The 285,337-nt window shown below is 46.0% G+C and overlaps 8 protein-coding genes, 1 long non-coding RNA gene, 1 other non-coding gene and 6 pseudogenes across 29 annotated transcripts; 10 read left to right on the top strand and 6 right to left on the bottom strand.

Annotated features, from left to right (window-relative positions):
* Nucleotides 1-81,301: 81,301 nt before the first annotated feature.
* On the top strand, nt 81,302-96,228 carry CSF3R (colony stimulating factor 3 receptor). Of its 5 annotated transcripts, XM_016147200.2 has the most exons (17): nt 81,302-81,411; nt 82,642-82,696; nt 84,644-84,727; nt 86,910-87,206; nt 88,061-88,184; nt 88,339-88,526; nt 89,311-89,480; nt 89,595-89,748; nt 89,847-89,926; nt 90,346-90,559; nt 91,320-91,643; nt 92,039-92,140; nt 92,739-92,885; nt 93,002-93,142; nt 93,301-93,394; nt 93,638-93,719; nt 94,136-96,228. In XM_016147200.2, the coding sequence occupies exons 3-17, from the start codon at nt 84,664-84,666 to the stop codon at nt 94,613-94,615; spliced, it is 2,661 nt and encodes an 886-aa protein (XP_016002686.2). In that variant the 5' UTR covers nt 81,302-81,411; nt 82,642-82,696; nt 84,644-84,663; the 3' UTR covers nt 94,616-96,228. The 5 variants fall into 5 exon arrangements, with proteins under 5 accessions (XP_016002686.2, XP_016002687.2, XP_016002685.2 ...); XM_016147201.2 differs by having other exon boundaries at nt 81,321-82,696; nt 93,641-93,719; XM_016147199.2 differs by having other exon boundaries at nt 81,321-82,696.
* A 264-nt stretch (nt 96,229-96,492) lies between these two features.
* On the top strand, nt 96,493-102,413 carry MRPS15 (mitochondrial ribosomal protein S15). Its single transcript, XM_016147208.2, has 8 exons — nt 96,493-96,722; nt 97,010-97,054; nt 98,143-98,218; nt 99,075-99,123; nt 99,484-99,568; nt 100,516-100,574; nt 101,804-101,995; nt 102,264-102,413. The coding sequence occupies exons 1-8, from the start codon at nt 96,587-96,589 to the stop codon at nt 102,396-102,398; spliced, it is 777 nt and encodes a 258-aa protein (XP_016002694.2). The 5' UTR covers nt 96,493-96,586; the 3' UTR covers nt 102,399-102,413.
* A 1,004-nt stretch (nt 102,414-103,417) lies between these two features.
* LOC107512070 lies at nt 103,418-131,326 on the bottom strand. Of its 3 annotated transcripts, XR_004954314.1 has the most exons (5): nt 130,789-131,326; nt 109,801-109,905; nt 107,012-107,589; nt 104,395-104,524; nt 103,418-103,548 (listed from the first exon to the last, which is right to left on the bottom strand). It is a non-coding gene; the product is annotated as an uncharacterized LOC107512070 (long non-coding RNA). The 3 variants fall into 3 exon arrangements; XR_004954310.1 differs by lacking the exon at nt 109,801-109,905; XR_004954315.1 differs by lacking the exon at nt 109,801-109,905 and having other exon boundaries at nt 107,332-107,589.
* OSCP1 (organic solute carrier partner 1) lies at nt 103,543-130,032 on the top strand. 4 transcript variants are annotated; one of them, XM_016147204.2, is made up of 11 exons: nt 103,543-103,966; nt 109,165-109,194; nt 112,902-113,056; nt 116,368-116,535; nt 117,072-117,152; nt 124,125-124,228; nt 124,675-124,803; nt 125,295-125,364; nt 126,946-127,082; nt 128,023-128,086; nt 128,293-130,032. In XM_016147204.2, the coding sequence occupies exons 1-11, from the start codon at nt 103,855-103,857 to the stop codon at nt 128,407-128,409; spliced, it is 1,167 nt and encodes a 388-aa protein (XP_016002690.2). In that variant the 5' UTR covers nt 103,543-103,854; the 3' UTR covers nt 128,410-130,032. The 4 variants fall into 4 exon arrangements, with proteins under 4 accessions (XP_016002690.2, XP_016002689.2, XP_016002691.2 ...); XM_016147203.2 differs by having other exon boundaries at nt 126,943-127,082; XM_016147205.2 differs by lacking the exon at nt 109,165-109,194 and having other exon boundaries at nt 126,943-127,082.
* A 5,203-nt stretch (nt 131,327-136,529) lies between the features above and the next one.
* Nucleotides 136,530-139,856, top strand: LSM10 (LSM10, U7 small nuclear RNA associated). 3 transcript variants are annotated; one of them, XM_016147231.2, is made up of 2 exons: nt 136,530-136,639; nt 138,186-139,856. In XM_016147231.2, the coding sequence occupies exon 2, from the start codon at nt 138,205-138,207 to the stop codon at nt 138,574-138,576; it is 372 nt and encodes a 123-aa protein (XP_016002717.1). In that variant the 5' UTR covers nt 136,530-136,639; nt 138,186-138,204; the 3' UTR covers nt 138,577-139,856. The 3 variants fall into 3 exon arrangements, with proteins under 3 accessions (XP_016002717.1, XP_016002714.1, XP_036087697.1); XM_016147228.2 differs by having other exon boundaries at nt 136,639-136,772; XM_036231804.1 differs by lacking the exon at nt 136,530-136,639 and adding an exon at nt 137,567-137,709.
* A 4,298-nt stretch (nt 139,857-144,154) lies between these two features.
* On the top strand, nt 144,155-183,385 carry STK40 (serine/threonine kinase 40). 5 transcript variants are annotated; one of them, XM_036231783.1, is made up of 12 exons: nt 144,166-144,256; nt 144,617-144,748; nt 164,973-165,092; nt 166,776-166,861; nt 167,242-167,385; nt 169,504-169,731; nt 170,797-170,849; nt 176,033-176,148; nt 178,785-178,929; nt 179,051-179,170; nt 179,594-179,678; nt 181,061-183,385. In XM_036231783.1, exons 2-12 carry the CDS (start codon nt 144,661-144,663, stop codon nt 181,277-181,279), a joined length of 1,404 nt encoding a protein of 467 aa, XP_036087676.1. In that variant the 5' UTR covers nt 144,166-144,256; nt 144,617-144,660; the 3' UTR covers nt 181,280-183,385. The 5 variants fall into 5 exon arrangements, with proteins under 5 accessions (XP_036087687.1, XP_036087676.1, XP_016002707.1 ...); XM_036231794.1 differs by lacking the exon at nt 179,051-179,170 and having other exon boundaries at nt 144,155-144,256; XM_016147221.2 differs by lacking the exon at nt 144,166-144,256 and having other exon boundaries at nt 144,568-144,748.
* Nucleotides 157,774-157,892, top strand: LOC118606902 (annotated as a pseudogene).
* A 6,438-nt stretch (nt 183,386-189,823) lies between the features above and the next one.
* Nucleotides 189,824-191,534, top strand: EVA1B (eva-1 homolog B). Its single transcript, XM_016147225.2, has 3 exons — nt 189,824-189,955; nt 190,354-190,454; nt 190,735-191,534. The coding sequence occupies exons 2-3, from the start codon at nt 190,388-190,390 to the stop codon at nt 191,163-191,165; spliced, it is 498 nt and encodes a 165-aa protein (XP_016002711.1). The 5' UTR covers nt 189,824-189,955; nt 190,354-190,387; the 3' UTR covers nt 191,166-191,534.
* Nucleotides 191,535-192,052: 518 nt separating this feature from the next.
* On the bottom strand, nt 192,053-202,565 carry SH3D21 (SH3 domain containing 21). Of its 2 annotated transcripts, XM_016147219.2 has the most exons (17): nt 201,549-202,565; nt 201,263-201,420; nt 201,108-201,171; nt 200,728-200,846; nt 200,407-200,497; nt 200,176-200,231; nt 200,038-200,083; nt 199,793-199,893; nt 199,586-199,672; nt 199,327-199,369; nt 193,938-194,031; nt 193,789-193,841; nt 193,590-193,684; nt 193,244-193,460; nt 192,643-193,093; nt 192,488-192,551; nt 192,053-192,414 (listed from the first exon to the last, which is right to left on the bottom strand). In XM_016147219.2, exons 1-17 carry the CDS (start codon nt 201,550-201,552, stop codon nt 192,343-192,345), a joined length of 1,815 nt encoding a protein of 604 aa, XP_016002705.1. In that variant the 5' UTR covers nt 201,553-202,565; the 3' UTR covers nt 192,053-192,342. The 2 variants fall into 2 exon arrangements, with proteins under 2 accessions (XP_016002705.1, XP_016002706.1); XM_016147220.2 differs by lacking the exons at nt 200,407-200,497; nt 201,108-201,171; nt 201,263-201,420; nt 201,549-202,565 and having other exon boundaries at nt 192,054-192,414; nt 192,643-193,460; nt 200,728-200,819.
* Nucleotides 202,566-202,682: 117 nt separating this feature from the next.
* THRAP3 (thyroid hormone receptor associated protein 3) lies at nt 202,683-268,100 on the bottom strand. 4 transcript variants are annotated; one of them, XM_036231763.1, is made up of 13 exons: nt 267,948-268,100; nt 243,864-243,968; nt 238,166-238,218; nt 221,041-221,212; nt 216,254-217,159; nt 214,020-214,733; nt 212,908-213,080; nt 212,089-212,200; nt 211,019-211,103; nt 208,910-209,097; nt 206,597-206,789; nt 206,030-206,173; nt 202,683-204,219 (listed from the first exon to the last, which is right to left on the bottom strand). In XM_036231763.1, the coding sequence occupies exons 4-13, from the start codon at nt 221,175-221,177 to the stop codon at nt 203,998-204,000; spliced, it is 2,874 nt and encodes a 957-aa protein (XP_036087656.1). In that variant the 5' UTR covers nt 221,178-221,212; nt 238,166-238,218; nt 243,864-243,968; nt 267,948-268,100; the 3' UTR covers nt 202,683-203,997. The 4 variants fall into 4 exon arrangements, with proteins under 4 accessions (XP_036087656.1, XP_016002695.1, XP_036087660.1 ...); XM_016147209.2 differs by lacking the exon at nt 238,166-238,218; XM_036231767.1 differs by lacking the exons at nt 238,166-238,218; nt 267,948-268,100 and adding an exon at nt 267,864-267,886.
* LOC118606676 lies at nt 226,325-226,443 on the top strand (annotated as a pseudogene).
* LOC118605137 lies at nt 251,839-251,957 on the bottom strand (annotated as a pseudogene).
* On the top strand, nt 259,313-259,430 carry LOC118605004 (annotated as a pseudogene).
* A 3,547-nt stretch (nt 268,101-271,647) lies between the features above and the next one.
* On the bottom strand, nt 271,648-271,766 carry LOC118606728. Its single transcript, XR_004952587.1, has one exon. It is a non-coding gene; the product is annotated as a 5S ribosomal RNA (ribosomal RNA).
* Nucleotides 271,767-277,704: 5,938 nt separating this feature from the next.
* LOC118605034 lies at nt 277,705-277,824 on the bottom strand (annotated as a pseudogene).
* A 2,951-nt stretch (nt 277,825-280,775) lies between these two features.
* LOC118605362 lies at nt 280,776-280,884 on the top strand (annotated as a pseudogene).
* Nucleotides 280,885-285,337: the final 4,453 nt, after the last annotated feature.

Raw genomic sequence — 285,337 nt, 5'->3', positions numbered from 1 at the left:
GCCGGGGAGGACGCAGTGTTCCCTTTCCGCTCCTGTGCGTCTTAATTAAGTGCTTTCATTTTCCTCCTTCTTCTCCACACAGGCCTGGCTGAGATAAGGCATTGATCCCCTCCCAGAGGAGGAGGAAGCCGGCAGGAGGCCTGCAGTTCTCTCTTTGTGGGACAAGACAGATGGCTTATTAGCGAGTCCTTAATTGTGTGGTTTGTAACTTGGGGAAGTTCAAAGAGAAAAGAAAAGAAGTGTGAACTTGGGGCTGCCTAGGAGTCCATTCCTCCCCTCAAGGGGGCTTCTGCTCAATGCCCTGGCAGGAGAGCCCAACCCAGCCCAGCCCCACCAAAAGGAGAACTAGGACTCAGGAATGTGCTCGAAGATCATTTCAAGTAGCCAGAATGATGCTCCGTGTTCTCAGATGCAGCCAAGGACAAGTCCCTGAGCTGGGAGTCCACAAATCCAGGCTTAGGTACCAGCTCTGACACTGGCCAGCTGAACGACTTTGATCTAGTCTACACTTCTCTGGGCCTCAGTTTCCCTTTTCATCAAATGGGAAGGCTGACCTGCATCCATGTGTTTGAACTATGTGCAAAGACTGTAGCAAGGAGACAGAAAAAGAGAAGCCAGAGCCCCCCATCTTCTTTCACAAGGCCCATTAGGTCTTCTTTGTGCACTGGAATTTCACGTAAGCTCGGTGACTTTAGGCGCATTATTTAACCTCCTAGTCTCCATTGCTTCAGCTGCAAAATGGGCATGAGAATAGAACCACAGGATTGTCTGGCACTAATACAGGTCCCAGTACGTAGTAAGAACTCCATCATTATTACTTCTTTTTTAAAGTATCTTGCTTAAAAAAAAAAAAAAAAAAGATGTGACTCAATCTCATTAAAAAAGAAAAAAAACCTAGGTCAGGTTATCGTTTCTATGTTAAAGGTGAGGAGCCTTAGCTTAGAGCAGTTCATTGTCTTGACAAGAGACACACAGGTGCCCCCAACGGCCCTGGGCTGAGACCCCTTGGGTCCTTCCCCTTCCAGAGTCCAGAGGGAGGGGTAGCAATCTCTATAGATGGGCTTCCACTACTCACGAAGGGGGAGCAATGACCGTACCCAGCTAGAGAGAAGGCACTTCCCAGAAGTCCATTGTCAACCCACTCAGAACTTCGCTTCTTTTTGCCTATCTCTTATGAAACCAGAGGACAGGTGTCCAGTCCATTCTTGGCTAATGCCCACACTCTGGGAGCAGAGGCAACAAAGCAACATCCCAAATTCCTAGTCAGTTTCAAAAGCCCCAAGTTTTCTTCCCCAAATGCAGATGTTGTGAGTCAGGACGACAGAGTTTACCACAGAGTTTACTGCAGGGGTTTTCCGCTGTGTGTCATAGGAACTTAGGGCTTCTTAAAAGAGTTTGAACTAGGTCAGCTAGGGTATATGGTGTCACTGAACTGGGTTCCTGCCCCCTGCTTCTTCCCACAAACCATGCTTCATCAGATGTGCCCACTTCAACTGTTTTATGTTGGGGTTTTCATGAGATTTTACCTTCTAAAAGACGCTAGCTTTTGCAAAGTTTGAAAATCTCCATTTAGTGAAAAAGCATGGAGCAGGGAGCCAGAAAGGCTGGTTCCAGCCCCAGCTCTCTCCTGTGAACCTGGAGAGAGCATCCCTTCCTCTATGCGTATGGAGGACTGGACGAGGGGCTTTGTGTCCAAGGGGCATTACCTCTTGTGGGTCTGGCCCACCTTGACTCCCTCAGCAGCTCCGTGTTGGCCAGGGCAGGGGTGGGGTGGGGGGTTGAGAACAGATGGGAGTGGGGCCACAGCCCCAGCAATCCTCGAGCTGCCAGAGGACGAATAAAACCCAGGGTTGTTTTCTTCCTCATATCACTCTGGAAATATTGATACTGGCTTGCCAAATAGAAAAGCAATTCTTTCCTCCTTATGGTGGAAGGAGGACAAGGAAAATGAGCCTGCTTATTAGCAAGGCCACCTGAGATGTCTTCCCTTCACGTCTGTGTTCTCCAGAATGCTTGGAGACTCCGAGTAAAACAGAGATGAGAGATATTCATCTGTTTGCATTTAATTTGAGGCTGAAGTTCCCCGTCCTTGACAATGGAGAGCTGCCTTCCAAGATGCTGGACCAGGATGGGGGTGGTGGAGGAGTGATTACTGCCTGTGAGGTGCAGTAATTATAAATCAAGGGCTTCTTGGTAATATCTGGGCCCCTGCACTGTTTCCTTGGTGATTAAAGCAGCAGAAATAAGTCAGGGCAAAGTGGCTGATTTAAAGGGGCAACGGTGAAGACTGGCACTTCCTAGATCTCCTGAGAAATCCATCTCCATTACTAATAGAACACAATGACCACCCTTTATCAATTGCCTACTATATGCTAAACCTTGAGCTCAGAGCAGTGGAGACTTTATCTCAATAAATCTCCCCACCAACCTTGAGGCAAAATGGGGAGAGTGAAAGCTCCATTTTACAGGTGTGTAAACTGAGGCTCAGAGGTTAGTAACTCGAGTCAGATTCTAACCAGATCTGTCTCTAAATTCCACAGCCTACACTCTTAACCATTCCCCTGTTCCCTCCCAAATTCAAGAGTCCATAGATGAAAATAATGATGATGATGATGATGCCGACGACGACGATGATGATAAATTGTTATTTTACTGAGTGCTTACTGTGTGCCAGGCACAAGGCTCTAAGTGTTTTTGGTTATGTCATTTATTCAACAATATACGGGGTAAGTACCACTATCCCAGTTTACAAAAAACAAAACTAAAGCACAAAGAAGTTAACTCAGCTATACAAGGTCACACACCTAGTTAAGAATGGAGCTGGGACTCAATGTTTTAGTTTACCCAGACTGACTATTTCCTGTCAGTTTGATGGTCACTGGGTGGGAAAGGGCTGAGCTGGGATCTGAGAGCAGCTGGACATGGCTGGCATTCTACACCCTGTTGCTGACTCTCTTAGTGACAGGCCAGAGGCAAAACTGCCCTCTTACACATATTACAGGGAGCTAAAAAAAGTTTCGACAGGAGCACCAAGATACAACACATGCTCCCTGCCCACAGGATGGGCCTGACCGAGACTCGATCCTGGGGGCTAACTCCCTCCTGGGAAATGTAATGGACCAAACAAAGTCTATAAGGGAGAGGAAGCAGCTTCCCTGGGGATGTCCAGAGTGTGCAGGGCCAAAGTCTGTACAAGTGTTTACTGCAGTGCCAATGTTAAGTCCTGACAGGAAAAGCAGACACTCAACAACAAAAGTCTGTGCAGAGAGGCCTCATAGAGACTGGGGAGCTGGGGAGAATCAGAAGGAAATGTACAGCAGCCTGAGAGGGCCAAACCTTATTAGATGAGAGCAAGGAAGGCATCTTACTGCCTCCCCCTCCTTTCCTCCATCTGCTTCCCCATCCCTGGAGGGGTCAGTTACAGCAGCCACATCTCCTGTCCCTCCAACCTCTAAGCTGTTCTGTACTGGGGAGCAAGAAGATTTGACACTGAATCAAATTTGAAATAAGAATTATTATCTGGAAGTATACATACTAATTTTGGAATTGAAACCTGTTTTATGCCTAAAAGTGACAAGAACTTTAAAATGGACTTGTTACCTAAAAGTGAGCCAAAAAGCCATGGGGAGAATATTCAAAAGGACAATGGGAGAAACAGATAAGGTTGTATTTTGTTTACATCCTCGAAAATGCAATTTGCAATTTTTTTAATGTATCAGTTATACTTGCCAAATACAGGATTCTGAGGGATGAGAAAGCCAAAAGTACGGAGAATGAGATTCTGAAGATCAGCCCAGAGCAAAAGTAAGGATATGATTCATCCCTTCATGGAGCGGTGCAGATTAGCCAGACTCTGGTCCAGGGCCTGAGCTGGTGTGTGTCAGAAGTAACAGTGTAACCTTGGAACCAAGTCAATAGCAACACTGTTAGGGGGTAGAGGGGAGCCTGCATTTTCCCAGCCCCGGACTGGCTGTTTCCTGGAGACCTGAACTTCAGGGAGCCTGGACTTCAGGTACCTAAGACCCGGAGGTTCAAGAGGGCTAGAGAGGTGGCCTTGGTCTCTCAAGGGATGGCTTCTGGCTGCTTCTGGGTCACACCCACCCACTCATCCTCTGGATCCAGGTTAGGAGCCCTTGTAACTTCCAAATTTACAATGGATCTGGTCCTCCCGGGGCCCAGGAAAAGAAGATAGGGCTGCTCGGGACCCCAAGTGTGCTCTTCCTGACACAGCTGCCCTTGCTGCTGCCAGACCATGAGACCTACCAGGCCAGAGCAGGAGAACCACAGCCCTGGCCTGAGCGTCTCCCCAAACGCCTGAGGCACAGTCTCTGGGCCTTAAGGCAGGCAGGATGGCCAGCCATCCAGGCAGAGGTGAGCCAGTACGGATGAAGGTGGCGCATCTCCCAGAGGCAGTACCCCTTGAGACTCCAAGGGTGAGCCTGGTGTCTGTGCTGGCCTGTTGTTCACGAAGAGGAGTAGCGTGTTCTCTGCAGCCATGAGCTCCAGCCGGCTCCCGGCCACCCAGCTTCAGCCCAGCTCTGGACGTCAGCACCAGCTCCAAGTTAGATCCATCACCCATTGCAGCTCCCGCTCCTGTCCTAGAACCACGCACTGGAGCCAGGCTGCCTGGGTTCAAATCCCTGATCTAACCTCTCTACTATCGCTTTCCTCATCTGTCAAATAGGGATGATAATAGAACCGATCTGAGGCTGGGTGAGTTCACAGAAAAATGGCTCGCTGGCACATGTTTGCTCTGAAACCATTTGTCCCCAGCCCCAGTGCTACTCCAGCCCTCGTCCACTTGACTGGCTTCTTGAGCTCAAAGGGCTGAGTTAGTGCCTCCCTCTCCCTCTCCCTTTCCTTCTCTCTCTCTCTCTCCAGGGTAGATTGGTTTGAATGAGATCTGTAATCTCCTGAAAAGCCCCAAAGGGACACATTGGCTCCTTCTAAGGAGCATTAACTCAAACCATAACCAGCTCTCCGCGCCTGCAGGAGGCCAGGTCCTCAGGGAGCCCTCCCGACTGCTGTGGAGGAAGCCGGCGGCCTGCTTTCCAGCTCGGGAGTGAGAATCGCATGGCAGGGACCCCGAACCCAGCGCCAGGCATACCGAGACCCCTGCCTTTCTGCCAACTGCATCCACATGGCAGGGCTGGTTTCCCATGAGGAGGACTAGCTGCAGGGCCGCTTGGGGAGGTGGCACAATACGGCCCAAAGCCTCCTCGCTTCCTGTGGTTGATATCAGCCCTGAAGCTCCCAGCAAACGGATTCCATGAATTTTACCACAAATCCTTGACCTCTGCCCAGGAGCCCGTGCTCCCCCTGTCCTCCTCCTAGGGTGGCAGTGAAGAGAGCCTTGCATCCTTGGTTGCCTCCCCATGTCCATTTCCCCGGGCCAGTCACAGGGCTCGGGCTTCGGAGCAGCGGGAACCGCCCTCAGGCGCTCCTCCCTTACCAAGACCAGCAGTCACGAGAATAAAACAGCCACAAATACTGGGGTACTACGAAGCCCTGACTGAGCCTCGAAGGGCTTTTACAGCCTTACCATCACTGATTCCTCAAACCTCCCTGTGTGGTGAGCACGACTGTGTGCCCAGAAAACAATGAGGAGGCTGAAGCTGAGGTTAAGGAACAAAATGCTACGTAAACGCTGTGAAGGCAAATCTCTCCATGTAACTGACTCCTGCATCCCCAGGCCCCAAAACCATCCCCAGTACCGAGGAAACACTCAGACTTTCTCCTATGAATGAATAAATGAATAAAGAAACAAATGAATAATTATTTCTGGGGTCAGCAGTTGGCCTCGTTGCAATCACTCGAGTTGATAGATTACCCCCCATCAGCCCCCAACTCCAGCAGCACCCACGGCCGGAACACAAAGTACCAGCCTATACAGCCTTGGAAGGTCTAGAAAATGAGGAGCCCTATGCCGAGCTGGGGCCTCCATGGATTTGATGAGTGTGGCTGAGATGGAAGAAAGTGCAGTCAAATCAATACCTTGAAAATCAGTGCAGCGGAGAAACACTGACTCCGGCACACACACACCGACCCCAGCCTCTCTAATTTAGGATGGAAGAGGAAAAGGGGGCTCTGCCCACCAGCAGGTAGGCCCATGACACTGTCTGCCAGCCTGCCCACCTCGCCCAGCTCACAGCAGTAGGAGGTCACAGGCTGAACATGGAGAACCCCTCCAGTCAACCCCCCACTGAGTCCAGAGCCCCCTGCTTCTCACTCCAGGCCTGAGCCGGGGTCCTGCTGAGCCAAGAAGTGACTGAGCCCCAGGGAGGAGAGGGAATACAGAGAAGTAAATGATTCTCTGCCCCGCCCCCTCCCAATGCGCACAGATGCAGGTTGCCACTCAAAAAGCAATCTCTCCAAACGTTTAAAAACTGCCTGCAATTTATATCTTGTGCTTGACAGAGCATCTCCAAGTCATTTCCTGGCCCATAGAAGTACAGACTCCTGAGCCCAAGGGCCGCTGTGCCCCCCAGTTTATATCACGAGGTTGGGAGAGGGGCAAATACAAGGTGGGGAAATCCCCTTTGAGCCCCTATCAACAGCTCCAGTCCCTGGAAGTTACAGAGCCACGGACAAAAATGGATGTGTTTTCTGACTCATCGACAGACATTTCTGAATAAGACCTCCACTGTTCTAATGTGGCGTGTCCTGTGCTCTAAGACAGGGAGCCAGGGGACTGAGGAACTCAGAGGAGGGGCTGTCAGCCTTCTCTTGCCAAGGTGGAACAGAGAAAGGAATTCCAAAGGGAGGGCACAGCATGGGCAAAGGCCCAGAGGTACGAGAGGATGTGAAGTGTAGAGTGCAAAGCCAGAGGTGCAGCAGGAGCTGAGGTCAAGGGGATGGGCGGGGATTCGAGAGGCTCTGGCTCCAGAAGCTCACTGTGCCCCTTCAGTGTGTTCAGAGGGCCTTCAGGGAGAGAGAGGCATCGATGGCGGGGGGACAAAGAGGAGCAAAGAGGCTAACCAGGAGAGGAGAGAGGCCACTCAGAGAAGAGAGAGGGTCACTACGGAGAGCTGGAGGCTGTAGATGTCCCCTCCTCCCTTTTCTCCCCAGCCAAGGGCTGCGGCCTGCATTCCTACCCCATCTCCTTCCACCCTCCCCTGGCACACCACCCCAGCCACACTCACCTTCTGTCTGTTTATACAGCCTGCCAGGCTCATTTCCTCCCTTCGTCCCCTGACCCTCGCTTCCCCTGCCTGGACCCCTCTTCCTGCAGATCCTTGGACCACTGGGTCCTTCTCTTAATGCAGGCCACCATTCAAATGTCACCTCCTCTGGAAGGCCTCTTCTGGCCTCAATAGCTAGCAATACGTCCCTTTGCTCTATCAGCCTTTTTCATTGTCTTCAGAGCATTTGCCGCCTGAAATTGGCTTCTTTTGGCTTTATGTCCTTACTCTTTATCATCTGCTTAGAATTTTAAACTCCATGGGAGCAGATCCCTTATCTGGCTTGTTCCTAGAGATAGGCCCAAACACCTAGAACAGTGTCTTGTACATAGTAGGTGCTCAATAAATATCTGCCCAATGAAAGAACAAGCCTTTCATCACAGCATCTGAGATTCTGTCTCCCTATCCAGAGCAGGGCTCTCCCGGCTGCAAACTCTAGCTGGGCTGTCATCTGCGTAGTTTCTTCTGCAATTAATCATGTTCTGTCGGTGATACCCTTTGTGTTGTCATTGGAAGCTGCACCTCATTCATCTCTGTCTTGCCACAGGGACTCGCGCATAGTAGGTGCTCAATCAGGGGTTCCCCATCATTAACCCACAGCACCTCCCCATATGAATGATAGGCTCAGAAGCAGTCACTCCTAGGGGCAGAAGCAGGGTGCTGAGTGTATACCCTCCTACCCCAACCCCTACAAGTCCCTTTGGGCAGAGGGGAGGAGCAGAGAGTGGGCGAGTCAGAGGGGGCAGCGGCAGGGAGTGGCTCGAAGTGTACCATTGCTGTCACGGACTTAACATCCTACCCTGAGGGAAAACTCCCTTTTAGGGCAGGAAAGCAGTTGGTGTGGCCAGAAAGACATAGGACTTGGTCTCAAAAAGACCCATTCTAGCAAACAGCTTCACCGCTCAGGAGGTAGGTGACCTGGGGCAAGTCAATTCTCGTCCCTGAGCCTCAGATCTCTCATCAGAAAAAAAACATCATGTTACTGAGAAGATCTAATGTTACCACGAATGAAGTGAGCCTAGCAAACACCTAGCATCTACTGGGGGCGCAATAAATGCTAGCAGTAAGAAAAATAATAGTAATAACTAATGGATATCAAGAGCTCACTCAATGTGAATCACTTTGCTTTCAGTGTCGTATTTAGTCTTCACAACAGCCCTGATATAGGTAGTATTATTAATATCATTTTCAAGTGAGGACAGGGGGATCCAGAGAAGTTAAGGAACTTGCCCAAGGCCGCAGAGCTGGCAAATGGAAGAACTAAGATTCGAACCCAGGAAGTCAGCCTTCAGAGTGTACCCTCTTAAGTTTACTATTATGATTGCTGGACCGATGCAAACCTAAAGTAAAGCATGGCCTTACCTCTCCGAGCCTCAGTTTCCCTGTCCGGAAAATGGGTGTGATAGCACTGCCTGCCCACAGAGGTATTATCAGGGTTTAGTAACGTTTGTCACGCAGCGGGCACCCAAACGTCGGGTAGCCTCCCCTTCCCCTGCCCAGTGGACCAACAGCCCACTCGGAGCGCTCTGAGCAGAAAGGCTCACGGGGAACAGAGCCAGCTGATAAAACAAGTGTCGGCTGCTCATTTGGTAAATGGGATTTGGTTAGAAAGATGAACGCTGCCACTTCTGGCTAATGTGTCATGTAAATTCTAATGATAATACAGCTCCCGCGCCCGCGCGCCCTCCCCGTGCCCGCCGACTCTTCCACCGCCGCTCAATTATCTCCCGAGGCTCCTGGCAGAATCCATGCTTCACTGGGATCCTCGCCCCAGCCTGCCTTCCCCAGCCGCAAATAATGAAAACGCGCCTCGTCCACGAGATTGCTCACTTACATTTTCTATTAATTTTTTCCTTTCAGAGGAAAAATGAGAGGAGCTGGGGAAGGAGGAGGCACGGTGGGGGGTGGGGGTGAACTGCAGGCTTCCCAGGGCCAGTCTCTGTCTCAGGGACAGAAGCACAAACGGTCTGGAGAGGGGTGGCCAGGATCGGGAAGCTGCCCCCGGCATGGCCTCCGCCATCCAATTGCCGAGACAGAGGACGCTCCCTGGGTCAAGACCGGGAGCCCTGGGAGGGAAAGGAGCACTTGATCAGGAGTCAGGAGCAGGGGTTTCAGTCCTCTATTCACTCGCTGTGTAACTTCAAGCAAGTCACTTAACCTTTCTAGAGGCAATTCCTTCACTTGTAGGAGGCGCAGTGAGCTGGTAAGCTGGTGTCCCCGGCCCATCTTGGGCTGACTAGCTGTGACTCCCGATCTCAAAGACTTGCAAGTTCCTCTCCTCCTTATAAGGAAGGACTTCTCAGCAGACAGGAAGGGACTCTGTGAGTGATGGTGAGTTCCCCCATCAAAGAAGGCATTCAAGCAGTGACAAGGACGTGCAGAGGCTCACCACTCTCTCTAGCAAGGTTCTGAGTGCACCCCCAGATATTTATGCAGAATCTGATGGTTGGGGCAGGCTGGAGAGTGGGGAGGCCAAGGAGAACTGTCCCCATTCTAGAGAAAGGAAAAGAAAAGAAAGGTTTGGGGAGGAACAGCTCCTACCCCAGGTCCCACCCAAAGTCTCGCATCCGTGGGATCATCAGGAAGTTGCCGTCATTTCTGGAGCCAGCATCTTCCATGTGCCAGAGCCGTAGATACAGCCTTAAACCTGACTACAGTCTTCGTCCTCAGGGAGCTGTCTGCAGTCCACTGGGGTGGGGCAGAACCTACAAACAGGCCATCACCCTGAAGGGGGTCCAAAGAGGAATGAAAAAAGCACAGAGGATCATAGCAGCAAGATGCACACACCGAGGAAGGTCACATTTAATCCAGATAGCTCTAGAATCAGCAAAGGCTGCCTACGGGATTCACTAACATGTAAGAAAGCATTTGGCATACAATGCACATTCAATAAATGCTGTGGCCGCACCACCTCACCGGCCCAGGAACCCAGGGTAACTGACTTCATAAGTCCATGCAGTGGATTCAGTGCTGCCTGGCTGCAGAAGAGACCACCTCGGCTACCTCAGACTCCTCTGGCCTGGCTCTGTTCCCTGCTCACGTGTCCAGTACATCCAAGGAGACTCCAGCACCACCTCTTTACCCCCCACCTCTGCCTCAAAGGCTGCCTGGTGAGGCCACTGTCCACCAGCCCCACAGGCCGGTGGCCTTCTCCTCCAGAGACACCAGCCTCTTCCAGAATCTGGGATGGACACTCTAGGGCGACCGGGCAGGGAGGTCCGTGCAAGAGCCTGAGGTCCAAGGCAGGGCCAGACGCACAGCAGGGGCTCGGTGTGAGTGTCCGAAGAGTGAGCAGGTGAGTTCCTGACAGAACTGTATTTATAAGCAGAAATATGACCCCATTTTTATAAAGAAAAAGCATAAAACCTTATGGTCTTCTTTGTATGTACGTGGGGAAAGGTCTAGAAGAACACACACCGAGCTGCTGACCACGGTTGCACCTAATGAGTGGGCCCGGCAGAGGGAAGGATGTACGCTCTCTATAAACTCCTGTATTTTACTGCTACAGTCAGGACGCATTAATTTTGTGGTATTAATGACTTTTAAAATGTGAGAAATGTTTAAGCTCGTAACTAATTAAAACTTAAATCTATATCGGAGATTTCCTTGTCCTTCATTATTCCATTCAGTAACTGTCCTCGCCAGGAAGTCTTTCCCAGCGTCACACCTAAATCCTTTGAGACATAAAGCTCACTTCTTGGGCTGCCTCCAGGTGAGACGGAGAAGCTCCGGCAGAATTCTCTGCCCAGCCACAGCCTGATGCACTGGCCAACACGGCCCCTCCCCCAACGGAAGGGATGAGGAGGAGGAAAGGGACAGGTTTGGCCAGGCCCCACTCTGGGGAGCGCTCCCCACCTCCAGGAAGGGATTTTCCTGGCAGAAGCAGCAGCCCCTTCAGCTCCCAGGACGCGTGGGATGCCTTCAGGCCCAACATATGTGGGATCTTCTAAAACAGGGATAGAAAAGGAGGAAAAATAAAGTCTGTTTCCCCAGGTCTGTTGTCTCAACACACACGGAGGCCTCCAGAAATACTTCCCACCAGAGGCAGTGTGGGCCAAGATTCAGAGGCAGAGACCCAGTGTACAGATGGGCAAACTGAGGCCCTCTGGATGAGGAAGATTCTGGATCACCCGGCACAGTGGGTTAGAGGCAAAGCCAGGACTGAAACCAAAAACTCCTGCATTGGAACGTGAAGAAAAGGAGACGGCGAGCCTAAGAGAGGAGGAGAGTAGAGAAGGGAGACGTGGGGAGACCAGGAGTTGCAGACACAGAACTAGAGACACTACGACTGGGTCGAAGAGGGGAGAAGAAGGGCTGCCCAGGCTGGCACTCCAGAGGGCCCTTTGGGGGGACACAGAGGGGCTCCTGGGGCTCATGACACATGCCATAAGCAGAAAGTAGATAAAATTCACTAAATGCTTCCAGTTCTTCCCCGTTCCTGGCAAGCGGCAGGATTGCACTTCCTGTTGTTGCCAATGGCACGACTAGTTCCACTCACATCTGCTAGTGGTGTGGTCGCTCCTGGGCCAGAGCATTTAAGCGCCCGTGCATCTCCAGAACTCGCCTTCCCTCTGCCCAGCAACTGGCAAAATCCAAGATGGCAGCTGCCCTGTCGGCCAGTTGATGAAGATGAATAGAGTGACTAATAACAGAGGTTCTGTCGACCCTTGTTAACCACCGAGACTAGGGGATTATTTGCTATGGCAGCACGACCTGGCCTATGCTGACTGATATACAAAATGTGACTTTGGAACCAGATTCAAATCTCAACACCACCTCCTCTCTGAATTGCCTTGAGCAAGTCCATTTCCCTGAGGTTCTCTACCTCTCCTTTTATAAAAATAGAGAATCCATGCATGAGATTCCTTCCAGCTCCCAGAACTCCAGGTTCTCTTGAGTCCTTGTCTTAGAAATCTCCCCACCCCTGGCCAAGATGACGCAGGGTCCCAAAGAGGGGAGACACCCAGGAGGCTGGACATTGCCAGGGATTCCCAGAGGGAGATCTTTCTGTGGCAGTGGGGTGTTCTCTGTCAGGGGTTCCGAATCTTGCTGCTCATCAGAATCACCTGGGGAGCTTTAAAAATGCAGAATCCTTAGCCTGACTCCTGAGATTCAGTTGCAGGAGATCTGAGATGGCTCACCCAAGGCCAGGTTTGGGAAGACCCAGACCAGAGAATCCTGATAGATTTACCCAAGTCTGGCAAGTGGGAGGTGGGGCCGAATAGACCAAGCCCAGCCCCGAATCCCCAAAGAGCCCACTGCTCTTCTTCCAGGAGTTAGCCCCCGCTTCCTTCTGGAAGGGCCCCCTCCTGGGGCCAGGCTGTCCTAGCTACATTGTACGTAAAAGCAGAATGAGGCAGTGGATCATGCAGCTGGATGCCGGCTCACCTGCTCTGCCACATGTCTCGCCAGCAAGGTGCCAGCTAGATAAATCTAGCCCGGAGGCCTGACTCCTCCCATTGAGTCCCTCCCCATCCTCCCTCCTTCTCCTCCCACTGTCCCCCCCAACCCCTCCCTGGGCCAAGGGGAGAAAAACACTAAGGCGTGAATTTCTGATTAAAAACCAACCTCTGCTTATTGCCTTGGCTGTTCTTGCAGGAGGAAAAAAGGTGCCCCTTGTGCACGGATGCACGTGTAGGCTGAGGCACATGCGTATGGATTACTGATTTGGGGGGGCACCTGTAAATCGATATCTGTAAGTATCCATGTGTCTGTTGGAGCCTGACACAATGAGGGTGTGTGCACCCATATGCCTGTATCTGTGTGCGCTGGGCGGCATGTACATGCAGGTATGGGTGTGTGTGTGTGTGTGTGTGTGTGTGTGTGTGTGTGTGCGCGCGCGCGCGCATTACACATAGATATACTTAGGAGGCTTGTGACAGTGAGTGTGTTTGGACATGCCCCTTAGTACAGGAAAAGTCTTCTGGTTGAACTAATACCGTTAGTTTAGGATGGTGAGTTAATCGAAAGGGTTGGCCTGGGAGAAATCATAAAAAAAATTACATACCTTCACAACTCCAACATTTTATGTCAATATATAAGTTGTTTGCCTTTTTAATTTTCTTCAGTGCAGAACCAAAGTCTCCCTTCTGCCCATGGGTCTGCCAATGGGAACCGCATCATCTTTCTTGGGTAAACTAAACCCAGAACACATCATCCTCGAGTTCCAATTTCAATTTCTCTAAAGTGGAGCATGAACTCAAAAGACACTTGCAAAGTGATGTAAGTGCCAAATCGTCTGGATTTTTACAATTTAGTTTCCAATCTTACCTTACAGTTGCTTATCCACATCTAATTTGACAGCAAAATTTTTTTTTTAGCAATTTACCCAGATAGAGTCTTTCTAAAGACTTCAATTTCATTTTATAGAAACAAGAACTTTTTGTATGTTCACAATATTTGGCTTTATTTATTATTTACGTAAACTACACAACATCGATAACAATTGGCACTAGCGTAAACAGGTTTGAAACACGGGCAACTGACCCCTTGAAAGCCCATCACTCAGCCTGTGGGGGCAGAAGAATGTGAGAGAAAAGCCCGGCTGATGGGCCAGGTCTGTGGGGGTCGACATCAGGTCGTGTATTTCACAAAGAAAAAGGCAGACCTCAGGCAAACGGTGGAGGGCGGATGCATCAGAGGAGCCTCCTATCTTTGAGGGTGTGCCGAGCGTGTGTGTCTGAGAGTATCTGTGCCCATTTGTTGGTGGGAGCACATCTGAGTGTCGCTTATCCCCAGCAGACAAGTCTCAGCCTGGACTACTTGGGACCATGGCTCTCCACCCACCCATCCACCTATGGCAGATGACCGTAATGGTGGTGGTGACCAGGTCCTGACATGATCTGTGTCCCTGGCAACAAGATCAAGCTGGGGTGGGGCAAACCAGCATGTCCTGAGCATCCACGCTTCGCCATTTCTTTGCACACTCCCAACAACCTGTGAGACAAAGAGTCTTTTTATCTCCCACCACAGATGAGGAAACCGAGACTCTGAGAGCTGAGGGGCTTCTGCATCTGGACGGTGGCTGCTTTATGCTGCAAACACAGGCCCGCCAGGCTCATCCCTGGCCAGGGCACCCCAAGAGGTTTAAGAGACCACTGATTCCTGTGAAGCATGGCCATACCATGCACATGCCCCTCTCCTCCTGGGCTTCTGTAGAGCTGGGAGTGGGGGCAGGGAGGCTCACTGGTGGGTTGTTTCATATTCAAATTCAACTAGGCATCCTGTACTTTTTTTGGCTAAATCTGGAACCCTACAATGAACTCCCTCCCACTCACCCATTCCTAAGCCTCCCAGGAAACATCAGGAAAGGCAAGTCCATCCCCTACTGCACTAGAAAAAACCTGATGACCCAATGGAAAGAACTTGGGAGAACCTAGGCATCGACCTCAAGCAACCCGGGGTCTGAGTTCTTGCTCCTTGATGTGTTACCTTGGTCAAGTCACTCGCCCCCTCCAAGTCTCCATAGGCTGGTTATGAGCATTAAATAAAATAACACATGTAAAATGCTGTGTCCTGTGTAAATGTTCAATGGAAGGGAGCCATTATTTTTATTGTTATTGTTACTGTTGTTGTTGTTGTTATTTACCAGGTAGTGATATTAAGGCTGAGAGAAAGTGACTTGCTCAACGTCACCGGGAATCAGTAGCAGACCAGACAGATGCTCATACTCGGGGCTCCTGTGTTCTGGCCCTGGGCACTGCTCACTACCCAGCTGCTTTACTGCTTTGTGGCCAAGACGCTGGGCAGTCAGGGCTCAGTGGCCTATCCTTGGACATTCTCCGTCTCTAGCAGCTGCCTCCCCAGCACCAACTGGGGCACAGCAGGCAACTCAGAATCCCCTAGCCTAGACGCAGCCACTGCTCCTTCCCCAGGGCACCCACAAACGGAGGATGGCTCTCAGTCTGTCTTTCCTGTGATGTGGGGGTACCTCCATCGTGGATGTTCAGAGCGGTGCTGGGATTTCAGGAGTGAGAAGGCGCACTCCCATCCAGCCATCTCCGGGGAGCCAGGAGGCCTGTGGCTCCTCAGCCTCCCCCCTCACATCCAGGTCACCTCCAGACGCAGCGGCCCAGTGACCAGTGAGCCTAGGACTTCTCCTGAGTCTCTCCCGGGGTTGGGAGGGACTGAGAGAGGGACTATGCCTCGTGTGCCTCAGGCTTACACCAGGCCTGGCCAAGAACTCTGCCCCTTCCAACTGCCTTCCTCCCTCGCCGTACCCCAGCTCCTCATCTGTAACCCTAATGAGCTGCTGACAGTTCCCATCTGCTCCTCTCTGGCTTGCTGGGGAAAAGGAGCGAGGGGAGGGGACTTCGAGAAAGGCGAAGCAGAGAGGACCGTGGGCTCCCGATGCTCAGGCCCGGCCTCACCTCCGGCTGCGGGGCTGCTGGGCATCTATAGCCTCCATGGGTGGCCCCTACCCAGCTGCCAGAGACTTCCTCTCAGCCACACCCCTGGAGGCCCCACTCCCAAGGGTGAGAGGGTTTTTGAGAGAAGAGGTTGCAACCACTACCTGTCCTGCCCGGACCCCTAGACCCAAAAGCTAAAAATCCTTATCTCCCAGTCGGACTATCTCAAGAAGAGACGGAACTTGCCTTTCTCCCCAGTCTAAGAATTCCCATGGTATCTCCTCCCCTGCCCCACCACCCCCTGAGGCTCTGGGTGAAAAGGGCACAGGCTTGAAAATCAGCCTAGGCGAACCCTGCTCCCTCCAGTTGCCTCCTACTCACTCTTGCTCGCCGATGCTGCCATCTAGAGGTGAGATAAGAAACTGCAGGAACCGCCGCCTCGGCCCTGGAGCTCCAGGGGGTCCTTCGCTCCCAGGATCACCATGGAAGGATGGACCAAAAATGGGAATGCCCAGACACCGTGCCCTGAAAGCGCTGGGAGAAGTCATCTCATCCAACCCCCTGATCCCAGGTAGCCATGTGGCCATGACCTACTTCCCGGCTCCTTGCTCACTCCCTTCAGGAAACCCAGGGCCCACAAGGAGGGAAAACCATGTGCTGGGCACTTTTTGTACATAACCTCCTCTGAGAACCCACAGGGCCTGACACACAGTAGGTGCTCAGTCTATGGTGGAAGAACACGTGAGTCTATGAATTAGAGGCTGTTCACAAGCAAGCTCCCAGCCATGCCAGGTCAGATCTACCTCCACCTCCGTCCCTGGCTACCCTCGCCCAAATGGCCAGTGAAGGCCCAGAGTAGCGGACACTCAGCATTCTAGTCCCGGTTCTGCTTCTCACTTGCTGTGTGAGCCATGGCAAGACTCTACTCTCTGGGCCTTAGTTCCCGTGTATGTATAAAGGGGAGTTGGGTGAACCAGGAAGCCTCTAAAGCAGGCAAGAGGAAGGCCTTGGTATAGGAGGGGAGCCCTAAGCCCACCCAGCCACCCTGGCTGTCTTGTCCCTTCCACCCAGGGTCCAAGGTGAGGCCACGCGTCAGTGCCCCATGGGGACTCAGAATTGCTGCGATACACATGTGTGTGCCTCCCACATACACAAAGCGCACACATGTGTATATGCAAGCATGCACACACACACACACATCTGTGTCTGCACACCACACACTCCACCACATAACCACTGCTCAGTGCTGCAGAGCCTCAGGAACAAGTTGAGGGACGCAGGAAGTTATGAAATTGATTTCTCTGGAAACAGTTGGAATTAGTTTTAATTATCTTTATCTTTCTTCCAATTGTGCTCTCAGCCTTCTCCTCGCTGTTTAATCCATTGCTATTGACTTCCCCACAGGCACGGGTGGGGGGGGGCGGGGGAGGGGGGGCGGGGTGGAGGTGCTGGGTGGGGCGGGTGGTGTGATCTTTTTCAGGAAAAATAAACAACAGCAACACCCACCCCCTCCCACCTCTTCTTCTGCCTGGGAGAAACCAGCCTCTCCCAGGAATTCGGTGGGGCTTCCTGCACAAACACGCACGCACACACACACACGCACACGCACATGCACACAAGAGCCAAACCTCATTCACCAAGGAAGCTCCATCTGGAAACCCACCCTACCTGGGACAAGAAGGGGTTGAGATGAGATTTACTCAGATTTCAACATCTGAAAAGTCTGGGTCTTCAAAGTGGTCCCCTGGGGAGGCTGAGCTTCACTCAAGAGTCTCAAACCCCCTGCTAAATAGCCCTTCCCATCTCATTGTCTAGGCTCCCTTCCCTGAGCTCACCACTGGCCCGTGGGGCCTCCCCAGCTGCCATCATACTTACTACGGTGAGGGCAGGGCCTGAATTAGACTCATCTGTGAGACCGGGCGAATAATAGGTAATCAGTAAATATTTGTTGAATGAATGAGTGAATAATGAATGAATGAAAAACCTTTCTTTGAAACCTGCCTTCAGAGTCTAGCACATTCACTCCTTCGTTTATTCAAATAATACTAAGCGCCAATGAGGCTCCAGGCACTGGGCCAGGTGCTAAAGATACAGAAATGATGCCACCTGGTCCCATCCTTGTGGACCACCCCACCCAGGAGATTCGACGGATAGTAGGAACCCCAAGTTGAGCTAGGCTGAAGAGTATATTTGGAAGAAGAAAAGACAAAGGCAAAAGCTTTTATTTTAAACACGCTTGTTTTTATTTTAAACACCATTTTTTGAGAATGAGTTGAATTCCGCAATCCTGCTCTGCCTCTAGAACTGGAGTAGGGGACTGATCATACGATTCCCTGTTCTCCAGGGGCTCCCCCAAATGCGCCCAGGCCTGGGCCAATTCCACAGCAGGCTTCTAAAGGTTCTGCTGCCCTGAGTGCATGCGTATGGAGGGTGTATTGGCCCCTCCTCCACGGGGTGCTCCCCTGGGAGCAGGGGAGGAGGTGGAGGGCCATCCCTCACCAGCGAGGTGCCCGTGCTAAGTGCCCTGCGGTGCTAATATTTTATGATTAAAAACCATTAAGGTTTAGACCGTGAAAACCCAAGGGACACAAAATCAATGGCCCAATATTGCTTCCCCTGGTAAGTTGTGTAAATATTGTGTCTTTTATTGTTTGGCCGATGGCAAGAGCAGAGATACAGGTACAGATTATACTAATGAATCCCCTCCCGTCCCAGCCCCGATCTGGTAGAATTAGCACCCTGGCTCGGAGAAGCCTGGAGAGCTGGCCAAAGGGAGATCCCAGGCTGGTCCACTACTAAAGGTCATTCCCTTCCTTCCTTCCCTTCCCGTAGACTCTGCACCCCACACAGTCCAGTCCCATCCTCCAGAGGCAGTGCCCCTGCCGCCCACACACTCCTCCCCTCCCCCATGCAGTAGCTCCCACTCTAAGGGCACATTTACACACAGGCACACACATCACATGGTGACATGCTCTCCTGACAGCCCGTCCATCACTGTGCTCCGCCATCTGCTTGAATTTGCATATTTAATCAGAATCTGTCTTTTCTCCTCTAGGGGTTCAGATTAAGGTAAAGAAGATGATTCCAGGGGTTGTGCCTGTCTGTGAGAAGGGGATGATGAGAGGGTGTCTCTCCTGTCTGGGCTGGGGTGTCTGTGGAATGCCTAGGGTTCCTCCCGCCTCTCTGGGGATGGGGCAGTGCCAGGCACTCCCCCTGGCTCTTGAAGGGGTTGGAAATGACACTGAGGTCCCTCTCGTCAACAGGGGGATGGAGATGTCTGAATTCTCTCTATCTTGGGTGCTTCCTCCCCACTACCTTGTCCCCCTCAGCAAAGAGTAGGGTATGACCCTGCTTCCCACATGGACGAGGGAAGTTAGAGCAGAAAAGAGGGAGTCTCTAGCAATGCCAGAGAAGCTGCCTGGGGGGAACCAGTATCCCTTTCTCTCCCTGAGAAGGATTCCAGAAAAGAGAACCACTAAACTGATATAAGGAGAGAAGAGACAGAGGATGGGGCTTGGGGAGGATATGGGGGAAAGACGCCAAACGGACGCAGAGAGGAACAGCGGGATTGACCTGGGGAGAAGAGCTGGGCTGATGTTGGGGAAGAACAGCTGAGCAGATGGAGCAGGACACCTGGCCCGATGTGAGTGCAGAACCACTGGTCTAATAAGGCAGAACAGCTGGCGACAGGGGAGCATCTGGACTGGTGTAGGGGAACGGGGATGTGAGAGGACAACTACGCTGGTGTTAGGAGCAGCGGGGCTGATATGGGAAGGTCGTCTCGACTCGTGCCGGCAACAGGTAGGCTTACGCGGGGAGAATACTTGGCCGAAGTCGGGGGACAGCCGGGCCGAGGTGAGGGGACAGCTGGATTGAGATGGGGGGACAGTTGGATTAAGGTAAGGGGACAGCTGGGTTGAGGTGGGGAGGAGGAGGCCTTGGCTGATGGGGAAAGAACAGAGCCACAGGGCTCTGGAGACCCTGGATATAAACTGCTATGTTTGGTGTTCCGGCCCACACCTCTCTCTCCAGAAATGCCTTGGGAAGGCCTGGTCAGAGTGTCATTCTGATGCCTCCACAGACGGGAGGGTCACAGGCGAGAACATTCTCCCCACTCTCTCCTCCCACAAAGCCACAGACAGCTCCAGGAAGTGGGGCTGGAGGGCAAGAAGCGGAGGGCATTTGGCATGCCTACCACTCCGCCCTGCCAGAGTCACCCAGGAGCTGGGAAAGACTCTGATTCCGGGGTACCATGGTGTCAAAATGGAGCAGGTCTTTGACGGGAGTCCATACAGCAAGAAAAGAGCTATGAGACCAGTCCTGGGCTGCAGTGTGGTCAAGTAAAAGAGCCAGGTCTCGTGCTGGCCTCAGACCAGCCCCCTCCAGCAGCCTTCCATCCCCTTCCGGTCAGCTCAGGCTGCCCTCATAACATACCGCACGGGTGGGGGCCGGCCTAAACAACAGTCAGTTATTTCCTCACAGGTCTGGATGCCGGAAGTCCAAGATCAGGATATCAGCATGGCTGGATTCCAGCAAAGACCCTTCTTCCGGCTGGTAGGCTGCCACCATTCCCCGGTGAGCTCACATGACCTAGTCTGCATGCCAGCAGGGACATGGGTGGCAGAGCAAGCTCTGTGTTGTCTCTTCTTATGAGGGCACTATCACATGATGGGGGCCCACAATCATGACCTCATCTAAACCTAATTACTCCCAAAGGTGCCATCTCCAAATACTATCACATTGGGTGTTAGGGCTTCACCATATGAATTTGAGGGACACAATTCCATCCATAGCAATCTCCAGGCTCTGAGACGCTCTCCCAGAAGAAGTGCCAAGCCCGTCTCCTGACCAGACCTCACCACAGGTATATAACCACAGGCGTACAGCCATGGGCATCCCTGCTCCCTTGGCCCCCACCCCACCCCGTCCACGCTGAGGGAGGAGGTCAGGGGGAGCTCCCTCCCCAGTGCCCCTGGGGCCTGGCTTGCCAGCCCTGGCACCTGCGTCAGCCCAGCCCTTGCCCCCGCCCCAGCCTCTCCCCTGACTGACACTCGAGTTAATAAGTCTTGCTTTTCTCCTATTCTACTCAGGCCTGTGATGGAAAATCCTCGGGCTGGAAGTGAGCCCCGAATCGATAGTCCATTCCATTTAACAGGGTGGCTGTCACCATAACGAGATAAAAGTGGATTAGCTTCTGTGCTGCTGCCGCATCCACAGGGAGCCCATCTGTTCTCTGCACAGCTGGCCAGGCTTGGAGCGGCAGCGCGGGAACAGGACCTGGCTCTGGGGGCTCCAGCCAAGGCCTGGAGTGGGTGCGGTGGGGGGTCAGAGATGGCTCGCGACTGGGATCCAGATGGGGTTCAGAATCAGGCTCGAGCTGAGTCCAGGTAGGATCAAGGTGGGCTCAGGGTGGAGATGGGGACAGAAGGAGGAGAGTGCGAGGTGAGGGCCAGCCGTGGGCCGTGTGTCCAGGCTGCATATCCCGTGAACGCCCTAAGAAACCTGAACTCTCCCAGAATTTGCATGTGGCTGAAAAAGATGCCCAGGAGCCACATACAGTGTGTGAAGTCACTTCAGTGGAAGGCCCTCTGACCCCCTAAGGACTGAAGGATAGAAAAGCCTCCCATTGCAGCAAGAAGAATGCAGGTCGGACACCAGGAAGAACTTCCCAATCATGAGGATGAGCACTTTCACGAGCAGAACACAAACGTTCGCCTTTTCAGGATTTGTGCTAGCTTTTGCTGATTTTTTCATACTAGGTGTCAGGTGCAGACTAATATAGAGATTGATTCAATTAAGCCCTATTCAATTTTTTTTTTCCTGTAGTACACAATGCCAATATAGTTTCTGTTAGTCTGCTTTTTACCTTTGAGATCCTTTGTTTTTATTTTGTCTGTTCTCAGTTTTGTCACTAGTTTCTTCCTTTGTTTCCTCGGGAAGGCCCACCTCATCCTGAGTAATCACCTTCATTTCTTCTAGTTCTTTTGTGATTTCACGCTTTATATCCACATTTTTATCCATCTGGAATTTGCATGAAGTAGGTATCTTTATTTTTCCCAAATGGTTAACTAATTATCCATCTCTATTTCATGACTAAACTATCCTTTCTACACTAATGTGAAATGCCATTTTTATTATTTATTAGGTCCTATTTTGGACATCTCCATTAATTTGTTCATTCTTGTGCTAACCAATTCGAGTTTTATGTAGGAAAGCTTTGTGATATATTTTGATATCTGGAAATGTTTCTCTTTAATGTTGACGGCCCTATACCTGTTATTTAATAGCTGTATAAATGCAAAACTTTCCTCATGAAGGTACCAGGAAAGCCTGTTCTTTGAAGCCTGGGGCACCTGCTTCTGAAACGTTAAGTAGCAGTCCCCAGACACTGTATATACACAGGTTTTCTGGATCCAGGCCCACAGTCATCAGGAAACCAGCCCCTCACAGGGAGTGAAAGAACCAGGGGAGCATTCCCCGAGGCTCACCCTGGCATGTGTGGGATGGACAGGCCACAGTCCTGTCTCGGTGTGGGTTCCCCTAAAAGCAAGGTCTGAGACAAGGATCTGAGTGCAGGCAGTTTCTTAGGGAAACATGGCAGGAAACCCCAGCGGGGGTGCAGGGAGTGAGGCAGGGAGGGGAGGGAGCTGCGAAGTACGTATTTCTCAAGCCAGTGACTACAATGGGGAAAAGGAGCTTCATTCCACTGGTGTAGATGGTAGGCCTCAGTTATCCTGCCCACAGGGAAGGAGCTGGGGACTTATACACCAACTTCCTTCAGCAATTAGAGAGAGACTCTGAGAAGCAGAAAGGGCTGTCGCTTCCTTAGCAATCCCAGCCTGCCAGGTGGAGGCAGCAGGCTGCAGACCCAGGAAAACGATGCTGGCTTTGGAAGTTGGTAGGGCATGCACTGCATGGGAAGGGGATCTGGGCAGGGCACCGGCCAGTTAGGACTCGGATGTGCTGGCCCAGGAAGAGAGGACTAGACCCAGATGCGGGCAAGGGTAATGGGGATGAGGGTGAGGGGAGAGTCAAGAGGCTCTTAGGAAACAGAATGGACAGAGCTTGGGGGCCAGAGACTGTGAGGGTGAGAGAGGAAGTGGAGACTAGGGCGGCCCTCGGATTTCTGGCCTGGGAGACAGGATAGATGATGAGGCAAGGTGGCTCACGGGAAACTCCATCAGGAGAAAGAGCCAGGATGGGGTCTTTGGAGCATCAGAGAGGAGATGTCTAAAAGGCAGATGGGTGTCTGGGCAGAGTTGAGAGGTTAGTGGAGAACTGGGAGACACCACTGAAGCCCCTAAAACCAGGGTGTGGATGAGGTAGGTTCATGGTGAGGAAGAATCCAGGTTAGGACCAGAGATGGGGCATATGGGGCCTCCGGGAACCGCCCACAGATGGGCAGGATCCATGGTGAGTGAAGCTTGGCATGCGCTTGTCTCTGCCTGATTCCCAGTGACAGGGAGGTCCCTCCCACCCTCCTGGGTAGGGTGAGAAGGATGGGGAGGGATTGGGATGATGTAGATTCCAAAGGAGCCGACAGCTGTCTAATACTATAAAACCTCGTATGTTAATAATTCTTACAATTTTGCCAAAGACTTAATGGCTGGCCTGTCAAGAGCGGTGACAGAAGCTATTATGGAAACAAGATGGGAATATTTTGGAGGCAGCATCAATAGCAAGGCCCCATACTGGGCCTCTAAGCACCAGGAGGAGGACAGCCCAGCCTTCTGCTCATCCAGAGAGGACCTGGGTCATTGCAAATTCAAGCCATTGACTGGGGATTGATCACCTATGAAGACATTTTAATTAACCGTCAGATCCTGGAGCTGCCCCATCCTTCCTGTCCCTACCCCCTCCCTGGTCTGCAGCCACCTCTACCCCAACACACAAATAGAGGCAACGAGCCAACAGCACAATCCAGCGAGAGGAGCCCTGAGTAGAGGAGAGGGTTTAGGGAGTCACCGTGGCCGGATCTGGCTGATCTAGGTGCTCTCTAAAAAGTCCGATACTGCTCCTGGCCTCAGGTCCTGGGACTAGACCCAGTTCAGGAGCTGATTCACTAAAGGAGCTTGGACTCACTTGGTTTTGCAACGCCTCCATTTCTCGTGTTTAAAACTGGAACAATCGCAGGAAGAATAAATAAAACAAGTGCAAAACTGCTTTTTGAGCTTCAGTATCTCAGAATCACATTCCAAAAACACTCTGAGGCACCTTTGGCTTAATCTTAACTCTCCACCCAGCTCCAGGAGATGGGGACCGTGAAGCAAGAAAAAAGGCTGAAGTGGGCACATGATACTAATTTGCGGAGCCAGGACTGGAGCCCCCAGTCTTATCTCCAGTGCCAGAATCTGCCTGAATATAAGGGATTCTTATTAGACTAATAATCATGGCAGCTCCCACTATGAGTGCTTACCTTGTGCCAAGAAGTGTGCTAAATCAGAGCCTCTCAAATTTGACTGCACAAGGAACACTGGGCAGCCGGGGGGCGGGGGGGGAGGGGACCTGAGTTCTGCCTTTCTAATAAGCACCGAGGAGGTAGCGATGCTTTCACGCTTTGAGTATCAAGGTACTAAATGCTTTTTCTCATTTAATTGGTACAACACCCCTATGAAATAGGTACTGTTCTACCATCCGTGTTTGACAGAGGAAGCTGAGGCCTAGGAGAGAGAATAACTGGTCACAGAGCTAAGCAAAAGAAGCAGCATTCGAACCCAGGTCACTCAGTATCCCGAGGCTGCCCATATAGCCGCCGAACTCTACCATCTCCCCAGCGTTCGCCTGAAAAATCCACGACCTGGGATCGTATGAGCCGTACCAGCGGTGAGGCTCTGAGGACGAGCAGGACAGCTCTGCAGATGCAACAGTGGGAGGAGTTAGGAAAGAGTTGGCATCTTCGGAGAGAAACCTCAGCCTCAGCGGGAGAGGAAGCCACAGTGCGGAAAGCAGGTGTTGCGTATCCAGAAGAGAGAGATGCTGGTTCTGGAAAATTCTCCTGATTCAATGGCAGAGCGCTGAGAGCTGGGGTTTGTTTGTTTTGAAAAAGAAATTTTTAACTGGTCTGGGAAAAGGCTCTGGAGCCAGGATGAGAAGGAGTCCCCAACCTCAGGGACCAGGAGCTGGGAGGACTTGCAAGTGCAACAAGAGGAAAACTACACATGTGAGAAGGCTCACACTGTTTGCTCCTGCTCACCTGCCTGGGAGGGGCCTGCCTGGTTCCTGGGTGTTTGTGATAACAGTGACGGGGAGAAGCGAGAGGCCTCAGGAGCTGGCTGGCCAAAGTCATTGTCAGAGAGAAATCAGTAGGCCCGAAAGGGGGAGGAAGGAGGGGATGACAGGAACAAGGGTCATGCGCTCCAATGCTGACAAGGCCAGGTAGGTGTCAGGAGGGAGTGAGGTGGGCCAAGCGGGTAGCCGGACAGCACATGGCTCCATCAGGGCTCAGTATTCCAGACCTGATTTTTCAAATGAAGCTGGAAATGCAGATTTTTATGTGCATTTATGTCCCTCTTTTTAGTGTTACCCACTATTGCAAAAAAATATGTATGTAACGTTGTATAGAGTCTATGAGCAAGGTATGCCCTTGGGTCACTATTTTGCAACCTGTAGACCAGAGCTAGTGCAAGCTGGGTTTGGGGGAGAGTTTGGGGAAGTCCTGAGAGAGGTTCAAGGGACAGTAGCCATATCTGTTAGATAGATGATTATGATGATGATGATGATAACAACGACAATGGAGAGAGAGCAAGCAGAAACTAGAATTTTAAGATACAATGCTGTTATTATGAACAGAATATTCCTTAGTCCTCAAAAGACGTTAGTAAACATTCAAGTGATTTTTCCATTTTTTGGCTCCCAGACAGTTGTGTCTTTGACTGTGACAACAGGCAGAGAATGATCAGTGCAGCTGTTTGGCTTTATGCAGGTCCCACAAGGAAGGAAGGCCGAACCCACAGGAGACTGAGGCCCAGGGGAACCTCCAGCCAGGGCCGAGGGCAGGACCAGAGAGTGGTTGCCCAATGAACTGAGCAGACATCCTGGGCTGAGCAGGTAAGACCATGTCCTGCCCATTCCACTTGGAGTGGAGAGTTTCCCAGGGTACCAACAAGTACATCTTATACCCTGAGCCACCTAAAATCCATGGGCACAGGGGGGAAAGAGGTCTTTGGCATGTAAGACAAGTGGCCACTAGAAATACCACAGGGCAACTGCCCTCAGGTGGCACAGGGAGATTCTTATTCTTAGGTTCAGGTCTAAGGCAAGAGGTTTGGGCAGATAGACAGGTAAGATACAGGTGGGAAACCAGCCTTATGGACAGACATGAAGGGGGAGAAGGAAGAAAGGGAAGAAGGAGTTGCTCGCATCATCTCATTTAATCCCCACAGCAATCCTTTAAGGCCCCTAATCTTATTATCCCCACTTTGCAGATGAGGAACCTAAGTCTTCAGAAGATAAATATGAATGGTCCAAGGGTATTATGTTAAGTGAAATAAGTCAGACAGAGAAAGACAAACACTGTATGATCTCATTTATACGTGGAACCTGAAGAACAAAATAAATGAACAAACAAAACAGAAACAGACGCATAGATACAGAGAACGAACCGATGGCTGCCAGATGGGAGGCAATTGGGAGGCTGGGTGAAAAAAAGCGAAGGGACTAAGAAGTGCAAATTGGTACTTACAAATTAGTCATGGGGATGTAAAGTACAGAATAGGGAATATAGTCAATAATATTGTAATCACTGTGTATAGTGCCGGGCGGGTACTAGATCAATTGAAGGATCACTTCATAAATAGTATAAATGTCTAACCGCTATGCTGTACACCTGAAACTAATATAAAATGATATCAAATGTCAACTCTGATTGGAAAAATCAATAAAACAATAATAAAGCACGGATGGTGCCAGGGCATCCTGCTAGGAAGTGGTCCAGCGGAACTGTGATTCTGGGCCTATCCTGTTGCAAAACCCAGGCTTGAACCAGAGTTTCGGGGCCCTCTACCAATGACTTTCGTCAGCTCCGGCTACTATAACCAACGGCCACAGACAAAGTGGCTTCAATAAACTCGTCTTCACAGTTCTGGAGGCTAGGAGTCCAGACCGACGTGCTGGCAGCTGCGGCGTTCGGTGAGGCCTCCCTTCCTGGTTTGCGGATGGCGGCCTGCGTCTTCACGTGGTGGAGAGTAAAGACAAGCATGCTCTGTCACGTCCCTTCTTGTGAGGGCACTAATCCCATCAGGAGGGTTCCATCCTCAGGACCTGATTACCTCCCAAAGGCCCCATCTCCAAATACTGTCAAGCGGGAGATGAGGGGAAAACAAAAATTCGGTCCATTACCCCCGGTACGGGAGGTGGGTGCTTCCTGCAGGAGAGGCCCCCAGGGTCCACTTTCCCACAAAGAACACCACCATGAAGCTCCAGACAGTCCCCCATGCTGTCTTTCATGCAGCCAGGAAACACAGAGACATCCTGGCTCTGTCCTCCTGGTCTCCACCCACCCCTACTCCCACGCCACTGGGCTGCCAGCCCGCACTGCCTACAGCCTCCCGCCCAGGAGCATTAATTGAAAATTAATCCACTCGGTGCGTGCCGATGTGCAAATCAAAGCTAAGTGTCTCAATTAGGAAGAGAAATGGAGTCAGGCACTCTTCTCAGGCACCAGCTTATTTATGGGAATAATATCATTTTTAATGAGGGGAGCTACTAAAAGGCACAACAAATGCAACATTTAATAGGAAAAAAATTACAGCATTCCATCAGCAGAACGCTGCCGGGAGGGTGGATGCTGGGGACACACGAACACCCGGGAATCTATCTATGGTTGTGTGGGCGCCTGGATACGAGCCTCTGTGAGTGCACAGGCATCTGTGTGTGCACAGCCATGTCCGCATACATGTCCACGTCTGAATATGTGAGAATGTGTATATGTGCACCTGGGTCTGAGGGGAAGGGCAAAGCAGTTCTGCATTTTGGCTACAGAAAGTGGATTTCCTATCTGCTGCCTAAAGTATCCCCATTTAGGGTCCTGGGCCAGCCAGCTAAGGGAGGCCTGATCCAATTCCCTGGAGAATTGTAGGTCTCTGTCACCCATCTCCACGGAGGGTCATAAAAGGGAGTAATTAGACCCTGGGGGCCCAGCTTTCTCTGGGCTCTCCTTGCCATATGTGGGCCATGGTTGTTTCAGATAGCTGACAGCTGCAAGACAAGGCTCTCTGGCCACCACCCCACCATGGCCTCAGCATTAACACCTAAGAAATGGGAATGTAGACAGCTCAGAACGCACCCTGCCTTCCCAGTGCCCCCAACACAAGTTGCACCCACCAACTTTCTTGCCTCTGCTCATGTGGAACATTTCCTGAAATGCGGGTCTCAACTCTGTCCTCACTTCCGTGCCAGGAGCAGCCCCCCACTACCCTCACCACTCCCCACAGGCAGTTTATCTGACCCCCCATCCTCCTCAAGCTCCTCCTGAGAAGTCAGTGTCCTTGCCCATCAGCTGGGAATCACAGCAGGGCCTGCCTCCTAGGGAGGTGGCTTGCAGTGAGGAATGAATGAGGCACATGATATACTCAGTGCCCCCATCAGCACATGGACCAGAGCAGCTCAGGGTTAAGATTAGCTTTATCACTATGATCAGGGTTACGATGGCCACCTCTGTCACCTCTTCCCAGATCTATATAAACCCTGGAAGGCACAGAGGGCGTATTTTTATCCAAAAGAGGAACCTGAAGCTCAGATAGGTTGAGAGATTTGCCTGAGGCCACACACAGCAGGTGTGAACATCAAAAGTTTTGCAGGGGTTCCAAAGGCCACTGGAACCCAGGCTTCCTGGGGCCAAGACCTGGGCTCTCCCAGCTCAGAGGAGCTTAGGGGCTCTAAACCAGGGTCTCAGGTTTAACCTAGCCATGCCTCCCACCAGCTCTGTGACTTTGGACTCATTCCTTAACCTCTCTGTTTTTTCATCAATAAAATAAGGTGATAACAGCACTTACTCTGTGGAGTTTTGTCAGGGTTAAATGAACTAATGCCCACAAAGCACTTAGAATCAGTCCTGGTACATGATAAACAATCAGTATATATTGAGAGATTCTTACTAATATTAGGCCACCGTACCCCCAAATCATTCTCTCCCTGGTCAGGCAGCAAGATCATCCAACAAGCAGTCTTTGAAGATCCTTGAGGCAGGGCCTTCCCCTCCCCCGGCTGCCCAGAGCAGTGGGGCTGACACAAAGTCCATGGCCTGGGCAGTATGCTTTCCTATACATGGTCATTATTCATCGAGCAGCATCCTTGTGTTTTGCACCTGTTTCTGTATGTGTGTTATACTTGAAATGTTTTTAAGTAAAATAATAGTAAAAAAATAAAATCAAGCAGGGGAAGAGGGAATTGTGCCCACTAGAGGGGTACTAACTGGACAGTGGAATTTGTGGTCATTCGTTTAATGTCTGCCTCCATGACCTTATGCACGAACCATGTCTGTCTCCTTTCCTGCAGTACCACAGCACCTAGAAAAATGTCAGGACATAGTAGGTAGTCAATTACCATTGAACAGAGGGAGGGGGCTGAGGGCAGGCTCTTCCCTGGGTGGAGATCTGAGTCCTTGGGCCCTCAGTCTCAAGAAACTTCCTCCCCAGACCAGCAGCCAAACCAGAGGTTCCCTCCTCCCTCTCAGACCCCAGGCACCTCCAGATTGACGACATTTGAAAGTTAACTTCCCACAAAAGTCACTCTCCAGGATTAATATTTATTTCTTATGAAATTTAAATTTTTCAGTGTAATTAAATTTTTATTCGTCGTGAGTTATAGATAAAAATATTTATAACTTTCCCTTTTGTGCTACTGAGGATGAGGCTTGGATGGAACCAATTACCCAGGTCTCCTCCTGGTAACGGCTCCCAGGTCAGGGGCAGGAAGAAGGTCAGAAGGGCTGGCTGGGGTGACAGCTGGCATCTGTCACCCCAGGCAACTGTGCCAGCTCTGCCTCCTACATCTGAGCAGGGGTGCTGATAGGAAAAAGGGAGGGCTCAGATCCATCCCACCCCCAACTTCCTGACAAATAACAGTAGGAGTTGGAAATCAGGGCCAGAGAGAGAGGCCAGAAGGAGGCTGGGAGAGGACAGGAAAATAAAACTAGAGAATGAGCCAAAGAGAAAGGGATAGAGAGCAGAGTGAGAGGATCCACATCTTCCCGTCCCAGCATGGAACATGGTAGAACGGGCTGTCAAAGGCAGCACGCGTTGCCAAGGAGATAATGGCTCTTGGCTCTGGGGCCTTAAGTCACTTGTGCCCAGAATCATCGTGAGCATCCTCTTAGGTGAGGAGCAGACTGAAGGGTGTAACTTCAGCAGAGAGTGGGGAAGCATGGCGGGGGGGCCACGAGTTCTGAAGCCAGGCAGGCCAGCATTCAAATCCTAGTTCTAAATGACATGGGGACGCGTTACATTACTTCTCTGAACATCAGTTTCTTCATCTGTAAAACAGGGTCCTGTAGATCACATCGGATGATTTGGAAAGGGTCCGGCACATAGCTTGGGTTTCATTAATGGTAGAGGATCCTGGGCTATCTATAAGCTAACGGGGAGCTCACTTCCTTACAAGGATGGTTAGCTCAGTTGGAAAATCCATCTTCTCACTAAACCTGAACCCTACACCGTTAAAACTGCGGCTATCTGGACTCCTTCTGATTTCATATTTGTTGCTCTGGAACACAATCACCTCAGGTACTGGGAGATCAGAACCCACCCTCAGAACTCTCCCAGGCCCACCACACGGGCTATCCACACAGCCTCAAATCTGCCTACAAACTCGCCTCCTTGCTACGAGACTACTTGTTCCCACGTGGCCCTCAGTACAATCATGTTACAAGTGGCATGACACACAGCCATCTCCAAACAATGATCTGGGTGAGACATCCACCAACAGGGCTACATTAACAATGAAACGCAAGCGGGCACCTGTCATGCCCTCTCGCCCCTCCTCCCGTGCGCCAGAGCTCCGAAGTCCAGACTGGATAAGGGCCAGGATTCACCTCCCTATCGCCTGCGGAGCAGGGACCAGCCTTATTCTTCCTCCTCACCTTGCCTGGCTGCTGCACTTGTGCTTACTAATTAGACCTGTCACCTGCCCTGAATCATTCTCAGGCCGGGCTGGGGAGGTCATTAAGCCGGAGATGGATAAGTGCTAAACTGGCCCCGCTCTGAAGATTTACAAGGCTCACGCTGGGGAGGATTTATAAGGTTTGTTAAATTTCTAATTGAGTTTGGAGTGCAGTGCCACAGTCTCAGTGACCATGCCGCATGGACGATAATTAAAACAAGTGCACCCATCCCTCACGCTCTAGGAAGACGGTGGCCTCCCCACTTCCCCCCACCACCCCCACCAGCCTGGCTGCACAGGCCAAGGGCTGCCAAAAGACCTTGTGGTCCAGTGGGCAGCCCTAGCCAAGCCACTCAGCACACCTTGCCAGCTCTAGACCCACAGACCAACCTGGCGAAAAGCCGCAGGCCCAGTGTCTGTTTGCAGTTGGTTGGTTGTCTGGATTTGTTGTTTGTTTGCTCTCCTTTTCTTTTTATTTTTTTTTATTTTTTGAATAGCTAATACACCCACATAGTTCAAAATTCAAAGAGCATAAAGGACATCCAGAGTAAATCTCTCCCTCACCCTGTCTCTCAGCCACCCAGTTCCCCTTTGTGGGGGCGGGGGAGGGGGACAAACAGCGATGTTATCAGTTTCTGGCAAATCATTCGAGACACACACACAGAGCAAATATATATACATATATGCATATTTTTTGTATATATGCATATTTTCCCCTTTGATATACACCCTTAGTTACCTCGCTTTGTTCGGTTAATACCAGAGCTTAGGGATATAAAGTAGAAGCTGATTGGTCAAACTCTTGGGCTCAGCTTTGCCCCACAATGTGCAGAAGCTGGCTCATCCCTGCTCACAAGGGCCAGTGATGTCACGTTAGTAGCTTAAAATTCTGTGGGAGCATTTACACAACGGAAATTAACAAATACCACAAATCAAGGCTCTTTCTGTTTGGAGAGGTGGGTTTTAAACATTGACAAGCACACCACCAGTTTCGCCACTTGTGAGCTGTGTGACCTCAGGCAAGTGACTTGACCTCTCTGAGCCGCAGTTTGTTCATGAATAAAATGAGTACAAAATAGGATCATAGTGTGGCTGTGAGGATTAAATAAAATAATACACGTGAATCTTCAGCACCATTCTTACCACGGGGTAATTTAGGCGCTGCTGTCAGTGATGATGTGATCTCACTCTGGGCAGCCCTAGGAGGAGGTAGAGGAGGGCAGGAGATGCTGGATGAGTATCGGGTCAGGGTGATGTGGACGACAAGTTTGTTCTAAGTGATCTTTGAGAATAGAAATCAAGACAGTCTCAGGGAGCCAACTCATCAGTATCGCCACCATATCCGTGATGTGGCTATCCCCATGCTGAGCAAGAAGGAAGCAGAACAAGGCCCCAGGCCCGCCATCGAGGGGATCCAGTCTAGTGGGAGAAGGACAGGCATCTAAACAGATGAAGCCATTGTGCTACCCGTATAGGCTATACAGGGTAACTCCAGGAGAAGAACCTGACTCCCCAAGTCGGGGTGCGGGATGGCTACCCAGAGGAGGTACCCTTTATGCGGGGCATGGAAAAATGGCCAGGAACCCCAGACAGAAAAAGGCTGGACCCAGAAGATAGAGTTCCAGAGCCAGTCCCAGAAAGCAGTTTATTTCTTCTTAGCTCAGAGAGAAGAAGTCACTTGCCTAATGTCACACAGCATAGAAGTGACTGAGCCAGGATCCTAATTTAGATCTACTTGGCCCAAAGCAAGACTGGATCTCCTGCTGCATTGTCTGGTCTCCACCCAGACACCAGGCTGTCCTGCAAGTTAGTTCCTGTGGCACTGGTAGGATGTCAGGAGCACTTAGCTTTCCACATAGTAAGGTGGCGTGCCCGCTTCAGCCTCCTGACAAGACTGGTCCTCCAACAGAAAGCTCACAGTCTCACACCGGGCAGTCACCGTGGTCAGAAACCCCATGCCCACACACAGCCTGAGTTTGGAAAAGCAGAGGCATCCAGCACCTCTGCAATCCCTAGGGCCCCTCCCCAGACCACTAAGGGCTGAACCCCACCCTCAGGGCCCACTGCTCCCCTCTGTCCTCCTCCCATACCTTGGCTTTGATTCTTAAATCAGACACGCCATGGCTTCCTGTCTGAGGTGCATGCCCACTCATGGGGAAGTGGATAAGGGCGTGAGAAGCCTAGAGAGGAAGAGGCACATCTGCTCCAGAGCATCCCAGAGCCTAGGGCCTATAGGGAAAGTCAGTGTGATTCAGTGCTCCTGTCTGAAGACCTGAGTGAGTGACAGGCGACCCTTCATCCCCCTCATTCGCTAATTCAAAAATACCCATTGTGTGCCATGTGGAAGACGTGGCCCCTTGAGGAACAAGTCAGGCAAGGTCCCTGCTCTAGTGGCACTTTCATTCCAAAAGGGGAGACAGTGTAAACCATAAACCAGGAAACTGGCTAATTTCAGATGGTGATGAGTGCTCTAGAAGAAATTATACAAGGTGGTTAAAAAGACAGGGACAAGGTATGGCCAGGGAGGGCCTCTCTGAGGAGGTAACATCTGGCCTGTCACCTGAATGACAGGAAGGAACCAGCCACATGAAGATCTGAGGGAAAGATGTTCCAGGCAGAGGGAATGTGCAGAGTGCAAAGGCTCAGAGGCTATTTGACCTGGAGGAGGTAACCTTCTGGAAAGGAAACAGCCTGAGGGGACATTGGGCACACCCAAAACAGAGGGTGCGGTAGAACCAAGCACACCACATGCTGATATGTGACCTCAAACTGTCCTTCCTACTCTCCAGGCTTCCATTCGCCCATCAGTGTATCGGTCGATAGCAAAAACATTTGAACTTATTAAGAGAATGAAATGAGCCTGCATGTGTGTGAGCCACCTGACTCCTGGGATTACCCTGCTAAGGCCTCAGGAGTCTGAAGGACATCTGAAGTCCAGAGCAGGAGCCTTCCCTGACCTGAGGAGAGGCAGCAAAGGGCTCAGCCCTGGAGGAAGCCAAAGGGTCTGGGACAGGTTGGAGAGCCCCAAGGATAATAAGGTCGCCCTGCTCAGTGACGCCAAAAGGTTTACTTGTTCAAAGGCACAAGGTGATTTTAGGGTCTAGGATGTGAGAGGCTACTGATCACTCCATATAGTCTCCATTCTAGTGGGACCATTTCTTTTCATCCCCAGGAAGACACAAGTGAATCATTTCCTGGGGTCCAGGTAAGAAGCCACGGGAAGGTAATTAGCAAGAGCTGAGACCGACACCTTGAGCCCTAGAGTCAGGCTCCTAAAAATGCCTTCACCTTCCCCACACATATTTACACCACCTGCATACAGGGGTCCTAAATGACAGTCAAGCACAGGGACTTCTACACTCCCAAAGAGGAGCTAGGGCACAGAGCCCCGTCTAGAATCTAAGCAGCAAGCGCCCCCTGGTGGTAATCATGACAACCCAAAGTCCGGAGCCATCAAGTTCTGAATGGAGAACATCTGGCCCAGCCCTCTCCTGCACCGCAAGGAAACTTCGAACAAAGCCCAGGGCTCATCTAGCACATTGCACAGTTCCGAAAGGAGGATGCCCTGACTCTCAGCCCATGCTCACTAGAAAAGGACATACCCTGAGATGACATGGGGTATGTCCGCAATCACGTAGCAAGTAGATTGTACACAGTGGCCATGAAGAGCTCTCACTCATCAATTCATTCATTCATTCAATCTGCTTTATTTAGCATCTGTTCTAGATGTGCCAGGCACTGTTCTAGGCATAGATAACCCAAGAGTGACCAAGACAAAGTCTCTGCCCTTGCGAAGCCTGCGTTCTGCTGAGGGAAAGAGACGACAAGCCATGAAAAACAAATACTCAGGGTGTCAGGTGGGAATAAGTTCTATGATGGAAAATAAAGCAGAATAATGGCACGAGCAGCAGGGGACTATCTTAGATCAGATAGTCATAAAAGGGCTCTATGAGGAGGTGACATTTGAGCTGAGACCCAATGAAGAGATAGGGGAAAGCATTCCAGGCAATGGAAAGAAGTCATCCTTAAAGCAAGTGGGGTCCTTGACACATTCCAGTAACAGCAAAAAGGCCTGGGTGGCCAGAATGGACCAAGCAATAAGAGAGAGAAGAAGATGAGGTGAGAGAGGTGGTGGAGGCCATATCATAAGGAACTTCGACTTCATTCTAAGTTGTGATAGGAAGGCATTGGAGGGTTGTGAACCACCATAACGGGGATCACATTTGTATGGGCTCGCTAGCTGCCAAAGGAAAAAGAGACTGTAAGGGGGCAAGGAATGAAAGCATTTAGTTGGGAGTTGGGAGGCAGTTTTGAGATTGCAGATGAGTGATGGTGGTAGCTTTAATCAGTAGTGGGGGGAATGAAAGGGTGTCAGATTTGGATGTCAAGCCAAAAGGAGTTGCTGAGGTGCTGACACAGGATGTGAGGGAAAGAGAGGAAAAATGGATGAGACGGAAAGGCTTTTTGCCTGAACATCTGGGTGAATATTTCCTGAGATGAGTAAGACAGGAAGGAGAGATTCCGCAGGGGCGGAATCAAGAATTCCATCTTGGACATGGTGAGTTTGAGGCACTAGTCACGAGTATTCCAAATCGGACATAACACTCTGAAGTTCAAGGGTGACTGTGGGAGTCATGAGCACATATTGGTGTGTAAAGGCATGGAAAGACTTCTGCTTCCATCCAAGATGAAGGAACAAAGAACAAATTGACCCTCCCACCTGAAACTAAATGACAAAAATAAATCATGCAAAATATATGAAACAGTGGTTTTCAAGACACTGGACATTAGATAACAAAGGACAGTATCCCTGAAAGACAGAAAACAAATAAGATGAGCCCTAAAATCATTTTATCTTACTGTCTTGAGAAAGTTTCCAGGCTGAAGCAGAAAAAGTAGGAATGCAGATAGAGCCTGAAAAATACCACGAGTTGAAGAGACACAACTGAGAGTCCAGGGAGACCAAGATGACTAGAATTGGCAGGACAGAGTACGCAGTAGGAGAGACCTACATAGAGAGAGAATCTTGGAGAGATTCCCCCTCAAATATTCATCAGACTACTGATTGCCACAAGCATGCAAGGAAAATAGCCAAGGCTGGGAAAATAACAATCTAAAGATATTAGACGATATAGCATCCAGCACTCATACAGAGCCTGGAATAATGTCTGTTCTCACCAAAACCAGAAAACCTTATAATTCATGCAGCATTGGGTAAAATACTCAGAAAAGTCTTGCTTTGAAGTAAAAAAAAATTATCCTTAGACCTAATGATACTCTGGCTCCACCTAACAAATCTTAAAAACAAAACCCAAAATGATCAAACTCTTCCTGCAAATAAATTGCATTCCAGAACGGAGTTCGGGATATTTATAGATGTGCAAAAATAATTACTAATACAAAAACATCTAATGGGCATGTAACTGAAGTACTAAAATGGTGCAAAAATACCCCCTGAAATAAAAAATCATATACGGCACCTATCCAAAGGTCAGCAGGCATGTAAAGAAGCAGGAAAATATGATCCACAATAAACAGAAAAACTAATCAGTTGAAACTGAGCCAGAACTCACACAGATGTTAGAATTAACAGACAAGTACATTCAAACCATTATTATAACTGTATTCTATATATTGAAACAGTTAAGTGAAGGCATTTAAGAGATAAAAAAAAGACTCAATCCAAATTTATAGAAATGAAACCACAATACGAAGTGAAAAATGCACTGACTGACAGGATTAACGGCAGATTAGCCACTGCAGAGGAAAAGACCGATGAATTCAAAGACATAGCAGTAGAAACCACCCAAAATGTTCTTCAAAAAAAAAAAAAAACAGAATTCTTTAAAGAAGTCCTCAGTGATTTGTAGGACAACTTTAAGCAGCCTAATATATATGTAATTGGAATCCCCAAAGGAAGTGGGGTAGGGGAAGGTAAATACGTAATTCCAAACCCAGCAAAAATATCTTTCAAAACAAAGACAAAATAAAGGCTATTTCAGACATGCAAAAGCATAAAGAATTGATCAACAACAGACTTTCAGTATAAGAAATGTTGAAGGAAGTCCTTAGTTCAGAAAAAAAATATCAGATAGAAATATGAATTCAAGGACTGAAAAGCACCAGAAATGGTAACTATACAGGTAAACATATGAGTTTTATTATTATTTAAACCATTTTTTAAAAAATAATTGACTATTTAAACAAAAATAATACAATGTGTATTGAGGGATTTAACATATATGTGTGTGTAAAATGTATGACAACAACAGTGTAATGGCTGATTGACAGGAAATGGAAGCATACTATTGTAAGAGTCTTAGCTGACGTAGTGTAATATCATTTGAAAGTAGAATGTTATAAGTTAAAAATATATACTATAAACCCTAAAATAATGACTAAAATAACAAAATAAAAATTATAGCTAATAAATTATCAATAGAGATGATATCAATTCAGCAAAAACACTCCCAAAAAATTAAAGAAGGAAGAACACTTTCCAATTCATTCTATGTGGCCAGCATTACTATGATAACAAAGCCAAACACATTACAAGAAAAGAAAGCTACAAACCAATATCCCTCATGAACATAGATGTAAAATTCTAAACATTTTAGCAAATTGAATCTGACAATATATAAAATGGATAATATATCATGACCAAGTGAGGTTTATCCCAGGGACACAAAGTTGGTTTAACATTCAAAAATAAACCAATATAATCCATCACATTAACAGAAAGTATTAATGGCCTATTGTTGCCACAACGAACTACCACCATCTTCGTAGAGGAACACAACACAAACTTACTATCTTATAGTTCTGGGTGTCAGAAGTCCAATGCGGTTTCACTAGGCTAAAGTCAAGGTGACAGCAGGATTGCATTTATCCTGGAAGCTCTAGGGGAGAAAACATCTCCTCGCCTTTTCTGGATTCTGGAGGCTGCCTGCATTCCTTGGGCCATGGCCTCCTGCATCTTCAAAGTCAGCAGTAGCATACTCTCTTCAAATCTCTCTCTCTCTTCCTCTTCCTCTCCCTCTCCCTCTTGCACTCTCTCTCTCTCTCACACACACACATACACTTCTGTTTCTATTATCACATCTTCTCTGACCCTTCCATCTTTTAAGGACCCTCATAATTACATGGGACACACCTGGATAATGTAGGATAATCTTAATCACACTGCGAAATCCTTTTTGTCATGTAAGGTCACATAGTCACGGGCTTTCAAGGATTAGGACATGGACAACTTGGTGGAGGGGGAGAGGGGATTATGTGGCCTACCACACAAACTAGAAAAGACCAACTGATTGTATCAGTAAATATAGAAAAAGGATTTGACGTCATTCAATATTTATTTATGATTTTTAAAAAACTGATCAAATTAAGAATGGAAGGGAATTTCTTCAACAAGATAAAAGGCATCTACATAAAATCGGTTACAATTATAATTCATGGTTAAAGACTGAATCCTTTCTCCCTAAAATACAAGGTAAGTATGTCCACTTTCACCACTTGGAATTAGCATTACACTAGAGATTTTAGCCAGTACAATAAAAGAAATAGTACTCAGATTGAAAAGAAAGAGGTAAAATTGTCTTTACTCACAGATAATATGATTATCTATATAGACAATTCAATGGATTCTACAAAAAAAAAAAGGCTACTAAAACTATCATGTGACTTTAGCAAGGTTACAGGATGAAATAAAAATATATAAAAACCAATTATATTTTTATATCTAGCAATTAACTATTAGAAACTGAAATTCAAAAATCAATATCCCTTACAATAAAATTTTTAAATTATTAAATACTTAGGGATTAAATCTGACGAAAGATGTGTAAGATCTCTACCACGAAAATATGAAATATGCTGAGAGAAATTAAAGAGAGCCTAAATCTATAAATATACTTCATTCATGGATTTGAAGACTCAATATTGTTAAAATGACAATTTTCCTCAAACTAATCTATAGACTGAACATAATAACAATGAAAATCTCAGTAGGATTTTTTTGTAGAACTTGAAAAACTGATTCTAAAATTTATATGGAAAAGACTAGAATAGTAAAAATAGTTTTGAGAAAGAACAAATTGAAGGATTTATACTATCTGATTTTAAGACTAATTATAAAGCTACTGTAATTCAGACAGTATGGTATTAAAGTAAAGATAAACATGCAGACCAATAGAACAGAATAGAGTTCAGAAATATATCAATATCAATATTTATTATGAGCATATCTACGAATACATATAGATATGTATAAGTACATATATTTGAGATATAAATATACATATACACTTTTCAACGAATGTTCAAAGTCTATTTGGTGGAGAAAATCTAGTCTTTTCAATAAAAAAAGTCATCTTTTGTATATCTATATGCAAAATGAAATGAACTTCGATCTATACTTCACTCCCTATACAAAAACTGACTCAAAATGAATCATAGACCTAAATGTGAAACCTAAAACGATAAAACTTCTAGGGAATAAGGTAGGGAAAAAAATCTTTGTGACTTTGAGTTAGGCAAAGATTTCTTAGTTACAACACCAAAAACGCAATCTATAAAACAAAAAATTGCCGAAGGGAAGTTTATAAATACACAGGGCAGTGTCTGTCAAGGGATTTTTTTTTTTTTACAACAGAATTAATTACCACTTGTTTGTTTACTGAGAGGAAGGAGCCGGCAGTAATACAACTCTAAACGGGAGTCCCCTGTCCCCAAGGAAACCCTGGTGGAGGGTCAGACCAGCAGGCCTCAGGAAACAGCGCAAGGCTCCCACTTCTGGGGCCCCAGAGATCACCCAGGGCTGCAGCCACACTCGATGAAACTATCAGAAGTCCTAAGAATGTGAAATGTTCCCCTGCTCCAGAGGAGTCCCAGCCACCAGCCCCTGCTTTAGGGCCACTGTCCTCCATTCCCCCTCCCCCCACCACCCCACCCCACTCTCAACCTCACCCTCTGGTGAGACAGTGGACCCCTCTGTAGGAGCCAGCCCTCTGGAGGCCACAGAAGCCCAACGGAGGCAGCTGGTGCAGATCACTTTGTAAAGTATATAAATGTCTAATTGCTGTGTCGCACACCTGAAACGAATATGACGCTGTACATCAACTGTAATCGAAAAATAAATTTAAAAAACTAAAAACAAGAAAAGAAACTCCAGGTTCAGTTTCAACAATCCTGTTCTCAGGTATCAGCTCCATTCTCACTGGGCAGGTCCCATTAGCTGCCCACAGCCTCTATTGCCTCTTCTGTAAAATGGGCGAATAATCCCATCGTCCCAGCGTGGTGGTAAGCATGGCAGGAGGTAATGCATGTGCTGCTCCAGGCACAGAGATGGCCCAGGGGATGGGTGATCCTTTTTGGTCCTTATCCTTCTGGTCTGCTCCCTGCAGTCCTTGGAGGCAAGGGGGCTCTCCTTTCTCCCTACCTTACTTCCATCTTGGGTCATCATTTGGCCCCGGGGATCTCTAGGTACTCCCCTGCTTCTACCCTGATGTGACAATGTCCCATGGCTGGGCCCAGCAACCCCACGGTAGCTACAGGAGCAGCAATAAGCTACCAAGGGTGTGCCTGAGAGAGGACATCTCCCAGCCCTCAGGTGTCTGCAGGACCCCTGTGAGGGTGGGTGAGAGGTGGAGGGAGCCCACCCCACAGGATGTTTAGCAGAGTGGTTAAGACTCTAGCTCAGGTCGTAATTTGGATCTAGGCTTCCCATCTCCTAGCTATGAGATCCTGGGCAAGTCACTTCACCTCCTGAGCCTCTGTTTCCTGTTCTGCAAAATAGCACCTACTTCAGAGTTGTCACAAGGATTAAATGAGATAATACATAAATGTGCCACACCCAGTGCCCTGGCCAACATAAGCAGAGTATCTATGGGCTATTAATGTTACTTTCTCCCACTGAACTCACCAAGAGGCTGGTACCCCCCACCCACCTGCGAGTTTCCTGTGAGCCTGGGTTCAGCCAGAGAGAGGCAGGATCTCATGATGCTCTCTCCCGCAACACAGTCACCGTTCCATCCCTTAGCTCCACCAGGGGCTTCAGAGAAATCCCCTAACCTTGCTAAGTACCTCTCTAGCACCTGCATTTGCTCTGCCATCTCCAGCCCAGCTGCTGCTCCTTTCCCAGCCAGGCCCCTCTCACCTCGGCCCTGCTGCTTCCAGCTTGGGAGTCAGGTGGGGGATTCAGCAAAAGAGCAGACTCTCTGTCTCCCTCAGGCAGTGTAGTCTAACAACTGAGAATAGACTGCAGCTCCACTGCCTGGCTCTGCCTCCTTCCCGCTCTGGACTTTAGACAGGTCACTTGACCTCTCTGTGCTTCGATGTCATAAAATGGGACTAAGAATGGTATCTCCTCATAGGGTTACTGTATAGATTAAATTAGTTAATAAATGTAAAGTGCTTACAATAACACCTCTAAGTGTCATTTAAGTATTTACTACTCTTATTATTGCTATCTTTATCCAGCACATAGCCAAGGGCACAGTAGTTTTCAGAGCAGGCTTATTAAATAAATGGATAGATGGATGGATTAATTAATGAACCAACCCACCTCTAAGGTTCCTTAATTCACTGGAAACTGATAACAATGGCTATCAGTTTCAGCATCTAGCAGGTGCCAGATGCTTCATAACACGTGATCTAACTGAATCCTCACAACCGCCCAGAGGAGCGGGTGTCATGTGCCTGTTTCACAGGTAAGGACATCCTGACTCTTAGAGGTTGACGTATCCATCCATGATCACACAGTCATTTTTTTCATCCTCTTTAATTTTTGATTATACATGATACAAAATCACTGCAGAAAAAAATTTAAATAGACAGAGGCAAAATAAAAATAATAAAGATAAAACCACCTGAGATTCCACACCCAGAAATTCCTATTGCTAAAGGTTTGCAGATTCTCATGGATTTTTTTATGCAAATGAATGTGTGTATATATATTTTTTTTTTTTTTAAAGGAAGAGGGGCCCACATTATGCACACACTGCACTACGACTGAGTGTGGCTCTCTCTCTGTGTCAATAAATCCATGCCACTGGCAGCAGCGAGGATTCTATTGTAGAGCCGAGTTGCAATTTATTTAACCAATTTGCTGTTGTAGGATATTTAGACTGATCCAATTTCTCACATTTTATGTGATGAACATCCTCCTTATCCACACAACTTTCTGAACTTGTCCAATTATTTCCTTAGGATAAATTCCTAGAAGTGAAATTTCTGAGTCAAAGACAATACATTTATTTAAGGCTTTTCATATATACATACTGCCAAATTGTCTCCCAGAAAGGTTGTACCAATTTATGCTCCCACTGGTGGCAAATAAGATGTGGGCCACTGCGATTAAAGATACACCAACTAGATCAGAAATGGTGCATTAGTCAGCAAAGGCTAGGCCAAGCTGCAGTAACAAATTAACCCCAAGTTACAGTGGCATCATACATCAAAGATTTATTGTGGGCTCACATTGCAGGTTCCATCAACTTGGGTCAGCAGAAGGAGGGTCTCTGCCTTGCACAGTGCAATTCAGGGATTGATGCTGATGGAGAGAGACCCACCCCACATCTTCCATCTTACAGCTGCACCATTTGGAACACAGGACCTCCACCATTGCCCCAGAATTGGAAGAGTAAGCACGCAGATTCTCAAATACCTTGGCTCAGAAGTGACACACATCACCTCCACCCCCATACTGTCCCTCCTAATCTCATTCTTCTAAAGTAAGCCTCAGGATGGAAGGAAAATAAAGAGCTCCTCCCAGGCATTGGAAGCTTTTGCAATGGGGATCGAGCAGTGTTGAGAGTGGAGGCAGGCTCAGTCAACCCAGACATCAGACAAGATGGAAGTTGCCGGCAACTCCAGATGCCAGTTTCTGTTTGCCTTATTTAGAGGATTAAAGGTAGAGAAGAAAGAAGAGAGGAAGAAGAGGAATGGGAGGCTGGAGAGGCGGAGAGTGGGTAAGGGAGAGCAACAGATGGAAGCCCAAGGCTCCAGGATGCTGGCTTCCTCCAGTCACTTAGAGAGAGCACCAGGCTCGATGAGGGCAATGTTGTGTGACCTTGCCCAAGGTCATCTAAGAAATCTTCTCCCCACCCTGTACCCCAGATATGGTATGTATTGGGCAAGGGAGGGGAACGGGCATTTCCTAATGTCTGCTCCTACCCAACACCTAGATGGAGAGGGACCTAGAGGTGTTCCCTTGGTGACTGATAGGTTCCTTCTCCTCCCCTCCCCTTGGCTCTCTTTGATGTGCACACACACACACCAGAAGCCCACATAAACACGCTTACACCTGAGAGACAAGAGAGTCTGCCAGGGGAATGCAAAGCCTCTGAAGCCAGATGTCTGGATTTAAATCCCACTCATTGCTGTGTGATCTTGGGCTAGTGACTTCTCCTATCTGAGCCCAGTTTCCTCATCGTGGGTAGTTGTGAGGATTAAATGAGTTTGTCTGTAGAGTAGTACCTAGGACGGTACCCAGCATATGATAATAAGTGTGAGCTCATAGTATATTCACACAGGTTTTCACAGAGGAGCAAAAATCTAACACCTTCGCCCACCCATACATACACTTGCACAAATACACACAGACACGGGTGCTATCAAACCCAGTGCAGCTCATACCTCTAAAGCAAGAAGGCAGGGAAAGGCAGTCCTCCTGGGCCCAGGAGGAGCTGTCCCTCCCCTTTCATCCTAGGGACACCCAGCTCACAGGGCAAACTCTCCCTCTGGCCTCTCCACCAGCACGAGCACCCAAATCCTCCACCCCCACCCTGGGGCCTGCCCCCCCCCACACACACACACACGAAGCAACAAGGTGGGGCTCCTCTCAGCCAAGCCCTTGGACCTTTATTCCAGCACTGGGGCCCTTGATAAAACTCCCCTCCATCCATCTTAGATTTGGTTTCTCAGATCCCCACCGGAACCCTGCCACCTGCCTGCTCAAAAGCCCCCCAGTGCTCCCCACAGAGTTGGAAATACAAGGCCCTTCAGCTCTGACCCCGACCCGCCTCACCAGCACTGGTGTCTTGGTATGCATTATCCTGGCCACCGTAGCCCGACACCCGCCACAGTTCCCTCTCTCCTGTCTGCCTAGAGTCACCGGCCACATCCCCTCCCACCTTGACCTAATCAGTCCCTCAAGGTCAGGCTCAACATCTACTCCTTCTGTGGAGCATTCTGTAAATGCAGCTCAGAAGTCACCTTTGGATTCTTAGCCTCCGCAGCGCTTGGGCACCTGCCTCTGTGCTCTGTCTGCCATGTGCACACTGCCTGCTCCTCTGCAGCCCACTGCTTGCCATGGGTCTGCGAGTCCGAGAGGACCTGGACCTGGCTCTCTCCACCCCGGGACACCCAGCTAGTAGCAGGGACGAGGTACAGAATTATCGTTATAAATAGTTACGTGACAAAGGAAAAAAGAGAAGAGGGAGAAGAACCGATGGAAAGAAGGCAGTGCTGGATATAGCCAGACCTGTACCTTAGCCCTCAGGGAAAGCAACTGAGCTTTACTGAGACCTTTCCTACCAAGCACTGTTCAGACCGCCAGTCCTATGAAGTAGGGGCTGTTAGTCTCCCAGTTATACAGAGGAGGAAACTGAGGCACAGAGAGGTTGACTTGTCTGAAATCCCCCAGCTAGGGAGAGGCAGGGACAGGATTCAAAGTCAGGAAATCTGATGAGAGCCTGTGCCTTCATGATCGCTCTTGGCTGCCTCTTGAGAGGCAGATTTCTTTTAAAAGGATAGAAAACTGAGATCACCCAACTCCCTAGGCAGAGGCCAGTTTTACAAGGAAATCACTCCAGACAAAGCTGGTTTCCCAGAGAGACACACTCTGGACACTGGGGTGAGAGGGGCCTGGACATGGAGGTACAGATGAGAAAGGGGCCATCCCCCGCCAGGCCCCAGAAGGCGGCTGTGCTCTGGGCTGATGTGCCAGTCCCCCAGAACGAAGAGAAAGCCACTCCGCCTCCGTACGGCTCACAGCTGCCCTGTCGGCTGATCTACTAGTGGGCAGAGTGGGCAGAACAAATGTGTCCGTCCAGGAGGGAGCTGGGAGGACAAGGCGACAGATAGGCGGTGCGCCTGGAAAGGAGCCGCTGTTCCCAACCCAGATCGGCACGGCCCCAGGTGTGTGCAGGTTTGTCATCATGCTGTCAGCAATGGGAGGACTTGCCTGGGACGGGCGGTGGTGCCACATGTGGGGCAACTAAGGAGCTCCAGCTCCCCCAAGGAGATATGGGCTCTCGAAACCGTCAGCCAGGGGCTCACCGTCCTCACCTCCATCCGCATCATCAAGTCCTTTGTATATCTGCCACCTTGCATAGACCCAGAGCATGCTGGGGGCTTTGGGAGAGGAGAGACCATGGCCTGTGATAGGGACCTAGAGGCAGTGCTAATGGCCCTGGAGGCCATCAACCAGGACAAAAATTCAAACAAGGATGCAGCCAAGGCCTTAGACCAGGCCCAATGAATAAGGGATCAGCTTGAGAAGATTTCGAGAAAGTAAGCTGGTCCAACAAAATAGCCGCCTCCACCATCTGGCTGGGAGTAGGGTAGAGTCGCTCCTTTCATCTCGGTACTAGAACTGAGCTAAGAATCCCCAACTGCAACGAGCCAGCTGTCATCTTATCCTCCCAGCTCAGGGCCAGGGGTAGGACTTCAGAGTTGATAGAAGAAGAGCAGAGTATAAAATAAGCAGTAAGGGATGTTCCCACAGAGCCCTGACAGAGCCCGGAAGAGAGAGAAGTTAATCCTGCAAAGCCCTAGCAGACCATACAGCAGACTATCAAAGAGATAGGCTGTCAGGACTCAGAAGAGGTACAATCACACCTTATCCAGCAAACGCCATTTGCTGTTTTGGAATGACCCAGCCATCAGGGAAGGCAACAGTCTTTGGATATACATGGATTGCAGAGAACTTTTTCCTCAAAACCTCGTGCTCTCCTATGGAAGTGGATACCAAAGCAGAGTTGGTGAGGAAAGGAACCTTTGAGGACTATCTATCTAGTAAAGAGTCCAGTGCTTGGGTCAGGCTGTGTGGGTCAGCTCATGTGGCCATGGCTTGGATACAGCCGGAGAAGGTATCCTGATTCTATCTTCAGGGCTCAGATAAGAAAAGTCCATAGCCCAAGATCACAGGAGAGAAAAAAGATGCCACAGATAACACAGGTTAGTGGTAGTATAAGAATTACTGTTGAGGGCAGGGTTAAAGGGACCAGCAGGCTGCCATCCGACAGAAGCTTTTTTGACCAGACCCAGCTGGAAACCAGAGGGGGTAGGCAGGCGATGCCCTCCACAGAGGCTCTGTCTCCCTAGGTACGGAGGGTAGAGGAGGCTGGAGGCAGGGTTGGGGAGCTGGCAGACACCAGAAGGACCGAGAGAACCTATGTTTGCAAAGCACGCCTATGCTCACCCCACTGTGCACCCTGCACCTTCTGCATGTTATTGCCTCTTCCTAAGCTACCCTGGACTGGAAACTGAGGCAGGCAGGGGCCGGGAAGGCCTGAGCTGGGCAGGCTAAAGGAGGCTAAGAAGTAAAGGGGCATGGAGGTTCTGAAGGGGTTGGCAAGGGCTGAGGGTGGGGTCACTCCTGATGCTGATGCAAAGATTGAGACCCCTGTGGCCAAATGCCCCCCCACCCCTCTTATAGGCCACCCCATTCTAGGACTCAGGACAGGGCGCCCCACCGCCACTCCAACCTGGCCAGTTCCCGCCCTCACCTCCTTCATGAAGTTCCCCAGCTGACACTTCCTAATTCCCTGATGATTAACTTCAGGGGGTGAGAACCAGGATAGCTATTTAATTAACACGCGTGTCTGAGATTATTTAGGATTCATTAAGACTCCACGTTTGACTTACGCAGGAATTTAATTACTTGCCTGGCACTGAACTCCTGGCCCAGGCATAGGGGGGCAGCAACAGGGGCAACAAATGACCATCCAGAGAGCCCCAGCCTAAGGGAGGAGACAGGCCTGTCCCAGAAGAGCTTCAGTATGAAGGAGACACAACTTGACTCCAGGGAACCCCAGTCTGAGCAGGAAGTAACAACCCTGGTCCCAAGAGCTCCAGACCGAGGGGGAAGATATAGCCTCTGTCTTTGAGCATCTCCAAATATGTGAGAGGAAGGATACATTTTTGACCCCCATGGAAATGTCTGAGGGGAAGGAACCAACCCATGTGCCTGGAGGTCCCTGGTCGGGGGAGACACAGACTCTCTCCTTGGGTATTCCCATTGGGAGAGGGACAAGATGAATCAGAGCAGCTCCCCCACCCCCGCCCCCGTTCCTGGGGGCCTCAGTGTAGGGGAAAGACACACAGCCATTATTGGAGGCCCCAGTCGGAAGGGGGAGATGTGGCCGAGGCCATGGGGAGTCTGGTCTGCGGGAGGCTACGTGATGCCCTCCCAGAAGACCCCTGATCTGAGAAGCGCAAAGGGGCACAAGGTCAGTGTCTCCACAGAAGAGGTCCAGGAATCCAGAAAGACAGAGCAGTCATGGGAGGGACCAGGGAACCGCATTTCCTCTGAGGCTGATGGGGAAGGCACAGGAGGGGATTGGGGGAGAGGACAGAGAGCCAGTCCCAGGCTCCCTCTCTCCAGGCTTGGCTGCCCCATCACACCCCACACTGGGAGCCTCAAAGGTGGAACCAAGACTGTGGATCTCCACAGCCCCAGCCGCGCCCTACCCAGCCTAGGACCTGAACCGCTCTGTTGGAGAAGGACTCACTGAGGAAACCAAGGAGAGAGAGCAGGACCCAGGGACCTGAAGTCTGACAAGTGAGGTTGGCATGGCCATAATAATAATGATGGTGAATTTCCTGACAGCCTCCTGGACACTGGGCATTTTTCACACATCGTCTCAGTTAGTCTCCTCACTTTACAGATGCGGTCCCCAGGGGTTAAGCAACTTGTCCAAGGTTACGCCACAGTAAGGGCAAAAAACCTTGCTGAAATTCCAGCGGTCTTAATCTTTAACCGTTACTACACTGCTCCCAAGCCCCTTCAGTCCTGGTGGCCCTATGGGATGGCCGGCTCCCACCTGCTGCTGCAGTTCTAGAATTAAAACTCTTTCCACAAAACTGCATTAAGGGAATTCACAAGGGCAGAGTCTGGGTCACCTCTGAAGCCTGGTGAAGAGGAGACCCCATAAAGAAGCCTGAAGCACTATGCCAAGTGGGCCCGATAGGATGATGGCAATGCATGGGGCAGAAACGGGAGCCAATCCCTGGCAAAACTCCACAGAACGTGATTCAGCTGATATGATAATGTAAGCACGGAGTTGGGAAGCCCAGCAGGTGGGCCCTGGGGGAGGCAGTTTTCTGCTTCTACAAGCTATGTGGCCTCGGACAACTTAATTCGCTTCTCTGAGACTGTTTCTTTACTTGTAAATTGGAGGTAGTAATAGTACCTTCCTTATAAGGAGAAGTAAAGAATATAACGTGTATAAAGAGTTCATAACCATGGCTGCTAGGTAGACTGCTCACTGCGTTAGCTGTTCTGTGGTCGTGGTCATTTGTTAACATTTTGGGAAGAAAAGAGAAGCCACCAGGAAGCGACAAGGGTTCACTTGAACAAGTTACATCCTGCTAGCCTCCACATTGAGTAACATTTCTGAGGTGATGAGTCGAAGAGCGCTAAAGGTATTTCAGAAACGCATTTGGTTTTCTCCTGAGGGGGCTGGATAAAATACTGTCATCTGCTGATTGAAGCCATGCCGAGCATTCATTAAATGGCCATGTCATTGGAGAGGGTCACTGCAAATACATCTGAAGATGGGAAGACGTCATAATGCTGGAATGACCAGCAGAAGAATGTCATATGACCCCCTAAAGTCCAAAACGGTGCATTCAGTCCAAGAAGACGAAGTTTAACAAGAAAAGGTAAAAGATCTGTTCTTTGAAAACTGACAGGAAAAGAGTTTCACCATGTGCTACTTAGCAAACAATGCAATAAATAAAATGGTGGGTGGGGAAAAAAGATGTATGTTTATGTGTGTTCTTATACATCTTTATATATCCTTTAAAATCCCTTAAAACAACTTCAAAATATCTCTGTTAATATATGTAAGAAATTAATAACCTTTTTTCTTCATCTCTGGGGAGGAGAACTAAGGCTAGAGGACAGGTGTGTGGGAGGGAAATTTTTCCCTGAATAATAATACTCTTTTATAACTTTTAATTTTAAATCTTGTATTGCCTATTCAAAAATTAAATGAAAATGTGTTAAACTGGTTATCTCTGGTTGCTGGAGTGATGGATGGTTTTACTTTCTTCTTCATATTTCCTATATTGTCTGTATTGCATTTTTAAGTCCAGAGAAATAATAGCGCTATTAACATTTTCTTTAAAAGCCTGCCTCACTTGGATAGGCTGAGGACCTGGCTGGGCTACAACTCATATGGCAAAATATAAATTCTGGGGTCTCGCAGTTCAAGGAAACTATCTAGAAATGGGAGCGGGCTTGTCGTGTGGCCACAGAGGACAGAAGGAGGGACCATGAGCAGAATGACATACTACTGCGCAGGGTAGCAGCAGGAAATAACTTTTTCTGTCAAGGTTGCTCTGGGAAGAAATAAGCTCCTCATCATCGGAGGTGTACAAAAAAAAAAAAAAAAAAAAACCTCAAGTGCTTGACAGGGGGTTACAGAGACAATTCTTACTCAGCAAAGGAGCTGGAGAGTCTCGAAGCTATGAGTTCAAGGTCATCTCCTCAGGGACAGACGTGGGTACAACGTTCTAAGCCCATCAGGGCCAAGCAGGAAGCCCGCCTCAGAGGTCTGGGCCTTGCTCACAGTATTGGCTGCCTGGCCCTTCCATTCATTACAGGTGCAGCATCATCTATAATATAGTGAATGTCAAATTCACTAAGATACAATAATAAATGATCGCAAGAACGGCTAATGTTTGTGCAGCACTTACAGCATGCCAGGCACCACCACCCTAAGCACCTCCGTAGATTAACTGATTTAATTTTCGAAACAACTCTATGAGGTAGGTCCAGTGATTATCCCCATTTCACAGATGAGGAAAGTGAAGCAGGGCCAGGTCAAGGTGTTGTCTACAGAGAGCACTGTGCTGGAGAATTTCTTTCTCTGTGTTGTGGGCTGACTGTGTCCCCCAAAATTTATATGTTGAAGTCCTAACCTCTAATACTTCAGAATGTGACTGTATGTGGAGATATGGTCTCTAAAGAGGTAAGTAAGATAAAAGGAGGTCATATGGGTGGACCCCAATCCAATATGGCCGGCGTCCTTTCGAGAAGAGAAGATGGACACAAATGCACACAGAGGAAAGTCCGTGCGAGAACACAGAGAGAAGATGGCCCTCTGCAAGACAAAGAGAGAGGCCTCGGAAGAAACCACCCCTGCCGACACTTTGATGGCCGACTTCCAGCCTCCGTAAGACAGTAAACTTCGGTTGTGCAAGCCCCACCCAGTCTGGCAGTAGCCCCAGCAAATGGATGCACCGGTTAGCTATAAACGGGCATCTGAGGAGTAGCACGTTGTTTAGCCTCTCTGTCAGTTGTAGGGGGCGTGTGCCTGTGCTGGTGAGCAGGTGTGAGTGAGTGTGCAGATGGAACAGGGCCAGAGCCAGAAGTCATGTGTGGGGAGAGCATACTCCTTTGAGAGAGTATGTATACGAGCGTGCAATGACTTCGGTACACAAGCATGAGCGCAAGTGTGAAACCATGGTGTGGCCACATGGGTGTGTGTGCGTGAACACTCGAGTGGGTAAAATTGCCTATACACAGGTACGTGTTCATTCGGCCCAGCCTGGAAACAGATTCAGAGAAAGAAATTGTGCTGTGTACACACACTCACGTGTGTACGAGCAGTGACCCCCTCCCCCGTCCTGAGTGCCCAGTACATCTTGGATGGTGTAACATTTCTGCACCGCCCTTAATGCCAGAAATGTTGTATGTTAACGGCCAGGAGATTTATTATCCCGGCACCTAGTAAGCACTCATTAAACATTACTATGATCTTCATTATCATTTTTATCACAATTTTACAGATGAGGAAACAGGGAAAATGGCCCGCTCAATGTCATCCATTATAAGTATATGGTAGAAAGAGAAACCAAACTCACAGAACCCAATTCCCAGCCAAGCGGTTTTGTTCCTGTATTCTGCTCATTCATACACAGACCTCAACGGGCACAGGCGCCATCACATACACCCCCATGCACAGGTGTCTCTCACAACACACAGATATGCAGGGTCCATCACACACACACGTACATACACATACATACACATAAGCGGGTGTCCATCACACACACACACACACACACACACACACACACACACTCACATGCATGGCGATACCTGAATGCAGCAATATAATAACTAATATTTTGCTCGACAGTAAACATTTTTGCATAAGCTCCTTTCACTCTTACCTTATAGACAAGGAAAATGAGGCACGTAGTGGCTAAGTAATTTATCAGAGGTCACACCGCTGCTAAGCAGAAGAGCCAAACCCTACGCTTTCGACCCCTCTGCGCTACACCCCTCTGCACACACCTCCATCTTTCACTCTGTGGAGGTATGTAATTATTCATCCTACGATGACGGCTTAATATTAATATGAAATTAGCGGCGGCCTAGGCATGAGCAGACACTTTCGGTCTTGGCTCCCTCCCCCATTCTCTTCCTGGAAGAGACAGAGTGGTTTTAAATGATCACGCATCTGCATAATGCCTTCCCTTTGTTTTTTTTTCCTCCTGACTAAACTGACCAGAATACAGACCCCTGTTAAACCCAGAGGACTCCAGGCTGGAATCTAACTACGGCACTTGTAAACCCTGGTATGATGGGAAGGCGGCAATGCAAGTTTCCCTCTGTCACGTATGCACGGTCTAGAATTCTGGAATTTTCAAGATTGGCTGGGGGCACTGAGGGTATGGACTCACGGCCTTTTTAGAAGATTAAGGGCCTCCAGGACAAAGAACACAAATCATAGCTACAAATTTTCTCTCCTGTAGAGGACGGGACGTTGGATTGGATGGGAATGAAATGGTAGGAGGCGATATGGACGTCATTGTCCCTTCGAGGTTATAAAGGCCATGCGAAAACCTTTCCCTCTAAGTCAGGCTGGACCCAAGACTTTGGCTTATGCTACGGAATGTGCTAGCTGTTGGTAAAACCTCCAGAACAACGCTGGAAGCCACAGCTATGGGAGGATGAATCCTAGTATCAAAAAACATTTGGGAGACCAATTTTTATTGAGCAGCTATTATGTGCCAGGCTACTGCTGTGAAGAAGCCACATTCCAGGCCCTCACAAGGTTCGTGGTTTTGCAGGCACCAAACAGGAGTACCCCACTGCCCAGGGACAGGCTATGGCCTACTTAGGCACAGAGATGGGCTCCATCCCCTGATGCAGCTACGGGAGAGGTAGGGCAGGTGGCGAGAGCTTTCTCCTGTGTGTACAGCCTTGACACGTGGCCTGGATTCCTTTGTGCAGAGAAAGAAATGCAGGAACATTCCCAGAAAGGGCAGTGGACACCCCAACATCTGTCCCTGACAGAGGACTGAGGGGACCCAGCTTGAGAGGAAAGGAAGACTGTCCCTGTCATCTCCCTGTCATGCTGCCTCCCTACTCTGCCCCGTCTCCTTCAGCACCTCTCTCTCCCCGCACCCTCTCTCTCCTCCCCACCCTCTCTCTATATATATCTCTCTCACACACACAGACGACCTCTGAGGACAGATGGCCACCCCAAAAATAAAGAAGTAAAACAAAGAAGCCAAAGCGTTCCCCATACAGCTTTCAGACCCAGAGACAACACTGACCCTCACTGCTAATCGACAGTCGATTTCATCAGAGCTGCGTTTGGCCCCATGTTGCCCTTGAGGGGCCAGGCACTGAGCAGCACTTCCCATGGCCTGTCTCTACGCACAGCCTGTGCTGCTGTTCCCGCTGAGTTTTAGCAATGCACCCCTTGGGCTAACAGATTCGAACCAGGCACTGCCTGGAGGGCACATGGCTTAGTGAGCAGAAGGCATCTTTGTGATATTAACAAGGCATCTCATTCAGCCCTCCACCATAGCCATAGCAAGCATCCTGGCTTTGTGGAAGCTGTTTCTCCCTCCACTTTTTCCCTGAGGGATGAGGTAGAAGAGGGACCTCACCAGGTCACAGTTAGTAAGTTACCAACTGTAGGATTTGAACCCAGGTCTCCAAGGCCAAGGCTCAGGCAAATGTTACTCTCCGGCTTCCCAACGTGAGTGCCTATGTTCACAGCACCAGATACGCGTTCACAGTGTGCAAACGGGAGGGTGCCTGGGACATGCCCAGAGACACTGTCGCTCTCTTGAGGGGTCTCTCCCGATCTCAGATAAAGCATTACCACCCTCACGGGAGTCCCAGTCAGAAAGGGAGGCTGAGTTGTGCCCAGTGGAGCTTCGGCCTGAGCAGGGAGAGGTAGCCATCCTCAGGGAGCCCAGTCCGAAGAGGGAGACCTGGCCCAGTCCTCAGAGAGCCCAGTCTGAGGGCGTGACATGGGGAACTGGACATAGCTCTGTTCTGGGGTTCTCCATTCTGAGAAGAGTGACAAGACAAACATGAAGCAAAGAAGCTCTGACAAATCGACTCTGCCCCTCACCCCTCAAATCGGCCATGGAAACAGGGTGTCCCATTCTCCCTGTCTGTGGGTCAGAACAAGCGAGCGGCATCAGCCCCAGGGCCTCACAGAGGGAGAGCCAGGAGAGAGGGGTGAGTGGAGAACGGGCTGTCACTCAGCCACCGCAGCTCCCCGGGGACACTTTACAACTTCACCTATTCCGCATCGCCTGCTTGACGGAGCATCCAAAGCAATTCCAGGACTATATTTCATTGTCACATTTATTTGCAAGGGGTGTCAGTCAGGCCCCGGAAGTTGGCTGCCCCACTGCTCCTCATTCTTTGTCACACACACACACACACACACACACACACACACACGTGTACACATTCGCTGAAACTCACATTCAGATGCACTTCGAGACACACAGAGGATACCCAGAAACTCACAATCATGCACACATCATGAACACACAAACTTGTGGCCTGTGAATCAGAGCCATCATGTTGCACAACCCCGGAGTGCACCATCCATATCACTGTTACTCTCATATATGGCTATCGTGTGCACACGGCAGGGCATGTAGCGCCCCTTATGTACATAGCTGCACACACACACACACACACACACACACACACACACACACACAGAAGCACACTCTCAAGCGCACACAGACACCCAGAGAGCCAGAATCCTCAGGCCAAGGACTGCCACACTCCCAGCCTTCCACAGCTCCTAAGACCACGGGATATGAGGGGAGAGAAGAGCACGGAGCTCTCTGAAGCCCCCCTCTCCTTATTCTATGAGTTTCCCAAGCCGAGACAGCCCTGCTACACCCCCTTGCACATGTAAACACACACACACACAGTAGGAATCTCTTAAGCCAGCAGAGTTGAAACCCAACCATTAGCACTAATTAGCACACTTGTTGGGAAAGGGATTTAATTAACTCTCTGCTAGGGCTCAAGGGAAGCCGAGCCCAGGGCAGGCTTGCTGAAGCTGGGCCTCTCTCTCCTTTCTCACGTGGCTTTTCAGGTGTGGGTGAAGAGCCTCCAGTGAGAGAGCGGAGGCGGTCACACGTCTGCACACCTGGATATATAATGACGCCTTTCATATACAGTCAGATGTATGCACATGTGTGCATGGACATACACTGAAGTATCCCCACATGTATGTGACCCCAAACTTAAAAACGGATGATAAATAGCCAGATAGATGATAGATAGAAAGAGAGAAGAAAGAAAGAAAGAAAGAAAGAAAGAAAGAAAGAAAGAAAGAAAGAAAGAAAGAGAAAGAAAGAAAGAAAGAAAGAAAGAAAGAAAGAAAGAAAGAAAGAAAGAGAAAGAAAGAAAGAAAGAAAGAAAGAAAGAAAGAAAGAAAGAAAGAAAGAAAGAAAGAAAGAAGAAAGAAAGAAAGAAAGAAAGAAAGAAAGAAAGAAAGAGAGAGAGAAAGAGAGAAAGAGAGAAAGAAAGCAAGCTGATAGATGAATAGATGGAAGCATAGCTAATGGATGGATAGGTAATAGGTAGATTTATGGAGGATGGATGGATAAGTGGGTGAATGGATAGATAATAAATGGATGGATAGATAATGGATGGATAATTAGATAATGAATGGTGGATAGAGAGAGAGAGAGAGACAGAGATAGAATGAGAGAGAGAGCTGCGAGTGGGTAGGTGAATGGTAGATGGATGGGTGAATGCACAAAAAGAGTTACGTGCAGTCACATAGACAAGGAACACATGTAGCTATGCACTATACACAGTCCTGCACAGGGACGTACGTTATAATCACTTGCATTCTCATTTATGTGCACATTTTCTCACCTCCCCGTCTCTTCCTCCCTTTCTCTTTCCAAGAAAGGAGGATTTATAGCTTGGGTTGAGAAGTGAGCTCTGGAAGTCAACTACGTGGATTTGCACGGTTCTGCCACTTTCTATCTATGTGAACTTGGACAAGTTCCTTAAGCTCTCTGTGCCCACGTTTCCTCTACAAGATGGAAACAATGGTACATGGCAAACAGGATTGGCATGAGGATAAAGGTGAAAAGTGCTAGGAAGAGTACCTGATACATAGTAAAGGTTCAATACACCATAGCTATTATCACTGAGGTGGTATTTCTCCTATAGGGAACAACATGAAAGCTCCAGAAATATCCAGAACAGGTTCATGTCCCCAAGGAAGAAAGTTGAGGGCCTCTGGCTCCATCTCTGTTTCTCTTCCAAGCCCCTTATCTCACACACACACACACACACACACACACACACCCTGGAGACCAGGTCCCACACAGAGCCCCAAGGGTGGACGGAAGGTCCCTTGGGGATCCCATGTGGCTAAGCCAGGCCCTGAGCGATGAGCCAGGAAGAGCCAGCCTCCAGGGTCCCCTGAGCCCCTAGGCCCAAACAATGATATATATTTTCAATTTTCTCAAAAATTATCTATTTTTTTCCTCCAGACGTTCATCTTGTGCTTTTTGACCAGGATAAACTGAAAAATAATAGAATCCAGATGGAAAAGAGATAGTCATTCCTCCTGCACAGATTGCAGTGCTGGCACGAGCCCCCTGACTCATGGGGGCGGGGCAGGGGGTCTGGAGAACAGTGGTCAGGCCTGAGCAAGAAGAGGGGGTCGGGCAGAGGGCATCTTGCAGCCCTCTGGGACTCTGCAGCCTCGCTGGCCTCCTCACAGCCTGGTGACATGGAAAGAGCTGGGGTGTGGAGCTGGGACACGAGGGTCTTACCTCACTGCGTGACCTTACCTAACTCACCCTCCTCTTGGAGACTCATTTTCCTTACCTGCAATATGGAGATAATAATTTTTCAGTTGTCTACCCCCCAAAAAAGATGGAAGATTTAAATGAACTGTGCTTGAGAGGGTTTCATGAGATGTGACTCCCACCCACACAGGCAGCATCTGTATCCTGAAGGGCCCTGGCTTCCCGCACCCACACTCCCAGGGCTCTGGGCCTCAGGGCTGGGTCTAACAGCCAGCCTCCTTATCTCTTCTGTAATTTATCCTGTCAAGTCTCCTGACCTGGCACATCTCATCCCCAGACCCTCAAACTCCATTGGATGGATTCCCACAGCTCCAGCAAGCTGAGTAGTTTAGAAAGACTGCCAAGATGGTCCCTTTTTTTCTGAAAGCCAGCAAAGAAGGCAATATATCTATGTTAGTGACCACTTCTTTGGGAAGTCCTTCCTAACACCTAACTCAAATCCACTCTGCTGCAATGAACTTGCTTACTCTTTTTGTGATCCCAACAGGATCAAGGCCTGGTCAACCATGGTCTATCATTTTCTGCCAGACGAAGTCTTTCTTTTCTAATGCTCCCTTCATGGACACAAGGCTAATTAATAAATACAAAAGACATTGAAGTTTGGAGTTCAAGTACCAGCTCTGATACTTAAGGCTATGCGACCTGGATAAGTTACCTAATTTTCCTGAGCCCTGATCTCTGTATGGCTCAGAATCATGCCCGGCCTGCTTCGAAGGCTGCTGTGAGGAGATGCGGAAGGCCTGGGTAGACAGATGTGAAGGATGCCTGGCCCCGGGAGCCGGCCCCTTCTCCGGCACAGCCAGCTCCAGTCTCCCTGCCAAGGGGAGACTTCATCTCCCTGGAGAAGGAGGGAGGTGATTTGAAGGAGAGGTGAGGAGCTGCTCCCCCTCTGCCCAGAGTAAGTGGTGGTAATCCCGCAGCCGAGCCTATCGCCTCAGTCCCAGCTGTGGCTCTTCTCACGCCTCAATTGTAAAACATGATTTTAATAACCCTGACAGGAAGGGATCATTTTTCTTTTGTCACTTAACTCGGATTCTGTTGGAGAGAGACAGACATGAAAAGAAAGAAAGACAAGCTGACAGAGTGGCAGGGACCAACGAAGAGGGAGCACTAGGGACAGGGAGTCGGGAAGGAGCGGCGTCCGGATAACTGAGATGGGGAGGAGGGAGGAGGGCAGCAAGGGAGAAGCAGGGTGCGGGGGGAGCAGGACAGGAGAGCAGTGGTTCCCCCTGCGGCTCCCCCGTCCTGACCCCCACCCCCTGCACTGACAGCCGACGTGGAGTAATCAGGACAAGACGCCCCCGACCAGGCAGGCCCAGGCCTCTCTCCGAGCTGTCCCATCCGTCTCATCTTAGGGCCTTATGTGGATGGTCAAAGTGCCCCAGGACTGGGGTGGAGGAAGATGAAAGGAAGATTCCTGATTTAGGGCCCTTTGCTTAAGAGCAGTAACTCCTCCAGTACGTGGCTACAGTCCAGTGCAGGGGGTAAGAACACAGCTGTGTGTCAGGCAGACTGCAGGCCCAGCTCCGTCACATGCTGGCTGAGTGGTCTTGCTGGCCTTCCCTGACCTTGGCGTTCTCGTCTGTACAGTGGTATCTACTTCACACACTTGTGTGGTGAATACATGAGCTGATGTGTATGCCAAGACAATTCAGTGCACGGCACATAGAAATAAGTAGTAAATGAAATGCCCAGGACACAGAGAACAGGGAGGCTGGGCAGTGGAGAGGCCTCCTAGGACGGCAAAGAGCTGGAACAAGGGGCATCCAGGAACTGGTGTTGAGACTTCTCAAAGTCTGGCTCTGCCAGCCCTGGGAGACATCCCACTCCACCAGAAACCACCAGCAGAGGCAGGAAGAAAGGCACAAAGAGGCCTTGGCAGTGGTCATGGGACCCTCCAGGGTGGCAGCTGAGGCCCCCCGGCATGTTCAAAACCAAAATGCACAAAGATCTGCGGTGGACAAAGCTAGGGACACAGTGCCACCTACTGGCCATAAGGGAAAAGATATGGGAAATCTGCTATAGAAGGGAGACTGGGTCTTCCCAGCCCCCAGGAGGGCCAACTTTGGGGGTCCTCCCCAGGAAGGTACCGGATTGGGTCCCTGGTCCTTCTCCCTGCCCAGGGCCCACTCAGATCTCCTGGGAAGGCTCAGGGAAAAAAGGTGGTGACCAGGCTGATGGGGCAGGCACAACTCTCCAAACTGAGCATTACAGAAATGGCAAGCCCCAAGATCTGCCTCGCCCCATCCCTCCGTCGTGGAAAGGAACATCCCTCCATCCTTGAAAGAAACATCTTCAACTCAAATCTGAAAGACTCAGCTGTAGACTAAGGATCTCAGTGAAGAGGGGGTCCATTTCCTGACCTGGGGGAGCCACAGTCTGGTTGGGCTAAAGGAGCTGAAAGTAGAAACTGCAGTGGGGTGGATTCTCTCTGGGCTGTCCCTTCTGGCTCAGCTTAGGGCCATGCAAAGGTCTGCAGGTGAGAAGGAGCCTGGGCTGTAGGGGAGTGTGGGGTGCAGTTGGGGGTTCTGAAAGCAAGAGGAACCCCATGATGACTGTTATTAACTTGTGAGACTCGGTTCCTCTGAGGGTCAGGCTCATGGACAGGGTTATTCCCAGCTCTGCCCACTGATGGTAAATGTCATCCTCTCTCTGGGCCTCTGTGTTTCTCCATCTGTGAAATGGGACAGGGACAGGGGACCCAGGTTTGTCCTGAGCCCAGACCCATAGCCCAGTGGTGCTACCTCAAATTTCTGCCTTCTCATGTCCAGGAGGAAGCCCTGCTTCTCTGAGACCTGTGGCTGATTCCTCTTTCCCAGGAATGGCGGGCAAGCCCAGTTGTGAGTGCAGGACCTTAGAAGGAGGAGGGTGCCCTGATGTCCAGGCCAGAGTTAGAGCAGGGGTCGGGGAAACTAACCAGCACAACCTCAGGTCAGGAAGCCAGCGGCCTCTGGTCTCCGTGACTGAGGAGCACCGGTCAGTGTAAACCAGGACCCTGGCCAGGACGAGCCTGAAGGAAATGCCTGAAGGACTGGCCCGTGGCCAGGTGACGCCTTTGTCCGCAGGCTCAGACTTAAGTGGGAGGCCTGGCCCTTATCGGACTTGGGCCCCAAAGCTCCAAGGACTCCTCCACACCCTTCCACCCAATGTGGGGCTCCTCTGGCCCCCTCACCTTGCCACCAGCAGACGGGAGGACAGGAGGCAGTCTCCACAGCACACCGACCTGCGGAAGAGCCCACACGTTCCTTCTCTCTTCCAGAAGCCTTCTCTGAACCAGAGCACGGTTTGTAATGTGGAGACTTTGCCCTCGGAAAGCCCCCATAACATGCGGCCACCCATGTCACATTTGGAGTCATCATCATTTCCTCCTCCCACTGAAGAGAAAGTGTCCTGTGTCTTGTACCCCTGATCACATCCAGTCAGTGTCCGAGTCCTCTTGATTATCCTTCCTCAAAATCTCTCAAGTTTATGCTTTTCTCTCACTCCCATGACCTAGGCCACCAACAACATTCTCTGCACGGCGTCCCCTGCCTTGTCCACACCCTGAGAGCAAGAGGTACGTTCCAACCCATGCGCCCCTCTCCAGCCACAAAGGACAGCTCCAGGAGCAACTCTGCCCGCTGCGGCAGCCCAGCCTGGAGGACGCAGGAGCAGCAGCGTGATCCTCCCCTCACCTGGGAGCAGAGCACGCGGCACACCGGACACGCTGCTGGAGTTGAATCTCAGGCCCCAGGCATTGGCAGGATGCCCCAGCAGCCCAGGAGCAGTGCACTGAGGATGATGACCACTGCCAAGCCACTGTCAGGAGTCAGGCAGGGGTCCCCAGGGGTCCCCGGCCCCAGGATGCAGCCCCCAACCCCACTTTCCCCACCGGCCTCTCCTCCAGTGTTTCCCTGAGTCTGTCCCATATCTGTTTGCCCTGAAGGCTGTGTGTGTGTATGTCCCAGGCCCCTGGGACAGTAAGAGGAATTCATGGGAAACTGAAAGGCAGAGGCATGGAGAAGCCAGGCATGTCTCGACAGCCCTCCCGCCTCGGGAGGCATCTCTGAAACCGCTGCGTCTCCTTCCATGGCTCCAGCTCGGGGCTGGCAGGCCCGCTCAGCCCTGTGTTCCAGGAACCCTACTCCTCCCACTCCTGCCTAAGAGCGGTAATGGCTTCCAGCTGTTAATGGTCTCTTCGTTTGCCTCACTGTCCCCTGGTTGACTAGTCAGCCCCTTCTATTAGCAGTGGAGCCAATTTCCTCTATTTAAATACTTGAATATTTAAATACAGTGGTTTCCATTTTCCTGGGTTGGCCCTTCCCTCTGTAGGGGTTCCCCACAAAAAGCCCTGGTTCTGCTTCTTTTCTCCCACAACAGTGCTGGATGGAGGAGTTTCAGAGACCCTCGGAAACCCCCGCCATGCCCAGCCCTCCCAACACGTGTGTATGAACACACACACACACACACACACTCACACACACTCACACACGCACACACTCCTCTTCCCTCTCTCCCTTAGTACAGAGGAGGAGCCAACCCTTGGAAACACAAAGGGACCTAGCCCTCCACTGAGGAGAAGGGATGCTTTTCCTTTCTTCCTGCTGACTCACCTTCCTGGCCAGGACAGGTGGAAGGGCTTCAGAAAAGGAGAAAAAAAAAATGCTTTCCATCTGCCAGGCCATCTGCAGGTACAACTGTGTGGAATGACCTGCCCTCCCTTAGCTTCCCAGTCCACCTGAGTAATTCTGCTCAAAGGAGAGCAAAATCAGGTGCCCCACCTAAGAAGTCGCAGCCCCCACATCAGAACCCTGACTCTTGCTGGCCGAGCCTCACCTCTCAATCCCTAGAGGGTTGGGTTCACAGCCCTCAGGTTTACCTAGGGATGCCCCATCATCTGCCATCATAGTCTCCATCCACAGGGGCACTTTCTCATCCTTGGAGTAATCTGTCACTTTTCTGTGGTTCATGCACCTGTCATTTGAACAAAGGCAAAATTCTCTTCTCTCCGCCATGAGATAAAGGGCATCAGCTTCCAGCACTGGGCCTCTTTATGCTTCCTTGGCAGCCCCAGGTCTGAGGCAATACTCATGCCCCTTCTTGCAGTGACTGGCATCACCCAAGGCTCGCCCTGTTAAGGTTTCAGCAAAGGGCACTCACAATCGGCTTGCTCAATCCCTTACCACTGATGTCGGCAGCCTTGACATGATACCACAGTCAAGTGTAAGGGAGCAGAAGAGGAATCCCACAGCAGCAGCCCCACGTGGCTGACGGATGATGGATAGGGTAGGGTAGGGTAGGGTAGGGTAGGGTAGGGTAGGGTAGGATAGGATAGGAGCTGAGCACACAAACCTTAAAGCCTAAGTTCTCACCCTGGCTCAGCCATTTTCTGGGGAGCCTCAAGTTGGTTACTTAACCTCTCTTATTCATCTACAAAATAGGCATGCCACTGGTAGCTGCCTCTTTGATCTGCTATTTGGTCCCCCTCCCCTTTTGTTCAAGTCAAAATGTCCTCCACATTGGTGTCCAGGTTACATTAACCAACACTCCGTTGACACGTGTCTTCTCCTGCCAGATAAACCCACATGTTTCAGCCTCCCTCGAAGCTAGGTGTGGCACGTCACTCTGTCCTGGCTCTCAAGTGCTGTGTGACAGCTTCTGGAACCTTACTTAAAAGAAAGATGGAGCGTGCCTTTTGCACCCCTGCTTTATCCCATCCTGCAAACTTTCCTCAAACATGGATTCGCTATCGCAGGCCATGAGGACGAGGGTCACCCCTGGGGGTAGGGATAATAAGCTGCGGGAAGCCCATGTCTGGGAATGCTCCAGAGCCCCTCGCCAGCCCTGGACGTGACATAGAAAAAAACTTCTCTCTCGTTTCAGCTCCCAAACACATACATTTTCCCAGTTGCCACATAGGTGGAAACAACGGCCTTGGGCGTAGGCATTCCAGCTGGAGAGACCTGTCTCGCCATCGGCAATCTTCAAAAATTTCCTAATTCAAGTCATTTTCATCAGGGAACCCACATGCCGATGGATACCTCCCTCACACCAACGATGCCACCTTGGCAGGACATGCCTGAGAGTGGCAAGTAATCAATCCATCGATCCCAACCAAAAGGTTTTGGCTCTAGCAGACAAGAAATGTAAGGTGCTGCAGGTAAGTTTCTCATGTGGGCTTCCTCCACTAGGAGTCGGATTCCCCATTTGTGCTTGACATCTGCCATCTCAGACAGGAAGAAGTGAGCCCAGCTGACTAGAGTTCTGTCCCTCTCCAGGTGGTCAAAGCCATCTTGCAGGATAGTAGTTGGGGCATCTGGGTTGTTCCCACTGCCCTTGGCGGTTTCTCATGAGCGAGTTTGACTATCCCAGTCCCCACAGTAAGACAGCAGTGCCCTTGGGGACAGCCTTGATCCTTCCAGCCAGGGCCCCTGTTCTTCCCTTTGATCGGCTCCCTGCTTCTTTCTCCCCTCAGGAGGAAGGTGGAGATGAGGGCCCAGGCACTGCGTGGTGAACGGCTGCCATCCCTCACCACCTCTGAAACTCTCACTCTTTCAAGACTCCCATTGACCCTGGGACCACTTCAGTGGCCTGTGAAAAGTCCCACAGGACAAAGCATTCTCGTTCCCGAACCTGTTTTGACATGTTTGCTGGGCTTAGAACTGAGCCCAGTCCCAGGCTGCCCATCACATGAGCAGGCCTATCACCCTTCCATGTTTTGAGACCTCACCCATCCGCCATTCCAGTCCTCACCTGAGTGGAATCCACACTCTCCGCGTTTGTCACATCCCTGCTTCTTAGGCCTTTGTCTTCCCTAGAGAACACCTCCTGTGCTCCTCCCCCAGGCACTCGCAACCTTAAGGGTATCAGGGCAGTTCGGGGGGAGATGCCCCTGTACCTCAGACTTGAGCTGTTAATGCATCTGAGCCAGGCGAGATGCTGCACACCTCTGTTACCTGGACTCCACCAAACTACCATGAACATGCAGGTCTTGCTGCAGCCCCTTATCCTGCCCATTAGCATCCCCACTCTCGAGAGTGACCAGAGGAAGCACCTATGACACAGCGGGCGCAGGTGCCCCACAGAGGGCCCTGGAAGTTGTGACGTGGTGAGGCAGCCGCAGGCAACCTCACAGACAGTGGGCATCTAGAGGGCGGGAGCCAGAGAACACAGTGGTGCCACGCGGTAACTCGAGCTGCTTGGCACTTTCCCGAACACCATGTAAAATCCCCTGGAGGCCTCCAGAAATAACTGGATGAGAGTGTCAGGCTTCTGGCTATCTTGGTAAACAGATGGGGATAGAAGCCAGCCAAAGACAGGTCGTGACTGTCAATGTGACCCCATTGGTACATTTCTCAGGCTGGTGAGGCCTTGGGGAAAACTCTAGAAGAAGTGCTTGTGCCCAGCCACCACCACCATCACGATTCCCTTAAAACTGAATCATTTTTGCGAGGAGGCTCTGTCCCATTGTCCAGCCACCTAGGCTCAAGTGTTCAGTGCACCTTCAAAACTGTTTACGGGTATCGGACACTTACTCTGTGGCAGACCTCATGCTAGGTAGTTTAAAGGAATTACACTCCTTAATCCTCATGCTGACTTTTTAAAGTAGACACAATGAAGACTCCCATTTACAGCTGAGGAAATTCAGAAAAGTTATGCACTTTGCACGAGAGCCCTGAGCGAGTAATAGGCAGAGCTAGGATTTGAATAGAGGCAGTCTGTCCCCAAAACCCCAGCTCTTCACCAGCATCCTACATGACTCGAGTGATGGTCAGTTCTTCCCTTGCTCCCTCTACAACTCTTTTTGCTGCTGCGCTACTACTTTCATAATTTTAAAACCCACATATGCTTCATCTTTTTCCCAAAAGGACATGAAAATGCTTTACAATGAGAAAGATTAAGTCATTCAACAGATTCATATTGCTCAGGGGGTAAAAAAATCAATCCTGAGTGTTGCTATAGTTGCTATGATTGATCCTGAAATTTAGTTTTGAGCTTCCTGGCAGCCAAGGCAAAAAATGAAACACTAAGTTCTGACACTCTTACTATCAGAAAGGAGGAAGCAGATCATTTCCTCCAAAGGGACGAATATTTCCAGGAACTAATTCTGAAATAGACTTCTCATATAGGGCCCCATGTCACAGACATGGTATGACATAATAAAAATGCAATCTTCTGTATAATTTGATGGCAAGAGCAGGTAAAGGACTTGCAATATAAACAGAGGGGGTACCAAGCAATCTTGGACACAACAGACTCAGGGGCCCCACCATGTGGATTCTCTGTAGATTAGAGCTCAGAAAAACTAGAATTTTCCCCACATGTCTCAGCAATTGCTAGGTTTCGTCTTTTGAAAACAGAAAGCTATGGTTCATTTTCTGATGGGTCCCAAAGTACTACCTTTCAGGGCGGCCGCGGTGAAGGTGAGAGTGAAACAGAGCCCCAGGTGACGGAAACTAGAGATGCCCAAGAAGGGTAGTTTTATTCTAAAAGTGGAGATCATGCACACATTCACTTAGATATTTATTGTCTTTTCTGTGCCAGGTTTTGCACTAAGTGGAGTGGAAGCCAATGAAATAGATAACGCAGGGTTCCTAACCTCAAGAAATTAATTGAATCATTAAAAGCAAAACTCACTCTTTTTTTTTTTTTTTTTTGAGAACCTACTCGGGGTCAAGCACTGAGCTGGGTGTTCTGCATATAGTATTTCATTGACATTTCTAATAAACCTTTACAATAAATGTTATTATTGCTAACCACAGCACAGGACTAGACAGAAGCTGATCCCCACAGTACTGGGCCCCACAGTGGCACACACCAAACAAGAAGGCCACTGTTTGTCCAATAGACCTCATCTGGTTGGAGAAGCTTTCTTATCCAGAGCCCTAATGGGAACCCCACATCAACGACATCGAATGGAGTCCTTGTATATAAAATAATTTCAAGTAAGAGATTTCAGGGTGGGAAAGGGGGCCTCTGTTCAATTCCAAAAATATTTATGGAACAATTTCTCCATGCCAGGCAGTGTGGAGACCCAAATAATAAGATACCATGCCTGATCTCAAGAAGCCCCAATCTAGTAGAAAAGCATAAATGGTAACTTTCAACATGATCTGATGACTGCTAAGAGTGAAGTAAGCCCAGGGTACTTTAGAAAGACAGAGTAATCATCCCTGGAGGACAGAAGAGTCTTCCAACTTGGAGGAGGATCGGGGAAGACTTTCTTGAGGAAGTGGCACAAAAGATGAGTCTTATAAAATGAATAAGATTTATCCAGATGGGAAAAAACAGGTGTGGAGAAAACAGTTGAAAAGGAACTTTGGACAGTAAGAAGAACTTGGGCAAAGGCAAGAAAACAGACAAATAACATGGAGTAAGACTTGGCAGAGAGAGGGTAGGATCCACAAAGAAGTTAGGAATTCCTAGAGCATACAGTTTGAGGCGAGGAGCCATGGAGATGAGACTGGAGAGACTAGCGGGATCCAAGCCTTGAGGAGCATGGACTTTACCATGAGGGCAGTGGGGACTGCTGAAAGATTTTAGCCAGAGAGTGACTTGATCACATTTATGCTTTGCGAGCTTCTCTCTAGCCTCAGTATGGAGGCTGATTTAGTAGCCTGGAGACTGGAAGAATGTACAAGTCACAAGAAAGAACATAGGGAGTTGCAAGGAAAGGGGGATCCTCTTCCAGGAACATGGTGGATATTGGGCCCTCACACCACAAATCGACCAGATTCTTGAAAGAAGGTATCTTTTAAAGCATTGCTAAGCATGCGGAAAGTAACGGACTTCTCCAAGCCTACCAGCACCATCAGCAGAGAGATGGAAAAACTGAGAGTTGACATCTGGATGGCACAGGGGCCGTAAGAAAACAAGTGTGTGTTGCCCTGAGAGAAAATTCTACTTTCGGTAGACCAAGGGGCTAGAAGCAAGCAGGGGCTATCATCTTAACATTAACCCAGGGCCCTCAACAGAGGCTAAAGTGATTCCAGGTTAATGGTGTCTTTTGACCTTTGACAAAAGCAAATAAATCCCCTCTGGAGGACAGAATACCCAAATTGGGCACTCAGCATCGCAAAGAATACATATATAGACCCATAATTTAAAAAAAAAAAAAAATCAAATATACGAGGAGGTGAGACTGAGCAGAAACAACAAACAGTAGATTTAGACCCCTAACCATGTCAGAAATTATGATTGTTATAGTTATAGTATATAAGATAACTGATTGAAATTGTTAAAGAAAAGACAAAATCATAAGAATAAAATCCTAAGAATGATCAAGTAACAAGAAATAATAATAATAATAATAATAAAAAGACTAGTCAGATCTGGAAATGGATAAAATAGAACTTTTAAAAATAAAAATGATAACTGTTGAACTGAAACCCAATGAATGGGTCAAACAGCATATTAGACACAATCGATGAGACAAAGAGTGATCTAGAAGAGAAAGCCGAAGGAATTACACGGATTGCAGCACGGAGAGAAGCAAATGGAAACTCTGAGAGAAAAGCGAAACGCTATGGCGGACAGAGTGAAAGTCCCAGAGAGAGAATAGCGAGGGAAAGGCGGAGAGGCGATATCTGAAGAGATAATGGCTGAGAAGTTTCCGGAACTGATGAAAGGCATGACTCCACAGACACTGGGAGTATAATACATATCTAATGAGATGAATAAAAAGAAATCCACATCTAGTCATCCATCGTGTGGTGAGACAAAACACCAAAGACAAAAATCTTAAAAGCAGCTGCGTAGAAAAGACAAAAGGAACAATAACGAGACATCAATACACCTCTCAAAAGCAAACATGAAATCTAAAGACGGGGAATAACTTGAAAGCCCTGAGAGAAAATAACTGTCAACCTAGAGCTGTGAACTTAGCAAAACCGTCTTTAGAGGCTCAGAGTGAGATGCCATTATGTGATAGAAGAAGGATGAAGAGGAGGAGGCGGAGAAAGAGGAGGAGAAGAAGGAGAAGGAGGAGTAGAAGGAGAAGGAGGAGAAGGAGGAAGCAGAGGAGGAGGAGGAGAGAAGGAAGATAGACACAATATGTCTCTGCCATAAATTCCTAAGTAATAAGAGCACTTGGAGCATCTTCTGTTCTAATATTTGGTCTTTGATCCTGGTTTCTAACAGAGCTCCTAAATCCCTTGGAATTTCCTGGATGATAAGAGCTCCTTTTGTTCTAATAAGGTAACTCTGGGTGGGCTCCTGAATAGTTTCTGGATGCCAATTGGTCACCAGAAAGACCAAGCCATGATTAGAAGCTCGGAATTTTCAGCCCCACCCCCATTCTCCTAAGAAGGGAGAAGGGCTGAAAATGGAGTTAATGATCAATCGTGCCTAGGTGAGGAAGCCTCTCTAAGATCCCAAATGCATAGGGTTCAGAGAGCTTTCAGATGACACACCCCAATTCCACAGAGACAGAAGCTTCTGCACTCAGGACCCTCTCAGACCTCGCCCTATGTACCTCTTCGCCTGGCTGTTCATCCGTATCCTTTATATATCCTTTCATAAACTAGCAAACGTGAGTATGTGTTTCCTGTGTTTTATAAGCAGCTCTAGCAACTAATCAAACCTGAGGAGGGGGTCACAGGAACCTCTGATTTTTAGCCAAGTTGGATAGAAGTTGTGAGTAAACTGGGGGCATACTATTTGTGATTGGCATCTCAAGTGGTAGGGAGGAGGGAAGTCTTGTGGGACCGAGTCCCTAACTTGTTAGATCTGACACTATCCCCAAATATATAGTGTCGGAATTGAGTTAAATTGCAGTTGGTGTCATGGAGAATTGCTTGGTGAGGGAAAAGACGTCCACACATTTGGTAACCAAAGGTGTTAGAAGTGAAGTGTTTTGTGTGAATAGGAGACACGGGAGGAAGAAAGAACTGCGTCTTTCTCTACATAGGGAAGAAAACTGGGTGGTTTTTCTTATAGTTGTCAGCAAGTCTTTACTAAAGGAACCTCTGAAGAATGCGCTATAATAAAAACAGGAGTTTCTCAGTAGGAAAGTCCGGTATGCAAAAAAGAATGGTGAGCGAAGAAATTGATAAGCATGTAGAAAAATCTACATGAACATTGTATAAAATAATAACAATATGTGGGAATAGAAAGAACTAAAATACTGCACAAACATGGTATGTAAATCTGTAAAAGATAAAAGTTAAAGGGTTCAAATGTCATACTATTTAGGAAGGGGTTTTATGCAGGATAGAACTTCAAAAGCAACCACTAGAAATACAGGAGCATATAAATTTCAAATCGATAAAAAGGATAAGAACAGATAGAATAAGGAAAGAAACAGACTCAGTACATCCAAGGTAGGGAGAAGCAAGAAAGGAGGGGGAGAAGGCATAGGGGGAAAAAATAGAATAAGAAAGAAAACGAACGAAAGTCGAAAAATATCAATAATCGCAATAAACTTTAAAGGACCGATGTGCCATTTAAAAGACATAGTGTTGGACTGGATTTTTTTTAATCCAGCTCTTTGCTGTTTGTAGTGCATGGCACATTAAAAATATAAGGAGATGGGTGGAAAGACAATGCAAACACTAATCGAAAGAAAACTGGACAGCTACACTAAAATCAGAAGGTGGAAAAAAACAGTCTTTAGGATGACATAGAGCATGATTAGGTATAAGAAAGGTCAGCGCTTAAAGGTGAAATGTTCACTTTTCTTAGAAGATGCAACAATCCTAAATCTGCATATACCTAATAAAATAGCCTCAAAAATTAGAAAACAAAAACCGATAGAACTGCAGAGGGAAACAGAAAAACCCATAGGGGTAGATCTGAATACTCAACTCTCCATTACTGGTAAGTCAAGTAGACAGAAAATTAGCCAAAGAGGATTTGAACAATATAACAAGCTAGGTTTAATGGAAGTCCACAGAACTCTGCATCCAACAATAGAAACTAAACTTCTCATGCACACGTGTTGTTAAATTATTATAATTGGTCATGTACTAAGTTATAAAGTGAGTCTTAATTCCAAAGAATCATCATCACACGGGTCATGCTCTCTGACTACACTGCATTTGAATTAGAACTCGGTAAGGAACAGATACATTTTAAATTCCTATACATTTGGAAATTTCTAACTTTTCTTCTGAGTAATTCATAAGTGAAAGATAAAATCAGAATAGAAATTTTGAAACACTTAGAGCAGAATAATGAAAATAGTACCTATCAAAACTGTGGGACAGACTCAAAATGGTGCTTTCGGTAAAATGGAGAGCCTTGAAAATTTATGTTAGAAAAGTTTTTAAAAAATCAAAAAATTAATGAACTAAGCACATGACTTAAGAAGTTATAAAAATAAACATGGACTAAAGTTAAAGAAAACCCAAAATTGTAATAAATAAAGCTAAGAAGAGAAATTCATTAAATCAAAGCAAAGAAACAGTAAAAAAAAAAAGGCAACAAAGTCAAAAATTAGTTTATTGAAAAGATTAATAAAAAGACAAATCTCTAGAAAGACTGATTAAAAATTAAAAAAAAAAGAAGTCACCAAAATTTTGTATTAAAAAAATTTTAAAGGAACATATTTACAGATTCAGAAGAGATTAGAAAGACAAAGTGAACACTGTGAACAACTCTACATCAAGGAATAAATCATTCCAACTTATACAAACTCTTACAGAAATTAGAAAAATACTGTGGACTCCCTAACCCATTGCATGAGGACAGTATAACCTTGATTCCAAAATCTAAGAAAGAGAGTATGAGAAAAGAAAATTATAGGCCAATTTTACTCAAGAGCATAGAAGCAAAATGAGGTAATAACAACCTGAATCCAGCAGTGCATAAAAATGATAATATATTCTGACCAAGATGGGTTTATCCTAGAATTGCAAGAATGTTTTAATATTATAAATCTATAAATGTTATTCATCACACTAACAAATTAATTTTTAAAACCACATTATTTTTCAATAGATGCAGAAGCGTTTGATATGATTTAACACTTACACATGATTTTTTAACTCTCAGCAAATTAGGAATAAAAGGGACATTTCATAAATAGTAAAGGTTACCTACCCGAGACCTTTAGAAAACTTTATTCTTAATGAGAAATATTAGCATTTTCTTTAAAATAGTGAACAAGAGAAAGATGCTCACTACCACTGTTTCTCTTCAAAGCCAAACTGGTAATCCTATCCGGTATAGTAACAGGAAAATTAAATAAAACATAAAGATTAGAAGGAAAGAGGTGTGCATTGTTCACAGATTATATGTTTATTTACATAGAAAACCTCAAAATCTACAAATAAAATGTTAGAATAAGAGATTTAGCAAAGTTGCCAGATTTTTTTTTAATAATATATAAGAGGAAAGGAGAAAGATATCTTTTCCTAAGGGGAAAAAATCAATTGCATTTAGGAGGTGTAATTTTAAAATATATATGATTTAAAATTGCAACAAGACCATACGGTAATCAGGAATAAAATGCTTTCATGGGGATAGGGAAACTCAATATTTAAAACTGTCAATTCTTTCTATAAAATCGATATAACTCCAATCAAGATCACAAAAGAATTTTTGTGGATCTAGACAAGCTAATTCTAAACTATGTTAGAAAAACAAAAGCCCAAGAATAGATGCTGCTGGCAAAGGTAAATAAATAAACAAGGCGAGGGGACTTGGTCCACCAGACAGACGTCAAGACTTACAGAAGGTAAAGTGAGATAGTGCGGCATTGACGCAGGAAGGGTCAAATGGACCGATGGAACAGAATGGAGAGCCTTAAAGTAAATACGTGGAAAGTTTACATACGCCACAGATAGAAGTTGCAGATCCCTGGGGAAAGAAAAAAATTTCATTTTTTTCCCTACATCAATATCAGTGAGAAATTGCATATCCAAGTAGAAAAAAAAATGAAATTGGATCCTTTCCCCAAATTATAAATGATATCAGTCCCAGATGGATTAAAGCCTTAAATATGAAAGGCAAAATCTTTCAACTCAGAGAAGAAAATACAAGAGAATATCTTTATGACCTCAGAATAGGAAAGGCTTTCTTCAACAAGATAAAAAGCATCAACTATAAAAGAAAATATTCATAAATTCAATTATATTAACACTAAGAACTTTTCTCCATCAAGACTTCACAAAGAAAATGAAAGGACTGGCCACCAACTGGGAGAAGTTATTTGCAACATACACCACTGATAGCCCAGTTGAAAACATGAGCTAAAGACATGAACAGCATTTCTCAGAAGTAGAATATGAAAGACAAATCAACACATGAAAAGAAGATCAACTTCATTAATAATCAGCACAATACAAATTAAGACAACACGAGCTACAATTTTACACCATGTTGGCAAAAATGAAGAAGTCTGACACCACTGAGGTTGGTACGGATGTGGATCAACAGGGATATTTACACTCAGCTGGTGGGAATGTAAATCAGCACAAGCATTTTGGAAAACAAGATGGTGCCATTTGTAACTTTGAACATTTGCATATCCTACTTGCCCAGCAATTCTTCTAAAGAAACTCACGAACTTATGCAACAAGAAAGATGTACAAGAAGGTACCCCCAGTGGGGTTGGCGTGAACGTTGGCAGCTCAGCAAATGAAGCTCCTGAAATTCCAGAAAACATGGGAGATTGGCTTCCTACCACTTTACCACCAATAGGAATGATTTCCAGAAGAACTTGATCCTCAGTTTGGGACTTTTCGCTGAGAGAATTTAGCTGGCCAGGAATTTGAGTGACATTGACCCAATGGCACCTCAGCCAGAGGTGGAGCCAAATAGACACATGGAATGTGTGCTGTACTTGAACCTTCCAAAAACCGAGCCTCCAGCCTGTGACCACCTCAAGACTTGCCCTGACGGCAGCTAAAGTTTGAGTTGGACAGGCACCTGCTCATCCCTGCCTGATTTCCTTTTCTCAGATGAGTCCTCTCAGAACTCCATTCTCTGGTCAGCAGTCAGGCTTCAGCTCAAGTGCTGCGCTCTGTTCTGTAAAGTTCTATAAATAGTTCCTAAGTTTCTGCAAGGGGTGATCTTTGCTCCTGTCTTGAGGAATAACCTAATGGTATTTTAACAGTTATTTGAAATAAAGACTGTACACAAAGACAGTCAAAAAATATAAAACAGAAAGAAGTTCAAGAACGTCCCCAGTAGCAAAAAGAATGAAGACTATCTCAGCATCCACTAATAAAAAATGGATAAAACTAATTTTTGGCATAGCTACATGATGAATGATACAAAGATAAAAATGAATATGCTTCAATCATCCATAACAACATGGCAGAAATAGAACAGTGAAAGAGAAAAAAAATGAAGTTGCAGAAGACTGCATTCAGCATAGAGAATTTTAATGAAGTTAAAAAACAAGAAAACTAAACAATATATTTTTAACAGAAACATGCATATGTGATAACTATATTTTTAAATAGAAAGGGAGTAATAAATATAAAACTCAAATAGTTGTTAACTCTGAGGGCTGAGGGGACAGGGAGGTAGAGTTCACAAGAGGATAAAAAGATGCAGATGATATTCTAGATCTGTGCTTTTCAACATGGTAACCATTAGCCACATGTGACTATTCTTATTTATATTTAAATTAATTAAAACTAAAGCAAATTTAAAATTCAGTTCCTCATGCTCACTAGCCAAATTTCAAGTGCTAAATAGCCACGTGTGGCTAGTGGCTACTCTATTGGACACCACAGATTTACAGACCACTTCCATCATCCCAGAAAGTTCTATTGGACAGCTCTGTTCTAGACCAGAGGTTGGCAAACCTTTTTATAAATGGCCAGGTGGCAAACTTTATGGCTTTGCGGAACATAAGGTCACTGTCACAACTACTCCCCTCTGCTGCTGTACCTAAAAGCAGCCACACACAATATGTAAATGAATGGACGTGACTCTGCTCCAATAAACCCTTACTTACCAAACAGACAGGAGGCCAGATTTGGCCTATGAGCCTTAGTTCGTTGACGCCTGTTCCAGATCTTAAGTTGGGTGACTGGTCAACAGATGATCATTTTATTATTATGCTTCACAATTTCAAGTATTCTTACCTATTGAAGAGTACATAATACATTTTAAAATATATATATATATCTAAGGACAACTGACAAAATCTGAATAAGATCTGTAGCTTAGACAATATTTTAATAATGTTAATTTCCTGATTATTATCATGGTACTATGGTCAGGCAATATAATGTCCTTGTTTTTAAATAATACACATGAAAGTACTTGGGGGTGATAGAGAATCCTATATGCAACTTACTCTTAAATAGTTCAGAAAAATATTTATATATGTATGTATATGTACACTCACACACACATGTTAGGGCCACCATAACAAATTACCACAGACTGGGTGGCTTAAACAACAGAAATTTATTTTCTCATAGTTCTGGAGGCTAGAAGCCTAAGATCAAGGTGTTGGCAGAGTTGGTTTCTTCTAAGGCCTCTGTCCTTGGCTTACAAATGACAGGCCACAACAGATGACAGGTAGATAGATAGATGATAGATATAAATAGATAAATGATGGATAGATAGATAGATAGATAGATAGATAGATAGACAGACATAGACGATAGATAATATATGATACATACATGATAGCATAATAGATAAAAAGCAAATTTGGTAAAATGTTAAGGATCTGGGTGTAGACAGAAGTTTTCTGACCTATTCTTGCAATTTGTCTATAAACCTGAAATGATCTCCAAATTAAGATCTTAAAAATATATACATATATAGTTACATACACTTATAATAAGGCTAAAAATTACAATTTTACAATGATATATATGTTATTCTTCAATAAAAAGTTTACCTTCAAAAATCCATTAAGTCAAAAGGAATAGGAGGTTAATACTGGCAAATCCAGCAGCCCACCTGAGTAAGAAGAGGACTGAGAAGAATCTGGTCATCAAGAGATCGTGTGTGATCTGAAGAGAGATGTTTCTATGGGGTGATGGGATGGAAGCCAGATTAGACTGGGCAGTAAGGAAGTGGAAATAGCAAATGTTGACAACTCTTTACAGCAATCTGACTATGAGTAAAAGAAAAAGATAGGGTCATACCAAAAGGAAAACTATATTGAAGGAATGGAAGAAACTGAATCATGGTGAAATGCTGCTGGCAGAGGCATGAAGCAGAAACAGCCCAGAAGTAACATGGTATGGACACAGTGATTAAGCGTTCAGAATCTGGAATCAAGCTGCTGGGGTTCGGAACCAGATCTTGGCTCTGCCACTTGCCAGCTCTCTCCACTTTTCCCATCTTTGGTAGGGGGTGATGGCGATAACAGACTCTACACCATAGAGCAGCCATAAACATTAAATAAATTAATGAATGCGCAGCACTTAAAGCAGTACATAGCAGCCAGGAAGCACTCAGTAGAGGAAATTACCATAGCTATCATTAGCGCAAAAGCAGGGAGAGGAATGACGGTGGAGATCGCTAGGGAAATGGGAGGAGATGGTGATGTTGTGAGCACAGTATTCGAGGCTAATGTGAAAAAGCCCCTGGAGATGACTGGTCGAGAGCTGGACAACCAGGGTGTGGGCGCCTGACCTGCAAAGCTGGTAAGGTCCTCTGGATGGCGGCAGGAAGGTAGTGCAGAGAAAGGCTATGAAGCAGGTACCCAAATTAAGAGAATGAGGCCAAATGACCGGAGATCAGCTGAAGAGAGTGATGGGGAAATAGAGGGTGACACAGCAAATGAGGACCCAGGAGCCACGTGTGGATGCCACCCTGGCATTGCGAGGGCATCCAACCACACTTCTGGCTCCTGTGGTACCTGGAACTTGGGAGGAGGAACTGCCTCCAGTCACAAGGGATGCAGGGAGTTGGTGTGTCCTTAGGGAGGGGAGGCAGTCAGAGGTGCTGCGAAGAGCTTGTTTATCAAAGATCATGACAATCTGGCTTTTTTATTCATACACCATCCTCAGACCCAAGTGCAGAGCCTGGTTGTGAGTAGTTGGTACTCAAAAATATTTGCTGGATTGATGAGTGGGTGGGCGGATGGGTGAATGCATGGGTGGCAGATGGATGAGTGAATGGGTGGATGTGATGGATAGATAATGGGTGAATGGATGGATGAGTGGGCGGACAGATAGTGAGCGGGTCAATGGAAAGGTGGATAGAAGGGTAAGTGATATGATGAATGGAAAGAAGAGTGACAAAGTGGGCTCCGGGGGATGGGTGAATAAATGAATGGATGAATTTAATAAACTGGACATTCCAGGAAACATAGGGGAACAGCCCGGGAGGCCAGAGAGGTGACAGAGATAATATATCAGGCCTTGCCCAGGAAGTCTAGACCACTCATAAGAACAGCTATAACCACAGGAGGGTGCAAAAGCCACCATCCATCTGCTCCCTGGCGCCCCTCAGCCTGAAGGCTTATCTCTGGATTAGAAGCCCCTGGGTCTAGACTGGAGGAGCAGAGGACATGGAACCAGGGGAGCACTGCTACCTCTGGGGGCCTCTTTTCCCTCTCAGGATCCAGCCTGCCACTGCAGGAAGCAGGGGAGAATGAAGACCCCAGTCGTCATAGAAGTTATAGACCTGCCTTCATTTCCCTTGCCTTAAATAGGTCATTTGACATCCGGCTATTCTTCCTGGCAAGATTTTTAGGGAAAATGCCCTGTCTTCTCCCCTCCACCTGCCCACCCTGTTTCTATAGGAACATGAACCAGCTACCTAGATCCTGCTCCCTCACCAAAGGAAGCCCCTGATCAGGGCAGAAGCTGGCCTGGCCTGGGGACTCTACATGTTATCAGCTGCCTCAACCCCATCTGCCAGCCACAGGGATGCAGAAGGGAGAGCCTTCCTCCAAGCCGAGATAAGCATCTGAGCTTTATCTCACCTCAGACTCTGATCCCCCACCACTCACCACCACCAGGACCATACCCCCTCCCCAGCCACACCATGGCAGGCCAGGCCCGGAGAACAGAGATAAGGTCCTCCTGACTAGCCAACCACAGCAGGGGATGATGGTGGGTGGAGGGGGTGGGGGGGTCTTCCCTTTTGTCTACCCCAAAGCTAGAACTCTGCTTCCTTCCCTAGAGGTAGGCCACAAGAGAGCATCTGGGCAGTCATCCCAGGCTCTTGGCAGCTTGGGGCCTGCTTTTTGCCCTCGAGCATTCAGTATTGATTATGTCCTAATTAATTCATCTCTTATTTGGAGCCACCAATCAAAGACAGAAAATCCTGCCAGTCTGAGCACTAGGGAAGCAGGAGTGTGCAGTGCTGGCTGCCAGTGGTGGGAAAGAGACTCCTCCAGACCGCTCGGCAGATAACCGGACGGCCACTGGAAACCCTGCAGGCCTCCAGACCCAAGTCCAAGATCCAAACTTTTCAGCACCTGTTCCCAGATACCTCCTCCATGCCAGGCCCCATGCTGGATACTGGGGTCACAGTCCAGTCCTGCTTTCACAGAGCACCTGAGAGCCCAGGCAAGCAGCACCTCACCTACCCTTGGGGAATCTAGAGAGGCTCCAGCATCAAGGATAGGAGCTCGTTTTGAAGGGCCTCAAGGCCATGAAGAAGACTTAGAACTTTACCCAGTGGGCAGTGAGCAACCAATGGAGGGTTCAGGAGGACAGTGACATGCTAGGATTGGTGTTTTGGAAGAAGCCCTCCGGCGGAGTATAGCCAGGGCGGTATCCCAGGAACAAAGTCAGGGAGACCCAGAGGAAGGCACTGCCATGGTCCTGAAGAGCACTGAGGGTGGCCTGACCCCTGTAATGGCAGTGAGGTGGGAGAGAAGAGACAGAAACCACAGGTCAGGGTGACAGGCCGGATACAGGAGTGGCAGGCAGGGAGGAGTCCAGGCCGAGTCCAGGTTTCCAGATGCCATTCACAAGCACAGAAAAAACAGCTTTCCGGGAGAAAACATGGGAGAGCTCAGTTGGGGATGTGTTTAGTTTGGGGTATCTGTGAAGTATCAAGGGGTAGATGGGGGTATGAGAGACAAGACTGTGAGGGGCTGCTCAAGGTCATACAGGGTCAATGTCATCTCTGGGTGTAGAATGCAGGCCTGCCCCTACCCTCGCCCACCATTCCCAGGCCTGTTCTTCCTCTTCCTACCTCTTTTATGGCCTCCGCACACACTCTTCCCATCCCAGCCTCCTTGACTTTGCTCTTGCTGTTCCCCTGCCCAGAATACCCTTCCCTCCTCTGTACAAATCCCACTCATCCCTCAAGTTTCAGCTGGGATCCCAGAAACAACCCAGGGGCTGGAGTAAAGATCCAGGGTCAGAGGTGAGTAAAGTATGCAAGAGAGCTGGTGAAATGTGGCGGCAAGTGCAGAAACCTGATTTAGAGCCCCACTCTGCTGCAAGCTGGCTGGCTTTCCCTCTGTGGGCCCAAGTTTCCTGCCCTTTCAGAGGAGAATAAGGAAACATCCTTCTTCCCAGGGAGCTCAAAGTCCAGAAAGGGCCATAAGGTAAAACATGACCAATGACTTTAGAGATATATCAAATGTCTTGAATATGCACATGAGGGAAAAAGTTTATAGAGAAAGATTAAGTGGTGTTTGCTCTGAGCTTTGAAGAATGGATGAAATCTCAGCGAGTAGAGATGGAGGCAGACAAGGGCATTCCAGGGAGAGAGAACAACCTGAGCAGAGGCTGGGAGGCAGAAAGTTCAGGGTATGTTCAGGGAAGAATGAGTGTCCAGATTCCGGTTTCTTTCTGAGTCAACAGCTCAGGCACTTTTTGTAAGCAGGCAGCCTAAGCCCGGCGGCCTCCAGTAAACACCTGTTTGCACAATTGAGGTCACACACAGGGGCGTGTTTGCACAATGACCTGTTTGCACAATCTCAGTCGACTGCTGTATTCCAGCCACACTGGCAGAAGAGCGCAGCCTCCACTTCCGGACACTCGCCCTGGCTGTCCCATCAGCCTCTGCCTGGGCCCTTCTGGACCCACACGTCACAGGCGATAACAGAAACCGAAGGGATCCAAACTTCAGCAGGGCTGCTGAGAACAGGGTTCCTTCACCAAAACTCCCTGCCTGGCATTTCCAGCCCGCAGAGGGCACCTTGTTGGACAGAGGAGGAGGGAGCAGGAGCAGGAGAGCTGGAGGAGGAAGTATCTACAAAGCAGACACTGGGTGTGCGTGGAGGGAATGACTCGACATCTGTCTCGTGCTTTTCACCTCACTAAGTAAACATTTGTTGAGCATTTACTATGTGCCTGGCTCTGTCCCACAGGGCTTGCATATACTATTTCATCAATTTCTCTCAAGAATCCCGTAGAGCAGATACTATTATTATCCCCATTTTAAAGATGATGAAACTGAGGTTCAGAGAGGTTTCACAACTTGCCCAGGGTCACCCAGCTAGTAAGCGGCAAACCCAATCAGTCTGACTCCTTACCCTCACACGTAACCTCTCTCTACACTCTACCGCCTCTCTCCTATAGAAAGGTCTTCCTTAAATCTAAGTTTCATTTCAGCTGCTGCAGCTCCATTTCCTGGTACAGGTGCAGAATGAAACAGATGAGATCAGTAAAATCTTGATCTGAAATATTGAATTATGCAAAAGAGAAAAAAAAAGGAATTTTATCGAATGCCTACTACATGCTGGTTAACATGCAAGGCTCCATACCTGCCATAGCTCATTCAAACCTCACAAAACCTCTAAGAGGAGTTATCCCTGTGGCAGATAAGGAAACAGAGGCTTGAAGAAGGTAAACAGCTTCTCCAAGATTCCACAGCTCGGTAGATATGCACCGAGAATCCTCATTGTGGCCTGCACCGTGCTAAGACTGGAGGCAGAGATGAGAACGTGGTTTCCACCCTCAAAGAGTTCACAGTTTAACGCAGGAGGCAGAAAGCCGACAGCCCGCTGCAGTATCACAGGATTGCAGAGGAGGGAGGGCAACTGACTCCCCCTGACTCCACAGGCTGGATGTCTGAGCTGCCTAAGAGGCAGGAGTCGGCCAACCAGAAATGAAAGGATAAGCAAGAGCAAAGAGGGAATTTTCAAAGCCTGAGGCAGGCAGGGAAACACAAGCAAATTCTGCACCATTAGCACATAAAGCGTCACGTCTGGGGAAGTGAAGGCAGACAAGGCAGGAGCAGGAGGTGGGGCCAGATCATGGGGTGCCCTGATTGTCCAGTTAAGGAGTTAGGATGTGACGAAGGAACTCTGAAAAGGGGGGACCAGGATGGTTAGATGCGGGGGAGGGCGGCGGGGGAAGCTCCCTTTGCTGGGGCGTTCACAGTGGAGGGAAGACTGCCCAGAGCAGGAGCCCAGCAGGCAAGCTGTGGTGCCTCCAGGTGAAGGATGGGGAGACCTGACAAAGGCAGGGAGAGGAGACAGATTTCAGAGATGTGGACAAGACAGAGCTCCATAAAGGCAGGAACTAACACTGCTTTCACACGCCGCTGTACCCCTGCTGCACTGGCTCTATGACTTGTTTTCTGAACGATGAACAAAAGGCCCATTTTCCATCCCTCTGAACTGATTGGATGTGGGAGCATGGAGAAAGGGGTGTGAGAGTGACTCCTGGGTCCCTGGTTGGGTGACTTGGGGGAGTGAGGATGGTGGTATAATTTATCGAGAGATGAGGCACATGGGGTTTGGGGACAGGTGTGGTGGAGTGGAAGAAGGTACATCCAATCGTTCATTCAACAAATAGGTACTGAATGCTCACTCTGTGACAGGCAGTATTGTAGACACAGCAGATAACGTTTTAAATAAAACAAACTAAAACCCTTGCCCTCACGGAGCTTCTATTCGAGTGGAAGATGAAGGGTGGGAGCCTCCACTGTAGTACAGTGAAAAGGAATATGAAGAAAAAGAAAGCTGAGGAGTGGGAGGGGTTGCAATTTTTTTTAAAGGTGGTTAGAGAAGGCCTTGATGAGAAGATGACATTTGAGCAAAAAGACCTGCAGAAGAGGAGGGAGTGACCTATATCAATAGTTGGGGGGAAAGAATCCAGGCAGAAGAAACGGCAAGTGCAAAGTCCCTGAGGCAAGAGTGAGCCTAACAAGTTCAAGAAACACCAAGGAAAACAGAATGGCCGGAGCAGAGCGGCGAGGAGGAGGCTAACAGGAGAGGGATCAGGGAGGGAACGGAGGAGGGGCCCAGGTTGAATAGGGCCTCGTAGATCATTGAAAGGGCTTTGACTTTGACTCTGAGATAGGAGCTGTAAGGGGTTTGGGCAGAGGATGATACGAACTGACTTCTGTTTAATCGGCACCACGTTGGCTGCTGAAGGGAACAACAGACAGGTGGGGGACAAGGATAAATGGACGTAGGAGACCAGGGAGGGGCCACTGATGTGATCTAGGCTGAAGTAATCTTCATATTTTCCAACTTTTTATCATGAAAACATTCCAACATAGAGCCCAGTTGAACTTGACAGTGAATATCTGTCTACTTCGGATTCTGGTTATGTTTTGAAAGGAGCGTCAATGAGATTTACCGAGCCTGCGGGGGTCTATGAAACATCTTGGAGAAGCAGCTGCAGACAGTTGGGTATTTTGACCCAGAACCGGAACTGCATCCCCGTCTGCCCCATCACATGAGACTCAGAGCCCATTTTTTCGAAAAGGATCGTATGCTATATAGACACTCTGCTAGTCAGTTAGTACCTAACTTTTATTGGGTCATAAATCCAATAAACTATGAACGGTCTGAACCTTCTTCGGAAAAATGCACATAAAATTATAAACAACTGCAGGGGAAGCATGGATATAGACAATGAAAGACATAAAATGCAGTCTATTTCACTCCATCAAAAAATGTTCCGGTTAGCAGAATCCTTGTGAGTAAACATTACTATTTTCTAGTGAGCGTATGAAGACCCTAAGCCTCACAGGTCATCCCCTGTGGTCCCAGAGTCCCCATTTCTCTATTGTCTGGCCTACGGGCGAGGACGAAGAATGCATAGTGAAGAGAAGAGTAGTGAGGAAGGTACTACGCTACAAAATACTCTGTAACCCGAAGGCCGCTCCCCTGAGCATTGTGAGGATCAGGGCCCCAAGGCTGGTGCCAGAAAGAGGCTTAAAGCTGAGTGAACCTTCGAGCCAGGCTCTGTCTCTGAGCGATGCTCCCCTAGGAAGAGGGGCATGGGAATAGCATCCAGCCGGGTTAGAGCCTGGGCCCTACCAGGGCCTCAAAGCTTTGAGGTCAGGAAATCCGGAGACAGAGGAGGGGGACATTGTTGCCACATCCCCCAGCCCCTTTAAGACCCCCAAGGCAGGAAGACTGCCTTGGCCTCACCAGCTTCCCTCCCAGGCTCCTTCCTGGGAGGAAGGAGCTGCCTGTGCCCCAGCGACAGGGCAAGGGAGGGAAGGAGGCTGGGCAAGTGTTGCAATCCGCAGCCCCTGGGCCTGTCAGAGGCAGAGCCATTAACGACAGGGCTGGGGAGAGAAGTGGGACTGTAGCTGTTTTCAGGAACTTGCCTGAAAAAGAGAGCAGAGACAAAGAAGGCGAAGTGGCCGTGGGGCTGCAGGCTCCAACCGTGAGTAGGGGAGCCCCAGGGAGAGCTGAGCCTTGGCCTTGGTAGGGACCTGGAGTCACAGAACCACTCCCCGCTCCCACTACGACCCAGCTCTGCCAAGTGCCTGCTTTCAGGGGGCCTAGGCCTGCGACCAGGGCTTCCGCCTTTAGGGTTTGTCCCTTGGAAGCAGGAGCTCTGGACACTGAGTCTCTTTTGCCAGGGATGCCCCCACTTTTTCCAGGGGTTGTATCAGGGAAGCTTTCTTAGGGAACATCAAGCTCAGGGAAGGGCATCATTGTCTACCTCCTCTGCATTTCTGTCTCTCAGAACCCATGTGTCCCCACCTCGCTCTGTCTCCATCTCCGTCTGTTTTACTCCCTGCTCCTCCTCAGCCCCTCTGGCTTGCATGGGCCCTGAGTTTCTCTGTCTCAGAGTCTTTCTGTGCCTCTCTCTTTGTCTGTCACGTTTCCCTCTCTCTTGAACATAAACTCTCTTGAGTATCTCTCGCTCATCCGCCTCCCGGTGCCTTGGTCTCTGCGTCAGCACCCTTGTCTCGTGGGCTCTTTCCTCTCCTTGTCTCTTGATGTCTCTCCGACCTCGGTCTTTATCTCCGTGGGCCTCTGCCATTTCGGCTTGTGCGTGTACTTTACTTTCCTACTCTGTCGGCCTTCTGCCTCTCTCTTTCTCTAAACCACAACTGGGACGGCCTCTCCCTCTGTTCATTCCCAGCACCCTCCTCCCTGAACTCCTCCTCCCGTAGAAACACCAGGGGAGAGAGGGGCGTGGACTGGAGATGGAAGAGCGAAGGGAGGAGAAGGCCCAGCGGGAAGAAAACAGAGGGGAGCAGAAAAGGGGTGTGATGCGGTGACCCCAGGGGCAGCACAGTGTGCCGGGACTCAGAGTCAGGAGAGCTGAGGTGGCTGGATTGAAGCGGAGCCCGAGGGGCCAAGGAGATGGACGTAGGGGACCCAGAAATGGGGCTTTGAAACTAACTATGCAGCATGACAGAGACAAAAGAAAGGTGGCAATCCCAGGAGGCTGCGACCATGCAGCCTGTAGGCAGGGGAGGGGGCGCTAAGCTTTGCTGGGTTCTGTTAGGTGGTCCTGCGACTCGTGGTGTGTGACAATAACATGGTTATCGAGTGCTTCCTCCAAGTGGGCTCCATGCTACGTGCTTTTATCACGGGTCATCTCGTTTCATCCTCACCGCGACCCTGAGAAGCAGGCGCCATTGTTATCCCTCTTTCACAGATGGGGAAACTGAAGCTCAGAAAGACAAAGTAACTTGTCCAAGGTCGCAAAGCTGGTAAGTGGCGGAAGTGGGGTTCGGATCAGGTGGTCTGACTCATAGCTGGGCTCCTGACTTCTCTGTATACTGGCCCCCAGAGAGTATAAACCATGCTCCAATGGGCCCCAGATCCCACTCAGCCGGGCTGGGGGCACCCAGGGCTACGTGGGGGACCAGGGACTGATGCCAAGCATGCCCAGCCTCGCCTCCCAGGGTTTGGGGTTTGCTTGCCCACTCTGGACAGAAGCCAATGGTGAAGTGGTCCTTCACTGGGCACAGGCTGGGCCTGAAGCCAACCCATGGAAGGGCAGCAAGTCTAGGTATAATCAAAAGCACATGGATACGGAAACCAGTATCCCCAAATCTGGGCCAAAGAGGCTAAATCTTCCCCATCAAGTGTGTGTGGGGGGAGGGGAGGGAGTGGATAATCAAACAGGTGTGCTATAGTCAAAAGGTTGCCAACCACTGATTGGTAGACTGGGGTTGCTCTAAACAACTGTATACATTACATATTTCTTACTGCACAAAGCTACCTGGCTTAGGGGTAAGTGGAGGCTGAAATCCAGCCTGGTGTCCAGTTGCCACGTCCTACTGTGAGGCCGCATCTGTCCAGAAGAAGGGGTGCTTTTTTTCTAATTTATAAAAAAGTGACTTATGGGCTATATATATTGCTGGTATCCTGACACAGCAATATATATAGATAGGCCAGGGATTTGGGTAAGGCCCCTGCCAGCAGGAACACCCTGGGTATCTAGGCACTTCTTATTCACACCTCTGTCTAGGAGGGAGAGAAAAGGGAGAGAAGCTTTCTCCCTTCTGAGCACCGGGGATCTGCTGGGACACTTGCCTGGATGTGTTCGTGAATGTACATGCAATTACATCCAGCATTGGCAGGCAACTCTCACTGGCCTGCCACCGAGAGTGTCAATTAGGGCTAAAGGATCAGGTGTCTGGCCTAAGACCTCAGCAGGAGCAGAGTGGAGGGTTAGGCTACAACCTCCCCTAGTAGGAGAAACCTTTGCATTCTTCCTGAGACTAGAACTAATGCTCCCTCCATTCAGGCACTATTGCCATGACTACAAGATGCTTGACCCCAGAAGGCCTTCAGAGGTCTGTGACCGGAACTGGGGGTATAATAGACCCCACCTGATATCCTTTCAGTCCACCTTTCTCTCCATCCATCACCGTGGCAGCCGGCTTCCCACAGGTGTAACCTGACAGCCCCTGGCCTCAGCTGCAATATGGAGTTGTCCCTTTCTTCCAGGGAGCATCTCTGATACTGTTGGCATGGCTCACCAGGAGAACCTGTCTCGTACTCATGCATGTGCAACCTGGATGTGCCAGGGGTTAACACCCCAAGAAACATCTTTTGACCAATGGGGAAAGGGTCAGTGGATAAATGTTCCCATCCTCCCTCCCATTCAAGGGATAAACTGTCCCTTGGATGGACAATTCTGAGGCATGTTCTATCCGGCTCCTTGAAAAATTCCAGCAAGACTTAGTCTCAGTTGTCCATAGAGGTGACCAACTTGAAAACATTCCCTTATGTTGGCTTTCCCTCCTTGCCTGTTTCATTCTCCTTACTCCCTCGCTCTTCTTAAAATACACTACCTGTATGCAAGCCCTCATCTCAGGCTCTTCTTAATGGAAGGAACCCAGCTAAGACAGATGGCAAGGGGGAAGAATGCTATTCCTTGCTGCTCCTTTCCTTGCTCTCTCCTGAAAGGCAAGTATAAAATAACAGCGGCTGTCACTTATAGTCATTTCCTATGTGCCAGGCACTGTGCAAAACCCTTGGCTTGCATGATTTTCATGTCTTCTTCCCAAAGCTCTATGTAGTATAGGCTGTTACCTCCATTTTGCAGACAAAGAATCTGAGGCTCACAGAGTCAAGTAACCTAGCCGAAGCAAGGATTAAGCTCAGCTCTGATTCCCACGACCTTAACCACCCCCCTCTGCTTCCAGGTGAACACCAAGTTGGCACTATGGCGGGGCTGGGGAACTGGAGCCTGACCAGAGCTGCCCTGATCATCCTGCTGCTCCCCAGAAGTGAGTGCGGCCAGGAGTAGGGGTGCTGTGGGGAGAGGGGAGTTATGGGGAGAGATATCAGGGGCGGAGGAGAGAATTATGTCCTTGCCCTGCCACATTGCCCCTGAGGTTTTTGGAGAATCCCAAGGGAATCAAGACTGGGCCACAGATGTGGTGTAGCCAGGCTCCTCCATGAGGAATGGTGGGAGGACTTGGGCTGGCCAGCCTGGGGGCGCCCAGGTCTCGTCTGCAAATCTCTGCCTGAGTCCCATGCAGGCTTCAAGGGCAGCAGAGGGTCAGGGTGGAAGCCACAAGGAAGCGGGTTTCATCCTGACATAAGGAAGCCCAGGAAGAGCTCTTCAACTAATGGAACTATCTTGAGAGATGATGAGCCTCCCGTCTCTGGGGGTATGAAAGTTGAGGCCAGGATTGACAGGGATGCTGCACAGCAGGGATTGGCAAACTTTGATAATAATATTCAGGCTTTGCAGGCCACAGACAGTCTCTGTTACATGTTTTTATTTGGTTTTTGTTTTGTTTTTAACCCTTTAAAAGTGTTAAAAAAAAAAAGAAAGAAAGAAAACCTTCTTAGCCGGCAGGCCACACTAAAACAGGCAATCCTAATCCTGGTGTAGAGGACACAGCATCAGGTGGAGTTTTGAAGTAAACAGTTTTGCAAGGTTCCTTCCAGTCTGAAATTCTGAGTCTATGAAGCAGTAGGAGCCCCATGAACTTGCTCTGTGACCCCGGGCAAATTGCTTCTCATCTTAAGGCTTCAGCATCCCCATCAGCAAAACGGGCCAAAGAACACCTGAGTGAGGAGAGAAGGCTTGGCAGGCAAAGTGCAGTGCTCACTCCCTTATTCAGGACATACTCGCCATGGGCTACTCCGTGCCAGGCACTGGGAATATAGTGATAAGCGAAACAGCCAAGGTCTCTGGCCTCAAAGAACCTATGGTCTAACTGGGGAGACAGACAAGTAAATAATCATATGATTCCATAATTACAAAGGATGATAAGAGCTTAGGGAAAGTTCGGGGGGCTTAGCCTAGCTTCGTTGGTCAGGGCCTGGTCTAGTTCCCTCCCCCCCGCCCCCCGCCAAGATGCCTAAATGTTAACCAGGTGAAAGGAGGGTGGGAGAGAGAAAAGGTATACCCCAAAATGCAACAGCAGGTATAAAGATCTAGAGAGTGGAGAGGGAATAGCATTTGCAAGGCACAGCAAGAAGCCAGAGTGACTGGGGCTGACTGGATGGTCTGAGCTGGACCTGGAAGGTTAGGCAGAGACCAGGCCACAAGGACTATGAGAAGGATCTGGGCCTTTATCTTAACCCTGGCAGCAAACACTCACCTGTCAGGCACTGTTCTAAGTGTCTTACACATGTTATCACATCTAATGCTTCCAGCAACACCAAGGCATGGACTATTTTTATCTCCATTTTACAGATAAGAAATCTGAGACACAGAAAGTCTCAGTAACATACCAGGGGTCACATAATTAATAAGCAATAGTACCAGGCTCTAAACCTATGAAATACAGTTCCAAACTCCATGCCTTTATCCAACCAATCAATCATATGGCCTTTGGAGCAATCACCTGCCATCGAAGCACTGTGATTGAGATGGGGAAACAATCAGATATGAATTCTCAAAAGGATGCTGTGGCTGTGGGGTTCTTATCATTCTAATCACTGCTTTCGCCATCCTTGGGGAGGGCGCCGGGGAGGAGACTCGTCTCTATCTGGTAGTGTGCTGGAGCTGGCTTGCAAGAGCTGATTGTACACATCTCTTCCCAAGTTCACATTCAGTGATGTCACACTGGTAGCTTGAAATCACATGTTGAGACTATCTCATCAGGGAAAGTAGCCTACACTACAGATCAGGATTATATAGATATAGATAGATAGATAGATAGATAGATAGATAGATAGATAGATAGATAGATAGATAGATAGAGACATAGACATAGACATAGACATAGACATAGACATAGACATAGAGATATATAAAAACTTTTACCCACATATCACTATCTCTAGCTCCTCCCCAACAGCTTCTCACAGCCCCCATACATACCTCCCCATTCTAGCTCCCATGTCTTGGGGAGTGAAGCAAGAAGGTAAGGATTCTGAGTCCAAACAATGCTTATAGCCGAGCTCTTCCAGGCAGAGGAGTCACTCATGGGCCTTTCTCTTCCACCCCAGGCCTGGAGGGGTGTGGGCACATCAGCCTCTCAGCCCCCACCGTCCGCCTGGGGGATGCCATCACAGCCTCCTGCATCATCAAACAGAACTGCAGCTACGTGGGCCCGGAGTCACAGATTCTGTGGAAACTAGGAACAGAGCTTCAACCTGGGGGAAGGCAGCAACGCCTGCCGGACGGGACCCAGGAATCCATCATCACCTTGCCCCACCTCAATGATCCTTGGGCCCTTCTCTCCTGCTATCTGCGCTGGGGCAACAGCCTACAGATGGTGGACCAGGCTGAGCTGCAGGCAGGCTGTAAGTCCCTGCAGCCATCCACCCTCTCTGTCTCCAATGTCTACCTGCCAATACTAATAGGAGCTATCCTTCCTTGAGCTCTTGCTCAAAAAGCACTCATCTAACCTACCAGTGGGGAGTGCTATTTAGCCCCATTTTGCAGATGAAGAAACTGAGGTTTAAAGATGGTGGGTGACATGCTTATAGTCACAAACTAATATAAGGATGGAGTCAAGATTTATATTAGGCAGCGTGGCTCAAAAGCCAGTGTAGTAACTGATACTCTATATGGCCACCGAGTAAGCCCAATACTCTAGCCACAGGAGGGTGTGTCCAAGGAGGACATTCTCTACCAGATGGGCTTGCTCCCAGGTTCTCTCCGACCCCAGTCTCAGCCTTCTGCACAAACCACAAAGGATGGAGTGTGTACTGTGCCAATACATAAGATAAAACACAGAAAGACCAAAGTTCTTGTATAAGAATCAATAATAGTAGAGCTAACACTTACACAGCACTATGAGCCAGGCACTGCTTGGAGCACTTCAAGGGGTAGGTACAGTCCCATTTTACAGATGAGGAAACAGCAGTTAAGTGACTTCGAAATCACACAGCTGATGAATGGTAGACCAGAATGAAAACGCAGACACTATACTACCACTGTTGAAGTGGGTGGAGTTGAGGGGTTGGAGGCTCTGTGATGCCTGTCCCTGTACCTGCCTGAGTCAGTTTTCCCTAGGGCTGCATGGAGACAGGAGAATAAACAGAGGGACCCCAAGGGGAAGGATCCAGAGCAGGGAGACTAAACCAGTGAGCCCCAGTAGGAGCTTTCTGAGAGATCTTACATAAAACCCTCACTCTCCCCACCCTACGCACAGACCCTCCGTTCACACCCCACAACCTGTCCTGCTTCATGAACCTCACAGCCAACTGCCTCACCTGTCAGTGGGAGCCAGGACCTGACACTCACCTGTCCACCAACTTCACCCTGAAGAGCTTTAAGTGAGTAGGGGTCTCTACACAGCCCCGTTCTTTTGGGTCTTGGCTGGGGCATAGGTAAGACTATGGGGATGGAGGAGCCAGAGGTACAGATGGGAGGGAGAAGGGAGCCTTGCTTTCTTCCTCTGCTTGACACCCAAGCCTGGCCTATTGGCAGGAGCCGGGGCAACTGCCAGACCCAAGAGGAAACCATCCCCGATTGCGTGTCTGAAGACGGGCAGAGCCACTGCTCCATCCCACGCAAATACCTGCAGCTGTACCAGACTATGGGCATCTGGGTACAGGCAGAGAACGTGCTGGGGACCAGTGTGTCCCCACAGCTGTGCCTTGATCCCATGGACGTCGGTGGGTGACACTGGGTGCAGAGGAGGGAAGAGGCCCCCACAATGGGCAGACCCAGAGAGGCACAGAGAGGGAAACACAGACCCACTGACGGACGAAAAGACACTGGAAGACCTAGAGATAGGGAGGAAGAGAAGAGAGACAGAGACAAAGTGAGATGCGGCTGGAGACAGAACTACGGAGACACAGACAGAGACATTGAAGAAACACAGAGGCGAGGAGACACGGTCATTAATCCTTCAGCCCACTTCTTGAAGTGCCCACTGTGTGCCAGGCACTGTTCTAGGTGCTAGGGATACAGCAGTGAACAAAAGAGCAAAACTCTTTGGAACGTTACATTGTAATGGCCAAAATAAACAAACTAGAATGTCAGCTGATGATAAGTACGATGGAGAGAGACAGGAGTACAGGGCAGATGCTATTTCAGTAAGGTGGTCAGGGAAGACCTCACTGAGAAGATGACATTTGAGAAGATCGTGAAGGAGATAAGGGAGCAAGCCACTGGATACGTGGAGGGAAAGTGTCCCAGGGAACAACCAGGGCAAAGGCTCCTGGGGTGAGAGTGTGAAACAGACCTAGAGAGAAACAGACACATATCTAGAGACGGACCCGCGGAAATGTGACGACATAGATATGAAGAGACACACAGAAAGAAAAAGACACAGAGAGCCTGTGGATGGAAACTCAGGAAGAAAGATGGAACCACAGACAGTGAGATAAGAGGGACCTAAGGCAGGACCCTACAGAATGGGGTAGAGAAAGAATCTGACAACTCCTCCCCTTGCAGTGAAATTGGAACCCCCCACACTGTGGGCCCTGGACCCCAGCTCTGAGGTGGCCCCACCCCAGCCAGGCTGTCTACAGTTGCACTGGGAGTTATGGAAGCCAGGCCTGTACATGGAACAGAATTGTGAGCTGCGCCATAAGCCCCAGCTTGGAGAAGCCAGCTGGGCCCTGGTGAGGTGGAAAGCAACCTCAAGAGCCTGGGATGGGGGTGGCTGAGGAGAGGGTAAGTTGGGCTGGCCCTGAAGGACACAGTAACCCAGGCTCAGAGCCATGCTCCTCCACCAGGTGGGCCCCCTGCCCTGCAAGACCCTCCACTATAAGCTCTGCGGGCTCCTCCCATCCACAACCTACACCCTGCAGATACGCTGCATCCGCCAGCTCCTGCCTGGTGACTGGAGCAACTGGAGCCCCAGCCTGGAACTGACCACCCCACAACGGGGTAAGTGGGTGGTGAGGGGCTGGGAGCAGCCATCAAGACCCAGTCCCACCTCCAGGGCCCTCTCTGACCAGCACACTCTCCTCTCATTCCATCCACAGCCCCCATTGTCAGATTGGACACGTGGTGGCGGCAGAGGCAGCTGGACCCTAGGACAGTGGATGTGCAGCTGTTCTGGAAGGTGACTTCCTCTGAAGCCCATCCTTCCACCCCTGAGACCTCCTCCAAGCCACACAGATCCCTGTGAGCTGGGGCTCAGGATTCCATCAGGTCTGGGAGGCTTGGATGCATTTGTATGTGATTTGCATGCACTTGGCATGTGTCTAGGAAGTTGGGTAGTGCCCTTCTGGAGAGGCTACAACGCAGGACTCACCTATAGCAAAGGGTCAGTTCAGTACATAGTTAGGTGCCTGCTGAACACCCAACTTGCTTCTTCCTTCCCTTCCTCCTAGGTCCAGGTACATGGGAACAGAGGGAAGAAGGGAGGGAGGAAGGCTCTTTCCCAGCCTGGGGGGCTCAGTTCCTGTGATCCATCCACGCCATCTAGAAGCTTTCCCAAACTCAAGATGAGTTATCTTCTTCCTCCTATGCCCACCACAGCCAATGCCCCTGGAGGAAGACAGGGGGCAGATCCAAGGATACCTGGTCTCCTGGAGACCCTCAGGCCAGCTGGGGGCAGTCTCACCTCTCTGCAACACCACGGAGCTAAACTGCACCTTCCACTTGCCTTCAGAAGCCCGGGAGGTGATCCTTGTGGCCTATAACACAGGCGGGACCTCTCGTCCCACCCCAGTGGTCTTCTTGGAATGCAGAGGTAAAGGGGCCTGGCAGTTAGTAGAGCCCGGTAGTCAAGCATGTACATTCAAAGGTTAAACTGCCTGGATTCAAATCAAGTCCTGTCACTCGCTAACGGTATGACCTGGGCAAGTTACTTAACCTCCCTGGCCTGTTTACTCATCTAGCAAATGGGGATGATACAGTGCCTACTTCAAAGGGTTGTTGTGAAGATTACATGAGTTAAGGCATGTGCCTGGCATAAAGTAAGTGCTCAATGTGTGTTAGCTGTTATCCTTATCATGAGCCAGAACCACACACAGTCCATTCTGCCAAGGAAGACAGGAGAGAAAGCCCTATATTTTTCTAGCTGGAACACAGCGCCTGAGTTAGTTGCTCATTCTCAAGTAACCAGCCACTTATCACTCCCAAGGTTCCTCTGAACACAGGTCCTCACAGGGCGAGGCTAACAATACCAGGAGTTAATACTCCCGCCGGCTAGCTGCGTACCTGAAACAAGTTACTTAACCTCTCTGTGACTGTTTCCTCATTGATGAAATGGGGACAGTAGTAGTTCCCCACCCACCCCCCACGGCACTGTTCGTGGCCTCGGTGAATTAACGTACACCAAGGGCTGTACCTGGCACAAACCAAGAACTATGTAGTGTTTGTTAGCTTTTCTCATTATCAAACCCTACTCTACACCAGGCACTACGCTGGGCTTATTCCATTCATTATCTCATTTAATCTGCGCCCAAGCCCTGTGAGGTAAGAACTTTATCATCACTTCCACTTCACAGATGAGGAAACTGAGGCTCAGATGTTGATTTGCCCAAGGTCATCCAACTGGCAAGTAGCAAAGCCAGGATTTGAACCCAGGCTTCTGGCTCCAGGACCCACATTCTTTTCACCTTCATCTCCTACTCTGTCTCCAGGCCCACCCCTGGGCAGACTCTATACAATGGCCCCAGACCCTCACAGCCTCTGGGTGGGCTGGAAGCCCTCCAAACCTCAGCCTCGGGGCTATGTGATTGAGTGGGGCCTGCATACCCCCAGCCCCAACGGCAGCCATAAGACCTGGAAGATGGAGCATAATGGAAGCATTGCAGGGACCCTGCTACAAGGTGAGGTGGCAGGGGGGTAGGGGGACGGGGAGTGCAGGCGGGAAGGGCCAAAAGACGGGGAGGCAGTGATTGTCTGACAGTGGGGCAGGGGCAACCTGAACCACCCTAGACAAGTAGATTCCCAAGTCTTTCTTGATCCTTCACTGTTCCCACTTCAGATCTTCAGAAAGTTCTTCCTACAGTCTAATTGGACCTACTAAGGCCTTGACCTGCCACTTTTCTAGCTCTCTTCCACTTTTGCCCCCTACCCCCATCAAGATCTGAAGCGGAGATCGCAGAGGCTAGTCCTGCAGTGTGAGGCCCTGGTTATCCGTGGCTAGAGGTCTGAGGTCAGCTCCTGATCACAGCAGAAGTTAGCCCCTAACCAGAGTGCCTACCCCATTTTCTCTCTGCAGAGAACATCTGGCCCTTTCAGCTCTACGAGATCACTGTGACCCCCCTGTACCAGGACACCATTGGACCCTCCCAGCATATCTATGCCTACTCCCAAGAGATGGGTTCGTCAGCCACCAGGCCCCTGCTCAGAATCCTCTCCTCTATCTCAAGGCCCGCATAGGCCCAACAATCAGGACTATAAGGGAACATTTCTTTCTTCCCTTACCTCTGGCCCAAAGAGGGTCCCTCCCAATCCTAAGATTGCCCCTGGCTTACTCGGGACCCCTGCAGCTGGAAAGAGGTCAAGTGTTGGGGTGAGAGAAATTAGGCAATCTGGCAGAATTCAAGGAGCAAGTCTGATAAAAATCAATCAATTTTTCTGATAGAAATCAGGTGTCATGTGTGATAGTAATTAGACAGAGGGCCTGGCATAAATTCAGAGAGTGAGCAGCAGAAATTGAATAGTGTGTTGGACAAAGGCCTGGTAGAAATCAGGTATGAAGGCTTTCGAGTCAAAGAGAACCAGTTTCAAATCCTGGCTCAGCCACTTATTAAAAGTAGATAGGAGTCAGTCCAAATTCCTGGAAAAATGAGGCTTGGACACAAATCCCTATAGACTCTCTTGCAGTATGTCCCAGTTCTTGGGTCTGGGGAGCCACAAAAAGTCTGAATGGGCTCTCCACCCTGCCTCCTGTCAGCCTGGCACCTTTCTTCCTACAGCCCCCTCCCACGCCCCAGAGCCGCATCTAAAGCACATTGGCAAGACCTGGGCCAAGCTGGAGTGGGTGCCCCAGGCCCCTGAACTGGGGAAGAGCCCCCTTACCCACTACACCATCTTCTGGACCAAAGCGCAGGGCCAGTCCTTCTGTGAGTCTATCCTCAGTACCCCCCACAGACCCAGAAAGCCTGGGAGGGGGTGCTCAGCAGCCTTGGTGGGAGCCTCAGCCTTTGGACCCAAGCTGATCACTCTCCTCTACTCCTAGCCACCGTCCTGAATGCTTCCTCCCATGACTATGTCCTCCACGGCCTAGAGCCCGCCAGCTTGTACCATGTCCACCTCATGGTTACCAGCCGGGCAGGTGCCACCAACAGTACAAGCCTCATCCTGGTGACCAAGGCCCTAGGTAAGGGGGCTGGCTAGACAAGGCTATTGGGAGGGTGCCTCACCCAAAGGATCTCCATTTGTAGAGTGGACTGGCCTTGCCTGAATCTCCTGGTCTGAGGAAGGAGATTCAGCCTTATTCATTTGTACTTTAACCTCTCTGACTTCCCTTCACCCCAGAGGAGTCTGAACTGCACATCATCTTGGGCCTGTTCGGCCTCCTACTCTTGCTCACCTGCCTCTGTGGGGCTGCCTGGCTCTGCTGCAGACCCAGGTGAGTCCTCTTGAGAGACCTGACACTCAGCTACCCCTGCCCACAGGGAACTGCAGGCCCAAGTGGGCCAGTCTAAGTCCCTCCCAGTCTTCCCAGGCCTCAGGGCACATGTCTGAGAGTCAGGCCCTCTGCCTCTCCTCTCTGCACTAAGGGGCCATCCCTTCAGCTGTTGAAATGGGTGGGAGAAAGGATGGAAAGATGAGAGGGCATGCCTGACCCGCCTTCATCTCCTCCCTTCTCCAGCAGAAAGAATCACCTCTGGCCAAGTGTCCCAGACCCAGCCCACAGCAGCCTGAGCTCCTGGGTGCCTACCATCATGGCAGAGGTGAGAACATGGAGGGAACGGGAAATGGGGCTGGGGGTGTCATCCCAGGCTCAAAATGAAGGGGTGCCCCTCTGAGGTTCAGTACTCAGGACTCCTCATCACTTTCTAGCAAGATCCCCTCCCTTTGGAGTACAACAGGATTTAATTTGATTCCCAGCTCTACCCATTTCAAAGCCTCAGTCATCCCACTATGAAATGGGATTAATTCCACGTAGAATAATTGGGGAGATTCACCAAGCTAAGTCTGAACAGCACATAGCATGTATCATGGACATATGAGGTGCTTTACAGGAATATCCCTTTGAGTTCCGGCAGAGAGCAAAAGGAATGTCTCCACGCCGTCCCAACTCAGGAATAGACAGTGGCTGTAGATATCTGAAATAAGTAATGCCTTCACCCTATGTCCTTGTGTCCAGGAGATCTTCCAGCTGCCCAGCCTTTGGGACCCCAGCGTGCTACCCATCACCAAGATTACAGTTCTGGAGGAGGAAGAGAAGAAGTCAGGGCCCTGGGAGTCCAATGACAGCTCAGGGACCTGTGGCCTTCCCACCTTGGTCCAGGCCTATGTGCTCCAGGGGGACCCGAGAGCACCTTCTATGCAGCCCCAGTCCCAGTCTGGAACCAGTGACCAGGTCCTTTATGGGCAGTTGCTGGGCAGCCCCACCAGCCCAGTGCCAGGGCACTACATCCGCTGCGACTCCACTCAGCCCCTCTTGGGGGGCCTTACCCCTAGCCCCAAGTCTTATGAGAACCTCTGGTTCCAGACCAGCCCCAAGAGTACCCCGGAGACTCTAGTCCCAAACCAAGAGGATGACTGTGTCTTTGGGCCACTGCTTGACTTCCCTCTCCTGCAGGGTCTCCAGGTCCATGGGGTGGAAGGGCTAGGGGGCTTCTAGGGCTTCCTGGGACACCCCACCTGCTCCTTCAAAGGCCTTGGCCATCCGGAGAAGAGGAGAGGGTCAGTAGGCCTGTCACTAAAAAACCACCCTGCCCCAGGAAAGGCAGAAAAGGCTCCCAGCCTCCCCCTATCCCTGACCCCTAGCATCCTTCCCCAACTTTCCCAATTCCCTTGGGCTGGGCCTCCCACTTTGAAGATCACAGAATGCTTCCTCCCACCTTTCCCACTAGCGTTTTGTGCTTATTTCCTGTAATTTCAGTCACTTAAGCTGGTTCATGGTTTGGTTTGTTTTTATTTTGAAAAAGCCTTGAATATGTCTGAGTCTCTGTTCTTTTTATTTTCAGGACCCTAGCAGTTGAGGGACAGGGGAGTATATCTCAGTACCTCTCGAACTTGTTCATTAGTTTACTTTTCCTTAATTCATTCATTCATCCAGCCCTCACCTAGCATCTAGGCCCTATGCTGGCAGTGGGGACGCAAAAATTACTTGGCTCAGTCCATCCTCAAAGAGCTCACATTCTAGTGGTAGAGACTAGAAAACTGACCACTAGGACACAGTGGCCAGGGTTACCTGGAGGGAGTCAACCAGTACTGTGGGACATAGGGAATAGATCTCAGAAAAGAGTAACCTCTGTTGGGGAAAAATAATTAAAAACAATCTCCTGCCAACCTAGAAAACCTGTCTACGAGGACAGAAGAAAAAAAGTTTTATTATTGAATGAGCACAAACCAGAATGTGATGCGCATCACAGGCAATCAAAGAGCTTGCAAAGGCAGAAAGAAATATTACCCTTTTATATAGCCCAGTGGATACAACCTATTGCATACATTTTGTCAGGATAAACAATAACTAGTTCTTAAGCAAGAGGACTTGACAGCACCGTTTGTCATACAGGGTCATCCTAAATTCGCCTGATAAATGGAGTAGTCAACCTGTATTTGCTAACTGGATTTATCCAAAGGAAACATAAATTTCTCAGATCTTTATAAGAGGAGGTAAGTTTGCAACTTGGAGCTAGGCACCAGCTGAAGTTAAGCTCCTACCTTCCGGCAGAAACTGGGAGGTAGGGACACTATCTTCCTTAATGATTGCATTCCAAAGTCCTTAAAAAAGGTTTTCTGGGTTATAAAATTGGCAAGAGGCTTAGCTCTTAAAAAGATTTACACTCATTTCAAAAGGACAAAAAGAATTCACAATAACAACTATTCTTTCCCTATTTTGCATCATGGAGAATTAAAATTTACTTCTCCTACTTTTAATTTGTATTTGTCCTTACACTCCTCATTTCAAATATCATCAAAGCTAATATTTATTGAATGTTCACTATATAGTGGGCGCTTCGGCACACCACTGCTTCAGTTAATCCGCTTATAACCTAAAATGTAGATAGTGTTATCGCCATCCTCATTTGATGGATGAGTACACTGTGGTCCAGAAAGGCTGAATGACTTGCCCACAGAATCACAGAATTCCAGCCCAGAGCTGTCCGATTCCAAAATCAACGACCCTAACCACCACGCTACAATGCTGTCAAAGAGGAGGCTGAAACCCAGTAGCTCTTAAGGTGTAGGAACACTAGGTTCTGCGGAGAAGGCTGCAACAGGCCTCATGGAAGCCCCCAAAATAACCGCGGCCCGGCGTCAGGACCATAGAGTGGAATTAAGGGCGGGATGCATGCCCGAGAAAAAGTAGCATCTTCGAATACATACAGCACCGTGTACCAATAACGCGGTCAGGCAACCACCAAGTCCGCAATCTCGCCCAACTGCTAACCTGACCTCTCCGCTGGACCCAGTTCCGCGTCATCACCGAGCCCTGCCTTTCCAATCCACCCTCTCGGGCCTCCACTGCTCCGGTCTCGCAGCCGCACTCGATTGGTCGAGCCTGAGCCAGCATGGCGGCGCCCGTGTAACCCGGTCCGTACCGCGAAGGCGACGGTGGCGCTGCTCGCGGGGGGTCAGAGTCACCATGCTGAGGGTGGCGTGGAGAACGCTGAGTTCCATCCGGACCCAGGCAGTGACCTGGGCCCCAGTCCTTGGGCTGCCAGGTGGAGGATGCTCCCGCCTTCACTCCGACCACTGGGGCCTTCGTGCATCTCCTCGCGGTGAGCTTTGAAACCGGACGGCAGAAGTAGGGAAAGGGTTCGGGGGAGATGGAAGACACAAAAAGACGAGGATAGAGAACAAGTGCCACGACAGGATAAGGGAGAAAGAAAGCGAGAAGGGTGGGGAAGAAGTGAGACGAGGTTGGGAGAGGTATGGGGCAGCGGGGTGCGTCAGAATAGGGGCGGTGGTTAGACTCAGGTGCGAAGACCATGGAGGAAGATCCATGGAAAGGAATCGAGGCTGGACTATTTAAGGAGATGGCCTCAGCTCTCTCTCTTCTACGTAGATCTCAGTCTCCCGGCCGCCCGCGGATATGCCATCCAGAAACCGGGTAAGATCTCTTCGGTGAGACTTCGGATGGAAGAGACCACTTGAAGGGCTTGTGGTGGCCAAGGGGACAGAGGCGTTTAGTCAGAGCCACTAGATAGGATGGGCCAAAGATCCTGAGCAGAAGATCCCCACGTCCACCTTATCACAAAGCTGTAGCCTTGAAACCTGCATGCGGGGCGAGGAGAGGTGGAGCGCGGGAGAAGGAACCTTTGGACAGTGTATGAGTGAAGAAAAGCTGACCAGATGGAGCCTTCCCAGGCCTACCGAATATATAGCACTTTATGTCTGCCCTGCTGGGGTGGAGGGTTTGCCTTCCCCTTTCAAGGCATTCTACATAGTGGTAAAGATCTCTCTTACTAAGTAAATGATGTTGGGCAAGTTACTTCCTCTCCCTGAGTCTCATTCTAAAATGAGTTTAAGGGTGTCTATTTGGCAGTATTGTTGTTAAGAGTCGATGATAACACATGAAAAGCATCCTTACCACTGTATGCAATAAACTGTAGTACATATTAGTATTTATTGCTATAAATGTCACTTGCATAATGGCAGAGTAAGTCTTGACTAGAGAGGACAAGTTGATCTCCCCCAAACCTCTCCCTCACCTCCAAGGGAAGACAGGAATGCACATACCAAGAATGAGGGTTTCTTGTGGTTTGTAGCTGGAGCTTACATTTCAGGTGTCCTAAAGCTAGAGATTCCTCTTCATCCCCCTTATTTCATCCATGCAGTCAGCCTGCAAGTGAGTGCCTATTTTGTGCTGGGCTGTGGATCAAACTGGGGAGGATTCAAAGGGAGTCAAATTCAGTCCACCCACAGGAGGAACCATCCTCTTGAGGATGATAACTGTAGAGCCAGACAAGTGTGTGAGAAGTGAAGGCACAATACAGAGTCTTGGGAAATCCCATCTACTCCCATCGTGAAATTTCAAAGCAGGTGCCCAGGGAATTGCAGGGAGAAACTAAACCCAGAGATAGTCCAGTGCCTTGCTTGAGACCCTGGATGTCTCTAACAGAGTTGGTAAGAAGAACTAAGTCAGAGAATGAGCAGTGAAAGTTGACGCTGGGTGTTTTCCATCCCTCCACTTAACAGTCCGGCCCAGCCAAGAAGATGACCTGCCCCCTTCCACGCTGCTCAAAGATTACCAGAACATCCCTGGAATTGAGAAGTAAGCAGGAAGAAATCTCTTTGATGAGCAGGGGACCATGGGAGGATTGGCAAGGAGAGGGGTAAAGACAGTGGCTTTGAGGCCTGGCCTGCTGTTTCTGAAGCTTAATTATAGAGTGGGGCAGAGAACTATAGAAGCCCAGGAGTGGTGAAGGTGAGTGGGATGGGCACCAGGGACAGATGGAGTTTATGGGGATCAACTGCTTGCTTTTTTTGTTCTCTGGGCGAAGACCCTGTACCTTTAGATGCCAAAGATGCAATATGCCTCACGAGTCTTTGTAGAAATCTCTCATCTCTCCTAATTCCCGCAAGAACTCTGTGAGGGGAGAAAAAGTGTCCCCATTTTATGGATAATCAAGCTGCCCAATGTCATCCTAAGGGGCAGAGCTAGGCTAAATGACATCCCAGGCTAAATGACACCAAAGCCAGGATCCTTCTGCTCAGACCCTGTCCTGCATGGCAGTTGCTGGGCAGTCCCTCTAGTCCCTCCCACTGTGCTATGTGACTTGAGAAAGAACAATGATTATAGAATTGAAGTGTCTCAGGAAAGATTGAACCATATTCTAACTAAAATGGAAATCCTCCCTTTGCCCTCCCTGTGACAAGCCTGGAACACTTGAGTTGACAGCCTCAGTTTTCTCTAGTTATCACATCATTCCATGTTCTCTGCCCAGCAAATCAGATCTGCTCTGACTGTTAATCCCTGGGAAATAGCTCCTAACTTCCAGAGAGACTCGTTTGTTTTTAAAAAAGAAATTTTCAGTCATCCTTGCTTTTCAAACTAAATGAAAAGAACATTGTTTCTCTTTTCCCCTCTACCCCTACATCTGTCTCTCATTGCCGTGGTTTTTCCACAGGGTCGATGACGTTGTGAAAAGACTCTTATCTTTGGAAATGGCCAACCAGGTGAGTGGCCTGTGCCAAATCTTGGCCTCAATACCCCAGACTAAGCATCTCAAGGGCAGGGAGAGTCTTGTTTCCCCTTTGTACTATTAGCACCTGATGAACAGTAGGCACTCAGTGAAGAGCTAATGCCTGAATGAATGAGCAAGCTTTGGGGACATTCATCCAACAAGCACTGGCCTGGGGCTCACCTAAATGTAAATAGCCATGTGGTTTGCCAGAGTCCATTCCCTAGTAGCAGCCTGAGGTCAGGCCCTGAGCCTTATGGCCTAGTTGCAATGATTGTAGCCATGGTCTTGGAGATATGAAGGCTAATTCTTATGGGGTGGCAGACTTCACAGATTCTCTCTCTATCTTCAACAGAAAGAGAAGCTAAAAGTCAAGCAAGAGCAGTTGATGAACAAGGTCATGGCAAACCCTGAGGACACCAGCGCCCTGGAGGCTCGAAGTTGGTTAGGGGGCATTTGGGGAGTGGGGGTGCAAGGAAGTCTGCTAGCTAGTACTTGATCCAGAGTCCTTGTCTGCAGGTACACTAGGGACTACATGTGACTTGTAAAAGGGAGAGACAGGAAGGATCAAAAGAAATGAAAATTGGACTGTGTATCTTGAGCTGTGTAATGCTAGAGTCAGTGCCTAGGACCTGCCTTGTACCTCTGTGAGCTCAGGCATGGTTCTCTGTCTCTCTCCACTCTGCAGCTTTGGTGGTATTGGTATAAAGAGACCATACAGTCAGAGCCAAGGTTCCCACTGCACTGTTTTCAGTGCTCCCAAAACTCGTTGTATGTACAGGAAGGGCATACTATAGTTACGGCCTCTCCTTGGGGCCACCCTTTGCTTTTGTCCCAATACTTGAAATATAGGCAGGAATCAAATAGGAGGATATATGAAGGAAGGATATTCTGGAACAGTAGGACATGAGTGGGAATTGATAATTCTGAAAACTCATTAGTGAAAACACAGAGATAAGAGTGGCAGCGAGAAAGGGAGAGGCAAGGAGCAGACCTTTGACAGTTTGGGAATCTCGTTACATTGGTTAGGATACCCCCCCCCCCCAGGGCACTGCAGAATCATTGCCCATGATAGCATGCATCCTAAACTAATTCCTGAATTTAATAGAAATACTCTAAAGTTTTACCATTAAGAATGCTATTTGCTATGGTTTGTGGATGATAACCTTTGTAAAATTAAGGAGTTTCCCTCCTTAGGTTTTGCTTTCCGAAGAGAAGATAATCCAAAGTCTTTTGAAATCTTGAAATGCAGAGTGTTTCAGGAATTATAGAGAGCTGTACAAGAGTCTTGGTGATTGTTATTCCTTGAGGTCTTAAAACATAACCCAGGTCTGGGCCCTTCCTTCCTCTGTGCCTGGCTCTCATCCTCTGTGGTTTGTGGTTTCAGTTGTTGCCTTGACTGTCAAGATCCGCAATTATGAAGAACACATGCAGAAACATAGAAAGGTAAACTTTGAGCATCGCTCACAGCTAAACACCAGCAGCTTGGGCAGAGGAGTCTGAGAGGTGAAGGGCTCTGGGCCCAGAGAGGCAGCTTGAGAAGCCAGGTGGCTACAACACCAGAGTGCCCACCCCTTAGCTGCAGTGAGGAAAATATTTCCCTCCTGCCTCCAACAAAGAAATGAGAGCCTTCCAGAGCCGTACTGAATGTCACCAATGGTTAAGAGTACAAACTTTAAAGCATGGTTACAGTTATCTTGGCAAATAGTGTATTCTCAGTAAATATTTGTTGAATGCATGGATGAGGTCCGATGAAGCTTGGTTCAGACTTTTACTTAACTAGCTGTGTGACTCCAGAGAAGTTACTTTATATGCCTCAGTTCTCCTCTCTGTAAAATAGGGATCATAATAGTACCTGCTGACAGGATTACAAAGAGTATATGAAATAATAATAGCAAATAATGTCAACTGTAATTCAAAAAATAAAATATTAATAGTAGCAGCCAATAGGATGCATACAACATATTTAGGCCACTTACTAAATATTTTACATGCATTAGCTCATTTAATCTTTATACTCATCTTTCTATCCCATTTTGCAGTGGAATAATCTAGGCATGAAGTAGTTAAGTTATTCCTCAAGGCACAGCACTAGGAATCAATGTGCTTGGACTTCAAATAGGTGATCTCGTTCCAGGGCTCATATTCTTAACCATTAGGCAATTGCTGATATTTTTAATAAACACACAGTTCCAAATACAGACTGGTCCAGCTCCAGCCTGTATTCCCTGGAGCTGGTTGAGCCTGTTCCTTGGAGGTCAGAGTTTTGTTCATTTGAAGTGTGGAACACCAGCCGTACTGAAGAGGTCCCTCGCAGAGCAGCACCTGGCTGCAGATAGGAATCTCTAGGAAGGGCAAAAAGGCTTCCTTCCTCTCCACCCCTGTTGACAGTTTGCTGAGCTGTGGAGAGGCTGAGTGGGTGGTGCAGGGGAAAGAGCATGAGATTTAGAGTGAAACCAGTAGACCTGTATTCAAGACCTGATAACATCATTAAACCTTTATTTTCCCATCTGTAAAATAGGAATAACTATGACAATACCTACCTCAGTTGTACTAATATTTGCATAAGAATGGTGGAAGGTTTCAATGAGATGATAAAATAACCATCCACTGTTACTGTGAAGTGGCACCATTTACTTATATGATATTAAAAAGACTACCAACTCACTTTACAGGACAAAACCCACAAGCGCTATCTGCTGATGAGCATTGACAAGAGGAAAAAGATGCTCAAAAACCTCCGTAAGACCAACTATAACGTCTTTGAGAAGACATGTAAGGAGCTGGGGATTGAGTATACCTTTCCCCCTCTGTACTGCCGAAAAGCCCACCGCCGCTGGGTGACCAAGAAGGCTCTGTGCATTCAGGTATGAGTCCAAATTGCTGCTTTGGTTGGCCCCGCTCTGGGACTGTGGTCGAGAGAGCAGAAGGGTGGGGCGGGGTGGGGGTGGGGGTGTTGAATGTTTCTGAGGAAGGTATGGAACTGGCCCCAAGGCCTTGCAGTGGCTCACAGACCACCAACCCCATGGAGAAAAGCTGGGGTGACCAGCTGGGGAATTCAGTTCCCACCCCATCTGCTCCCAGTCAGAGATTTTGCATAGAATTACACAGTCTTCCTGCTTCCTCCATCCCCAGGTTTTCCAGGAGGCTCAAAAGCTGAAGAAGCAAAAAAGGGCCTTAAAAGCTGCAGCGGCAGCCAAGAAACAAGGTCAGACGAACCCACAGAGCCCTTCCAAAGCCGGGCCAGAGGCAATCAAGGAAAACCAATAAATTTTGTTAAAGTTATGTCTTTCTGCTTTGAAGAATAATAGGGAAGGTGGGGCTCTTTGTGGCCTGAGGAGGAGGAGGAATTCATTCTTTCATTCAGCTCTGGGATCTCAGGGTTGTCTGAGGCAGAGACCCTGCCCTCACACCCTGCCTGACCACAGATGCAGGTGCCCGAGACACTCTCGTAACACACCTCACATACACTCACACAAACAACTCCCTGTCATCCAGGTGGCATTTCGGTGGAGGCAGATTGAGCACTGCAGCACAGGTAGTGTAGCTGGCTGGCTGCTCGGTAAGAATGCCAGGGGTGTATAGGAGATGGAGATGTCTCTAAAAAGGTAGTTGGAGACAGAGTGGAGTGCCCTGAATGCCATGCCAGGGTGATCTGTCAAAGACATGTCATATCAAAAGTGCTATCTTCTGCAATTTAGCCTAGCAAAGGAAAGAGCGGTCATATGGAAGAACAGTAGTACAGAGAAAGATAAATATAAGAAATATTTTGGAGGAAAAACTAGAATTTGGTGACCGATAATAGGACTCAGGGAGATAGAGATGAGCCCAGGTTCAGCTTTCAAGTGTGAGTGGTTGGAGGAAAAGATGATTAGTAGGTTTTAGAAATACTGAAATTTACAGAAATGGATGCTCATCAACATATACATGTTCAGTAGGGGACAGGAAGGTGATCCTCGAGATTAAGATAGGGGTGAAGTATGGGTTCATTGCCCTCAGAGCAGAGAAATGGATGGGAGGCCTGCTTAGCAGGAAGGAGGAAGCTTGGGAGAATCCCCAGCATGCATTCTGCAGGAGCAAGACAGACAAAAACACGCCTGTTTGCTTTTGAAATCAGTTGGGGCTTCACTCCAAGTAGCTTTTCGGAAGGAAATGCAAATAATTCAAGGACTTCTGGTCTGGCCCTTACTCCATCTAAAGGAAAAGTCAATTACCATTTTATTAGAGCTTTCGTGGCATTGATTCCTCTCTGCAACCCTGTGACTTGAGTGTTCTCCAACTTATGTATGAGGAAGTCCAGCTTCAAAACACCTGCCCAAAGTCACACGGCTAGGAAATTAATAGAGTCGCGACTCAAACCAAGATCCACCTGCTCGAAGACTGCTCTGGTTTTGCTTGGGTTTTCCTCGTTCTCGGGCTCCTGTATGTGGCCAGGCAGGATGAGGATGGTCACGCGAAATAGCTGAGCCGGTTAGGTGCCCGCCACCCCCCCGCCCTAGCCTTTCCGCAGAGCTTCAGAAAGTCAAATTACACCCATGGGGCACTCCGCCCAATAAGCGTCCGCCCCTAGGCGCCCCCCAACAAACAGCCTGCTGATTGGGTTCTTTGGCTGTCTGCTGCGTTGCCCTAGCAACTAGGCTGCGAGGACGCGGTGGTTGGGCCTCCAGGCCTCTCTCTGTCTACCAAGCCTTAGCGATCTTCGCCAGCCCTACTCACTTCCCGCATCATGTCGGTGCGAACGCTACCGCTACTCTTCTTGAACTTGGGTGGAGAGATGCTTTACATCCTGGACCAGCGGCTACGGGCCCAGAACATCCCGGGAGACAAAGCCCACAGAGGTGAGAGGCGCCCCTGCGCGCGCAGCCAGCCCCACGCCCCGCAGCCCGATCCTTTACCTGACACCCATAGCCAGACCCACGCCCCGCAGCCCAGCCTCCTATCCCTCCCCAGCTCCCACAGCCAGGCCTTTTTATAGACTGATCAACAGTCCTGCATCCTACGCTATTATAGCCAGGGATCTTTCTCACAATGCCACGGCCCATCCAGTCAGGGCCGCTCAGGAAACAAATTCCCAAAAAGTTATTTTCACAGAAGAAGGATTTAATATCCCCATTGAATATTATTAGGGTACCTCACATCTCCCCCCACCACCACCACCACTAATTTACTCATCCCCTCAACTTGTAGAGGTGATTTCCTAATCTCTCTTGACATCCAGACCCTCCCAAATCTAGGAATCCCAGCTGCCCACCACCTGGTGACATACCCTCTGCTAGTCCAAGCATCCTTTTCCCCCAGGGAACAGATTCTGATTCTCCGTTGCTCTGTGTAATATCCTTCATAAACTGGAAGCCAGTCTTGCTCATTTCAAAAGCTATTTCTAGAAAGGTGGGGTCCTGAAATAACATAGATAAATAAGAAAACATAAGAAATCTATAATTCTTTACTTTCACAATTGTTGGAAGAGAGTGCAATTGTGAAAATAATTATACAGCGTTTAGAGCTTCTAAAATGCAAAATCTGTCTCCCGTATACACCACAACTAATCCCCCAGAGAAATGATCACCTAGAGCTCTGCCACCCTTTTTCTCTCCCTCTTATGCCCCTCTCAACCAACAACTGCTTTCACCATATTTCCTGGAATTAAATATGAAGGAAATATTATATTTCAAGGTAGAGGAGGAAAAGTTGGTGTAAAGGTAACTGACATGGCCACTGATTGAAACATTTATTCTCTCCAACAGTTTCTGTATGGCTCAATGTTAATCATACATATTCAGATATTCACTATTGTGTCTGAGCAATTGAGTCCAAGTCCAGGCATAAAGAGATAAAAAGAACTCCCTATAGCGAACCCTCTCCATTCATTCTGTACACTGCTGCCACTGAGCTTTCTAAAATGCAAACCTGTTCATACTCCCCGCTGCTTTGTCAGCTCTCCACTGCTGTCTGGAGGGCACGTCCTTGGCAAGACATTCCAGGGCCCTTCCTGATCCGATCTCTATCCACCTCTGCAGTCCCAGGTGCCACCATTGCCTGCCTCATACTTTGTATCAATACCTAACTGCTTATATGTCTCCATTTAAAGCATGTTTATTCCTGTTTCCATGGTAGTAATCCCCATACTACCCCAAACCTCTCATTTCCATGCTAGTAACTTCCCTTTCTTCCTACATTATTCAGCTGAAGATTCATTTCTGTCAGGATGCCTCCTTACATAGGGAAAAGGCCTGCACATACTCCCATAGCACCCTATGCATGCCTCTTTGCCTTATCACTGACCATATTACCCTGAAGTGGTCCATGTATGTGTCTCTTCCACATGATTATCTTATTCATCTTTGTACTCCACCACCTAGCATAATGCCTAGACCAGAATAAATTGATGCTCAGTAAATATTTGTTGAACTGATTATTTAAATTGGCTGTTTTATGACATTGTCATTTCTTTCTCAAGAAGGTTCTGTTTTCCTGGGTGCCTATATGTTTGATTCCATTTGGGCTAATGGCACCAGTGAGCAAACAGGTAGTTCTTGGACTGGTAGTCTGCATCTTGGAAGGCAGTGTAAATTGATAATTAAGAGTGTCCTCTCTGGAGTCATACAGATATGGATACCATTTCCCGCTTTGCCATTTAACTAGTCGTATGGCCTTAGAATGTAACCTCAATAAGCCCGTTTCTTTTTCCATAAAATGAGAGAAATAACATATACCTTACGGCAAAGTTGTAATGATTGAATAAGATAATATATGTATTTAACATGTTTAGCACAATAAGTGGGTGTGGTCTTTCAAGAGAAGGTCTGGGTAAGACCCTGTGAATACTAGGGGACTAGCTTCCTTTGTCTTCAGGAACTGTAGTCCTGGGTTTGCTAGATACAGCTTAAGGGAATTTCAGCCATCTTTGGTAATTCACATTCATGCACTCATTACTTCCATAGTTTGGGTCAATGTCACAGGTCGTATAAGATGCTTGGTGGAGCCCAATCCAGCCCTTCCATGCATTTATTGATGGTAGGACTTTTGATTAGTCTGGTCCAGTAACTGACTATAAAAGCAGGGGACATATCTTCCTAATGACAACAACAAATATTTATTAAGCACTTACCATGTACCAAGGACTTCCCTGAACACCTTAATCCCCACAACTATACTATCATATAGGTTAATATTCCTATCCCCATTATACAGATGGGAAAACTAAGGCTAATTTGTCCAAGGTTATATAGCTGGTAAGAAGAGGAGTAAAGAATCTGAACCCAGGTCATCGAGCTCCAGAGCTTATACTCTTAAGCAATACGTCCTTAACTGCTACACTATACTTTCATACCTGGGGGCGACTGTGTCAGAATCTTTGGGTACCTTGGGGGCGGGGGGAAGTTGGAAGGTCAGAAGGAAAAGGAAAGGTTTGAAAAAATATTCAATATACCTACTGATTTTATAAAAGAAAGTACAGTAGTTGGCTGATGGGGGCTTATAGAAGTAAGAGTGAGAAAGCAGGGTAGAGAATATGGGATTCAAAGTTGAGAAACACTCATCTATGTCACCGTTTGGAGTTGGTGTAGCTGCAAGAACATGAGCCACTGTGACAAATGCCTATGCACTGAGGGGTATCAAATGCCAGACACAGTAAACTACTCTTCTTCTTTGAAGCATTGAATGGAAACCATATTTCTTCTAGATGTTTTCATTATCTTACACAACTAATTGGTCTCCTGGAAGCCATCCTGTTCCCACAAGTCCAGTACAAATAGTTTTTCCTCACCATACAGCTTCTAATTTAGCATTCAACAGAAAGGAAGTGCCCTATGGGGCAACTTTCGAGTGTTGCATATTGAATGTTGTCCCATATTTTAAGCAATAGTGAAAATAATAAAAGTTACCTTTGCCTCACTCGCGTCCCCTTAAAAATGCTCATAAATAAGACCTTTTTACATTTTTTCCTCATTTTACAGAAGGGGAGACTGAGGCATAGAGCCTTTCAGTGATTTTCTTTTCCAAGCCACGAAGATCACTTTTTTTCTGAGACGTGTAGTGCTGAGCAACCAAATGGTGATGAGATTCTGTTTTTATTTTTCTAGTTCCAATTCAACAGGCAGCTCTGGATATCCTTGTGCCTGCCTCCCTCTCAAAATGTAGCTAAAGTGGAACTGTCACAAACAAGTCATCTAGAGAAATAATAGAAAAACAAGACATCGGTTACCTTCCCCTGGATCCTTAAGTGGAAAGGGGCCAGGAGCACTCGACACTGCAGAGACCTCTGCTGGAGCTGAGCGTCATTGCCCACGGGAGTGCCTTATACCCCCGGGGATGCATTTGCCAGCTCCATGTTGTCAGCAGCCAGTACTCACTGTCTCTTGGAGCGGCTGAGCCCCTTGCAGCAGAACCGTTCCCAAAAACACCTTCAGGTGGGTCCAGCTCCACCTTTCTGAATTCCCATAAGCCGATCAGGCAAGACTACCTGTAAAATAAATGCCACAACAAGATAGATGTGGACATTATGCTAAAGAAGCCACTATCTGCGTTAAGAAGGCCCGACTCTTGGTGCTGCTTCCCCAGTGTTTTCTCTTCCAAACACCTGTGACTCTTGTGGGAGAAAGATGATGAGTTTTCCCACAGGAGGTTCACCTTGCCGTGGGAAATCTTTGCAGCCAATTAGGGCACAGCCCTGGCTGGCTATGTTTCCAGCACTGGTCTCTTAGGGGCTGTAGCTATTGTATGTTGAAGACATGTGTATGTTTTGGTTATAACTGCAGAAATCACCTTTGAAACAATCTAGTGGCAAATGTTTCCAAAGGAGACCATTAATCATAAAATGTTTTTTAAATGTGGATGTGCATAGAACTCAGATAATCAATCTGAGAGTGATTTCTCTAGATTGGAATTTCCCCCAAAAATAAGGAGGAGAAAAAGTCATCTTTCCTCCTTTATGGGTGATGTGCAATGTCATTCAGTAGAGAGAGTGCAACTAGAAGGGAAGCCAGCTAAGTGCTTGGTGTCTGTTATCCCTATGATATAGGTATAATTATGATCCCCATTTTACAGATGAAGAAACTGAGGTTCAACAAGTTGCTTCAAATTATCTAGATAGTAAATAGTAAAGCCAGGTCTCAACCAATAAAGGGTCTTAATTCTTACAGATTTCTAGCCAAGTACATTTTTCGTTATTTGGTCTTCTCTTGGCATCTTCCTGACTATCCTTGTCCTCAGGAGCTTTCTTTACAGGCCATCATTCCTCCCCTCTTTTTACCTGGCAGCCACGTAGCTCTATACAAAAAGTAAATCAGCAACAAAGACATGTTTTTCTTTTAATTTACATTTCAAGTTTTCCCATTAGAGCAGTTCTATCTGTACTTTAGAAAGAGAAATCTTACATTCGTAAAAAGTCAGGTTATACAAAAAGAAACTCTCTTCTCTGTTCTTGGAATTATTCCTCCTTGTGGAAGTTAGTGTTTTTAAAAGCCTTATTTTGAATAATGTATAGTCTCATAGCATTAGCGAGGATAACTTCTTGAGTCTTTTGTGACAAACCCCAGGGTAAGCTAGTCCTTCTGAGTTTCCTCTCCTCTATCTAGGCCACTCTCTATAACAGGGGTGCCCAAACCCCGGGCTGCAGACCAGTACCAGTACGGGCTGTAGCCTGTTAGGAACCAGGCCGCATAGCAGGAGGTGAGCAGCAAGAGAGCAAAGCTTCATCTGTATTTGCGGCCGCTCCCTAGCACTAGCATCACTGCCTCAGCTCCACCTCAGCTCATCAGGTATTAGATTCTCATAGGAGCACTGGTCCCTGATGCCAGAAAGGTTGGGACTGCTGCATGAGATAGAGCTTCTCTAGGGCTTGTTTTTAGAACTTCTTTATCCATCATCCTTTTAAAAGTTTCACATGGAAGCCAAAGTATTCACACTAGACATTAATGCAAACATGAAAAATAAAATTTCATAGACCATATAATTGGAATTGGTATTTTTAAAGCCTCTTTGAAAATGATGTTCTTGCTTCATGAACTGGTGTTTTCTTTTTATATGCTTCATGTAGATGAATGGACAGAGGTGGACAGAAAACGAGGTATGCTATCTCTGGGCTGCATGTATTCAGTCTGCATCCACAGGTTCACCCAGTCCTTTGTCAGTGGGGCTTAAAGTGGAACCACTTTAAATATTTCAAAGTAAAAAAAATAGGCATGAATTTCTCTTTAGCCGGGACATTGGTTATACATTTAAATCTTTTGCTTAAATAAACACAGCATGTAAGATGAAAACCAAGCAGACTTAGGCACAAGGACCATATTGCACATGAGGCACTTGTCTCTTTTCATCAGTTCCAAGCTTTGCAGGGACAGCTAGGGCAGTAGCTACACTTCTGAGTAGGTTATCCTATTTGGGAGTCCTTAGAGCAATTCTGTGTTAGTATCACATGACCGAAGAATTGTGCTTCAACATGAGTGACTTTCCTTGAACCATTCTCCTTAGCACACAGAGGTATCTATTGAGTAACCCAGAGAAATGGAAGCATGTGACTGCATGGCTGCCAGAATTGTGGGCAGAAGGCATGATATCATGCATGCAGTATGGCCCTATCATGCCAAATCTTCAGTTTCCTCTTCACCTACAACTAGCAGCAAACCCGAAAAAGTTTGCCAATTGCTCAAAATAAAATAATAGCCTTTCTCACCTTTAAGTGTCACGAGTCCCTTCCATCATTGACATTTGAGTGTGGTTTATGCATGTCATCAGCCACCATCCTCAATATTTTAAATGCTCTTACACACCAAGTATGCTGAGGAGATAACATATAATGCTTAAGAGCATAGGCATTAGAATCAAACATCTCCATTCTAATTTCAACTCCACCACTGCATGACCTTGGACTTTAACCTCTCTGAGACTCAGTTTTCCTCCTTGATAGAATAAGAATAATAATTCAGAGTTGCCTTGGGGATTTAAATGAGATAATGATCTAAGCCCAGTGCCTGGAACATTGTAAGGATTGGAAACATGGTAACCATAGTAGCAGCTTCTCTCTTTTACCCTCGGTTCCAAATTGCATGATCCCATGAACAATTAAATCTACAACAGAGGTTTGGTAAAAACTCAGTTGCTTTCATCTAGAGCCAGGCTCAAAGAAAACCCCAGTCAAAGTTTCTGATACACTTTTATTATACGTCACAACCATTTTTTGCACTTCTCTTGAGCAATTTTTGGCCCACTTCTTGACACGTGGCAGAATGTCAGGTGAGATGTGTGGATTTTGAAGGCTTTTTTGTATATGTAATTGAATCACTGGAATTTAATTTAACTTAAGCATTCAAAAACAATAAGCAGAAACTAACTTCATATTCTGTACCCAGGACTAGAAGTCTCATATGTTAAGAACTCAGTTAACTAGCCCTTCTGATGCACCTGTGAAAAACCACTTTGCTCCCTGAAGTAAGGCTCTTCCTGATGAAATCTGGCTCCTAGTACATTCCTGCCTCTTGAAACTGCAGAGCTCATGTGAGTGCCAAAAACTCACAGCGAGACAGACTAACACATGTGGTTAAAACTGTTTCTCAGGTTTAACTTAAATTCAGCCTGGGCTGCTTCTCCAGGGCAAGGACAACATTTACTTCCTCTTTGTTCCCCGGTGTTTATCTCAGTGTTTGGTACATAGTAGGCTCGCCTTAACCAGGTGCCAGGCGGGCGAAGCATGTTGTGAAATGTAGACATGTTAATCTGTGCCCCCATAATCTTTCCGAAGAATTAAATGAGAAGTGGGGCCCAGAGACCTGGAACCCAACCATAGAACTGCCATTTTTTCCTTGGGCACATTGTGGTCACTGCTCTGCCCACAGGGACAGGGCCTGCAGGTATACTTTCTCGAAGTTCTTGTGTAAAGAGCCATGGTGATGTATAGCTTATTCAGTTCCCAGAGGAAAAGGCTTCATTTTGCTCTTTATTTTGCCAGAGCAGCTAACAATCTCCTTGCAATTTTCTTTCTTTTAGAACTGATTTATTCTAGATTCTGCTAAAGGCTAAAACACCCAAGATTAACGTATCAGAGCTTATATGATTCTTTAACTTGAATTCTTCCTCTTTGGCTCTCTTCCCTGGCCTACATAAATCCATGAAAAATTCAAATTCTCTCTTTTGAGGACAAATGTGTGGCTTTGCACTTTTACCTATATTCTTGAAAATTCTGCATTTTATATAGGCTGCAATAAGAAAAACATTAGAAAATTCCATCTATTGGAGGTACTTGCTTGTTTACATTAAAGGCAAAAGGCCATGCATGAGGCATACCCAAAAGAGTTATGTCTCCAAGGTGACCACACTGGGGACATGTTAGTGCATATGAAGGGCACGCTGCAGTGGGTTGGATTGTGACAGGTGAGGATACCCTGCGTTAGTAATGGATTTGGTTCTTCCTCACTAATAGGATGGCGTCTAGATTTCAATCCAAAGGTCAAGTGTGAGTTCAACACTTCTGTCAGGAGTCATGGTCAGTTCTTTTGTGTGTCAAGTTACAGGGTAGGGGGAGCCCCTTCTTGTCTCTCCTCTCTCTGTAGCCCTTCAATTTAAGATTTAAATAACAACCAGCCCTCAGATCCTCATGCCCCCCAAAAATGCCCTTTGAGATGTTTTAAAATGCTGCCCTGAGGCTTCACTACTTCTGTCAGTTACCTAAATGTAGAGTGAGTGCGTGAAGTCATGACCTCAGTGCTCAACCTAGCCTTCAGTCTCTAAGCGGTATGGCCAGAGCCAATCACCAGGCATGTCCTTTGTGTGGCAAAAGCAAGAGGCATTTGTATATTTCAGTAATAATCACTCATGTTTAATGATTAATTTTGTACAATTATTTTAAGTAACCAGTTTTCCTTCAGATTTTAATTACTATGAATGTATATTCTCAGCATCCATAGGTGCTCATCTGTAGGTCAGAGTATATCTGGTATAATTAAGAATAATCTGTGTTCAACCATACTTGTTCCTATTTAATGTACCAGAGGGTTTTCCTTGCCTTAAACTAATGATATTTGATTAGCAAAAAATACCTAAATGAATGAACGAATGAAGAACTAGAATTTTAGACACTTTGGTTTACACACACATTGGGATCTTTAATTCTCACCAGATGGAAATCTTCCATTTAAACAACAGTATGAGACATAGCACTACAGTGTAATATCAATATTATTGATCAAATATAAAAAGTAAGGCATTTTAAAAATGGTATTACTCTCAAGTACATGTCTTGTAGAAACATTAGAATGTTTTCACCTCTAACCAGTGGGTAGATTTGTCTATTTTCATAGACTGTTTTGCCAAAAAAAAGCCAAGTACCATTATTGGTACTATATTTATAAAATTTAATTTTAAGTAAAGATGTTATAGGTTTGCTAAACAAAACAAAAATAAGTGATATTACTTATTTTAAGGAAGAAGCCTAATCTAAAATGCATATAGGAATGTTGTTTAACGAAAGAAGCAACATCTCCCCTATCATCAAGTGAGATAATGTATGTAAAAGTGGTTTGTAACCTCTAAAACACAACATTTGTACATTTGTCACATTTATGTTTGCCCTGACATGGTCTCATAAAGCACTCTTGACTCTGCTCTCCATTGGAACGCCCATGTGATTTTCTCCCCAGGGAGCAGATCTCACCAAGTACATCAGCATCCCCATTCTGCATGGGCCCAGCTCCTCCATCCCATTTGTACGCAGAGAGCATTTCCAGAATAAAGTTTCCTCCAGGGCCTTGTTCAGCTATATTCTCTCTCCTGTCTCTACAGTTCTGAATGACATCATCTCAACCATGTTCAATCGAAAGTTTATGGAAGAACTTTTCAAACCTCAAGAGCTCTACTCCAAGAAGGCCCTGAGGACTGTCTATGACCGCCTGGCTCATGCCTCCATTATGAGACTGAACCAGGCCAGCATGGATAAGGTGAGCAGACGGTGCCTCTATCCCCCTGGTTGCATTTCTTGTAGCTTTTCTGGATGATCATAGCCTGGAATCAAATGAGATGACGTATGCAATGGTGCCTTGCGGGGGAGGGGGGGGGAGGCGGGGGGGGGAGGCACATATAACTATCAGTTGTTGAGTTTGAGAGTTGGGAATGACCTCAGAAGTCATCTGCACCAACCCCTTATTGTTTATGTCCTCCCACCTGCCCACAAAGACAGAGCTGGTCTTCACACCCATATTTATGAACACCTTGACCCAACTCTAAATAAAATCTGTAATTCTGCTTCATTCTTAACAAATCTCAGCTCTAAAAACCAGGCATTTTTTTTTTAAAGCAAATTCAGAACTACTCAGTCTTTACTTAAAACATGAATGTATCATTCTCTTCGGGAAACAGATTATTAGAACGCTCTGGTTTTAAAATAATAACCCCAAGTAAAATGCAGAGACTAGACAAATCTCCTGAAGAATTTTAAGTAATTTATAGAGATATTCTGCCCTCAAGTAAGGAGAGTGTACCTTCCCCACTCCTTACGTGTGGACTGCGATTAATAACTTTCTTCCAAAGAAGGCAGAACAGAAAGGAAGGGGGAAATACTTAACGTTACAATGGAGAAACTGACAGACACCACCTCAACCGGGTGGCCAAGGTCAACAGCAACAGCGATAAGTCATGTTGGTAATACGTCCCCTGACACAATATGATGAGGGTAGCACTTCACCTCTGTGATTTTCCTCTCGAAAACCCACAACCCTAGTCTACTCATGAGAAAAATATCTAATACCACTTGGAGGTAATGTTACAAAATGCCTAACCTGTACTCAAAAGCATCAAAGTCACCAAAAACAAGGAAAGTCAGGGAAACTGTCAAACTGTCACAGTCAAGAGGAGCCGAGGAGACATAGCAACTAAATGTAACGTGGGATCCTAGAACAGAAATAGGACATTTGGAGAAAACTAATGAAATCTGAATAAAATGTGGCCTTCAGTTAACTGTTAAAAATTATGAAGTATTTTCTTTTCAAGTTCCTCCATTATGTGAATTTTATTAAATCATAAGGACTGACGTGCAAGGTGCTAAGCATGCAAAATCAATGCTCACTCATGGTTGGTACCTGGAAACCTCAGGGAGACAGACCGTCTTTAACTGCGCCCTCTTCCCTCTAGCCACTTAACTTTGGAAAGTTACTTTATCTCCCTGAGCTTCTATTTTCTCATCTATAAAATGGGGATAACAAGAACTGCTTCATCAGTTCTGGGAGAGTTAAGCAATAAACATACAATATAATCACACACCTAGGTCCTGGCACATAGTAGATGTTCAATCAAATGTTAATTATCTTTTCTGCCCTGCTTGCTCTGTTCCTTCTTTAAGAAAGTTTAGTTTCCCATAGAGAAAGGGCACAGAATTTGGGATCAAAAACCCGGGATTCAAGTCTTAGCTTTAGCAGTTACCACTGTGAGACTGTGTTTCCTGAACCACTCTGAACTTTCGTTTCTTCATCTTACACCTGTGTTTATCCTTCATTCTTAGCATGACATCCTATATAACAACAGGTGCTTAATGATTGATAATGATGGTAGAGAGTCTCAAATCTATATCTCTAGTATTACACACACACACGCACACACACACACACAACCAGGCTGTTACTGTCGTGTGCCACTTTCTAAGTAAAACAACTGCATGTTGAAGAAATGGAATCACGTAGAAAGTTCTAGCAAATGCCTTAGGATCTAACCTCTTGAGTTCAAATCTCACTCTGCCACTTACTTCCAGCTGTGGGCAATTAGGCAAGTTTCCTTGTTTTTAAACTTGAGATCATATCTACTTCACAGTTCTCATGAAGACTAAATGGGATCAGTAAGGTAACGTGTATAAATGTGCTTGGCATGACACTCAGATGGTAGTATTTTATATTTCCAATCCTGCCTCAGACAAGTCCAAACCTTCTCTCCCAAACTGACTCCTCGAGTCCCACGTCGCCCAGATGTCCCTGTTCCCAGCAGCAGCAGCACCCTTCTCCCCAGCACTAAGCTGAAAATGCTGCAGTCATTTTGCACAGCCCTCATCTTCATTCCCCGAACCTAGTCAGGTAGTCCCCGTATGCCGACAGCTTTTGCTTCTAAGTATCACATGCTCTTCTTTCCCCTGACTTTCTCGTTCCTGCCATCTGTATTCTCAGCCTTACATGTGGATTATGCCAACAAAATTTCATTCATTCATAGAGTCAATAGATATTATTGCAAAGCTATTAGGAACCAGGGAGATTAGCTAATCTCCCTTATTCCAGTCTCTCCCTTCTCTCACCTCTCATCATTGTCAGACTGACTAATCTTGCTTAATCACTGCTTTTATCATGTCAGCTCAGAACATTTCAATAGCCCCCTAATTCCTACCACATCTAGTCTAAATTATTTTGCCTGTCTTTCTAAAACCTTTACTACTCTAACCTTTCCTTATCCAACTTCATTTCCCACCATCTCCAACACAAACTGTCCTCTTCGGTCAGGTCGTTCTCATTCTCCCAGGAAAATAGCATATTCATGGCTTCCCCCAGGCCCTCACACCTGCTGTTCCCCTCAACTACAAAGCTTTTCCTCTTCCTCAGCTAGTTTGAAACCTGTGACTCCCTCCTCCTTCCATAAAGCCTATCTCCACCGCTTTGGTCCTCACCAGTTTCTCGCCTTTGGTCATTCAGGGATGGTCATACCATACATGCGGGCTTGCTGATATCTTATTAAGTATTTTCATCATTTAAAATTGTTGTTAAATAGTCATAGAACTTTATATTTGCCACTTTCACACATATCTTCTCATTTACTCCTCTCAGCAGTTCTACAATGACAGGAAATTAGGGACGATTTTTTACAGATGAGCAAACTCAGGCTCAGACAGGTGAGGTGACTTGGGCAGTGCCGTTCATTCGCCTAGTCAGCAGCAATGGAGGACTTGAATTTGGGTTTTCGCTCTCCAAGTCCAGCATCCAGTCCAGGTCCCCATTGCTGCCAATATTGTTTCAATCATATTCCATCAGCAGTACCCATAAGCTGACCAGAAATCCCGGTTTGCCTGGGAAGGTCCTGGTCTCCCCTGTTGTCCTGGCTTAATTACTAATATCACCCTCCCTTTTACTCTCAAAAGTGACTTCGTTTGAGGGATAACTGATGTGGTCACCTGAGTTGTATGATGTACCCAGAACTGGTTTTCAGTAAATGCTTGAATGTTTGGAGGTTCTGACGTCTGCTTTTATGATCCCATTTATTTTGTTCGTGTATGGGTTGGCAGCTCTATGACCTGATGACTATGGCTTTGAAGTATCAAGTATTGCTGTGTCCCCGTCCCAAGGATGTATTGCTGGTCACTTTCAATCATTTAGATGCCATCAAGGGATTCATCCAAGACTCCCCAACCCTCCTGCAACTAGTGGACGAGACTTTCCGGCAGCTGATTGAAGTAAGATACCATCGGTTTATCACCTCTCAGCCCCAATACTGTTCTCATTCCTCTGTTAAGAACAGGCAGCTTCTATGACAGAGAGCACAGGATGAGGAATGGGAAATCCTGCCACTCTCCCAGAAGATTCTAAAAATCTCCAAGTATCCATTTTGGTAACACAGTAGGCATTATCATCTGAGGTCCCCATACTCTTGCCTTCAGAATTGGGAAAGCAGTGATACAGAGCCTTGCCATTTTCTCCCTGCTCTTTCAGAAAGGGAGTTGGTGGTGGATGTTCTGCTAGATCTTGGGGCACAGCCTTTCCAGGTCTGTGGGGGACAGAAGAAGTGAAGCATACCCCCGTCCAGGTGTGGCATGACAGGATTTGGTGAGGGAGCAGTGCTGGCTCTCCTGCTGCCCGCCTTGCCCCAGCAGCTGAGTCCTCTCCTTGCTCATCTGGCTCCCATCCCTAAGTGCCCACCTGCCCCTACCTGTCCACACTTCTCATCTCACTTCTGAAAGTGAATTGCTTCTTCCTGCTTCACCTCTGGCAGGTATACGGGGGTCTCTCTGCGGGGGAGTTCCAGCTGATCCGGCAGACACTCCTCACCTTCTTCCAGGACCTGCACATCCGGGTGAGTAAATGGGCCGCCTCAGGAGCGCCCTGCCACTGCTGTCCTAGGGTAACAGGGTGCCAAGGGCTGACATCGCCCAGGTAGTGATGGATATCCTCAGTGTTTGGCTCCATAATGGTAAACTTTCTGATAACAAATCTCAGCAGTTCATAAATGGACCAAGGAATACAGTGATACTGCCATTCCCTTCCAGTTACCTTATGTGTTCCTTTAAAATATGGTTTTTTCCCTTCTCCAGAGGAAATGTGCTCTCAAGGCCGCCAGCCTGATCTCAATTGCAAAGCCTTTTCTCAAATCTCTAATATCATTGACTTACCCAGTATCTGATGCTGCAAGGAAGCTACCCCTCCTACGCCATACAACTCACACCTTTCCTGAATTTTCATGGCACCATACCATCCTGGCCTTCCCCTACCTCTTCCATCTCCACGACTCTCATTCCTTCCTCTCTGTCTTCCTATCTCCAAATTTTCTCCTTCTGCCTCCACACACCCTGCTCTTTAGGAATCTCTTTGCTCCCTACTTTCTAGCTCCTTCACCTAGGACTCCTGAGTCTCACCTCTGCTCTACCCTTGCCTTGGCCCCGCCATCCGGACTGACATCTCCACCTGCTTCTTGAAACCCTCCATGAGGATGCCCACCGGTGCCTATCATTTAATGTCTGTAGCTCAACTACTCTCCAAAAGTCAAGTCCTACCTGGACCTCCTGATTTCTTTTGAGGGCACCATCATTCCTTCACTCACTCGGCTCAGAACCAGAACGTCGCCCACGACTCCCCTTCCCTGATCTTCATCTCGTTGCCCCAAGGCCCCTAGAGTCTGCCGTTTCAATGTCTACACCCTCCTTCCCATTCCTTTTGCCATCGGCCTAGCTCAGGCCCTCATACTTCTTGTTGGCTGTCGCTTCCCACTCGATGCTGCCTCCTGTCGTGCCTGCTCCAGACAATTCTACACTCTAACTTCTAAAAACATATTTCTGAGCTTCTGAATGTGGGGCCCGTCTCTTTTGGGCAGGACTCTGTTCCTTCCCATAATTTACCACACTGATGAGGGAAAGATGGACGATGTGGCAAAATGAGCCCAGGCTCTGCAGTCCAACACGTTTACGTTTGAGTCCCACTCCACCTCAGCTCCGTGACCTTGGGCAAAATATTCCTCTCGAGCCTCAGTTTCAACCTATTTGGAGTTTGTTGGGAGGGTAACTGATGCCACATATGTAATATACATGTATTTGCCAACATATGTATAGTATCGAGTGCTTCAGGAAGGATAGACAAGAAACTGGTCGCAGTGATTGCCTCCTGGGAGTGGCAAACTGCATGGAGAACAGGGGTACAAGAGAGACTTAGGTTCTAATATATACCCTTTGAACCTTTTGTACATATGCATATATAACATATTCACAAAATAAAATTCAAAAAGAAAAAATAGAATACGTTTAGGACCTAATTGTTATTTCCCTTCCATGGACTGGGAGATACAAATAGATTACCACTCTGAAGCCAATTTTATTTTTAACCCTCATTAATAATTTTATTTGCCATGGATGGAGCAATAATAACATCAATATAAATCAAGATCTCTAAGAGTCATCGATTAAAATAAAAAACATGAATGTACAAATAAGATTGAGTTTTGCATTGCTTGAAAATATTGAAAAAACTGCATCGTGTTATCAAGACTGCATATTTGGACGTTATTTTATGGATTGTAGTAATGTAAGCAGTCCTAGTGATTTCTCAAGTCTGACAAGATAAAAGTCATTATAATGAAAAGACACTCCTAATAATAAGTCTGTAGTAAAATCATTAAAATATATTAAACCACAAACTACATTAAGCTTTAATTGCTAAATGGGCAAGCAATGAAACATCAGAATGTTCACCAACAGAAATAGGATTCCCGCATCCTAGCAGAATTCAGTGACTGATCTTTAACATCTGGCTGGTTTTCCGAGTCTGGTCTTTAATAGTATTTCTGCTCAGCTGCAATTTGTGATTGCCTGTACAGATTTTCTCTGTTTTCAAAATAGTCTTTACAGTTTTTAGATTTATTAGCAAAACCAACTAACTAAATCAAGAAAATACAGCTCTGACCTAACACTTCCTTGCTATTGTTTAACCAGCCGTCTCACCTGATATCCAAAGCTTTCTGCAATCTCAAAAAACACCTGAAGCACTGTAAGGTGCCCAAGGTTCTGACCCGCTCTGCAGGCCCGGCCAGAGACCATCCAAAGACCGATTCCGTTTGGAATCCTGAGCGGTTATTTACAACCATCTCCATCCCCAAGCCCTTGCAGCAGCTCCCTTTAGGAGCTGCCCCCTCAAGAGTAGGTAGGCCTCTCAGGTCACCCTCTCCCTTACTCTCATTCCCCTTCATGCATCCTCCCACCGTGTACTTTCCTCATGTTCTTTCCATTGTTTCAGCAGTTGGAAAGCAACATTCCATCTTAACCTCTTCACAGAATGTTTCTTATACCGCCACTCCGTTATCCTCTCTACTTGGAAATATTGCATCCCTGGAAAACTAGTCAGCCTAACCAATATTTCTTGAGTGCTTACTCTATGCTAGGCACTATTTCCAGTGTCTGAGAATATGTAAGTAAACAGGAAGGAGGCCCTGCCTTGAGACTCTCTACTAGTAGGAAGAGACAGAGGGGACAAGTAAGTCAGGTTCTGGTCTGATAACTTTAAGGAAGATGGCATGATAAGGTACAGTTATAGGGGGCGACTGGGGTGGGATGTTGCATTAGACATGCACAGTCCAACGAACTTTCTGTCGTGATGGAAGTGTTCTGTATCTGTGCTGTCCACTGTGATAGCCACTAGCCACATGTGCACTTGAAATGTAGCCAGTGTGACTGAGAAACTCAATTTCTAATTTAATTTAAATGTGAATAACCACACTTGACTAGCAGCTGCTACACTGGACAGCACACATCCTTAGATGATAGCGTCAATGATAGCCTTTCTGGGACAGGACAGACATTTTAGCTGAGTATGTATGTAACTAACATAGATCTCAAGGAAGAGCATCTAAACTGAAGTGATAGCAAATTCAAAGGCCCTTAGATGGGGAAAAGCATGATGTGTTTCTTGAAAAAAGAGAAAGCCAATGTGAATAAAGCACATCTAGGCAGGAGCGATACTCGAAGTTTACAACCTGTGCAGCATGGGCACTGACTGATCAGAACAGATGCCAGTTTTAAATAAACTGGTACTTACTAGTTGACTTAACTTTATGCCCTTGCGAGGAGTTTTATTCTAAGAGTAAAGAAAACATTCGAAGCATTGTAAGGTGAGCAGTACCATGACCTGAGTTGTGTTCTGGAAGGTAAACTGTATGAGATCAGGGTAGAGGTGGGACAGCAGTTGGGAAATTATTGTGGAAATCAGGTAAAAAAAAAAAAAATGGAAGTGGATTAGGTGCTGCTACCAGTGGAGATAGTGAGAAGTATTCACATCTGGGACATCCTTTCAGGACAGGATCGGTAAGACTGAACTAAGAGACTGGATTTGTGAATGAAGCACAACCATGAAATTTTTGGCCTGAGCAACCAGCCAGTGGTGCCATTTACTGAGAGGGGAGTATATTTGGGTAGAAATATACTGAAGGGAAATATCTTTGAGTAGAAAATTAATTACTTCTACTTAAGTTTGATTTGCCTATTAGATATCCGAGTAGCACTATCAAATAGCAGTTGAATATATAAATCTAGACCTCAGAGGAGAGATTCAGGGTAGAGACATAAATGTGGAGAATCATCAGCATACAGTACAGAGATGGTATTTGAAAACTTCTGGCCACTTACTGGAGGCTGGTCATTCTCCCTCGCCCACAGGCAGGATATGACAACTGGGGTCAGCGTTCAGCCAGTTTCACTCTCACTTTCAGATCATTAATTAATCTCCTGCCCTCACGAATTTGGCCTTCCTGTTGTAAGGCCAGACCAGCAACTATAACACTGTCCAAAGCCCTGTACTTACCACTCACTGCTAAAAGTGACCGCCAAGTCACTCACTCGTATTCACTGAGCATTTAAATCCCTGGCTCACTCTCCTCCCAGCCACCAGAGTCCTGCCATCCTCCTGGGGAACAGGAATGCTCATGGTGATGTCTCATCCAGCGCTCCAGCACCACAGCTCAGTGACCTTCATTTCCTCTTTCTGTAAGAAACATGGTTTCTGCCCTCCTCAGAGAAGGGGGGGAAATGCACGAAGTGCCTTACAGATGTTTGGTTCTAAAATAGAAAAGCGTAAAGACAGAGGACACGAAGGACGGGGCGGACAGTTCTACCTAAGAGAATAGGGAAAGTCTTCATAGAGGACCGGATATCTTTTAAAAGAAATAGGCTTTTACCAGGCCCATGAGAAAACAAAGTGGGGTGTGGGTTCAGATGGACACTCTAGGCAGAGGGCGCCGTCTCAGTAAAGGCTTAAGGCATGTAACTGCCTGGTGTATTTGGCGGTGCAGGGGAGGTGAAAGGCTGCAAGCAATTCAGTGTGGCTGGAACATAGCATTCAAGGAGGAGCATGGCTGCACAGAAGAACAAGGGCCAACTGGAATCTGGCAGGCAGCAGAGAGCCACCGAGCAGAAGAAGGACATGGTCGATGAGTTTAGAAGTGTCTCTTTAGTAGCAGAATGGCGGATGGATCCAAAACAGGTGAGAGGAGAGGCAGGGACACCAGTTAGGAGGCTCCCGCAGTGTCCGGGCAAGAGATAACCGTCTGCACTAGGGAGCAGGGTAGAATGGCGAGGCCACATACCAGGAGTGACCACAGGGTTGGCAGGGCTTGGTGACTGAATAGACATGGGAAGATGGCGAGCAGGGGAACTCAGACTGCTGCCTTAATGACCTGGTGATATCATTTGCTAAGATTGGGAACACCAGAGGAGGATCAGGTTTATGAAAAATGATGAGCCCTGTTCTGAACAGGGTGAATTGGAGGTGCATCCCATGGAACCTGTAGACGGACATGTCTAGTGGGCGGTGGGGTAGATGGGTCAGGTGCCCAGGAAAAAAGGCTAAGTGGGAGCTCAAGATGTAGGAGTAGATGAGATCACCTGGGAGTGAGAGGAAAAGGACACAGGAGAGTCACAGCTATAGCTGAGGACCAGCAGACGGGCTGGGCAAGCAGACCCAACAGTCTGTATAACCAAGGGTGGATTCTCAGGTCAAACACAGACACACACTTAAGTTGCACATTTCAAATCTACTGCGACTTAGTCAATCTCATTAGAATTAGGCTAAGGGAGCATCCAGCACATACATATACTCCTAATTCTCTGTCCAAATTTTCTTTCTCCATGCCTGTGTTCACATCCCTGGGTCACAGAATCTCAAAGTTAAAAATTCCTTAAAGATCATCCAGCCAAACCCTCTAACCAAAACAGCTTACATATTCCCCCCAAAATATGCCTTGTGCCTGCCCATCTCTGCTTCTGAAGTGTTTTCACACCCACCCTCTTCCTCCAGGCCCAGCTCCAAACCCACAGTCACTCCTCCCTGCTCCCCGTGCCGTTAGTCATTCTGCTCAGTAGGCTAGTATCCACGTAGTAGTCAGCACATCCTGCTTTATAGTGTCATGTTTCCCATTTTGTTTGTGCCCTGTGTCTGATTATAGTATAATACTAAGAATATTAGGTACCATTTATTGAGCACTTAACATGTGTCAGTCTCCTTGATAAATGGTTTTTATTCATTACCTGATTTGGCTGTCACATTAATCCATTGAATAGGTACTATTATTATGGCCAGTTTACAAAAAAAAAAAAAAAATTAATGCACAGAAAGTTTGTGTAACTTACCAAAAACCCAGAGCTGAGAGGATAGTGGCCCAGCTAAGATGTACCCTAGACCAGAGGTCCCCAACCCCTGGGCTACAGACCAGGTCCGTAGCCTGTTAGGAACTGGGCCTCGCAGCAGGAGGTGATCGGGAGGGGAGCAAGCGAGGCTTCATCTGTATCTGCAGCCGCTCCCCAGCACTAGCATCACCGCCTCAGCTCCACCTCAGATCGTCAGGCATTAGGCATTAGATTCTCATCGGAGCACTGGTCCCTGGTGCCAGAAAGGTTGGGTACTGCTGCCCTAGACAGTCTACCAAACATCGGCATGCCAAACTGCCAGCTTACAAATTCTTACCACTTTGCATTTTGACTGCCTGGCACACAACAGATGCTTATTCTTAATGCTATTACAAACATAATCTTGTAGAAATTTAGAGTTTGAAGGGACTTTCAACCTTACCTCATTTGACAAATGAGGGAGCTAATATCCAACAGAACTGATTAACTGCCATACTCTTCATGGGATTTTATCTGACCAAGACCTCAATACAGAGTGCACAAACCCGGGAGTAGAAATAAGCATATATGGTGTTTTCCAGTCACATGAAAGACCTTCAAACTCTAACGCCAACTGGATTCACCTTCTCCAGCCCCTTCTCACCAGTCCAGCACATGGCTCTGAATTTGGGCTCCAGAAACAGAAACACAGGAATTGGTTTGAATCTTCACCTCTGCCTGTTATGAGCTGTCTTAACATCTGAGCTGCCAGTTCCTCATATGCAAAACGGAGATGACGGGGTTCTTGTGGCTCAAGCCTTGCAGCTGGACGGAAAGTCAGCAGGAACCAAGGAATTAGTGTGGGATTTGGAGCTGGCCTTGTTTTTGAAGCCTGGCCCTGCCTTGTTCTCTTTGGACAAGTCGCTTCCCTCTGCGATCCTCGGCTTTCTTGTCTTTAAAATGATAATACAACTCAACTCACCTAGAAGATTTGCTGTGAGGCTTGAAAGTTCCGTTTGTGAAAACTCTCTAACTCTGCAGGTGTTAGCTATGGTGAGTTTTTCTCTTATTGTCAGGAACTCACTAGGTAACGTTCCCAACCCATTACACACTTTCCATCCTCACAATGCTTATGTCTGTGAAAATATACCAAGAAACATTAACGATAAGTATGTTGTTTTTTCCAGGTGTCTATATTTCTAAAGGACAGAGTTCAGAATTCTAATGGTCGCTTCGTGTTGCCAGTGTCCGGGCCTGTTCCCTGGGGAACTGAAGTCCCTGGACTTATCAGGTGAATTCACAACAATAATTATCAGGCCAGTGTTTGGGGCTCCAGGAAACCAATATGTGGGCCACTGCAGCGACTGCCGCACGCTGGGCCCCTCCCTGTCGCCAGTAGAGCACAGCGGTTGGGAGGTCAGGTTCTGATCCCCGCTCTGCCACTCACCAGACACTGGCGGCAAACCGCTCAGTTCTCCGGGGTTCATTTCCTCGTCTATTACATGGTCACGGTGAGGATGAATAAGATAATAGTGTTCTAAAGTGCTTACACAGCATCGAGCACATAATATGCACTCAGTAAATATTATCATTACATCATCATTATTACCACACCCAGCATCTTTATCTTGAAGAAGTGCATGAATTCCTTTATGTCCCGTAGTACAAGGAATAAAGGCACCTCCAGGACTACCTAAGCTTGGAGAACGTTCCTTCATGTTATACTCTGTTTTCTAGAATCTTCAACAACAAAGGCGAAGAAGTGAAGAGGGCAGAATTTCAGCACGGTGGGAACTATGTCACTGCACCAAAAGAAGGTTCTTTTGAATTTTACGGAGACCGAGTCCTAAAACTGGGAACTAATATGTAAGCAAATTCCCCCTCCCTGAATGAATTCCAGTCCAAGAGAGGTCACTTCATTTAAAAATTCAGCTCGGCTTCTGATGTGACAACCCCTGCTGACAAGTAGAGCGATTTCCCCTCAGATAAAATGCATGAAGAGATCTGCTGTTTTCAACGGACACCTAAGCTTTCCAAATATAAGATCACTCAACACGTTTTAAAAAATAATAATTTTAAGTGGCCATGTGGATTCAGAAAGGCTCGCTATGTGTTGCTCACATTTTTTCAGCAATACACATTACTTCGTGAGAGGAGGCACTTCCACACAGCTTCCCAAGTATTTTCTTTGTGAAGAAGTGAAATGTGAGTGATCGATAGTCGCATTATGTACTCCCAGCATCTTTCTGGGTGCTTTTAAACATCTCGAAATAAAAGGTGTGAGCTGTAGTCATGGGTTAGAAGGAAGTCAGCATAAAGGGCTGGACCGTGTTTTCATGGTTTTCTCCTGACACCAGGTACAGTGTGAACCGGCCTGTGGAAACCCATATGTCGGGAGCATCAAAGAGCTTAGCTTCACAGACACAGGTGAGCTTCCGCCTCCCTTATTTATCCTCTGAGCCTATTTCTAGATACAAAAATCTGTATCTAGAAATCTGTATCTGAGAAGGGTGGGAACTCTAGATTTCAAAGCTAGCCAGCAATTCTCTCATTGTTCGCAATCTTCTCATTTCAGCCTTATAAGTACAAAGGTTTTTAATTGTAGTTTCTCATGGAGTCTTCCAGTGATCTGACTAATTAGGTAATTTTAGGCTTGGCTCAATCACCATAATTAAGTGGGAACCACGCACCAGGACGTGTGAAGTGAGCAGTGTACCAGTGCCATCAGGTCCGTGGTGCTGAGTCCAGCACCTGTGTGTATTCTGATCATTAAAACATCCCTTGTCAGTGCTTCCCTTTCTAATGATGCAGTGGCTGAAGTTCAAAATGGGGTTTTAGGTTCTCTGAATTCCATCTTTACAAATTTTCACTGAACTAGCTACCAGCTAGCTATAGGACAAACCATGGAACATTCGGTTATTCAGCAAACATTTGTCAAACTACTTCTATGAGCTGGGTACCGAGGGACACAAAGCTGGCTTAGACATGGTCCCAAGTGCTCCGGGAAAGACAGTGATGGAAACGAATAATCAGCACGATGGAAGAATTGCCCGCTGGGTATCCCGAACGAAGTGCTGCCCCCAAGAACACATGTTCTGTCCCATGGAATGGGGGCAGGGGACCGAGAACGGGAAGGCTTTTCAAAGGAGGTGACATTCAAGTGGAGTAAGATGCTAAATAGCCAAAAAGGAGAAATGGACGCTCAGGCCGAGGTGACAGTTTAAGCAAAGGCACCAAGGGGCAGAGGATCTTAATGTTAGGGGGAAGCAGGGAGGCAGCATCTCTCCCACATGACTAGATAGATCACAGCCTAATCGAGGCAGGTGGCTAGAGGTTCGACTGTAGAGGAACATTGGGGCCTGACGAGGAAGGGGCTTAAACAATCTGGACTTTGTCCTTTAGGCAGGAGGTGGAGGGGTTTGTTTCAAGCAAGGGAGAAGTGAGATGAGAACTATATTTTAGATACCTCTGGTGGCAGAGTGATGGAAGAGGCAGAGCAGGGGAAGGCTGGCTTAGAGAAAGTCATAGTTGAAGTGGGGGAGAAGGTTGAACTGGGCAAGACAGTGAGTGAGAGGAGGGAAAGGATTCAAGGGTGTTCACAATGGCCACCACCTGAGGGCAGTGTGGTAGCTCCAATGGAATGAGTGCCCTTGAACTTGGAGCCTTTACTGAGGCTACTGGTAAATGCCGAGGGAACTAGACTAAAGAGGAAGCAACGTTCTCCTCCTTCAAAGAGGAAGGTAGTTTGAGGACAAAGGGATCCCTGGGGCCTTCCACTCATCTTGAAAGTGTAAAAATCTCTGGTTTGCTGCCTCTGCTTCTGACGCAGATTGTTTCTCTTTTGGTTAAGCCTGTTTTCTATGCTTTATTTGGACGCAGTTCTTCCCAGAAATAATTTAAAGTTCTTGTTTTGCCTCCTTTTATAATACCACCCTGGGTCTCTGGGTCTCAGCAGGAAATGTGATTGCCTTCACATGGCTAAAAATCATGAAATTGTTTCTGCAGCAGAGCATTGCTCCAAATCCTCTTGCAAAAGAAGAGCTGAATTTCTTGGCCAGGCTGATGGGAGGAATGGAGATTAAGAAACCCAGTGGCCCTGAACCAGGATTCCGATTGAATCTCTTTACCACTGATGAAGAGGAGGAGTATGTTTTAAACCTGTTTCTTTAAAAACATATAAATATCCTAAGTTTGTAAACTAAAAAAGTTACCATTATAAATGAGTGACACTCATAAATACAGATATGAAGATCACAAATGACACATCAGCAAATTCAATAACCTACTCAAAGAAGAATCCATCAGAATTAAATAGCCTGAACCTTCTGGATTCATTCAAAAAATAGTTCTCTGTTTTACTTAGTACAGCGTAGCCGAACAAGAACTGTTGGAAGTCAAGATAATCAGATCAAGAAAAATCTTAAGAAACCAGAGGGAGGTCGGAGCATGATGTCCCCCAAAACTAATAGTGGTATTAATTCACTTAGATTTATACAGTTTATACTTTATACTTTACAGTTTACAGAGCACTTTTGCATTCATTATCTCATGTGATCCTCCTCACAACCAAATATTTGGGGTGGAGGTTGCCTTCTATTTCCCTACCCACTGAACTAACTTCCTTTGTGCACTTTTGTGTGGCAGGTACTGTGGTAAGTGCTGGGGACACAAAGATGGTGTGTATGACCTAGAGTCTGTCCTCAGGGGCTCCCCACATGCTAGGAGAACAAACATGCACACAAGTTATTTCAGTGCCATGTCATAAATGCTCTAATGGAGGACTCAGTGATCACTTTGTACCAGCAGATTGAAGGAGTTCGCATCTGAGCTGGTCCTGGAGTTCGCCAAGCAAAGGAAGGGGAAACATTCTTGGCAGAGTTTAGTATGTACAAAGGCACAGAGATATAACAGGACTTGACTTTCTGGAGTGTGGGGTGCATTGGTGGGGGGGTGGGGTAGAAAATTGAAGGGAAGTGGCAGAAGATGAGGCAGAAAACAGTAGGTTGCCAAAATGTCAAGAGCCAGCTTGCCACGCTGGAGAGAACCCTAACCTTCGACCCATTTTTTTTTTCCCATCTCATGCAGACAAGCAGCACTAACCAGGCCGGAAGAGTTATCCTATGAAGTTGTCAACATACAAGCTACTCAGGTGTGTGCAGGGGATTCCACAAGTCAAATCTTATTCCCTTCCTCATCTTGTAATAACCTGGACCTTCAAAGGCCCTGCCCTCCCTTCTTCTCTCCAGTCAGCATGTAACTATAGTCCCTATTCTGACAAACAGGTAAGGAACCAAAATGCATCACAGTGGTGGGATGAAAATTAAATACCAACCGCACCTCTCATTTTCCTAACAGGACCAGCAAAGGAACAAAGAGCTGGCTCGGATCATGGGGGAATTTGAGATCACAGACCAGCCAAGGCTGAACGCCAGCAAGGGGGATGATTTGTTGGCCATGATGGATGAGTTATAGCTGTGCTGGCCAGGCACACCCCTCCTGCTACAGGAGCGGTTGCCTGATGAAGACCCCGGGGAATGCACCAGGGAGCAAAAAGATGCTGCTAGTTTTCTATTAAGTGAAGCCATTACCTCTTATTCCTGTTCCTGTTGTAATGAACTGTGTAAATCTCTCTCAGGGAGCACACTCTCTGGAAGGTACACACATACCTATACTTTCAGCAAAATATATTGTAGCTTTTAAATTGGACTTTCCCATTCTCCTTCTGGTTTTATGACAACTATCCAAAGCATCCTGGTCCATAGGTTCAGGCCCCAGAGTCAGTAAGGGGGCACTGTCATGGCCACTTTCAAGGACAGCTTTCCTGTGAGGACTTACAGCACACAGATGTCTGTAAATCGTCACGAAACTTCAGAGCTTTCTGGGATGTATTCTGCCATGTAAGTGAATTTGAAATAAGTGAAAAAGGCAGTTGCCTCAAATAGTTGGGGGAACTATTTAGACAGCCTTCCTCTCCCTGGCACACTGGGAACTGTAACCTCAGAGGCAGAGGAAGTAAGGCTGTGACCTGAAACCCCATCTGGGTCCCATACAGAGCATGTGGGTATCTGGAGTTCTCAACACATCTCTATACCCACATGTGGTGTGGGCTTACCCCATATGGAGATGTGTACCGAGGAAACAGTTTGCTTTTCGGCATGATATGTACTCCTCATCCCCAAAGTCTTCCTCTGCCACTTAGTCTTCTTGCCTTCTAGATACACACAGCATGCTGTGCCAGGACAGCTGTCTCCTCAGCTTCGCCATCAGTGGCCAAGCAGAACTTTAAGTTAGGTAGATGGGAGGTACACATGGAGTGTCATTTTCCCTTCCCTGAACCAGATGAGCTACTTCCCCGGGCATGACGCCAAGTCTAATTGAGTTCCCTGTAAAATATCTCAGACCAGGGCTGCCCTAATTGTGTCAGGAAGGCTTGTCAGCCTGGGACTGAGTAACTGGCAGGCTCGGGGCCAGCGAACATCCACAGGTCATGGTCCATTCAGTCCTATGGAAGGAATATCCAGAATGGCAGAGGGTAAGAGCTGAGCTGGTCTTCGCCTGAGATCTGACCAACCACAGGGACCGCTCAGACCCCACATACCCTGGCAAGAGTGGAGGCAAACATAGTTCTGAATGTGAGGGCCAGGGAAGCTGTCCATTAGATTTCCAAGGTATAGGATTACAGAAAGGTAAATCACCAAATTTAAGTTTCTTCCTGCCCGTGAAATATATACCCTCTTACCTACAAAGACACCCAAAAAAGTCCATTAAGTAGGAGAGACATATCTTGCTGTTAGATACCTGTTACAGGCTTGCAAAGTGCCTTCTGTTTTAATCTCTTTTAATCAATCTGGCCACCAGTTGTGGCCTGACTGGGCAACAGATGAAGGGAAAGGTTCTCACCTGTCCTGAGTCTGGCTTCCATAGCACTGCCACAAACCCGAACTTGACTGTCTGCTTATGTGCCGGAGCCTTGGAGGTGGGCCATGAGCTGCCAAGAAGCAGCAGCTCCTCCCTCCACCTACCCCAGAGCGATGCTGAGGATTTCAAATTGTATCTGTCCTCTCAGTAAATAAACAAGATACAGATCTCTGGTAAGGCAGCCTTGTGATGAGGCAATCTTTTGAGTTTCATGTCTCTAGACTTGCACAAATATTGAGAAAAACAAGTTTATTTGCATGGTGGTTCATGGCATCCAGAGAAAGCAGGGGAGTTGGGAGGAGGCAAAGTAAAAAGAAGATAGGGATTACTCTGGCAAGTGAGGACTGAGTACTAACCACACAGGAGCGTTCACTTCAAACCAGGCCACAGGGTAGGAGAGTGTCACACAACAGTGCCCCATGCAGTTCAGGGGGAGGCACGCCACAATCAGAGTCAGGAAGCTGGGTTCTGGTCCCACCCCTGCCTCAAATTCACCGTGGTGTCTTGGACATTTACCTTCACCACGCCTCAGTTCCCTCATCGGTAAGAAAGAGAACTAGTTCACTGGTCCAGAGCCGACTTGACCACGTAAGCTGTTGAGTTTACAGCCTCCTGGGCCCTACCCCCAGTGGGACCTGAGAACTGGAGTTTTTGTCCATGCTGACCCCGACTCCATGCATGCGTTGGGGGTATATCTGCTCTCTTTCAGCTCTCCTGTGACTAATCTCAACTAAACTGCAAACTGCCACACTCCTATTCTTACCAGTGTTGGAATGCCCTCCAGATTATGCAAGGCAAAGCTCTAGAAGTACTATAAGGGCTCCCAGAAGAAAGATAAAATAAAAATTGAGAGTGAAGAGGGAAGGAAAAAAGGGGGAAAGTTACCCCATGTAGTTCACATAAGTATCTAACAATTTTTAAAGGCCAACTCACTTTTTTCCTTAGATCCAGATCCTGGTAGGCAAGAAACAGACTTCAGCACAGTGACCAGATTCTGGAGATTCCCCAAATCCACACAGGATCGTATTCCCTCATCCACTCCATCTACACTGTCACTCTGGTTTGCATCCAATAAAGAGACCAACTCGAGCCACAGGAAACCACAGAAAAAGAAATGCAAATTTTAGAAAATATATTTATCGCAATACTTAATCATAAAGACCTAAATTAAAATCCGAAAACTAATATAACCTTCACATACCCCTTACTGTCTTTAAGTACTGCCCTGGATAACTCTTTAGCTGCTAAATTCTAGGACAGCTGACCACAGAGGGAGTTAAAGGAAGTGTTCACAGAGATTGGGCCAGGGAACAACTCCTTCACAACTGGCATGAAGTAAATTCTCAGATCATAACTCACCTCTCTTCAAATGAGAATGTTAAGATGCATTCCGAGGGCTAATGGAAATTAATTGTGGGTTATTTGATTATCTTAACACCTCTCGCTACTCATTTTCTCTGTCTCTGTCTCTCTCTCTGTCTCTCTCTCTCTCCCTCCCTCCCTCCCCCGTTTCTCTCTTTCTCTCTCCCTCCCTCCCTCCCTGCATTCTTTTTGTTTAGGGCCAGTGGTGCTCTGCTAACAAAAGTAACATCACCTTCTCTGTTCCCAGAACTACATGAAACCCCAATTGCATTAGCCTTGTGAGGCCACACCATTAACATGGCCCAAGAAGAGCTGAGAGGCAGAACGCAGGACTCTCAAGTCCTGGACGTGCACATTTGCCTCCAATTACTCTGCCCTCCTTTCTCTTTATGAAACTCCCTGACTTCCTTTTGAGACACTGGGGCCAGCGTTTTTCAGGTTTTCAAGGGGAAGTCATAGTGTTAAGCCAATGCTATGTGTGTGACTCAGGTACTCTGAATATCTTAAAGACCTCTCAGCATTGGTTACGATTGAGAATACTTATTTTGTCTGCTGCCCCTCATCTCTCCCCTCTCCCTCAGCATATCTTTTATCTATACCCTTCCTCCCCTCAATCGCACCCAGCCTTCTTTCTGCACCTCAGAATTTATCCAAATGTCTGTTGCAGCTCTCTGCTCCTATGCAAGCCGCCCTCACCCACCTCCTTGGCCTCTGCTTCTCCAGGGACTCCTTCCCTTCATCTTAATTCATCCGGCCGCTCATACATTTTTCTCCGTTCTCTCACCAGCACTCCGGCCTCCCCTGCTGCCAATCCTTCCCTCCCTCCTCCACCCCTGTAGTTCTTAGCACTACACACATCCCAATTCTCACGCCTCCAGGGCCTGGCTTTGCTAAGTCCAACAGCCTTTTCTCCTCCCCAGTCTCTCTGGCTTTTTGAAGGCCCTTGGCCCTGCCAAATATCCTTGTCCTCCTAAAACTTTCTCACCCTTGGACCCTGGTGACCCTAATCACACTACTTTCCAACTACACTTCCCCCACACACACACCTCCCTCAGTGGTCAAGGTTTTCCCCGTACGATGCAGGTGGTGGTGTAGCCATTTTTAAGACTGTCAAAATGACCAGGTCATTTGCAGTATGAGCTTTATTTCATCCCTGGCTTTTTTCACTCCTCACCCTACCTCTTACTCAGACTCCCCTGATGACCAAATGTTTTACATGCCTCTCAGTGCTTAGTTTGCATCCTTCTGCAAATTATTTGCATCACTTTTTTTTTACTTCCGATTATTACTACTGACCCACAGATCTCTGTGTTCCCCCCTCACCTGGTCTGCAGCTCCCTTTCTCTGAGGTGTCCCACATCACCTCACACTTCAGTGTTGGTAACACTGACGTTATTTTTATTTAGTACATTCACTTCCCTTTCAAAAGGCATGAAGGAATTTAAATTAAATGTAATACAAAACAGGACAGTCGTCCATTGAAAAGAACCGGTAGCGATGGGTAGAAGTTACCGAAACCTTTCTAATAATGGAGTCAGTTGCCTGACAAGTGAGTTGCTGGTCACTGGAAGTGGTCAGTTAGGGGAGCGTCTGCAGGTGCTGTGGAGGGGATTTGGACACTGGGTGGTAAGTTGAAGCAGGTGACCTAGGAATCACCCTGACTCTCAGGATTCTCTGATCCCCTGACAACTGGGAACAGAAGCACAACGGCTCTTTTAAACGGAACAGAAATTCAAGACTGCCGAAATGAACATAATTTGAGTGGGTCTTCTGGTCCGGGTGGTTGGTCACAAAAAATTGAAACCAATTCTGGCTACTTAAGTAGTGAAGGAATTTACTGAAAGGGGATCAGGCAGCTCAGAGTTGTCTGGAAGACTGGAAAACCACGAGAACATGGTCAGGGACAGGGAGGTTAGGCCGCACCCCCAGGACAAGGCGCTGGATGACGCAGACATGAGGATGCAGCCCAAACGGTCCCTGCTGGTTTGTGTCACACGCTCCAGGTTTAAAGTCTGAAAATGCCTGAGTTTAGGTCACACCCCAGAGCTGACAAGGATCAGAGACAATATCTGATTCTTTAAATCATCCGTAGTGGGAACCACAATCCCACCTGCTACCAAAACTCATAGGATGTCAGATTTCCCCAAACATGCAGAAAGGAGTCCAGTAGCTGAGTGGCCAAAAAATGAGATCTCCTCCCCAGGAATGACACCCCTTCCCACCCCAGCCCTCTTATTCCTTTCAATGTGCCACCATCTCTCTGGATACCCAGTTAAAATTTAAATCACCGGTTCCTCCTCCTCCTACCCATACTACAGACTTAATCAGCCTCCAAGGATTCTGATTAACTGTTTTCAGGGTCTTTAACACTCATCGCATTCTTTCCATTCCCACTGCCACCATCTTCACTGAAATCCCTATCACCTGCCCGCATTCAAAAAACCAGTGTTCCTCATGCAACTGTGGTTTATACTGTGAAGTATTTGGGCCTCCTAAGGCTTTCTCCCTGTCGCAACACCCAGGACACTAATAGAGGTAAATTTTATATAACTATGGCGAATCTGCATGCAACAAGCAAACATACAGCAAGCAATAGGGGTCAGAGGAGAGACATTACTCCCAATTGAGGCAATCAGTGAAGATTTCAGAAAGGTACAGCAGCTGAGCCCAGCTTCGAAGGAAGGGATTGGATTTAACATCCAAAGATAAACAAGCGAGGACTCGAGGCAGATGGAGCAGGATAGCAAAGGCAGAGCCAAAAGTGTAGAGCTTGTCTTGGGTTTGCCGAGTGGCTGAGTCTGACTAGAGAGTAGGGCAGTGGGTCTCAAATTTTAGTGTGCATTGGTAGATGTACAGATTTCCAGTCTCCACGTCTGATTCTGTAGGTCTGGGGTTGCATTTAACAAGCTTTCCAAATAACAGTGAGGCAACTGGTTCACATACCACACCTGAAGAAACACTGATTGGACAGTTTGGGTAGAGAACCTGAAGGAGATCCAGCTAGAAGGTAGGTTGGAATCAAATCATGGAGAGTCATTAATGTCAGCACCGGAACTTTTATTCTGCTGGTTAATTGAAAGATTTCTTAGGTAAATGAAAATCATACTCATGTACTTTGAATCTGTTGGCAAAGAATGAAAGGCCAGTAAGATGGTTTTTATAATGATCAAATGAGAGAAAGGGGGTCTCAACTAGAATGGTGGCAACCAGAATAAAGGGGCAAGCAAAGGGTGAGGGACTCACTTCGAAGACTCTGTAGGGCTCATTGACTATAACAGCTGTGGAGGAATCAAGAAATAATAGAAATTGTCAAGTTTATTTAAGCAACCACAGAAATAGAAAAATTCAGAGCAGCAACTGATTGGAGAAGGACTTGGTGAATTTTACCTGTAGACATTCTGAGTTTCAAGTACCAGTAAGATATATGGGACTAAGTAACAGGAAGATGGAAAATGGAGCTTTGTAGAGTGGTCTTGACTGGAGACCTAGACAAGGGACTCAGCATGTAGAAATAGATTGCATGGAGATAGATGTGACCAGTAGACAGCTGAGCTAGGAATATAGCCCCAGAGAAAGCACAAATGTTTGAGGGCAGGAGAATTAAGTGGGGTGAGGAGGAGAGAAAGAACAAGAAACGGAGAAGAAACCATCAGAGAAATGGGTGAAACCAAATGATACAGTGCCCCAGAAAATAAAAATGAGAAGGATGGGCGATATGGTCAAGCAATGGGAGGATCATGTAAATAAGGTCTAAGAAAGGAACTAGAACAAGATCATTAATAATCTTTGCCAGAGAAGTTAGTGGAATCTTGGGATCGGGGGCCAGATTATAGCGAGTTGAGTGAGTAGGTGAAAGTCCTTAGACTAGAGTAGCAGTTCTCAAACTTTTTGATCTCAGAATGCCTTTATAGTCTTAAAAATTATTGGAAACCCCAAAAAGCTTAATTCAGTTTAAAATAACAATAACTCATTAACATCACATGTTTTATATTCAAACTAACTATATTTTCCAAAAGAAAAAATTAAGCAAGAAGAGTGACACTGTTTTATATATTTCACAAATCTCTTTAATGTCTGTCATAATAGAAGACAGCTAGATTCTCATATCTGTTTCTGCATTTAATCCGTTCTGGTTGAAGTACATGAAAATCCAGCCTCACACAGATATGAGGTTGGAAAAGGAACCACACTTGGAGAACCACTGGTATAGAGCCCTCTCTTGAGAAGTTTGACTGTGGAAGGTAGGAAAACAAGAGTGCCTTGCATGGAGGAGAAAGACAGTTTTTATTTTTAGGATAAGAAGAGTGCAGCTGTGATCACTGCTAACAAGAGAAGGCTCTTGTGGGAGATGGAAATGAATGAGAGTGAAGGAATCAAATAAGCCTAACTCTTATTTAAGAGTTTCTCCTATGTGCCAGGTGCTGTCATACATTAATGCAAGTCGTTCAAACCTTACATGTTTTCTGAGATGGACATCTTTTTTTCTTCTAATGAGGAAATTGGGGCTGAGAGAAGATAGTTTTTCTAAAGCTATACAGAGTGACATTTAAAAAATGTAAATCAGATCATGCCACTCCTTTTGATAGCCTATCATTGCACGTCTAGTAACAGATGAGGAAACTGATACAGAAAGGATAATTTGTCTAAAGTCCTATAGTTTGCAAGGAGCACTTTTGAACCCAGACACTGTCTCCAGAAACTGCACCAAGAAATTCAAACTCCTTACCTTGGCTTACGAAGTCCTAAATGCTCTGGCTCTTGCCTTCTTCTGAGACCTCTTGTAATACCACTCTCTCCAGTCTTACTGACCTTTCCATTTTCCTAATTGTCAAGCTCATTTCCCCCAGGTCCTTTGTAAAAACTAGTCCCTCTAATGCTCCTCTCCTAGTTTTCACAAGGTTGGCTTTATGTCATTCATCTCGGCTCAAATGTCACCTTATTAGGACATCCCTGACCATCCAATTAAAGGCCAATATCACATCACCTTATTTTAACTCTCTTAAGAACTCATCATAATTGTCTCGTTTACTTATAGACACCCTCCCCCGCCCCCACCAATTAGATTTAGGAGTCATCAGGCCCGGGAGCTTATCTCTTTGGTCATCGCTATGTCCAGAGCCTGGGAAGGCGCCTGATACCTGGTGAAGGCCCAATGAATATTCGTTGAATAAATGAATGAGTGAATGACTCCAGCCAAGGAGAGAATGCAATGATGTAGGCCGGGGGTTGCAAGAGCTCGAGTCGCGGTGCTCGCGAGGCGTTCTGGGGATTGTAGTTCTGATTCGCCCCGCCCTTTCTATGCTCCGGAAGGACAGAGCAGCCCCGTCGTAGGTTGTCAATCCCGCCGCCGGAGGGAGGGCGCCCGGCTAGGTGCCCGCTAGCCTTTGCAGCGACGCGTACCGGAAAGAGGGAAACCAACGCGGTAGGTCCGGGGCCCCCGGCAGGCGGAGCGCAGGAGGCGCCCAGAACTCCAAAGAACGGCAGGAGCAGCAGAATCATTTGCTACCCGATTTGCTGAGTATAGCTCATCTACCCCAGCCGAGTCCCACGGCTCTGTGAGTAAAGGCTCGTCACCATCCCATTTTCCCGATGCTCTAACTGGCTAGAAGAAGCTGAGTGGCTTGCTCGAGGTCTGCCTCCCATGAAGAGGCAGAGCCCGTCTTAGAGCTCAGGCCTGCCTCTTTACAGTCGCTGTGCAGCCCCAAACCTCTGCTTGGGCACAAAAACCCCTGATGAAGCTTAGTGGGGTCGTTAGATGCTTCCAGCCTAGCTCCCAGGCAACCTCATCAGTGGTGTGGGCTGGCTTGCCACACTTAATACCACCCTGCTCAGCCCTGTCGAGATTCTGAGTGAAGGCTTAAAGAAAGTTCCACCACCTTCCACTCAGAGCCTGAAAATAGGGTTAGGCAAGACAAAGTTAGATTAATAAAATCAGGGCAAAGGAAAGTATGTTCAACGTGATGAGATTCTGTTAGCTTTATTTAGCCAATGATTTAATAGATGTGGAAATAGGTTCAGAGACATTAAGTTAACTTTCCTAAGTGTACAGAGTTTGTGGGTAAAGCGGAGATTCCAACCTAGATTTCTCTACTTTCAAACCTTATGTGCTTTAGAGGCACATATAAATGTGTATTATTTTCAATTAATTACCTAAATTTCTTCTTATATGGTGGCTACACCATGTAGGCAAACCAGTCATTCTCAGTGGGCCCAGGACCAGCAACTGAGAACATGTTAGAAATGCACATTCTTGGGGCCCAGCAATGTGTTTTAAGTCCTCCAAGTGATTCTGATGCACATTAATGTTTGAAAACTCTGGTGATTCATGTTAAAATGCAGATTCTTTCAGAAGGTTTGGTGAAAGACTGGAGATTCTTCATTTCTAACAAATCCCTGAGTGATGCTGAAACTGCTGGTCCATGGAGTAGCAAGGATATAAACTACACCTTAAAGCAGTGGTTCTCAAAGTTGGGTACACATTAGAATTACCTGGTGAGCATTTGAAAAAGAAGGTACCTGGGCGCCACCCCTGACCAAATGAAGTGGAATTTCTGGGGTTTGATGGCCTGGTAAAAACCCACCTAGGTGATTCTAACATACAGTGAGGATTCAAGAACCCCTGGTGTGAAGTTTGGAGTAGGGCAGCCATGGATATGAATCCCAGCACCTCCACTTATCAACTGTGTGACCTTGGGCAAGTGACTTAACCTCTCCTGGCTTGGCAGTATTTTCTTCACTTACAAAATGAGTATAAGTAATCCTTGGCTTGCAAAGTGGTGTAAGGCTTTTATGAGGTGTGTACATGAAGCACCTGGCTCCTAAGAGTGCAGCACAGACTCAGAAATTGGGGAGATGGGCAGACTTGGAGAAGTCTGTGCTCGGGATTTTGTGTTAGAACCAGGTGGACGTGAGTTGGCAACTGTACCCCCTAGCCTGCTTCAGCTCCCATCTGTGTCCTTCTCCCGTAGGCAGCCAGCAGTGTGGAAAATGGCGGTGAGCCACTCAATGAAGGAGCGGACCATCTCTGAGAACAGCCTGATCATCCTGCTACAGGGCCTCCAGGGCCAGGTAACCACTGTGGACCTGCGGGATGAGAGCGTGGCCCATGGACGCATAGACAACGTCGATGCTTTCATGAACATCCGCTTGGCCAAGGTCACCTACACGGACCGCTGGGGACATCAGGCAGAGCTGGATGACCTCTTTGTAACAGGCCGTAATGTCCGTTACGTCCACATCCCAGATGACGTGAACATCACCAAGACCATTGAGCAGCAGCTGCAGGTCATCCATCGGGTGCGCAACTTTGGCAGCAAGGGGCAAGGCCGGCGGGAGTTTCCTACCAAAAAGTATAAATGAGCCTGTTCCTTGAGCAAGCCCCGGTACCCACTCAGGTTCCTTCAGAGTTCTACTGAGCCAACTGCCTGCTATCCTTCCCTGCCCAGAACCTGGGAAGGGAGCAGGGCTAGGTGTGTGTCTGACAGACACCACCTGTCACAATTGCCTTTCACAGGGTTCCACCTCCCAGACTCACCTTGGGCCCAGAATCCTCTTTATCTGTGGCCTGGGTTTAGGTGACAATTCCCCCTTTTGATCATTTACATTTGAATCTCTGATTTACTAATTTAGGGAATCTGTCAAATAGTTTCAACCCTTTCCTAGTGAGTATTATTAAATGTGCAGGGCCTCAGCCATCCCTCCGTGTCCCCATTTCTCTTACAATTATGTTTGTTTTCTCACAAAACTAAACTTGGTTACACACAATTCTGTGCCTCATGCTTTCCATCCTGTGTCCTAGGGTGCCAGGTCTCAAACTTGCCTGCACATTGGAATCACCTGTCCCACCTTTATCTGTTTGGATTTAATTGGCATGAGGTTGGCCTGGGCATTGTATTTTTCTAAGTTTTGCACATGATACTAATACACAGAAAAGTTTGAGAAGTGTAGGAGGAGAGCCCTTCAGTCTGGCCAGGTAGAAAGTGGCTTTTCTGTTCAAATTGCCTGTTGAGGAGGCTGTTAGTCCAATTGCTTTTCCTGAGGTGGAGAGGTTGCAGTAATCCTGGGTCCTCCCCTCAAGTGTGGGAAATCCTCAAATAGCAGGAAAATCAGGCTTTAATTGTGAGAGACATTGGGTCCTCAGGGAAGAAGGGATTCTAAGGGTTAGAACCCAAGTCCTATTGTTGCTGCCTTAGAGCCACACCAGCCCTGCCACAGGCAAATTACCATTTCAGTAAAAGCAGCCCCATCCTGTGGAACCAGAGGGTTGGCCTTCATCAAACGAACATCCACAGAGCAGCTGCTCTGTGCCAGGCCTTCTACTGCAGCACTCCCCAAACTTTTTGGCAACAGGGACCGGTGCTTCTATGAGAATCTAATGCCTGCTGATCTGAGGTGGAGCTGGGGTGATGATGCTAACGCTGGGGAGCGGCTGCAAATACTGATGAGGCTTCATTCACTCTCCACTGCTCACCTCCTGCTGTGCCACCCAGTTCCTAACAGGCCATGGACCATGCAGCCCAGGGGTTGGGGACCCCTGTTCTACTGGGCACACACTGACAAGATTTAGTCCCTTCTGTAAAGGAGCTTATAATCTAGTGGAAGAGGGTCAAAAATCACAAAAATAAAATCCAGCCTGGGAACTACTGCGCCAGAGCTGTGAATAAGGCAGGGCCCTTCACTTTAAGATGCTGCCATTTCTTGAGAGAGGTTTGAGAGGAGTGTTCATTTGGACACTAGCAGCCCAAGGTCATTGCATTCACATTCCAGCACAGTCTTTGTTGAAGTCTTGTCCTTGGACCACCTCATCAGAACCAACCGGAATGTGTCTAGAAGAGCCACTTTCCTGGTTCCTCCTTTACCCAGATTTGAACCAGAATTGAACTTGGGACTGCATTATTAATTTAAATTTAAACTGCGGAGGAGCCTGCCATTTAAAGAACCAGGTACCCACCTGCCATGAAGCTTCTGATACTGTATTTCATCATGGCCCAGAGGTCTCAGAAGCCGCTTTAGACTCTTCTTTGCCTTCAGGAGAGAACAGTGGCTCCCAGCAGGGAGAAAAACACTCCTCTAAGTTTCCAGGTCCCTCTGACAGCTTGAGTTAAGGGAAGCAACACCATGAGGTGACTGCTGATGAGAGAGGACAGCAGACAGAGAAGGGAAGTCCTCACTAGAAATGTCCACACAGCAAGTGGGGAGAGAGCCACCCTGTGCCCACAGCAGCCTCCCCTGCATACATCTCCCACATGTCTGTAGTACTTCCAGCTTCAAGGGGGCTTGGATGGAGGTTTGGCCTAGGGGCGGAGGAGAGTTCTAGCTCTGAGGCTTTTAAATGATGTGCCAGGAGCTTCTACATCCTCAGCAGAGCAAAAGAGAGCCCCCAGGCCAGGGAGGGAAGCAGAAGGGCTAGCTCAGACTGCTGATGAGAGAGAGGCTCAGGACATATTCCATAAGCATCATGTGGCAGGCGCCAGGTGGGGAGGCTTTCATTCCTAGGCAAGGCACAGGGAGGATAGAAGGGAAGGGGAGGAACTAGGGCACCGGTTAGAGCACAGTGGGTAGAACACGATGACTGGTTAGAGCACAGCTAAATCTTCAAACCCCAAGACTACAGGTCTTTTGGCATCTGGTCCTGGATTGCCAGGAAAGGCTGTTAGGTGCCTGGCAAGGGATGAGGGAGCTCAGTGCCCACCAGCCTATTGCAAGCTAGAAAGCCCCTAACTGCCACCGGTCATTCATTCCACAAGTAATTCTAGTTCCAGTGCTAGCTACTGAAGGAACATAAAGATGGACAAGGGTCCCGCCCTCAAGAAGTGGACATTCTAGAGGTGGAGACTAAGAATACACAAAATAACAAAATATTTATAGACATTATGAAGAAAATAAACAGGACACAGAAAGAAAAGAGAGGTGGTTTTATTTTGGAAAATGTAGTCTGAAGAAGTGAAATTTATACCAAGAAGGAGCCTGTGACTTAAAGAGCCAAAGGAAGGCAGAGAAAACTGCCGGTGGGGAGGTCCTGAGGTAGGAAAGCTTGGAGGTTTGAGGCAATAACAATCATGCTGTAGTGACTATTGAGACAGGGGAAATGGGAGAGGAATGGGGCAAATGGTACAAATATCTTATGAGTAAGGAGTGGAGCTGGTTCCAATTTCTGGTGTGTAAGAAATATAACTTGAATTTTCTCTAACTCGCCTGAATTCATGTTTCACCTCACTCAGACAGTGTCAGAAACTTAATTGCAGTCAATTCAAAGTTACCCCCGTTTCCTAGGAATTGGTTGAATTCTAGGGCACTTCCTTTTAAGGTGCCAAAGCATGGGAAGGGTAGTCCGATCTGGTGGTCATTCAGTCCACCATCATCCACTGAGATGTCCTCATTTTGTTCAGGCCTTTTGTCATCTATCTACTCTGGCTGTATAGATCCATGAGGCTTTTGTTCTCTTGTTTTGTCATTGTCCCACTCAGGTTGCTGCTGAGTTGCCCTTCTCTGACCAGAAGACCTCCTGACCTCTCCCTCAAGTGTAGCACAAACCCTTCTCGGTACTTAGGTTTTTGCTCTACTTTTCCCATGCCAGTCAGGCACAAATTACTAGGGTCTTGGATTAGTTAGCCCAAATGCAGCACACATCTGCTTCTTCAGAGGATTTTGTTACTTCTTGCTTGGTGCCGCCCCCGCCAGCTCTGCCCCAAGAAAAAGAAGCACCATTCATTCTGCTCTCCAGTCTCTGAGACCCAGATGATACCCTCCAGCTACCAGTCTGAAAAGAAGCTTCTCTATTCTCAGGGATCACCCTCCCAAGTCAGTCTACCAGATCCCCCTATTACACAGATTTCTAAATTTGTATCTGCTCAGAAATTCTTTCCATTCCTCCCTGAAGGCTAGGCCTTTGGAATTTAGAAGCTAAAGATGAACTCTGCATTCTGTTGTATCATTTGTTTCCTGACATAAGGAATGCAGAGTAACCTAACTATCTAAGGAAAGACCAAGGGACCCCAAGGAAGAGATTTAAAAAAAAAAAAAAAGTTTTTCAAATGTCATTACCCCATTGGAGTTTGGATTTTGTGCTACTCGTATTGTAGCCTTCATTCAAGTCCACACACACACCAGTATGGGGGTCCTAGTTGATGACTGAGCTCTCAGGAGTTCTGAGTGCTCAAGTGGTATGGGATATCCCCTCCCTCCCCTCCTGTTTCTGGAGAGAAAGTACAGGAGTCCCTCTCTCATTGCTGGGAGGCGACTACCAGGGCTCTGAGGAGAGCTGGGTGGGCATGCAGCTTGAAGTTCAGATCTCCCTGGGGCCATACAAGTGCCACAGTATCTCCAACTCTCAGCTGCATGAGACTTGAAGGGACTTGAAGGAGAACATCCAGTTCAGTGAGTTTCAGTGAGTATCGAGTATCCACCCCTGGCTGAAAGATCCCTGAGGGCAGCAGGGGGTCCCTTGAGTTCTTGTCAGTGTTCCAGAAGGACCCAGAGAAACATAGTATGTGAAGGGTAACCAAGCTGGCTTGATCTCTGCTCTGGGCTGGAATTACACCAACAGTCTGGTGGTCATACTGGCTTGCTCTGCCTGACCACAAGCCCTAATGGCTATGATACAAAGCTGTGATCGATAAAAAGGGAGAAATGACTTGATGCAGGTTGTACAGGAGATGAAATGTTACCAAATGTGAGGCTTACGTGGAGGGAAAATAAGAAAAGAAGCTTTGAAGGTGAGAAGGTTGAGAACCACTGAGCCAGTCCAACTGTCATACTACAGTTGCAGAAACAAGCTGTTTCCTCAGGGGATTGGGAAAGAGGCTCTCCTCAGGTCCCATGATTAAGTTAATGGCAGAATGCCAACGTGGTCATTATAAGGAGCTACTGTTTATTGAGTCTCACTGAGTGCCAGGCCCTGTGCCAGGGCCCTGTGTGCTCCAGGAGGGCAGAGCTGTAGTCTATTTTGTCCCACTGGATCTATAGCATCTAGCACAGTGCCCTGTGTGTGTGTGTGTGTGTGTGTGTGTGTGAGAGAGAGAGAGAGAGAGAGAGAGACATAGCAGGCACTCCATAAATCTCTGTGGAATGAAGGAATCATCTCACTTCATCATTATGACAACCCTGGAGGTTTATATTAATAACCCCACTGTACAGTTGAGCAAACAGACCCAGAGAAGTTAAATGACTTGCTCAAGCTTGAAGAGCCAGTGAACAGTGGATTGAGGATTTGAACTCGGGTCTGTATGACTCAATCTCCATGATACTACACTATTATATTCTGCTTCCCAGTATCCCTGACATCACATTGATGACAGAGTAAGATGAGAGGTGCCTTGCTCATCTCAGTGGTGATACCCAGCCACTGAGTGTTGGCCTGGCACTCAAAATTTGCCATACCTAGGCCTTGGGCTTGGCCCCAAAGAGAAGCCACAAGTTAGCTAATCCAGTAAGAAGGATTTGCTAAGTTTCAGAAGCCTAAGGAAGCTCTTTAGGATTGAAGGTCTCCTCCTCTCCTTCTGTGATAGGCAGACCTGCTTATACCTTGTCAAGCAACCATCTCATGTTGTTGTGACAGGCGTCACTTTGTTATGGCAGCATGGTCTGCCAGTATACCCAGAGTTAGAGAGCCAGCAGGAGAGTATGTCATTGTGTGTGTGTGTGTGTGTGTGTGTGTGTGTGTGTGTGTGACACAGCAGTCTCAAGTTGGTGTCCTGATGACAGTTTTACGTTTTCTCTGGCTGGCACCTTTAGTTTCTATTCATTATCTGTTCTTCCTCCCTTTTTCCCTTCTTCCTCCTCCTCCCCTTCTTGTTAAAATCCTATATTTTGAATCAGCTGAGAGTCTCCTGGGGTTGGGGATGGTGGTGTCAGCTCCTAGTGATTCATCTAGCTGATAATTTAGAGCTCTGGAAAACCCAAAACTCATTCTTGTCAGAGTCAGAGCTTCCGGCATCCCTAGGCTTTTCCCTTTGTCAGAGAGGAGAGCTTGGGGGACAGGAGCCTGGCTTCTCTGTGCCTGACTTTCTGTCATCCACTTCATCAAAGCTCCTTACCTGAGGTGAGTATGAGCACTCTTACTTGCAGGTCCTGTGAGAAGCTTTTTCCACATTCACTGAATCCTTACTGTGATCTCACAAAGTGTTATCCCTATTTTGACAGCCAGGGAAGGTTCAGGAACTTACACTAGTCAATCAGCTTGTAAGAAATGCAGTAAGGAATCAAATTCAACCTTTTCGGAATCTGTCAGAGTTGTTTCAGATGACTGCCCTGCCATTATAAGCTGTGTGGCTTTGCATAGGTTACTTCCCTCTTTTTCATCTGTAAACAGACTTCTAACTTGATGTCTCTAAAATCCTTAACACTGTGTGCGGTGTGCGACATAACAGTGGGAGCTGTTTTGATTACTGTTGTTATTCAGCCCTATCAGCTCAGTGGGCACCAGGCATTCAGAGAAACAAAGAGATGGACACCGGAGGAGGCATCCAGACTCACTCACACCAACTCTCAGGTCCTGGCACCGCCTGTGTGGAAATGACAAATGTGCATACAGGTAAGTGCCTGGCCACATACCCTAGAAAAACTCAGTGGTGCACCAGGCTTTGGACATGTGCGCCCACACATGGATGCAAATGACCCAGGAGACAGCCGGAATGACAGCTGGGAGTCAGTCTTATGCAGCAAGCACCCTAGCTCACACCCGAGACAAAGGAGTGGGGCCATGGTCGCTGGTGCTGCCGCTACTGAGCCCTTATAGTTGCTTCTGAATGCCAGGGGAGGGAAGCCAGGCTCTCAGAGGGCCCCAGTGAGTCACCAGCCTGATGCAATCCCTTTAAAGGGCTCATCTGGTGCAAGAAGCTGATTCATGGAGGGCGTGGTTGCTGGAGGAGGAGAAAGAGGAGGAGAAAGGGACCGAAACTGCAACTGGAGGGGCTGAGGTTAGGTGGCTGGAATTGTTAATAGGAACTCTTCACTGTAAATCTCCCTGGTCAAGACTCTTTTACCAGAAATCTTCAGGCCGAAGCGGGATTTCTACAAAGGCAAGGGGCCCAGAGGGAAATGAATTGTGAGTGCTGCTACAGGAATTCTTGTCATTGAGTCTAACTGCCGCGCTCTCCGCACGGAACTCCAGAAACCGAGAAATGGAGATGGAGGAAGAGCCATTTTTCTGACATACACACTATAACTGGCCGATCTTCCAACCGCTAGAGACTTCTCCAAACCCAGTAGGGCGAGTGTAGGGAACGCGAGGTGCGGTGGAGTTGGGGCGAGGGCTGTGCCTCCGACCCAGCCTCTCCGCAGACATAGATAAGCGGTAAGCACCGCCCCTTTAGAGCCTCCAATCATTTCACAGATCTCAGCCCAGACCCCACCCTGAACCAATCCACAATCGCAATCTGGCCTCTTGCCTGAATGCTCCCGCCCATCGTCAAGATACCGCCCAATCCCAATGCCGTTGGGCCGTATCCACGGTGAGGGGCGGGGCTCGGGAGAGGGGCGGGGCTAAGGCTCGGGCGGGGAGGAGGGGGAGATGCGTCACTTCCGTTGTCAGGTGGCGGCGCCGCAGCCATGGAGGGAGGCGGCGGCGGCGGCGGCTCGGGAGGCTGCGCTGGGAGGCGGCGGTGAGCGGCTCCCACGCCCCCGGCCCGGCCCCGGCCCCCCGGGACGGAGCGCCGAGCAGTCCCGGCTCCGGGCTACGGACTATGGGCGAGCAGCGCTGAGCACCGGGGGAAGGTGAGGGCGGGGGTCCGGGAACCGGGCGGGGGATGCGGGTTGGCTGGGCGGGCCTCAGCAGCCTGGTGGTGGGACCAGGGTGACAGCCCGAGGCCGTCCGGCTACGACAGAAATGGCAACGGCGAGTGCCCCCTCCTCTTCTGGGGTCTGCCGTTCCCAGGCAGCGGGGGCGGGGGCTGCTGCGCGCCGGGGCTGCGGGGAGCCTTGGTCTCAGTAAAGCCCTGGGAGGTGGACACAACCAGCCTTGCCCGGAGTCGCTCGACCAGTAAGTGAAGGCACCGGCGTTTGAAGCTGCCAGGTTTCCCCCAAGAGACACCCTCCGTCTCTCCATGCTTCCCTCCTGGTCCCGAGAGTGACTGGAAAGTTAGAACGAGTCCCCAGAGAGGGCGAGCCAGGGCTTCCATCCGGTACCATCGCTGCTGGGGAATTTCGCCTCACCTGCAGCGTTCAGGTGTGGGTCAGAGCTACCTGCTTGCCAGTGCTATGTTTGGTCGGCCTTTTCCAAGGAGAGAGTCTGCTGCGGTGGTCACTGTTTCACCTGCCATGCCGGGTCAGACCCGCCCATTCCCACGCCATTTGGTCCCACCTTCCCGCCAGTAAGTGGGGGCGTTGGGATTCCCGACTCCGCGTTCTCTGCTTACCCCCCACTCCCTAGGTTTGATGCCGGGTTTGTTGGCGGAAGGAAGAGATGACAGCCGCCTTCTGTGGCAGGATAGACTTTGCTCTGTTTTAAGTCACTGGAGGAAACCGGTTGGCTTTGCTTGGTTTTGAAAGCAGTGGGGAAGAGGGTAGTCACTCTGGGCTGGGCGCATTTCCCTCTTGGCTTAGCTTTCGTGAGATAAGGAAGAGCAGAATATGTAATTGTAAGGTGAAAAGAATCCTTGTTTGTAAACAGTTCTTGCGAGCTGCTCTAATGGCCCTGCTGTGCCAGTTCTGTTGGTTAGATCTAAACGGTCTGGAGATAACCCTCACTCTTCATTCATTCATTCATTCATTCATTCCCCACATGAGAGCAGTGCCCTTGCCTAGAGAAGCAAGTACCGTATATCATACTGGTTAACACTGGGCTTTGGAGCCAGACTCTCTGAGTTCAAATTCGGGCTGGCAGCTTTGGGCACATTGTTTAACCTCTCTGTACCTCAGTGTTCTCGTCTCTAAAACAGGGTTGATAACAGAATTCTTAGGAAGATTTAAAAGGTTAACAAATGTAAAACACATAGAACCATGTCTGCCACATAATAAGCGTTCAATAAATATTAGCTATTATTATTTCAAGAAGTTCATGGTCTGGTTAAAGGAGACTGACCTGTAAACAAATAGGTGGCATGTGTTCTAAAAAAGCTAGTAGCAGCAGGAAGAGAGGGCTGTGGAAGCCCAGTGGAGAAACCTGCTAGCTCAGCCTGGGTGGCAGGAGGGTCCTGGGAAGGCTTGACGGGAGCTGTGATGCTAGAGCTGCATCTAGAAGGATGGGAAGGTTTAGCCAGGTGAAATCGAAGGGGTAAGTTCTACTTAAAGAGAGACAAGTAAACTCACTGTTTATTCCAGAAACCTCAGATTGTTCAGTACGGTGGTATGAAAGTCGACATGGTACAAGGTAAGGCAGTACAGGCTGACAAAAGAACAAACACCACATTAACAGTTTGCAACTTCATGCCAAGGGCCATGGACGAGCCAGTGAAAAAGTTTTAAGCAAAAAGTGTCAGGATTGGATCTAGCTTTAGAATTATCTCCCTCGAGTCCCAGCAGAGGAGGGAAGGAAGTGAGGAGAGACTAAAGGACTGGAGACCTCTTCAGAGGCCATTGCAGGCCTCTGAGTGAAGAGAGTTGATGCTGGGGTGGTAGAGCTTTGCTGAGAAGGCATTTATGCAACCAGTGGCAGGTGACAAGCTCCCTACATTGCTTTGGGCTTTTCTGCCTAGCACAGAAGTACTTGGTGCAGGTACCCCCTCTCTTCCTGAGTTTATAGGTTGCTTGACCAGCCAGGGAGTTAAGGCTGCCCTCTCAGAAGGCCAGTTGTAGGGGATGCTGTATATGCTCCCTTGTACATTTAATTTGACCTTTTGGGAAGACAGCAGATTGTAATGATTAAGAGCCTTCTTGGCTCTACAGTCAGACAGAACTGGGTTCTAATCCCAGCCCTCTGGTCACTAGAGATTATTTATTCTCTCCAGGCCCAGCTTTCTCATCTGTGAAATGGAGACAGTCAGAGCCCCTCCCTAGTAGAGCAGTTGTGAGGATTAAGTAAAATGTAGCAGGTTGAGCATTTAGCACACACCAAGTAAGAAATGCTTAGAAGTGTTAGCTGTCATTACAGACTACAGGAAAGAACTTCCAAGAATTAGTTGATGCAATTAGTGGCAACTAGAACTGTGTCCCATTGAGCTGTCAGAAGTATCCTGAGGGATCACAAGATCACAGAATTTTATTGTATTCTTTCCGAAAATGAAATCCGTAGGGAGTTTACCCAGTCTGTATGGGAGCCATTTAGATGATTCAGTGCGACTCTTTAAAAGAGCCATTTTTTTTAAAATAGAAGTAGGACTGCTGAGGAAAAAAATTCTATCTTAAAGTACAAGAAAGAGTATTTAGAAATTTTTTCTGCGTGTGTCCCTTTTTGGTGACCCTAGTCTAATGGCTGAATTAGTATCATCGGGAAGCGTCTCATACATTGACATGTACGGTGGCACAAAATCCAGAACTTGAATTCCACACACACAGCTCCCATGTATGGCTGGGGATGTGCTGGGTACTGGGGGCAGAAGGAGAATGGAGAGGTAGGCAGCAGGAATGGGACAGGCTCCTAACCAATGAATACTTACATGGAGTTTGACAATTTTCTCACAGAAGTCAGTACAGCTTGTGGGAACCGAGAGGAAGGAGTGATTCTCCTGGGGAATGAGGAGATTGGGGAGAACTTCGGAGAGCTCTTAAAGCTAAAAGTGGATCCTGAAAGGTGAATAGAGTTTTCTGAGGTCTTAGGAAGCCGTCTAGGCAGGGGAGCAGCATGGCACAGGCGTGGATGCATGCTGGTGTGTGTGTACTTTGGGAATCACAGAGGTTCTAACACAGGATGTGAAGGGACCTGGCTGTGGGACATGCTGGAGGGTTAAGCACCAGTGCTAAAATGCTTTACCTAATAATTCTCTTGGTGATGGGATGCTTTGTTTTAAGTGAAGGACACATTAGACCTGCATCTTCCTAGGAGTCCTCTGGCTGTGAGTAGAAGATGGACTGGGGAGAGAGTGTCTGAAGTCCCTATGAGAGGCTGTTGCAGTAATCAAAGCAAGGGCTATAGAGGGCCTGGATTAGGGGAGAGATCAGAGATGTTTGGGGGAAATCATCTAGACTCGCAGTGTTTGAAAGTGATGATTAAGGGAGGAGTAACTGTGGCAGGTGACCTCAGGGTTCCTGGTTTGGGTGACGGAATGAATGATAGTGCAGAGATGGGATGGCTTGGGAGAAGAAAATGGCCAGTGAAATCTGCCGGCTCCATTCAGGAAGCCCTGAGCACACCCTCATGGGATAGGGTCATCCGTGAAGTCAGTGGCTCCCTGTCTGGCTTTGAGCCAGGCTTCCCTCTGGTTTTGCCTGAGTCAGCGCCTGGGAGAAGGGCAGTTAGTTACCCTTCTTTCACCTTTCCTCCTGTCCAAATTTGCTCAGAGGTAAACTTCTTCAGTATTTCAGAAACTCAAAGTGGATGAGTCTGAAAAACTTCCATAATTTCTGCAGCCTTCAAGTGGCCCTAAAGAGCAGCCCTTTAGTCTAGCACTCTCCACAGATTCAGCAAGTGACACACTGGTGGGGTCTTGGACAGCAGCTACCCTCAGGGGAGAGATGGCTTTCCCAGTGTTCCCTGGAGATCTTATCTAGAAAGAGACCTTGAGATTGGATTTACTCCAGAGGCTGGGTCAGCAGACTCAGTCCCTCTTCTCAGGAAGGAGAGGTGTCAGCCAGAGGCCACAGACACTCACTCAGAACCATCAGGGAAGTGCCCTCATCCCCCCGAGTGTGGAGCTAGACCTGAATGGGATTGTGCAGTGGAGAGGGATGTGCTGGTGAGTGGAGCTTCACACAGGCCCTTTGGAAGTGGGGAGCGCTCTGCAAGATTTGTCCTTGCATTTGTGGTGTAAAGAAGGTAAAAGGGAAAGTGGCCTGAAACAAGGGCATTTCTTCCTACTCTACCTGCTCAGGTGAGCCTGTGGCTTTGAAGGTGGCCCAGCCCACAGCAGCCCTGCATATTCTCTTGGATCTATAATCAAGATCCCCAAGAGGAGAAAGGATGCTATTGTTTGCTTTGATTTACTTACTCTCTTAGAGGTGGTTCCACTTTGGCACATACATGTCTGTGTCATTCGGGGCTACATTATGTCATCATCATGTGTGTAACTTATTCAGGTTCTCCACTGATGTGCTCAGGTTATTTTCTGTCTTTTCCTCTCCAAACAAAGCTGAAGTGACTATCCATATACATGTGATCTTGCCCAGCTTAGACATCTGCAGCATAAATTTTAGAATTGGGGTTGCCACTTCAAACAGTATCTTTTTTTAAAATTATTATTATTATTATTATTATTATTATTAGGATATTTAGGCCTCCTTTTAATAAATTGAAGCAGCCTGATTTATCCCCAGCAAGGAAAAGTCATCATTTTAGGTTGAGGTCCCCTTTTCTGAGGGAGCTACAGTACAGTGGTGGTCATCCTCTTTTGACTAATGGCAGTCTGTCTTGGGAATGAGTTTAGGCTCCCCAGTATAGCAGTAGACAGGCCTGATGAATGCTGGGAAGTTGAAAGCACAGAGGAAGCAACACTGAGAAGGGCTCTTGTCATTCAGAATGAAGCTGTCCCCTCTAAATATGTTTATAGGCTGCCACTTACTTAGCAAAAGAGATGGACAAAGGATCCTTAGCCTTTAGGGAGGTTGTGACCCAAGGGACCAGCCTGGACATTGCCATGAGAGTTGACAGGAGCAGGACTGGTATGCCTGTCATTTGTCTTTGGGTTTAGGGTAGAGCTGGTGCAAGCCGTGATGAGGGAACAATAGATACTTATAGGAGGGGCTTGATTCATCCCCCCCTTGGGAGACCTTGGGACTGGCATAGCCCAAAATTCTGTAGGGCTTTTGGAACCCCACTGCTGGCATCTGCCAACTCCTGCTCCTTTTCGAAGTAGATATGGAGCTCCTGGTGTTACCATGTTTGGGGCGAGTTCCACAGGGTGTGTTCTCTTCTGACCCCTCTCCCAAGGTCATCTCTCCTGAAGTAAAAGGAAGGAAACCGGCCAACAAAGAAGGATCCCCACCACCTCCCGGGTCCTTGGCTAAGTACTCTGTAATACATACTGAATCCATCTCACATCTAAGGAACAAAGAGTGATCTCTGTTTTACCCCAGGCTCAGAGGGATTCAGTAACCTGTCCACTTTTACACAGCCAGCAAGGGCAGAGCTAGATTTCTAAGCCCACATTTGTGTGACTCTGGAGTGGATGCCATCCCATTCCTCCATTCAGGCCAGGCCCTGGCCCCAGGGAGCCCAGCCCACATGGAATCTTAGACTCATAGAGCCTAGAACTGGAAGGGACCTTGACAAAGCTGAAGCAGTCCCTTCTTTATTAGAAGAATGGAAACTGCCACTGCCTGGAGACAAGTCCCTCCCCTCCTGCTCTGTCAAGTCATTCAGCAGTTAAGGACCTAGGCTCAAAACCCAGTTCTGCCACCTGGTAACTGAGTGACCTTAAACAAGTCACTTTCTATATTCAACTCCAGTTGCTTCCTCTATAAAATGGACATAATGCTCCTTACCGCTAAAGTAGTGGTGAGGATTAGACATGAGGTGTTGTCTGTAGCAGGTTCAGCCTAGTGCCTAGCCTGCAGTTGGGACTCGGGGGCCAGCTCTAGAGAGAGGCCCAGGTGAGCTCTTTACAGCAGGTCTGCGAGTGTCCCAAAAGCCGCATCATGAGCCAGCTTCCAGGTCTCCCATTTGAATGGTCTGGTGGTTCTCCCAGCCCTTATGGACACCAGGTGGCAAACAGGAAGTTCCTTAAAGGCATGTTTGCAAGTTACCTGGGAGATCTTAAGTGTGCCAGGAGTGATGGTTTTGGCCCTCCACCCCTCACCTGATACAGTCTTGCATCAGTACACAGGCCCATACTGCATTCAGGGCACTTACACTCACACTTACACTCAGTGTCCCTTTTCTGTGGCCCAGCCTCTGCTCAGTTCCATTACTGCCCTTAATAATTTTAAAGGGTTCAGAAAATTTAGATTTTTAAAAATTATTAATATAATATTCTATGATAAAATAACTATAATAGTCATTATATTAATCTGTGGTAAAATGTGGAAGAATATAAAACAAAACTCTCCCTCTCCTCCCTGGGCTCCTAATTCTGCTGTCTGGAGGTATCCATTCTTGTTTCTTCTAGAAATTTCCTATGTATATTCAAAGGTGTATATAATCTTTTTTTTTTTTTTACCCAAATGGAATTATACAAATAGTACTGCTGTTTGCTTTTTTTTTACTTCCTCACCCTGCTTTTTTTAACGTAATGTATCATAGACATCTTTATCAGCAGGTATGGATTTAGTCTTAAGGGATGCATAGTATTCCATTGTCTGGATGGACCATGATGTAATAAACCAGTCCTCTCTTGGTGGATATTTAGATCGTTTCCTTTCTGAGTTGTATATGTGTGTGTTTTGATTTTTGTGGTTATATCTTTTGTGATTTTTTTGCTGCTACACATGGGGACCCTCTACCGCATTCATCTTTATGCATTCCTGTGAGTATATCTGCAGGATAATCTCTAGAACTGGAAGTGCTGGGTCCGAGACATGTGCATTTCCTTTTATTTTGTTGGCTGTTGTTTCACATGCATCTTCTGTGCACCTGTTGGGCCTGTGCAGGGGTTCTGGGGTGGACAAGGCCCCAGGCCCTGTCCTGAGGAGCTCACCGTCTTGAGAGATGCAGGCAAGCAGACGTGCGATGAGTGTGCGCTCGCCAATGCATGGACAGTGTCTGTCCGTGGTGGCTCGTGGCCCTTGGGATTGGCCATGGCTGATCTCTCAGGCTGAGAGCAGGTGAGGGGCACTCTGATGGCAAAGCCTGCCGTTTGCCTCTGTAATCTTGTCCCTCCAAGCAGCCACAGCTAGCAGCATTTAGTAAAACTGCAGAAAGTGAACAGTGTTGTTCATTGTCAAAGTTGTGAAATTTAATTGAATTTAATTTTTGATAGAGGCAGTTAAGAAAAGGCAGTTTGCTGGCCCTAATCCAAATTGCCTTTCTCACAGGATAATTGTAGTGATTTTTGGTATTAAAAAACAGTTTAAAGAGAATCACGTGCACCTGGGCCTGGCCTGTGCTTTCCTGTCTGTCACTCTGGAAATCTGGACTAGAAGGAAATTTAGCATTTGTCTAGTGCCTCCCACACTCTGGCTCCCGGCAGTCCTCAGGGAACCCTGTGCAGAGCAATGCTGCTCCTCTCCTCTAGGTGGGAGACTGTGGAGCAGAGAAGCACGTGTCCAGGTCACACAGGAGATGCAGAGGTGGCTCTCAGACTCAGCCAGCCCTTCTTTAGTTGCTTGCTGCTTTCTCCTTGCCTGATCTGGGCCTCTGTGAGTGGCATTAACCTAAAGTCCACACAGGACCCCATGACAGGCCTTGTTCCTGGGTTGAGTCACTGCACAGAGCAGTAAACTGATGGTTTGAGCTGAGAGGCCCCTCTCACGTGCTTATGCCAGGGTCCCCCTAGTTGTAAGGAGGCTGGCATTATGAGGAGGACTGTCATTGGCTCAGTCTGCTATCACTGCACATGGCAGAGGGCCCCCCAACAGACCCAAGGGGCCACCCAGAATGTCTCCCAAGCCAGTGTGTTTGGCTGCTTCCCCAGGCTGCTGCTCTGGATGGGAGATACCAGGACAGCACAGCCTGAGAAAGAGCTATTAAGTCTGTCCCTTCCTCCTTCAACACCCACACACAGTGACGGATTATTTGTTGTCACATCAGCTGCTTCCGGAGGCCCATGGGAGGGGTGAACTGGTGGCAGAGCTCTCAATGCTGCCCTGGATTCTGTTCTGGTGGCTCCCAGAGTGGCTGTTGGTAAAGTCCTTTGACCAGTCTGCAGGGACTGGTTTCTTATGCTATTTCTCTTTTCCCCAGAGAGGCCTACAAGTCTACCACTGTGTGCACAGCTCTGGAGCCTTTTCTCCCTGAATCACCCTGAGACACATCCTCCTGTCCAGGCCCTTTTTGCCTCCATTCTGTCCCCCCAGCCTTTATGGAGGCCACGGAGGAGCCCAGTGGGTACTTCCTCAGGGCAGTGGGGTGAAGAGGGATATCACTGATTACATAATCTTTTTGTGTGTGTAATCATGCCTCCTGGAGGAGACTGGAGCTGGACCCCAAGCTGCAGACACTGGGCTTTCTATGAGCAGCAGGGTCTTCAGGACAGTGCAGGTCCCCAGAACTGCTGCACTCAGCAGGCTGTAGCCCTATGAGGAAAGGCAGCGGCAGAGGATGGTCTGGTGTGGATGTGCTGAGGGGGAGCGGGCTGAGCACAGGGCCCACTTTCTGACTGCCCCTCCCACTTCCCACTGGGCTGAGTCACTTCCTCTCTGGCTGCTGCAGGTACTCTCCCACATGCTGAGAGCACAGCAGGCTTCAGGGGGTGGGGTTCGCCCTGTGCAACAAGAGAAAGCTCTGGTTAGAAGCAGCAGCTCACTCGTTACCCCTGAGGCAATGAAGCATACATTTAGAGAATGATGTGATGTTATGTATTCTTGACAAATTGGAGCTATACATATCCTGCATTTTAAAAAGGAACAAAATCATCATGCTGTTTTGGAACAGTGAAGATGACAGCACAGGCATGAATCTTTGTCATCAGGGAGTCCTGGCTGAAACTGAGGGATTACTAATCTACCTCCCCCTCCCCCAGCATCCATCCTGAGCACAGAAGCAAATGGCTTCCAGGAGCTTCCTGGGGAGATTGCTTGTAGCCTTCAGGCTGCCAGAGAGAAGGTTCATGCCTGCTTCAGAGATGGCTGTCATTCAGACTCAGATGAAAAGCCCTCAGATAGAGCCGCCTTCCAGCCAGCTAGTGGGAACAGAGGAGAACAGGCTGCAGGCAGCCTACTTGGGCCTGTGAACTGGGCCAGGGTCACTATGTCAGCAGTAAAAGGGGGACATCCACCCTTCATAAAGTTGTAAGAATTTAAAAAATCTAGGAAACATTAAGAACAGTTCCTGGCAAGCAGTAGGTAGATGCCCATCAAATGATAGTTTAAAATGTATTCACATAGAGAGACTTGTCACCAGGAAGCTTATCTCACATGGCGCAAGGAATGCTCACCTTTCATCCAACAAAGACTGTGTGACACCATCAGCCATGATATTGTGTCTGATCATTCAATCATCCCACTTTTACAGATGAGGAAACTGGGGCTCACAGAGTACAGGGGACTCTCAGAGGGTAGGTGACTAGCTCAGGGTCACAAAGTAAGTGAGTGAGGGAAGTTGAACCTGGCTTACCTGTCCCCCAAATCCATCTTGCTCCTCCCACTGGCATTTGAGGTAACTGGTCCATGGTTGTAAACACTTTGTTCCATAGGCTACAAATTCTTAGTTCCATGGGTTGACTTTGTAGGTGGAGAATAGGCCTATAGGGACGTTGGTGGCACTGGAAGGAGCACCTACATGTGAATATTGAGGTGCGGTGGGGGGTGGCTCCCAGAGTTTTTGGGTCAGGGAGGAGTAGGGGACATGGTTTGTTGGCTCTTGGGAGGGTGTCTCAGTAAGTGTGGCCTTGGACTCGGCCCTTTTCTCCAGAGAGACCCTGAGTAGGGGACCCTGAAATGTCTCCATCTCCAGGGACAGTACAGCCGCTCTCTGTCCCTGCTAATCTGCAACTTTCTGCCTTGGCAGCTCCCTGATTCCAGGAGAATGATTGCCTGTAAGGAAGTCCAGAGGGTGCTAGCCTCTCTGTAGTTGGCATTCCCAGAGCCACAGCTGACATCAGGTGGAGAAGGACCAGCTGAGGAAGCAGTGTAGTCAAGTAGAAAGATATGGGATTCAGAGTTAGCAAATCTGTCTTCATATAGGTGAACTCTTTCAACAACTAGCCAGGTGACTTTAGGCTGGTCTCTCAGTATTTCTGAGCCTCAATTTCTTTTCCTAGAAAATGTTGTATTCTGGGGGCAATGGGAGATCAGTTACTGTAGTGTATTTGTAAGTGCTTTGTAAACCATAAAGCCTTGTACAGAAGCGAATGTGAGGATGGGCCTCCCTGTGAGTTCCGAATCCAAAATTCACCATCTAGAAAAAGGGGCGCAGGGAGTTTTCGAGGGAACTGGCAGCTCTCTAGTGCGGAAGGGTCTGGTCTATAAAGCACGGATCTGCAAATCATCTTAGTTGGATCATGAATTCAGATTTTGCACTGCTCATTCAAGTCTCATCATTTCATTCCAGGTGTAGTCAGCTAGATATATAACTGGGCCAGAAGTTCTCTTTCCTCTGGGAAGCAAAAGTGGTAGAAATTTTTCTGACCAGCAGAAGGATCATCATACTACAAACCTGGAATGACCAGGGGACCTGTCACTGATGTGAGGGGGCAGGCCAGGCTGTCACTCCCACACTCCCGCATCTTGCTTCAGGAAAGCAGATATTTTTGCTGGACTCAGCAGAAAGGAGGCCAGTCTGCCCCTTCACCTGTGAGGGGGTGTGCTCAAGCTGTGGGCATGCTGGGAATGGGTTTCATTCCTCCGTGAGGGCTATCTCCAGCAGCAGGCACTGTCTCAGCACAGCCTCTGGTGGTCAGCTAGCCTAGAACTCCCTGCCTCAGGCTCCCAGACATTTCTGACGGGACTTTTCCTGGACAGACTTTTCCCAGCACCACTGCATCACAGTTACCTACCACAGTGATCCCCTGTCGCCCTGATCCTGGATTCTCCTACCATGAGCCAGTAGACCATCCATACTTTTTTCTGGGTCCCACTCCAACCCCTGGCCCCTAGTTGGGTGCTCTTAATCTGTCTCTTGCCCCAGTATGGGCTTTGGTGCCTTCTGAGTGCACAACAAACAGTTCCACGCTCTCCATTTTCTCACTCAGCAGTTTGCCAGGCACAGGCAGGGGTGCAGGGAACCAGAGGTGAATTGGGGTTGCTCCCTCAAGGCAGTCCACAACCTGGGGTAGAGGGGAGTCAGACAGATAAACCAATGTTTACAGCACAGCAAGAGGGGACAGAGGTATGCTCAGGTGCTCTGGGAGCTGGAGAAGGAAGGACTTGCTGCAGAAGGTGACGTCATTGAGGACTAAGGAAGAAGGACAAGCCAGCCAGAGAGAGGAGGGCAGGGCAGAAGTGTTCATGGCACACTCAGGGAAATGTGAGTCATTTGGCATGGCTGGATTTAGCGAGCATATAAGGGCAGTCAGGCTAGAAGGTAGCCTGGGTCTGGCCAGGCTCGCCGAGTAGTTTGTTTCTTCCTGAAGAACAGTGGGGGAATTGGAGGAGCCCCACAGCAGAGACGGACAGATATTGCAGGCTCAGGTTCTCAAGCAGAGGAGCAAGTGCAGCCTGCTGGAATCTGTTTGCTCAGCCCCAATTACACAGGCAGCCAAAGGTCTTCTGATGGACTAGTGGTTGCATCCTCCTTGATCAGCCTCATGGAGAGCAGTGCCCCACCATCTTGAACTTGGTACCAAGAGAATCCCTTTGAAGATGCGCTGCAGAAATATGCCACCAGGTGGCAGACCTGGAGATTGCACAAAGGCCTCATTTTTTACCCTATTCCTTTAGCGCAGCATTCGGGGTGGAGAAGGAAGTGGGTTGGTTAGTCAAGACTAAAATCCTGTCTACGGCCATGCTACCCTGAACAACCCCGATCCCGTCGGATCTCGGAAGCTAAGCAGGGTCAGGCCTGGTTAGTACTTGGATGAGATACTACCTAGGAAGACCAGGTGCTATGGGTGTAAAAAATTAAAAATAAGGGATTGTAAGGTGACAAGGTCCTTGCACTCTGTGAGGTCAACCAAGGGTTGCCTCACTTAAAAAATAAAAAATTAAAAAAGACTGAAATCCTATTCATGCCTGGCTGGCTCTGCCCAACAAGTATGAGATTCCAAGTTCTGCTGCTGTGGGCTGTGTACCCACCAGAAATCCCTTTGAACCTCTGAATCTGGACAGCAGATTCCTTCAGGGTCTAGGGAGCTATTCCAGCAGGTTGCACTTTGTCCCCTGTCTCCGGGTACGTGAGAGTAAATTACAAACATTGTGACCCTTCAACTCCAAACACTTTAGCATCTATCACCTAAGAACAAGGACAATCTCCTGTGTCCTGTATTGTTCCACAATGCAATTTCAAATTTAGGAAATCTAACATTGATACAATGCTACTATCTAACTAACAATTCGTATTCAGATTTTGCCAGTTGCCCAGTCTATTCTTTATAACTTTTCCCCACAGGATCACCCATTGCATTTACTTGTCATATGTCTTTAGTCTCTTTTAATCTAGAGTAGTTCTTTAGCCTTGTTTTTGTTTGTTTGTTTGTTTTTTGGTTTTTGGTTTTTAACAATCTGACATTGATGTTTTTGAAGCATACTGTTTTGTGGAATGTCCCTCAGTTTGAGTTTGACTCATGATCAGATCCAATTTATACATTTAATAAAAGAAAAAAGTGACGTAAGTGATATATCCTTCTAAGTGCATCATATGAGGGGTAACGAACTTGATGTCGGTTTGTTCTGTTATTGGTGTTATTGACCTTGACCACCTGGTTAAGATCGCAGCTTGCTTTTTTTTTTTTTTTAATTGAGGTATATTTACACACAGTGGATCTCTCAACTGTACAATTCAGTCGTTTTGACACACACTGAGAAGGTATGTCCTTCAATTTTACAAGTTTTATAAGTATATGTGCTCTGTCCTCCTCCCCAAATCCTGCTCCAAGGGATCTTGGACTACAGACAGTAGGTCTTAATTCCATCAACTGGATCATGATGAAGGACCTATTTAGTGTGGCCTCATTAACCTGTGGATGGTCTCTTACTGTGCCCGAGTTGATAATTGCCAGCTGGTGTGCCAGCCTCTGCTTCCCCCATAGACCAGTGAACAAAACGAGAGAATAAGATGCTTCCTGCCTCTGCCCGAAAAAGTAGGCACTCCCCTTGGCCCATAAGACAACAGTACTGTGGCCTCTACTACAGAATGTGTACCTCAGCAGCTCAGCTAACCCCCATACCTCCTATCCTCCCACACGGAGTTGAGCATGTCTCTCAGGCTGGCCATCAAACCCTCACCCTAGCCTGTACTCTCAGGCTAGCAGACAGCAGTTCCGAGGTCTCTTAAGCCTTTAATCCGGTTACCCTCCCCACTTCCCTAACTCAGTGCCTAACTATCCCTTTCTCCTTGGCCAGGAGAAATTCAGAGCTACTGCTTTTAAGCTAACAGTAGCACAGTTTATCAACTGGTTTACAATGTGCTGAACTTATTGTGTGGGCTATCTCACTCTATCCTTAGACCAACCTTGGAAGGTAGTTATTGTGCACTGTTTTGCAGATACAGAATAAATAACCTGTCCAAGATTTCATCACTACTGTGATGGCACTGGGCTTTGAATACAAGTTTGGCTCACTCAGTGGTTCCCAGCCAGTGTAGGTTATATAGGTCAAGATGGTGACAGGGCCAGGCATAGGACAGCTGGGGCCCTAGTCCTTTCACCCCCAAGTGCTATACAAATGTTTCTCTTTGTTATGACAGGAAAAATACCAAGACACAGTGCTGTAACCACATTGTTCTGCTGCCTTAGTGTCCCATGGACAGAGACCCTCCCTCCCTCCGGGGATCTGCCAAGGTCTAGAGACACAGCCCCTTAACAGGTGGCAAATAGGATTGAGCCCAGGGATGGGTGGGAGCTCTCTGCCCACTTCCAGGTGCTGGTTGGGTTAGACAGAGGTGTGGGGCCCTGCCTTCAGTAGACGCCGCTAGAAGTCAAGTCCAGAAGCCTGCACAGCTTAGGAACTTTTTGTTTGTTTCTTTGTTTTGTTTTATTTTGACAAAGCCAGGATGCATAGGGGTGGGGATAGGGGCTGCTGACAGGGACAGCTTGAATATTGATGCCTTTGACTCAGCCTGATCCTGCAGTGTAGACACAGTCCGTTGGCTCCTAGCAGGAGCACAAAGAGAAGCTGCTGGCAAATTATGACTACCAGCTGCTGTTGTCACACACACACAGTAAGTGCTGCACTGGACCAAAGTCTGCGGTTTGCTCCTTGCAGGGACTGCCTTCACTGATTTGGTTTGCAATGTTATCCATCTCTCTAGGAATCCAGAGCGAGAAGCCTAGGATGAGGTTGAGTGCAGAACTTTCTGCACATGTGGGCAGGCCCTGCAGCTGCCCCTCATGTTTGTTGGGGGGAGAGGGTTCCATCTAGCTCTGTGCACGTGTAAGTGTCCACTGCCCGGGGCCATGTGTCTGCGCACCTGTTTGGAGGCCTGTGGGGATGTTTCTGGTGTGAACAGGGGCCCCTCCTTGCCTTGGCCAAGCTTCCGCTGCTTTGTAATTGGGCAGAGCTGAGGGAAAACTGAGCTGGGGAGGCCTCAGTACCATCTCTCTTTGCAGCCCACCTTCTTTTGGGGTATGTCCACCATTTTGAACTGTGCCCTGCTATAGAGTACCCTGCCCAACTGTTCTGTACTCTCTCACACTACACCCGAGGACTCAGAATCATGGGCTTTAGACCCTTATGTAGCCTTTTATTGCTTTCTGGAAGAGCTGGGCACACATGGCCCACCCAGCAGCTTTGGGGGTGATATGACCTTAACCCCAAATTGACAGGGTAGGACAGGACCCCCTCCTCTGGTCATGCCATGTGGCTGTCACAGAACTGAGGCCTTCTCATGCTGAGGCCCACAACTTGTTCCCTAGGCTGAGCCACACACATGGAACCCCCTGCTTTCAGGATTGAGGAGTGCAGCCTGTAGGAGACGGGGCTGCCAGGGTGGGTTCTCTTTCAGTGCCTCCCTCCTGGCCTCTATCCCTCACCCCGTTGTTGCCTCTTTGAGCTTCTTGTTGAGTCCAGGTTCTAAAGGAACCAGTGCTGACTTAGGGGAATAGCACACGGAATAGTTGACAGATTTAAACCTCCAGAGACGTCTAAGCCAGGATTGCTGAGGTCCTGGAGAGCTGAGCAGTGGGTCTAGGAAACACCAGCAAGTATCTTGCTGTGCCAGACCCCTTCAGCCCAGTCTGAGGATCAATGTCTCTGAGGGGCCTGGCCCCAAGCCCTTCTGAGACCAGGATAGCCAGAGCTTGTACATCACAGATTTCACTGTGAAACCAGGATCTCACAAAGTGGCCTCCCCCATGGGAGCATCTGTGGACCATTTGCAGGTGCATCTCTGGAGGGGATGCCTCAGGAGGATTTGAAAGTAGGGCACATCCTCCCTGTGCATCAGCTGGGGAGCAGGGGACAGGGAACAGGCCTCCCTGGGGGGCTTTGCTTACCTCACTAGTGACCCTGCAGCCACTTCCGTTTTCCCAGGCCTGCCTCTTCACGCTGCTTCCTTTGCTTCTCCCAGCTCTGGGCAGCATGAAGGGATATTCAGGAAGGGAAGCAGCCTTGCCACCACTCCCCCTGCCAGTACCATCTTTTCCCTCTCCCTGCCCGTCTGCGCCCATCCTTCTGTCTGCCTACATTTTGGAGCAGTTCCCATGCCATTTGCTTAAGTTAAATCTTGAGTGGGGTGGGTGGGGTCAGGCTGAGCCCACTCATTGTCTGTGCTGCAGCTGCTCCCAGCAAACTGTTGTCTAGACCGTGCCTGTGCGTAGGCGCCTAGGCAGCATCTACACAGATATGAAGAGGCCTCCTCAGTGCTCTCCAGGGAACTGGGGAAAGAGAGGAGGTTTAGTGCCCCAGGAAAGGAGGAGAACAGCACCAGAATGGCATGAAACCAGCTTATCTACCAAGGCAGGGCCAGCTCTAGCACAAGGCTGCCGACCTGGTAAGAACCATCAGCAACTGGAGGGAAGGCATCTAGCCATTCATGCTGGGCCAGGCACTGTGAGGGTACAGTGTGGTGTGTTTTGTTTTGTTTTGTTTTGTTTTGTTTTGTGGAATTTTTAGTCTAGTAGTCTAAAAGTAGTCTAGTAGACATTAAGTATATATAAATATACAAATACATAATCACAAAATATGGAAAGTGCTCTGAATGAAAATGACGGGATACCCAGTGAGACTAATTGGGACTCACCGGTGGTGAGATTATCAAGTAAGGCTTCTCTGAGGAAATGATATTTAGATTGAGAAGGATGCCTAGAAGTTCACCAGGCAGAGTGTGGGAACACCGTTCCAGATATATTGCTACCCAGCTTTTTAATATTGTTCTAGAAGCAGTTTCATTTTTCCCTGCTTTTGTATGAATGACTTTGAATCAGCTTTTAGCATGAGCTTCTTTGATAAAAGTCACAGCTGAGCCTAACCATGGCTTCTGCTCCTTCTGGGGATTACTAGGGCCTGCTGAGTTACATGGTTCTTATTACTCTTAGAATGAAATCATGGGTCTGCTCCTCAGTGGCACAGCTCCGAAAACAAATTGAGGCTTGATGGGTGGCTCGGAGTAGAAGTACCATCAGGCCATCTCCTGCTTTCCAGTCCGCTGCATGGAATCAGTCTCCTAGGGTTTAGAATAAGGGCCAGAATGGCAGCATGTGAAGATTTAACCTAACTAGTGTCCCTGTTCTCAGAGTAGGGGCAACCTTCCAAGAGTGACAGCAAAAACAAAATAAAGGGAAAGAGAACTGTTTGATTATATAAAAATTAGTCTCTTTTTTTTTTATTTAAAAAAGTTAAAAGATTAAGAAAAGCTGCATCCTATGTCAGTTACAGCCTTAATATATAGTTTCAAAAAATCAAGACTAATACACACAAAGCAGTAAAAAATGGGAAAAGAATATGAATTGGAAATTCATTTAAAAAATAATACATACAACCAGTAAGAATGTGAAACAAGTTCAACATCATGAATAATTAAGGAATTATTAATTTAAACAATGATACACTTTTTATTGCCCATCAAATTGGCAGTCTTTAAAAATAAGAATATAGTCCTGGGACTTACTCGCCCACACCACTAATGGGCATAACTTGGCACAGCCTCCGTGGGAGCAGCCTGGCAGTGTGTGTCAAACACCTTTTAAAATGTGCATCCCATTCGACCCTGCAGTTGCACTTCTTGGAATTTATCCTGAGGGAGAAAGACAAGCTTGCCAGGCTGTATGTGCATAACTATTAGTAAAAATACAAAAATATGGAGAGAATCTAAATCCATGAACAGGGGTGTGATCCAATAAATTGTGATATATTTTTTCCAAGGAGACTGTAGCTATTTCACATGATGCTACGGAAGAATATTGTCATTCAGGGTTGTTAATAATGCTGGTTTGTGTTTTTTTTATGGATTTATTGAGCTGTAAGTTCACATTCACTCTCATAATGTATTTTAGGTGGGAGAAAAGGAAGCTTACAAAGTGATATCACAGAGTGGTTCAAATTTTTGTAATGCAGACTGTAAGCACACACATACAAACATACACACAGGAAATTCTGCTTGAATGTTAACAGTGATTACATCCGGGTGCCTTTTTTCCTTATTTTTGCATGTCTGTGTTTTCTATAATTTTTCTCAGGGAATGCCAATTACTTTTGTATGAAGAAAAAAAATTATAGAAGTTTGGGGCTCAGTGATCCCAAGCCCTTTGTGAAAGGGTAAAGGTTATACTCCTGATGTGGCCATCAGGTCCCCTCGATCTGGCCCTTGCCCCTTCTCTGGGTCAGCTCTCTCCATTTCCTGTTTCACACTGTGTACTCTAGCAACACAAACTGCTTGGAGTTACTTGTTTATGTGTCATTTCTTACCTCTGTATATTTGCTCACCCAGGTCCCTACTCCTGGAATGACTTGGCCCGTTGCGGCCCACTCCAGTATCGCCACCTCAGCGAACTGTTCCCTGACCCCCACCCACCGGGCCAGGGGCCTTCCTTGGGATTGGGCAGCCAGACTTTCCCAGGCATCTGTGTGACTCTCTTCCTTCTCTGTGTAGAACTCATCTGTGTACATTTGTTTCCTTGCTCCGCCTCAGGGACACTGCATTCCCAAGGTGTTAACTATAGAGAGCTAGAAGGAGTGACTCTTTTCTTAAATCTGTGTCTGGAGGTTAATGTCTTCTGAAATCTGGCTCGCGTGACCGCCTTTTATTTTTACCGTGGAGGAGATAAGGATTACCAGGCAAATCAAAGTGCTCACAACCTCCATTGGTATCCTTTAACTGTCTCCTAAATGCATACTATATATTTTTCTTAAAGTAATTAAAGAAAATTTTGAAAATAGGAGAAAGGGGAAAGAAAGCAAACCCTCACTTGACAACTTTAGGGTGTTCTTCCGACTGAGAGGACCTAAGAGTCAAGGAGAGTTGGAGAGAGGAGATCCTTAGGGCAGTTATCCACATACTTCATGGCTTCATGGGCGTAAGAATCCCCTGGGCCTCATGTTCATCTTGCCATTTCTGGCACAGAGCTCAGGTCACTGGGGATGGAGTGGGACACAGAAATTAGCACCTTCAGCCACTTGGCTATTGGTATTTTGGGGGAAATCCTCACTTTAGGAAGTCACAGAGAGAGCTGGCTCTCCTCTCTGTCTCTGTGGTGGCCTCTCAGGGGGCCCAGTTTAATCTGCAGAAAGCCTAGTGTCGTCCTCTCTGCATTTAACTGGCCCCTTCGAGGCAAGCTGGCTGCCCACCTCTGTAGCCAGTACATGCTGTATTGAAGTACACCCACCTTGAGCCCCTAATTAATCTCGAGTAAAGGAGCCATGGTCCTTTGTCACTGGGAACCTTCAGTGCTCCTCCGCGAGCGGGAGGAGGTGGCAGCAGCAGTAGGAACAGCAGCAACAGCTGTCTGACGCATCCTCAAGTCAGAGACTTGGCGTCTGGGTTAACTGCAGGAAACTCGCTGACTTGCTCAGGGAGAAGAGCTCTTTTCTGGCTTGTCTAGAGTTGAGAATGAAGCGGAGAGCATCAGACAGAGGAGCTGGAGAAACGTCGGCCAGGGCAAAGGCTCTAGGAGGTGGGATTTCCGGAAATAATGCGAAGAGAGCTGGACCATTCATCCTGGGTAAGCTTCCAACTGTTGGGTGAGTGGGGATGCTGGGGGCAGGGGCAGGGTGCACTGGTGTGCACAGTCTGACCTGCAGACAAGCAGAGTAAAGCATCACACGTACTGCAGTGTGGAGTCTAGACCAACCCTTGGCCTGGCCCAGCTTCACCACTTTAACTGGAGTCTGTGTATGCCAGGAGAAGATCTGTAGCCTTAGGCTGCTCTATACCAAGAGCTGTCATTTTTGCTGTAGCTGCACCAGCCTTAGATCAGTCTCAGCTGAAAGCTGGACTGTCTCTTCCCTCAGGGCACCCTGTTTGTGCTCCCCAGGACGCCACCCATGGGACTCACACAAGCTGCGCTAGAATCCAAGGGCCGTCATCCAGGGCACATCTTGAGCCATTCTTGGAGGGCACGAGTAATTTCACAAAGTATTTGTAGAGCCCTCAGACTTCTTGTAAATTGTCACAGAAATTTTGTAGAATCGGGTGATCCCAGTGGTCTAGAGGAGCAGCAAGGCCTGTTAGAAGCCCAGCAAGTCCAGGTTGCTTATGCTTAAGGTTGTAGGTGAGGTGGGCTCTGAGGACCCGCCTTTCCTAGCAGCCAGAGACCAGGTGTGAGTTTTGCTGGGAGACAGCATCTTGGACTTACAGGGACAGGACAGTCCCAGCTCCAGTCATTCAGCAGGTAGTTAATGGTGCCTACTCCGTGCCAGGCCTGTGCTGCAGGGATGCAGCAGTGAATGAGACAGACAAGTTCTTGCCCTCATGGAACTTAACATTCTAGTTGCAAAAAGAAGAGAATAAACACACAAGATCACCGCTGGGGGTGGTAAGTGCTTTGAAGTCAGTAAACAAGATGCTGTGAGGGTAAGAAGGGCCTACAGATAGTGTAGGCAAGGAAGGTTCTGTATGAGGAAGCAACATGTGAGCTGACAACCAAGGGTAAGAAGGAGCCAGCAGGGGAAAAACATTCTAGACAGACGGAACAGCGAGTGCAAAAGCCCAGAGGCAGGAAAGGGCTGAATGTCTTAGGAAGTAAGAAGCCAGTGTAGCTGGAGTGTAGCTGGGGCGGAGAAACAATCAGTTAGAGAAATGGACAGGAACCATATCATGTAAGACCTTACAGGCCAAAAAGGGGGTTTGACTGCATAGTATGAGCAGTTGGGCACTGTTAAGGATATTTTTTAGCAGTGTGTTGACACGGTAGCATTATCTGATTTATGCTCTGAAAGCTCAGGCAGGGCGCTGAGGGCGTTGTCACAGACAATGAGCAGTACAGCTCTAGAAATATAGAAGTTCCCAGAAGCTGGTACTTGGACGGGGGCCAGGCGGCTGTATCAGACTACCAGGGGAACCTGCCCCAGCTGTAGTTTCCTGGATTCTCACCCTGGAGTTGCTCGTTCAGAGGGGCCAGATTGCAGCCGGGAACTCTTTTTTTAACATGCTCCTCAGAGATTCCAGCCTGCTCCCACTGTTGAAAATCCGTTTTTGAGAAATATGCCTGTAAAAGCCAGGTGTACATCATGCAGATGTACACATACCCTCCATTTTTGGAGAGGAGACTCTGAGGGGAGAGTTCAGTGGACATGAACTGTGGTGCCCACCTACAGAGATGAACTAGCCAAAAGACCACGTGGTGACATGGTGCCATGACAGACAGGGCTGCTGAACAGTAAGCTAGCTGCTCTCTGTGTCACAGGCCCCCGTCTGGGTAACTCACCGGTGCCAAGCATTGTGCAGTGTTTGGCGAGGAAAGATGGCACAGACGACTTCTATCAGCTGAAGGTAAGTGAGGCACCAGGGGTGGGGGCGGCTGGGCACCCAGGGCCATCCTGCCAACCCAGCTCCTCCCCCTCTCCACTTTTGCACCTACACCACTTGTGAGCAAGAGTGGCACCATTTCTTCCTGAGAGGCAATCAAGTTCACACGGCCTCACTCTGCACAGCTCCCAATTTAAAGAGCTTTATCTGTGCATAAATTACATAGCTGTCACATTAAGAAAAACCGTTTCACTTTGTATGTGCATGTGCGAATGTGTGTGCAAGTGTTGCATGGTAGAATGTGAACCCCATGCTTTTCCTATTCTGGTCCTTCTACTTTGTAAAGTAAGGATTTGGGGGGTTATTTTATTATTATTTTTTTTTATGTGTATGCCTTCCTAAAGATCCTTACCCTTGAGGAGAGGGGGGACCAAGGAATAGAAAGCCAAGAGGAAAGGCAAGGCAAGATGCTGTTACACACCGAGTACTCTCTGCTTTCCCTCCTCCACACGCAGGATGGCGTGGTTCACCACCATGGGCTCTTCCAGGTGAGTGGCTGCCTGTCCTCTCTTTCCCTGACCCTCCACCTTGGGCTGGCACTTGCTGGGTCCACATTTCTACTTTGAGCAGCTCATGCGACCCCCTGGCATCCTTGCCTGCTGGGCACATCAGGACTTCCTGGGCCGGGTAGGCCAGAGGCCATGCTGGGCTGGGCCAGCTGCTTGCAGTGCTCTTGCTATGATGATCACAGCCTGGCGGGAACGCACACCATTCGCATCTTACAGTCTTTCCTTGAAGGGCCATTTAAAGGCACACAGACTCTTTCTACTATGATTTCAGGAATTGGCCAGGCCAAGGTAGAAGGGAGGGCAGTGAGGGAGAATGGGCACTTGGGGCCGCCTCAGATGTTTTGATACCAACAGTCCTGCCTTCTCCAGGCATTTCAGTTTGTTCGGCAGTTGTCCCTGAGCCCTTGTGCTCCAATGTTCCAGGTCTCTTAGGAAAGGTACTGATTAGCGACTCATATCCTGAAAAGAGCCCTCCTTGGGGCAGAACTGAAATTGTGTGTCCAGAAGTGAAGAAGCAGGTTCGGAGTGCCCAGGAGGCCTCCTGCTCAGGACGCCAGCCGAGCCTCTGCAGTCCCCTCAGCCAGATGTGCCGGCCAGGCCACCCCCTTGCTAGGACGGACCTGGTACTCGAAAGGTAGCATGGTGTCCGGGAGCCAGCATTCCTGGATTCAGATTGTGTGACCTCAGGCACATCACTTTACGTCCCTGAACCTGAGGTTTCTCATGTGTAAAATGGGGGTAATGATAATGAAGCCCACCTCGTAAAGAGGGTGGGAAGGTGAACGAGCGTGTAAAAGCACCGAGCTCACCGGTGCCCTCTCGTCACCACTGTTATGTCAGGCAACGAAAACTCCTTGTCGGCTTGATTCCTAAAATAAATGAAAAGGCCTCCCACCCTCACACATACACCCCACCACGGTCTTTATTCTGAGATGTGCAGTGAGAGGCAACTCAGAGTATCATTAGGCAACTCTGAAAATCAGTGTTTCCCTGACACATGAAGTCAAGCTGAGGCTGGTTGTGATTTCTTAGTACTTCACTTCTGATAGCTTCCAGAGCGTGGCCTTGGCTTCCATGATTTTGAGTAGGAAAACCTGGGTTGTTAATATTTCTAGAGTCATCTATGTGCCAGACACTGTGCTGGGCCTCTGGGAAGAAAGAATAAAAGGTGCATTCATGCTCTCAGGAGAAATGTGGATATGCAGTGCCCAGGAGTTCCCCAGACGCGACCAGAGGTGACCACAACCATCAGCCTACTGGGCTTACACTGAGAGGCATCCTCAGACTAGATGAAAGTCCCCATGTTGTACCAGTTTTTTGTTTTACTTTAAGTACCTTTTTGGCAAAGAAGTGGGTCTAGAGCTTGCACCTGCCATGTTGGTAGCAGTGCCTACCCTCTGAGCCCTGGCAGGGCCAGGACTGGCATCAGTCTGGGCTGTCTTATTCTCTCAATAACCTGTGACGTAGGGGTTGCTAGCTCCTGTTTGCAGTTGAGGAACCAGAGACTTGAAGAGGTTAGGTGACCTGCTCCCAGGTCCCAAAGCTAGGACAAGGTAGAGCCGGGGGCTAAACCCAGTGGTCAGGGATCAGAGCCATACTCTTAACTACTGTCACATGGCTGCCCAGGAATCCAGCTTCCATGTGAAGCAGTTGTTTTGGACACAGAACACTTCACCATCTTGGACGTTGGAAGTGTAGAATGGTCATTGCTGGAATCCCTAGAGTTCCATGGAGGGGAGGATGCCCAGGGCCCTGGCTTTATTGCCTGGACACTGGGCTCAGGGGGCCCTTTGGCTTTAAATGCCCATCCCTGATCTGAACCCTTTGCATTAGGATCAAAGCATGAAGCCTGTACCCGAGCAACTTCAACCTCAGCCCCTGGCCGGGCCTGGCGCTGGCACATGGGAAGCCGGGCATTGCCAAGCGGCCCCACAGTCCATGCTACCCAGGCCTCAGGCCTTCACTGCCCACACACATGCAGGCTTGTTCTAGGCTCTCTCATCACCTTGCGTGTCCAGCTCCAGAGGGGAGTCCCAAAGGCCTGGCTCTGGCCCTGCTGGGCCCACAGCAAGCCCCATTTCCCCGCTTGCCTCCCAGGACCGCACCTGTGAAATCGTTGAGGACACAGAGTCCAGCCGAATGGTTAAGAAGATGAAGAAGCGGATCTGCCTTGTCCTCGACTGCCTCTGTGCACATGACTTCAGCGACAAGACCGCTGATCTGATCAACCTACAGCACTACGTCATCAAGGAGAAGAGGCTCAGTGAGCGCGAGACCGTGGTCATCTTCTACGACGTGGTGCGGGTGGTGGAAGCCCTGCACCAGGTGAGGCTCTGCGGTGCCGCAGCCCCTCCTTCTCCAGCCCCGGAGCTTCCTGGGCCGCAGTGACAGAGCGGCCTGTGGGCCCCACGTGCCACAGAAAGCCACTCTTCCTGCTGCTGCTCAGCAGAAGCAGCTCTGTCCTGCCCCCATCCAGGTGTGCTTTGCAGCTAGAAGTGTCCAGAAGGAAAGTGGCTGGATGACATGTGCACCTGGTGAGGCACAGTGCCACAGACCTCAGCATGATTCTGGGGGCGGTGTTCCCAGACGGGCAGCTGAGCAGAACCCAGCGCAGTGATTCCCTTTCAATTGAGAGGCTAAAAATGAGGCTCCCAGCTTGGGCTACACCTGTGAGATATCCACTGGGGGCAGCCACAGCCTGTCTCTGAGCTTTCTGTAGGGTTGGGGGTATCAGGCACCCCAAGTCCAGGTTAGGAGCACCTCTTCCAAGCACACAGCATCTGTGGGCCAAGCCTGCTGTACTTAGTCACCAGTCATGAGAGTTCATCTCTGACCTCAGATCCAGACAGATGCTTAGTTTTATTGTTTCTTGTTTTTCAAATTAGATTTTTGTTTTTTTTTTTAATTAATTAATTTTTTTATAGTGACATTGGTTTAAAAAATCCAATGAGTTTCAGCTGTACACTTTAACAGTAAGGCATATATATATTTACACTGTGCGTTCACCTCCCATAGTTAGATTTCTTTCTGTCACCACATATTTGACCCCCTTTACCCTGTCTACCTCCCTGAAATGGGATATTTGATAGAAGTGGAGAGAGGACTGATTTTCCCCCATTGGCTGCTGCTCTGAGGAGAGAAAGAGCTGGGAAACTGCCCTGAGTGAGACAGAGATTGCCTGGGCTCTCTTATTACCGCCTTCGTATTTGTACACTGCTGAGGCCTTTGAATGGTCCTGGCCTGTCTGTGGCTTACAAATCAAGGCCTGAGGAGCCTGAGGAGACATGTCACAGAGTTTTTCCTGCTCTCCCAAACACCTGGAGAGTCACATCTTACAGGCTGGGACCAACCCTAGCCCTGAGTACAAACCACGTGCCTGTTGTCTTCCAGAAAAACATTGTGCACAGGGACCTGAAGCTTGGGAACATGGTGCTCAATAAGAGGTAAGATCCGCTTTTCATCTTGGAGTTAGAACAGGTCACATGCTGCGACTACCCCACCCCCATGGGGATTCTGACTCAAAACAGCCCACTTCTCCCAAGAATCCCAGTGGGTGGGGATGTGATGTCTGCTTCTGTCTTATGCCACATGGGAACATGGTGCTTGCTAGGAAGGCGTTTCAAAGGCCACAAACAGAGAGTTCTGGGATGGATTTCAGAAGTTCTTCCTGGTCCATTAATTGGTCATGCCTACTAGGTACTCAGTAAATGACTATAAACAATGGACAGATGGATAAAGGAATGACAGATGAGCAAAATGAGGCCATATCATAGGCCAGGTTCCTGGAAACAGACTCGGATGTGCATCCAGGAAGTGTCCTGGGGATTGCTCTCGGGAAGGAGGGGCCTGGATTGGGCAGATGGAGAAGGTGACTGTGGTGCCACCCTGATAGGGTCACAGCCTGGAAAGCTCGAGAGTTAGATGGCTCTTAAATGTCCCACGTCAAGGCAAGGGGGCATATTGCTTTGTATCCTCACTGCTGCCAGCCACTGAATGTGGGCTGTGCCTGGGGTGGGGCGTATCCTTAGGCAAGGCAGTTTCCTTTGGCCTAGGTGACTTTCCAGAGAAGGACACAGCTATAAGTAATCAGAAACCAACACTCCCAGCAGCAGAAAGAGAATGCCTCAATCTTAGATGGGATCTGGGCGACTTACCCAGCACCCAGGGAACCAGTGGCAGAGGGAGATCATGAGAGGCTCTAGTCTCAAGCTGTCACCCCGCTCAGGGAAAAGGTCCGGGCCCCTTCCAAGTGATCTAGGGCAGCAGTAGAGGGACACCAACCATGCAGGGGCCAAGGACTGATGGGAGGATGGCCCACTCTGTACGCCACGATTCAAGAAACACAGCGCTAGGAAAGGCACTCCCCCTACATCCCCCTCTCCTTGAGCCTCTCTCACCCTCTCCCCTCTCTCATCTCCAGGTGTCGAAGTGGGTGGGAGGCCTTACAAATGGCAGGCAGCATAAATCTCAGCAGAAGTACTGTGGTGGGTGATTTGTTCCATAATGTGATCACCCAACCGAGGGGGGCCACTGTCCCTATGAAGTGGCCAAAGCCACAGCAGTCACAGGAAAAGAAGCTTCAGGGAGATTAGCCTCCGGGGAGGGCGCGGGGGCACCAACCAGACCCTGCAGTGCCAGCCTGCGATGCCATGGGAGGATACCTCAGTGGCTCAGCCTGTCTCCCGGAGCTCACCATGGGCTGCAGCACCAATCAGAAAGCAGATATCCCTGCATTGAGAACCAGTGTGCAGAGGGCTGTGTGCCAATGAAGCGGGGCAGCGATTCATCCATCTGAGTCAATTTGTGAAGGATGAGTAAAGATTTATCAGCCTGAGATGTGAAGTGTTGAAAACCTGACCCTTTTGTGCTCCGCCAGGAGGAGGGAAGAAAATAGAAATGCTTGAACCCTTGACTAGCTGAATGAGAGAGTTAGGGAAGCCAGAGGAGCAGGACTTGGGGGTCGGACGTGGCTCCCAGCCCAGCACTGCCTCTTAATTACCCCTTGCGACTTGAGAGAGTGTTCGTTGGGTTATTTACCCATTACTCATTCATTCATGTACTGCAGAGCTGCTGTGGTACCCAGCGTTTCCCTGAGCTTGCATTTCTTCATCTGTGAGCATAGAGGTGATTATACCTTCCTGCCAAGATTGACCCAAGACGTGAAACTGTCTCACAGAGTTCAGCCCTCATCAGGGCACCACCATGCTAGACCAGCCAGGGCCTGTACACGCGCTTCCCTCGGGAGATGAGGCCCGCTGTGTATGGAGTGGCTGACGAGGATGCCGGTGGTGAGGGCCCAGGGTACTTTGGCTCCAGCTCTGAATTGCATAAGGAGGGCAGGTAGCAGAGAACCGGGACCGTCCCAGCCCTGAGGGCAAGTGGTCTCAGTGTCCCTGACCTGTGGGATGTGGGGCTGGTCATCATCCCACTCTGGACTTCAGGATTACTGTTCACAAAGAAAGGGCACATTTCTTGAGCACTTGAGTCCATGTGGCTACAGAGCCCCCATCCTCTACAGTTGTCCCCAGAGCAGTTCATTGGCTCTGAGGAGCACCTCGAGGGTCGTTATGGGAATGCACAACCAGTCCTCCTGCCCGAGACCGCCCCAGTGCTCCAGGCTTCTGTCTCTGTGGGGGGTTCACTTCTCACTTCTCCAGGCCCCATAGATTCTGGGAAGGTACTCAGGAGGTCACACTTCTCCTAAGTAACACCAGTGTAGTGGCAGCGGCTCTTCTGTGTGTGTGTGTGTGCACGTATACATGTGTATGTGCGTGTGAGCGTGTATTTTCCTCGGATTACAGAGCACCAGTACTTCATTCAGACCCCACATCTTGGCTGCACTCGTTTAATCCGATCTCCTTTTTGTGTCAGGGCAGACGGAGGTTCTGGCCACCCCTCACTTGAGTCATGGATGTTCTGGAAGGGGGCAGGGTGGTGTGGTAGAGAGAGACCCACACTGAGCGCCCAGGGCTTGCTCTTCATGTGTCTTTTGGGCAAACCTCTCCTCTCAGGGCCTCACTTTCATCCTTTCCTAGTTGAGAGGCGATCTGGAGGAGCTTCTGCCCATCAGGCCAGGCCCTAACTCCAGCTGGAGAGGCAGGCGGACAAGCTGGAGGCCTTTGTTTAGTCCTCACAGCAGAACAGAGCACACCCAGGGGAGGATACGGGGAGAAGTGTTTGCGAGGCAGCTGCAATGACAAGCTCATCCTGCTTTGGATAAAAGGCAAGGGTTGAAATCTGAAATCCCCTTTTGGGGTTATGTGAGGTTTGCTGTGGGTTCTTCTTCCTCCTTTCTTTTTGGGTAGGCAAGTTGCACACCAAGTTCCTAGAAAAGGAGAAAAACACTGTGGTAGCCCAAAGGGCCATAGCTAAAGAGTGACTCACTCAGAGCGGATCCTGCTGACACAGAGCTCCCTCCCTTCATCCCTGGCTGCCCTCACCCCCTCCTGCCAGGACAAGCCTGGGGGGTCTGGACTCCCACAGAATCTGTGCGCCACCCGGCCAACTTGGGCGGTGGTGGCTGGGCAGGGGAGTGTCGCCAAGCTTCAGGAGGTCTTGGAGCTGACCGTGTGGTTTCCTGTGGGAGAGACTCCAGGGTCCTTAGCAGGCAGAGCAGTGCAGGCCAAGTGGGCCTGCCGCCAGCCCTGCAGATTCTCAGTGATTTTCTTTTAGCCCCCACTGCCCTGCCCCCTATACAGAGAGCTGTCAAGTCCTGCCACAATGTTGAGTGGAAAGCTCAGCCACATTTGCACGTGCGCTCCCGGGCCTATAGTCATAATGTGGCACCTCTCTCTGGCGGTCTCAGAGATGATGTCTTTCCCTAGGTCTCCTGTTGGTTGCCTCTGCCAGGTGTGCCCGCTGTCTGAGGATGACATCCTAATCCAAGCTCACAGTTAGTAATCAGTGACTATTCGCCAGGCCCTGGGCTCAGAGCTTTCCCTGGGATTAAATTCTTATCTCATTGAATCCCAACACAGTCCTAGGAGTTAGGTGCTAATACTTTCCCTGTTTTACAGATGAAGAAATCGAGGTTTAGCAAGAGATTAAATAACATGCCCAAGACCTCACTGCCCGTCAATGGCAGAGGCAGGATTGGAACCCAGGAATCTGACTCCCAAGCCCAGTGTCTTGTTGCCAGCTGCAGCGGCCATCTCTGAGCAGAGGGAGGAAATGCAGTGCTTCTGCTCTGTGGAGACCTTGCAGATGGGAGGCCCAAGTAGTCCCTCATTCAGGACAATGACATGGGCGGTACAGAGCTGGAGCAGTTCGCTTCTTGACATGCCCATGATCCTTGACCAAGACCCTTGGCCTGCACTCTCAGGCTCTAGCTTCCCTGAGGCCACTGGTCAGATTTCTGTGGCATCTTGCAGGGCAGCCTGTATGGAGAGGAGAGTTGACATTTCCATTTGGAATGCAGAAGACAGACTGGCCTTTGTTTTGCACCAAACCCTGTGCCAGCAGAATTCCCCCAAGAGATCTGAAGAGCTCTGGGAGCCTCTTGGACACAGCTCCTGGGGAATTCCACCTCAGCCCCAGCCCCACACACCCTGCACCTCTGAGCTGACCCCTCCTCTCAAAGCACCTCATGTAGCTTCGTTTCCTGTCATCCTCCTTGGCTTCTCCGCCAACAGGCTAACATGGGAGCCGGGCAGTGGCCCCTGCTCATCCATTGGTAGAGAGGTGCCCTTCCTCACTAGCCGTCTCCTACAGGGCCGAGAAGCCTTTCCTGCTCTCCTCACCCCCACATCCCCACGTGTGGTGCAAGGCGTCCTCTTGGGGCCACTTCCTTTTGCCACCATCGTGAGCCTCCTGGAAAGGATCAGAGCTCAAGCTGCTCTCCAGCACAACTCTCACATGGTGGAGATCGGGTTTTCTAAGTCAGGGCAGAGTCTGAAGTACAAGACAAGGGTGAGTCAGCTTTGATGGAAAGGAAGGGAAAGTCAGGGGCTGGGCACTATCCAGGGACACAGTGGGCACTCGACTGGTGTCAGTCCAAAGGGCAGGCTCCGGAGTCAGACAGACCAGGGTTTGGATCCTGCTTCACCGCTCACTAGCAGTGTGACCCTGGGCAAGTCCTAGCACTGCTTCTCTGTGGCTTAGTTGCAGCATCTGTGAAACGGTGCATGAGAAAGTCTCCCTGTTAATCTGTGGCAAGGGGTGTATGAAAATAGTCCACATCAGACACTGAGGTCAGGGCCCGCCCCTACTAAGTGCTCAGCACACGTTGGTTTTTAGCACTGTCAGTGATGACGATTGATAATGACAGTGGTGATGACCAGAAGGATCAGGCTCCAAAGCTCTGCTGGGCCTCCTTTTCTCATGTGTAAATGAGGGACTTGAACTAACCCAGGGTGGCAGGTTCAGGGGAGCTCCCCTAAAACCTCACCTGGTCGGCATGACTCAGAGCCCTGCGAGACAGCTCAGCAGGTGGCAATAAAGGGCGACTGACTGGCCAGCGTCAGCACCCCAGGCACTCCCCACACAGCCATGGGGAAGGCAGTGAGGACCAAGGGAGCAGAAAGGACGTGGGCACGTTCCTTTGCTCCCTAGACAAGAGATGAGGGCAGCAGAGCTGCCCGTGGGGACACACACCAAGGTGTATTCACTCTCTGCCTCCCGCTCCCAGGACACATAGGATAACGATCACCAACTTCTGCCTCGGGAAGCATCTCGTGAGCGAGGGGGACCTGCTGAAGGACCAGAGGGGGAGCCCTGCCTACATCAGTCCAGACGTGCTCAGCGGTAGGTGCAGTGTGCAAGGCAGCGGTCCAGGCCGTCACACAGCCAGGCCCTGCGGCCTCTCCTTCATTCGGCAAACCCTGTCTTCTGGCCATGTCACCCTGAACGTGACCGATCTCATCTGATCTTGGAAGCAAACCCTATCTGTGGGCCTCAGTGGTGGCCCAAACCAATACTATCCCTCTGGGTACAAAATTGGGGTCTTATGGAGGATGAAGACAGTAATCATCACACCAGTGCATGTTTAATTACTCTCTCGGTTCAGTGTTTTGAAAGAAAGATTTCTGTGAGTGTGAATATGGGGCACTTGAAGGACTTTCGGAAGCGACATCTGAGCTGAGATCGTAAGGATAAGTAGGAATCCACTGGGGGTGTGACTAGGCAGAGACATCACAGCGCATTTAAGGAACCAACTAAAGGCCTTTGTGGCTGCTGCTCAGTAAGTGAACTTGGTTCAAGGCCAGAGAGGTGGGCCAGGGCCGGACCACACAAGGCCTGATGGAGATCTGATTAAGAAACATGACCCTTTATTTCAAGTTCAAAAGAAGCCATTGAACAGATCTTCACTGAGTGTGTGCCACAATGAGATTTACATTTCAAATATATCATTCCCTTTGTTCCTTCGTTCATTCATTCTGCTGGCAGCAGTCCCCAACCTTTTTGGCACCAGGGACCAGTGCTCCTATTAAAATCTAATGCCTGATGATCCGAGGTGGAGCTGAGGTGGTGATGCTACTAGCACTGGGAGCAGCTGCAGATACAGATGAAGCTTTGCTCACTCGCTTCTCACCTCCTGCTGTGTGGCTCAGTTCCTAACAGGCAGGGACCAGAACCGGTCCGTGGCCCAGGGGTTAGGGTCCCCTGCTGCTGGTATTTACCTACCGAGAGCCAACCAGGTACAAGGTTCTGTTCTAGACACTTCGGATACAGCAGTAACAGGCAGACAAACATCCCTGCCTTCATGGATGGTGAGCTGACTTTCCAGTGGGGCTGAGTCAGGTAATACACAAAATAAGTATGTAGTTATTAACTACTGATAATATTTCCAAGTACCAGGCACTGTACTGATCAGTGGCCCCATGGACTCTGTGTTGGTTGCTCCACTTGGTGGAGCAGGGTCCCCTAAGCTGCTCTTTGGCATTGGGGGTTGGAAAGGGCAGGGGCCATGAAGCCTTGGGCAAAGCTGGGTGGAGGCTCATCTCCACACAACTGCCTGCTGCACCAGCTAGGGCTGAAGTTTAGTCCTCACAGCAGGCCTGCGAGGGCCACATCTCATCATCCCCACTTTAGAGATGAAGAAACAGGCTTGGTGAAGGTCCGTGGTACTCTGAAGGTGCAGGCCAAGGCCTGAAACAGCATCCCTGTGCACGCTGCACACTCCTGTCCCCTTAAGCTGCTTAACCTTCAGTGGATCTGGTGAGCCCTTCAGAACCAGCATCCCCCACCCCAGAGACATTATTAGTCACCTAGGAGGCTTTGAGACCCAGAAGAGGGATCGTAGTTGTCCAGGAGCTCCTGGGTACACAGCAGTGTCTCACCACACCAAGGAGAGCTGAGTTGTGTTCAGGGATCCGGCTGCCCAGAGCCCGTGGTGTACACACAAGGCGCTGTGCTAGGTACTAGGGGGCAGAGGCTTTCGAAGGGCTGGCGTTGTGCTCTGATTTTACGTTGGGAGTGGGTCAGGCAGCGGCTGGCGTGTGGCAGGAGCTCTAATGCTGCTGAGTGGATAGATGGATTGCCCTGAACATGGGAAGAGCAGGGCTTTCACAGTCAGCTGTGTGACCCTGGACAAGTTACATCCCTGGGCCTTCAATTCACTCTTTGGGAAAAAAAGAAAATACCTAATTCATAGAGTTGTGGTAGAGATTTAATGAGATGAGTGTTTCTTCCAGTGCTGTCACAAAGTGGGAACTCAGTTAAATGTTCACTCCCTTCAGTTTTACAGATAAGGAAACTAGCACAGAGTTTACTTAACTGGATAGTCATTCACTTAGCAAATGTGAGAGGCCATGCTAGGCACCAGGCTCATGTGTGAGCAAAGCAGAGAGGTGCTTGCATCTGAGAACTTACCTTCCAGTGAGGGGGATGGGGAGTAAACAGACAGACAAAGAAGGGGATCTTTAGATTGTGCTAAGTGCCGTGAGGGAAGAGTGACAGAGGGCAGCTTGACTTGTCCAGAGCCGGTTAGCTCTTTGTTCCACATCGCATCATGGTGCTCTGTGAGCCGCTCTGGTGAGTGCTGGGGCCATAGAGCAGGCCCAGTGCCCCGGAGCTCACAGTCTGGCAGAGAAGGGCTGGTGGTCTGAGGAGGAGGTAGGAGGCACACCCAGAGGCGAATGGGTTGCACAAAGCCAAGTGTGATCTCTTCTTCTCGGGTCACGCCAAGTGGGGCATCATCCTGCAGAGCTGGGTCTCAGCCTGAGGAGCAGGGGATGGATGAGCATGAGCAAAAGCTCCGGGGACTGAGCTGGTGTGGCTTGCTCTAGGAGGAAGGGGGCAGGGTGACCAGAAATAGGGTACCGAAGTGGAGGGGCCCCATGTGTAGAATTTCAGTGAGGTGGCTGGTGAGCTGAGGGAGTCCCAGAGCCATTCTCTTTCCCAGCCCTGTGCTCAGTATGCGTGTGTCTGTGTGCCCACAGGCCGGCCGTACCGGGGAAAGCCGAGTGACATGTGGGCCCTGGGTGTGGTGCTCTTCACCATGCTCTACGGCCAGTTCCCCTTCTACGACAGCATCCCACAGGAGCTCTTCCGCAAGATCAAGGCCGCTGAGTACACCATCCCTGAGTGAGTCCTGCCTTCCTGGGGAGGGGCAGAAACAGCGCAGAGAGGCTTGGAGTCCTGGGTCCGTGAGACCCAGCACCAGCCCACCCCTCCTGAGCCCTCACCCTCTTCTTCTCCAAATCAGGGATGGGCGGGTTTCTGAGAACACTGTGTGTCTCATCCGGAAACTGCTGGTCCTTGACCCCCAGCAGCGCCTGGCCGCCACTGATGTCCTGGAGGCGCTCAGTGCCATCATCGCGTCATGGTAAGGGAGGGGCTGGGCCAGTGCGGGGCTGGGTCCTGCCCTCCCATCCAAAGAAGTGGCCTGAAGCTGGGCCTGTTTCGCTCCCAGGCAGAGACAGGTTTCCAGATTTCCCCGTGGGCCAGAGTAGGAGGGTGCCAGCCGCGCTCAGGGTCGAGCACCTCCCATCTTCCAGCTGATGCCAGCGATGGTGGGCATTATCTCACTGAGTTCTTATCGTAACCCGAGGTAGAACTTGGCCCCCATTATTGGATGAGGAAACAGGCTCGGAAGCAGAGTCGATCATGTCAGGAAGGGGCTGAACTGGAACCCAGCCCAGGTCTGTTGGCTCCAGCCAAGTCTTAGAGCAGTGGGGACCTGGCCTTTCTGGGAAGCAGGGGCTGGGGGCTGCCTGGAGCCAACCTGACGTGTCTGTCTCCCCTGCAGGCAGTCCCTGTCATCTCTGAGCGGGCCTTTGCAAGTGGTCCCTGACATCGATGACCAAATGAGCAACTCAGACAGCTCCCAGGAGGTGAGTTGGGAAGGACAGACAGGCTGTTATCCAGGTCCTCAGGGACCAGACTCAGGGGAGGGCAGGTGGGACAGGGATAGAGATGGCAGCTCCCGGCAGGATGCAGGGCCTTCTCCGCTTTGTCCCCAGCCTTTGGAGTAGAAAAGGGAGAGCTAAGTCCTCGCCCTGAGCTGCCTGGGGCCTGCTCGTGTCTGGCTTAGTTGGTGGTTCTGTGGCCTGAGAGAGGGCTGTGGGGCAGCTGAGGTGGAGACCCTGAAGCAGGGCGGCCCCACAACACCCAGCCTGGCCCTCTCTTAGCTTCCTCTAACTACCCAAGTGCTCTGCCACGTGTCAGACTTTTAAACAGTCACATTTCTCTGCCCCTCTGACTCATAGGGTTCCCTCTCAACCTTCCTGCTTTTCATTTTTCAGATGATTCATTTTCTCCCAGTTTTCTCTTCCCCTCTTCTCTGCCCTGGAGAAAGTGCTGGGCCTAGGGTGGGGGCAGACACCTGGGCACTAGACAGCAGCTAATGCTGATCTTAGAGTGCCCCCTGGAGGGCAGAGCTTGGCCAAGCCCTTGGAAGGGACAGGGTAAGGACCCTTCCTCTTCGGCCCACCCTGGAGTAACACAGCAGAGCCTCCTGGCCTTCGAGAAGAGAGAGTTCTAGGCTCTACCCCCAGCTCCCACCCTTCCCATGACTGTTCAGCAGCTAAAAATTATCATCACTAGCACGCAAGGAATGCCCACCCCAGCACATCTCATTCAGTCCTGTGTGGCCTGTGTGGAAACTGAGGTTCAGAGAGGTAAAATCATTTCTCCAAGTCACATAGGTTGGGAGTATTAGAGCTGAGCCTTGAACCCAAGTCTGAGTTCATGGCCCTGCTTTCTCCCTCTGCTGATTAGCACAGAGACCTACCACCTCCGTTTGTTACTGTGTGCCTGGGCCACTCCAAGGGGCTCAGCATGGGGCAGAATAAAGAAACAGGGTCACCCTGGTGCTGAGCACCCAGCCCCAGACCTCTCTTTTAACACTTGACCTGCATTGTCCTGCCAGGGCTCTCGAGAACTGCAAGGGGGCGATTACGGTCTGACTTCACAGGCGAGGAAACTAAGGCTTCTTAGATAATGTGACCTCTCCCAAAGTCAGTGAGTTAGGAAGTGGGGATCTGGCTCAGATCAAGGTCTGTGCTTCAGCTGTAGCGATACCCAGGGTGGCCAGCAGAGCAAGGTCCAGGTTGGCTGGAGGGCTTCAGGGACCCATCCTCTCTGCCACCCACTACATCGAGGCCAAGGGTGTGGTGCCTGGGGAGTAGGGGGCTTCTCGAGCCAGGCCATCTGACACTCACTCCCTCGCTCTCCTCTCTCCGTCTCTGTCTCTCTGTCCCTCTCCGCCTCACAGGCAAAGGTGACAGAGGAGTGCTCCCAGTATGAGTTTGAGAACTACATGCGGCAGCAGCTGCTGCTGGCCGAGGAGAAGAGCTCCATACACGAGGCCCGGAGCTGGGTGCCCAAGCGGCAGTTTGGCAGCGCGCCACTGGTGCGCCGGCTGGGCCACGACGCGCAGCCCATGAACCCCTTGGACGCAGCCATCCTGGCACAGCGCTGCCTACGGAAATAGCAGCCTCAGGCAGGGGCGCCAGCACCACCCGCCACCTCTTCCTGGCCGCCAGCCAATGCCCGGCTGTGGGGCTAGGCCCTGGAGTGCTGAACTCTCTCCCAGGCTGCCACAGGGACAGGCAGGGACAGCCCAGGTCACACGTGGGGTCAGCAGAGGTACCACAAAGCTACCTTTTGGAATGATTGCTTGATTGTTTGGTTTTTTAATCTGAGAAGCCTAGATAACTAATCTGCTTTTAATCATGACGTTTTAATCTACCTCTGTCTCTTTAACCATGCTGTCTCTGGACTGAGTGAGAGGGAGGAGGAGGGAGCCCGCCCAGCCGCCCTGCTCCCCACAGTCCAAATAAGCTGAAAGTGCAGCTCGCTGCTGGCTCCCAAAATAAATGCCCACTCCCCACCGTTCTCCCAGGCCCCCTCCCACTGTCGGTTTTCGTCCTTCCCCTTCCGACCCCAGGCCCCTCAGTCCAAGCTTTGGAAAACCTTCACCTCATCTTAAGCGGAATTCAAATATATTTATTTTTATACTGAAACCAACTTCTCTCGATCTCTAGGTGGCTCGGCTCTTGGCCACTCCCTGCCCCCAGCCTGGCTGGACAGCAGTGAGTCCACAGCCCACAAATGGGCCCTCTCCTCGCCCCCAGTCTCAGAAGCCCCTTCTTGCCGGCCCCTCTCCACCTCCAGCCCACCAGTCCCCCTTATTTCTGGTGATGGGGAGGCCTTTCTCGACTTGGTTCTCTTTCTCCCATCTCAGTAGCTTCTCTGAGGTGCTGCACACTCGCATTAACCCTGGTTTCCTTCTCCACCCCTCCCCGCGGTACTGAGATGTGAATGGGGTGCCTGGTGGTTGGGCTGGGGAGGGGTGCACTGGGCTGGCCATGAACAGATGGGCCTTGGCTGCACGCCCTCTCGCTCCCCACCCCAGCCCGTATTCAGAGTGATGGAGGTATCTCCCCCACCTGCTCTTGCCTCATTATAGATATGGTGTCTCTTCCCAGCAGGCCCTGGCCAGGGTCCTTTGTGGGGGCTACAAGTCTCGTAGGGAGAATCATAGGGACTGGGGGGACCCCGTCTGGCTTGAGAACAGCCCTGCTGCCCTTTTTGAGCCGAGATTTTGAAGTGGATGCCCGTCTTGCCAGAAATGCTGTTCTCACCAGAATGCCCTCCCCGTCCACTCTTCCTCACTGGACTTTGGCCCTGCCCAGTTCCAAGCAAAGACCTTCCCCTGGCTTCCCCACCAGACTCCCTAAGAGAAGCTGATTGTTACCTTCCAAGCAGCCCTGGCCCTCAGGCCCTTCCTGCCTGTCCTTATTCCCCAGTGGGAAGGTGACCTCAGTCTGTATGACTCTGTTTCCCAGTGTGAACTGCTCCCCTCCCCAAAAGCTGACTCACTGTGAGTGACTTGGGCAAGTTCCCAAACCTCCTTGTGCCTCAGTTTCCCCATCTGGAAAAAATGGGGCCACCTCTTGCCAGCAGTAGCAGGGCTGCCCACACCCCTTCCTCCCCGTGCCCCCATCTCAGCACTTGGGCACCCCGTGCCTCTGCCTCAGTGGGTCTGAGGGAGCCTGCCTGAGCCCAGCACTTACTCCCCTGAGCACCAAGCTCTGCCTCTGTCAGCTGTCTGGCCGCTGAGAGCCAGGTCTCGTGCTGTGGGGTTGGGGATGCCCTCTTTTCTATATTTATTTCAAAAAGAAGTCTCCTAAGGGAGTGGAAATGCAGTCCAGCCCAGGGCTCCCAGCCCCTGTGACTGTCCTCCTGTGAGGGGCTCCACTGTGCCCCTCGCCCAGCAGTCTGCCCAGACCCTCCAGGCCTGCTTGCCACGTGTGGTCTTTCTTCTCCTTTTCAAAGCAATATCCTCCAGGTTTGCAAAGCCCTATCAGACAGCGGGCCTTTCCCAAGGTCAACCCACGTGTCTGATTACATTTCTAGCAAAGCAAATGAGAGGAGGTTGGGTCTGCCCTCACTGGGTGTCACACGCTGAGAGAAGTCCAGTTGTAAAGAAACAAAACAGAAAAAGTCACAAAAAAGTTTGTATAAAGACATATTTTTGTACTACATGGGGACTCTTCCTGCATGTCAGCAATAAAACTTCCTGATCTGGAGCCACTGTGGCCTGTACCGTCTGCCATTCTTGCCCTCCTCACCTGTCTCCATCTCTCTCACCAGCTTGGTCTCCTTCCTCTCCCACCCAGGGAGGGCAGGATTCCTGCAGCTCTTGGCTCTACTACCAGGTGCAATGGATAAGTGCCCCCTACCCAGGCAGCCAGCCAGCCAGCCGCATGCCATCACCTGCCATCACTGGCTTAAATGGAGGAGGGGACCAGAACTACCCAGCCTCCCGCTAAGTGTCCAAGGGGAACTCCCTGCTCGGCTTGGCTCAGCCCCAGACCTGTGCCGGAAGGTGTCCTGGAGAGGCTGCTATTGGCAGAGTATTGGTCCTGTCCCCCTGCCAAATCCCTATTGGAGTTGGGGGAAAACCGAGCCAGAGACTGCCCATGTGCCCACATGCCCATCCAGGGCAGCTGGGGTAAAAAGGGCCAGGCTAGGCCCCTTCCTGAACCACCCGCTCCTTGCCTCCCCTCTATAGGAAGCCAAAGGGCTTCCTTCCTTTCTTCTTTCCTTCCTTTACCTAATTTTAGACCTTACAGATTGAGCATTGGAGCAGTTAAGCTAGAAGTAGGCTGGCCCCTCCCCCAGCACACCACAGGGCCCAGGCAGATGCACCTTTGTGTTCAAGAACCCCTACAACAGGCCCAGGTCACCTAAGGAGCAGAGAGCCACGCAGGTGGAGCCCCTTCTCAATCAAGTGCCCGCACAGCCAGAGGGGATGGCACCTCTCCAAGATGTGGGAAGGCCCTGGTTCTCTCCAAGTACTTCAGAGCAGGCCCCCAAGCCCCTCATCTCTACCTTCACCCCACATCCCCACACCCACTTCAGCAGCCAGGTGGCTCCCCATCTTCCTGGTTACTCCCAAAATCATTTGCCCATTTCATCTGGTCCATACCTTATCTGTTAAGCAGTCCTGGAGGCACTGCCAGAAGGGGCCCTCACTCCCAGCCCAGCACAGCCACACTCCAGCTCTTCCAGCTTCCGCCCCTGGGCCTCATCTCCATTTCCCACCGCCCTCCTGCCCCGCCCCGCCGCCCTCCCCACACACACACCTGATCAGCCTCACGCCTAGATATCTCCTAGGCACCTACACCTGTCAGGCTTACATTCAGAAATACCCAACAGCAAGCTACATGCGGGCAGGGACTCTTGCTCACTCTTGTATCCTCAGCACCTAGAACTGGCCTGGCACACAGCTCACACGCGAGAACTGTTGGTTTATTGAGCTAAACTTAGATCGCTCTCTACCAGTTTTACTGTGAGCTCTGGAAGGAAAAGAAAGAAGGGCAAAGTACCAGAAAGGCGAGTGCGATCAACAGCCTCCTGTGCTCCTGGGACGTCACATAAGAACTGAGAAGTTTCCATCAGTTGTAGCCACTGCCTGGGCTTCACTGTACTCAGGGAGAGCAGCTTCAGAGAAGTCAGATGAGCTGTGGAGCTACCTAAAGTGGTAAAGGAAGTACTTGGTGGCTGAGTTGTCCAGCCTCCAAAGTCAAGTCAGCTGTGTGATTTCTTTTCTCTCCCGCGCTCTCCCACACCCCACAGCCAATCCACTGCTAACCCTGTCAGTCACTTCTCACAGCGCCCTGCGACCACCCTATCTGAGTCCCCTTCTCTTGCTTCCTGGCTTCCTTGCTCCATCTTCCCCTGTGACAGCCCAGCCATGCAGCAGCCAGAGTGAGACCTTTGAAAGTCCAATTTTGTCCTTCTCCTTATACCCCCTTGATGGCTTCCATCCCACTCAGGGCCACATCCCTGGTCTGGCTTATAAAGCTGTATACAAGGCCCTAACTTGGCCTCCCTAACTTCTCTGTCCCTCACCCCTCAACCATTGTCCCAAACCACACACACGGCCTCTTTGCTGACTGACCTCGCCAAGCACAGCTTCCACCTTGAGGCCTTTTCATCAAATATGCTTTCTGTAAGGCTGTTTCCCAGATATTTGCATTTCTTCCTCTCACTTCCTTCTGCTCAAAATGTCACCTTCTCAGAGAGGCCTTTTCTGACCATGTCCACCTGGTCCTCTCTAACCCCTTACCCTGCTTTATTTTTCTTCATTGTACTTAACACAGCCTAATATTATATTATCTATTTGATTATTGATTATATCAGTCTCCCCTACTTGAATGTGGAGCTCCATGAGGGCAGAAATCTTTTCTGTGTCCATACGAGGTCGGGGATTTGAGAACTGATCATCACAGTGACTGAGGGTGCTGCTGACATTTAAAGGGTGGGGGCCAGGGACTCCAGACCGCCTCACAAGGAAGGCAGATTCTACATCCTGCGTGACATGAGTGAAAAACTTGTTTATAATTACCAGAGCCAAGACTCTGACTTCTCTTTACACGTACATAGAAAGGATCTGTGTATACATCATGTACACTGAATTTTCAGAAAATGCAACTACTGTGTAACGTGGAGGAAATTTGTACTTCGTTTTGTTCAGAACTTTACCAGGAAGCTCATCACTGTTTCAGACACTGACACCCCATTATCCCAGCATCAGTCTGACCATGTAGCTGTCACCTTCTCAGCAACTGATCACTTCACAAATATATATCATTACCCGTTATTTCTTCTATAAGACACATATATATGCGTGTATATATATACATATATATGTATTTTAAATTAGATGTGGAGGTGGGTATATTAGCCATCGATTTCATTCAGGAACATGAAAAGAGCAATCCAAAGACTCATGGAAAGGCAACTTTGGATCTGACAGGATAGAGAACCATGACCTTTGGAAGACTGGTTGGAATCATGGGCTCTGAAGTTCAAATACAGGCGCCACCACTTATATCCACGTGACTGTACAGATGTCTCTTAACCTCTTTGAGCCTCACTTTCCTCCTCTGTAAAATGGGAGTCATGCTGCAAACTACACAGGGTTAACTGGGAGGATATGAGGGTTTGAAGCTGCATAGCAGGTAGTACTGTGCCAGCTACCAGTAACCATTACTGTCATTCGTTTTGCAAAATCTCACAGAGCCCTCTTCCCAGCATCTGTCTCAGATGCCGGAGGGTGGCATTCAGAGGACTTAGAAGGCCTGGAATGAGTCCTCTTCCCTCCACAATCTAGGCCACCTCTGACCCCCCAGCAGGTGAGGTCCTAATATCAGGAACAGAGGAGCCAGGGCCAGCCCCCAACTTGGCCACTAGGGAAGAGAGCAGTCAGCTTTGCATTAGACCCTGAATATGCCAGCCCCCAGAGGCTCTGGATCTCTCAGCCCCCTGTGCTACCGTCAAGACCTGTCTTCCCTATGTTTCATCTTAAGATCACTCTCTGTGCCTCCCAAGGTGACAAATCTTTAGTCTCACAAGCAGACAGGAGGACAGAGAGGCAGCCAACAAGCAGCAGGTGGGAAAGTAGCAGGTCAGTCTTAGGCCGACAGGGAGGAAAAACAGCAGGTGGACAGACGAGATGCGAACTAAGCAGGCAGGTGACAGATATGCGGATCCCCGCCAACAGACCAGGAAAGCAGGTGGCAGGGCAGACCTACAGACATGACAGTAGGCGGGGAGAAAGAGGCAGGCAGGTGGCCAGGAGGACACGTGGACTGTGTGAATGGCCACATGGGCCAAAGGCTTTGGGCACCTCCTCCAGGGCCTCCAGAAGCAGCCAGAAGCTTTTTCCAACCCTCCAGGGCAAGGCTGTCACTTCTGCCACCTGGCCTGGCTTGGCCACACGCATCCCCCTGGAGAACACAGCACTGTGGTTACAGTGTGTCCCTCTCTCTCAAGGGACCAGCAACCATCTCAACCTCTACCCTTCTCCAGGATGGCCACCTGCTTCACCAGGGCTGAGTCACAGTTGACCCACTCCAAACACACATGTCACACGCCAACCCAGACACACTTTTGTCTGTAGATAGCAATACTCAGAGATATGCATAGCACAGGGATGCACAGAAACAGCTTAACACAAACATATCCAAAATCTTCCAGCCCCCATACACGAAGAGGCACATATGTAGACCCTCACAGAGACTCAGGTACACGCCATACAGAAGCACAACATCTGCCAACACCCGGTTTGGTCACACAAGCACAGCCACAGCACACACTCATCTTCACGTGGATAGTAGGCATTCGGCATGTTGATATAACCATGGAAACTCACCGATACCACAGCCAGTGGGCAGATTCTGGCCTCACCTTCACCTCTCAGCCTTATTTAACAAGACTGCTCACGTTCTGGTCCTGGCCAGGTCTTCCTCCTGCCTCCCTTGTCTCTCCTAGCTGACTCCTCCTCCACAGGACCCCTCAATGTTGGAGCACCCAGAACTCAGGCTTCAGACCCTTCTCTTCTCTCCCTGCGCCTCAGGTGATCTCACTCACTTCTGGGGTGTTCAATCCATCTTGGGTATTAAGGACTCGTAAAAACATTTCCAGCATAGACTCCTTGGGGCTCCGCCTGCCTATCTGACACCTCCCCCTGAATATCTACTGGACATCTCAAATCTATCAAAAATGAAACTCAGATTGCCCAAAACCTGCTCCCCATCTAAGTTCTTCTCAGGTGTCCAAGCCCAATATCAAGCAGTCATTCTATATTCCTTCTTCCTCACACATACACTCCATGCAGGAAGTCCTGTTCAGAATAGTGCCTGAGTCTAATCCTGTCTCACCTCCTCCACTGCCCATTCCTGTCCAAGCCCTGGGCTATTGCTGGCCTAGATGGCTACCTGCCTACTCACTGCTCTGCTTCAACTCTTGCCCTGCAAGGCCCAGTCCGTGCTGAGTCCCTACAGCAATCTTCTCAAAGTGTAGCACCGAACCATGACACTCACCTGATTAAAACTCCAAGGGCTCCAAGGGCTCCTCACACTCACAATAACATCTAAGCTCCTCTAATGGACCCGCAGCATTTTCAAGGTCACCCCATCACTCCCTTGCACTCTAGGATCCAGCTCTCACCTCAGAAGTCCCCCTCGAGATCTGCCCTGATGTTCTCCATCGTGTTTCCCTATTCCATCCTCTGAGCATTTGGCAGCACCCTAGAGTCTCTTCTTCATGTATTGTCTGTCTTTCCACCTACTCTCACCTCCACGAGGACAAAGATTTGTGTTCCGTTCACTGCTGAACCCCCATTACTAGGAAGTGCTAGGCAGAGTGCTCAGTTAACAACTGTTGACTGGCGGCTGTAAGAATTTATACACAGACATACCGACCCCCACAAAATGCTTAAGCAGATACAAGAAAACAGACACACAAACATACAGATATAGGCAGAAATACCGTCACATGCCCACAAAACAGATTAAACAGCCACACAGACACCCAGGAGTCCCTTTCCCACTCCCATGGGAGTCCTAGTCCTTTCTCCATCTAGACCTGCCCTCTGCTTGAACCTAGTCTCAGGACTTGGAATGGGGGGTCTCCGGCCTGAACGGGGGGTGGGGGGGGTGGGGGGTGGGGGGGGGTGGGTCACTGGCCCAGAGGCCTCAGGCAGCGCCTTCAGCTATGTCTGCAATTTCCTCTCCCCCCTTCCTTCCCTCCTCCTCCCTAAGGCTCCCGCCAAGAAGGCCTCCCCCTCACCCCAGCCCCAGCAGGAAGGGGGGCCCACAGGGGAAGGGGGCTGAGAGTCTGGAAAGGAAGAAGACCCAGACCCACACACTGGTCACACTACACATTGCATGCACAAGCCCTGAGCCCATGTGTAAAAGCATGTGCACAGGCAAGTTTAGGCAGGAGGGAAAGGCATCTCTGTCACACACTCTGGTGCAGAACACAGGGGCCAGCAGGCTGGGTTCTGGCTGGCCTGGGCCTGGCTGGAAGCCCAAGTCCAGCATTCATTAACCCTGCTGACCAGAGCTGCGCCAGCTGGACACACTCACTGCCTGGGCCCTGGGAGGAGGGGATGAGTCTCCTCTCCCTGGATTGTGGGTTGAGCATCTGGGGGAGGGCTGACATCTGGGCTGCGGAAGAGAGGGGCAGTCTTCCCTGGGTGAGGGGGTTTCCGGGGAGGAAGGGCAAGGCATAGGGTTAAGAGCCCAACCAGGTTCCAGGGGCAGAGAGCAGTGAGTTCAAATGGTGGCCGTTTGGTAAAGTTTTTCAATCTCTCTATAACTCAGTTAGTGTACTTAACTGCCAAGTGGGGATAATGGCACTGCATTATAGGATTATTAGAAGGATTAAATGGAAGAGTATTATAAAAGGTTTAGCCCATTGCCTGGCACCTAGGCAGAACTCCATCCTCATCATTATCATTATTGTTATTATTGTTATTAGTAACCTGGGGGCGGGTCCCTGGAACCAGCCTCCCTAGTCGTTTCCTGCGGGGGACGCCCGCAGGCCTCTCTACCCCTCCTCTCCCCTTCCTCTGCCGGCCCTTTTCCTCCCCGCCTCCCCCGCCCCGCCCCGTCCCGTCCCTCCTCTTTCCTCGGAGGAAACTTTCCACCGGCTGGTCCATCGGCCGTGTCCGGTCCGTGCTGCCGCGGCCTGGGAGGCAAGCGGGACGGGCGGGGCAGCCAGGACCTGACGGGAGGGAGCGGGTGGGCTCCGGCTGTGTGCGGCCGCCAGAGGCGCGGGGGCCGGGCCGCTACGAAGCGAGGCGCTGACGGTGAGCGAGCCCCGGCCTGCGGGTCGGTGGGTCCCCGGGGGCGGGAGGGATGGGAGAGGGAGGCGGCCCCCTCTTCCTGGAGCTCTCCCACGGAGGGCGGAAGGCACCCGCGTCTCTCCAACATCCCGCTTCCCTGACGGTGAACGGGACCTCTTTTGGGGACCTAATGAGGAGGCTGAGCGTCCTGCGGCCCACTCCCTGACCCCCAGGTTGGAGGGCTGTCCGCGTGCCAGGGAGGGATCCCCAGACAGGGCCCACATCTGCAAAGAAGTCAGGGCGCAGCTCTTTCCAGAGTGGAACCTGGGGCTACTCTTCAGAGAGGAACTGCCCCGAGGAAAAAGCGGGGTCAGGGTCAGCTTGAGGTTAGGGATTAGGATCTGACCTTGTTAACCTCGCAGGCTAACAGGGGAGCTGCCCCCCACCCAGAGCAGCATGGATGCCCCCCGAAGGGACATGGAGCTGCTCAGCAACAGCCTGGCGGCCTACGCACACATCCGCGGTGAGGGCGGCCCGGGGCATGCACCCTTCCTTCCCCTCTGAGGCCCCATTCCGCTCCTTCCCTCACCACCCCTGCCATTACCCGCCCCCCACCCGCCAGTCACCTACTCCCAATTTTCCCCATCCTTCATTACCCTCCATTGCCGATTAGTGGCTACCTAATGTCCTTCAAATCGGGGGTACTGTCCTTGCCTCCCAGACTTAGAACCTAGAGTCTTTTCGGGATGTAATAACTTCCATCCGCCAGGGCCTCTCCGTGATTTCTGCCCTCTGACCTCCAGCTAACCCTGAGAGCTTTGGCCTCTACTTCGTGTTGGGCATCTGTTTTGGCCTGCTGCTAACCCTGTGCCTGCTAGTCATCAGCATCTCCTGTGCGCCTCGCCGGCGGCCACGGGGCCCTGTGCCGCGCCGGGAGCCCCGCAGCAGCACCCTGGAGGCTGAGGACGACGAGGAGGACGAGGAGGACACAGTGACGCGGCTGGGCCCCGATGACACACTGCCTGGTGCAGAGCTGTCTGCTGAGCCCGACGGGCCCCTGGGCGTCAACGTCTTCACGTCAGCAGAGGAGCTAGAGCGGGCGCAGCGCCTAGAGGAGCGGGAACGGATCCTGCGGGAGATCTGGCGCACCGGGCAGCCGGATCTGTTGGGCACTGGCACGCTGGGGCCCAGCCCCACAGCCACAGGCACCCTGGGTCGCATGCACTACTACTGACCCAGCGGCTCCAGCTGCAAGGCTCTCTGGTACTGGACATGCACAAGAGCTCTCAGCTGCCCCAGGACTTTCGGACTGCCCCTGCCTGCAGTGGTATGGCGGCCCCGCCCCCACGGTGCTATTGGGCGTGGATCCCCACCCTCTGGGAGGCACCCTTCCCCAGTCCCACCAGAAAACCCTGGGGGGCCAGAAAACCTTGGGGGGGGGGGCGCGGCAGAACACAGGGACCCCACCCCCACTCCAGGGGTTGGTTAAAAGGTGATGTGACCAATGAAAACTACATTGTCAGTGACTTAGTGTCCTTCTGTTAACCCTGCTCCCAATGTCCCCCAGGCTCCTGCCATGCAGGGAACCCCAGGGCAGAGACGTTTGACTCATTCACCAGGCTGACCACCTCCGTCACTCCGTCCTTGGTACACATGCTTGCGTTCACTTTACGGATGACGACACACTCCACCACCTTACTAGTCTCATACAGAAGTATCACTTGCATTCTTTACCCACAAATGCATTCCTTATTGGCAAACGCCTGGGCACATGTCACCCTGTCCCTACAAATGCCCTGGGTTCACGCATCACTGCAATCTCACACACACCCGTCCTCAGAACCCTGACCTTGACGCTAAGGCGCTATTAGCTCCAGTGTAACCATGTGTGCCTGAGCGGGGCTGTGGAATTGGTGTCTGGTTTGAGGTGTGTTCCTGTGAGTCCTAATGAGTGGACAGTGTGGCCACCTGGGAGGGGTCTGGGCTCGAACTCGAAAGCGGGGGCCCCCGGCCCCTCTGGCGCACAGCTGGATTCCGGAATCCGGGCCGAAGGCAGAACCCGGCCCGCCTGGGCCCCTCCTGCAGTCTGGTGTCGGAAGGAGACGCCCCCCACCCCCACCCCCGCCATCCGGTGGGTAAAAATAGCCGCGCGCGCGCAGGCCTTGGGAACTGTAATGGGAGCCACATGTTGGCCAGATGTGCCCGGGAGAGACCGCCAGGAATGCGGAGCGCCGGGGGCGTCAGCCCCGCCCCTGCCGCACAGGCCCCGCCCCCGCAAGGACCAGGCAGGCGCTGCGTGCTTACACCGCAGTTTACTTTCTTGGGTTTCTGAAAGTCGTGTGCGCAAGGACAAGGGTGGCCAGAGCCAGACTCCCCTCCAGGCCCTGCCGTGGTCCCTCCCGGGCTCCCCCTCACTGCGTCTGCGTCTGCGCATGGCTAGAGTCCCGACTCCGGGACTCCAGGGTCCTCCGCTTCATTTGAACCTAGTTGGAAGAGCGCGTCAGGGGCGGGCCAACCATCGCCCCCTCCCTATTGGGGAGCCGTACCCCCACCCACCTCCAGCAACAGGCGCTTCTCCCTCTCGCTCTTCAGCTCCTCCCAGATGTCGGTCAACTTCCTTCTGTGGATGGGAGAGCAAGGGGAAGGGGTGGGCCGGGCTGGCTTAGAACCCCCGCCCCCCATCTCCCTCCCCCCTCCCCCCTCCCACTTACTCCAGCTGCGCTCCCATCAGCTCCAGCGCCCTCCTTAAAGACTCCACCTGGTCCTGAAGCCTCATTATGTCATCTCGGTCACTTTTGCTGTCCGTGGGATTTTGCGGGACCAGTGAGTGGAGGGTGGGAGTTTCTTGAGGGTCTGGAGCCGGCTTGATAGGATGTGGATCCTTTTGAGCAGGGGCTACTTCTTTGAGGGGCACCTCCTCTTTGGGGGTACTCTCATCCTTTGCAGGTGCCTCCTCCAGTAGGGTGGAGGCCTCATTTGGGGGATGCGCCCTCTCAAGAGCAGGCATGAACCCTGGCTTGGCCTCAGACTGGAGTACGGAGCTGTCCCTCTTATCCAGGGGGTGTCTCATCTTGCTGAGGTGGGGTTCCTCTGGTAAGTGGACCTGCTTCCGGGGCTGAGCCTTATTAACCGGAAGAGACTTGCCCTTGGGCAGGGCTGCCTCTAGAAAAAAGGGATGGAGCTGAGTGTTTTCCCCAGTGGAGGCCTCTTCAGAGAGCACCTGCTTCTGGGTCAAGGCCTTTTCTATAGTGGAGGCCTTGTCCCCAGAAGGTGCCATCTTTGGGCCAGGGACTTCATCTTCAGATGGTTCACCTGGGGCAGGGACCTGATCCACTAGAACAACACTGTCTGGGCCGGGGGCTTTGTCCTCCAAAGTTTGGGTCTCCTCTGGGATGGGGTCCTTATCTGGAGTCAGGATTTCCTCTGGGCTGGGGACCTTTTCCGGAGAAGAAATCTTCCGCAGGTTAGGGGTCTTGCCCAGAGTAGGGGTTTTATTCATAGAGGCTTTTGCTCGGCTGCTCCGCTCCTCCTGTGGTGATGGGGTTGAGGTCTCAGCTGAGGGCTCCCCTAGGCCTGGGATCCTTCACCCTCACATAATACACCCCTGGAAAGCAGGCTCAGCCCAGTCTCCCCCTCCACCACATCGCGGGCCTCTCACCTGACTGGTTGCAAAGCGTTGCCGGGAAGCCTGGGCTCTGGATCGCTTTCTGCCAGGGTGGCCTGGACCCCCGCTGAGGAGGCTGCCATTGGAGCCTATGAGAGCAGAACTTCAGGGACTCAGGCCTAGTCTGACCCTGAGTCTCTCCCCATCTCTGTCCCCCAGTCCTAACCCCACTGACAGAGGCAGTGAGTCTTACCAGGGTCTCGGGAGGGGTGCTTCTGACCATCTCCACCAGGAGTCCGAGATGGCCTGCAACATATCCCCATGAGACCCAGGGGGTGGGGGACAGAGAGCAGCATTTCCTTTGTACCCTCATCCTTCTCCCAATCCCACTCTGCTCCTTACTTGGCTTTGCTGTGCCCAGTAGGGGCTGTCATCAGCTTCTTGACTGTAGGGAGGGCTGTTTTGGTCATCATCTTTTTTGGTTCCTTAATAGGAGCTGGGAGGGAAGAAAGGAGTGTGGCATTTGTTTACTCACTTGTCCATCCGAGCGTAGCTGGCCCTTGCCTGTGTTGTACACAGGGGACTAGGGACAGTAGATCAATCATATTTGACTTTGCCTCCTGGGAGCTCTGTGGAAGCTGACCACCCTCAGGCCACAGGGGCATAAGGAACTATGGAAGCGCCCCAAAGAGTTGTCAGGAAAGACTTTGTAGGGGAGATGCCTCTAAATCCTGTCAGTCAGTTTTTTATCCAACCTTTTCTAAGACCTGCCCCTGTTTAGTGCCATGACTGCGTCCCTGCTTCAGCCTTCATCTTTGTCCTGGACCACGGCAACAACCTTCCAGTTCACCCTCCCTTGAACTTCTACTTCATTTACTCCTAAGAGATCTCACCCAGTCTTATGGGTTTAATTATCACCAGTAAGCCAACAACTCCCAAATTTTCAACTCCACCTCCTTCTTGTTCCCTGAACTCCAGACTCATCTCTGACTGCTTTCTCATTATTTCCACTTGGACAGCTAACGGACATCACACACTCAACATACCCAAAACTAATCTCTTGCTTCCCAATCTCCTTGTCCCCTGAATCTTTCCCTTTCCCAGTGTTCCCCATCTCATCCATTCACCCACTTGCGCAGAAGACAAGATGAGGAGTCTTTTTTTGACCCTTTTATACCTTTACACTGCACATTCAATCTATCAGTATATCCTGTCCGCTCTACCTTTAAAACATGTCCTGAATCCAACCACGTGTCACTACTTCCACCACTAAGAACTCTAGATCAAGTTACCACTGTCTTCACCTGCACTATTGCAACAGCTTCCAACCTGGGCTTTGGCTGCACTCACCCTGCCTATGGTATGCTCTGACCCCAGCAGCCAGAGTGAACTCATGTTCTATCGGAGAAGCAGACATAAACAAAAGAAGTAAAACATGTAGTAACAGTTACTAAGTGCTACTGAGGAACAATGAGGGAGTGTATAATTTTAAATGGGGTGGTCAGAGAAGGCCACACTGAGGGGACATAAGAGTGAGCACCTGAAGGAAGTCACGCACAGTGACATTCGCATCCATGGACACGCGAACAGCCAGCCACTCTGGCACATGCACACATGCTGGAATTTACTCACGCACACATTATCACACAGATACATACTCAAACCCCCAGACACCGCGTCATAGTGAGCAAGAGCACGGATCCTATAACCAGACACCAGGCTTTGAATTTCTGTTCCGTGACTTGCCAGTTGTGTAAAAACTTGGGTAACTTAACTTCTCTGTGCCCCAATGTCCTCATCCACAAAACATGGATAACGATAGTACACATAGGGTTGTTGTGAAGTTTGGGGGACTTAACCTGTATGCGGGACTTAAAAAAATGTCTGGCATATAGTCAAAGCTCAGTAAATGTTAACTTTGATTTCTACTTCTTGTAGTATGGCAGATTAGGTGCTCTGTGGGGCCCTCCCACTAGAAAGCAATCATATCCTGCTTGGGTTACAATTTGGGGACATTTATAAGGGGAGGGTCACAAAACAGGGAGAAACTGGGGCCAGAATGGTGGTGAGAGGGCAGCGCTACCACTGAGTCTGGAGCCTATGATGAGGAGCAGGTGTCCCAGGTTCTGCTCCCTTGGCTCACCATGGACCCAAAACTTAGTCACCACACAGCAGTGAGACCTGTGCACCACTCTCTTCTGGAGAGCCGAAGTGGTCTCTGGTGGTTGGTGCCCTCAGGCTCCTGGCAGAAATAGAATTAAGTCCTCTCTGGAAGAAGTCTCCCCCTGCTTAGGTGTACAAGACTCTCACAGATTGAGATCAAGTCATGAGCTCACACGCAAAGATCACAAAACACATAAGAAAGCAGGCCACTGAGAGTGGGAGTCAGCAGATATAACACACAGCGGATACTGGAATTGTCAGGTAGAGAACACAGCACTGCTCTGTAATTATTGAAGAAATAAAGAATGAACCTGCAACAACGGGACCATCAGGAATAAACAGGCAGATTAGGGGCGGGGGAAAGGAAGCTAAACTACTAAAGATGAAAAGCAGCACTCTTGAAAGAAAACGAAAGGTATAGGTTAAACAGAGTAAACATTGGCAAAAAGCTATAGAGAGAATTAATAAACTAGAAGTATAGTGAGAAAGGAGTGAAAATTTTGAAAATGTTCAAAGGAATGGATAACAGAAGCAGGGCTTAGACTAAGGCTGAGTAAGGTGATGGATAAATCGGTACCCCACACGGCAACTTACAAAGCTGGACAAAAAATGACAAAGCAACTATTTTAGTACTCTGGAAATTGATAATCTGAGAAGCATTTATACTTAGTGGTGTTCTTGCCTATCCCTCCACACCATCTTCCTCCCCAAGCTTGGTACATGTAGACTTCTGGCAGTGTGGGGAGCAGGTTGCAGATCAGCAGCTTCACTGCCATGGTTGAAGGGAACTCAGTTAATCTGGGGAGTAATCTTGGATTTGACATTGGTTTCAAAGACATAACACCAAAAGCCAAGCAACCAAAGAAAAAATAGATAAATGAGATTTCATCAAAATTTTATAAATTTGTGCATCAAAGGACACAAGAAAAAAAGAACTTTAAAATATTGCAAAATAATTATGATTAATATAGTCTAAACTCACCAATTTATCACTAAATATAAAGACTGACAGACTACAGTGAAAAAACAAAGGTACTTTCTAGATATCTGTTGTACAACAATATACATAGTTAACACTAAAAAAATGAGTTAAGATGGTCAATTTTATTTGTTTTTTTACCACGATTTTTTTTTTTAAAAAAAGATATAAATGATTTTTTAAATTACTTGAATATATTAACTCTGGTGAGATTGAACGAGGAAAAAAGAGGGAAAAATTCTTAGAAATAAAGAGACTATAACTGCAGAGACAGAAGAGATATAAAAGTTTATACGAGAATATTATGAACAACTTTACACAAATAATTAGAAAACATCAATCGAATGGGTAATTAAAAATCTGTAACTCACAAAACTGATTCAAAAATTCTAGCCAGATTTTTGGCCAGCCATTGTTACCCAAGGACCAGGAGACCAAATGCTGTCTGTTCAAGTCTCCTAAGGTACAAGATTTCTTCCCCTCTGAGTTTCAAGGTGAAGCCATTTGAAGAGCAGTTGTAAAGGGGTCTTTGCAGATGTAATCAAGCTAAAATGAGCTCATACTGGATTAGGCTGGAACCCAAACCAATGACTGGTGTCCTTATTAGAAGAAGGAAACTAGGACTCAGTCACTCAGGGCAGAAGACCATGTAAAGACGGAGGCAGAGAATGGAGTGATGCGTCTACAAGCCAAGGACTGTGAGCAGCTTCCAAAAGCTAAGAGGAAGCAAGGAAATAGTCTTCCCTAGAACCTTCACAGAGAACGTGGCCATGCCGTCTTGATTTCAAATTTCTAGCCTCTAGAAATGTGAGAGAGTAAGTTTCTGTTATTTTAAGGCACAAAGAAAGAAAGAAAAGGACAGGATTTTAGCCAGACTTGCTTATCTTATAACTATCAAAGAAATTTAAGTACTTTTTTCCCATAATGGAAAAAAACAGGGCCAGATGAATTTCCTGGCAAGTTTTACCAGCTTTCTTGGAAAGATGATTCCCCCTTTAAATAACATCTACCAGATAATTAAAAAACAAAATACACACTCCTTAACTCATTCGTGGAACAGTATAACATTGATAATCAGATGAAAATGGTAAAATTACATGCAAAAATCTTAAGAAAAACTGAAGAAGTATTCTAATAGTATATGAAAAGGTAATAAATTATGACCAATATGAATTTATCCCAGGAATGCAAGGATGGCTTAATATTAGAAAATTCTACAAATGTCATTCATCACATTGACAAATTAAAGGAAAAAACCCATATAATCATTGCAAAACATTCATAAAATCAACTTGAGAAAATGTGACATCGAGTCTTGATAAAAATTCTAAGTAAACTAGAACGAGAAAGGACCTTCCTTAGCCTGACAAAAAGATATATACAAAAGATCTAAGCACACATCACTGTTAAAGAGGAAGTTAGAAGCATTCCATTTAAAATCAAGAACATGGTAATGATATACAGCTTCACTACTTCTATTACATATTGTATTGAGAGCCTACCCAATATAGTGTAAAAAAAAAAAAAAAAAAAAGGCATAAGGGACCAAAACTGTCATTACTCACAGATGACATGGCTCTCTTCACAGAAAATTTATTGAGAATCTATAGGTCTATGGCCATGCCACCCTGAATGTGCCCGATCTCGTCTGATCTCAGAAGCTAGTACTTGGATGGGAGACCACTAGGAATACCAGGTGCTGTAGGCGTTAAAAAAAAAAAAAAGAATCTAAAGATAAATTACTTGGAAAAAATCAGTTACCACCATGGCTGGCTATAAAATCAAGATACATAAATCTATGCATTTCTATATTCCTATAATAAACGGAAGGCTATCTAATTTTTTGATGATACAATAAAAACTCTGAGGTATCAAGGAATAAATACTATAAAAGTTGTGTAAAACACATGCAGAAAATAATAAAGGATGCTGGAACAACAGACTGTCCCTATGGAAAAGGTTTAATTGGATTGCCCATTAAAATCAATGCTACAGAGATAAAAGCATTTAAAAATGAAAAGCAACACTTTAAAAGTCTTAAAGAAAATATAAATAACTCTCTGAACTTGGGGCAGAGAGAATTTCTTAAATAAGAAAAAACATGCATGCTAACCATTAAAGATTGATATGTTTGCATTAAAAGAACTCTTGTTCATCAATAAAAATCATTAAAAAAAAAGACAATACACAAACTAAGAGCAAATATCTGTAACATGTATAACCTACACAGGATTGGTATTCAGAAAATAAAAAGAACTCCAACAAATTATTACTAAATAGGGAAATGCAAATTAAGTCCACAATGAGATGCTATTTTGTACCTATTAGTTTCATAAAAATGAAATCTGGTTAATACCAAGTGTTGAAGAGGATTTGAATCAACAGGAGCTCTTACACAAATGGTGGAGTGTTTAAGTATAAAATCACTTTGGAAGCCAAATTGACTTTACCTCATAAAAGTTGAACATTTATATAACCTATAATCTAGCAGAGCCACTCCTAGAATTATATCCTAAAGAAGCAATTATAACTGCATACCCTAAGCTCCTAAGGCGGTGTACTGGACCACTGAGGCACTGTGGGTATTTATAGACAACTGCACCAATGGATCTCCCAGTCCCCCTAATCCCAGGCTTCCCAGGCACCCACCTGATTCTTGGGGTACCACTTTTCGTGGGGCCAGCTTCTTGATCTGCGCAGAAAAGAAGTATCAGAATCCAAAGAGAAACCCCCGCATTTCTAGTATCAGAATCTGAAGAAAAGCCCCCACATTTCTAGATCTACTCTCATTTACGGGTGACCCTCCAGCTGTGCCCCATGAGCACCATGACCCCCAACTTTCTCTGGAGTAGCCTGTCCCCACCACTTACTACCACACACACACACACTTGTCTGGCTCTGTACTCACTGGGGGTGGTGGAAGCACAAAGTTGTCTGGGAAAACTCCTCTTCTGCCTTGACACTCTCCTTCCCACCAGCCTATATCCTCTGTGGTCTGGGAGAGAAAGATGCTGTGGGGAAAGTGATCCAGGTCCCCAAGCTCCTTCCTCCCCAGGTCCCACCCCTTCTCAACTTGCCCTTCCCTGTGCCCTCCCCTGCCCTGTTGCTTTCATACCTTCCTCAGTACTTTCACCTCGTCCCCCCTTCGCAGTGCCAACTCATCTGGGGCCTCAGGGTGGTAGTCAAACAGCACCCTATAGGTCTCGGGGCAGGAGACTAAGGGGAGGTCAGTCCTCTGAAGTCAACTCCTCTCCCCAAATCTGTTAGCAGCTCCCTCTTCCCTCAGCCTAGCTGGGTCCCCACCCCCCAAGGTCAGAGAAGCTTGGGGAAGAGAGTTCCAAAGGTCACTTTGGTGCTCACCTGTCCGCAGGTAGTCTGGAGGGCTGTCATAGGTCAGGCTGCTCAGCTAGTGAGGGCAGGGTAAGGGAGGAACAAAAGCTGAGCCTCCAACTCCCCTATGAGGGACACACCACCTCTGTGCCACTCTACCCAATTTACCTTGGGAGGCCGCTGGGGCTCAGGGCTGACTGATGGCATGTCTGAGTTACCAAGGCCTAGTGAGGGATAGGGAGGTTAGAGGGATGTAATTCACAGGTTACATTATGGGAGAGGTCAAAGGGGTCACAGGGTCAGGATGTGTGGATCACAGGTTCAAGCCACTGAGTGGGTCACTGGAGACTGCAGAGTCTGGTCACAGGCTCTCAAGGGGTCACAGGGTCCAGGTCTCACTTGGGGGCCCACTGTCCAGCAACTCCACAAAGTTGGATGGGAAGGCTCCCAGCTGCCCGTTCTTCTTCCCCAGCCACCAGCCGTCCTCAATCTGGGGAGGGGAGGACGCAGGTGCATCTGGTTCTGACGCAAGGACCTCTCTATTAACCGTACACACTTGATTCTGCCCCAGTTCTACCAGATGACCCCTCCTCCCTTGCTCTTTTCCATCTTTACGCCCTTCACCATTCCCATCGCCCACACCCTCACTTCATCCATCTCCCTTCACCCGGGACAAACTCCATATCTCCCCCAAACTGTCTCATCACTTTACCCCCTCACCTCCTTTATCACTTCCACAATATCCCCCGCTTGTAACTTCAGCTCGTCCACCTGCTCTGGGTTATAGTTGAAGTTCACTTTGCACCATCTTTGGGGGTCCCGAGATTTGGCGGGGCGACCTAGGTGGGGGAACGTGAGCGAGGCCGCTTGAGCTCGGTGCCCCTGTCGGCTGAGCTGGAGGAAAGGCGGGGTCTGCCGGGGCCGGGCTAAGTACTCCAGGCCCCGCCCTAGGGCGGAGCATTGTGCTCGAAAGCCAATCACAGACAGCAAAACTGCCGAGGGGCCCCGCCCAGAGCCGCGCCCGTCGTGGGGAGCAAGGCAGTCAGGGTCTACCGGATGGCGCCTGCTCCTCGTGGCCTCCCACCCGCCCAGGCGCTCACCTCGGCGGCGCGCACAGCGTGGTTCCGGCGCCTCCCCCGCGCCACGCAGTGTCTCCGGGATCTCCTGGAAATGAGAGCACAAGGGAGGGGTCTCAGTTCCCCGGGTGCGCGCTGAGACACCCTCGTCCCCAGCCCGCTCTCCGGCCCCGCCTCACCTGCACCAGGTGCTCGGGAAAGAGTCCACAATGGCCCCCCAGTTCTCCGCGCAACCAGCCCCGTGCGGGTCCTTTGCACACCTCCTGGACCACGTCCCCGGGCGCCAAACTCAGCTCGCCCTCCTTCTGCGCGCGGTATCCGGCCAAGACCAGCACCTCTGTGGACGGAAACGCGGCTCAGAAGGGCCCATTCGGACAGCGGAAGAGCAGGGTGGTCGTGTATAGGTTTTTGCTGCCATTTCCACACCTTTGCGTAGAGGAGCCACCCCAAACCCTCTACACATACCCATGGCTTGCGGGGCGCCCTCCAGAGCCGGACAAGGAAAGTAGTGCGATCCAGCCAGCAGCTGAGTACTGGGCCGGGGTAGGCTGGGACGAGCTACGAGTGTAGCAAAGGAGGCGGAGACACGAGCGGATAGGTCGGGCTCCAGGTGCTGGAAGTGGGTGTAGGAGAGGGGGATGGCCCGGCTCAGCCGGTTCAGCCCCCAACCCAGAGGTAAGGACTCCAGGACCTCCGGCCAGTGCTGGGGTCACAGTTCCCCCACCTGCTCTTGCCTGCCTAGTCACTTAAATTCTAGTCTAGCCATCTCCCCGCCTTCCAACCTTGGCCCGGAGGCTCCCACCCTCCTTTTGCAGCCTTCCTCGCCTATCCCAGCTGGCGAGGTTTTAGCTGCAAGGGAAGTAGGGAGAGGCACATACCAGGGTGCCCCCCTTCACTCCCGGCAGGCAGCAACCGCTCCGAGGCGGGCCCTGGGTGGAGGGGCGTGGTTGCTCTTGTGCGCACGAAGCTGCTCATGGTATACTTTTCTCCGGGGAGGTGTATCCCTCTTCGACCCCCGCCAGAGGAAGAGGAAAATTGCAAAGATGCCTCCAGTTTGGTTTCAGAAAACACTATCGGATTCTCTTGGGGTGGGGTGAAGGGCGGGGGGGGGGGGCGGGGCGGCGAGAAGAAGGCACTTTAGGTCTCAATGCTTTTGCTGGCTACAGCCAAGTCCAGAGCTGGTAAGTAGTTTAGAGCCCACCTAGTGCCCATGCCATGTGGGCTAGGCTCTTTTAATATTCCAGTTCAGTGAAACACAGAGGAGGCTGAGGCTGTTATTCACAACCTATGGTCCCTGCCCCACCACCACGGAAGACAGAGTCCTAGCTCATGACACCACTGTGAAAAAATCTGGTTCTCCTGGAGTGTCCAAGGTACAGGATGAAGCAGAACCTTCATGGGCATGAGTTTACTAGTCAGCAAAGGGGTGCCTGAGGCTCCTCCCAGAATAAGGGAGTGTGGTAGCCGGGAAACAGTCTGGGCCCAGCCCCAATAGACATTTTGTCTTCCAGGTTCCCTTGAAGCTGCTATGGGAGATATCCACCAACCCTCAACACGCGCACACACCCAGGGTGACAATGACCAGAGCCCATTTACATCTGCGACTTCATTTATTTATTTTTTTTATTTGCAGGAGGAGTTGAAACAAATTTTAAGGGTTTTTTTCCCCCTAAACATGAATCATTCAAGTAAAACCAACTTAACTATAGAAATGTAGCAAAGTAAGGGGAAAGTAGCACAACAACCCAAGAGGCTAAGGTTGGGAGGGAAAGAGGTGGGTGCAGTCCGCATATACCATATGCATAAACGCCATATGATTCACCTGCTCAGGACCGCCTCCCCAGAAGGCAAGCACAAGGACCCATTTTAAGAGGATGTTTTCCCCCAAACATCTGAGAATATTTCAACTTAAAGCTTAAGGTTAAAAAAAAAAAGATAAAAGAAAACCCCACACACCACCCAGCCATAACCACCTTCCTTAATTGATCATAGGAGTTTCTTTTCATTTTATAAAAAGATTAATAAAAAATATTGAAAAAATTATTTTCTCATCTTATATTTGTAAAGATAATAGAATTCAGAAGTTTCTTAGAAAACAGACCAGAAACTGCCATCCAGTTTCCACCCCTGTTGCTGAGAGGATCAGCAGGACTAGAAAGTTGGGACACTGGAGCTGCTGGTGGAGACTGGGAAGCCCAGCCAAGAAGAAATCAGAAAAGACTGGGGGGGAGGGGGCGCGTGGGGCGTGGTTAGGAGCAACACCATGTGATGCATGGTTGTGCATATAGGGGAACACAAGGTGGTCAGAAAGGCCTTGAACTCCTCCTCGACATACAAAACCGATTTTTACAAAGATCCAAGCAGTTTGGTCCCAAACTGAGGTGAACATTTCAATTTTTATTCACATGCTTTGTTTTCTCTTTTAAGAATCAAAGTTGCCCAAATTAAATCTGTCTAATGTTACTACATATGCCTTTAAAAAAAAAAAAGAAAGAAAAAAAAAGGACTTTTAAAACCAGGATAGGGGAGAAGAGATTAAAAATCACCAAAGTAGTTTTAGCTCCAAATGAAATGAAATTAAGAATAAAACTGTTGGTTTCTAATAGGGAACAAACCAAAATCAAAGTATCGCTCTCCCCTCCCTACCCCAGCTCCCACCCCACACACCAACAACAAATGAGAAACACAGCTAAAGCCCAAAGTGTTGTATTCTGCTCAAGAGCTGGGCCTGACCCCAGGCTCCATGGCCAGCCACCTCTGTCCAGTGGGACACAGCGCCAAGGATGCTTTTGGCTGTAGTAGGATTCTGCATGGCTGGTGGGGGGTAGGGTTGGGGCTCATCTGTTTAGCTCTTCACCAGCCATCTTCCCAGCGCCTCTGTTCTCCTGGGCAGGGGTACTCATCAGAGTGGCCCCTACTCAGTGGTGGGCTGTAAATTGTCCTTCTCTTCTCGGTTCTCTGTCCCACTCTCGTCATCTTCAATCTCGCCTTCTTCCCCACTGAACTTGTCATGGGCCCATTTAGGGCTGGTGCTGGATTTCCGGAACATGAACCGGCCCCGTCCCCGGGGAAAGGCTCCTCGGCCCCGTCCCCGGCTCACCCACTTCTCACTGCCTTCTCCTTCCCGGTCGTCATGCTGAGAGAAAAAAAACATTGCCATCAATGCCAGAGTGAACCCAATTCTCTGTATTCACCCAAATATGACTTTCTCAAAAGAATCTATGTCCTCACCCACTTTTTGCTCCTCTTCTGTCCTCCCTATTCCCCACTCCAAAGGTGCTACTACTGATTCAGATCCAAGAGAATATTTAGTTGAGTGCCTGAGGAATGCTAAAGCAGTAGCTTGGGCATCATGATGATGATAAAATCTTCACTGAGCACCAAAAGACCTTTATATGCATTATCTCATTTAATCCTCACATCTACCCTATCATTATCACTCTCTACTATGCAAATGAGGAAAGAGGAACTTGGAAGTAAATCCATATTATTTAGCATATCATCTCTCAGAGAAAGCCAATCACACCAAAACAGGAAACTGATCTTGGTTGTTAGGCAGCTAACAGAGGAAGCAACAATCAGAATACATAACTGGGGCTTCCAACCTTCCTTACTTTCCCCACCTCCAGCCAAGAACAGATAGCAAGACCAAGAACAAATGATCTGCTCATGGTCTCAGCCCAGTTAGTGGCAAAGGCAGGATCAAAAACCAGCCTCCATTCTTTATCTTATATCTCCCCTCTTTAATTTTAGACAAAGAGGCAGTATGGCGAGGTAGGAAAAAAACACTGCCTACATCTCAAACAATCCTTGCTCTGATGATCTAATGAAGAAGAAGAAAGGATCCAATGAAAGAGTAAGAATTCTGAAAACTAAAGAATTTGGAAAAGTAGAAGTCGTTGCTACCTCATCAGCTCCCTGGCTTCAGAGTGTAAAGCACCCACTAATGCAAGCAGGGCTGGGCTCCTGGGCTCAGCGAAGGGCCAGCTGCTTCCTAACCGGATTGCTTGCTGACATGTCTAAATACATCAGGTCGGCTATGCAGCTTCAGGTGGCAAACAGGGACTGGGAAAAGGGCTGTGTGCGGGCTTTAATCCACCCGCTCCCCCACTGCAGTCCCACTCTAGCACCTATCCTGGGCCCAGCCAACATTTCCCTTCCCTAGATATAGTTTCAAGTTTCCTCTAGGAGTCTCAAAGCAGCTCCCAGGCAGCCCTAGAAAAACCAAGGTAGCTGTGCACAGTCATCTATACAAAAGCCTGTTTCCTAGCTGTGCAATTGACAAGAGATCCACACCAGCCCTTCTCAAAGGTGACAGAGACTCAGCTCCAAGTTTACCTTGGTTACTACACTCGAGTGTCACATCTGCTTGATCTAAACCTGCTGTTAACATAGCAAAGCCAAGAGTTCTCTCACTGGCCAGGGAGTTCAGGCTAGAATAGCACCAACCTGAGAGGGGGAGAGAGAATCAAAAGGTGCCTGGTACTTGGGAATGACCATCAGCTTAGATGACAGAAGCCCCAGTGGCATTTCATTATGGAGACAGAGCCTCTTCCTCAAAGAGATCCTGAGCTGTCATTCCTGTCAATCCTGCACTGGGAGTGACATAGTGGAACTGTGGCCTAAGGGGAGGGTTACAGCTCTTCTCTTGAGTAGAGGTGGAGGGAGTCCAAGGGTGGGGTGGGTGAGTAGAAAAACAAGTTCACAGACTAAAAGGCAAGAGCAACCCTTCTTGTTTATCCTGGAATCCGTAAACATCTCTGATAAACCCTTTCAAGGTGAGGACCGCCTCTCCAGAACACTCCTATTGCCAACACTTTACTGTCCCACAAGTACACATCCCCCCCACCTGCCCCCCTGCCCCCGGAGAGCAAGATGCCTACACACTTGAAGCCCTGATATGAGCTACTGTGTGTGGCCCTTCCTGATCATCCCCAGATGCATACCAGGTAATACTTTTTGCTTTTCGGTGTGTACTCAGGGTCCCATTCCTCCTCCCGGTTTCTCTTTTGAAAATCATTGTTGCTGCTGCTGTTGTTGTTGCCAGAGTAGTTGCCTCTACCCCAGCCTCTCCCTCTGGCTCGAAATTGCTGTGACAATAAACAGGGAAAAGGAACAAAGAACCATATCATGAACAGAGAAAAACACTCTGCGTTCCGTTCCAACACAGAACAGACAGCTGTCTTCCAGTCAATATGCTGGTCATCTGGTTTCTAGCCATTCTCTTTCTGTTCATCTTAAGTTTATAGCCAGAGGACAACATGGCACAGGGCCTCCCAAAGAGCCAAGCACACAGCAGCAGCAGCCAAGATATGTTAGGAAATTCTGAGTCGAGAAGCCCTACAAGATTCTCTAGTTCACTCATTATGATTACAAAAAATATAAATGGAAAGCCTGAGTAACAAGAAACCACAGATAATGAAGGGCAACCAAACTGGTATTCTGATAAACACATAACTAGAATTAGTGGGAGTAGGGACTTAGAGAAAAGGGGAGGGGAGGCAGGGTCTTACAAAGGCCCCTCGAGCTCTGCCTCTTTCACTTGGACCCACGAAGTCTTTGGTCCCCAGTCTCGATTTGTCAAAGCCCGTAGTGCTCTCCTCTCTCTCCTCCGTCTCTTCGGTGTACTCCTCCGCTTTGTAGGAGTGGGATGACTGGGAGGAAGAGGATGATGACCTGGACCGGTCTCGGGCTCTTCGGTGCTTCCTATGAGAACAGAAGAGCCAGGGAAATCAATAAGCCTCTAGGGTACAGTCCTTGGCTAGGTAGGGCCACCTGGATAAGCAGCACAGGGCACTCGGGGGTCTGTCTGTGATGAAGATGAATAACCTAAAAGACCCCAACTCACTCCCAACTTACCCACCCGAGTGACCTGGGGAGCTTCTTCCTAATTTTGTCAGTCACATTCAGTGACACAGCTGTCTGAGCCTGTGATGAACATGGGACATATACATAAGGAGGAACAAGAGTCAATGGCCTCTGGTAGCTCAGTCTAATACATATGCATGAACCAGAAAGGCAGAAGGAAACTAACACTATACTGATTCCAACGTATATGGTACTGGGACAGAGGCTTTATATATTACGGCGTTTGTGCTTTACAGTACTTTTATTTCTCATAGGAAGAACACTACCTGTCTCATGGGGTTGCTCTAAAGATTAAAAAAACAAAGTACTTAAATACTTTACACTGACATATGAGGCATACAGTAAATGGCAACTATGATTATTCAGTATTATTCCATTTTGTACATAGGATTCAGGTGACAGAATCTATGAGCAGAACATAGATTCAAACCTAGCTTTAATTATACCACTATTTCACACACCACCTCCCACTGAGCTCAAACAGGTTATGCTGTTAAGCAAAGGGTCTTGTGAAACCTTTCCCAGAGTTACTGCCCTCCCCCTTCCCTTCATCTGGGGGAAATTACAGACTAGAGAAAATTAGACTGCAATGAGTCACTGTCTCCTTACTAGAGGTCAGTGCCAGCCCTACCTCTAGGGTAGGTTGTCACCAGCTGCCTCGAAGGCAGCAGAAGGGCCAGTCTCTCAGGGGTAGAGGGAGACTTATAGGGAGAAGTCAGCCAAGTGTTCACTGTCCTCCCTTCCTTCATCCTCCTCCATTATGAAAAGCACCTTGCCCCTCTCTCCTGCCCCCGCCACATTTGAAAAGCTCAAAATCTAAAATATTTGAATCCTACTAGCATTTGCTCATAATAACAGAAATCTAAGTTACTGTCAGAGGATTCTTATAATCTAGACATATAACTGACTCCTAAAAATTGGTGTTATTTCAAGAGGTTTTCGAAAGATCTGAGTCCCAGCACAGCCTTTTCGTGTGCTCCAGGGAAAGGAATCAGGATCAGTAATCCGAACCCAACCCTGAAATGCTTGAAGGGTTCTGCTCCTTTTCCACCAGTGGTAGCACTGAGATCTACTGTACCACCACTTCCATTCCCTGTCAAGGATTATCATTATGAGGTCCTTTATCAATGGGCAGCCTTGAAGTTACTAGGCCTCCTAATGCATAAATAACACAGTGGAACGGAAGATCTGAGCTTTGACGTCAACTGATATTTCTGTGATCTCAGACAAATCATACTCAGTTTAGCTTCTTTATCATTTAAATGGACAAACTGGGTTATCACATCAACTGTCCAACTTATCTCAAAGGATCTGATAATAATCAAATGAATATGAAAATGCTTCTCGGCTTAAGTTCAGAAACTGCAAAAGTGGTGTTGCTCCTTATGGGAAGGTGTGGGCTTCGATTCTCCTACATTTAATGAGAACATGATTAAAAAGTCACGGAACTTTGAAAAATGTAAACAGAAATGACAGGACCTTGGCATGAATGCTTCCCTATGAAGTTCAACAATGTTACCTTCAGAACTAGTTTAAATGGCATTTAAGATCAACAATCCTGTCCTATCTAGTTCCACAGTTTCTCTGACCAGCGTATTACATGATTTTAAGCCATTTCTAAAACATAACCTCCCCATGAAGATTTGTGATGAGAAAGAACATGTCTAAAATAACTACGTAAGGAATTTCCAAATGATTCTCCACACCGTCCTTATAGTTAACTCCTGATCACCCATGGGGCCTTCTTTAGACAAGGATGATCACACCGACTTTGATGCAAAAGTTCCGTTTTCATATTAGGGACCTTACTTGACAGTTGGGGGTATAAAAGAAACTGTACAAACGACTATCATTCCTAACCCTTAAGTTCTCTGGCTTGGAAGATCTGGTGTATGGCCTAAAGTGGGCAGCTGAGACTCCACTTAGGAGTCTGAATGAAGTGACAGGGGCTTACGTACTTCTGCTTCTTTGATCCTTTATGGGGTTTCTCGGTTTTCTCAGCTGATCTTTCCCTCGAGTGGCTTGAGTCTCTGGAATCCACCGATTCTCTTGATTTGCCTCGTTTAAGATCTCTCTCCTTATGTTTTTTACGCCGTTCAATATCAAGGCGGAGATCAACAGGATCATCTTTGTATTTTCCCTCAGCCTGTCAAAAGAGATATCAAAATGAAGGTTTTTGGGATTCGGGGCTGACAACTCAACCACCCCATAAATTGTTACTACTCTAATGGAGTGGTGTAGAGAAAGTACTAAGAATGTGAGGCACCTCACCCAAGTATGGGAGGGATGCAGATGTCCCAAGAAGTCACTTCATGAGAATCCCTTACATAGCCCAAACCAGTTCTTTAGAGTAATGATGATGACAGCCTCCTAAAAATGCTATATATTGAGCTGGCTTTGTTTCCTCTGTCTACCTGTAAAGATCTGACTGACCTACAAGGTGAGAAGGAAAACATCAGCTCTGAAAGGTGGTTGGTCAGGCTGGCTTTGGCTTAGTTACCACCATGAATGGAAATACTCCTATTATCCTTCCCCTACCTATACTGTGGCAGCCGCCCCAGGCTTAGCCTCTACTGGGAATCATTACTGAGTACTAAGTCCAACGACAGACAGTGAGAGGCTTGATTGAGCAGCCTTTCGAAATATGTAGTTATAATGAGAAATTTCTCTAGAGAGGGAGTATCAAAAACTAATGGAGAATTCATAAAGTGGCAATACCAGGTCAAAAGTTCATTAAAAAAAAAAGAAAAAAAATAGAAGAAAAAAAAATCTTTTCACTAATCTTTGCTAATAATCAGGGCATGTATACTACAGATACAGTATGAGCCCAGCAGCAGTCGCCTTCCACCCTAAACCAGCACAGCAAGGGTTTCAACAGTTTTTAGGAAACTCAGTGAGAGCAGAGATGCAAGGTGGTTTTAGGAACATTATACGGTAGGACCTCTCATGGGAAATGAGCAGTTCAATCTGTATTAACATTTTACTTACACAAGCTAGCAAGCTTTTTCTTGAAGTAAAGTTTAACTTTACTAAATAAGAGTGGTAGGCAGTAAGTAGGTTTATTTTATCACCACTGTTTCTGAGAGCCTACTAGGGGCCTCTGCACCTTCCAAAGACCAAAAAACAAAAACAAAATTGCAGCCGCTGCTCCCTTAGACAGTGCAGACAGCACCTCTAATGAGTCGGCTTTGTGAGGCATAGAGGACCAGATGTCTTCTGTTTCTAAGCCTGTGTTTCACATGTTAGTGTCAAGCTGGTGGATACTTGGAGAAAAAGAAAACGGGGATGGAAGAGAAGAGAGACTGTGCAAGAGTGCCTCTCGTCACATTCAACCAACACAACAAATGTTTGGAAAAAACTTGAAGATTACTGTACTTAGAAAAGCTTTCAGCAACATCGGAAGAGCCATCTCTAATTTTTAAATTTCAACTGTATATGTGAATGAAGGTCAATAAATACTATTTTTTAAAACTAGTATTTCACAGCAAAAGACTACATACAAGCTTTAACCTCTTAATAACAGTGTTTACGTGCATATCATTGCAAATGTAGCTGGGCTATCAAAGTAATGTTTAGCTTTAAAGCAGCAGTAACCAACAGATGATAGATATGGTACAATGTTAGAAAAAAAAACTGGACTAACTGTTTAAAACAGTCTACTAAGTTAAGATATGAATATTTCACTCTCCTCTGACATGCATGTCTTTTTGAAATCATGGTTGGAAATAGTGCATGTATATAGTTGATTTGATAATACTTACAAGCAGAAAAATATCACAAAAAGTTTCTTCTCTCATCATGGGCACTTGTTCCAAAACTCCTCTCTTTTTTTTCTCAAGCTCACCTCAATAGACTTTGGGGTCATTTACCATATTCTAACCACTTCACAAAGGTTGTTGATACATTTAATAAAAATTAACCCTTTGTAGTTCATTTTTAGAATTATGCCCATCCTTAAAAGAAAAACACAAACTTAAGTAGAGAGTAATTTAAACAAACACATTTCTGTCAAGTTCATGCCCAACGCACTCATTTTGTTGGAATTACTGATCAAAGCAACAGTTCACCTTGTAGCCAGGTTCCCGAGGGCTTTTCATTTCATCATGAGCCAAACCATGTTTTCTGAATGTACTGGGGGAAATGTCTATCCTCCTAAAATTGAAAACACAAAAATTGTCTGATATTCCACGGTATGAATATAGTACACATAATATTTTAGTTTGTAAGTTGAGTAATGAAATCACAGGCACTCCTTTTATTATGTTCTGTAACCAACATACATATTGCTTATACTCTGTACTTATATGCTTACACTCTCCCACATGTATGTACATGCATGTGCACAAAATCCCAATTTCTCATACTCTAACGGTAATGTCATTTCTCATTCCCTCCTAGTAATGTCATATCCAGGAAGAAAGACTCGCCTACAGACATGCTTATAATTCTGAGTTCACATCAAGACTACCAAAATAACTTCAAAGAGGGGCTTCATCTTGGGAACGAGAATGTAATGGCCCATTATTCACCTGTGAGAGTAAGTCTAGGTACATAATCCCAAAAGACCCTAAATCAAAGAATACTGTACAAACCTACCTACTGCAACAGATTTGACTATTAAGAAATCGAAGATAAGGCTAACTTTGTTTCTAGACAAAGTCCGTATCTGCTGAATAGGCTCCCATACCCAAACATGATAGTCTTTAAACCTGCTGGGCTTTTACATCCTTTGACATATTCCTATAAGCTCCCCCCACCTCTGGGCTGCTAACCTCTACAAATACTTCCAAAATAAGAATTGATATATGAAAATACATGGGTTCCTTAAAGAAACTTTAACATTTACTCTACCTATAGAAAGCTCACGGTGATCTCAGGTACCACTTGCCAGCTCCCAGGGATACAGGGGTGGCATATATATCAAAACAGCTGTTTTCCTCAGGCCCAAAATGAGAAACCTGCAGTCATCAAAGCATGTCCTTTCCAGTCACAACTATAAACACTCATTTCTATCCTAGAATCTGTAGGATGTTACCCTAAATTCTGCTAATGCACCTAATACGGCAAAAACAAGACAAAATTAATATCTGATCATCAGTCTTTTATAACCACCTCCAGTATAGGTTAAGGTGCTCACCTGTGTATCTCTGGGCTTTTCTTGTTTTTAGCTGCCTCCTGCTCAGTTCCTCTCTTTAGGTATTTAGTAAAGCGTTCATGCAATGTCATTCCTGAGGACCCAAAGTGATGCTCTGTGGAGATTCAAAGAAAAACACATTATGCCATCAAAGGCAGCAGACACAGCAGTCAACTCTTTTGCATGAACCTGCAGACACAGAGATAGGACTAAAGTAGTCAAATCCATATAACAAACATACTAAAAAGAGGAAGAGAAAAAAAGGCTGGTCATACATAATTCAGTTTGGGGCACTGAATCTTAAGATAAACAGAGCTTACTATCATTTGAATCATACCACCAACTCCTGCCTGAGTTTAAATTTCAGATGGAATCTGTAATTGGCCCCACCCAACTTCTACATCACTTTCTTTCTGCCATTCCCCCCAATCTACCCACCTCCACTTGCCCAGGAGATGGTAAAATAATATGGGGAAGAAAAGGTCCACAGGAGACCTCTAGAGGTGCTGGACGGGAAATGAGAAGTGCTGGGAAAGACATTTTCGTACCTCCTTTTTCAAGCATTTTAAACCTTCACGTGAAGGATTTTACCTACTCTCACAGGTTACTACTACCAATTCAAAATGTTCAGCACTGATTACAAAATGTAAACTCCTCCCCGGAAGGGGTTTCCTTCAAGCCAGTCCCTACCTTCAAAAGCCCTTTTGATAAGATAAAGGGCCTAAAAAAGACTCCCTGTTGCACCCACTCATCCTTCTGCTTCTAACAGAGGCAGCTAAGTGTGTGGCAAGGGAGCCTGAGCAGGACAGTGTCTAGACTTGCCTTTTACATGGTGAACAATGGTCACTATGTGCTGGGCAAACAGTTCCGAGGGGCTCCGCTGAGACTGAGCTGACTGTATGTGCTGGAAAATGGAACGAAATTCCTGTTCCTTTTTGTTGCTATGGACTAGATCCCGACAAAGCTTGCGTTCCTGGGCCAATAACCCACTGGGTCTGAAAAAAGAAACACAGGGAGGCCCAATATAAAAAGATACACAGAAAGTCAGAACATTTAAACCCTAAAAACACAATGTGTTTTCTTCTAAGTTTTAAATTTATCCACAAAGTTCCACCCCCACCCTCAAGTTCGAAGTAACCTCAATGCACCATAACTGTGGAACAAGGTACACAAAATCTATGTCTTTCCTTTTTCCACTGGGAATCTTTAATAGGAACAAATAGGCAGGATGAAGTACTAAACCTCAATGACTCTGTTTTAGGGGTCACTGCTGGTTTTAACATACACAACAAATGTGAACTTATTTCAAAAGATCAACTAGTTTGGCGGGACAGGGCCATTCAGTGAAGTGACACAATGAAGCAAAGTGGGATGTGACTGGAATGTGACTCAGGCAAACTTCCTATAGGCTGCACAGTTTTGACACCAAATAAAAAACAGCCTGGCCCTCACCTCTCTTTCCTGAAGTTCTTCCCCCCCTCCACAGCCCCAACTCTAAAAGTGCTACATTACTTCATGGTGAAGGCCTATATGAATAGACTTTGGCAGCCTAGCTAAAAATGGAAAAATGGATCCTGGATGGCTCTACAGGCAAAAGACATCTTAAGCACATTCAGGAAGAAACAAGCTAAAGGGAGCGATGGTGCTGGATAGACGGCAAGAAAAGAAAGCAGCAGAGGGAACCTAGCACCAAGAAAGCCAGTCACTAAAACATGCTTCATGACCCATAATACTGACATCAACACATAATCACTCAGTGACTGACACACTCTAGACTCCACAGCAAACAGGCATACCTGAGGGCATCAGCACTAAAACCTGGATAGCAGGGGAAATACAGGAGAAGCCTGCCCTGGTTCCGAAATGTCCACAGGGAGAGGGGTTAAGAGACACCATTTAGACCACTAAAGTCCTGATCAAGGACTACATCTCACCTTGCAAGGTCTTCATCAAAAGAGTCCATCCGGACATTGACCTGGGCCTCTCGAGTAATGGAAAAGGAGGACTTCCCTGTGGAAAAGTCTCCTTTGGCTCCCAGCTTCTCTCGGCTCTCCGAGGTCTTTCTTGGGGGAGGAGATGAGCTTTTCTCCTGGGCTGCTTTGTAAGCGGTCACTCGGAAATTCTTTTCAGGCACAAACCCCCTGTGCCCACTTTCGGTTCTCTTGGGCCCTCCTCGATCTTCCTTTTTGGATCTCTCTGAGAAAGACTCCTCCTCTAGCTCCTCTGTTTTCCTCTGCTTTTCCTTCCCTGGGGGTGCATATACCAGGCCCTCCCATTTGCCTGATTTCTCCTCCTCCTGGTTTTTGTTTGCACCTGTGATGACTTTCGACATAAATTTGGGTTCATCATCAAACTCAGATTCCTTCCTTCCTTTAGCTTTGTCCTTATCTTGATCATCCATCTCCTCCTTATGGAAGTCAGCCATCTTCTTCTCAAAGTCATCTCGGAGCTTATATCTTTTGGGAGACTGGCTACCCCGAAAAGGCTTCTCAGAATCAGTTTTGGAAGCAAACAGATCAGATTTCATTTTCGAATCACCCAAGCCTGTGTCAGAGAAGCTCCCTTTCTCTTTCATTTTATCTTTATCAGTATTTGTTTGTTTCTGTTCCTTATCTTTTCCATTCTCTGTCTTCTGTTCATCTAGATACCTATTTATAAAAACACAAGGGAGACACAATAGGCTTCTTAAGTACCTTGATCTAAAAAGACACCACATATGGTCTTGGGTTTTTAAATCTCTGATCAAACATGTCTCGTGAGTCCCAGTTTTACCAAAAGACTTTATACTTGGTTACTTTCTAGTAATTTTGGAAAAACTGCCCATCACAGATCAAGGAACTTGGTATTTAAAACAAAGATGTATGGTCCGTGGAGTTGTCTTACAAAAGCAACCGAAAAGGAAATAACAAAAAGTAATTTTTAGGATACTAAAAAACAAAAAACCTACTTACCTGTAAGTGGTCTAGGAAAAAAAAAATTAAGGTCTTATCCAACCTTCAGTCACTTACAATCTGCTTTCAGCAAAGTTAACAAAGAATGTTCAACCTTGGACTGTTTTTGCTTTTTATACAACTCACACTTGAAATACAAGTCTCAAAAGAGACTTCAAATTTGCTTCAAGTCACCTAGAAGATCTAAATATGAAATATACTGCAAACACAAATAAAAACAAAATGCATGTTAATTGAAGGGAGGGGAACAAAAAAAATCATCCTACTCTTTCTTATGAAAAGCTGAGCTCATGCCTAAGTCCTATAACAATATTCACAGTTTTGGCAAGGAAAAAAACTTACATTTTAAAATAGTCCTACTACTGAAGGTTGGAAAGTACAGACTCTGGACATCTCATTTGTACCATTAATGGAGAAAGTCTAATCAAGTTAGTTTCATTAAAATGGCAAAACAGAATCAAAGGACAGCACGACATCAATGAACACTCTAAGAGGAGAAAACAAAAAGGGAAACCACTTGCCTGGTAAGTCCCTCTTGACAACTTGGTCACCGTGCAACATCCTGTTCCATCCCTGGTGTCCCAATACATCCAACCACACAAAGATTCATGTTCCAACTCACCATGTCCCCCAAGGTATAAAGATGGAAGCACTGTCACGCCTTCTCCTAACACGCAGCCCCGTTGGCTTCTACTGGGACATACACCCACCTTGTGATTTTAAAACAAGGCCTTCCTGGACTAAGCCTTGGACTTTCCCATTCTGCCCAGGCTCCTCAAATGGAGGGTGTGAGGGTGCGAGGGTGCGAGGGTGCAGCTCTTCACCATGTAGATCGATCACAGTAGATGGTGGGTCTTAAGAGGATCTAACAGCTCCAATGGCCATTCATTTTTGACAAAGACCATATTTCTTTGATAGCTGACCCACAAATCTCTACTGTTCTCTGGCTTACATTGGTAGAATCCAAGGCAAATTTTAAATGTGAAAGCATCACTGCAGAGTAACCTAAAGAAACTTTATGCTGCAATACAAATTCAGGAAGGTAGGAAAACTAGTTAAGCTTAAGGTTTCCTTGGGTGTTGCTTTTAAAGTTTGTTAATGAAAAGTTTAGGAAATGGGGATTCCCTTAATCAGAGCTCTAATTTAGATCACATTACAATTAAACGACCAGCTGGTGAGATAAAAACACAACCAGGCAGGGGAAATAAGATACTTGCCTCTTTGTATAGGCTGCTCCTCCTGGAGCAGAGGCCTCCTCCTTCTGAGACGAGCCATATGTGGAGCCAGTGGCTGGTGGACTCTTACCCACAGGGCTCTTTTTGGATGGACTCAAGGACCCAGAGCCATGGTCAAACTGACCTTGGTGTGTCCCAGCCTGGTACCCAGAACCACTCTGCAGAGCTGAACCCATCTGGGATGTGCTGGAAAGTGGAGGGCTAGGTTTGGGCACAGGGCTGGGACGGGGAGACCGCCGTCTCACCACTACAGACTGGAGGGGGCTTTTAAGAGCAGGGCTTCGCTCCCGGGGACTCAGCTCAGAAACTGCAGAGGCCCGTGATGCAGAACCAGCACTGTATGTGCTGGCATCTGCCCATGGCTTTGAGCTCTCAGATGCTTTCGAATCTTGAGAAGTGCCTCCAGAGAACGTCTGCTCCTTGGCCTCATCTCCCTGGTTTTCCCCAGCAGCCTGAGATGGCCGGCTATCCTTTGAAGAGGACTTTTTCTCCTTTGCAGATTTGCGCTTAGAAGATTCAACTCGGCTGTGGTTGGAGGAAGAACGAGAGGATGAGGAGCGCCTTGACCTGTCAGAGGAAGACTTATCGGAGTTTCTAGAATGGCTCCTGGACCGTGGTGAAGGAGACCTTCTCTTTGGGGACCGGGATCGGGAACGGCCCCGACGAGGACTGTATGCTTGCCGGTAATTCTGCCAATTTGAGCGGTAGTTTCCATAACCTCCTCGGTTATACTGGCCCCACGGATAAAAGCCTCTGTTGCGCCCACGGAAATAATACGGCCTTCTATAGCCTCTGTTGTGACCTCGGAAATCCCGATTCTGATATACTCTTGGGTGATTCCTCTCTCTGTTATGAGCTGGAGAATATGATCTGGAACGAGACCTAGAACTGAAAAGGGGATGAGGGAGGGGAAATGTTTGAATTTTTGACATGGCATTTTTATTCAAGAAAAACCTGTCAACAAAAAGTAGTATTTTGAAATTCCTGCTCTTAGGGTGCACACTTAAATATTTAATTCTACTGCTATTGCCCACATTAAGCACAAAAATAGAGTTAAAAATCACTTTTTAACAAATGAGGCACCAGGATTGCTTCATTAATATTATAACACATTTTAAATGAAGATGTATTTCTACAGTGACTAAAAGAATATTGAAATGTTCTTATTACAGTAAACTACGAAAAGACCATTTTAATATAATATACTAATTCCTTAAAGTTTTATAGACACAGGGGATTTTACAGGGCACTAGATCATTAGAAGTGAGGAAGAACTACAAGCTGTGGTACCCAGACAGGTAACTTTTCAGGTCCTTTGGTCTCTAAACTATTATATTAACACTCTACTCCCCATCCTATTCACCTCCTCTGTGTGGGGCTAATTTTTTAGATTCCACCAAGACCTGGGGTGGTAAAAACATAGGAACAGTTCTAAACCAAACAACTCATAAATAAGAGACTTAGAGAATGCATTTATTCAAAGCTTAAGGCTTTAACTACAGGATATTAGCCAGGTGCCACAAGAGGGCACTATCTGACCATAAAACACCCAAGTACACAGGAGGTTAGGAAAGAGAAACCATAAAAACTCTCCTCCTCTTGCACACCTTTCAAATCAACTTAAAGCCTAGTCTCATGTTCACCATCATTTAAAAATACAGAACTCTAATTTGTGAAGGTACAGTTCCAAAACTACAGGGATTCAACAGTAACTTAACTTTGTAAAAATTACATGTCCGTGAATGTCAGGCTTGTCAATGACAGGGAATTTTGTTTCCATTAACAAGCTGAACACTACATTTGTTAGTGTAAAAATCCACTACGGTTCTTGGATACCACCTGCATTGTCAACTATGATAAAGACCAATAACATTAACCACTACTCCTAAGTAGTTAACCCTAGAAATATGTAAAATTACTAGAAAACTCTTTCCAAAAACATTTTCTTTACACATAGAATAAAAACCCTTGGTTAATCAGCGGGCTTTCTCATATTGAGCCTGAATGGTAACAGATAAATTTTGTTTGTCTGCTTGTTTATTTTATAAATAATTACATTTAGCAAATGTGACAGACTTTAACAGCTAAACCAAATGGTATTTTTAAAAAAGAGTTACATTTAAAGATAAAGTGAGACTGGTTTTCTATTACTTATTACCCACGGTGCTCAGGTTCTTTATCTACCTCAATATTAAGAGCAACCAGTAAAGATGCATCATACCAGTGTGGTTGTTATTGGCTGCAATTTAAGTACAACGAAAAAAAAAAAAACTTACCTTCCACGCTTTTCATTCGAAAACAGTATAATATAAGAAAAGAAGAAGGAAGAGATAGATGCAGGCTATGAAACTGAATATGACCCGATTAAGTGGCTATACTTGAGGGAAGTGATGCACCACCAGCACTAAGGAGGGTTTAATTCATGTTCTCATCCTGAGAGGCTATCGCTGCTTCTGTCACCAATTACTAGTAAGGGCCCTGTGGCATACTGCATCCAAAACCCGCAGGCACTGCACAGATGCAGGAACATGAGTCTCTGCAGATTGCAAATGAAGTTATTTATGAGGAGTCACTTAAAAGGATACAGTCTGTGAAATACAAGGAAACAATCAATTTTCTCCAATTCTGTAGAACTCAGCAGTTAAGTTAATTTAAAGGTATGGTTTCTCAAACTCTCTGGATAGTACACTTTCCTTGTAGGAGAGGGAAAACAAAAGAAAAAAATTCATGAAACAGATAAGCCAGAAGAACTGAACATCCAGCGGCAAAATTATCTGTTTCTACCAAAAACAAAAACAAAAACAAAAGAGAAGTCAGACCAAATCAAGTATAAAAACATGTTTTATAATGGAGAAATTCCTCCAAAATAACAATCTTCTAGGTATAAGACAGCAAGCACATAAAGTGGCTCTAGTCCTACCCCAGCACATATTGCCTGCCTAAGATATTTTTCTCTCATTTGCCAAGTCAGTGGCCATGCCAAAATGATGTGTAGAATAAGGAAAAGAGATTTGTACAGACAGATCTGTCCAGAGTTCCAATTATCACAAATACTTCAGAGTTGGTTAACATTTTTCAATATGATTTGTGTCGGGTTCAATTTTGTCTGTTTTGGTTGTACAGGCACTTGTTTTTAAACCAGTTATTTAGTTTCCATTCATAGATTAAATGTTAAAATGTTACCTATCAGAACCAAATGTGCTAAAACTGAGGTTTCAATGGCTCAAATCAAAAAAACTCTGGGTGCAATGTAAAGAGTAAGAATCTCTGCTTAGTCCCAAGGCATTGATAGCAACCTCCTGAGGTAAATATAAATATATTTAGTGGGTTTTCCCTCTTCCTTTGGGGACAGAGGCTAAGAAGGGAGGACAAGATTTTACTTATATAGAGTCTTAACACAACTGGGCAATAGACAGACCCTATCTAGCTTAGAGCCTGAACAAGGCTTTGGATGAAAATGCATGCCCTCCAAAAATGGGAGAAAGAAAAAAGCTAAGAGTGGTTACCTAGGTGTAAGTAATGTAGGTGTAATGTTCTTAAAAAAAAAAAAAAAAAAATCTAGTATTTCTTTTGTTTGAGGGAGAGACTCAACTTTTCGCTCAACCTCTGGTCTGAAATTAATTTTCAAGCAGGCTTCTCATAGATTACATTTAAGAAATTAACTTGTTCTTGTTGAGAGGAGGGGAAAAAAATCTCACAAACCAATTTGTTCAATAGACTCTTTTAGAAGTACTATGGAACCATCAAAAATAAACCTTGTAACAACTTTTCCTGAGGCTTTTAAAAATTTAATAATTAAGTCATTTAAGAAAAGGATCTAAAGACTCATCTGAAATAAACACCAGGAGTTCCAAGTGGCAAAATTGAGAAATTACTTCCTCGCCTAGTGAAGTTCTGACCCCCAAATAATGAAATTGTGCAAAGATCTTCCTTTGGTATTTAAATATATCGGTATTTCCCTAACACACATAAAAGAGACTTTTATCTACTGAAAAGTTCCTATCTACTGGCCAAAGAAAATTAAAATAGTTTTAAAGAATGAAAAACCCAACTCACAACATATCAAGAGGAAAAGACGCTGGAGATCTGACATTCTATTCCAAGACATAATAAAAAATAGGAAAATCCCACCTAGATTGTGTGAAAACTGACTGAAATAAAGAATATTGACAATTCAAAACAATTATTTACACATTTAGTAAGAAGATGAAGTAATGTTTACAATAGTGCTTTTTAGATTACTTTTAAGATGTGCTTACTAAATAGATGCAGCTTGTTAGTAATTGGTATAACAGATGTATATAAATGACTCCTGATAAGTTTTTTATGGTTTAATTATTTTAGTATGTTAAGACTTCTTTTCCTTGTAATGCTGATCATACTGTTAATCCTCTTAGCTATCCTTTCATTGCTGAATGAAAATAAACTTTGGTCCAAGCCTCCAAAAAATACCTTACTGAAAAATAATCAGATGTAGAGATTTGAAGCAAGCAGTTCAAATATAAATAAAATGTTCTTTCTTCCAAAGTAGATGAGAAACAGTACATGCTGGCAGAGGAGAAAAGGAATTAGACAAACAGTATGGCAAGCCAAGCTGATTTGGCTTTGTAGCATTTGAAGAGATGTGCAGTATCTTCCATCTTAACCCTCCACCTCAAGCCAACCACCCAACTCCATTTGACATTCACAGAAAGAGTAAAACAAAAGATCTTCAAAAGACCCATCTTGCCCGATGCAGTGATTATCAATATACAACCACACCTCCTTACCTCAGCCTGCGCTTCCTTGAACGAGAGACTGATCGACTTCGAGATCGAGACTTCGAAAATGAACGAGACCGAGATCTTGATGCAGACCTCGAGCGAGAAGAACGAGATCCAGACTTGGATTTGTTTGTTTTTGACATCTCTGAAGAGAGGGTCAGTCACTTTTCAATTACACCTAATGTAAAAAAATAGATTCAAACAAATAAGTGAGTCCTTTTGCAAACCTGAACTTTTCTGGAGACTCAGAAACAATTTTTTAAAAATAGATGAAATATCTAACTTTTAAAAAGCATCTTTTGCCCTTTCATCAAGGAGGACTTGATTTCTAAGCAATACAATCCCAAACAGACCAACCCACAACAGCAATGGAAAACCTGACATGTAACTCCAACTGGAAAACACTATAAAACACTGGCAAAGATGAGGTGAGTTAGCAATGATTTGGTGCATAGTTTTTTCTCAATAAGCAAACAAGTTGCGCAAACTAAGTTAGCTGACCTGAGATGGCCTGAGACAGGTTTCCCAGTTCTAACAAAAGAAACCCTTTGCAATAATATCTTCGTTATGGTGTATGTGGCACATCTGACCATTTCTCTAATCCCTGGACTTTAAAGACATGAAGCATATCCTTAATATTTACTTCCAAAGAAAAGGTTTTAAAACTGTGAGAGTATTCTCGAATAGTCTAATACCCCAACCAATAGTAAGTACTACATCCTGTAAAATGCAGGGTATCATTCCATAAACATAGCACTAAAGTAATTTATAAACTGAAGAATCATCAATTTCCTCCAGCTAGTCATTAGCATCAAGAGCTCACATTCTTTTAGGGTTATTTTCCCATAAGAAAAGTAAATCAATCATCTTTTTCCTTTTCTTCTCTCCTCCATGGAATGAACAGAGAGTCTCAGAGTTGCCCTGACAAGTGACTACTGGGTTTGGTCAGCAAGGTGCACTGTCAAGACAACTCATTTATTCTCCTTTACACCTTACTAGAACTTTGGACATTTTCCAAGAAGCAAAAACGTGAAGTGCTAAAGCATGTGTCCACCAAAGTCCAGAAAGAATGAGGGATCTGTCAGAGATCACAAAGCTAGCTGATAGCCAAATCAGCCAAACTCCAGGGCGCAGTACATCACACCTTGCTCCCTCACTGCTCAGCAAGATTCTTTTAAGTGCTGCTGCTCCCAGTTTATGAAAGGAAAATAATAATCAACATTTCACTCTCTCCTACTTTACGATTGTTTGTTATTCAAATCTCAGCTCAAAAGTTATCTATGCAGAGCTTTGCCCTGGCCAGTCAAAGCAGCCATGCCAGTCACTGTCTAGGGTCTAATCCAAGACCTTCCCCCTTCCCCACCTCCTCTGCTCCAGTTCAGCTCTCCACCAGCAGAAATCTCATCTTTACTTACTTAATGCCCAGAACAGTGCTAAAATAAAAAACTGATACTGGCCTTGAAATTTCCCCGAGTAGACAAAACCAGTAGAGTCCCACAAATAAAGCTTAATTTAGCTTATTTTGCAAGACTACCCTGATCTGTCATTTCTTGCTTATGCCTCTGGAAATCATAAACAAAACTTGAACTGTTTCCCAAGTTGATATAAAGTAACCACTGAAAATTCTATTATTATAACCAACCACTGAAGAACAGTCACTGCCTTCTCACTACATAAGATGCTATATAACAATTATATCCCGAAGCCTCATTCCCTGTTTCGATTTGAGTGCTCCAATTCAAAAATTGTCTTTTTAATGTGCACACAATTAACTTTTATTAATCACTACTTCAGTGAGTCAATGGTTTTGTTATTTATGAATTTTGTTAACAGCAAATGCTTAAAAAGTGTTTTTATTAACTTATTTTACCCTCAAGGGGAACACTGTTATATCCTATTTTACAGATGAGGATCCTGAGATGTGGTACCTAACTTGCCCAAGGACACACAGCTTTAAGTGACAGGACTGGGATCCGAATCCAGCCAACCCATCTCCAAGCCCACTGTGTTCTTAACCACTATTATACTGCCTCTCTACAGCAGTATCTAGCATATGGAAGGCATTCATAAATCTATAGAATGAATGAATGTAAGTCTTTTCCACTTTCACCAAGTTTAGAATCTGGTAAAGGAGGCAAGAGATAGAAAAGGTGAAAGGTGGTATTTGTTTCCAATTATAAGTGTTTTAGAATTTAAGAACATTTGGAAAGGCGAAAGTCCAGGAAGCTGCTATAACTCCAGTTCATAGGGGAAATAACTATAATCACAGAGAAGACTGAGAAACTGCTAGGAAGCCAGAGACAAAGGGAAATAAGCCAGGAACTGCTTAATCCATTTCCCATTTAGGGGGAAAAAAAAAATGCAGCTCTCTGCCAGGGTTAATTTAATTTTACATAAACACGCTCTTTGAGGCTGAAGCAAATCTGACTGGTTTTCAAGGTAAAAAATTACATAAAAACTGTTCTGGGAGTTACTTCTAAACAGAACTTATCTCTAATTCTAATGTTAACAGAAATGTATACATAATTCAGATTCACCAAATCTTTGGCTAACTGTTCAAGAACTGTGTTAATATCACATGTAGGAATGCTACGATTTCTAGGATTTGATGTTTTCAGCAATTGAGAATTACTATACTTTGTAAATGGAAATACCACTACTAAAAATAGAAAGCTATAAATAAAACGATGTCATTTGTTTCCAAAGACTATCGATATACTAGAACGATATGAAAATAATAATAGTGAGATATTTCATAGCAAGCTTTTAGAGTAAGGTTAGGACTATAATCTACGAGTTATCTTTGGGTAAACGCTGCAGCCACAAGCACCACCAGCAAGTATTCTCAGGAGATGGGAAATGGGTTAATGAGGATACCAAAGAGCTACAGTCCATATCCTGTCAAAAGGATCAAACTGTTGTGTGTTCTAGCAAGGTCAAAGCTACTTCAGATCAGAGCTGATTTTTGGCAGTGGTGTCGTAAAGGAATAAGTTACTTGGAGACAGGGGCTGAAGGTGTAAATGAGCAATTTACAGAAAGTGAATATTGAAAAAACATTTTTTTTTCTTGTTGGCCTTCAACATATTTTGGGATTCTCTCTGTTCATTCTTGTTGACTGGCTTTTTTCTGTCATAAGTTTAAGGATATCTTTTGTCTGCCTAGCAACATCACTGTCCCATCTTCAATTTTAGCTTGGGCCAGAAATAAAAATTCCTTTTAGATCACTTACACAACAGGTGGACAATATCAGACTTTAAAAGAAAAAGAGCAACAGTTAGTGAAAAAGGAAATACTCATTTCAACCAAGAAATTTGAAAAAGCCAGTTTTTATTAAGAAAAAGTTGGCATCTAAATACACATAGAGCTAAACTTACCACATCTTCATATATTAAACTTACTAGAATTGACAAGTATATGTAAGAGCAGCAATACTGTGACACCTAATCTTGGAACTTCTTTAATGTGAATTGAAACTAATTTGATAAACATCATTATACCTTGAGAATTAAGTAGAATAACTGAACAATATGAACCACAAATGGAAATAAATGAAACAATTCATTCGAGGGCTCTATCTAGACAGTAGGTAAACAATGGTAAATTAAAGTAGACTTCATTCTTGCACTCATAGAGCTTATAATCTAGAGTCAGAGACAGATAAGCAAGCAAGCTATATTGTAGTTATACAATCTGGCAAGTACTAGGAAGAAGACAAAGCACGTTATGTTGGAAAATTTATGCAATGTGGTAGTTATTTATACAGCATGGTCAAGAGGTGGCATTTAAGCTGTTACCTGAAGATTAAGGAAGAACAAGTCACACAAAAAGAAAGGGAAGTGTCCAAAAGATGTTGTTTCTTCTTGCAATATAAGTAAACATATAAAATATATATTTAGTATAAGGTAGGGACAATCACAACTAAAGCCAGCTGATCAAATTACCAAAATTTGTTCAAAACAACTTTCAATTCTTATTTTGAAGACCTTCCAACTTCATATACACTTAGCTTTTTCCATTTCTAACATTTCTTCTGTGTTTGTGCTCTAAAAATATAATGGGAAGTAAAACGGACAAATATCACCTTGGAAATCAATTTAGCACCTTTTACATGTTACAAGTTATCTACCTTGGTTTCTGTTCAAACTGTAACTTCCCCCCAAAAAAGTTTTGCTTTTTGAACAACATCTATTCTTCCTGAACAGACTGTTTCATTTAGAATATTATGAAAAAGTGCGGTCCCTACAGAAGAACTACGACATAACATAACAGCTCATAACTATGAAATGTGCCTCGGGTAAAAAACATATCTCCTAAAACACAACTAACTATTTTGGTTAAAAACAACCTCACAATTTAGGTAAGGTAGCCATGTTCCTATACCAGCAGTATAAAAGAATCCACCTAGTGACCAATACTTATTATTTATTAACAGCAGTGATAAATTCTTACTATTTATTATAGGTTTAGCATATTAGGATACAGAAATATAAGACTTAGTTTCATACAAAAAAAGACCTAGTTCCTAAACACCCAAATATCCTCAACTTTCCAACATTTTTCAGATGATGTCATTTCATATCTACATTATTAAATTACTCTTTGTCACTCAGTAAATTCCTACTTGTCCTCCCTCATTGGAATACTCGGAACTTAATGAATTCTTGAAATGCAGACTAACATAAAACTATTTAGACACTATTAATACACTCTAAGATTTCATTTCTCTCTCTGGCAGCCACACATGTTGATTTGGATTGCGCTCTGAGTCACTTAAGACCCGAAGGCCTTTTCATAAACCTTTCTTCTACTGCAAGATGTCCTCCTTCCCCATCTTATATTTATACAACTGTTGCTTTACACACACACACACACACACACACACACACACACACACACACTACCACCACCACCACCATCACCACCACCCCAGCCTTTATTTAAAACCAAAGTACAGAATTTCAAACAGCCTTTTGAAATCATTTCAAATATAACTCTGTCACTTGGAGCAAGGGGGTTCATTTTCAAACTGTTCTGCAGAACCACGTAAGAAGACAGTTTCCAGACCTATCATTCTTTTCAAAGCCCAAGCCTTCTCCACTCAAACCACTTGTCTAATTACCAAGCAGATCAATGGGCCTTGAAAAAACAGTTCTTGGAAGAACAGGTGCATTTTACTTAAAAAAAAAAAAAAAAAAAAAAAAAAAAAACGGTCTTAAGATATATAATTACATGGCTTTTGTATCATTAAAAACATAGGTCTTATTTTTCAAATTCAAAAAAAGGAGTACTGTCTACAGTCATGCCACCCTGAACAAGCCCGATCCCGTCTGACCTCGGAAGCTAAGCAGGGTCGCGCCTGGTTAGTACTTGGATGGGAGACCACCTAAGAAGACCAGGAGATGTAGGTGTAAAAAATAAATAAAAAATAAAAGATAGTAAGCTGATAAGGTCCTTGCAATCTGTGAGGTCAACCAAGGGCTGCCACTCCTAAAAATAAATAACCAACCAAAAAAAAATAATTAAAAAAAAAAAAAAAAGAAAGAATTCTATTGCCAGAGAAGGCCAAAGTAAGCTTCTTTAAAGCAAAAACTCTGAAAGATAAGGAAGAATTAAATTACTCCTCTCCTCTCTTTTCACTCTGGATTGTTGTTTTTTCTTATAGTGTCCCTAGTGACTATGCCAGCAAAATTCACCAGAAAACAAACATGTTGGGAGTATTTACTACAGTTTGCCCCATGTATGGAACCCTGCAGGCAACCTATTGTGAAGTTATATTTGGCAGGAGGTTGGGTTCCCAAAACTAAATAGTGCCAAATAAAGCCTCTCAATAGGCCACCCTGGGGTTCCAACCCTGGCAGCCCTAAATGGCCAGACTACATAGAAATCACACAACTGTCCTTCAATTCATAAATACCAGGCTCATAAAAAGGGTTTCTCAGAAAATACTCAACTGGTATTTTTACAGAAAGAGGATTTACTACTAGTCAAAAGCAAATAAAAATCTAAGGCAAACATACTACAACCTGAAAATAAAGTAACATAAAACAGACCCACAGTCATCCTAATATGTAAAATCAATTAGAAATTAAGTCCTTTTAAGCAGCGGACCCTAACCTTTTTGATACCAGAGATCGGTGCTCCTCTGAGAATCTAATGCTTGATGATCTGAGGTGGAGCTGAGGCGGTGATGCTAGTGCTGGGGAGCGGCCGCAAATACAGATGAAGCTTTGCTGCTCACTGCTCACCTCCTGCTGTGAGGTCTAGCTCCTAACAGGCCCTGGACTGGTAGGACTGGCAGGACTGGTACCAGTGCGCAGCCTGGGGCAAGTTGAGGACCCCTGCTTTATTTTAAACCTCTCTCAACCCCTGGAAGGATATGGAGATTGAGCTGGGCCTGGGAACTAATGCCTATGATAAACAGTTTGATCTCTGGAAAGCTACACCTGTTCTAAATGGTGCCTGCTATAATTTAATGTCTGTACAGGGCCTTCACTGAGTGTTAATTTCTGTATACTTTTTTTATCCTTTGTTCATTCCCATTAACATCAAACTTACTATCTCACAGGATTTTCAATTTCTTCAAGAGATCTCATGTAGCCTAGACAGAATATTCAGAACATTTCTCATGGTATTAACTCTCATTTCAATGTCCACATTACAACCAATTTGACCAAAGTATGAGGTATTCTGATAAACGCCAGCCTCTTATCTAGCAGCAGCTGCTTCCCTTCAGCAATGAAACAGGAGGTACCTTTATTTTACTTTCTTAGGTTATCAGAATATAACTTATCAGTAATGAAACTTTCATTACTGGTTCTTACTACAAGGCCTTATGATAGAAACCTAGCGTTAATTCAGGGAAGCAGGAATGTTACAAAGGAACAACATTTATTTTAATTTGGGTTACAGGATCCAATGAAAATCTAAGCCTAAAGAATTTTGGAACAGGAGCAATAAAATATCACACTCTAAAACAAAACTAACAGTCAAAACAATGGATAAAAACAATCACCTATGGAAATCTTCCCAAGAAATAACCCACCAATAAGAAATGCAAAAATCTCAGCGTGAGACAATCATTTTAGAAAAGTCTCTAAAATATAAATACCGTAAGATACACTGAAATGTGTAACATCTATGACATGAGTTTATAAACACAAGTTTTAGTAATATATATTGAAACATCGAAAAAGAGAAACTGAAGCATAAAGAATTTACATCTTCTTGCAGTTTAGAGAAAGAGAAGGCTATGATTTAATGACCCATAATAATTATCTAAAGAAAAATATCCACTTAGAAGTAGGGAAGAGGACCACAGAGTTCAAACCTAAAAGTTAAGATATAGCCAAACAAAAGTTTTATTGCTCTGCTTCTGGCTGAGACAGGCTGGGGGTGTGGGTGTGACATCTGTATCCAGCAATATACAGTTCACAGAATATTTATGTTGACATTGGGAAACAAGATTTTAAATTGGAACTCTCCTGAGAGGTCAGAGTACACCATTTCTTCAGAAAGGACAATTCAGCACCCTGATTTGATGGACTTCCTACTGAAGAACACCTAGCTCCTCTTACTCTATATCTAGAATATGCTCATCAAACACCCTTCTAACTCAGAATTTGGTCTCTGGATGGACCTATCAAAAAAAGACTGCCCTAGGTGAAGACTGGCTTTCCTGGTAGATCCGTATCCATTAGAAATTGATTCCCTGGCACTCTGATTTATCAATGAAAACTGCTAACATTCACTGATATGCCAGAAAAGGAGCTACAAATCTTCAGCATTAACTCATTGTAAAATCTCATTACATACTATGTTCTGTACCTGTTTTACAGAAGGGGAAACTAGGACTTACAGGATTAGGTAACTTTCCCCCCACCCCAGAGTTCCACATCTAGTTAAGTCCAGAATTCAAACAGACATTATACCACTGAATCACCATTACCTTATGGGCTACCTCCATTTTTATATCCCACCCATCAGAATTTTTTCCAACTGTTAAATTCATAAAAGACTATCTCTGAAGCAAAATTACCTTAAACCAGCAAAACAGATGCTTAACGAAGGCAGTCGAAGGCAGTCGACAGCTCTCTTTTCCCATCTCTATCTCTAACTCATAACATATGCAAAAAAGGGAAATAGGCTTTGCCTGAAATGTCTCAGAACTTTGAGTGCAAAAAGAAGTCTCTTGCCAAAGACAGGAAGAATGTTTCTGTTACAGATGATTTCAGAGAGCCTAGACTAGAAAGCTACAGCTGGTTGTAGTGAACAAAGAGCTATTAAAAAGAAACATGAACATTAACCACCAAAAGTTAAAAAATCGTCCTTCCTTACAAAGGCATCCATCCCTCAGAGAAGTAGCTCAACACCAACCTCTTTCTGGGGGGGACTCCTGGCTCTAGCGTTTGCCTAAACCAGCTTTTCGGTCCAGTACTGCTCTCAAGATTAGTAAGAACAGGGGAGAAAATTAGTGAAAAATCAATTAAAATAGACAGTAAGACTGATTTCCATTTGCATCCCAAACCCCACCCCTTGACTCTTAGGCAACCTACACTCTGTCGCTACAGAATTGCCTAAATGAATTCCATCTTTCCTATAAATAAAATACTACATGTGTGGGGTTTTGTGAATGGCTTCCCTCACATAGCACGCATGATGTTTTCAAGGTTCATCCATGTATAACATGTTATTCGTACTACACTCCTTTTTCATTACATTGTATGGATAGATCACATTATCCACTCATCAGCTGATAAGACATTTGGGTTGTTTCCAAGTTTTTGGCTATTATGCAGAATGCTGCTATAAACATTCATGCACATGTTTTTGTGTGATGTTTATCTCTCTCTTGGGTACATATCTGGGAGTGGTATTGCTCAGTTATATGTTAACTATGCTTATGCTTTTGATGTCATGTCTAAGAAAGGTTTACCAAAGGTCACACAGATTTACTCCTAAGTTGTTTTCTAAGAGTTTTGTACTTTTATCTCTTACATTTAGATCTATGATCCATTCTGATTTAATTTTTGTGTTATGGTGTGAGGTAAGGGTCCAACTTCATTCTTTTCTATGTAGATATCCATATGTTCCAGTACCATTTGTTAAAAAGACTTTTCTTTCCCTCTTGAAATGTCTTGGCATCTTTGTCAAAAATCAACAGACCTTAAGTGAGAGGATTTATTTCTGTACTTTTCAATTTTATTCCATTGACTTGTCATGTCTATACTTCTATCAATACCACAGTCTTGATTACTGAAGCTTTGTAGTACATTTTGAATCAGAAAGCATGAGTTCTCCAATTTCCTCCTTTTTCAAAACAGTTTTAGCTATTCCATATGAATTTTAGAACCAGCATGACAATTTCCACAAAAAAGCCAGCTGGGATTTTGACAAAGATTGAATCTGTAGATCAATTTCAAGAGAAATGCCACATTAACAACACGAAGTTTTCCAACTCATGAACATGGAATGTCTTTCCACAGTGTTTTGTAGTTTTCAGAGTACAAGTTTTGTGCTTCTTTTATTAAACTTATTCCAAAGTATTTTACTCTTCCTGATGCTACTGGAAATGGAATTGTTTCCTATTTCCTTTCCCGTTTATTACTAGTATATAAAAACAATTCATATTGATCTGTAGCCTTGAATTCATTTATTACTTCCTTTTATTTCATTTTCCCGCCTATCTGTCCTGGCTAGAACCTCCAGTACAATGTTGAGTAAAAGTGGCAAGAGTGGACATTCCTGTCATGTTCCTGTTCTTAGGGGGAAAGTAATCGGTATTCCGTCCACCTTAAAGTATGATGATAATACAGCTTTTCATAGATGTCTATTATCAGATTGAGAAGATTTCTTTCTATTCCCAGTTTGTTGAATATTTTATTTGAAAAATGTGATGGATTTTTTCAAATGTTTTTAGTATCTATTGAGATAACCATATGGTTTTAGTTCTTTTTTCTATTGATACAATGTATTACAATAATTGATTTTCAACTGTTAATTGTCTCATCAACTTTTAAAATAGGTCTTAAAATAGTCTCCTGTTTATCGATTTCTAACATAACCTTAAGAGAATAGAAAAGTCCGAGGACTGACCCACATTGGCCTCACCTTCTCTGTCCATTACACCAGGCCAAGGACTGACTCTCTGCTCTGCCAAGAGAACAGCACACTTTTCTATGGCACTACATTTGATGACAGGTAACACAAGTCCTACCAAATAAGTTTAACAAAACCCAAGAATCTACAAAATAAAATGATTGAAGATTACGTCTGAGTTGTTCTCCATTTACCTTCAGGGCTTTTCACAGTGCTTAGTCATAGAATGGACACTTGCTTGGTATTTGATAAATGAAAAGGCTCTTTCAAACTTTCTCTTCCTTCTCCAATCTCTTCACCACACAAGCAGGAAGGAATAATAAAAGATCGATTCATCAACTATTAACAATACAGTCCAGGAATGAAATAAGTTTGTACTAGAGCCCTAGTAACCACTGCTAAACTAGAAGCTGAGATTTATTCTTATCTTTTCTGTATCTTACTCAAAGGCACAGAAGGCCAAGCTGCTATCAGTGTTAGGGAGATACTCACACTTCATATATTAGCACCAGGTTAGAGTGAAACTCCATTGCTACCAAGTCCAGTCAAAATAGCTATGCTTTCAAAAGTCACTAAAGAAAGGCAAGTAGAAAATTCTTGCTGTAAAAGACACAAATTACTGAGGTAGATAAGAAAAGATACAAAAATAAAACAGAAAAAGGACATGGTTCCATAGTGTAGCGGTTAGCACATCTGCTTTACCTGCAGAAGGTCCTGGTGTAATGGACAGAGAAGGTGAGGCCAATGTGGGTCAGTCCATGGTCTACAGCCATGCCACCCTAAACAAGCCTGATGTCTATCTCGGAAGCTAAGCAGGGTCAGGCCTTGCTAGTACTTGGATGGGAGACCACCTAGGAAGATCAGGTGCTATAGGCATAAATAATAATAAGTAATTTTTTAAAAAAATAAATAAATAAACCAAAAAAGAAATTCGCCAGCCATAAAAGATTGCAGGCCAACAGTGGTCCTGATTTTGTGTTCTGTCTGCCCCTGGGTACTTAGCAGTAGGAAAGCAGAGCTCAGGTGAAATATTAACAATGTTTACTATTTTACACTTTTCTCTGGAGATTATCCTCTCCTGTGTCAGAGGGAAGGAAAGGAGAAAAGAGAATCAAGAGCAGCTGTGGGTATCTCTAGAGTAACACTCTGCCAAGGCTTCACACCCCACCCATATCCCTGAAGAAATCAACTCAGAGACCGCTTACTGACATTCACTCTATTAAGTGGCTCTCGCGAATTATTAAATAAATTAGTAAATGTAACACTAATTCAATTCTGAGTACTTAAAGTTTATAGAGAATACTCAGATGTGTGTTAAGTACCTTCCTAAAAAAGAGGGGGGTTTGAGAACATGATGATTTTATCGATTAAACAATTTAAAGATATAGTAAAAGGCTTGCCCTTGCCTATATTATAAAATCAAAATTATTCTGGAGCTCAGTACTAAAATTCTCAAACCTTATTGAATTACACAAAATTTGGTAGAACTTGCTTTTTAAAATGTGTTAATATGTAGATACGGATGTACATATAAGACATATCTATATAAGCACATAAAGCAAACTGTTAACAGTGATTACCTCTGTGGAGCAGAAAAGAAGATATAGAAGGAAGGCAGGAGAAGGGAGAGACACAAAATAGGGCTGACAGGATGGAAGAAGCACTCGATTTTTACTTAATATGTAATTTTTCTGGCTAGTGATTTCATAGGTGGGTTCCCCATAATATTCTAAAAAAAAAGCTGCTGACATTCAGAGTTAATGGTGTTGATTCTTTTATCTGTAATGTAAAATCAAAATATTAATTTCTGAGAAATTTTAAAAATCTAAAATAGTAATTTCCACATGACCCTAAATAAATAAAACTGCACTTTACCCAAAGTCCATTTCAGGGAACTTTGGTACAATGGAGTTGTTTTGTCCTTTTATAGCTTTTAAGGTTAAGAAAGGCCAGCTTTATAGCCAACTAGGCTTTATTTTTTAAAAGAATTTTTATTATGGAAGTGTTGATTCAACCCATGTACCCATCATTCAGCTTTAAAAATCATCAACTATGCAGGTGGGCTCTATTCATGGTCAAAATCCTGATAAGTTTGGGTGAATATAGCCAGACTCTTGGCAGCTATTTTCCCATACTTTTTCCCTAAAAATATCAGAGAATTCTTATATTAAAAAGCCCAAACATGCAATGAAGGGACCCCAAATGGTGCCAACTCTGTATGCTTCTCCATGTGTGCTCTGAAAATAAGTATAAAAGGAGAATCTTTTATCAGCAAATAACAATCACTCTGACTCAAGTTCAAACACATTTAAAGTAAATTTCAAAGTGCAACATGAAACTATCTCCTAATTATAGGACATGAGTAATCCAAAATACCAATCCCATTGTGGGCTCTTTCATCAACTTGTTTTTAGAAGTGTGAATCCTTCCTAACAGCTGAGAAAATTATTATGAGAAGGAAGAAAATACTTATTAATAAACTACATTTTTTGATCAGCTACACAAAAAAGCTAAGGCTTGTAACTCTATGGAGTCCAAAATCCACTATAAATTTGTGAGCTTACTTCAACTATTTGGCATTTGGGGAAATACTTGACATTGGAATTTTTTACCAATGTGCTTTTTTATGCAAGCCCTACTAGCAACTTCCCTAAAAATAACTTTTATTAATGAGAGCATATATTTTAGTTCACTTATGCTAACAGTAGACCTGTTCACAAAATAAATTCTCGACTGTTCTAAAAGTTGTTAGGCTACAAAGAAAATTCAAGGAGGAACCAGACTACAAAGTTCACAGAAGCAATTCAGCACAGAGACACCTCTCTGTTCAAAAGTAGGAAGGTTAAGGAACAGCCATAAAACCCACACACCCAGAGAAACAGTATCTGGCCATTGATTCCTATGTCAGGATTACTGCAAGAACAAAAGGCCCAACTCTGTGTATTGACTTCACTACGTTAAAAAAAAAAAAAAGCCTCATGTTAGCTATCCATTAACACATGGATCATTTTTCTAAAGTGAGCATTAAGAAGTTTCCCTGAGGGTAAGCTCTGAAGTCATTTAATAAGTACAGCAATTAAGGAATGGCAAGGCTGGCACAGAAGTACACATGGATTATTTATAATAATAAAAGAGCTTTTTTTTTGTCCCCTTAGGTCAAGAATATTGGAATGTGAGAAGTACTGGGCCAGCTCTTATCCACAAAAGTTCAGTTCCAAGTCCTCCGAAAAGTCCATCTCTGTTCTCCCTTTTCTAGCCTAAGTATTTCTTTGGATGGCAAACAGGAACAGAGTTCTGTCTCTTAGAAAATTCTTACCAAACTGTATAGCAAAAAAAATAAAAATTTAAAAAATTAAAAAAAAAAAAAAAAACCCACACACACACAATGATGGCTTTTTGCTGTCAGTTCAAACGTGAGTAAAAGGGGTAATTCCTTTTCTAACAGTATTGCTACTTACTTTGAATGCTTTGGGCTGCTCTGACGGGTCTGACAAGAGTGGGTTTCCAAAAGCCACCAGATGCTCTAACTTCTGCGGGTGAGTGTGAGGACTATGGACTCCTGTCTATCTAGCAAGAAGCCCACCCTACTTCAGAAAGTCTTGAATTCTCTCTTTCAAGCTCAAGCATCAGTAATCCACTAAAACAACAGATGTTCCTCTAGCCTCCTGTCTGGCTATTGCAAACTGCTGTCTTCTCTTTCTAACCCCAGCCACCCTAAAATAGCAAGACCCCCGGGGGAGGGCAAACTGATCTTTTTCATTGCCATTGGTAAGCAATAAAAAGCTGGAAAAAATAACTGGCACCAAGGAAGTGTTCAAGCACCTTAGATGAGAGAAATTTACTAAAACCAAACTAATGCCCCTAATAAACCAGAAACTATTTGGGGCAAGTGTTTTACCTCTTTGTGCCTATTTTTTTCATCAATAAAATGAGAATTTGAAACAGCTCTATCACTGACAAAAAAACAAGTTTGCACAAACTGAGGACATTCCTCATCCCTACTTTAGCAGTATCCTAAAAGTGGAATTAAATGGTAAAAGAGTTAAACTTTTGCTTTTAAAAAAGAAACCATCCTTCCACCCTTATCTCATCAACTCTGAAATTTACTGTAGAGGGAATCATTTAAGATTCATATAACATTCTACTCCTTCATAAAAACTAGCCAATCTGCCTGAAAGTAGGAAATAGCTCACCAGAGACTTGGCCACTTACCTTCTGACTACACTTAAATTTTAATCACTTGTATCAGGGGTAATCCACCTACACCTAATTCAGGCAGCAACAACTTCACTTGGGAAAGATAAGTTCCCAGAATGAGCCAGGGCTCTGCTACAGAATCCTGTATTAGGGTGAGGGAGGACACTGCTGCTAGCTTCTTTCCATCACAAAGACAGCAAGAGGTCACATTTCCTTCCTGCTCTTCAGTAAGAGAATTAGTTTCTTGTCCCACTGACATGGCAAATGCCACCCCTTCCATGTTTCGCTTTTTAAAGAAATAGGACCGTATTACTTCTCAATAACTTGTAAAGGTAGGAAAAATTCAACAAGCTATAATATTTTCCATTTGACACAGAATATGGCATACAGAGGGGCACTAATTATTTCGAACCTTATTTCCACACAGAAATCAATGTGGAATAAATAAATAAATAAAAGCTTTTTTATTTTTTATAACACAAGAGAAAATATAATTTAAGATCATAATGACAAACCTTTGCTGGGAAATACTTTTATTCATTCTTTCAATCAAACTGCTGTTTATACCCCAGAATCAAAACATATGAAAGTCTTAAAACAGCTGGCATGTTTATTATACAATATTCAAAGAAAGCAACATAATCAATGCTCAAAACGATCTGAAAAAACATACACGAATAATGAAGTTAATTAAGTCACCAGCTTGAAAAAAACTAGTAATATGCATGCGAAAAATTTTACACACCGATTTCTTTTATTATGACTCCTAGAAGTACTCTGAAATAATAACAAGAATGTAGGTGGTAAATTCAACTTCATTTCCAGTACCCTGTGTTATAAGTACATGGTTTACCTAATGATGTCACAGCAAAAGGAAGAGACTGAGAATAAGAGAGGAATTCTGAAGGACTTTAAGAAAATAATGATCTCTGCAGATCTCAGTTTATTCTTTTGTGAAATGTGGATAATATTGGTCATACAACTTCAAAGATTTCAAGATAGGTAGTAGATTGAGCTTTACTAACACAAATGGGACATTCCACTAAGAGGTGCTTAATGGGAAGGTAAATACACAATCATTTCACAATTTTTAAGATAGTTTTTGCTTTCTCATTAAAACAAGTTTCACAATTTCTACTTCATAGTTACTTTGGTAAACTGGTGTGAGTATATTCTCCAAAAATACCATAATCCAACAAATACCAAGAGCATTCTTCTGTTCATTCTATTAGAATTTATAAACACTTGCGTATGCCATCCATCATGCTACACGCAGCAAACAAGAAAGACAAGCTAAGCTCTCTATCCTGTTGTAATTATAGGTAGAAAATTATCTTTTATTATCTCTTCAGGCTCATAATGTGACTTTGGAAGTTTTCTTTTGCTTGCACCAGAGTAAAGTCAAAAAAGGTCACTAGTAGTAGGATTTTTCAAGTCACATCCTGTCTTTGAACTGAAGTTTTCTTATGCATTAAAAATAGGGATAACACTTTAGTTAATAATAATGTATTAATACTGGTTAATTGTGACAAATGTACCATTATACTAATGTAGGATGTTAATAACAGGAGAAATCGGGCATAGGGAATATACTCTATCTACCTTCACTCCCAAAATTTATTTGTGTAAGTTCTAACCCCAAGTATCTCAGAGTGTGATGTCACTTGGAGATAAGATCTTTACATAGATATTGGACTTGTGCCCTTATTAAAAGGAGAAATGTGGACATAGAGATATGCAGAAGGAAGATGATACAAAGAGACACAGGGAGGAGATGACCATCTATAAGCCAAGAAAAGAGGCCTGTTAACTCACAGGTCTCAATCAGAAGGAACTAAGCCTTGACAGACAGACAACATCTTGATTTGTTCCCTAGCAAACTAATACAGAAATTCCGTACTATCCTTGCAATTTTCCGTATATTCCAAAAGAATCGTACGGGGGGGTGGGGGGGATTCATATTTCAGTTATAAAGACCAAGGTAGACGGACAGCTTGGAAATCCCTGCTTGATGGAAAGGAAACCCATAATCCCAACACACAGCAATCAATCAAATAAGGACCAGTTTCGCTCTGTGTTTTCCATAATAAAATGTTACTTCAAGATGGGCATAAAGGTGGGTGCAAATGAAGGAATAGGATGATACAAATACTTAATCTAAAATACTCAAATGTACAGAATCCTTGTTGAGAGTCACTTTATAACAGTGGACCAGGTTCTGCAACTAGCAGTGGCTTTGACACCAAAAAAGAACTGGGTTCAAATCTTAGCTCCTCCATTGCTTAGCTGGATAAGATACTCTTAATCTTCCAAAAGTGACTGTCATGGGAATTAAATTAGTAAGTGTATGTTAACTGCCTGGCATGCAGCAGGTGAGTTCACATCAAAAGCTATGCTTAACTAGAACCCCAGAGCAGGGATAGAACTACTCTGAGCAAACAGGTTTCTCCACCAATTCCATTTTCTTGCTATCAGTAGTAAATAATTAGATCTTCTTACACAGAAAAAGTGTTTTATACCTTTAATGGCTAAATTAGCATGTGCTGCACTGAAGAGGTGTATAGAAGCAAGAGCGGGTCATATTCTAAGGTTATGACCTTTGGAAAACATTCCCTTGCTGCTTTATGTTAGCAGGGAAAATCAACAGCAAGCTTGAGAGGCCATTCATTTGGAACTTGTTCATCGTAATATCCCCAGTGTAGGCAACTTGTAACTTGTGAGAATTTGTTCAATGGATGTCTATTAAGCTCAAGATCATCTTATACCATTAAACTTTCATCGTTAAGAGAAATAGAATGAACAGCATAGCATAACCGGCAATAAATAATCTCGACTCACCCCAGAGGCTCCTCTCCTCTCTCTCTAGAGGATGGTAACAGTAATTTTAGTTCCTGTGTTAAAAATAGGTGTGTGTTACCATTGGGGAATATTTTCTTCTCATTCTTTTTTAAAAGGAACTCTCAGCTTTTCTAAATTAATAAAGACAATCTAGCCTATGTTCTCATTATGGCAAATCTTTTTAAAAAATACATTAAACAGCCAATCATGACATTTAACTATTTAGTTTTTTTTAAATGAGATTATTATTACTAATACCTTGGGGTGACCAAATGGTACATATAGCGGTCACCTTACAGAGCTTAAAGAAAAAGTCGATCTACCAAGATTCTTATCTAGGAAACCTGGGGGAAAATATCAAGACCAGTGGTTGATGGCCATTCTTTGCAGATTCCAAGGACTAGGACTATAGTGTTTCTTCATCAAGTAATCACTGCAGCAGTGATACGCAGATATCCACTGTTTACATGGAGTTCTACACAAAGCTTGTTTACAATTCTATTAGGCGGAATAAGTTGTTTGACATCTTCTACATACATTGGCCTTTAATAGAATCAAATCATCTTCCTCAAAGAAGTCTATTGCAAAGACGTTTAGAGGGGAAAAAAAATTTTGTGTTTTAATTTATTTAGTTTTATGTTAATTCATCACTGCTTTAAATTGTTATGGGAGGGTATCATTCAATAAATCATATTAATTTATCTGTTCCTTCAGAAGAATGAGCTCTTAGAGCTGCAATGTCCAAGACACATGTGGCTCCTGAACACTTGAAATGTGGCTGGTCTGAAGTAATAAATACTACAGAACTGCAAACTTAGTACAAAAATAAGAAAGTAAAATATTGTATTAACTATTTTTATATTAATTACATGTTGAAAGGAGAATGTGTTGGATATATTACATAAAAATAAAATAAGTTAATTTCTTCTGCTTTTTACTTTTGAATATGGCTACTAGAAAATTAATTACATGTGGCTCACGCTAAACTTCTCTTGGACGTCCTGTCCTAAAAGGTAACAAAGATTATGTCTTTTCAAATGCTCAAGTCTGAACCTGATCCCAAATTACTGAGTCACTTTTGAATTTGTCATTTATTTTTGCAGTTTCTAGTCTCTATCCACTAAGAAAACCCTGTTGAGATAACCATCTGATGTCTTTCCATTTACATCTTTACTTCACCAGATAAGCTGAGGGGAAAAAGAGAGATGTCTTAAATACATATGGAACTCTACGTAAGAAACTAAAAAGTGATTTCAAGATTTTATCATTTTGGATCTTACCCATCACCTGAGTCTACAAAGGAAATCAAGAAGAAACCAACTTGTTGCTTCCATGTAAAATGAATTAAGGCATTATTCAAAGATATCTAAATCTGGAGACAATTCGACCACCCCAAACTAAGGCAGATCCAACTCAACCAGAACTTAGTTCAGATATATATGACCAGTGCAGTTCCCCTCTGGGATTTCCTCCAGCAACAGCATATATTCTACATACAGAAATAAAATAGGTCTAATTATTCCCTAAGGACATCTGGTATAGTTGTTTTAAAAGGGGGGGGGGGCAATGAATGCTCTGGCTTGCCATAGTTTCGAAATCCTCAAAAGGTCTGACCGCTGAATAATTCTCCAACATCATCTCAAACCACTGTCACTCCTTGCAATCGTTCTCCCAAGCCACAATGGCCTTCTTTCTGTTCCCTGAACAAGCCAGGCATTTACAGTCTCAGCACCTTTACACTTGTCATTGTCTCCATATAAAAGTTCATCTATAGTCTCAAACATGGCTGGCTCCTTCCTCATCCTTCAGCTCTCAGCTCATCACCTACCTGAAAAGGTCTTCTTCCTTTAGTATATTATCTAGTGAAACCTCACTGATCTCCCAATCCCAAGTTATCTTGTGGACCTATTTCTTTCCCAGCACTTACAAAAATCTGAAATTATCTTATCTGCAACCTCAAACTAGAAAGTAAGCTCTCAAGAACAGGAGTGGTATTTATCTTGTTCCCTGCTTGTTTCCCTAGCACAGAGAACAGACACTGTAACAAGCACTGGAGTGCCTTAGACTCAATCAAAAAAATCAAAAGCGGCCTTAGAACACAAAGATAAGAATCTGAGAGGTTAAAATCCAGTACGCTTATTTTAAAAATTATGCCAACTGGCTTCCTATGTACATAACCTTCTAATCTTTATTTTTTAACTATCCAATACATGTCTCTTAAAGACCTGCCATATTTCTGTGTGGATATACAACATTCTCTTTATCCATTCATCTGTCAATGATTTCATCTGACCTTTAGGTTTTCCCCCATATAAGTATGGAAATAATTATACTTTGCTGAGGATGGAAAGAAAAGTTTGCATCAATAAGTATTTAAAGATGAATAAGGCTAAAATAATAAAACCATTGGGTAATTAGACAGATAAATGGAACAAAATACAAAGCTGAAAAATATACCCAAAAATATACCCTTACGAAAGTGGCTTTCAGAGCCCTAGGAAAATGGATAAATCAACAGGTGGGATGACTGATTAATAGCATAGTATAAAAAATTAGATTCCATTTCTTACCATAAACAGAAAAAGTTTCAGTTTTATCATTAATTTTCTCAGATAAAAGATATATTCACCACAGAACAAGAATGCAATAATAACTAATAAACAACAATATCCAGGCACCGCTCTAGGTGCTTTACATATATTAATTCATTTAACTTACAACACTGCTGTGAGATAGATACTATTTATTTACAACACCATTTTACATATGCAGAAACTATCTACGATCCTAAACATTATACTATTGCACTTCTCTGCTTCATTCAGGGAACACAAGAACATAAATCCAGCAATTCCACTTTTGGGTATTTAATTCAAAATAACTAAAAGCAGGATCTTGAGGAGATATTAGTACTTCCGAGTTCACTGCAGCACTACTCACAATAGTCAAGATGGGGGAAAACCTAAAGGTCAGATGAAATCATTGACAAATGAATGGATAATGTTGTATATACATGAAATGGAATACTATTCAGTCTTAAAAAATAATTCTGCACTATGTGACAATATGGATGAACCTTGAGGACATTACGCTAAGTGACATAAACCAGCTACAAAGACAAATAGAGCATGATTCCACTTATATGAGGTGTCTATAATACTAGACAAACTCACAGATTCAAAGAGTAGAATGGTGGTTGTGGTGGAGCTAGGAGAAAGAGAACTGGGCAGTTACTAATCAATGTGCACCAAGTTTCAGTTAAGTAAGGTAAATTAGCATTCTCTCGTGCAACACTATACCTATAGTCACTAATGTGTTATACACTTAAACATCTGTTAAGAGGTCGAGCTCATCTTAGGTGTTTTTATCACAATATCATAAATAACTCCTATCATCCATGATGCTAGCAAACTGAAAAAGCCTTTATGAGAGGTGCGAAGGAAGTGGTAATTTATTGCAATTGGAATCCCCAACTCACAGGGGAAAATGTAAAGAACTGCCAGTTTGTCCTAACAGCTGCAGGAGATACAAGTTCTTGCAAATGGATAAAAAAGGCATAATTATATCTATAGGGACTGAAGTTGTTTAAATTTATATGAAGTAGGACTAATTAAACAAATTCTTGCTGAATACGAAAATACACACACACACACACACGAACACAAGTGAAAAATATACAGCAAAAGTTAGAAAATATAGACAAGGAAATCTCTCAGAAAGTAGAAAACACAGAAAAGAGAATAGCAAAAATAAAAAAGATAAATGTGGATGATCAGTCCAAAAGATCTAAGATCCAAATAATTCTAGAAAAGGAGTAAAGAAAATAAAGGAGGGAAAAATCAATGACATAGTTCTAGAAAATTTCCCAAAACGAAGGAGATAAGTTTGAGTTTACTGAGTGACCATGACCAGCACATTGGATGAAAACAGCTACATCATCACGAAATTTCAAAACACTGGGAAAAAGAAGTTTGTAAGTTTCATAGAGTTACATACAGGTTATATGCAAAGGTAACTCACATCACACCAACACAAAGTCAAAAAGCAATAGAGCAGTATCTTTAAAATTATGAAGCTAAATTATTTCTAAAATAGAATTCTATATCCAGCCAAGCTAATGATCAACACAAGGGCAGAATAAAGGTATTTTTAGATATGCATGTCTAAAAAATTTATCTCTTGTGTACCCTTTACTCAGGAAGCTAATGGAGAAAAGTGCTCTTCCAAAAGAGATTAAATCAAGGATATAAGAAAAGATAATGGAATCCAGCACAAGAGAGGAAAAACCATCACAATATCATCAGATGCTGGGATGGCAAGTATGACAGGTAGAGAGCTACCTAGAACAGATCAGAAGGTATCTCCAAGATAAAATTTATAATATAGCTAAAATGCTTAAAGTACTAAGGAAGAGTTACACTTCTAGGTAGAGTTTAGAGAGGAATTACTGATAAAAACATAGAAACTAAGCAAAAGAGATCAAAAACAAAGATAAAAAGAGAAAATAAAAAAAGATGCTCAAAAAAGGAAAACTACAGGATGTAAGATGATTTGGCTATGATTAAGCTATACATAACTATAATACTGTCAATAGTGAATACTGCTCTAACCAAAATTACATTATAACCAGAGTGACAATACATGGGGATGTGTGAGGTGGTCATGGAATTCTTCCAGAAAACTACTATTCGAGGTGGCAAGTTAACAGATAATACCAAAACTGGAAAATCAATAAATAGCAAAATAAGATTATTTAGCACAAATACCGAAAGAAACAGTAAAGAGTTGGAAATGACTGCTTCTAAGGATTCGGAAGGGGGCAGGGAGAGACTGCTGTTTTTCATAAAAAGCTCTGTGGAACTGTTGGTCTGACATATCTAAGCATAGGGATTTTGTATTAATAAAAACTAAAACAAAAAAGTACAACTACATATAAAATATGCTTTTTAAGTTAAGAAAAGGTATTATGGGAAAGGGTCAAATGTATACAGGAATTTATCAGTGTTATCTAAGGCAGGGAAAAATGAGAGAAAAACCTAAACGTCTATCAAAAAAGAATTAATTAAATTATATGGCACATTCATCATCAAATGCCATGAGTCATTTAAAAATGCAGATAAATATGCCTTACTGTTAAAATGTACAGCTGAAACTTACCAGATTTCGTTAACCAATGACATTGCAGATAGATAGATAGACTGACAGATAGATAGATAAGATAGATAAAGCAAGTAAGCAAGCAACCAGAGAAACACTTGTTCCTGTTAACAAGAATCAGGTGACAAAATACAACCTAAATTTTGATTAAATACACATATCCAAGTAACATATGCATAAAGAGACTATTCACCAAATATTAACAATAACTATATATAGGTCAAGTTTACAGGTGACCTTTTTCAATATTTCCAAATGAATAAACATGTTAATGAAGAACTCAAAAGTTAGTTAAAATAAAAAAGAAACTCTAATTCTACAACTTAGAAAAAAATCAGATAAAGGAATTGAAGATAGCAATGCTACTTATCGACTTATTTCAGTTTGTCAAACTGAAAAAAACTGCTTAATAAGAACCCAGAACTTCCATTAAGGAATCAATGAACAATAAACATAAGACTGGTTTTATAAGTCAGTAAAGTTATTAGCTCCATTTTTTTTTTTTTTTAATTATTAGTTCCTTCTACTACCACCCATTTACCTTATTTGAACAATGATTCAACTTGCACCGGATCCCAGACACTACCTCCTCAAAGGAACACTGGCAGTGCTACTGGCTTCTCCAATTTACAGTCAGGATACAATTCTGGAATGAGAGAAAATAAAGCGATAAAATTGCAGGTTGCATCCTGAAATACGAACGCTTGAAATTTGTAAACAAAATCTCTAATCTAGCCCTCAACTTCACTCCAAGTGGTCATCGGCTTCTTTCTCAAAGTATATAAGCCTGAGAGTCTCACCTCAGTCTGACACATGGTTTCATCTATCCAACTTCCTGTATAAGGCTTCCTGTACTTGGATATGTGTATTTAATCAAAATTTAGGTTGTATTTTGTCACCTGATTCTTGTTAACAGGAAAATTAAAATCTTCCTCTAGTAGTACCCTGATACTTTTACTGGCAACATTTCAGGTTCTACTGTTTGTGTTATGAAAAACTAATTTGCAAACTCCATAATTCCACCTGGAGAATTACTTCAGAAGAATTAGATACTTGAAACAAAAAAAAAATTAAAGCATGCTTAACTAAATTTAACAAATACATTTCAAGTTAAAAATAACTCCCCATCCTCATCCCCCAAAGCACCAATAAATAAATAAATAAACAGCCACCCTTCTGATCCAGCTGTTTAAATATTCCCAGATCTAAACATTACTAACATGGCCACACATCAAAGCTAGGTAGAGTGTTACCAAAAAAAAAAAAAAAAAAGAGAGAGAGAGAGAGAATGAGGTCCAAGATGGACAAGCTCATGTACATAGTTAATATAATCATTCCTGGCTTATTAAAGCTTTATGGTTCATTTACAGTACTATAGAGTAAGAAGGAATTCACCATTCAAATAATTAAATAATCTGAGGTGCAGGCTTGACAGTAATCTTTTCTTTTTTTCACTTACTCAGCATTCACTCAGTCATAGATAACCACTTTCGCTTTTTCTGAAACGTGCGGCTTGCACATAACTGAACCTTTGCCTATTTAGCCAGGAAAGAAAGGAATGTATTTCTTTAAACTATGGTCTCTTGATACATGTGGAACCCTCAGCCTAGAATGCCTCCTCCCCTCACCAAACTCCTACTCACTCCTCTAAGGATCTCTGGCTCACCCAGGCAGGGTCAGGTACTGCTGCTTCTCTGTTACCCTAAATACATCTCTCCTTACACTCATCTCATTCAATCTTTAATATGTCAATTTCCCCAACAGTGATACTTGTCTGCTGAGTAAACTGATTACTCAAGCAATAAATTCTTGATCTATATCAAAGGTAACTGAGTAATTAACATTACAAACAGGAAACAAAAACCTACTCTTAAAGCTGTGGGATAAGAGTGTTTTATCTAGATGAAATTAGTATTCAGTTAGACCCTTTACCAAATTAATAATAATGTTGACCTATAATTACCTAAAAAAGGAACTATTCCAAAACATCCATCTTTAAAATACTAACCAGACAGGAAATACATAAAATCTCTATTTTACTACCTGTCATGTTTCTTTTCTATTAACCAACCTCTGCTGAAAAAAATTTTATCATCCCAGTAAGTCTTCGCTTTTCCATTGTCACAATCATCAGAGAAGCAGATCTGAGGCTCTGGCCCTTAGTTATTCTTTGACAATAAGAACTTAACTAAAGCCGAGTCATCCCTCTACCAGTTTTTATGCACACATACCTCCCCCCGCGCGCGCACACACACACACACACACACACAACTTGTCCTGCCTGTGTCACCTAGACAGTCACAGGCACACTTTTTGACCCCTATCTCCTGAACCACCCTTAGTCAGATATCAGTATATATTAGTAAGGACATCCCAAACTGCTGACCATACATTTTTCTCCCTTTCTATGTGTCCACTTATGTACCTACAACATACTAGGCTCTATTCTGGACAATGGAGATTCATCAGTTCAATTTCTTCATTCCTGGAGCCTACATTCTAGAGGATGGGAGCAGACAGGGAATAAGTATTATAATTTTATATAAAGTGGTCAAGGAAGACCTCTCATGAGGCAGCTGAACAGAGACTTGAAAGAGTATGCTGTGTCTTATCTGAAGACAGAGGGAACCAGACAGAAGAAAGAGCAAGCACGAAGACTTTGGGGAACGGACATGCTTGGCATATCCGAGGGAGAGAGAAAAAGAGTGGTGTCGATGCAAAAAGTTGCCAGGGAACACTTAGAAGATGAGGTCAGAGACAGGAGTGAATGGAGAGGGCCCTGCGAGCCATTGTAAGGACTTTGGTTTTTCTCTGGGTAATATGTGCAGCCACTGGAGTGTTTTGAGCAGAGAAGTGACAGGACCAGAATTATGTTTCAAAAGGATAATCTTGGCTGCTGAGTGAACAACAGACTTTTACAGGGAAAAGGCAAAAGAAATTGGTAGATATTGCCTACAATAATCCAGGTAAAGGACAGCAGTGACTTGCTTATCCCAGAGTGTACCTTAGTGTACCTACATTTCGTAAGTTACTAGAACTCACCATAGCATAGTTCCTAAATACCAACAATGGGTGACCACTAATATTCTAGGACCACAGCATTTATATGTCCTATGGTTAAAGAAGAGTGAAATTCTTTTATCTCACCTTGGGCGCCCTGGTAATTTTTTTATTGAGATAAAGAACACAAGGAAACACAAGGATGATCTTGCCTGCTTCTATGAAGTAAGGTCAAAGACAGTTTTTCAAACCACCAGACACAACATGCTTATATAATACTTATGAACTAATGTGTCCCAGCTTCCAAAGCATGATACCAATAAATAAAAGTGAACAAAAGAGGATGGTCTCTTCTCAAGTTAATGTGAGTTCCCAATAAATAACAGAATTTAATCTTAGCCACTCCTCATTGAAAAAAAATATATTAGGAACTGAAAGACTGTGACAGCTGAGCAAATAAATCTTTATAGAGAACTATGCCTTGTCTGCTCCAAGTAGCTTCCTGTGGTGTCAGCCAGAATCAAGATTGAATCTAAGACTGCTGAAATTACTATGAATGGCTTTGGAGAGAAAGATACTTCACAATGGGTCATGTATAAAAAGCATTCAACACTGAGGGGGTCAGCAAATGATGGCGCACAGGCCAAATCTAGTCCATAGCACCCATGAGCTAACAATGGGTTCTACATTTTTAAATGGTTGAAAAAAGTTCAAGAGTATTTCATGATGTGTGAAAATTCTATTATAAATTCCAATTTCAACATCCATGATTAATTTTATTGGAACACCGCCATGTTCATTCTTTTACAGATAGCTGCTTTCGTATTACAACAGCAAAGCTGAGTAGCTGGAATAGAGGCTGCAGGTAGTGGTCTCACCCCTTAGCACTGCTACAAAATGCAGTGATGCAGTTATAACTCAACAGCATTTCAAGTACCATGCATGCCATCTTATCACATATTATTCTTCTTAAATTACTAGTGCATATCCATTACGTCAAAACAAGAAAAGCAGACTTTCAATGTTACCCATTTAGGGTAGAGTGTAGATTGTAGATTATTTCATTATTGAATCAGATGCCAAAGCACTGTTTATTATGAAATGACACCATACCTGTGCCAAAAATATATCAACATTACCAAACTAAGCACTCATCACAATACTCTCAACTCACAGAAAACCAACTAGTGGAAAAATTAAAAAATTTAAAACAATATCCTATTACAACATAAAACCTTCACAAAAAGAAAAAATAAAAATGAAGCTACAACCAATGAATGGTTCATTTGTTAGCATAATAAGGAAAATTGCTACTACTACATTACTATACTATTAAATTCCTATATTTATAGTGAGCCAATTAAACCATGCTTGACTGCAGCAGCCCAAAAAATGTGTCCAGAGAAAATGAACTTGCTCAAGACAATCAGCCTTTTTGGCTTGAAGCATTAAGAACAATGAGAATAACATGAGTAGTCATAAAAAATAAGGCAAGTGGAGCGGAAAGGTGTTGACCTAATTCCAAATAATTCACCTATATACTCTCCTCCCAAGGAGGTAGAACATAACTCTCCTCTCCAAGTAATTTCTTTCCAAAGAGTACAGTATGGAGGGAAAAGGAGGGGGTAACCTGCATTGGAGAAACTCTGCCAGATGATCAAGGTTAATGTCAACAACGAGTCACGATGATAGCATGTACTCCTTGATATCATGTGACGAAAATGGCACCTTACCTCCGTAGTCTTTCTCCCCAAAATCTGTTAACATCAGTCTAATCGTGAGAAAAATATCAAATTTAACTGTCATTATCACCAAAAATAAGAAAAGTCTGAGAAATGGTCACGGCCAAAAGGAGCCTAAGGGAGACAACTAAATGTATATCCTAAATGGGATCCTGGAACAAAAAAAAAAGGACATTAGGTTAAAACTAAAGAAATCTGAATAAAATATATATGGATTTTAGTTAATAAGAATATCAATATCGGTTCATTAGCTGTGACCAATGTACCATACTAATGTAAGATGTTAACAGGGGAAATGCACGTGTGGTATACAGGTACTATTATCTGATTTTCTATAAATCTGAAACTGTTCAAAAACAAAGCACTTGTTTTAAAAAGAAAAAAGGCAAATGATTTTGAGTGGTGTTCCTTGGCTCTTTATGATTTGACCAATAATACTGATACTGCTCAGTTGTTTACTGGAGAAGTCAATACTGAATCTGAAGAACTCAAGAGTGAGCCTCCATGAATAGTCTGTGTGGAACAGCTACAGAGGAGGCTTTAAAAGAACACTAATTCCATACAACCTGAACTTGAATCTGATAATGTGTCACAAATGATGAAGAAAGGGCTCAGTTGAACTTTTAAAAGCTTGTGACAATGTAAAATATTTAAAGCATTTGGTTATTCTATTATTTTCACCAGCAGGTACACTTCAAAAATTTTTTTTTAGTTTTAAAAATTTAAGCCAGTGTCATCAAGAACAACCTTCATTTACTCTCAATTTACTTTTGTAGACTTAACCATTATCAGTTCTGTGAACTTTTGCCAAAAAATAGAAAGTTAATCCTGACCTGCCCTACCAAACAGTAGTTTGATGGCTTAGCAGTGGTAAAACTTTAATGGCAATTTTTCTTTAAGCTCAGGACTGAATCTGAAATTTTTCTGAACAAGAATAAACACCCTTAAACACTAATATTGAATACAGAATGGCTCTGGAAATTAGCTTTTGCTACAGACTCGGTAAAGTTTCTTAATGAATTCAGTAGAAAATTACAAGGCAAAGTAGCACTTCTTTGGGAAATAGGTACTGCAGAAAATTAATTTAAACACTGTCTGAATCACAAGTAATGTCAAGTTACTTCACTCACTCCCATGCTGTCAAATGTTAAGACAGGCAATGAGATCTCCATTCCCACACGTATGGAAAACAGACATATTTTCTTAGCTCAAACTACATACAGTTCCAGCATACTTCCAACCTCAATGCAAATGCAAAGAAAATCTCCATATGTAAATGAGGTGCTTCCATCTAATCTTCCATTGGAAGTGACTAATCTACAGTGTAATGGCATGCTAAAAAGCAAATATCAAGAATCTAACAGGATTCTATAAATGTCTTCCTTGAGATGAATATGCCCAATTAAAACCAAATGCTCAAAAAAAAAAATCACATGCTCATGGATTAATATTAGTATTTGGCTGCAATTCTGTGTGAAAAGACATTTTCAAAGACAACATATATAAAATGCCACTAATTTTCAACATTCACAGATGAATATTTGTCATCAATTTTGATAGATGAAGCTAACTTTGAACCCAAGTAAAATGATATCCCCCAAAAGAATTCCATTCTAACTGTATTACAAAAATTGTATTCAATTACTATATTTTGAACTCTGCCAATAAAAAAGGTTTCCTCTTTTGTATTTAAGTATCTACATAATATCTTCCATTTTGCCTCTTGGCCCTAAAGTATTATCTGGACCATCACAGAAAGTTTGCCAACTCAAGGTTCTAGGTTCTACATCATTTGCCTACCAAAGTGCAAATGGCCAAACAAGGATAAACCCTTAAAAACAGTACTTATCAAAACTATAAAAGCTTCAAATGGCAGAAACTATCATCTTTTATCTTTTAATACTTACGCCCAGCAAGTTTCAGTAAGGCAAAAAAAATTAGTATAATTAATCATCCCAAAGCAATTTCCAATGCACCGGCTCAGTAAATGAGTGTATGCTCTGAAGCCAGACAGCCTAGGTTTGATCCCCAGGCTCCACCTACTAGTAGTTGTGAAACCTGTGATAAAATACTGAATTAAATCTCTTTGTTTCCTCATCTGTTAAACTGGTTCCTACTACATAGGGCTGTTATGACAACTGAATAAAGTAATATCTATGTAATAAAGTAATCTTGCAACAGTGCTTTGCACAAAGTACTTAATAAATATGATTAGATTTTTTTTAACACCTACAACACTTGATATTCCTAGGTGGTCTCTCGTCCAAGTACTACTAACCAGGCCTGATTCTGCTTAGCCTCCGAGATCAAACAAGATATGGCACGTTCAAGGTGGCATGGCCGTAGACTATTATTAGATTATTAATCAGGCCAATGTCAAAATGACAGTTAAAAGTCAAAAAGACTTCAACCAGCTAGTATGGGTAGTCACATGGTCATTATACAATTACCTTTTTTCTCTTGAGAATTCAGTATTTGGCTTTACAGCAGACTAAGATTATAAGACGCTTATTATCTTTTCAAACCCTCTTAAAGAAACAGTACAACTGTGACAACAAACCCAAGCCTATATTTGATTCCAGGCTGAAGGAGTCTGCCCCTAATGACACCATTATTCTGTGCCCCAGGTTCTCAGTTTACAACAGAGAGGGATCAACATGCCATCTGTGCACCTCACAGTTCCTACTTACACCGACTGTTTTTAAAATCATGCTCTCACACTATGGCAGAGGTGTCCAGGTAGCAAAATAACATCTCATCTGAGTCCTTGGACCCAATGACCACCAGATAAGACTGCCTTATCTGAAACTTTAACAGCAATTTTCCCAGAATTTATCATCTTTTCATCACATTACAAAACTTTACAAATTACCACCATTTTCCTACAATTAATCCTCTATTTCCTTGAATACTACTTAGCCTAGTGCCATGTTACTAGACTAAATGGCTCCTTGATAACAAGCAGGTACCGGATCAAATTCCTTTTTGTATCCCCAGTGTCTAGTTATATGTTCTTTGAATAACAAATGAATATTAGCTATACAACTTTTTCTTTTTACAATAGTAAAATATACATAAAATTCACCATTTCAACCATTTTAAGTGTTTCATTCAGTTCAATGGCATTAAGCACATCTACACTGTTACGTAACTATCACCACCATCCATCTCCAGAACTTTTTCATATTCCCCAACTGAAACTTGGTACCAATTAAACAATAACCTCCCCACAACCATCATTTTACTTTGTCTCTAAGAATATGACTGCTCTAGGTACCTCATATAAGTGAAATCATACAACATTCGTCCTTTAATGTCTAGCTTATATCACCCAGCATAATATCCAGGTTCATCCATGTTGTCACACGTGTAACACAATTTTTAAAAAGGAAAAACGTACAGAATTGTGGAACCTGAGATATTAACATGAAGTGTTTTATTTGCTTGAGCAAACAAAAATCTTTCATTCTTTTTACCTAATTTCCTTTTAGTGAATACTGCATAGCAAAAATTTCAAATTGTAGAAAAGTATATAATGAAAAATGGTCTCCTTCCAAATTTCTGCCCTCCCTATCCCATATTTCAAATTCCAGGTCCCTTCCCTGGTTTAACATTTCATTTTGGAACACAATCACCAACCAAGTGTTGCCTCACACTAGAGATGTACTATTAGAAAAATACTCTATTTGACTTATCAGGGCTGGCTAGTCCTCTCTTCTAAAAATACCAACATAAACGATCCAAAACAATGTACATAAAACTTTTTTTTTTTTATGCCTACCACACCTGGTCTTCCTAGGTGGTCTCCCATCCAAGTACTAACCAGGCCCGACCCTGCTTAGCTTCTGAGATCAGACAGGATCAGGCTTGTTCAGGGTGGCATGGCTATAGACTGTACATAAAATTTTAAAAAACATTTTACAAATATTCCATTAAATTAACATTCATTAAGTGCACCCTATGAATAATGTCTTTGTTAGGCAGCATGTTGAGCCAAGAAAGATTAAAGGCTCTAGAGTCACATAAAAACTGATTCTGACTCTTTTAAGCTTCAGTTTCCTAATCTATGAAGTAGGAGTAACACTACCTCATAAGCTGTTGCAATGATTAAATAAGAAAATTATCTAAATTATAGTATAGTTTCTAGTAATACAGCAAATACTCAAATAACAGTAATAATTAACCGTTCATTTCTGTCACTGGGCACTCCAGAAAGCACAAAGATGAATCACAAATTCTGTGCCCTTCCAAGTGCTTATACTGTAACAGAAGAGGTTATCTCAATACTATTATTATTCTGCTAAGAATCTGGTTAAAGTTAATGCAACTTCCAGACTGCACTTATAATTCTTATGATTCTATTTCTAAATCTCACTGAAATAGTTATTCACAAAAACAAAACAAAACAAAACTCTGTGACTTGGAATGCTAGAATAAAAAGAAAGTTTGTTATCATCAGACCATTGTACAGTCTCAAGACTTTAATTAAAATATGGAGAGGGTCAATATAGTGGAGTAGGCAAATGCTGTGCTCACCTCCTCTCACAATCACTTCAGAATTACAACCAAACTGCAGAATAGCCATCATCCAGAATCACCTGAAGTCTAGGTAAACAGAAATCCTACTACTGGGGACACACAGATGAGGCCACCTCGAGAATGAAAACAATTCTGGAGAGTCTAAGATTAATAAGAGACCATGATCCAATCTGATCTAGATGCAAAAAACACTGAACCAGGAGAAGGGCAGTTTTGTACAAATGTGACTAGAATTAGAATCGCTGAGCATTAATAACTGAAAGCACTCCTAGAGGTCATATCTAGTACTACTCTAGTTTTACAGAAGGGAAACAGCCCAGTAAAAGGAAGAGATCTGTCCAAGAAGATAAGCTAAAACCAGAGCCTAAATGCCTCTGACTGTCAGTGTTCCAGTTCTTTTACATCATGTCACTTTTTGCCCTTTAAAGAACTTTGAGCTACAAACTTCACCCAGTCAGCTCTGATTTTTCACTTTTTCTTCCCAATTACTTATAAGAGAGAAAAAAAAACATTTTATGTGCCTTATGATATAAGTCTTAGAAACATTCCTCAATAATCTCATTTGGCTAAAATGTACTCTACTGGAAGCTACAGGGAATACACTAAATAAGAATTACTCAAATTCACTAAAGGCCTATTTGAAAGTAAATTTCAGTCAACAAAAGATTCAATTTTAGAGCTGGATGGTACATTCAGAGTATCTTCCAAAACTGCTTTAGTTTTACTAAAAAAAAAACAAAAAACAAAAAAACCATACTAAATACTAGTAACCTAATTAACAACCACTTAACCCAAGTCATCAGACCAAGATAACCAACTTCTAGATGAGTCACATTTGCTTTCATCTGTAAATGAGCAACAGGACAGAGACCAAATCTGATGCCAAAATATATATCATGCTGGAGAACCCACTAAAGTACTACATGCACCTTTGAAAATTTTTTCTTTCTTTTCAAATTACAAATCGAAAGTAGCTACTAAATCTGACACAAAGGTCAAAACTACCTCTCAGAGTACTACCAAATTAAACTTATTATCTACAAAACTTACTATTAGAAATAATCTTAGCAGTTCTGGAAATCTACCTAAAATGTCTATATTCTCTGGTTCTGGTAATTCTAGAAAATTAATTTGCAACTGATGTTCGCCCAACAGCAATTTACAAATACAAAATATCAAACCCCAAAGCCACCTAGCCACTCCTAGGCAGAGAGTTCCTCATAAAATGCTTATTTCCAGAGCATTTATAAGCACTGTCACAGCTCCCCAGAATCAGCCATATATTCATAAGTTTAACCAGGAAAATAGACTGCTCTAAAAACTTGTTTAACCACAAATCCTATTTACTAAGAGAACTACTGTCATATGTCAAAGTAACCCTTGTAAATGGAGCTTTCCTTCTAAAAGAGCTAATTCAGCTGTTTGACTCATTCCCTCCCTGATTTAGCAATCCTGCTTTTTATTTCCAGTAAATTTGGTTTTAGATTACTATTTTTCCAATTTCTCATGCATTAAAGTTCAGAGACTTAAGCCTAGCAAAAAGGTATATAAGCCACTATACAAAGGTATAAATGTAGAAAGGCTACAATATAAAGCCCCCAAACAAGTCAGGACTTGAGAGTCAGAATATTAATGAATACCAAAACCAATCATATGAAGAAAGTAAAATTAGAACCCCTATATCTCACATCTCAGACAAAAACTCAAAGTGGACTAAAAACAAACAAAAGCAAATAAACATTAAATGTGTAAAGCTTTAAAACTTTTATAATAAAATATAGGAGAATATATGGATGAATTCAGGATAGAGGATTTCAAATAGGATATTACAAGTATAAATCATAAAAGTAAAGCTTGACAAACATCTGTATGTGTTGGAAAATGAAAATGAACCCACCTATTAGGAATATATATTTGCAATACATATATCCAAAAGATTAAAATTCAGACTCTAGACTATACAGAGAACTTCTACATATCAATTATAAAGGCAAAAAATTCAGTCTACGGCCATGCCACCCTGAACAAGTCCGATCCCGTCTTATCTCGGAAGCCAAGCAGGGTCGCGCCTGTTAGTATTAGTACTTGGATGGGAGACAACCTAGGAAGACCAGGTGCCGTAGGCATAAAATAAATGAATCAATCAATCAATCAATAAGGGATTGTAAGCTGACAAGGTCCTTGCAATCTGTGAGGTCAACTAAAAAAATAAAGGCAAAAGATTAATTTATTAAATAAATATTTACTGAACACCTACTATATGCCAAGCACTGTCCTAGGCACTGCAGATAAAACACTGACAAAATAAAATCTCTGACCTCATGAGGGTGAGACATACAAACCATACACTATATTTCAAATAATGATAAAAGCTAAAAATAAAGTGGGGTAAAGGGATAACAGACAATTCAAAAACGGGGATACCTATATAGCTAGCTATACGTAAGGATATTCCTCTTACATACTCATAATAGCAATGAAATATTACATACTCATAATAGCAAAATTTTTTAAGTCTGATACTATCAAGTCTCGTTAAGATGTGTAGCAACAGAAATGCTTACACTGAGTATAAATTAATATAATCCCTCTGGTGAATAATGTGACGTCTAATAAAGTCAAAGATGCGCACATCCTATAACCCATCAATTCCACTTTTAGATATAAACCCTAGAGAAACTCTCTCAAGTTGGTAGAAAATATATATAAGAATAATCTTGGCAGCACTCTGAGTATGAACAGGAAAATGAGTAGAAAGTAGCACATACAACAAATACTATACAATAGTAAAAATGAAGAACAAGATACCACGAATGAATCCCACAAACACAGCAAAAATCACAAGAGTGATTGAGGGGAGAAGGGGGTCCTAGATTTAACTACGGTAGTCGAGCCTTATCTCTTAAATTTATTAAAATTTATTAAATTTCTCTCTTAAATACATAGGTACTAACTGTATCATTCTTTGCACTTTTTGATTTTTAGAATCAAAAGGAAAGTTTATTAGAAAATGGATAGCACTCCAGTGTGGTCTCCTTTCAGAGACAGAGCGTAAGAGGAACTGAGACGAGAACAGTGAGAGAGACAGAGTAAAGAGTCCTAGAGAAAGTGTGAGAGACACCTCTCTGTGCTTTTTTGCACATCTTCATATTACATACTTTTTTTAAAAAACAATGCTGAACACTGTGGTTGTGCTACCTTTGGACTTCCTTTCCCAATCCCTTCTCTAGAGAAAAAACAGATTAATATAATGTCCTATGACAGACAAAAAAAATACAAGCATTCCCATGTACCTCACAAGCTTCTTGGCCACACACATTTACACTTTTGCAAAAAAAAAAAAAAGTTCTAAAGATTGAAACAGAACCCATAAAGCAATACTTTTAAAGTCAAATCAAAGAAATCATTCCACAGTGAAGGATAAGCATATGAAGGCATATTTTGAATACAGGCAGAGTGGTTAAGAATGAGAGCCTTGCAAACACATAATGGACCTGGATTAGTGTATATATCCTGCCTCCACTTCTCTGCAGGCTTTTAAGCACGGTGTATATAATCTTACTCAATTTCCTCATCTCTAAAAAATAGATACACTAATCTTATAAATTTGTCATAACAAATAAATCAATGAACATACATAAAATACACAACACACTGCATTTTAAAATAGCAATTTGAAAAATCAAAGTAAGTTGGAAGGGGGGAAAACAATGGATAGACTCAACAATGAGAATTTTATTTTTCCAAATTGTTTCAGTAGTAAATCAAGGTTTTATACTTCATAAAGACTTTTTCCCCAGCAACATTCTTACATAACCACCAAACAATAAATCATATCCTTAAAGATATTTCCGTTTCCAGAATCACCTTCAAAAACCTAAGATGATAACAAAAACACCTGCACAATGGAAAGCAGAGCTAAATCCCTAGAATCTAGTCTAACTCCATTAGGTCCAATTCAGGTGCCAACTACTCAGAGAGAAAAAAAAATACACTACATGCTTGAAAAATAAACTTGAAACAAGAAATTTAGTTAAAAAGTTTTAAAATATTTTCAACAGAAAACTAATTATTCAAGTTACTATACAAAAAACTGAGCTTTAAACACAATGCTTTATGACTGATGCAGATTTAAAAGTCAGATTTGAACAATGGTTTCTTACACACTAAAAGGAGTAAAGGGAGGAGGACGAACAATCCAGAAGATAAAGCCTGTATGTATCCCTTACAAGTCTTTTGCAGTAATATTTCATACTCAACAAGGAAACCAAAGATCCTGTCCTCCTCAGAAAGTACCTCTTGTTGGCAGCTCTGAGGCTAGTTACCAGAATAAAAACAGGTAAGAAGGGCAAGGTCAAAATTCCAGCCAGAATAACATACTGCACACGAAGTTACAGTTCATGTATACACTTGACGAGCATATAAAATCTTAGTTTCCTAATAACCACAGTAATAATTTAGTTGACAACTCTGAAATTAATTTATCTTTCACTTAAATTCATGGCTCATGTATGCAAATACCTGAACAAGTTAACGATGAGAGTATCAAGTTTTATCAGGAAGCTTGCACTCTGGGTTAACCATGTTAAATTTTTTTTCATTAAGCTTCCTTCTCTCAAAGAGATGTCCCAAAAATAATGATCATAACTAATATGACAAAGCATTTGCAACAGTTAAAGACATTCTTCTGTATAACTCATTCAATAAATTTCAGACCCCTTGCTTTTAAACCAAGAGCCCAACAATGATTTGCTGAGAGACTATTCACTGCAATGGCTAAACTCAAGTGGAGTTTAAAATAATTACATTTTAGTCTACCACCATGCCACCCTGAACAAGCCCAATCGCATCAACTAAGCAGGGTCAGGCCTGGTTAGTACTCGGATGGGAGACCACTTAGGAAGAACAGGTGCTGTAGGTGCTGTAGCCTTAAAAAATAAAAAATAGGGGATTGCAAACTGACAAGGTCCTTGCAATCTGTGAAGTCAACCAAGGGTTGCCTTGCCTAAGTAAATAAATAAAAATAATTACATTTGAAAATTTCTACTGTGCTCAATCAACTAGCACTGTTTACTCAACTGTTAAAACAGCACTAGAGGTCCTCAGTTCCATTTGTGCCTAAATTTGCATAACACAAGATTTTCATCACTTTCACACATCCAAACCATTTAATAGCTATTTAGTAACAAATGACAGTAGGTGACTATTCTAAGTATATAAGATACTGAATTGACAATTTTTCATGTATATTCATATTACTGCCAAATATATACGCTGTAATTCTCTCAAAGGAAGAAAGGTGTATTATCATTTTAAAGATAAAGATAAAAAAAGCTAGATAAATATTATCAATTCTGAAATATGTTCTGTCATTCTACTTGCATCAAGGTGAATCAAAAAGCCTTTGTCAGCTGGTGGATTCAAGTCTATTATTCCTGAATAGGAGTTAAATAATTTAACTTTGGATCTTATAAGCATGACATTAACACACAGATGTTTAATTATCTGAAAACTCTGACCTAACTTATTGGTCAATCTACTCCCTGGACCCTTATTCTGAGTAGTATAGCACAGTGGCTGAATGGAGAGGTTCAGAGTCAGACCTAGGCTCAAATCCTATCTCCCTAAATTAACCTTTTCTGCCTCAGCTTCATCATTTGTAAAACACACAGCTCTTCACTTACCTTTTAAAGTACAGGACTAAATGAGATAATGCATGTAAAATCCTTACATAAGCATTTACTCTGGAAAAAAAAAAAAAAACAAAAAACAAAACTCAATCTATGAAAAGAGTTCTTTAATATTTAGGTTGACCTTACATCCAAGTTTGCTCAAGATAGTCAGTTTACACCTGCTGTCCTAGCGTATTTACAGCATCCCCTTCTCAATAGTGTCCTGGTTCAAAAAGATACAATTATATGGTTACAATATAAACTTGGCAAAAATAAATTTAACAAAAGACAACCATTAAATGTGAGGAAGCGCCGCTATTCCTGACCCAAGCACTTGTAAATTATACAGAAATGGTCACATTTCAGCTGTGTAAATTTTACCTCCCTCTTCTCCCCCCCCCCAAAAAAGAGAATCATAAGCAAATACTATACTCTAGCTATTTATTGGCATGTTAAAGTGTTCAGATGTGAAAGGTACTTGTGTCTACAACTTAACTTTAAAATGCTTCAAAAAACGATGGGAAATGGACAAAAGACGAACAGACATCTCTCCGAATAGACATCTCTCCAACTGCCATAAGCACATGAAAAGATGCTCTAAACATCACTAAACTATGATACCACGTCATACCCATTAAGACGGCTACCAAAAGTGTTGGTAAGGAAGTAGAATAAAAGTACAGTATAGCAGTTCCTCAAAAAGTTAAACAGAGAATTGCCGTATGATCCAATAATTCCACTTCTGCATACATGCAAAAGAACTGAAAGCAGGGTCTTAAAGAGATATTTGTACACATACATTCGTAGCAGCGTTAATCACGAAAGCTAAATGTGCAAGCGACCGAAGAGTCCATTGATGGTTGAATAAGCAAAATGTGGTACATTCAATGGAGTATTACCCAGCCTTATAAAAGAAAGGAAATTCTGATATGCTACAAGATGAATGAACCTTGAGGATACTATGCCAAGTGAAATAAGGTAGTCACAAAGAGACAAATACTGGATGATTCCACTGAGCAGTCATAATCTTAGATACAGTCTATAGTCATGCCACCCTGAAAGTGTCAGATCTCGTCTGATCTCGGAGGCTAAGCAGGGTCAGGCCTGGTTAGTACTTGAATGGGAGACCACCTAGAATATCAGGTGCTGTAGGCATAAAAAATAAAAATAAAAAAATAAAAAATATATAAAATCTTCATTTAAAAAAAAAATCTTAAGAGACAGTAAGTAGAATAGTGGTTGTCAAAGGATGCCGGAAAGAGAGAATGGAGAGATACTGCTTAATGGGTATAGAGTTTCAGTTTAGCAAGATGAAAGAATTTTGGAGATGAGTAGTGGTGATGGTTTCACAACAAAATGTATTTGAAGTGAACTGTACATTTAAAAATTATTTACATGGCAAAATTTATATTTTGTCAAAATAAAAATTTGAAAAAAATAAGATGGAGTCATAAGTGTTAAGATATGTGATAAAGCACATATAACACTAACAAATGTACAATGTAGGTGATGGGTATAAGGGTACTGACGGTACAATTCCTTCAACTTCCCTGTATGCCTGAAATCTTTCATTACAAAATGTTAGAGGAAAAAAAATAATCAAATTGTCATCCCTGCTAAAATATTTGATGCAGAGTAATTAACCTACCCAGTATGAAGGAAACATAAGCCTTACCAGGATGTCAGAAATTTAAAAGCCACCTTATCAAACTAAATCTTCTAAAAGTATTCCTGACTAAATCTTCTAAAAGTTCATTTTAGCTCCATTCAGTGAAATCATCACAACTGTAAAAACACTAACTCGGAAGAAACAGATTCGTCTACCATAGCCCTTAAATAGAATTAAGTTTTAACTCAAACATTCAATATCCTGAAGACAAAATCTGAAGCCCTGAGTTTAGTTCACTTCTAAAAAATAACTAATCTAGGTAGAAATTAAATCTAAAAGTTTATCAGTAAAGATTCTGTATACCACATTATTTTAAGTGTAATAAATGCCTAGCATTTAGGCATTTAAGTATTTAATGCCTAATTTCCAAAGGGGGAAAAAAATACGGTCCTTGCATTAATCCAAAGTCCAGGTCCTGCTCATCCTTTCCTAGATGTTGTTAAAGTGAAGAACAGAAGCTCTACAACGGGTTAAAAAAAATCCTAATCCAGAGTGCTGGTCAGAGATAACAGCATTCTCTCTGCATTAACAAACCCATTGTGGGCTAAATAGTAGGAAAATAGTGATATATAAATGACAGCCAAAGGAAAGTCCAAAACTACTCTTTGAAATCTAAGGGGAGAAATCTGCAACTAGTATGAGGCCCCACCTATGATAGGTAGAAGAGATGCTAACAAAAATACAAAAAGGCAATTTATAGCAACGCTGCCAACAGAATTTTCTGAGGTTGACGGAAACACTCTATAATCTATCTACACTGTTCACTATGGCAGTTCCTACTGACCACCTAAAATATGGCTAGTATGAAAATTATATTTAATTAACTTAAATTTACATAGCCACATGTGGCTAGTGGCTACTGAAATGGACTGCAGATCTAGACTGCAGACCACATACTCAAGATTACTTTTCTCTCCCTAAAAAGCTAAAGCTCTGTATATATTTAATAAACACTAAGTAGGAAATGGAGAGTCACGAAGGTTTTTGAACCAAACAAAATATTGGCTTCTGGGCATTTTTTTATTCATTGTATGATGTCGACAAATATGGTTCTCCAATCTACGTCTCTTTTCTTCCTAGCATTCTACTGTATAAAATGTACTAGAATATAAGTGGGTCCCTAGGATTGTACATTTAGGTTGCTTTCAATTTTTCACTTAACATAAACACAGTGATGACTCTCTATAAGGACCTGTCCAATTATTTCTTTAAGTTATGTTCCTAAAACTATATATAACAGATATCTACTGTATATAACAGATATATACTGTTATTCTCCAGAAAGTCTACAGCAATTTATAGTGCTACCAGCAGGATTTGAGGATGTCCATTTCCCCACGTCCTCACCAACAATAACTGTTATATTTTTTTTTATCATGACAGAGATCAGAGAGAGAAAATGGTATCTCATTGTTGATTTAATCGTTCTGGCTTTCATGTGGTATTTTGCCAAGATAATCTAATTCTCAAAATTAACCATCACAATAACGCTACTGGAGGCAAAGAGAAATTTCTACTGCCATTTGAAATTGAACGGATATGCTAAAGAATCAAGCAACTTGCCCCAAAGTCCCAGTTTAAAAAAACAGCTTGAGAGAAAGCAATGACTTCCACTTCTCATCGCATTCATCTGGGAAAACCAAGGCCTCTAGGTACCACAGATCATATATCTCCACAAGCATGTCCTATTAAATGAACGCTTCAGTTGAAAATATTTTGCTAAAAATGAAAAAAATATTCCCTATTAATCTATTTTCATCATGTATGTATCCTCCAACACTAAGCAGCCTCCACAGCAAAAAAGGGATACAAGAAGCCAACAATCAATTAAATATACTCTCTTCTTCATTCTATACTGTCATTCAACATGGCATTATATTCAAGGCCACTTTAATTGCCCCAGGGTGGCTGAATGGTGAAACAATTCATACTTGCTGAGGGTAATATGTCCAGCAAAACCATATTTAAATTGTACTTGAAACTAATTAAAATTAATTTTAAAATATATTTAAATGACTAATACACCTGAGTAGAAATAAAGGAAAAGGACAAGCTAAAGTTCTATGTTATGAACAAAGACAAAGCAATAATCCAATAATCAACATATTACCTTCTAAATATTCCAGGAAAACAACAGAACTAGCACAAACAATACACTTCTGAAGGAAGGTTTTAAGTATTAAGCTTTCATAATAAACTAGAGAGGTTTATCTTTATTTCTTCCATGGATCCTGTCTACCTTTACTATTCAAAAATACCTAGCAACAAAGGAAAAAAAAAATCACACATACATTAAAACAGTAGAAATCTCTTCTATATATCCAATCCAAACTGTTAACAGTGGCCTGAAGAGAAGGCATTATAAGAAACTTTTACTTTCTACATAATGGATTTCTGCAATGTCTGAATTGTTTCAGCAAGCACTTATCTGTGAGCAGGGGACAAAACTGCCTGCCTGCCTGCCTGCCCCCACCAAGGGTTTTATAGGCTGTGCCTTGCTTAACTAAAACCCTGGTGTAGGAGTTGGGAGGGTTGTATGGAACTCGAAGATTTATTATCTTTTTAAAAATGAAATCCCAAAATATAAAATAGCAATGCACGACTGCTCTTACCGAAATGGGGGTTGGGGGGGCGCTCAGAGCCCTGCCAGCTCGGTCTCTTTCCTAAATAGCTCCTAAGGTACCTCTTCACTCCAAACAGAATTATTTTAAAATCTCCTATCCAATCTATACTCGGCTAAAGTTACTAAACAATCATTATCATAACCTATTTATAGAGTTATCTCAGTTTTACAGAACAGGCTTTAGAGGATTGGTTTTGAACACAAATTTTTATAAAACCAACTTTATAACTCAATAGGTAGGCATATTTTAATAATATAGTTTGGTGAGTTTTGACAAAATAGAATGTATAAACAGCCCCCCATCCAAAATACAGACTATTTCCATCAGTCCAGAAACTACCACCTCTAGTCCCTTCGCAATTTCCCCACCCACCACCATACGAATTACTTTCAACTGCTAAAAAAAATTTTAAAAAAAATCTGAAAAAACTAGGACTTGATAGTGGAAGCCCTTCAAAACGGCCACCCAGACAGCTATCTATTTATTCCCATATTAATTCATCCTTTCTTTCAATATTTACTAAGCCTCTTCTTTGTGACAGAGTTGTCCTAGATGTGGGAATTCAGCAGTGAACCAAACAAATCTCTGCTTTACTCTCTAAAGAGATGGAGACACAATAGATTAGAAATGAGTAACAATGTCCCACAGTAACAATGCACAGTTAAGGGGGAATTATCAGTTGAAGGGAGTACTATTACAGATAGGTTACATGCATACAAAGGGGCATCAAAATGGCCAAAGCTGAAAATGTGATACAGCAACTCCTGACAGCTAAGTAGTAAAAACTTCACAGCACAGAAAACAAGTCTTTGTAAAGAATCACTATTATATCTGAAACAAGAATGTCTTATATTAAAAAAATTACCCAATTCTCTTTCTTTTGGGCCTTCTGACTCTGGCATCTGACCAACTAACTCGATCTCCATTTTTTTTAATCTGATTTCTCCTTCATTTTTAATGATTTTTTCTTCCCTGATATCCCATAGCCTGGTAGCCAAAGATATTAGTCAAGAAACCACGACACATAATTTGGATACACTAGGACTATCTTCTTAGGAAGCCCTGATGTAATGGAGAGCCCTGGAGTGAAGAAATCTCCTGGGTAACTTTTAAAAAGCAGTCTCACCTCTATGATTTCCTCTACCGATCCTTTATTTATCCTGCCCTTATTTATTAAAAGAGAGAAAAAGAAAACTGAGGTATTAAACCCCCAAGGGGGAAAAAAAAAAAAAACCATGAAGAATTACTGAAAGCAAAGCAGTGGACTTCACAGAGGCTTATTTTAAAAGAAAACAACTGGTTCTTATGTCTCAGGAGAGGAACCAAAAGTCTTCTAATTAGACACACAGCAACTTCTCTTTGCTTGGCCTTCTATCTTCTGAAACAAGCCAAGCTATGCACTTACAACATTCCAGATGCTGAAAAGCAAATCAGGCAGAACAAAAATGAGGACGCTGCACATATGCCAACTAAAAGGCATGGGCAGGGGTCAGATCAATGCTTTCTCAGAGTTCTTGGGTCTATTTAGTTTGGAAACAAAATAATTCGATATACTAGGTGTCCCCCCACACACACACAAATATGCCACTTCAGCTCCCTCTACTAACCTTACTAAAATTTCCTTCTTTTTAGAAGAAGGCATCAAGACAGGAAAAAAAAAATTAATCATGATGTTAACATTAAGACAGCAGAATGACTTTAATTGGGGGTATTAGAGACTTATATACTTAGAACAAGGATAGCAAATTAAAATGCCCACAGGCAAGTAATAAAATAATACAAAAGTGTAAGATGATAAGTGTCAACTAACACTGCTCCATGTCAGGGATACATGGCAGGCTGTGGTGAGGTCTGTGACAAACAGGAGAGGACGTGCCCCAACTACAAAAAATAGCTGCTGCAAAGCCTAAACACAGGTCGATGGCTGCCAGATCTGAATTTTCAAAAGCAGCCTGAATCCACATTTTTATGTGAAATCGCCCTAATTTTTTAATGTTGACAACTAATTCAAATTTACAACACTCTGTGAGCCAAACAAAACACATCTGCAAGCTTTCAGTCCAGGAGCCTTCAGTTTTCAGCCTCTCCCATAAAAAGAAAAATACCTGGTTCTTTGGGAGAGCTCTTTGAGGTAGAAGGCACACCCTATGCTTCCAACAACACACTATCATCTGAAAACACATGACAAAATATGGCTATACATCTGAAACCCCTAATTGTTGAAGGAAAGCAAGAAATTATCCTACTCTTCACACACTAAAGAAGCTCCATTTCTTCCACCAAATTAGGAACTGTAAACAAAACCCAATGGAAGAAAACATTGGGAAATATTTTTGTGAAACTGAGTTCACTAACATTCAACTTCCACAGTATGTACATCAGCTCAGGCTTCTAAACAAAAAAACTAAAAGATGATTTCTATGGCATAGCACTTAATCCTGATTTCAAAAAAGTTCCCTGCAAGACTAATTAAAGAAAGTTAACCTTTTAGAAAGGGTACCCATGACTCTTACTCTCCTTACTTTTTTCTGGGTTATAAACCTACAGTACAGCTCTTCCAGCAGTGGTTCTTAACACTTTGATACTAGGGAACATGATAAAAGGTAACAATCCTTTCAGAATATACACTCTCTCACAAAAATTTTAGAGTCCATGGGCGCCCTATAGTCCACAGACCACGGATTAAGAATAGAGACCATTAAACCTACGCAATCTCCAAACTCTGTTTTTCTCACGGATACATCTCTACTCCATCAATCTACTTCAGGCATCCACCATCACCAGCCTGGACTAAGACAATGGCCTCTTAATTGTGACATCCACAATTGATATCAATTAATTGATAACCACAATCCATTTTCCACACCTCTGCAAGTGATTTTAAAATATAAATCAGACGGCAACACCTCTCATCCATCAGGCGGCTTCAAGGGCTTCCTTAAAAACCTTAGCTCTCCATCTCATATTTAATCTAACCACTCTTCTTTGTGTCAGCCACACTTGGCCTTTTCTACTCTAAAAGCATGCTAAATTCTTCCCATCTTCAAGTTTTGGCACTTGCTGTTCCCTCCACCTACAACAGTATTTCCTGCAACCCTATGAAACTAAAACTGTCTCTTCATTACCTACCAACAAGAAGAAATTCTCCTCCTTGAAACTAATAAAATAAAAATAAAATAATTCTCCAACCACCCTCAGGTCTCTTTTTTCAGTGTCTAGTAGAATTCCCTGCTTGATACTGCCACATCACTCTTAACTTGTATTTTACCTGTTGTCTTCTCCCACTATACTATAAATTCCCAAAAGGCAGGACCCCTTGTCTCACAGCCCCTGTATTCCCAGAGCCTAGCACAAGGGGTAGGGCGGGCCTCAGGCACTATTTGTTGAATCTACCAATCAAATACTAAATCAATCTTAGATGTTTACAGAATGTGTGAACCAATCCATCAAAATCTAATATTTGAGAGAACAGCATTAACAACACTTCCTTCAATTCAGGATGTCATTATGCCCAATAGAAGAAACAGGCTAGCACTTCAAGATTCTTGGTGGCGAGCACCATCCACACTAAAAAACAAATTGTACATCTTAGACTCTCTCCCACTCGGCCTCATCCCTCCCCATCTCGGTGTTAATCTCAGAAATACTCCAAGCTTCCTCCCTCCAATTTCTCAGTACAAAAAGGACATTCCTTTTGCAATCTGTAACTTCACTGGCTAAACCAAATTTAAAAAGTGCCTGTACCTGATATTAAAGAAATATGTTAAAGAACTTATACTGCTGCTGTTGCTATTACTACTGCCACCACTACCACCGCTAAAATTGGACTGTACTTAGTCTGCAAACCAAAAACAACAGCCTCCAAAACTGAAGGGCTTTCATTCATGTAAAGGTTTAAAAAACAAAGATGGACTTGTATTGGACATAAAGGTTTTAAGTTAAATAGTAGCTTATAGAAACTTCAGCTCATCTCTTCTACAAAATACAATCGAGCCTAAACGTCTGCAGAAAAAATTTGTTTTTGATATTGCTAAAGTGTGTGTACGCTTGTTCACAAAACATTCCCAGCAAAGAACTAAGCCCAATGTGCTCCACAAACTGTTCATGGCAGCAGCCATATTTGGCTCTCTAACAAGTTTCTATATGATACACACCTAAGGCTGTCTAGATAACAGACCAGACTACAACACACAGTATTCCCATAAACAAAATAAAAAGAAGGGCCATCTGAAAGAGAAGATTGGTGCGATACATGCTTTTCCATCTGGGCCCACGATCTAGAAATCCTATAAATGATAGTGATAATGATAATAATAGTATTTAATACACATCAGATGAGCTAAGCAGTTTTCAATTTAATCTCATTTAATCTTCACAATAATCCTAGAAAGTGGCCAGTTACCGCTATTTTGCAAATAAAGAAACTGAGGCACCTGGAAGTGAAGCCCCTTGACTTAAAATCAAAAGCTGGCAGGACCAAAATTTGAACCAAGGCAAGCCGGCTCCAGGACCCTTCTGTTACGCTGTGCCCTGAAGCTTCACTGGCTCTCTCCCCTAAGGTTCTACCATACTCTGAAGCTTTTCCTTCAATCCAATTAACAATCTCCCCGTAAACACTGTACTACCACTACTGATGGCTTCCAACTTCTGGGAAACCGGCGCCACTCGCCAGCTTCTGCCGCCATGCTCCTTCCCTAAGATTTAGAAAGGCAAACAGAACAGCTGATAAAAGTTGGTTAGGGGCTAAGGGAGGCAAAGAAAATTGCCTCATATAAGCAAAACACACGCCGATCACCACTGGAATGCAAGTTGGCCTCTCCAGCCTAAGGGACTGAAATAAAAGAAGGCGCACAAATGTACCCGTGGCAGATAAACTTGGACTATGCCTCCTCTGGCCACACAACAGAAAAGAACGGAAGAGGTACGAACATTACTGCCAGCCAGCCACATGCGCCCTAGGGGAAAACAGAACCAGGCCAACGGAGACTAGTGGGGGGCGGGGGAAGGGCACTCAAGAGTTCCGGGAAAAAGAGAAATCCAAATAATTAGGTTCAGACAACTAAAGAAGGGATGAGGAGGAGGAGGTGGAAGCCGCTCCGCGGCAGCTTACAAAAAAGAGAAAGGTAGAAGTTCAGAAAAAAGGCGGCCCTGAGCGTCGGGAGCTAGGCCGGAGAGAGGGGAAGCCCAGTAGGGAGGAGAGGGGGAGGAGCCGGAGGGAGTGGGGCCCGCTCAGAAGAGGCCAGGAGGTAGGCGCGGGGAAGCGGCTCCGCGCCAGGCCGGCCTGGAGACACTGACCCAGCCGCCACGGAGAAAAGGTAAAAGATGAAATGGCTGAAGTCGGTCGAACTGCTCCGGTTCCTATCCGACGGGCTCACTCACCTGGGCCCACCGGAGCGATCGCAGCCGCAGCCTCGCAACGGCACAACCGGCCCGAACCTCGCCCCCGCCCGACAGCGCGCCCCGCGTCCCCGCTCTACGACGGCGGCAGCGGCGGCGTCGCCTCGCTGCCTTCTGGGAAGTGTAGTCCTAAATTCGTCTCTCTTCGCCAGCTTGACGATGTTCTAAACTACATTTCCCACAATGAAAGGCGAGCGTTGGTCCCGCCGCTTTGCGTCACGCGCCAGGTTGTCGGCAGTCACGTGGGTTGCGCCGTTCCATCCCCTCCCCCGCCTGGGTGGCCTGGAGAGGAAGGAGGGAGGTGGACGGAAGGGGCGGAAGCGTTGCTGACGCCACTGCCCCCACCATTTTGGATCCAGCCTGGAGGGAGGGCCTCGGCCCCACCCACTCGAGGCCTTCCTTTGCTGTCGAAAAGCCTCTGAGCTGAGAATTTGGTCTCCTGGCTTTCAGTCACTAACGGGCCACCTCTCGCTTTATGACCTTGAGCATATTATCTCCCCTTTCTCAGCCTGTTTCCTCCCCGATGAATTGAGACTTGTAATTTCTACCCCACAGACTTGTTGTGAGGTTCGGACAAAGGCACATGAAGTCGTCTAGTACACTGAAAGCGCGACTCAAATGGAGTTGTTTTTATTGTGATAGTTTGACTTCGAAGATCCCGGACCCCGGTTGGGCAAAGATCTCTCTAGCCTCATCTCCCACCTCCTCGTCTCCCACCCCCATTCCCGCCTTCCATGACCATGGGAACACGGAAACTACGAAAGTGTCCTGAGAAGTTTGTTAAAATGGATGCCACTCACCTATTGAACCGGAAGTTTCCTGGAGTGTAGCCTTGTAATCTGCATTAGAAACAGACTCCTCCAAAGATTCTTAGGCACAAACAAGTTTGCAAATCACTACATTTATCAGGGTTTTGCATAAGCTAATTTTTGCTGGAATTCCTGCCCTAGTGACTCGAACCTTTAAATACTGAGTTCAGATGTCCCCTCTTCCGCGAAGCCTTCCAATTTTTCTGGCTCCTTCCCGTACTCTTACAGTACCTTTGAATTTTGTTCTGTAATTATCAGGGCCTGTGTTTGTCTTCCCCACCAGACTGTGAGCTCTTTGAGAACAGAGATTAGTTCTGATGGACTTCTGCATTCCCAAGGCAAAGTAAACAAAGTAGATATGAATATATATTGAAGGAATCTACTGATTCCTGCGGGAGAACCTTACCAGGATCAACTCAAGTGTCAGATCCCTTGCATATCAGTCCTTACCTTTACTGGCCTCAGCAACATTCCTTCCACACTGCTTATGTTTTCTTTTTCCTTTGAGCTCTTACTGTGGGCTGCATGCTGTTTAGAGCTTCTTGCAAGGTTCTGATTCAATTTAATTTTCAATTCGCAGGTTTTTCTCAGTGTCTACTACATGTCACGCCCGGTGCAAAATCTATGAACACAGAGGTTAACGACATAACACAATCATTCCTCTGATTTTCTAAAATACTCTATGCTGGATCTCTTCTTCTCTCACACCTCTCTCACTTCCCTGGCTCAGAAAGTTATCCCACAGTACCAGCCTTCTGCTCCTCTCCTCATTCAGATTCTTTCCCTGAGTGACCTCTCCCTTTGTCATACTCAGGTGGCTTTGTACATCTGTTCTATGCATTTAACTCCCTTATCTACATCTTAGTATCAACTCATAGTCCCAGATGTTTGAGAATCACCATCCCCTAAGTTCCCACTGGTATCTATCTCAAACTAAACCTGTCAAAAATTGAACTTTTCTTCCTTTCAATACAGCTTTACCTAGTTAATTGTGTAGTTAATTGTTCTCATGTCTGTGTTCTCCACTAAGCTTTGAGTTCCTCTCAAGGAAGAGAACACCTTACTACTCCATTCACATATTGAACACCTACTGTGGGCAAGGCCCTGTACTAGAAGCCCAGGAGGAAAATAGTAAATAAAACAAATGTGGTCCCTGCTTTCACAAGAGCTTACTTCCAACTGGAAAGACAACATTACGAAGTCTATCACATGCATAATTAATTATCACTGTGATAAGTGCCACACAAAGTATATGGTATATACTGTGACAACATAGAACAGGAGTCACAAACTACAGTCTACGGGCTAATGTCTTTGTATGGCTAGAGCTAGAAATTGCTTTTATGTTTTTAAATGACTGGGGGAAAAATTCAAAAGAAGAGTAATATTTCATGACACAAAAAATATATATAAAATGCAAATTTCAGCATCCATAAATTAGTTTATGTATTATCTGTGGCTGTTATGACACAGAGGTAAGTAGTTGCGATACTGTATGACCTACAAAGCTTAAAATATTTACTATCTGTGCTTTACAGAAGTTTGCTGACTCTTGGAATAGAATCTGGAGGTCCTGACTTAGGCTAGAAAGTCAGAGGAGGTTGCCCTGAGTAAGTGACCCATAAACTTGTAGTTTAATCAAGCCAAGAATTGGGGAAGAGCATTCCAGGTGCGAAGAACGACACATGGGAAAGCCATGTGGCCTGAAGGAACCTGGCACATCCTAAATACTGTTAGGCCCACCATTGACTCTGGAGTGTAATGAGAACTAAAGCACAGGAGCCTGGTGAGGTAGTAAGGAGCCAGATTCTTGTAGGTCTGATAGTCCAGGTTGAGGATATTAAATCTTAACTCTGAGAGCAATGAGAAGCAACTGAAAGGTTTGTAAGCAGGAAAGGGATTCAGATTTCCTTTTTTAAAGGATTATTCTGATACAATGTGAGAATGGATTAGGGCAAACCAGAATAAAAATGGAGAGACCAATTAGGAAGTTATAGAAGTCCAAATGAGAAGACACAGTGGCTTAATCTAGTGTGTTCTCAGTGGGAATGAAGAAAAGTTGGTGGATTGAAAAGATGATCAAAGATATTTAGGAGATCAAATCTACAGGTCTTGGTGATGAATAAGGGAGGGAGGAGTCAAGGTAGACGCCCAGGTTTCTGGGTCGAGCAGCTATGTGGATGGAAGTACTATTGCTGCCTCCCTACTCTACTCTGCTTGTGCAAATCTCCCCACACTCATCACAATGTACTAAAATCATCCATTACAGGTCTGTGTTGCCTGCTGAGAGCCATCTCCTAGATAGCAACAACTAGCTTGTTCTTTTCTTCCTACGGCCTGACAGTGGGCTAGGCACAGAATTGGCAGCAGTAAATGTGTAGGGTTTTTCCTTTGTTCTTTCTCTTTTTCTAATAGGAGTTCTTCTAGCCTTCTGATCTACCAAAATCTCAGAGGAATTCTGGCTTCCTCTTTCTACCTCATCTACCATATGGCATCAGTCACAAAGTCCAATGTTTTCTGCCCCCAGAACATCTGTTGAATTTCCTACCACTCTGTTTCAGGCCCTCCTATGTCTTAGCATGTTAGAACAATGCCTGAACCAGAGTAAGGGGTATGCAAGTGTTGGCTATGATTAAGAACTCTTCCCTGGCCTCCTGACTTCTTGCCTTTTTCCATCCAGGCCATCCTTGGGAAGGTAGTCAGAGGGTTATCTCTCAAGTACAACTTTGAATATGTTGTTTCCTAACTCCAGAGCTCTCAGGTTCAAACCCTAAATCCCCAATGTGATCTACAAGGCCCCACATGGTCTAACTTCTGACAATCTCTCCAGTTTCACCTTCACTTTCTTTTCTTTTCTTTTTTTTTCTTTTTTGTACCTACAGCACCCGGTCTTCCTAGGTGGTCTCCCATCCAAGTACTAACCAGGCATGACCCTGCTTAGCTTCCGAGATCACATGGGATCAGGTGTGTTCAGGGTGACATGGCCATAGATTCACCTTCTCTTTCAAAGGTTCTCCATTTGCATAGGGATGAAAGGTAAGCTCAAGACCTTCCCCCATCTGTCCTCCATGACCTCATCAGCCTCAGCTCCTTCATACATAATGCTCCTGTCGTGTGTGCTATTCTTGACCATACTCTGGGCTTCCTGTCTCCTCACGCCAGCTCATGCCCCTCCTCACCAGTGGCCCAACCTGTCAAAGGCTTATCTTGTCAGCACGGACTCCTGCTCCCTCGGAAGAAACCCAGGTCTCCTCTGCATTTGTCAGATTCTCCCTTCCCTTGTTGCAATTTCTGCACATCCATTCCTCCACTAATCTGGGAACAAACAGAGTGGTCATCTGTTGCTGTGCCTGCTCAGCATCCTTCTGTTCCTCTGCCCCTCTTTGGTAGCAGCACTCTGATAATCTTTTGAGAAGCCTTCCCTCCCCAACTCTGGCTCCAGGGTGAGCAAGTGACTCTGGCTGATGAGCACATTTCATTCCTTTGGCCACAGTGATTGGCAGATGGCTCAAACCAGGCAAGTGGAGAGAATGAGCATCAGCCTGAGACCTATGGTAGAACACTGTGAAAAGGACTCTCACTTTCTTTTGAGGTTGCTAAACCAGAAGAGTAGCAGCCTGCACTTGTTAATGGTCATTTTTACCACTACTAGGGAGAGGCTTCCTGAGAACAAGACCTAACATAGTTGGAAAGCAGAGCCATGAGTTGAAAAAGAAATTCCCAGCAATGCCAGTTAAACCCTTGATTTAGCCATGCCTGAAGTTAGCAGCTCCTCTGGGTTCTTTCATGCATAAGCCGATAAATGAAATCATTTGAGTTGGGCTTCTGTCACTCATGACTAACAGAAAGTAGCTGATAGAGCTATCTACTGTGTACAGGAGATTCTCAGGGCAGGAAGGAAAATGGTAACGGAGATCAGAACAGACCAGGCTCAGCACCAGTGTGTGACCATCAAAAGGGCCACCTGTGGAAAAGAGGAGCAGTTACCTTTGCTATTGCTCAGATCAACCAAAGTACCTTCACTTCCATATCTGCTTTGCAGGAGACCCAAACCACCCATTCTAGTCAAGGTAATAAGTGGTCTGAATTTGGGAGGGGTTGGGGATGGGTGTGGGATCTAAGTATCATCTTCAAACCCTAACGCTAGCATTTGTACTAATTTCCATTCATTGGTTTTTCTTACTGAACTAGACTGTGTATCATGTCCTGTGTCCTCTGTATTCTCCTGGCACAGAAGTTCTCAATATAAATGATATAAATTAATTCAGATCTTGATTGAATTCCTGCTCCATTTATGAAATAAGAAGGGATAGAAAATTTACAAATGAGATAGGATACAAACCCTCTTCTCAAGGTCTCCAGTGACCAATAGGCTCAGAGGGGCGGGGAAGGCTTCCCAAAGATGAAGCATTTGAGCTGGTTCTTGAAGGAGGAGAGGAGTGTTGCAGGAAAGTGCAAAGGTGTGGAGATGTGAAAGGTTCATTTAAGGGAATACTGTGTTCCCCCAAGGGCCCTTGAACTGTTCTGAATGACGCCCCCCCACCCAACCCCCCGCCCCACATCAGTGCACACACGTATCTCGGAGCAAACCAGAGGGCAGGGCTTCACTTCAGTTCTCCTCAGTCTACTCATGGGGACAGGTCAATTGAGACTGAGCACTCAATACCAGACACTTACAGAAGGAAAAGAGGCTACAAAATAGGTCCCAGGAAAAGCAGGATGTGACACTAAGCACCAGTCAACTACTCTTTCTCCGCCCTTGGCTCTGAGTAAGTTCCTCCTACAGTTGAGGCATCATCCCTTTTAGGGGTGCCAAAAGATGCAACATCACTGACCCTCTTGGTCTCTGATTTGATAGTGCTGGGTCCCAGAAAAGTCAGTTATTCCTAGTCAGACCTCTGAGGATCACCACAGGCCCTGCTCCAGACTAGGATTTAGGCCTGAGATCTAGCCTCCCCCACCCTTTTTTGCATCAGAAGCACAAGCCTGGACCTCACTGATCTAACTTCCCAAATTACTTCAGAGCAGGGGACTTATTCTTCACTGACATTTTACTTACTCCTAAGACCTTCTTCTCTGAAACAGCTACTTTTTTATCTTTGATCTAACTCAGGGGTTCTCAACAGGGGGCAATTTGATCCCACAGAGGACTTTGGGCAATGTCTAGAGACACTTTTGTTTGTCAGGACCTGGGAAGGGAGAAGGGGGAGGAGTTGGGGGTGCTACCGACATCTGGTGAGCAGAGAGAGGCCAGGGACGCTGCTATACATCCTACAATGCACGAATGGCTCCCACGACAAAAAATAATCCTACCCAAAATATCAATAGTGCCAAGGTTGAGAAACTCTTTATCTTGCTTAGGGAGAAAAAGTTCAATAACACTAAGCTTAAAAATATTCTTATGGTCTGACCAGAAATAGCTAACACAAAGTTGTTTTGCAAGTCATCCATAAATTTATACTTCTTCTCCTTTCCCTGGCTCCTATATGGAAGGTGGTGGCAGAGGGATGCTACAGAGGTAGATTTGGGTCAGGTGTGGATGAGAGGTGGGCTCACACAGTGCGAAGAACACAGGCTTTGGAGATAGATAAGTTCATATTCAGCCATGACTACTTTAGCTGTGTGCCTTCAGGCAAGTGACTTACCCTCTCTGAGCCTGAGTTTTCTTATCTGTAAAAGAGAACAACTCCTATCTTACTAGGTCCAGCCACTCAGCTCTTAATATGACTTCAGCCTGAGACAGTTAGGGAGCCATCAGAGGAAGTTAGGGGGTCAGCTTTGAGTGGTCACTGCAGCAGCCTGGGTGGAAGGCTACTCACCCTCACAGTGTTGTGCTTAATTCTCTCCAGCTAGATCTGGAAGTCTTTCCTGAAGTCTAACTTGAATCTCTCTTTTTCCTTCTGTATAGTTCAGTGTCTCAGCGGGTTGTTGTCACCACAATGGTCAGACTGTGCTGCTGAGAAACACTGGGATTGTATTTGTATTTTGGTCTCCTTGCTGTGGGTGTGTTTCCTTCTTTTCTCCTGGGGATGAGGACAGAGCCTGTTAAAGGCTTTGGGGTTGCCAGGCCAAAAGCAGAGGTTGCCAGGCACCAAAAGACATCCCCCAGCCAGGGCTTTTGTTTTCGAAGGCGGGCTCTCGGAGACATTCCAGAGCACAGGGCTACAAGGCTCAGGGGCGGAGCGGGCCCAACTGAGAAAGCTTAGAGAGCTTTCCCAAGCCTGAGAGCAAACCCCGTCTGGGTATCTTTGCTACTGCTATTGTATTTCCATGAGTAATAGCAACTTTGTATCACGCCCATACACATCTCCCAGGAGCTTCGAGGGGCCTCCAGAGCTGCTCTTTGGGGGGGACAGGATGGGTGTCTGAATGCTAAGAGTAGCGGTTTGAGAGTCACAGAAAAAGACCACTGTGGCTAAGCCACACGGATCCATGAGGATAGATCACAGTTGATTGATGATCAGAATCTTCCCCTGAATGTTATACTAGACTAGAGAAACCCTCAGGAATTATACATGGTGCTTCAGAGGGGTGGGGCATTACTGGAAATTAAATTATATAAACTTAAAATTAAATAAAGTGTGTATTCAAAGGTAATAATATTCAAAGCGCATCACTTCCTAACTATTTTACTATATTTTGGTATTATCTGTGCTCTTGGGATTAGTCACATCTTTATGGTGGAAATACTACATAATGGTGTAGTTTTCCTAGCAACACTGTCAGTGAGGTCATTTGGCAGCTTGAAATTGGCCCTAGTGGGAGTATTTACACCATGGAAGTTGGCAAATGCTACAAATCAAGTCTCTCCCTAGCAACCCTCCCCAAGTGATTTGTGAACATTTACACCACTGGGTAGAGAATTCCCAAAAATGACTGTGATTGAATTTTGAAGGGGGGGGGGGTTGGAGCAGATAATGTGATTTAGAAAAATAAATAAATGTGACAAGTCTTACATCTGAGTATTATGGGTAATACCTAGTTCAGAAATATTTGGGAGCTCATCTCTCCCTCCCTTAGAGACTAGAATCCACACCAAAACACATCTGTGGTGCCTTCTGGATGGAATCAGACCAGAAACGCCATGAGGGCAGGGGCTTTGTTCACTGCTGCTTCAGCAGACCCTTAGACCCCTTCTTAGTCTCAACAACTCTTCCAGGTTCCCTAGCTTCTGAGTCAGGGCAGTTGAAGCCATACTGGGTGCAAGGAGATGCACAAGGCCTGGGGGATGAACCAGGAGTTGACTTTTCTCAAGCACATGAATCTACTTGTGATCAGGGAAGGTTGCCAGTTGGAGGCAATTCCTCCCCAGGGAACATTTGGCAATGTCTAGAGACATTTTTGGGAGGAAAGGTGCTGTTGGCATCTGGTGGGCAGAGGCCAAGGATGCTACTGAACATCCTATAAAGCCTGAGACAGCAAACCCCTCCCCCATCAAAGAATTATCCTAACACCTCCCCCGCAACAAAGAATTATCAATAGTGCTGAGGTTGAGAAACCTTGGGATAGGAGATACAATGGGGAGAAATTCATAAGGGTTGAGGTCTAGGAAGAAATAAAGAAAAAGTCTGCCTGCCCTTGGCTGCTTATCCCTTCCTCCTCCAGGGCACCCATTTCTCTGTATGGGTCATTTGGTCTCTCATTCTGTGTCTTGCCCTGCTTCTCCCGTCTGTCTCTGGTGCTATCCCCATTTATCTCTGTTTATCTCTTGGTCTCTTTTTCTCACTCTAAGTCACGCCATCTGCTCTGGCTGGATCCTTGTGTTCTGAGACAGGAGACAAACCTTTGGCATTCGTCCTCGCTCGGCCCACACTAATCACTCCAGCTGCCTTGGCCTGGGAGCTGGGCCAGGAAGTTGGTGAAGGGGAGAGTACAAAGACGGGACATCCCCACCTTTGACCCTATGGCCCCACTTCCTGCCTCCAAGAAGCCGGATGCTCCAGCCTTTTCTCTTCCTCTTGTTCCCAAGTTCCAGGACCAAAGTCAGCCTGCCCAAGTGGCTGCGCCCTGCCCCACAGACCCTTTCCTTCCCCCCTCACCCCCGGCTTTTTACACTTCTCTTCTAGCCTAGTCCAGCAGCTGTTACAAAACTGGGGGCTGGACAGCTGCTCACCCCCAGCCCCACCCTGGGCAGTGACACCAGGCTCATGACTACCGTTGAGGCCAGAACCCTCTGCCTAGTAACCAGTGGCCTCTGCCCTGACCCTGGTTTCCAAGACCAAAGTGCTGAGCTCTCAGAGCCAGGACATGGCCTCTTTTGCTCAGCATCCAGGCTCAATTACCAATGCCTGTCACCAGGATCCAGGACTTGCCCTCAGTGCCTGCTGCCAGCGCCACTTGCCCTGCCCGTCCCACTCACCTCACCTGGCAGACCCCCAGAGGCCTAGGCTGCTATGTGCCGGGGCCAGCAGGGCCCAGGGTGTGCGCTGTGCGAGGCCAGGGACTCTGCAGGAAAAGTCCTGTGGCAATTTTTAAAACAAATTCGAGTGGCTTTTAAAGTAAAAACTATTTAAACGAAGATGTTAAATAAAAATTAGGGAAAGGACCAGTAGTATAGGCAGAGGGAGGAGAAAGGCCAGGGCATAGGGATGGCAGATAAAATATACGCTGCCCAGGTAACAACAAACACCTTTTAAATATAAGTATGTCCCATGCTATATTTAGAACATATGTCTACTAAATAATTATTCATCATTTATCTGAAATTCTACTTTAACAGGGGTCTTGTGTTTTGATTTATAAAATCCAGCAACCTCACCAGGGGATAAGCTTCACGCCAAGCCCTCACCCAGATTATCTTCCGGTATTTTAGGCGGGAAAACAGAGTCTTTCTATCACAGCTCACTTTTGGATAAAGAGAACTTCAGGGGATTCTTTTTATTATTTTTACTTTTATATACCTTTTTATTTTATTTTATTTATTTTTTAAACACCTACAGCACCCAGTCTTCCTAGGTAGTCTCCCATCCAAGTTAGTAACCAGGCCCGACCCTGCTTAGTTTCCGAGATCGGATGAGATCTGTCACATTCAGGGTGGCATGGCCGTAGACTATTTTCTTTAAAGAGTCAGCATTCGTGTACCACAAAAAAAGAATGTAGACTTTATATTTGCCTAGATTATTGCAACATATCCTTTTGTTCACTATTTAAAAAGGATATTTTTACCAAATAAAATGGTCACATGATTTAAAATTCCATAGGTACATGTTACCATGCAATGAAATGCTTCTTCTGCCTCTGTCCCTTGGCCACCCAGTTCCCTTCTCGGCTTTTCTGTGTTTCCTTTTGGAGACATTTTATTGCCACAGCTTCATAACTGTCTTCCTGTCTCCAATCTTGCCCACCTGCCTCCACACTGTGGCTGGCTGGTATTTTACCTCCAATCATGTTACCTCCCAACTTAAAACCCTCCTGTGGTTTTCCATACCCTGGGAAAAAGAACAAACCCCCCGGCTAACTAGGATATGAAGCACTCCACGCCTGACTCTCGTCCAGCTTCCAGGACACTTGGCAACACCCCTGCCTGCCTCACACGGCTCCACAGAAACACCACCTGCCTATTAGTCTCTCTCACTCCCCCACCTGTTCTGGCTTCCAGGCTCTTGTTCGTATTTCTCTCTGGCAGACATTTATTGCACACAGATAGCATCTACTGTGTGCCAGCCACTGGGGGCTAGCTAGGCAGGACACAGTGAACAAACTGAAATGTTTCTGCTCTTGTGACTCAGGTGCTGGCAGAGAAGCATTTAATAGACAAATAGTTACAATAAAGCCTAGTTGTGCTAGAGTAGGTAGAAAGCTCAGGATCAAAAAAAGCCTCCTGGGAGAAGTGATACTAACATTTGAACAGCTATCATAGGCAGGGGAGAGTGTCCCAGGCCAAGGAAACAGTTCATGCAAAGGCCCAGAGACATGGAAAAGAGTCATAAGTCCAGGGTGGTGAGAACGCCAAAGAGAGGAAGAGTGTGAGAGCCACAGGGTGAGAAGCCCCCGGAAGCCACCCTACAGAGCATGCATCTTATCCTGCGAGTGATGAGAAGACCTGAGAGGGACTTGGCAGGAGAGTGTGTGGGCAGGGTTGTGGCTGTTGGGCAGAATCTAGATTGGAGGAGACAACCTTGTTGTTCCTTCCAGGATAGCAGAAATGATGGGAGCCTGGGCAGGTATGCAGGCACTGGGGACAGAGTGAGAGACAGATATCTCAGAGGTGAGGCAGTGTGAAAAGTGATTTTGCAGGGATCACGTGAGAGACTGGTGGATCCTGGTAATATTCCTTGGGATAGTTTCTGAGTCCAGTTTGGACTTGTTGAATTGGTGGTACTTGCAAGATGTCCAGCGGATAGATATACAGGCTGTCAACTTCAGGAAAGAAGTCTGGACTGGAGATTCTTATTTGGGAGCCATCAGCATAAAGATAACAATAAAAATGCTACTCAGCCTCTATTGAGTACTTACTAAAGGTAATACACTTTTCTAAGTTCTTTACCTACATTAACTTATCAGTCCTTCACAACAACCCTATGAGGTAGGTGCCGTCACTTCAGAGCCAGAATTTGAACCCCAGCTGTCTAGCGTCAGGATCCATGCTCTTAACCACGCTGTACAGCCCCTCACGTAGTTAGTGCTTTAAGCCCCAGTAGTGGATGAGATCAACTTCAGAACTGTGAGAGAGAGGGGCAGATAATCAGCCCTGAGGAAGACTAGCATCTGAAGTCAGCGTTGCAAACTCATGGCCCAGGGCCTGAATCCTGCTCTTGGATAAGTTTTCTCTGACCTGGTTAGTGTTTTCAATTTTTTAAATTAATTGCCATGTAAAAAACAAACAAATAAACAAACAAACTTGAAATGGATCAAACACCTAAACAGAAGAGCTAAAAGTATAAACTCTTAGTAGAAAACAGGGGAAAAGCTTCATCATGACATTGAATCTGGCAATGATTTCATGCTTATGACACCAAAAGCACAAGCAACAAAAGAAAAAAATAGATGAATTTGATTTCATTAAAATTAAATATTTTTGTGCATCAGACACTATCAGCGGAGTGAAAAGACAACACATTGAATGGTAGAAAATATTTGTACATCATATATCTGATAAATGACTAATATCCAGACTATATGAAGAACTCCTAAAATTCAACAACAAAAATACAACTCAATAAATGGGCAAAAAGGACTTGAGTAGTTATTTCCCCAAAGAAGATATACAAATGGCACATAAGCAAATAAAAAGATGCTCAGCATCGCTAATCATTAGGAAAATGCAAGTCAAAACTACAATGAGATATTACCTCATACCCGTTAGGATAACTACTATAGAAAAAAAAAATGGTGTTGGCAATGATGCTGAAAAATCAAAACTCTTGTGCATTTTTGTTGGGAATGTAAATTGTACTGCTTCTTTGGAAAACAGTGTAATATGGCAGTTCTTAAAAATATTAAACAGAATTAACATATAATCCAGCAATTCCACTTCTGGGTATATATCCAAAAGAATTGACAGCAGGGACTGGAACAGACAGTATACTCAAGTTCATGGCAGCATTATTCACAATAGTCAAAGGTTGAAACAATCTAAATGTCCACTGTCAGATGAATGGATAAAGAAAATGTTATTCAGCCTAAAGAAAGAATGGAATTCTGACATGTTACAATACGAATGATCCTTGAAGACATTATGCTAAATGAAATGAGCCTGTCACAAAAGGACAAATATTATGCATGCCACTTACGTGAGGTACCTAAGAACTCAAACTCATTGAGACAGAAAGTAGAATGGTGGTTGTCAGGGCCTGGGTGGAGGAGGTGATGGGAAGTTAGTGCTTAATGGATACAAAATCTCAGTTTAGGAAGATAAAAAAGTTCTGGAGATGAATGCTGGTGATGATTGCACAACAATGTGAATATACTTAATGTTACAAACCCACACACTTAAAAATGATTTCAATCGTAAACTTTACGTTATGTGTATTTTACCGCAATAAAAAAATGGATGAAAATAGTCTATGGCCATACCACCCTGAACATGCCTGATCTCAGAAGCTAATCAGGGTCCGGCCTGGTTAGTACTTGGTTGGGAGACCACCTAGGAATGCCAGGTGCTGTAGGAATTTAAAAAAAAAAAAAAGGATGAAAATAAAAAGGATAACTAATTTTTATTAAAGATATTATTTAAATTTTGTAAAACATTTTATGTTAGAATTAAATTTGCACTTTCCAAACAAAAGTATACCTTATAGTGTCCGCTGTTTTAAATTTTGAACCCAAATGTCGGTAATTGTGTTTTAATAATATATATGTAAATTTTAAATTAGCACGTGTGTTTACATAGAATGCTAGAACTGAAGTAACTTAATTCTGTGACTTCATCTGTATAATCACTGTGTCATTGTTATTTATTCTGAACCTACGGTTTAAACTCAGAAACATGCAGTGTCACAGTGGGAGACACCGACTGAGCCCAAAGCAAGCTGGAGTGATTCCAAGCTATGAAGAAATTACATTCAAAATGAATATATGTCTAACAGCTATCTGGCAGTAAAGTGGCCTGGGGAAAGGGCTAATAGCATACAGGAGGAATTGGGCTGCCCCAGGATGTCAAAGCCTTTTAAAATGGGAAGGGGACCTTGCAACTAACAAAACTTTTTTATTCTGTTAGTTCAAGAAATGCCTCATCCATATTACTAGTCCTAATTTTCACTAACTCACGGAAACCAAGGGAATTGCCTGGCAACTGGCCGGTCGCACACACACTTCCAGACTTCTCAGCCAGTACCCCCGCCTGAGCCATCTTGTCTAGTCTGTGCAGCTCCGACCTTGCTTATTTTGTCATGTGCTAATTTAACCAGGAGAGGGAGCCAGATGCCCGTCCAAGGGAAAGCCAGGCTCAGGCTTAGGGGCGGACTGACTGCTCTCCGGAGGGAGGCCCATCAGGACCAACGCCCGCTGGTGGAGCTGGGGAGTCCTGACAAAGAAAGGGTTAGTGCGGGGGCGGGGAGTCAGAGGGTGTTGTAAGAGAGCTGGAGTTCAGGAGGTTTGGCAGCGAGATGGAGGGAGGAGGAGAGAAGGGCATTTGTTGCCTCTGGTCCTGCCTTGTCTGGCCCTGTTGGGGAAAGGGCAGAGCTACAGAAAGGGAGGGCTCTCCAGAGCACAGTGCCCCTGCCTCCGCCTCCATTCTCCTCAGTCTCGCTCAGGAACAGACCGGACATTCCTAAGTCTCCGGCGGGAAACCTGGAAATAGACCAGGAGGCCAGCCTCCCTGCATCCTGGGCCAGTTCTTCCAAAGGCCACTCAGCCCCAGGACTTTTTGGAAAAGCCAGAGGTCCCAGGCTCCTGAACACTGCAGCCCTCCTAGAACTTTCCTCTCAGGCTCCTCCCTCCTAGCCTGTGGGGTCAAACCCCTCCCTTGAGCGCTAGACCTGTAGGAAAAAATTGTTATTCCAGGTCAAGGGTAATATCTGTTCCCCTAACTTGGCTCTCGGTCATAGTTCGCTCTCTCAGTATCTCTATGATTATTTGACCAGAAAGCTGGGAATCATCTTTGAGTCCTTTCTTTTTCATTCCCTATGTCCAGTTCATTTTTTCACCTCCTGTTCCTTCCTCTTGGTTTCCATCATTTACTGGACCAGGTGCCCACCGTCTCTGAGCAGAGTTGGGGCTCTTGTCTGAACTCCCTACTACCGCTCTTCCCCTCTTCTTCAATCCCTTCTTCAGGTGGTAATCTGCTAATCTTTTCAAACCATTAATTGCTCGGCCACCTGCTGAAATCTTTCAATAGTTTCCCAGACCAAACTCTTAGGCCCACAGGGTCCTCCCCGGTCTGGTCCTTCTTGCCTCCGGCATCCTCCTTCTCACTCTCTAAGTGCCAACTGCACTCTGCTGTTCTCGTCACAGGGCCTTTGCACATGCTGTTCCCTTTGTGCTTTGTTAACCCCTATTCCTTCAGATCTCGGCTCCAGTGTTGCTTTCCCAGGGACACCCTCCCTAACCTCCGTGACCAGGTCAGATCCCTTATTATTGACTCTCTTAGCACCATATAATTCTCCTTTATATATTTGTTATACAATAGTACTCCCTTATTTACAGCTTTGCTTTCCACAGTTTCAGTTACCCACGGTCATCTGTGTTCCAAAAATATTAAGTGGAAAATTCCAGAAATAACAATTCATGAGTTTTAAAATGCATGCCATTCTGAGTAGCGTCATGAACTCTCACTGTTCTGCTCTGTCTAGCCCAATATGAATCTTCCCTTTGTCCAGCATATCCTCGTTGTATGTGCTACCTGCCCATTAGTCACTTAGTAGCGGTCTTGGTTAGATCTCCTGTCTCTCAGTGCCTGTGTTGAAGTAACCCTTATGTTACTTAATGGATCCAAAGCACAAATGTAGTAATGCTGGCAATTTGGATATGTCAAAGAGAAGCCGTAAAGTGCTTCCTTTAAGTGAAAAGGTGGAAGTTCCTGACTTAATCAGAAAAGAAAAAAAATCATGCTGAGGTTGCTGAGATCTACGATAAGAATCTTCTGTCCATGATGTTGTGAAGGAAAGATAAATTCGTGTGAGTTTGCTGAGACCACATTCACATAACTTTTATTAAGGTATATTATTATAATCGCTCTTTTATTATTGTTTATCTCTTACTGTGCCTAATTTATACTTTTATGATAGGTATGTATGTATAGGGAAAACATAGTTTAGATAGGGTTCGGTACTACCCGCGGTTTCATGCATCCACCGGGGCTCTTGGAACGTATCCCCTGCACATAAGGGGTGACGACCGTACTCGTAATTGTGCATTTGTTTGTAACATTATTTAATTAATGTCTGTTTCTTCCAATCGCCTCCAAGCTCCGTGAGGTTAAGGACCCCGTCAATTTTTGCTCACTTGAAAATCTCCAGCATCTATGCGCCTGGCACAGAGTAGGTGCTCAGTATTCCTTGAATACATAAGTTAATGTTGCTCTCTGCTCGCCATCTCCATTTTTGTGCCTGAGCCTCTATCATCTCCTGTCTGGACCTCAGTAAGTCTTCACTGGTCTCCCAGTTTATAATCAAGTCCTTACTGGTTTCCCACTCAGCTCCCAGAGTGGTCTAATAAAAATGCCAGTCTGACTATGTCACACTTCCAACTCCCTTTCTAATAGCCTTCAGTGGCTTCTCATGACCCTTGGAATAAAATCCAAACTCCTGACACAGCCTTACAAGGCCTTGAACGGTCTGGCTCACCTCGTGCCAAACTCCACCTTCTCAACGGACCTTTCTTAATTCAACAAATACTGAGTGCCCATTATACCAGGCACTGAGGATTCAGCGGTGAGTGAAAACAGACTCCTTCAAATCTGTTTACAATCTCCAGATACACGAACACACCTCCTTTTTATGCGGGGCCTTTGCACGTTTTCCCCTTCTCTGGAAAGTGCATCTCTCTCCTCTCCTTTCTCCATGTTCCTAACTTTGCCCCATCAACACCTACTCCCCATCCGATCTCATGTTAAGCACCCTTTATACAGGGATAGCTTATCTGACCCCCAACTCGGGTTCCCATGAGGGATGCTTTTGTTGCTCCCTATAGTCCACCTTCATAGCACTGACCACATTTTTTATTTCTACATAGGTTTGTGTGGTTATTTGGCTAATGCCCAAATAACCACACAAACCTATGTGTGGTTCCCCACTAGGAAGCTCCAGGAGCTTCCACATCTGGTTTTTGGTCACCATCATATTCCTCTGGTGCTTAGCTGGTGCTCCATAATGTATTGAATGAATGATTCCCCTGCAGAGTGTTCAGAGGATACTGCCTTCAGGGAAATGATGCCTCTGCCTTGGCTGGGGGTTGGGAGGCTATGCAAAGGAGCTGTTGCCATGGAGGGAGCCTAGAAGCTTAGTCTCTTCCCTACCCCTCCTCATCGCCAACACCTGTGACTTGGCCCCTCTTACCTCTCCTTCCCCACCCAGTGCTCCCCATTAATCTCTATGCCCCAGCAACAATGACCTGCACCCGCCACTCCTTCAGGGGTCCCTATGTACTGACTTCTCTACCTGCAGCTCTTCTCCCTGCTTTTTCTTTTTCACATGGCTGATTCCTCTTCATCCTTCAGGTCACTTTAATTGCTGCATCTTTAGAGGACACTTTCTCTAAGTTGGTCTCTCCGTTGCTGCCTGTCCTTTCATCGAATTCATTGCCTTCATCGTAGTTCACAATGGAAATACATCTATATATTTATTGTATGTTTGGAAGCTTTTGGCCACGCATAGCAGAAAATCCAACCCCACCAGCTTAAACAAGGAGAGTTGTCTAGAGGTAAGAACTGCTTTTGGGGTCGGTTAATTCACTGATGTTCCTGAAGATCTAGGTTCTCTCCCTCTTGGCACTGCTACCCTTGATGTTGGCTTTATCCTCAGGTCGGTTTAGCAGGATGGATACAGCAGTTCCAGGCATCACAGATCATACAAGCAGGGTTTTCTCATTATGTGTCTTAGTTAACTCCTGCTGTGTAACAAGTTATCACACATTCTAGTTTAAAATATTTATTATCTGTTTCCAAGGGTTAAATGAAACCCAGGT

This window comes from Rousettus aegyptiacus, unplaced genomic scaffold, assembly GCF_014176215.1.
Source record: "Rousettus aegyptiacus isolate mRouAeg1 unplaced genomic scaffold, mRouAeg1.p scaffold_m13_p_1, whole genome shotgun sequence".
NCBI lineage: Eukaryota > Metazoa > Chordata > Mammalia > Chiroptera > Pteropodidae > Rousettus > Rousettus aegyptiacus.
The sequence above is the reverse complement of the archived record's forward strand: the minus strand, read 5'-3'. Positions and strand labels throughout refer to the sequence as shown.

What these genes read in the sequence shown, in the direction of transcription:
- MRPS15 (XM_016147208.2), top strand. Translation starts at nt 96,587, where the DNA reads ATGCTGAGGGTGGCGTGGAGAACGCTGAGTTCCATCCGGACCCAGGCA. An exon ending in AACATCCCTGGAATTGAGAA is followed by an intron (nt 98,219 to 99,074) that starts GTAAGCAGGAAG and finishes GTTTTTCCACAG; the next exon opens with GGTCGATGACGTTGTGAAAA. An exon ending in ACATGCAGAAACATAGAAAG is followed by an intron (nt 100,575 to 101,803) that starts GTAAACTTTGAG and finishes CTCACTTTACAG; the next exon opens with GACAAAACCCACAAGCGCTA.
- LSM10 (XM_016147231.2), top strand. Translation starts at nt 138,205, where the DNA reads ATGGCGGTGAGCCACTCAATGAAGGAGCGGACCATCTCTGAGAACAGC.
- EVA1B (XM_016147225.2), top strand. Translation starts at nt 190,388, where the DNA reads ATGGATGCCCCCCGAAGGGACATGGAGCTGCTCAGCAACAGCCTGGCG. An exon ending in GGCCTACGCACACATCCGCG is followed by an intron (nt 190,455 to 190,734) that starts GTGAGGGCGGCC and finishes TCTGACCTCCAG; the next exon opens with CTAACCCTGAGAGCTTTGGC.
- OSCP1 (XM_016147203.2), top strand. Translation starts at nt 103,855, where the DNA reads ATGTCGGTGCGAACGCTACCGCTACTCTTCTTGAACTTGGGTGGAGAG. An exon ending in ACCACTGATGAAGAGGAGGA is followed by an intron (nt 127,083 to 128,022) that starts GTATGTTTTAAA and finishes CATCTCATGCAG; the next exon opens with ACAAGCAGCACTAACCAGGC. An exon ending in TCAACATACAAGCTACTCAG is followed by an intron (nt 128,087 to 128,292) that starts GTGTGTGCAGGG and finishes TTTTCCTAACAG; the next exon opens with GACCAGCAAAGGAACAAAGA.
- CSF3R (XM_016147200.2), top strand. Translation starts at nt 84,664, where the DNA reads ATGGCGGGGCTGGGGAACTGGAGCCTGACCAGAGCTGCCCTGATCATC. An exon ending in TTCACCCTGAAGAGCTTTAA is followed by an intron (nt 88,185 to 88,338) that starts GTGAGTAGGGGT and finishes GCCTATTGGCAG; the next exon opens with GAGCCGGGGCAACTGCCAGA. An exon ending in ATGTGCAGCTGTTCTGGAAG is followed by an intron (nt 89,927 to 90,345) that starts GTGACTTCCTCT and finishes TGCCCACCACAG; the next exon opens with CCAATGCCCCTGGAGGAAGA.
- SH3D21 (XM_016147219.2), bottom strand. An exon ending in GGATCAGGTCCCTGCCCCAG is followed by an intron (nt 193,094 to 193,243) that starts GTGAACCATCTG and finishes CCTTTTTTCTAG; the next exon opens with AGGCAGCCCTGCCCAAGGGC. An exon ending in CTGATGGGAGCGCAGCTGGA is followed by an intron (nt 192,552 to 192,642) that starts GTAAGTGGGAGG and finishes TCCCATCCACAG; the next exon opens with AAGGAAGTTGACCGACATCT.
- THRAP3 (XM_036231763.1), bottom strand. Translation starts at nt 221,177, where the DNA reads ATGTCAAAAACAAACAAATCCAAGTCTGGATCTCGTTCTTCTCGCTCG. An exon ending in CATTGTTCACCATGTAAAAG is followed by an intron (nt 212,201 to 212,907) that starts GCAAGTCTAGAC and finishes GAATCTCCACAG; the next exon opens with AGCATCACTTTGGGTCCTCA. An exon ending in AAAAGCCCAGAGATACACAG is followed by an intron (nt 211,104 to 212,088) that starts GTGAGCACCTTA and finishes TTTCAATTTTAG; the next exon opens with GAGGATAGACATTTCCCCCA.
- STK40 (XM_036231783.1), top strand. Translation starts at nt 144,661, where the DNA reads ATGGACACCGGAGGAGGCATCCAGACTCACTCACACCAACTCTCAGGT. An exon ending in AGCTGGACCATTCATCCTGG is followed by an intron (nt 165,093 to 166,775) that starts GTAAGCTTCCAA and finishes TCTGTGTCACAG; the next exon opens with GCCCCCGTCTGGGTAACTCA. An exon ending in GCTGAGTACACCATCCCTGA is followed by an intron (nt 178,930 to 179,050) that starts GTGAGTCCTGCC and finishes TCTCCAAATCAG; the next exon opens with GGATGGGCGGGTTTCTGAGA.